We start from the raw sequence: 288358 nt of genomic DNA on the forward strand, positions 1-288358 counted from the left end.
GATGATCTTTTCTCTACTGTGTGTTCTTGGTGCCTTTGTTGAAAATCAATTGAACATATATCAGGGTTTTATTTGGGGGCTGTCTATTCTATCACATGGATCATTGTGCTTTGTTCTTATGCCAATGCCATACTTTTTTGTTTACTGTCACTTTAAAATATAGTTTGAAATTAGGATGTATGTTGCCTCCAGCTTTGTTCTTTTTGCTCAATATTGATTTAGCTTTGGGGGGTATTTTGTGTTTTCATACAAGTTTCAGTTTTTTTATTTCTGTGAAAAATATCATGGGGATTTTCATAAGGATTCCATTGAATCTGTATATTCCTTTGGGTAGTATGGACATTTTAATATTATTAATTCTACCAATCCATAAACATGGAATATCTACCCATTTATTTGTGTCCTTAATTTCTTTCATTAATGCTACTTATTTTCAGTGTATAGTTCTTCCTTATTTTGTTAAATATATTCTTGTGTTGGGTTTTTGGTGCTAAATTAAATGTGATGTTTTCTTAATTTTTTATTCTGATATCTTGTTTTTGTATAAAACCAAAACTGATTTATATATGCTAGTTTTATGTTGTATAAGTGTACTGCAATTATTGATTCATTCCAACAGTTTTTTGTTTGATTATTAAGATGTTTTATATATTATATAATTTGTAAATGAAGGTAATTTTGCTTTTTTTATTATTTGACTGACTTTTTTCTTGTCTATCATTCTGCTAAAACTTTTAAAACTCTTGAATAAAAGTGACAAAAGTGAGAATCTTTGTCTTTTTCTTAATCTTAAGTAAAAGCTTTTAGCTTTTTATCTGTGAGAATAATGTTAACTGTTGGGTTGTCATAAATTTATTTTATTATTTTGAGATATTGGGTTGGCCAAAAAGTTCACTTAGTTTTTTCTGTATGATGGCTCTAGTAGGACTTAGTTGTCTTTAACTTCATTTGAAACAATTTTGTTAGGTTGTATTGTGACAGCTGTCATATCGGCATGCATTTTATTTAAAAACTTACCAAAACAAGTGAATTTTTGTGCAGCCATTTTAATATTGAAAATGGAAAAAAGTACACAAAAATTTTGGCATATTATGCTTTATTATTTCAAGAAAGGTAAAAACACAGCTGAAACAGAAAGAAAGATTTGTATAGTGTATGGAGAAGGTGCTGTGACTGATAGAATGTGTCAAAAGTGGTTTGAGAAGGTTCTTGGTACTACTGATATTTTGTACAAATAATTCTTTGCTTTGGGGCTGTCTTATGCATTGGAAGGTGCACCCCTAGCCTCTACCCACTAGCCTATACCCACTAGAAGCCAATAGAAGAAGATAGTCAGCATATTACAAATATCCAAATCAATAAAATTATTGGTGAAAATGAAAAATGTGTCTTTTGTTTTATGGAAAAAACTAGACTTTTGAGCCAACCCAATACATTCCATCTATATTTAAATTGTTGAGAGTTTTTAGCATGAAAGGATGTTGAATTTTTTAAATGCTTTTTTCTGCATCTGTTAAGATTATCATGTGATTTTTATCTTTATGTTGTTAATATGGTGTAGTACATTTCTTGATTTGTTTATGCTGAACCATCCTTATGTTCCAGGAATAAATTCCATGTAATCCTTTTAATGTTTTATTAAATTCACTTTGTTAATATTTTGGTAAGGAATGTGCATCTCTGTTCATCAAGAATAGTAGTGTATAATTTTGTTTTTATTTTGTAGTGTTGTTTTCTGATGTTTGTATGAAGATAATGTTGACCTTGTTGCAGATGGATGAAGTCACTGGCTTGACTCCTTTTTGGCAGTTTTAGTCTCTCCTCCATGGTTGGGCAGGGCCACAAGTTGAGCTCTACTGTTGGGTGGGTTAGCTTACTGTGCTTTACAATTAGATGGACTATTAACTGGGGACTCCACTCAGGAAGAACTGTTCATCCTGTTCCCTGGTTAGATGAGACTATTGCTATGACTATGTGTGTGGAGAAAGCCACTGGTTGGGCTTTCTGTGTAAGCAAGGCCATCACTATCCACACAATGCTTACTGTGAGCCCTGTTCCCTTCTTGACTCCTCATTTATCCTAAATGATGTAGCCCTGCTAATTCCTTTATTGTTCCCTGTGAAGTGAGACAGATTTTGACCCCTCCCCAGAGAGTGCTCTGATATAAAGGGGATGCTGGATGTGCACCTTGGAATCTCCTTTCCCAACTGCTGAAACTGCAACCCTAGGGAATCCTTCTCTGTGTGGTGCTGTGCTGACCTGGATAAAGGGTGACATGGTTAAATTAAAACTGCTCCTTTTACTCTCACAATGCAGTATGTGTGTGTGTGAAGGGACTCCTCAGTCTGATCCTTTGTTCTGGGATGTTAACAAAGTCATTCTTGTTTGTGGATAGTTGCTAATTAAGATTTTTGTGTGGGGGCCTTTATATTCTGCCATGTCACTGAAGTCCTTTGTTAATATTTTCTATTTCATCATGACTCAGTATTGCTTTTGTGTTTTGAGAAATTAATCTACTTATTTTCAGTTATACAATTTATTGGCACATAATTTTCATGTTAGTATCTTAAAATCCTTTTTGTTTCTGTGACATCAGTTGTAATACCACCTGTTTCATTCTAATTTTGTTTTTGCTTTTACTAGCAAATATATATTTTTTAATTTTAATTTTAATTTTTATGCTGTTACAGTTGTTCCTGCTTTTTCTCCCTTTCCCCACCTCCACCTAAACTCACCCTCTCCCCTTCCTAAGTCAATCCCCATATTGTTTTTCTGTGTCCATGGATTGTGCATAAGTGTTCTTTGGTTAATCCCTTCACAATCTTCCATCTTGTCCCCCGCTCCTTTCTGGCAGCTATCAGTCTGTTTTATGTATCTAAGCTTTTGTTATTATTTTGTTCATTTGTTTATTGTGTTCATTAGATTCCACTTGTAAGTGAGAACATGTGGTCTTATTCTTTCACTGACTGGCTTAATTCGTTTAGCATAATTTTCTCCAGGTCCATCCATGTTGTTGCAAAATATAAGAGTTTCTTTTTACATTTGAATATTTTTTCTACTTCTGTGAAATATGCCATTGGTTATCTTGATAGGAAATGTATTGAATCTGTAGATTTCTTTGGGTACTATGGACATTTTAATGATGTTAATTTTTCCTATCCATGAACATAGTATGTGATTCCACTTATACCTTATTCAATCTTTTTCTTCAGTGTTTTATAATTTTCTAAGTACAGGTCTTTTATATCCTTGGTTAAATGTATTCCTAGGAATATATATATTTTGGTGCAATTCTAAATGGAATTGTTTTCTTAGTTTCCATTTCTGATATTTCATTTTTGGCATATAAAAAGCAACTAATTTCTGGATGTTGATTTTGTAATCTGTTACTTTACTGAACTTATCACTTACAGTAGGTTTTTTGTGTGGAATCTTTATGGTTTTCTATATACAGTATTATGTCATCTGAAAATAATGACAATTTAATGTCTTCCTTTCCAATTTGGATGCCTTTTCTTTCTTTTTGTCTGATCGTTATGACAAGACATCCAGTATGATGTTGAATGAGAGTGGTAAAAGTGAACATCACTGTCTTGTTCCTGATATTAAGGGAAAAGCTTTTAGGTTTTTTTTTTTTTTCTGTTGTGTGTGATGTTGGCTGTGGGTTTGTCATATATGGTCTTTATTATATAGATTAGTTCTGTGAAAAATATAGCTTACCTGAGATAAGCAGGCAAAAATTATTCTGTCAGAAGTGCATGTTAAGATGGGAGAGAGGTTTTTGGTTAGAAAATATTTGCTTGTTTATTGTGAAGATGGATGTCAATGGGAGAAACATCAATAAGACATCTCAAAATTTTAAAAAAGGCAGAAACCCCAGTTTTTTCTTCATTTGGAACCCATGAAGGATATCATACACACCCTAGCTATAAGTACTCTGATGAATTGTAAATACTTTACCTTTGCTGATTTTATTATCCACTATTATTTTAAAGTACATAGGGCCTGGTTACTTGTCTTGGGCAGCAAAAGAAATGGCAAAGGGCAAGACATACATACATACATAAGAACTCCAAAATAGTATGAGTACGGCAACAACGTAGGGCAAAAGAGGTGAGCAGAATAACTATAAGATTTAATAACTCTATAAGATTTACATGAAGAGCCCTGGCTGGTGTGGCTCAGTGGATTGAGCACCGGCCTGCGAATCAAAAGGTTGCCAGTTCGATTCCCAGTCAGGGCACATGCCTGGGTTGTGGACCAGGTCACATGAGAGGCAACCACACATTGGTGTTTCTCTCCCTCTCTTCCTCCCTTCCCCTCTTTCTAAAAATAAATAAAAGCTTTTAAGAAATAAAAGATTTACATGAAGAAAAGGAACAAATCAGGGGACAGTAGAAGCTACAGAAGAAACCTAGGACCTGAGAAATAAAAATACTAACATGAATTTACATGGCATAACATAGTCACCCCAATATCCTGAAAAGCACTGTGCTTAAGTCCTCATCATCTACCTTCCATTCACATTATTGAAAGTCAGAGAATAATTTGTCATTCATTTTAATTTAAATGAATAAACATTGATTCATACCTACTAGGTGCCAGGCTTCATGCTAGGTGCAGAGTGGACCCAATGAGTAGGTGGATTATTAGGCAACTAAAGAAATTACCTATATTTTACGAGAAAGTAGTATGCTCTGAGACAGGGTGAAGAAGGAAAAGGACCTGTTAATGAGCTTTATTTTTTTCCTACAGCTATGGTCATGGCTGTGCAAGGACTGTAATGTACTTTCTTGAAGCTAGAGGACTTCATCATCACCAAGCCCTTATTATATGAAATGTTAAAAAGACACATTTAAGAAAAAAGATCAAAACTATGAAGCAGTAAAATGACAACAAACAACTATCAACAAAAGAATCTAAAGAAACAAAAACAAACTAAATGAACAACTCGAACAGGAACAAAACCATAGATATGGAGATCATATGGAGGGTTATCAGTGGGGAGGGGAAAGGGGGAGAATGGAGGAAAAGGTGCAGGGATCAAGAAGCATAACTTGTAGGTAGAAAATAGACAGGGAGACGTTAAGAATAGTAAAGTAAGTGGAGAAGCCAAAGAACCCACGTGCATGACCCATAGACATGAACTAAGGGAGGGGGGATATTGCTGGAGGGAAGGGAGGTACCAGGCAGAGGGGGGCAAAGGGGAAAAATTGGGACAACTGTAATAGCATAACCAATAAAATATACTTTTTAAAAGAGCTCAGTGGATTTCTGTACATTAATTTTTTATCCTACTACTTTGCTGAATTTATTTATAATATTATTTTGGTGGAATCTTGAGGGTTTTCTATGTATAATATCATGTAACTCACAAATAGTGACAGTTTTACCTTTCCAATTTGAGTGACTTTTATTTTTTTTTCTTATCTGAATGCTGTGGCTAGGACTTTCCAATGCTACGTTGAATAATTGTGGTGACAGTGAGCATACTTGTCCCTAGTCTTAGAGGAAATGCTTTCAGCTTTTCACCATTGAATACATTATAAGCTGTGAGCTTCTCATATATAGCCTTTATCATGTTGCGGTAAGTTCCCTATGTATCCATTTTTTTCTGACAATTTTCATTCTAAATGGATGTTGAATTTTTTCAAATACTTTTCCTGCATCTATTGAGATGATCATATCATTTTCATTTTTTGTTTTGTTGATGTGTCACATTGTTTTGTGAATATTGAACCATCCCTGCACTTCTGATATGTTTCATTTGGTCACAGTATGTAATCTTTATAATATACTGCTGAATTCAGCTTGCTAGTTATTTGTTAGGAATTTTTGCATCTATGTTTATCAGAAATATTGGCCTGTAATTTTCTGGTAATGTCTTTATTTGGTTTTGGTATCAGGGTAATGGTGGCTTCATAAAGTCAGTCTGGAAGTTTTGGAATAGTATGAGAAGAATAGGTCTTAATTCTCCCGTAGATATCTGGTAGAATTCACCTATGAGGCTATTTGCTCCTGGGATTTTGTTTGTTGGGAGTTTTTAAATTACTGCTTCCATTTCATTTCCTGGTTCAGCCTTGGAAGGTTATTTGTTTGTAGAAATTTATTCATTCCCTCTAAGCTGTCCAATTTTCGGACATATAATTCGTGAAATTACTTAATGATCCTTTGTAATATCTCATCTTTCATTTCTGATTTTATCTGTGCTATTTTTCTTTTTTTTTCTTGATGAGTCCTCCTAGAGTTTTGTCGATTTTATTAATCTTTTCAAAGAACTAAGTCTTAGTTATATTGATTTTTATTGTTTTGTCTCTATATTGTTTATTTCTGGTCTAATATTTATTATTGCCTTCCTTCTACTTACTTAGGGTTTTGCTTGGTTTTTATTTTTTAGTTCCTTTGTGTATGGAGTTTCATTGTTTATATGAGATTTTTTCTTTTTTTTAATAAGTTTTATTGAATATACTGTTACAGTTGTCCCAATTTTTCTTCCCTCTGCTCCCCTCCACCTGGTGACCCCCCTCCCTCCAGTTGTCCCTCCCTTTTAGTCCATGTCCATTGGTTGTGCATATAGTTCTTCTCATCCTCTTCCTGTCTACTCTACTCCCTCCTACTATGCTTCTTAATTCCTGTACCATCTCCCTCCCTTACCCCTCCCTGCTGACCTCCCCCCAATATGCTCCCCATACCTATAGTTCTTTTTCCATTCTCGTTGCCTATTTAGTTTGTCTTTGTTTCAATTCCCTAGCTTCTGTTGTTGGTTCTTGTGTTGGAGTTTTCATTTTAGTGTTCATTGTTTTGATTCTCCTTTTTCTCAACCAGTCCCTTTAACATCTCATATAATAGTGGTTTGGATCTATGAATTCTTTCAGTTTTATTTTGTCCTGGAAGCATTTTCTCTGCCCTTCTATTCTGAATGACAATTTCGCTGGATAGAGTATTCATGGTTGTAGGTTTTGGATTTTCATTACTTTGAATATTTCTTGCCAGTCCCTTCTTGCCTGCAGGGTCTCCCTTGAGAAGTCAGCTGGTAGTCTAATTGGGACCCCTTTGTACATGATTCTTTTCTTCCCTCTTGCTGCTTTTAAGATTCTCTGTTTATCTTTAACTTTTGACATTTTGATTATAATGTGTCTTGGAGTGGTTCTCCCTGGGTCCAGTTTTTCTGGAACTCTCTGTGCTTCCTGGACCTGTAAGTCTATTTCCTTCCCCAAGTTTGGGAAGTTCTGCTTTATTATATTTTTACTTAATTTTTCAATTTCTAGTTCTTCTTCTTTGCCCTCTGGCAATCCTATTATTCTTATGTTCAATCTCTTATAGCTGTCCCAGAAGTTTCTGATCCTCTCCTCATTTTCCTTGCTTCCTGTTTTTTCTCTCCGCACTGGTTGACGGTTTGTTCCTTCTCTATGTTCCAGTTTGTTGATTTGAACTCTGGATTTTATTTCCTCACCATCTGTCTCTTATGTGGTTTTGTTCTTTTCAGTATGAGTGTTTTTCAATCCTTTCTTATCTTTTTCCAAATCTTTTGTTAATTCTGTAAGCCACCTGATAACAATGGCCCTGAACTGAGCCTCTGACAGGTTTCTTATTTGTTCATCTGTCAGGTTCTCCATCTGTTGCCTGGTGAGCTGCACCACCAGGATTTCTATAGTTGTCTGCCTCATTTTGACAGATGCGTTTTGATTTCTTGGGCCGGCTATAGGGGGCAGTGCCTGTGTACTCATCACAACCCAGCGACCGGCAGCAATCCACAACCTTTTTCGCCGTGCTGTGGCCCTTTGTGGTCACCACCCAGTGACTGGTGGCGATCCGCAACCTATTTTGCAGCGCTGTGGCGCTTTGTGGTCACTACCCAGCAACCAGCAGTGGTCCAGCAACATTTTTTGCCATGCTGTGGCGCTCTGTCATCACTGCCCAGCGACTGGTGGCGATCTGCAACCTATTTCGTGGCACTGTGGCGCTTTGCATGGGGGCGGGGATCCAAGATGGATTCCTGCCGTTATTCTCCGCTGGGAGACTTGGGTCCATCCTCCCGCCCTCTGGGCCTCACTGTCCGAGGCAATGCGGTGGCTGCTTTTCCCAGCGTTGGGGTCCAGAGCTGCTGTGGCTGGACTGCAGCCAGGACTGCTCTCCCTGCCGCTGTCCCTGGTGCTACCACAAACAGCACCGCCCACCTTCGCTCCTCTTACCTGCCCGATGAGCGCCGCTGGTTTATAACTTCATAAGTTGCGCTTCTATGTAGTTTTCCTCTCTAGTTGTAGAGGGAGACCGAGCGTGTCTGTCTAAGCCTCCATCTTGGCTGGAATGAGATTTTTTTCTGTTTCTTGAGGTAGACTTGGATAGCTATGAACTTCCCTCTTGAAATTGCTTTTGTCGCATACTATAAATTTTATGTTTTATTTTAATTTCTGTTTGGCTCAAAGTAGTTTTTTATTTTCTGTTTGGTTTCCTCTTTGACCCATTTTTTGTTTAGTAGCATGCTGTTTAATCTCCATATATTTGTGTTTTTTCCCAGTTTTCTTCCCGTACTTGATTTCTAATTTCATACCATTATGACCAGAAAATATGCTTGATATAATTTCAATCTTCTTCAGTTTACTGAGGTTTGTTTTATGACCTAATATGTGGTCTATCTTAGAAAATATTCCATGCATATTCTGCAGTTTTGAGATAAAATGTTCTACTAATATCTATTAGGTACATCTAATTTAATGTGACATTTAAAATTATTATTTCTTTATTAATCTTCTGTTTGAATAATCTATTGAGATCAGTGGGATATTAAAGTCCCCAACTTTTTTTATATTACTGTTAATTTTTGCCTTTATGTCCATTAATATTTGCTTCTATCTTCTGTACTTCTATATTGGGTCTATAGATAAGTAAAGTTGTTATATTTCTTCTTGAATTGATCCTTTTATCATTATGTAATGTCCTTCTTCATCTCTTGTATATTATTTGTTTTAAAGTTTATTTTGTCTAATAAGTGTATTGCTACCCTTTCTTTCCATTTCTTTTGCATGCAATACCTTTGTTCAATCCTTCTCTTTCATTCTTTGTGTGTCTTTCAATCTAAAGTGAGTCTCTTGTAGGCAGCATATAGATGGGTCTTGTTTTTTTTTTTTATTATCTATTCTGCCACCTTATGTCTATTGATTGGAACATTTAGTTCACTTACATTTAAAGTAATTATTGATAGGTATGTGCTTATTGTTATTTTATTAATTATATTTTAGTTGTTTCTATAGTTCTCTGTTCCTTCTTCACTTTATCTTGCTCTCTTTGGTTTCCTAGTTTTCTTTAGTGATTTGTTTAGGTTTGATAGGGGATTATTTTATCTTACTTATAATACATCTATTACACCTTTGAAAATAAACCAACAATATCATCAAATAATCAGGCAGTATGTCATAAATCTTTTTATGTGTGCTTTATTGAAATTAGGGTACAAACAGAATCTGCACACTACATGTAGTTGATAATGTTTCATATGTCTCTATAAATCCCCCATTTCTCTTTGTATTTTTCTTATCATTGATCTGTTAAAGAAATTGGGTCACATACTGTAGAATATATCACGTTGAAAATTTTGCTATATAAACCAGTCGTTGAATTGTTATCATATTTTCATATAGTTATTGTTGGAATCAAAGGGCTTGGTGTTAAAATTTCAATGTAGCTTCAATTAATGATCTACAAGTAAGCAAGTAGGTAGGCCTTGGTAAAATTCCTATTAGGCTTAGAAGTGAATAATTATGTTATCTTCAACTGACTTAGGCCAAAAAAATAAAAAATAAAAAACCCTCCTAACAACCTAACAAGACATCTTTCTTTTTGTGTCCTCCTAAAGCCATATACTCCAAGAATACTAAAAGTTATAAAGAATGTTTCATGGCTGTAAAGATGTAGAGGATGTGTTGTAATTAAATGGCTCTGAGAATAAGGTATTCCAGAAAAAATTAATTTATAGCAGTAGGTTTCAAACTTTATTTTATATCAGAATCACCTGGGGAACTTATGAAAACACAGATTGTTAGGGCTCACCCCCACACTTTCTGATTCAGTAGGTCTGGGTGGAACCTGAGAATTTGCATTTATAACAAGTTCCCTGGTGATACTAATGCTGATGCAATGCTACTCATCTGGAAACTATGAGAACCACTGGCCAAGATGAATTATTTCAGTCTATTTTCCTTGAGGTGTCATTAGATACTTTAACATTTCTAAAAATTACACATCTGTAAAGGATTATTATTCCTACTGTGGCATTTCTATAATATATACAGTACATGTAGATGTGGGTTGATGCTATGTCTTAACCATTCAAAATGAGATGGAAATTTAGCAATGGCCATTTAATTGGAATTGATGGACTTTGTATTCAGACAAACCTAATTTCAAATGCCAGCTTTGCCACAGACTAGCTGTAAAATATAAGGCAGTTCATTTTACCTTTATCACATTTATAAAATAAGGGAGGTAATGCCTACTTTACAGGGCTTTTGTGACGACTAAATAAGACATCTGGCACTAGTTGCCACTCTATACATTCTTTGACTGCTTGGTGCCTCTTCTTCTTCTTTGACAGGATACCAATGATATGTACTTTTGTAGAAGACCCAAGGTCTTCCCTGGAGTATAACTGCTTACTGTTTTTGTCAAAAAGAGACTCATTCAATACTCAGCTTAGTAAATAGTGGTCAATAAAACTGCAATTACTTTGTTTTGCTCTGGAAATTATCTTTCCTCCCTTTCTTTTCCTCTTCCTCCATCTCTGCCTTTTCATTTATTGATTTGTATGTTTAGGCTGAGGCCTGAACCCCCATAAAAAAAGAATTCAGTTCTTTACTCTTTTCACACTCAAAACAATGGCTGTGTCACGGGATTATGTCACCATGTATTTTAGTATATTACAGTCACCTCTGTTTATTGGAGTTGGAAGAGCTACTTTCCCCATCACTTCTTTTTAAAATAAACTGTTTTTCACTTTTAACATTTTATTGTTATTCTATTACAGTTGTCCCAATTTTTTTCCCTTTTCCCTCCTCCACCCAGTCCACCACCCCTCCCACATTTATTTCCCACCATTTTGTCCATGTCCATGGGTCCTTCATACATGTTCCTTGACTAGTCCTTTTCCTTTATTTCCACCATTATCCTCCTTCCTCCCTCCCTTCTGGTCACTGTCAATCTGTTCCTTGTTTCCATGCCTCTGGTTCTGTTTTTCTCATTAGTTTATTTTGTTCATTAGGTTCCTCTTATAGGTGAGATCATATGGTATTTGTCTTTCATTGACTGGCTTATTTCACTTAGCATAATACTTTCTAGTTCCATCCATGCTGTTGCAAAAGGTAGAACTTCCTTCTTTCTTTCCACTGCATAGTATTCCATTGTGTAAATGTACCACAGGTTTTTGATCCACTCATCTACTGATGGGCATCTGGGCTGTTTCCAACACTTAGCTATTGTGAATAGGCCTGCTATGAACATAGGAGTGCGTAAGTTCTTTTGAATTTGGGACTCTTAGGGTATAACCCCAGTAGTGGAATCACTGGGTCAAAAGGCAGTTCCATTTTAGTTTTTTGAGGAAATTCTATACTGTTTTCCACAGTGGCTGCACCAGTCTGCATTCCCACCAACAATGCACTAGAGTTCTGTGAGGACAATGAAATCTAGTCAGGCTTTCTCATCCTGGATGCCCAGGCGTGGGCTGCTTAACATTAGATTCACATGCACAATGCACTCACTGTTATATAAGCACTGATGTCATATTTTGGGTAGTAGCTGGCTTTGTCTAGGCATAATATAAAAGGGGCAGTAACCCCTACAGGGGCGTTAATGTTTGCACACTGCAAGGAGCAAATATTGGCGCAGTGGGCAGGGGTGCAGCAAGTAGCAAGGTTGTGTGCTGAGCTGCAGGAGTGCGGCCAGCGGCCTGCTGGTGGTCCAGCGCAAGCTCAAGGGTGGAGGCAAGTGTGAATGCTATGATGTCTGCAATAAAGAAACTGTCAGAGAGTCCAACCTTACCTTGTACATTCTTCTGATTGCTGGACACAAGGGAAAAAGCATTGGGGTTCTACAACAATTGGGGTAGTGGGCAGGACGTGCAGCGACCTGCACTGTAAGTTGGGGCAGAGACGGTGAAGTTGCAAGCTGGGAGGGAACCTGTGCTTCCTGGTGCAGCAGAGCTGAAGGCGGAGACAGATGGTGCTTCCCAATGCGGTGAAGTCCGGCGGGTCCAAGAAGGAACAAGCCTTGGAGGCTCAGATCCATGGGCTGGAAGAAGATTCCAGGTGGCAATATTGCTGCAGAATCCTGAGCAATCTGGTGTAGAATTCACACTCCCAAGAATCATGAAGTGCCTGGCACTGGGTGGCAGGTCTCCTCACAACTTGGGGCCCTCCACAGGACTGGCCTGAGCCCTGCAAACTGGTGCTAGGACCGGGACAGTGGCTGGAGGAGACAGCGGCAGAAGTGGCTGTGGCGGGGACCAGCCCAGAGAAACTCCGAGCCCATAGCACAGGTGGTGGTGGCAGCTGAGGGGCACAACCAGAGGAGCGGAGCGAGCGAGCAGGGCAGTTTGGCTCCTTCTCATCCAGTGCCCAGTAGCCTGTGGAAACCCACTTCCCCCACTGGCCTTGAGAGGGACGCACCAAGCTGGTGGCCATGGAACGGAGGCGGAAAGTGCTTGCAGGGGCAAGGAAGGTGCATAGAGAGGCTTCCCTGCACGGGAGCAACGCGGAGTGGGACATTGAGTGTGGAATAGTCTGTGGCCCGGGTTTCCAGCCCCTCTCTCCTCATCAGTGGCGGCAACAGCGAAAGGCGAGAGGTTCTCGTGATTGAAGATGATATCACTTGAGTGACAGTCCTGCAAGTCCCATTCCCCTCCCCAGTTGTAGTTGAGGACTCAGAAGAAGAGGGGGATGAGCCAGGTTCCCTGCAAGCCACCTGGTAGTGATGCAGAGGATGAGATTGCTACAGCATGCCACCGGGAGTGGAACCTGGCTCAGCTGCCATAGCAGACTTGGGGGAAGCAGTACCAGCAGTGGCCTGGGGAACCTCTAGTAGTGTACCCCCAACTTTAGAATTTAGGGGTGGATGGCATTTTGCTTTCCAACCAGTAACTGTATACTGAGTTACAGCTGATGTTGCAAAAGCTAGGAACTTGCTATGTTAATAGTGTTATGTTAACTTGTAACTTTCTTACAGGTTTAGAAGCTGCAGCAGAAGAAGCTCTCTCTCTCTCTACTAGCCTTTTGCGGGCTGAGTTGCAGGAGGTAGAGAGAGTGAACACTTGTGGGCAACCTGTGCCCAGATGTGGACAGATCTTCTAGGGGGCTAGGGTTGATCGCAGAAAGCAGAAAGATCGATAAGACCAGAAGGAGTGAAGCTGCCAGGGGGTGTACCCTGAGAAACCTGTTCTGTGTATCTTGAAGACCACATGGCTGTGCCAATAGCCTCCTGAGAAGAGGGAGGGATACAGGAAAGGATGCACTCTCCTGTATGGGAACCCTGAGAAGTTCCCAGGGCCTAAGGCCCATATAGCTGGTTATGGGGGGCGCAGCGTGAAAGTGGAGGGTGTGCAACTTTCGTTAGGCATTGGGTGCCTGACCCAACTTGAGTATACTGTTTGTGTCCCCCATTCCTGAGTGTATGTCTTGGGCATTGATATGTGCCAAAAATTGTAGTTTGAAGCTACAGACAACTGCAGGAGAGTCCCACCTACAAGTGTAGGTAGGGAAGGCCTTGAGGGCCGTTCTGCAGGGGCATATTGAGTATCCCCTGGTGCCAATGCCTGATGAAGTTGCCCCTTGCTATAATAGGAGGCATTGCTTGTTTCTTACTTAATTGTTGTTGTAGCCTTTATTGCTGTTGTGGTTTATGGGTACAGGGCTCATCCCTCCTCACCAAGAGAGCCTCGTGGAAGACAGATGTTGTGCTTGCTGCACTGAAGCATTTTTATGCTGCCTATGCGCAGCCCATGATTATTGAAAGTGATTAGGGAATGCATTGCACTGTGAGCCAGGTGCAACAGTAGGCCCATGACATGCAGAATCGCATGGTCCTTGATATGTTTACTGCCTCCCAGGGTGGGGTTTGTGCCCTGGTAGGAGCTGAATGTTGTATGTATGTCCGCGATGCACACCACAATGTTAGCCAAGCCTTGCAGGCTTTGGCCTCCGAAGTGCATAACATTGAATGCCTGACCAGCAATCCATTGCAGAAGTGGTGGGCATCCTTGACCTACTACAGATGGAGGTTGGCTCTTGCTATAATAGGGGGCATTGCTTGTTTCTTACTTACTTATTGTGGTAGCCTTTATTGCTGTTGTTTTTTATGGGTACAGGGCTCAGTCCTTTTCACCAAGGGAGCCTCATGGAAGATAGATCTTGTGTAGATTGTAAGGTGAGGAAGCCTGAAGGGGTGGACTGTGAGGACAATGGAATCTAGTCAGGCTTTCTCACTCTGGACACCCAGGCATGGGCTGCTTGAGATAACATTAGATTCACCTGTGCAATGAACTCGCAGTTATATAAGCATTGATGTCATACTTTGGCCAGTAGCCAGCTTTGTCTAGGCATAATATAAAAGGGGCAGGAACCCCTACGGGGGTGTTCGTGTTTGGGCACAACAAGGAACAAGTATTGAGACAGTGAACATGGGTGCAGTGAGCAGCAAGGACTGTGCGCTGAACTGTGGGAGCATGGTCTGAGGCCAGCTGGTGGTCCAGCACAAGCCCAAGGGCAGAGGGCAAGTGTGAATGCTGTAATGTCTGCGATAAAGGAAATTTCAGAGATTCCAAACTTGTCTTGTATATTCTTCTGATTGCCGGATACAAGGGAAAAAGCATTGGAGTTCTATGACAGGTTCCCTTTTCTCCATATCCTCATCAGCACTCATTTGTTGATTTATTAACAATGACCATCCTGATCAGTGTGAGTTGGTATCTCACTTTGATGTTAACATGCATCTCTAAGATGGCTAGTGATGCTCAGCATCCTTTCATATATCCATTGGCGATCTGTTAAGTCTCCATGAAGAAATGTCTGTTCAGGTCCTTTGCCCATTTTGTAATTGGATTGTTTGACTTTCTGAAGTTGGGTCATATGAGTTCTTTATATATTTTGGAGATCAAACCCTTATCCAAGGTATCATCAGCAAATATGTTTTCCCCTGTGGTCAGTTCCCTTTTCATTTTGATGGGGTTTTTTAGCCATGGAGAAGTTTTTTAAATTTGATGTAGTCCCATTTATTTATTTTTTCTTTATTTCCTTTGCCCAAGGAGATATGTTGGCAAAAATATTTCTGCATGGGATATCTGAAATTTTACTGCCAATGTCCTCTAGAAATTTTATGGTGTCATGACTGAAATAATTAAGCCTTTTATTCATTTTGAGTTTATTCCGGTGTATGGTGTAAGTTGGTAGTCTATTTCATTTTTTTTTTTTGCATGTAACAATCCAGTTTTTCCAACATCATTTATAGAAGAGACTATTTTTACTCTATTTTATGCTTCTCTTATCTTTGTCAAGTATTAATTGAGTACAGAGACATGGGTTTATTTCTGTGATCTCTATTCTGTCCCATTGATCTTTGTGTCTGTTCTTATGCCAGTACCAGACTGTTTTGATTACAGTGGCCGTGTAATATAATTTGATATCAGATATTGTGATCCCTCCTACTTTGTTATCCTTTCTCCAGATTGCTGTGGATATCTGGTGTCTTTTTTGGGTTCCATGTAAATTTTTGAAATATTTGTTTTAGATCTGTGAAGTATGCTATTGTTATTTTAATAGAAATTGTGTTGAATCTATAGATTGCTTTGGGTAGTATGGACACTTTAATGATGTTAATTCTTCCAATCCATGAACACAGTATATGCTTCCATTTATTTTTATTTTCCTTACATTTTTTTCTTCAGTGTTCTGTAGTTTTTGAGTACAGATATTTTACCTTGATTAAGTTTATTCCTAGGTACTTTATTTTTGTTGTTGTGATAGTGAATGGGATCCCCCCCCTAGATTCTGTTTCTAATATTTCATTGTTGGTGTACAGAAATGCCCTCAATTTCTGAATATTGACTTTGTATTCCAGTATTTTGCCATATTCACTTAAGTTGAGCAGTTTTTTGATATAGACTATAGGGTTTTCTATGTATACTATCATGTTGTCATCAAATAGTTTTACTTCCTCCTTTCCAACTTGGATGCATTTTGTGTCTTTTTCTTGTCTGATCACTGTGGCTAGAACTTCCAGTACTATGTCGAATAAGAGTGGTGAAAGTGGGTACCATTGTCCTGTTCTTGATCTTAAGGGAAACACTTTTAGTTTTTGCCCATTGAGTATGATGTTGGCTGTAGGTTTCTTGTACGTGGCCTTTATTATTTTGAGGTATTATCACCCTGGTGAGTGTTTTTTTTATCCTAAATGCGTGCTGGATTTTGTCAAAAGCTTTTTCAGCCTCTATTGATATGACCACCTGATTTTTGCTTTCCATTTTGTTATGTGATATATTACGTTTATTGATTAGCAAATGTTATACCATCCTTGCATCCTTGGGATAAATTCCACTTGATCGTGGTGTATGATCTGTTTAATGTATTGCCGAATCCAGATTACCAATATTGTGTTGAGGATTTTAGCATCTATGTTCATTAAAAATATTTGCCTGTAGTTTTCTTTCTTTATTGTGTTTTTACATGGTTTTGGAATTAGGATAATACTGGCCTTGTAAAAAGAGTTTGGGAGTCTTCCCTCTTCTTGAATTTTTTGGAATAGTTTGAGAAGTATATGTGTCAGTTTTTCTTTGCATGTTTGTTGAAATTCACCTGTGACGCCATCTAGTCCAGGGCTTTTGTGTGCTGGAAGTGTTTTGATTACTGCTTTGATTTCACTAGTTGTTATCAGACTGTCAGGATTTCTGCTTCCCTTTGATTCAGTTTTGGGAGTTTGTGTATTTCCAGAAGTTTGTCTGTTTTGCCTATGTTGTCCAGTTTCTTGGCATGTAAGTTGTTCATGGTAATTTCTTACAGTCCTTTGTACTTCTGTGGTAAAAGTTGTTACTTCTCCTCTTTTATTTCTGATTTTATTTATTTGGTTCCTCTTTTTTCTTGATGAGTCTGGTTAAAGTTTTGTCAATTTTGTTTATCTTTTTATTTTTATTTTTTTAAAGATTTTTTAATTTATTTGTTTTTAGAGAGAGGGGAAAGGAGAAAGAGAGGGAGAGAAACATCAAGTGTGGTTGCCTCTCACACATCCCCAGCTGGGGACCTGGCATGCAACCCAGGCATGTGCCCTGACTGGGAATTGAACCAGTGACACTTGGTTCACAGTCCAATGCTCAGTTCACTGAGCCACAGCAGCCAGGTTGTTTATCTTTTTAAAGAACCAGATCCTGGATTCATTGATCCTTTGATTTTTTTTTTTTGTTTGTTTCTATGTTTTTTAATTTTGCTCTGATTTTGATTATTTCCTTCCTTTTACTTGCTCTTGGCTTTGTTATTGTTCCTCTGGTTCTTGTAGATGTAGAGTTAGGTTGTTTACGTGAGATGTTTCTAGACCTGTATTGCTATGAATTTCCCTCTCAGGACTGCCTTCGCTGTGTCCCATAGGTTTTTGGCTGTTGTGTGCTCTTATTCATTTATTTCCAGATACTTTTTCATTTCTTTCTTGATCTCATTGTTAACCCATTCATTATTTAATAACCTGTTATTTAGCCTCCATGTATTTGAATGTGTTTGCGTTTTTCCTTGAGGTTGGTTTCTAGTTTCAAGCCATTGTAATCTGAGAAGATGCTTTATATTATTTGAATTTTTTGAATTTGTTAATTCTTGTTTTCTGTCCTACCATGTAGTCTATCTTTGAAAATAATCCATGAGTATTTGAAAAGAATGTATACTTTACTTCTTTGGGGTGAAATGTTCCATAAATATCAATTAAGTCCATTTGATCTGGAGTATTGTTCAATGCCATAATATTCTTGTTGATTCTTTGTTTGGAAAATCTACGCATTATTGACAACAGTGAGGTGTTAAAATCCCCCTATGATGGCTATATTACTGTTGATCTCCTTCTTAAAGTCTTCTAAGATTTTCCTTATATATTTAGGTGCTCCTTTGTTGGGTCCATATATTTTTATGATGGTTATATCCTCTTGTTGAACCGCTCCCTTAAATATCATGAAGTGTCCTTCTCTGTCTGTTTTTATAGCCTTTGTTGTGAAGTCTGTTTTGTCTGATATAAGTATTACTACCCAAGCTTTTTATTTTCCTATCCATTTTTGGAATTCCATCCTTTTTTTTATGAGGTAGGTCTCTTGTAGACAGTATATATGCGGATTATGTTTTCTTATCCATTCAGCTACCCTGTGCCTTTTGATTGGAGCATTTAATCCATTTACATTTAAGGTTATGATTAATAAATACTTGTTCATTGCCATTTTCCCTTTTGTACCTGTGTTCCTCTCTCTTCGTCTTTCTCTATTTCTTCTTCTTCCTAAAGTACTCCCTTTAAAATCTCTTGCAGTGCTGGCTTGGTGGAGATGTGCTCTTTTAGCCTTCTTTTTTTCTGGGAAGCTCTTTATTTTGCCTTCCATTTTAAATGAGAGTCTTGCTGGATAGAGTAGTCTTGGTTATAGGTTTTTGCTTTTTCATTAGTTGGATAATCTTATGCCAATTCCTTCTGGCTTGTAGTATTTCTGTTGAGAAATCAGCTGATAGTCTTATCAGAGCTCCCTTTTATGGTACTAGCTGTTTCTCCCTTGCACCTTTAAGATTCTCTCTTTGTCTTTAAATTTTGCCATTTCAATTATGATGTCCCTTGAAATGGGCTCCTTGGGTTCATCTTGATTGGGACTCTCTGTGCTTTCTGAACTTGCATGACTTTTTGCCTCACCAAGTTAGGGAAGTTTTCTGTCATTTTTTCAAATAAGTTTCCTATGCCTTGCTCCTTTCTTCTCATTCTGTTTTTTCTGTGATATAAATGTTGTTACATTTTATGTTGCCCTGAAGTTCCCTTAAAATATCCATGTTCTTTATAAGTCTGTTTTTGTTTTGTTGCTGTGACTGACTGTTTTTTCTACCTTATCTTCCAGCTCACTGATTTGATTCTCTGCTTCATCAGCTTGCTTTTAAATCCTTCCAGTATATTCTTTATTTCAGATGTTCTACTCTTCATTTCATTTTGGCTCTTATTCATAGTTTCTCTGTCATTTTTCATGCTGATGTAGTTCCCATTGAGTTCCTTGAATGTCCTTATAACAATTATTTTGAACTCTAGGCCTGATAGATTGCTTGGCTCAATTTCATTTAGCTATTTTTCTGGGGATTCCTCCTTTCCTTTTGATTGGGGGTTGTTTCTTTGACTCCACATTTTAAGTAACTCTTTTTGTTTTTTTTCTGTGTCTTATATTGCTCTGCTTTGACTGCCTGTGTTTTGGGAGTAGACTTCTGTGGTAGGAGTTCTGTGAGACTCAATGGTGTAGTCTCTTTGATCTCCTGATCTGGATGCTCTAGACATGACTTTTATTCAGTTTATGTGGGCTCTCTTGTTGTAGTTGGGCTTTGATTAATTATGGCTCATTCATTGTTGTGTTTTTCCCTCTGGCTGGCTGACTGAGAATCACAACCCCCACCACATCTTGTATGCTGTTGTACAGGTGCTGGCAATACAAAGGAAAACTACCCAGAATTCCAAACTCATGCCAGCAAAAATACCCACCTACCACATCAGCAATATCAATAGCAAATGAGAAAAGGTTAATAAAGTTGGAAAGAGATTAAGAGTATTATAAGATAGGAAAAAAGAATATGAGATGACTAAAGGAGAGAAAAATAATTTTGAGTTGGAAGAGGGAGAAGAAATAATAAGAATAGGAAACATAAATGAGGCAAAGAAAGGGAGAAAAACATTTAAAATATAAGTAAAAAAAGGGAAGGGCAATGGAAAAATGGAATAAGAAAAGGGAAGAGTATAGTTTAAGGTTTAAAATATATAGTGAACCACCAATAGGAACAAAATTGAAAAAACAACATGACAGAGACAATAGCAGCAACAGATGAGCAAAGGTTAATAAAGGTGGAAGGAGAATAAGAATTGTGTAAGGAAGAGAAAAGAGAATATGAAATGTCTACAGTAAAGAAAAATGGTTTTGAGAGGATAGAGGAAGGAGAAACAATAAGAGTAAAGAATAGAATCCAGGCTAAAAAATGGAAAAAGTAAAATTCCAAACTCAAATAAGTAAGGGCAGGAGAAAGGCAAAATGGATTAAGACAGGGGGATAGTAACCTGTGAGATTTGAAATTTAAAAAAAGTAAACAAGTAGGAATAAAATTGAAGAAAAACAGCAATAACTGCAATAGCCACATAAAACAAACAATGACTAATAAAGGTGGAAAGAAAATAAGAGTATTATAAGAAGGGGGAAAAGAACGTGAGCTGATTAAAGGAAGAAAAATGATTTTGAGAAGATAGAGAGTAGAAATTGTAAGAGTAAGGAATAAAGTGTAGAGATAGTAAGAGTAAGGAATAGGAACAAGATATAGAAGGGGAAAATAAAATTTAAAACAAAAATAAGAAAGGGCAGGACAAAAGCAAAACGGAGAAAGACAAGATAAAATATAAAATATAAATAAAAAGAATAAAAAATAAAAGACAAAGATAGTGAATTCATTGGAATACAATAGAAGAAAAAGAAGAAATGTTTAAAGGCTATGTGAGAAAATAAAATAATGCAAATTCTGAAGAAGAATGAGTTGGAATTTATCTCAGTAGAATTTGATGTTTGCCTTTTGTCTTCTGGATCCAGGGGTGGGTCACCCAACTTCTGGCAGCACCAAATGAACCACCTTCACCTGCCTCTAGAGGGGGCTTCTATTTTGATTGGGAAGGTGAGACCCCTGGTTCTTCCCTTGGAGGCACTGTTCAGTTTTCTGGAAAAATTGTGGGCATGTTCTTGGACCCTTGTGCCACTGTCTTGTTCTGTCCCAACTTATTTCCAACAATATATAGTTTCTGATGAACTAGCTGTTCGTTTCAAGTGAAGGGCCTATCTATGTAAGAGAGTCAGTCAGTTCTTTCCTGCCACCTGTTACTGGAAGCTGTGTGTGTGAGCCAAGGGTGGGTGGGGCCCTGCTTCCCTCTTGCAGCACCGATTTTTGATCTCCTTGCTTTGCTGGCCTCAGTGAAATAGGGCCCTAGGAACCAGTGTATTTTCTATCCCTGAGAGAAGTACAAAATTGGTCCTTTTGGAATTTCTCTTCCTGACTTTCTCCTGCAGGTATGCACCCTGCAGGAGGTTATTGAGCCTGTCTTGCCTGTTTTGCAGACCTTCCCGGCTGGATGCAGTGCTTGCAGTCCTGCAGGAGGTGGGGACGGTGTATGTGCTTTCAGTCCCAGAGGTTTGAACACTGCAGGGGAAGGAGGTTCTGTCTGTCTGTAAATAATCTCATGTGGTCAACTCCTGCCTGTCCAATTCCCAGCTCACTGCCCTCACCATAGACACAGTCCTGAACTCTCCATTCTGCATAGCCCCTAGCTTGCTACAGTGCTGGACTAAGACCCAGAAGTCCCTTTGCTCTGAAACTTTCTGTTGTCCCTGCCCAGCTATATTCAGTGGGAGCAAATTGCACTTTCAATCTTGTTCCTTTCCTGATGGGGCAGCTACGCTCGGGGCCCCTGGCCAGCACACTTCAGCTCCCCTCTTAAAAATGTCCTCCAGTGGCACACCCACTGCAGTACCAAGTCACTGTGTGGTTTTTCACGCACACGACCCTCTCCAAAAATCCAAAATTCTCTCATAGTCATGGCTGACCACAGTCTGTCTCTCATTATCCCATTGGCATCTGGCACTGCAGCTATGGATGTGCTTCTTGCTGTGTGTGTGTAGCCTGAATCTCCTGAACTTTGTATATCCTCCCAAGTCATTCCTGGCCCAGATTGGGAGGTTCCCTATCCTAGAAGGGGAGAGAACCACAAAGCTGCAAATTCTGACTAGAGTCTCCATGGCTAAAGGTGCCATACACAGGGTATTCCCCCTTCCACTTATAAAATCTCCTTACCACCCATTGTGAAGCATCTTCTGTATTCCTTGGCTTTCAAACTTCATATCAGCTAAGATTCCATTGATTGTTCAAACCTGATCAGCTAAGATTCCATTGTTTGTCAGATCAGCCAAGAATCTGAGTTGGGGGCAAGAGCAAGTGGACTCAGTTTCCACCTACTTGGCCACCATCTTCTCCCTCTACTGCATCAGTATTAATACATTATTATTAATGGAAATCCGTACTTTATTCAAATTTTCTTAGTTTTTATCTATTATTCTTTTTTGTGCTCCAAGATCCCATTTGGGACTTAAATTACATTTATTTATCATGTCTTCTTAGACTTCTCCTTCCTGTGACAGTCTATCACTTTTAAGATATTTAAAAATTATTATTCTAAATAAAAACACCATATTAATCCTTATATCTCATATTTATGACCATTTATAAGCCAACAGCAATACTTTGCTAAGTTGCCCTCTCATTTGACAACACCAGATAAGACAGCTGACTCTAGAAGAAATGGAAGAGCAAAGGATTATTGAAGATAGCACCATGGAAACATACCCTCCCCCACCATTTGTCATTCAAAGCTTTGAGAGACATACATGTACATCAAATAGACAATGTTTTTTGAGACATATAACCCTAATTTTGAACCCAGTTGGAAGATTTTTGAAGCAATGAAGAATGCCAATGCTTGTTACAGGGAAATCTTCTGGGAAAAGACAGTACTTCTAGTCCAGATATTTTGTATTTATATTTTAAGATGCTTATTAAATCCAGCTCATGCCTGAAATATTCTTAAAGGAATATTAAAGCATGTATTTTGTATAACAACTATGATTTTATATATGTCTATAAGAATGCACATTTGCATTTAGTTATTTTTATATAAAATCAGCTTTGGTATTTTTATATGAAATTCATTTTTAGGGGGGAACTGTAATTTAGAACACTGAGTCTATAGGAAATAAGGGTTTCAGTTCTAATGATTTAATATGAAATAATTGTCCAGAAGTCATACAGTTGTTTGTTTGGAAAATAATACAATAATTAATAAATAATAATAATACAAGAATAAACTCTGTGTTTCATATACTTGTGACTGTAATCCTACTTTTGCCTCACCCTGTATATGGCTTAGTGAATGCTTATGGATAGATTGATAAAGTTGGCGAAGCTGCTACTCATTTTGTCACTATAATATGTGTTAAATTCAATTTGGTTTTGAAGTTGCTAACTTTTCTATGTTCTGTAGTTGTAGCCAGTATACTTAGCACTATCAATTTCTCAAATATTATTGGTTACAAGGGAGTTTAGGTGATAGGATGGTGAAAAATTAACCAAAGGGATGTCTATTATTGTAAAAATAAAAAAAAGCTCTAATGACACACAAAGATATATCTAATCAGATTAAGCAATACATGCAAACAAAATGCCTTGGAGTACAAATGATTTAGTTATATAATAAAAATAGAAAAATGAGCAGGTAATTATTCTTCTCATGCACTTGACATTTGCTTAGCATATATGCTAGGCCTAGGTGCTAAATGGTTTTCATTCTTTATCTCATTTAATCTCACAACAACCTTATATGTGACATATTATTATCTCCATTTTATAAATGAGGAAGAAAAGGCTAATCAAGGTCAAGATTCTTGTCCAAGGGCATACAACTGGTAAACAGTTGAGCTCAGGACCTCAAACACGGTTCTAACTCCAAATCCATTTGCTTAACAATTATTCTAAATAGGATTTATTGAGTATATGCCTTGTCTTTACACAAATTTATTGTATTTCTGAAAATAGTCCTATTCATTCATCACATACTTACTGATGGCCTGTGGAATTCCAGATCAATAAGAGCATACACACTTTAATATTGGAAAAGTGGATCCTCAGAGGCAACCTGTCTAAGATCACATGCTCTGTGTTAGAGCTTAGATGTAAAATGGTAGTAATAATACCACCCACTTGATAGAGTTATTTTAAGGATTAAGTGAGTTAATATACTTAAAGATCTGAGAATAGAACCTGGTACATAGTAAGTGCTCAGAAAATATTTATTATTATTATTAATATTGTTATTATTTCTCAGCTCTTAATGATTGTTATCATGTAGAAATACATAACGGAGTTGCCACATATTTTAAGAGAAACAGAATTTTTATGTGATATCCCTTCAATTTAAAATATTAGCAACTAACTGTAATTTAATACACTATAATGGGCAATATTGTGCAGGGAAAACAAAATGCAGCAGTGGAATAGCATTGGCCTGTGGGCTTGGCAACATTTTTCCTGTGAATTATCTTCTTGTTTTTGCCTGTCATGGTTAGTCTCAGATTTACCCACACTCTGAAGTATTTTTTCTGCTTAGAATTGCCATCTCTGGTTCTGCTGGCTTAGTATCTAATTCTGCTCACACCCATGACTCCAAATCTATTGCAGGAAATACTTTTGATGACTTTCCCAGGCTTTTTCTCAGGCTTCCTTCCTGCCTTAGGCTTTCTGTCTCTATTCCCAGTCCTTATCAGCTAGCTAGCTGACTTTAGTAGGGAGCCAAGTACAAGACGCCAACTATTACCCATCACACAAAAATTATATATGCCACCACAATTCTCGTACAGTACTGAATTTATCTAGAGACAAACTATAGCTATACAGATTATGTGTATGCCTATCTACATATGATCAGTGGCCAAAAGTGAGATTTCAACAAACTTTTATCTCTTTTTAAGCTATAACAATGTGACAAAGTGAGGCAATGAAATTGGGATTTGGTTATTGTTTACAGATAAACAAGACAGGTGATTTACATATTACAGTAGATAATTAAGGCCCAAAATTACTTTGGAAAATATGGCTTTGATTAAAATGCACTGCTGTCCAATATTCACTATACTTGGAGGTTGCCATAAACTTAAGGAACAATCACATTTTCTTATATAATTAAATGTCAAAATGGCCTTGATAATTAAAGAACTGGAGAGGAAAGCTTACCAGTGACCACACATACATACACACAATTTTTTCCCCCCTAGGGCTTTATAAGGGGGATAAATGTTAATGGAAAAATATAATTTAAAAGAGTGTAAAAATTTTATTCTAAACAGAGACTTCCATTAGAACCCAGAAACTGCTAATGGCATAACTACCTAAAATTCTTCTAATGATTGAAAAGTCACAAATTTATCTGTGAAAGTTTCACTTTTCTAGAACACCTTCTTAATTGTCTTCCCATTCTATTATTGGCTTTCTCAGTCCTTAGGGATACAACTGAATACCCATTTTAAAAATTATCTTTTATGTATTCACTAATTCAGTTTGTCTTTGTGTTGATGAATAAATACCTGAGGCTATAAAAAAAGTAAAAGTTTATTTGGAGTCTTATAGAATTTGAATTTGGGAGAGACAGATTCAGAGGAAAACCTGAAACTGGTTCTGTGGAAAGACAAAGAAAGCCAGATCTTATAAAGGCAAAAACCACAAGTTCATAACAAAAGAAACTTTCTCTATTGGTTGTCAAACATGGTGTGATGGCTTGTTCAAAATTGATTGGTCAGGTATGGGCAGTGAGGCTCTGAGGTAACCACATTTCAGAATGTGCTTCTAACAACAAGTATGAAAGTCCAAGGGCTCAAACTTCATTTAGGTCCTCTATGCGAAAGAAGGATAATGGCTGGTGAACCAGACTGACTCCTTTCAAGATGAAAAGTGCAGATGGTCTGGTTGCTATGGTGAAAAAAAAAAGTAAAGTTCAGGAAGTGGTCTCACAGCTGGTTCAAAAGTTCATAGGTGGGGTGAACATAAGGCAAACCACTTTGTGACCTTTTAGCTCCATTTTCATTTATTTGATATAAGTGACTCTATTGTGGTAATTTCCATTTACATTTGAAATCAAAGATCACAGCTCATAGAACCCACCAGCCACTTTTTTTCTATAATTGGAGTCATTTTTGCTCTGAAAATAAGACAGCGAAAGTGGAACATGTGGAGAATGTTACACACCCAAACTTGCTGCCTGACAGAGCCTTCCATTTCTCATTCTTAGGGTCTTATGGATGCAAAAGGAGACTAATAAGCCTTTTTCTCATCTCTCAAACTGTTGTATTTGTGACATCAGGCTATAAACATTATACTAAAAATTCGGAAGCTCTACCAATTAATTGAAAATGTAAAGCCTTATATTAGAAGCTAAAAATTAAATCTGATCTGGCAAAATAAGAGAGTATTAGATATTTGGGGAAAGACAACTGCGAGAGATAAAAGCAATAAAAAAGATGATGAATACAAGCAGAAAAAAAAACATAAGCATCTCTTCCCTGGTGAAATCAGGGAGTGTTTATCAGCATGTGAATTCTGAATGTCAGAGTAAGTGAAGCCAGAACTTAGCTGGATTAACCAATGACATGTAATCTATGGAACACAGAGTATGAGAGCAGAGAGAATTATAAATGTATTTTTTTAAATATCCCTCCTCATATTCAGGTACATGATACTAGCTGACAGGGATTAAATAAGATAACCTATCTTGTGGTGTGGTAGATGTTCACTAAATAGTAGCTACAACTGGTATTATTGTCATAATAAGAAAAACAGAACAGATGACTTAATCAAGTTAATACTTCAAAGTATTTAAATAATTAACAAACTCATTAAGAGCACTGATTTCCCTCAAGTTGTTCTCCTTCGTTTTTGGTTCAAAAAATAAAAAATAACATTTGTGAGGAGGGGTGATGTCAGAATGATGGCAGAGTGATAAGACCCCTATGTATGTCCCCTTAAACCAGCAGTTCTCAACCTGTGGGTCGTGACCCCTTTGGGGGTCGAATGACCCTTTCACAGGGGTCACCTAAGACCATCGGAAAACACATATATAATTACATATTGTTTTTGTGATTAATCACTATGCTTTAATTATGTTCAATTTGTAACAATGAAAACACGTCCTGCATATCAGATATTTACATTACAATTTATAACAGTAGCAAAATTACAGTTATGAAGTAGCAGTGAAAATAATTTTATGGTTAGATGTCACCACAACATGAGGAACTGTATTAAAGGGTCACGGCATTAGGAAGGTTGAGAACCACTGCCTTAAACTTACAAGAAGTTGGATAACTATAATTCAACAAAGGATCCTCTATTCAATACACAAAAGCAACTGAGAGATCCACACATTGGGACATCTAAAGGTGGGAGCATTGGAATGAACAAAGAAGGTGAGAGAAGTGGGAAAACAGATGAGGGATGCAAGTACAGTTTGGAGCATACTGCAGCCCCTGGTCACACGATAGCAGTGGAAGAGTTGGGCTGCAGCTCTCACACAGTGACCTGGAGGATAGGAGTGGCAGAAGCAAAATGCCTGCCCTCATTGAGTTGAAATCTGGTGATAGGATGAAGATGCTGCAGACGTACTGGCAAAGAGGCAAAGATGTGGTCTTGCAATGGCCATTACTAACATAAATGCAAAGCCACAACATCATGATTCCACCTGTCCATGCCCATACCATCACAGTGGACCCTGGTACAGGCAGAACCCAGTTGAGGCAATGGAGACACCTCAAATAGCACACTATGGGTGATAGCCATAGGTAACAAGGAAATAAAACACCTGGAGCTTGTAGGTCTGGACTCACGCTGCCCACCACATCCTATCAAAGGGGTGGTGCCCTGTGACCAAAGCCACCCTCACACAAATGAGATGTCCACAAGCCTAGGGAATGGGGGGCATTTTCAATGACCAAGGGGACACTGCCATATCGAGATCCTACAGGTACTACTAGTGCAGGTAAGAGAAAACAAAACTTTCACTATAGCACCATCTACTGGAAAACAAAAGACCTCTACTTGTCAACTTGAATTAAGAGCAAAACAGTACCTTAAAAAAAAAGTTCACTTCCTGAAATCCATAGGCACAGAAACGATCCATCAAGTACCATGAATAATCAAGTTAACAATGTAGGACAGAAAGAGATGGGAAAATCTTCAGGAACCAAATTCAAAGACATAGAAAATTGTGACAAGTCACAATGACAAAGATTTTAAGTTTGCATTTATGAAAGAAAAAGTTAATGAGATATAAAAAAAACTCAGAAATGCAGGTCAGTGAGCTCAGGACTAAAATTAATAAACAACAGGCGTACTTTAACAAAGACTAAAACTACTAAAAAGAACCAAACAGAAATTCTAGAGCTGAAGAATTAAGGAATGAGATGAGAAATGCATTAGAGAGCACTGAAAATAGAGTAGACCAAATGGGAGAGAAAATTAGCAAATACAAAGATAGAAATACAGAAATGACTCAGGAGGAAGAAAAGAGAGAGAACTAAGACTTAAGAAATGAACTCTACAAGAACTATCTGACTCCATTAGAAGAAACAATATAATGATAATGGTTATATCAGAAGTAGATGAGAGGGAGAAGAGATCAGAGAGTCTATTCAATGAGAATATATCCAACATGTGGAAAAAGACAATAAAACATAAGAAGGTAAGAGAACACCTAACAATCTCAACCCAAAAAGATGTTCTCCAAGACACTGTATAGTAAAACTGCCAAAAGTTAATGACAAAGAAAGAGTTCTCAAAGCAGCCACGGGGGAAAAAACTATAAGCTATAAAGGAAACTCCATTATTTTATTGATTTTCAGCAGAAACCCTTTGAGCCAGGAGAGAGTATAATAAAAATATTCAAAATATTGAAAGGAGGCAATGATCAGTCAAGAATAATATATCCAGCAGAGTTATTTTAGCTATAAAGGAGAAATAAAGGCCTTCCCAGACAAATAAAAACTGAAATCGCTGCCATAGGAACAACATTACAAGAAATGTTAAAGGGAGCTCTTATGCTAGAAACAAAAGGACAAAAGTATACAAAACTTAGAGTAAGATCACAAATGGGCAGACTGTAAGATCACAAATGGAGAGACTGAAGCAATGAAGTAGAACTCTACTTCAGAGTAAGATACTAAACAATTATAAAGGTTAAAGGGTAAAAAAGCATTAAAAATAATAACTACTGTAATTTGGTAACAAGTACACAGCATAAAATGGAATAAACTGAGGCAACAAAAACATAAAAGGGGAGGAGAAAAAGGACTGGCCATGTAAAGGTGAATGAAGAAAAAAACAAGCTAAACAAAAAAGTATTACTGTATGTATGAGACATTTAACATAAACCTCATGGTAACCAAAAAGCAAAAATCCAGAAGTGGAGAAATGGAGATAAAAATCATAGTAAACCATTAAACTAAAATAGCAGAAAAACACAAAGGAAAATAAACGATGAAGATACAGAACAACCAGAAAACAAAATGTAGTATGGCTGTAGTAAGTGCTCATATATCAAAAAACACTCTAAATGTAAATGGATTGAATTAACCAATCAAAAGGCACAGAGTAGTGACATGGATTAAAAAAACAACAACAACGATATATTGCTTTCAGGAGACCCATTTCAGCTCTAAAGAGAAACATAAACTTAAAATGAAAGGATGGAAGATGATACTCTTAAGAAAATGGTATCAAGAGAAAAGTGTGGCAGTACTCATCAGACAAAATACATTTCAAGACAAAAAAAAGATGTCGAGAGGCAAAGATGGACATTTTATAATAATAAAAGTGACAATTCGTGAAGAAGACATACAGTAAATATACAGGGGTGGGCAAAAGTAGGTTTACAGTTATATTGTTTTAATAATACATAATTAATAAATAATACAAGAACAAACTCTGTGTTTTGTGTACCCACAACTGTAAACCATTTTTCCACCCTTGGATATGCACTCAATCTAGGAGCACCAAAATACATAAAGCGAGTATTAGCAGACCTAAAAGGAGAAATTGACAAACATACAATTATACTAGAGGACTTTTTATACCCCACTTACAGCAATGGATAGTGTCAAGTAGCCTTGCTCTGAGAAATCACCCAGAGACCATTGTAAGATTAAACATCAGGTTTATTGAATGAAGAGGGGGAAGGGGGTTAGAGGGAAGAGGAAACTCCTGGGCCAACTTGTGGGCCTCTGTAGGAGCAAGGAAAAGGGGAATGGAGAAGGAGGAAAGAGGGAATGTAGACTCGTAGTCACCCACATGGGCCCATAGGAACTGCCTGCCTGAGTCATTGCAGGCACCGTCTTCACACTCTGCCAAACACACTTTTCAGTTAGGGTGAGTTTACCCACCAATACATTCAGCAGGTCATTTGCATCTTCCTGCTTTTCCCCCACCAGGCCAGTTTACATATTGGGTTATGTCCATTAACATTTCTTCTGGGAAGGAGCACAGTCCATTTTCATTTACTATGGGTCCAGGTTAATCTGCATAAGTTCATTTGCATACATCAAAACTCTGGGTGGGCAGTTCAGCTGTGGCCATGGCGTATTCTGACATTTCCAGTCTTTTGTTTGTAATAAAAAGAATGATGCTGAGGTCCAGTTTCACGGATGAAGGGCTTAGGGGAAAAGGGAGTTGCAGTCATTCTGGCTACTTCCTGCTGACATAGGGGCATAGTTAGAGTGTACAATTCTCTCTGTGTCTGTATCTCTGATGTTTCTTGTGCTGGCAGGGGTTGATACTGAGAAGTAGACAGGAGCATGAGGGTGTGGGCTGTCTGCACTGTAGTTGTACTGACCGTTCTTTTGATGAAGCTGACAAGAAGGCAAGGTCCTAGAATGAGAGCTAAAAGCAGTGTTAGCAAAGGTGTAAGGAGGGGTAGAAGGATGGGTTTCAGAGGGACAGTTAAGTCAAACCATGAATCCGATGAGCTTATCATCTTATCCTTTAATCAGGCAGCTTGATCCGTTAGCCTCTTAACCATGTCTTGTACTATTCCAGATCAGTTAACATAAAAATAGCAGTCTTCCAGCCAAAAAGCACAGATACCCCCTTTATGAGCAGTAAGGAGGTCTAAAGCCCTTCTATTCTGAAGGACAATTACGGCTAGGGAGTTTACCTGCTATTCAAGTTTGGAATTAGCCTGTGCCCTATTCTCTAGGCTTTGTTCAAGCTCTAGGGATAACTCCTGATGATATTTGAGTGAAATTCCCAGCCCTGCTGCTCCCATTGTGACTCCAGGAGTAAGGCCAAGGACTGCCAGGATGGGGGTTAGTACTGGAGCTCACTTTAGTCTTACTGCCGTAGAAAGGGGAATAGGAAACTCCAAGTAAGGTGGAATCACCTGTAGGGGAGGGGCTAGAAAGGCGATTGTGCAGGTCCCTGTCCAATTGGTAGGTAGATAGAGGTAGACTTGTGACCCACACAGTAAGAAAATGCCAAAATGTCGAAGATGTACCTGAAGATAAAGGTGGTAGACAAATCTGAGAGTTGTAGAAGATGTGCCTGTATTGAGTGCCCTGTAGAAGTTCCAGGTACCTCCTAAAGGTACTGTCTGGGTTTCTTTTTCCCAGATCAAGATAGTCTCTGCCCAGGTCATTCCCTGGATGGGGTCAGGTACTGAGGAATTTGCTATAAAAGGATTAGTTGGCACTCATTGGGGAGCTGGTATTGGAGGTGTCAAAGGGGGATAGCAGGGGAGAGGGGTTCCCCGAACAAGAGATATGGTTGGAAGCCTCAGTGAGTTTTAGTAGGGGAGGGGTGGTGAACCGGAGAGGGTATGTAAATTTTGACACCAGATTCAGAGGAGAGGCCACGTTATTCTCGTGTTGCTCCTGACATGCTATATTGATCATGAAGTTGCACAGGAGAGTTGGCCAGTGACCTACTGGGCTAGAAGATCCTGAATGTTAAGTATGAGAAACACAAATGGGTACTTGCTGGCCTTTGGGGGATGGAGACCCTGGGGAAGACTGGTCCTGCAATAGATAAGGACTTAGAAACATAAGTCAAGAGGTTTTTCAGATATTGGTTGGCTAAGGCCTCTGATCTCTGGAGAGCAGGGGGCCAGAGGGTGTCAGGTTTCTTAACAGCTAGGATGGGAGTGTTGGCAGAAGAGTTTGCTGGTTGTAGGAGTCCAGCTTTGAGCAGACAGTGGATAACCAGCTACAGACCTTTCATAGCTTATACACTGAAAGGATACTGAGACTGACTGGGGAATGAAGCCCCAGGCTTGAGGGTGACCCATACTGGCTGGTGGTGTCTGGCTCCTACTAGGTTCTCAATATCCCAAACAAGGCAGTTAAAATTTACACTACAATGGTGCAGTTGATGAGGGGTATCCCCCTGGGAAGCTTCTTGCGCTAAAGCCAAAAGGAGAATGGTGTCAGCTTTAGTCTCTCCATCTAGATTAAGAGACAGGGATGTCCCTAGTTTGGCCAGGATGTCTCTTCCCAAGAAGGAAACTGGGCATTCAGGCATAACCAAGAAAGAATACGTGAAGGTTAAGGACCCTAATGTACATGTAAGAGATTTGGTAGCTAGGGTTTTAGTAGCTAGGGTTTTAGTTTGGACCCTGTTAACTCCAATAACAGAAATGGGGGATGGGAGTAAAACACCTGCATATTCAATAAGTATGGAATAGGTCTCCCCTGTGTCCACAAAAAAGGAGATGGACATACCTGCTACTGCCATGATTTAACCTGGGTTCAGCCGTCAAGATGATTAGAGACAGGGGCTCCGAGCCCAGGCACCATCAGTCATCAGTGGCAAGCCCCAACAGATTAGGAATGCTGAAGTCTTCATCCTTTTCAGGTTGAGCTGAATTGGACTGAAACAGTTTACTGGCCCACTGGTTAGAGGCCAGAGGACAGTCGACACTCCAATGTCCCTTCTGTCTGCAGGATGGACAGTGACCCAGCAGGGGCCACAGTTGGGGACATTGTTGTGCCCAATGATCTGTCTGCTTACACTTGAAGCACAGTCCTGGTGGAGCTTAGGAAAGCCTTTGTTCCCTTGACCTGTCATGGGCTGACCATTAATGGTGGTAGCTAACATAAGGTATTTATGCTGGTCTCTTTTTAATTTTTGTTGTTTATTTTCTCCTCCTCTCTGTTATTAAAGACTTGGAAGGCTGTCCAAATTCCTCCAGCTTCCATAACTTTCTTGTAATATCAGGGGCAGAGTATATAGTTGGGGTCCAAGTTGGCATACTTGAGAATGGCCTCTGTAAGATGGTTCATGAATGAGGCTGGATTCTCACAGGTCTCCTGTGTAATTTCTAGGATTTTGTCATAATTGATGGCCTTAAGGGCAGCCCTATGCATGCCTTCAACTAGGAATGTGAGGAAATTAGACATCTTAGCCAAATCAGGGAACCCTGACTGATAGTTCCAGTGAGGATCTTCAGCTGGGACTGCAGTGAGTCCAGCTGGAGTCCTATAGAGATCCTGGACATATAGGGTGTCTGCAAATGTGGAGGCAGTGGACAGAATATGATCTTTTTCCTTTGGGGTGGTGGAGGAGGTTAGGATGACATAGACATCTTGATAAGTTAATGAATATGTCTGAGTTATATATTGGAACTCCTAGCAAAAGTGGGTAGGATCTGCAGTATAAGACCCTAGACAGCACTCAACTTGGGCTAAATCTATGAGGGAAAAGGGGCCATGTACCCAGACGATGCCCTCAGCTCCTGCTACCTCACAAAGAGGATACAGGCCCAAGGATGGTGGAGAGAACAATGGAGTGTGGCAGCCCGAGAACGGGTGCAGGGGGGCAAAATGAGAAGGGTGGAATCTGGGGATGGCAATGGCTTGTCTTTGGCTGGCAAGTCAGGAGGGGATGGGGATGAGGGAGGAAGGTTTACCACAGGGGGAGCTGTTGACTGGGAGGGGTATATGGGGAGAGGTAAGGGTGTCCAAGGTCTGAGGGGTCTGCTTCTGTCAAAGACATGGATAGGGGGAGTTGGGGGAATTCTGCACTGCAGAGGAACTGCAGGTGAAGGTCAGCCGGAGAATAAGTTGGAGGAGGGAGCAGGAGGAGCAAAGAGATGGTCTGCAGCGAAGAGTCAAAAAGGCTACTACATATGGAACTTTGGACCATTTGCCATTATGTCTGAGGAAGTTGTCATGGTCAGTAAGAATTTGGAGGTTAAATTTTTCATGTTCTGGCCAATGGTATTTGTTATCAAGAGGATATTGTGGGCCCATAGGAGTAAGGGAAAGGGAGAAAGGTGACTCCCAGTCCACCTTGCAGGCTGGTAGGAGCAAGGAAAGGGGGAATGGAGAAGAGGGAAAAGGGAAGGAAAGGGGAGTGGAGACTTCTGGTCACCCACGCGGGCCAATAGTAATCGCCTCACTTTGCCTCTGCAGGTACTGTCTTCACACTTTGCCAAACACGCATTCTGGTTAGGGTGAGCCCACCCATAAACACATCCAGTAGGTCATTTGCATCTCCCTGCTTTTCCCCCACCAGGCCAGTCAACATATCAGACTAGGTTCCTCAACAGTTCCTCTGGGAATAAGGGAAGTCCATTTTCATTTCCTATGGGAAGGGCCAGGACCAGGTTTATTTGCATATGGTTCATTTGCATATGTCAAAAGTCCAGGTGTGCATTCCAGCTGCCTCCATGTTCTGACGGATAGGTCATCCAGAAAGTCAGTAAGAAAATATTGGCCACATGATGCATTAGACCATATGGATATAACTGATATTTTTAGAACTTTTCATCCCAGAACCACATAATACACACTCTTGAAGTGCATATGGAACATTCTCAAGGACAGACTATATGTCGGGGCACAGAGCTAGTCTCAATAAATGTAAGAAGATTTGAATTATACCAAGCCTACTTTCCAACTGCAATGGTTTAAAGTGAAACTAACAAGAGGAAAGCTGGAAAAATCATAAATTTGTGGAGATTAAACAACATACTACTGAACAACTACATCAAAGGAGAAATAAAAGGAGAGATCAAAAGATACATAGAGATAAATGAAAATGAATATATAATATAAGAAAATTTTTGGAATGCAGCAAAGGTGGTACTAAGAGAAAAGTTTATAGTATTTAAGGCCAACTTCGACAAGGAAATTCTCAAATAAACAATCTAGCATTATTTTTAAATGAACTATAAGAAGAAGAAAAATAGAGGTTGTGTATGTCAGAGGATCCACCCCTGGAGCGGTAGATGGTTTGCTGAGCCTGTTAGTGCCCCTGTTGAGACTCATACAGCCACCAAGTTGCTACCTGTGCCCCCTCAGCATGTCTCCATTCATAAGGAGCATGGCCCATGAAACCAACTCTGAAGATTTATGATTTGGTTGTTATGGTCCTATAGTTGATGTGGATGTTCCATTTGATTTCTACACTCACTGGCCAAGAGGATTTGTTTATGTTCAATTTGAAGATGTTCGTGATGCCAATGATGCTTTACATCATTTGGACAAAAAATGGATTTGTGGTCTCCAAATTTAAATACATTTTGGACAAGGGGATCAGAAGACTCCAAATCAGATGAAAGCCCCCCCCCCCAAAAAAATGAGAAATGTGTACAGTTCTTCACACTATGATGGTTATGACAGATATAGATGTTCTGGAAGCTGAAGTTATGAAAGAAGGAGATCAAGAAGTAGGTCCTTTGATTACAACTATAGATTTTATAGCCAAAGAAACAGTAGACTGACTGGAACACTGTGGCTAGAAGAAGCCATTCCAATGATAGACCAAACTGCAGCTGGAATATCCAGTCCAGTTCTCTTTACTACACTTCATGAAAGATCTGAGAAAGTGAAAAAAGAACCAAAAAGGGGCAATTTAAGCGACCAAAGGGTGGGTCAAAAGTGCTGCATGCAGTATGAATACTGTGTGAATATTTTGACTCTGGTCTGAAGAGATAAAAGAATGTTATTGAAACTACATGAAATAATTGAAGTCCCTTCAAGCCTTTTAGGCCAAATAAAAGGAAGTTCAGCTTCATACTTGTGGAAACTGATCCTCAAGTCTGAATAGGTTTATATTGATTCATGGATAACAGGTCCATAATAAATTACTGGAAACTAGGATGTCTATCAAGGAAGACAGTGTCTCTATTGTTCTGTCTCAAACTGAATTGGGTGAGAAAAGTATGGTCCAGTATAAACTTTTTTTTGGTTATCTCTTAAAGTAAGTAACATTTTTGCTATTGGCAAATTGTGCCTTTGTTTATTTCAGTGCCAGTATTTTCTGCTTAATGGTTTGCTTTGTTGTTATCTGACTTTATTTACCTGTATGCCATGTGCAGTTTACATCTTCTTTAAACATCCATTCCCAGGTAAATTCCAATTATAATACTTGACATCCAGCTAAGAGGTTCCATCTTTTCTTACCTCTCTCCTAGTCAATATCTTCAGCAAACATTTACTGAACCCTTACTGTGAGCAAAAATTGTACTGGGTAATTGGGGGAAAATAGATTAAAAATCACTTATTCAATATATGTCTACTGAGCACAATCTAGTGAATAATATTAAAGTATGGCCTCATTTTGTTTGAGGTGTATTGTTTGTGACAATATTTTACACCACTTATATCCAGTGTAATTATAAAACCCAATTTTCTATCAAAGATAAGTAATTTTTGTGGTTACCTGCCATTTAAAAGCATCTGCTATTTATTTTTGTTTTCATCCCATTTACACAAATAATGAAAAAATGATGTTTAATCTGTAATAAGCTGATTTATTGTGCAGTGACTGTAATATATTATAATTACATTAAATTGTTAACTCTGTCTCCTCAAACACATTAGGAAACAATCCCCCAAAGTAATTCATTTTGCATTAGATATGAAGAACACTGGGTGCTATAATAGATTATTTTGAGGCAGACAGAGCTGTTATCCCAACTGCTTTAGTATGTTCTGTAATTGAGAAAATGTTCACTGTTACACTTTTTAGTTATTAACATGTACATTTTATAGGGGGCATGTTCTGTGTATAGTGAATAAATAACTTTTATAGTATCAAGAAAAGAGAAAAAAGAAAAATGAAGCCCAAGGTCAGTACAAAAAGGGAAATAATAAAAATCAGAGTGGAAATAAATGAAATAGAGAACAGAAAGACATAGAAAAAATTAATAAAACAAAAAGCAAGATCATTGAAAGATAAAATTGACAAGCCTTTAGCTAGACCCACTAAAGAAAAAAATAGAGAAGATTCAAATAAATAAAACCAATAATGAAAGAGAAGTTAATAAAGGACAACACAGAAATACAATGTGTTATACAAGAATACTATAAAAGCTATACACCACCAAATTGGGTAACCTAGAAGCAATGGAAAAATTCTTGCAAGCAAACAACCTTCCTAGACTGAATCATGAAGATTTGGAAAATGTAAATAGACCAATAACTAGTAAAGAAATTGAAACAGTAATAAAAAACCTCCCCCAAAACAAAAGCCCAGGATAAGATAACCTCACTGGTGAATTCTGCCAAACATGCAAAAAAGATTTAATACCTACCTTTCTCAACCTTGTCCAGAAAATTGAAGAGGGGAAAATACTCACTAACTCATTTTACGAGGCCAACATCACCCTAGTACCCAAACCACACAAGGGCATAACAACAACAACAACAACAAAGAAAAACATCACAAGCCAATATCTTTGATGAACATAGATGCAAAACTCCTAAACAAAATACTATCAAAACAAATAACACAACATAGTAATCTACCAAACATCACAATAAAATGGGATTCATTACAGTGATACAAGTGGTGTATTACATCTGTAAATTGATTTGATACACCACATGAACAAAATAAAAGAAAAATCATGAGACTTTCAGTCAAAATGGCAGAGTAATCCTGGTGATGGGGAAGATGAGGTACTTTCATGGAGATGCTACAAAGCCCAGGGAGACTGAAGGAGTCCCTGAGACCCAAGTTCAGTCAGCAACAGATCAGGGAAGAGACCATATGGAGCTCACTCAGACCCCTGTGGCCTGGCTCTAGTGATCCCCTACCACACCCACTGGGCTGGGGACCTCTTAGACCTTGTGGTACTCACAGAATAAGTGCTGAAAGCTGATGAAATTGTACAAGCTAATACCACCAACAAGCTGACAGTGATAGCTGAGTAAATCCAACAGTTGCAAGAATAAGCCAGGAAAGTATTAGAAGATGCTCACAGAGATGTTGACTTGCACCATGTAGCTTGTAATATAGTAAAAAAAAAATTCTGGCAACACTTACTACCTTTATAAATGAGAGAGTTGTCAGTAGTATTTTTCCATTATTTCTCCAAAGAAATGTGTGAGAAGTTGTCCACATGACTTCCTTGGTGTCTACAAGCTACAGCATAATATCCTGGATTCTGTATGAGGACATTGAGAAGCAACATGCTAAAATCAGCACAGTGGACAAGTTGTTAATACAGCCAGTGGCCCTGTCCCCAATCCCTGAACCCAACTTCCAGGGACTAACTTGCTGATAGTGGACTCTGACACAGTTCTTATGGCAAGGACATGTGACCTCCCTTTTGTCTTCATTCTCTGCCTTGATGGGAGATGGCATGACAATTGAGGATGTGTAGGTGAATCATGAACTTCTTGGAAGGAGACCCTGTGTGATTTTAATGCTGTCATTATTATTTTAGTTAGGATGGTACTGAATCACATAAGTCTTACTTTCTTTTAATCCTCTCTGGGTCATAGATAACCAACCAGTCAGTTTCAGCATACTGGCCAGTGTACTTTCCTTCTCCTTTGTCTCCATCTGTTCTCATAAATCAGAGCATTAGAGAAAGAAGTTTCTTTTTACAAAAAAGAAGGAATAGTCCTCCTGTTATAGTTTTTTGCCTTTTTGCAATTAGCCTTTATGATTGGGTTTAGCTTATTTAACAGTTGGTACAACTTCACATTTAAATTCATGTGGGAACAGGAATTTTGGGTAATGGAGGATAGTAAACAACTTGGCTTGGCTGCCCTAAAGACCATGTGATTCTAGTATTTATACACTATTGGTGAGGTTTAGCAGGCTCCTTCTGCTCTTTCTGCACAGCTAAATGACAGGAGAACATGAGACAGCAGCAATGGCCAGGTTTGGGGAGGATCATCCTCTATACTCACAGAATTTTAGACTTGGAAGAGATGTTGGAGGCTGCCACTAACCATTATATGAATCAACTCTATAACCTCACTGAGGAGGAGATTCAGAGTTCAGCCATCTGCAACAAAACAAATCCATTTAAATGCCAACTTCAAAATATTATGGAAGAGAGAATAGGGCAGTGGGTGAGAAACAAAAACAAACAAACAAGCAAACAAAAAACAGCCAACCTTTTGATTATGTTAACTTAGATTAAATCTCATTTTGACTTGAATTATTCAAGAACCTAACAGGCTTTTGGTTGAGTTACTCATCTAGTTCTGAACCTGACTGGACTGTTGTGGAACAACCTCACTTCCTATTTATTCAGTGTAATTAATTTAATTTATAGTATATTCAGCATGGCAGTATTTCTGTGAGTGCCATATAATCTATCACAACATGCTGTAAAAGAAGAGATGTGTACTTGAAACCATGTTGCCCAAATTCATTTCTGGGGATTCATGTCCCTTGTGGTATCCTTTTGGTAAAATACTACACCTCCCCCCAAAACAGATGGCAGAATAGGTAAATAATGTGCTCATCTCTGCTCATGACAACATAAAAATTATAGCTAAGTAATAGAAAAGCCAGCATTGAGAATCACCTTAAGACTAAATGAACAGAAGTCCTATAACTAAGATATAAAGAAGGCATGATGAGAACTGTTGGAGGGGTGGGAATATAAAATGGGCAGGTGCCACAGCCATGGAGTGGTGATTAAGAATCAGGAAGGATATATATTCTGTGGAGGTCCCTTCTGAGTGATCCCAGACCCACATCTGGCTCTCCAGCCCAGGGCACCAGTGTTGAGAAGTATAATTCCCATAACATCTGGCTACAAAAACCAACAAGGATTGCATCTGAGTGAGATGGAGAGCTTCTGGAGTCCCACACATTCCACTTGAGGGGCCCACACATGGATTCACTTGCTCTGGGCCCCAGAGCAGGACTGACAGCTAGAAAAGTGCCAGGGACATATGGGAAGGAAGCAAATTGACCAGCTTCAGGGTCAGGGCAGTAGAGGCAGGGGACCAAGGCAGCACTCTCCAAGGACAGTAGCATTGACAGACATCATTGTTCCCTGTTGAGCCATTCCCCACCCAACCAGCAGGTACAGGTGAAAGTCAAACCTGAACTCTTCATTTATCTGGTTAACATTGTTCTCCCCACTCTGGTGATTCCTTGAACCACCCATCTTTTTCACCTGGCCTGAGCTGCTTCCATGGGCTTTTCTTCAGCTCAGGCTGTGGACTTTCCTAAACTCTCTCAAAGGTCCACAAGCACCAAATAAGCAGTGTTGGCTTCAGCGTGCCCTGAACCCCTTGCTAAGTGGTTCTAATCCCTGCACAAGTGGTAACTAGTATCAATTTGCATTGTAACTACCATCAGGTAGTCCCATGCCTGTCATAAACTGTGGCCAGTGTTGGCTTGGAATGTAGCTTCAACTAAGTGGCCCCAAACCTGGCACAAGTGGTAGTTACCTTAGCTCACATTGTAGTACCCACCAAAATGTACCTAGCCTGGCACTAGTGGCAGCCACCTTTGGTTTTCAGCATCAACTCTTCAAAGGACCTCCAAACCCAACACAAATGTCAACCAATTGCATATAACTTTCTAGGTCCTACCAGGTGGCCTAAAGCTTGGAACAAACAGCAGCTGACCTTGATATGCACCAGAGCCCCTCCCAAGAAGGTCCAAAACCAACACTAGGCAGATGGTTTCAGATCACACCAAAGCACCACACAACCAGCTGTACAAATGACACACCAGAATGGAAGACTCAGCTGGCACCAGACCCCACTAAAGCTAATCCTGTCCAATGGAGTCAGCCCCTACACTTTAGCTTGTATGCTTTAGTCACAGGAAGCCCTCACAGTCAGTCAGCATGAAGTTCAATCTCAACTACTGATGTGCCAAAAGTATTCAAGACTCAACTGCAAGATAAGGCACACAAAATTACCCACAAGGGACACTCATATAGCATCCAGATCAGATGATATGAGAGACTGTGACACTGGAACCCACAGGACACCTAGTACACAAGGCCATTCTGCAAAGACTGAGAGATATAGTAGACCTACTTAATAGAGAGAAACAAACACAATAGGCCAAAATGAGACACAAAGAAACATGTCCCAATGAAAGGACAGGAAAAATTCCAGAAAAAGAACTAAACAAAAAGGAGACAAACCATCTCCTAGATAAAGAGTTCAAAACACTGGTTAAAAGGATACTCAATGAATTTAGGGGAAAATAGATGAACTCAGTGAGAACTTCAACGAAGAGATAGAAATCATAAAAAAGTTACAGCCAAAAATGAAGCATATACATTGTTAAAATTAATACATTTGAGGGAATCAACAGCATGATTAGATAGAACAGAGGATTGAATTAGCAATCTGTAAAACAAAAGAGCAGAAAACTTCCAATCAGAGCAGCAAAGTGAAAAAATAATTTTAAAAAATATGAATAGCTTAAAGGACTTCTGGGACAACATCAAGCTTACCAACATTTACATTATAGTGGTACCATAAGATTAGTGAGGGAGAAAGGGATTGAAGACTTATTTGCATTAAAAATGACTGAAAACTTCCCTAACCTGGTGAAGGAAATAGACATACAGCTTCAGGAAGTGTAGAGTCCCAAACAAGATGAAATTAAAGAGGCCCACATCAACTTCTGGCCAAGATGGAGGCATAGACTGAGACGCTCTGTCTCCCTCTACAACTAAAAAGGATTACAACTACTGTAAAACTAAAAATAATAAGAAGTTCCTGAAAATAAAGCTACATGGAAGTCCAACGTATGGTGCTCGTCTGGACGGATAGGAAGTGCGAGTCCGCGGCTGAGAAAGATCGAACTGTGCTGGAGGCGGCAGTTGCAGCAGCAAACAGCGGGACCCAGTAAGCAGACACCTGTATTTGTGAGGAGGAGAGAAGCACCTAGGAGCCAGCCCCGGTTGCAGACCAGATCCGTTGGCTCGCGATTCCAATGCCTGGGAAGGCAGACCCTATTGGGACATGGCCCTGTTCCTCAGCGGAGAGTAACAGCAGGAATCCATCTTAGACCTGCACCCCCATGCAAAGTGCCACAGTGTGGTGAGAAAGATCGCCAGGTTGTGACAAGCACACGGGGCTCCACTCTATATAGCGTAGGAGGTGTGACAGCGCCCTGTACAAGAAGGAAAGATAAACAAAACGGTCAGAATGGCAGAATTAATGATTGAAATACCAATCACTCAGCTAATGAAAAAACAAATAAAAACCTTGACCGATGAACAAATAGTGAATCTTTCCAAGGCTCAGTTCAGAGCTATAGTTATCAGACAGCTTACAGACCCAACAGCAGGGCTGAATCAAAACAGGGAAGGAATGAAGGTTAGTCCTGCTGAAATGAACAAAAATACATACAAGACAAGTGGTGAGGAAGAGAAAACCATGAATCAAATTAACAAATCGGAACATACGGAGGGAACAAACAATCAACCAGTGCATAAAAAGGAAACAAAAAGTGAGAAATATGATGAGAGGCTCAGAAACCTCTGGGACAGCTATAAGCGACCGAACATTCGAATTATCGGATTGCCAGAGGGTGAAGAAGAAGAACTAGAAATTGAAAATTATGTGAAAAAATAATGAAGCAGAACTTCCCTAACTTGGGAAAGGAAATGAACTTACAGGTCCAGGAAGCACAGAGAGTTCCAGGTAGGCTGGACCCAGGGAGGACCACACCAAGACACATGACACATTATCATCAAAATGTCAAAAATTAAAGATAAAGAGAGAATCTTAAAAGCGGCAAGAGAGAAGAGAAGTATTCTGTACAAAGGGGTCTCAATTAGACTATCAGCTGATTTCTCAAAGGAGACTTTACAGGCAAGAAGGGACTGGCAAGAAATATTCAAAGTAATGAAAAGCAAAAACGTACAGCCACGATTATTCTATTAAGTGAAGCTGTCATTCAGGATAGAAGGGCAGAGAAAGTGTTTCCAGGACAAAGTAAAACTGAAGGACTTTGTTAGATCCAAACCACTGTTATACGAGATTTTAAAGGGACTTGTTTAGAAGAAGGAGGATCAAAACTATGAACATTAAAATGAAAACCATATCACAACAACCAACAACAAAAGCTAGGGAATCGAAACAAAGGCAAACTAAGGCAGCGAGAGGGGAAAAAGAATTATAGATACAGGGAACATATTAGCGAGAGGTCAACAGGGAGGGGGAAGGGAAAGGGAGGGAGATGATGCAGGAATTAAGAGGCATAGTAGGAGGGAGTGGAATAGACAGGAAGATGTTGAGAAGAACTATATGCACAACCAATGGGCATGGACTAAGGTGGGGGGACAACTGGAGGGAGGGGGGAAGCAGAAGGGAAAGAAATTGGGACAACTGTAACAGCATAATCAATAATAAAAAAATAAAAATAAAAAAGAAACAAAAAATAAATAAATAAAAGCGAAAATAAGCAAAAACAAAAAAAGAGGCCCATATCAAGATGCAGCATAATTAAAATGCCGAAAAGTAAAGACAAAGACAGAATCTTAAAAGTAGCAAGAGAAAACATTTACTTATGTACAAGGAAGCTCTCATAAGACAATCAGCTTATTTTTCAACAGAAATTTTGCATGCCAGAGGGAATGTCATAAAGTATTCAAAGTAATGAAGAGCAAAAATATGCAATTTGGATCACTTTACCTAGCAAGAGTGTAATTTAGAACTGAAGGAGGAAAAATAGTTTCCCATATCAAAAAAGAAAAATAAAAATGCAAAAGAAGTTCATCACCACTAAGTCAGTATTATAAGAAATGTTAGAGACTTCTATAGATAAAAAAGAAAAGATCAAAAATATGAATAAGGAGATATAGAAAAGAAAAAATTATCACTGACAAAGGCAAACATTTAGTAAACACAGTGGATCAACCAACTATAAAGCTAATGCAAAAGTTAAAAGACAAAAGTAGAAAGATCACATGTAATTACAACAATTAAGAGATACACACAAAAGAAGTAAAACGTAATGACAATAACATTAATGTGGAGGGAGTGACAAAAATTGTAGTTATTTAAAATACGTTTGAATTTAAGCAACCATCAACTTAAAATAAACTGCTATAAATATAGTTTGGTATATAAAGCACATGGTAATCACAAACCAAAAATCTATAAGAGATATACAAGAAACAAAGTAAAAGGAATCCAAGACAATACAATAGAAAGTCATCAGCATACAAGAGAAAAAGAGAAAGAGAATAAGAACAGAATAGAGGGACATCCGGCCAAGATGGAGGCATAGACAGACATGCTGCATCTCCCTACACAACTAAGAAGGAATACAACTACTTCAAAACTGGAAACAACCAGAAGTTCCAGAAAATCAAACTACATGGAAGTCCAGCAAACAAAGATATAAAGAAGAAATACTCATCCAGACAGGTAGGAGGGCAAAGCTGTGGTGGAAAGGACTCAGTGTGGTGTTGGCAGCAGCGGCAACAGCAGCAGGTCAGCAGAAAGCACAGTTACATGTTTTAAAAGAGCAGGAGGGACACCTGGGGAGCGTTCCCGGCTCCTCACCAGACTGCGAAGCTCACTGTCCCAGTATCAGAGAAAATCAAACCTCATTGCTTTTGACTGTGCAAACCAGTGGGGGTTGGGATGAAGGCAGAAACTGTCGGTCTCTCAGCAGAGTCTGCTTTTTTAAAGGGCCCCCACGGACCTAGAACATCCGCAGACCCATCTACTCTGGAAACGATGACCAGGGCAGCAGTTAGAGGGACGTCAGTCCTGTGCAGAAGTGGGAGAGGTGCCTAAAAGAGGGGCGAGTGCTGGGAAAGTGGCATTTTTCCTTCTCAGACCCCTCCTCCGTATACAGTGCCACAACGTGGTGAAGTAGGTCACCCGTTACTGATGGATACCTAAGGCTCCACCCCTTACAATGGAGTAGGAGGGACAGCTCTGCCTGGGACACGGAAGCAAACAAACATAGGAGACATCTGGCCAAGATGGAGGCCTAGACTGACATGTTCTGTTTCCCTCCACAACTAAGAAGGAATACAACTACCACAAAACTAGAAATAACCAGAAGTTCCAGAAAATACATGGAAGCCCAACATATGAAGTTATAAAGAAGTGGTGCTCGTCTGAACAGGTAGGAGGGGTGAGGCCTGGGAGAAGAGTTCAAGCTGTGCTATCCACAGCAGCAGCAGGGATGGAGGCAGGACAGTGGTAAGCACAGACACCCATATTTAAGGGGATGCGAGAAGCGCCTGGGGAGCACCCCTGGCTGCAGACCAGACCCTTCAGCTTGTGATTCCAAAGCTGGGGAAGGCAAACCTCCATTGCCTTGGACTGTGAAGCTCAGAGGGGGTGGGGATGGAGAAGGAGGCTCCTGGTCTCTCAGCAAAGAGTGAACAACAGGAAACCATCTTGGACCCCCACCCCCGCAGAAAATGCCACAGCATGGTGAGACTGGTCGCCCAGCTGTGACAAGTGCATGGGGCTCTGCCCTCTATAGCATAGGAGGTGTGACAGCCCTGCCCAGGAAGCAAAGGTAAACACAAAATGGTCAAGATGGCACAGATCATGATAGAGATCCCAGTGTGGCAGCTGACCAGACAGCAATTTTCTAATCTAACAAAGCAGCAGATAGGAAATCTTTCTGAGGCACAGTTCAGAGCTTTGCTTATAAAAGCACTTATAGACCTAACAGCAGATCTTAAACAAGACAGGGAAGGAATGAAGGCTAGTCCTGCTGAAATGAACAAAAACACATACAAAACTAGTGGTGAGGGCAAGAAAACCAGGGATCAAATCAACAACTTGGAACATAGGGAAGGGACAGTCAACCAGTGCAGAAAGAGGAAACGAAAAGTGAGGAAAATGAGGACAGGCTCAGAAACTTATCGGACAACTATTAGCGGGCCAACATCCAAATCATAGGGCTGCCAGAAGGTGAAGAAGAACTAGAAATGGAAAAGTTATATGAAAAGATAATGAAGCAGAACATCCCTAACTTGGGGGAGGAAATAGACTTACAGATCCAGGAAGCACAGAGAGTTCCAAAACAACTGGACTCAGGGAGAACCACACCAAGACACATTATAATCAAAATGTCAAAAATTAAGGCTAAAGAGAGAATCTTAAAAGCAGCAAGAGAGAAGAAGAGAATTATATACAAAGGCACCCCAATAAGACTATCAGCTGACTTCTCCAAAGAAACTCTGCAGGCAAGAAGGGACTGGCAAGAAATATTCAAAGTAATGAAAAGCAAAAACCTACAACCACGAATACTCTATCCAGCAAAGCTGTCATTCAGAATAGAAGGGCAGAGAAAGTGCTTCCAGGACAAAGTAAAACTGAAGGAGTCCATCAGATCCAAACCACTGTTATATGAGATGTTAAAGGGACTTATTTAGGAGAAAGGATCAAAACTATGAACATTAAAATGAAAGCTGTATCACAGCAACCAACAACAGAAGCTAGGGAACTGAAACAAAGGCAAACTAAGTAGGCAATGAGAGTGTGAAAAGAATTATAGGTATGGGGAACATTACGGGGGTAGATCAGCAGGGAGGGGGAAGGGGGAAAGGGAGGGAGATGGTGCAGGAATTAGGAGGCATAGCAGGAGGAAGTGGAGTAGATAGGAAGATGTTAAGAGGAACTATATGCACAACCAATGGGCTTGGACTAAGGGAGGGTGGACAACTGGAGGGAGGGATGTCACTGGGTGGAGGGGAACAAAGGGAAAAGGAATTGGGACAACTGTAACAGCATAATCAATAAAGCATATTTAAAAAATATAAAATTAAAAAAATAAAAATAATTAAGAGTCCAAGACCAAAAAAAAAGAAAAAGTTGGAGTGCCTGATGTAGAGTATGAACCCTCCTTCTTCAGGGAAAAGTTCCAGTTTCGTGAGTTCTCTCCCACTTGTGCATCGCCACACCAGAGGTGGGGTGTATGGCAATACCACAGTTTAGACCCTCCTACCCAGCTCAATGTGGCTCTTTTCTTCTTTGTTGATATGAAGGTGTTCAGCTTTTTTTCTAATGAAGTCATTCCATATATACTTGTAGGTTTGGTGTGCTAATGAAAGTAGGTGAGTTCAGAATCTTCCTCTCGCCTCCTGGAGTTTGGTCTCTTCGTCCCCCCCACCCACATTTTTGTTTTATCATTATCAATTTTAGATTTCTGGTTAACATGAGACTTACATAGAATATCTCACAGATGAAATGGTCCATTTTTCTTCTGATACAAACTTATCTTTATTTTTCTATAAAGCTTCCACCATCTTATTCCCTCTTTCATATTTTTGATGTCATAAATTACCTTTGTATGCTGAACAAATTATACTAGCTATAGTTATTTTTAATGCTCTTTTACTTCACATTTGATGGTATAATTAGATGTTTAATACACTATTCTAAAATAGTTACACTTTTCTATTTATCGCTTTTATCAGAGTTTTGTGTGCTTTTATTTTACAAAATATTTCACTAATTAACACCTTTTTGTTTCAGTTTTAAAGACTTCCTTGAATATATCTTGCAAGTTCGATCTAATGATAGTGAACCATCACAGCTTCTGTTTGTCTGAGAAAGCCTTTATTTCTCCTTCATATATGAAGGATAACTTTGCTGGATAGAGTATTCTTGGCTAGCAATTTTTATCTCTCAACACATTAAATACATCACTTCACTCTTTTGTGGTCTATAGAGTTTCTGATGAGAAATCTGTTTATAACCTAATGGGGGTCCCTTTGTAGGTTAATTTTTCCCTGGCTGCCTCTAATATTCTTAGTTTATTATTGATTTTTCAGTTTCTTTCTAATGTGTCTCGGAGAAGTTTTTATTGCATTGGGATAATAAAATATTCTGAGTTTTGTGGACTTATTTGTCCAGTTTTTAATGCAGATTTTGAGAGTTTTTAGTTATTATTTCTTTAAGTAAACTCTCTTTATCTTATACCTCTCTTCTCCTGGTATAGGCATTATTCTCATGTTGTTGTTTTTCATTTTATTTATTTACTTTAAGAGAGGGGGAAGGGAGTGAGAAAAAAAGGGAGAGAAACATGCAAGAGATACATTGATCAGTTGCCTCTCACATGTCCCCAGCTGGGGACCATGCACCCTGACTGGGAATTAAACCACTGGCCTTTCAATTCAAAGGCCAGTGCTTAATCCACTAAGCCATGTCAGCCAGGTCTCATGTTGTTTTTTAAAATGGAATCTGACAACTCTTTCAGGGTTTCTTCACTTTTGTCAAATCCTTCTTCTCTCTCTTCTTCCACATGAAGCACTTCCAAATTCTTACTTTTCAGTCTGCTTTGTCTATCTTGCATCTGATCTGCTCTATTTCCAATGCCGTCTAATGCATTCTTTATCTTATTTATTGATTTTTTCAGGCCAGAACTTTTTGGTTCTTTTTTATAACTTCAATTACTTTCATAAAGTACTTCTTCTGTTCATTAATTTTATTCCTGAGTTCATTTAATTGCTTTTCTGAACTTTCAGCTCGCTGAATTTTTTTCAGAATAGCCATGATATTTTGAGTTCTTTAACAATTAGTTAGCAATATTTTGTGTTTTCATGCTTGGTTGCTCAAGAATTGTCATTATTTGATGATACTATATTACAATAATTTTTCATAGTGTCTCATGAGATGTACTTCTGTTGTTGCATTTGATGTAATGAACACCTCTCACTTTTTTGTAGTTTAAAACAATTGTATTCCTCTATGCATATTCCGTATTGTAAGGTTGTTTTAGAAGAGATGACCTTGTGTTTTTTGATATGTTATTGCAATTGCCACATATAAAACAAATATTGGGCTTTGGCTGGTGTGGCTCAGTAGATTGAGTGCCAGTCTACAAATCAAAGGATCACCAGTTCAATTCCTGGTCAGGACATGTGCTTGGGTTGCAGGCCAGGTCCTTGGCTGGGGATGCAAGAGAGGCAACCACACATTGATGTTTCTTCCCTTCTCTTTCTCCCTCCCATCCCCTCTCTCTAAAAATAAATAAATAACATATTTAAAAAATACTGTATAATATTGTGCTTTTTCTTATTTATTTTTAAAACTCATTTTTTACATTGGAGTTGACATACAATATTATTTAAGAAAGTGTTTGTTTACATTTCTTCTAACAGTTCTACAAGTTGGCCATTGGAAACCTTTACTTTGTTTTTCAGAAGGTGGCACTATAGCACAAGGTTTTTATTTCTACCAGAGGAGCATGGCTGTTAAATTTGGTAGCCTGTGCTATAAAACAACTACTATTTTTTTAAGCTAGTAGCATAGTGGGGGGAAATGTGGGTATAACACCTGTGGCTGTGAGTGTGCTCAATGCATGGTAGGGTAATCCTCAAGTGGGGGTGTCCCAGAGGTCTGTAGGCAGACCTTTTGCTAAAATCCTGGGCATACAGCAGGACTCAAGTTTCATTAGTTCTCTTTGTCTCCCTTTCCTTTTCTTTCCCTCACCCCATTCCTGAAGGTCCCTCATCAAAGAGAGCAATGGGTCCCTCAAGCCAAAGCCCAAACATCAGGGCAGATTTCCTATGAACATTTTCATTTTCTACCTCATCTGTTAGAAATGTCACTACTACCACCACCGCTGCTGCTACCACTATGACTCCCTTAGTTTTATAGTCTTCTTTGAGATTTAATCAATCCACTTTCAGATGCACAGATGAATGGATATTTCTGGTGTCCTGTTCAGAGGCTTTTTTGTTTGGTTATGGATGTCTGATTAGTTCTAAATCAAATGGGATATGAAAAGGAAAATACTCATGCCACCATAATGCCAATATTACTATTATTACATTTTTTAGGAACCTCTATATTTTTTTCCATAGTGGCTGACTAATTTACATTCCCACCAACAGTGCACAAGAGTCACTTTTTCTCCACATTATTGCCAATGCTTGTTATTTTTTGTCTTTTTAATAATTGACATTCTAAAATGTGAAAGGTAATATCTTGTTGGGTTTTTTATTTGCATTTCTCTGATAATTAGTGATATTGAGCACCTTTCCCATAAACCTATTGTGTAGCTGCATGTCTTCCTTGGGAAAATCTCTATTACATCCTCTGCCTGTTTTTAACAGAATTTTTTTTGGGGGGGGTTTGCTATTTAGTTCTATGAATTTTTATATATTAACCCCTTATCTCCCTGGCTGGTTTGGCTCAGTGGATTGAGCGTCGGCCTGCGAGCTAAGTGTCGCTGGTTCGATCTTCCAGTCAGGGCACATCAGAGAAGGAAAACTCTGACTCCAAAAAACCTCCGCTGCCTTGCGGCATACCTCTTCAGGGGAAAGGCTAAGGGAGTAAACCCCGACAGAAAATCCGGAGCCGGAGTCCCTAAGGCGGTTTGACGTTGTAGTCAACACCGGCAACTCCTGCGGCGCACCTGAAGCCAAGCTGTATTGACTCCGTCTTTCCCTTGGACCCTTCAGCTGCGAAGAGAGGGGGTGTCTGCTGCATGGGCAACAGCAGACCCTCCATATCACCCTGCCCAGGCTCTGTAGCTTCAGCTTCACTGGAGAGGACACTCCAGCGTCATCGCAAGATGTCGATTCAACACGGGAGGAGACAGATACCGTGTCACTCCCGAGTCGGACTGCACAGCCATTCTCGGCGGTGCAGATAGACTCTTAAGAAGCTACACCATTGTCTCTCGAGACGGACGGCTGCCGACGACGAACCCCTTATCAGACATATGATTTGCAAACATCTCATAGGTTGCCTTTTATTTTTTAATGGTTTTCTTTGTTGTGCAGAAGCTTTTTAGTTTCATGTAGTCCCACTTATTTAATTTACTTTTGTTGCCTTTGCTTTTGGTGTCAAATACAAAAAATCATCACCAAGACCAATGTCAAGAAGTTTACCACCAATGTTTACTCATAGGAATTCAATGGATTTTAATCTTACATTTAAGTCTGTAGTCCTCTTTGAGTAAATTTTTGTGTGGTGTAAGATAGTCATCCAGTTTTTCCCAAACCATTTATTGAAGAGACTTCTCTTTCCCCATTGTATATTCTTGACTCCTTTGTCGTAAGTTAATTGACCATATATGTGTGAGTTTATTTCTGGGCTCATTCCATTGATCTATGTGTCTATTTTATGCCAATACCATATTGTTTTGATTACTGTAGCTTTGTAATCAAGTTTGAGATCAGGGAGTGTGTGATAGCTTCAGTGTTGTCTCTCTTTTTGAAGATTGCTTTGGCTATTCAGGCTCTTCTGTGGTTCCATACCAACTTGAGAATATTTTTTTCTAGTTCTGTGAAAAATGCCATTGAAAATTGATAGGAACTGCAGTGATTCTATAGATTTCTTTTGGTAGTTTCTGTTAACATTTTAACAGTATTAATTTTGACATCCATGAACACAAAATAGCTTTCCATTTATGTGTGTCTTCTTCAATTTCTTTCATTATTGTCTTATTGTTTTCAGTGTACAGGTCTTTCACTTTCATGGTTAAATTTATTCCTAGGTATTTTATTCCTTTTGATGTAATTATAAATGTGATTTTTAGAAACTTCTTCTTTCTGAGATGTTGTTATTAGTGAATGAAAACACAAAAGAATTTTTATATACTTAATTTTGTATACTTGAACTTTGCTGAATTTGTTCATTGGTTCCAATACTATTTTTTTAAGTTTATTTATTTAGTTTTAGAGAGACGGGGAGGGAGGGAGAAAGAGAAGGAGAAAAACAAGGTGTGGTTGCCTCTTGCATGACCCTAAGTGAAGACCTGGCCCACAACCCAGGCAAATGCCCTGATTGGGAATTGAACCAGCATTCCTTTGGTTCACAGGCCGGTGCTCAATCCACTAAGCCACACAAGCCAGTGCCCAATAGTATTTTTTTCATGAAATCTTTAAGGTTTTCTATATATAATATCATATTATCTGCAAATAGTGACAGTGTTACTAAAATACTAAAAAAAGTCATCAAAATATAAAATAATTTTTACTTAGATTATTTCACCATTGCTATAAGTTATTACTCCATTCAAATAAATAAAAACTATAAAATTGTTACATTAAGAGTTTTGTTTAGGCAAGGAAGACAACAGAAAAATATCATCAGCAAATCACTGTTCAAGGTAAAGACCTTTGCACGTACATCTAAAAGACATGTGAATGTACATTTGCTTTATATTTTTAATTTACAGGAATGAGAATGCCATCAAGATTCTAAGCAATACTGGCTAGCTTCACTGGCAATCTTTTCAAAGTTCCTAAATAAAATAATTTTAAACCTAGAATTCTATAAACAGGTAAGTTATCCCCAGGCAAGGACGCAGTTTCTCAGGTATTGCCTGCAGGGAACAGTTTTGGGACAATGTGGCGAAATTAAAAAAACAAAAGAGAGAGAGAGAGGGAGAAAAATAAAATTAAGACTGCAGTGTTAGCTTTCTAGAAAAGGAAACACACTCTTTCTGAGGCCGCCAACAAATAAGAGGGAACCTCCTAATATAAAGTCAATATATCACTATTGTAAAAAGTCAGATGTTGGATAAAGGAATGCGAGCAAAAGTTGAGGTAGATGCAGGGAATGAAATCTAATGCTTAAGCTCTACCCAGGCAATCATTAGCAAATAGTGCAAACTAATGATTGAAATTTACATAATTGGGGAACCTAGAAGCCAAGGATGGAAGAGCTTTATGTGTTTTTTCTTTTCCTTGTCTTATTTTCCCCTGCCCTTTGCTTGTGCATACTAGACCCATATATTCTCAAATTTCTACTGATCTTTCTCATGACCAACTCAGAAGAACATGCAAGTGGTGAATATCTCCAGAGAACTTTCTAAGCCTTCTGGTTGAGCAGAATGCCTTTCTCCTGTTTTCTAATGCTCCTGTTAACCTGTTCAGAAAAGATCTGCTCTGTAAACTAAGGGCTACCAGATATTGTATTCCAGATGGAGGGTTTGTACTGCTCCTGGGAGGCAAAGCATCTAAGTTGGTAAACAAGTACCTTCTGAAACAAAAGAGGCCAGGGAAAGTGGCAGTCTCACCATGTGCTAGAAAATCAATCAGAATTACAGGAAAAATATCATCCTTATGGATTTTAGGAACAAATAATGTAAGTTTAATAAGTATTTGATCCCATTGTTATAGCTTAAAACAAAGAAAACAATATGGCTATGTGTGCAAAATCATAGCCTTGTGTAAAACAATATTCCTCTATCTAGCTCAGATACAAGGACTAGAGCCTGTATTGAGAGAACTAGGGAAACAAGGCATAATAATTAAGGGAGATTTGTCTTTTTTTTTTTTTTTTTTGAGATTTGTCTTTTAATGTTTCTGTATTACCTGTAAGAGAAGGAAAATTTGACAGAGGAAGGTCAATCCGTTTATAGATTTATTCAAGACCTAAGAAAAATAAGAAAGTTTGTGATGCCTCTGACACAAATTTTGCTACAATTTTAACATATGTACCTGTAAAAGGTAAATATTTTCCTGTAATATAATTATAATCAGCTTTCTTTTCCATACCTTTAACCAAGAAATCAAAGTTCTTCTTTGAATTCACCACAGGAGGCTTTCAATATTTGTGGTAATGGATTCTTCATGGATTCAAATATACTACTATATCCTGCAGGTATTTACAAGAGAACTTATAGTATTTTCCCCAACTTAGTGTCTATCTTAATCCAATATATGGTGATTTTTGATAGCTGTTAACAGCTTACATGAATATAAAGAAAAGATTTTAGCATTACTAAAAAATTTAGTGTCCAAATGACATAGGCCTTCCTAGATAAAATGCAATATTGCCAAACTGAAGGTAAACAATTAGAATATTGGTCATATGGATGAAAAATACTTCCAATCTAGGAAGGCCTATGTCCAAAATTAGCCTGTTTTACAAATGAAGCAACATGCTACAAGAAAACAACTCTGCCAATAGTGGGTATTTGTTGTGTACTACAGGCAATGGATCTCTGCATTTTCTGAAAAAGTCAAGTATTTCACTGAAATGTCACATTAATCTGTTCTGTGTTCAAAAATACCTGAACAAGTCCTGAGCCATGTGGCTCAGTTTGTTGGTTATCATCCTGCAAAGCAAAAGGTTGCCAGTTTGATTCAGGGTCAGGGCACATGCCTGGGTTGCAGGTTCCATCTTGGTTGGGATTCTTGATTCCTAAAGAAGAGACAACAGGTTGATGTGTCTCTCCCCCTTTTTCTCCTTCCTTTCCCCTCTCTCTAAAAATAAATAAATAAAATCTCTTTAACATTTTTAGAAGAAGCTTAAGAAGCCTTTTAAACCCTTAAGGTAACTATTGTTTTCCCCCTATTCGTATCAGGCCAACTTTGATAAAGCATTTCATTTTCTCTGTCATGAATATAAGGGAGCTGCTAGTGTGCTTACTAAAAAAGTAGGCCCTAGTATAGGGCTTACTTTTCAGTGTTATGAGACTCTGTTGTTCAGGGGATGCTAGGATGTTCATGAGCCATAGCAGCAGCCACTCTTTTGACTGAAAAGTTTCAGGCTTTGATTCTGGGATATTTCACTTACCTACAGGTACCTCATACTATTACTGTTATTTTACAAATTCAGAAGACACACTCTTGTCAGTGTACAACCAAGATTACTCTATACAGCAAAGCTATCATTTGGAATGGAAGGGCAGATGAAGGGCTTTCCAGACAAGATAAATCTAAAGGAGTTCATCACAACTAAGCCATTATATCTAGTACTAATACTGTTCTGTGCAGAGAAGGAAAACTCTGACTCCAAAAAACCTCCGCTGCCTTGCGGCATACCTCTTCAGGGGAAAGGCTAAGGGAGTAAACCCCGACAGAAAATCCGGAGCCGGAGTCCCTAAGGCGGTTTGACGTTGTAGTCAACACCGGCAACTCCTGCGGCGCACCTGAAGCCAAGCTGTATTGACTCCGTCTTTCCCTTGGACCCTTCAGCTGCGAAGAGAGGGGGTGTCTGCTGCATGGGCAACAGCAGACCCTCCATATCATCCTGCCCAGGCTCTGTAGCTTCAGCTCCACTGGAGAGGACACTCCAGCGTCATCGCAAGATGTCGATTTAACACGGGAGGAGACAGATACCGTGTCGCTCCCGAGTCGGACTGCACAGCCATTCTCGGTGGTGCAGATAGACTCTTAAGAAGCTACACCATCGTCTCTCGAGACGGACGGCTGCCGACGGAATACTGTTCTAAGGGTGTAACCTTTTAAACCCAGTTACTCTGTTACCAGATCTTGACCAAACAGCTGAACATGACTGCTTCATAGTCATAGAAGATGTTTGACCTTAATCTGATTTATCTAATACTCCTCTTCACAATTCTGACTTATTATTCACTTATGAACCTATCAGTGAGAAACATATAGGAAAATATAAAAGTATTTTATGTAGCAGTTAATCCTCTTGGAGTTTTAGGGACTTATACTCTCTGAAACATAAAAGCAGCCAAAAGAATCTAATTCATAGCTGTTACCCGAGCTGTTTAGCCATCAATCTGATGGTAAATGTGCTAAATTAGAAAAAGAGAGATTTTAAATGTCAACTGTAATTAAAATGTGACATAGAAAACTACTGATTTATTAGTTATTGCTTCTTTTTCAACAGATTTCTGCACTTTGTTCTCAAGTTCACACTATACAACAATATGAAATATTTAAAGAAAGTTAATTTGCAGACCAAGCCATAAAAATGACTGTTAAGTTTTGAAATGGGAAAATTAAAGCCCCATTACTTTTTTCTTTTTTACATTTTATTTTTTATTTGCAGTTGACATTCAATATTCTTTTGTATTAGTTTCAGGTGCACAGTATAGTGGTTAGACAATCATATACTTTAAAAGTGATTTCCCCTGGTATTTCAAGTACCTGCCTGATACCATACATAATTTTTACAATATTAATGATTATATTCCCTATGATGTACTTTACATTGGTGACTATTCTGTAACTACCAAGCTGCAGTTCTCAATCTTTTCACCTATTTCACTCAGCCCTCCAACAGCCCTCCCCTCTTGCAACCATCAGTCTTTTTTCTCCATCCGTGAGTCTGTTTCTATTTTGTTGGCTTTTGTTCATTTTTGTTTATAGTCCACATATTGTAAGTGAAATCATATGGTATGTGTATTTCTCTGTATGACTTATTTCACTTAGCTTAATAGTCTGTAGTTTCACCCATGCTGAAGACCCATCACTTCTTTCCAGGAAGTTCTATTCAGTTTCAGAGATATGCAACTCCCCCCAAATTAAAAAAAAAAAAAGATTTCTGGAGGCTTAAGAAGATGGCTAAAGAAATATGGGAACTTATAGATGTGATTATTTCTAGATACTAGTTGTTGTGTGCTTGGGTAACTTTTAAAGGACACCAACAAACTCATTCAAAGAAAAGAAATGCACTGTAAACTTTGAAATCTTAAGATACTTATAATAAGGATCAAATAATTCAGAAAATGACTCAAGGTGTGCTGTCTGTCAGAAAAAAAAAATTACAGGGAACACCTAAGTCACATTAAGGAAGTCCATTAAGGAAAACATCTGAAACTTGGTGGTAAATGGACTTTATAGAGATTCCATCACCAGAAAGGAAGACATACTCTTTAGTAATGGTATGTATAATGTCTAGATGGGCAGAAGCATTCCCACTGGCTAATGCAGATGTTGCTCAAATGGTGGTCAAAACCTTACTGAATTTTAGCATTACAAACTTAGTAACTCTGGAACATTGAGAATCCAATGAGGATATTATTTTTTTTTCCTATGGTAATTCAGGGGCTCTGTTAAATTCTCCAAATACCATTAACTTACCATAATGTCATGGGGTTCCTGTGTATGAAAGATGTTTGTGTCTTGCTTCTTTATGAGAAATTTTTTCCTCTTGCTTATTTTGAAACTCTGTTTTTGTTTTTCATTTTAGAAAGTTTTATTATAATGTATCTTGGAGAAGATAATTTTGGGTTGAAAATTAGAGTTGACCTATTAGTTTTATGAACTTGGATGACCAAATCTCTCTCCAGGCTTGGGAAATTCTCAACCATTATTTCTTTATATACCCTTTCTCCATCTGTGTTGTTTGGACTTCAGTTATGTGTACATTGTTTCTCTTAATGGTGTCCTGTAAGTACTGCAGCATTTTGTAACTCCTATTCATTCTCTTCTTTCTTCACTGCTCCGATTGGATAACTTCAGTTGATCTATCATGTATTCACTTATTCTTTTTTTTTTTTTTTTTTTTGCTTGGTTAAGTCTGTTTTTGAAGCTCTTTACTGATTTCTTCAGTCATTGTGTTCTTCAGTTTCATTATTTTGTTTTGCTTTGTTTTAATGTTTTCAACCTCTTTTATGTACTTGTATTGTTTTCCTGATATTGTTAAATAGTTTACCTGTGTTCTCTTGGCTCTCTGCACCTGTTTAGACCAGTTATATTGATTTATTTGTCAGCCAATTCCATGATCTCTATTTTGGGGGGGCCTGTTTCTGGTGTGGTTCACTGTATTCCTCTGATGGAGTAATATTTCCCTGACTTTTTTCTTTTAATTATTTTTTAAAATTCTTAAAAAAATATTTTATTGATTATGTGTTACAGTAGTTCCAATATTGTTCCCCTTTGGTCCCCTCTGCCCAATACTCCCTTCCCTCCAGCAATCCCACCCCCCTTAGTTCATGTCCATGGGTTGTGAATATAGTTCTTTGGCTTCACCCTTTCCTATATTACTCTTAACTGCCCCCTGTCTATTTTGTACCAACCGATTATGCTTCTTAATCCTTGCACAATTTCCCCATTTCCCTCCCTCCCTGCTCCCATCTGATAACCCTCCAAATGACCCCCATACCTATGATTCTGTTCCTATTCTGGTTTGCTTAGTTGGATTTTGTTTTTATTTTTTAATTTCAGTTGTTGATAGTTGTGAGTTTGTTGTCATTTTAGTGTTCATACATTTAATATTCTTTTTCTTAAGTAAGTCCCTTTGACATTTCATATAATAATGGCTTGGTGATGAGGAACTCCTTTAGCTTCACCTTGTCTGGGAAGCCCTTCATCTGCCCTTCCATTCCAAATGATAGCTTTGTGGAGCCTTAGGGATTCATCAGTACAGGGTGACCTGTTTCACCATGCTGTGGAGCTGCATGTGGGGGAGGGGCCCGAGAGGGGACAATGCCACTTGCTCAGCACTCGCCCCTTTTCCAGGCACTTCTCCCACTTCTGCACCGAACTGACGTCCCTCTAGCTGCTGTCCTGGCCATTGTTCCCAGAGTGGGTTGGTCTGTGGACATTCTAGGACTGTGGAGGCCCTTTAAACAAGCAGACTCTGCTGAGAGACTGGCAGTTTCTTCCTCCACTCCAACTCCCACTGGTCTGCACAGTCAGAAACAATGGGGCTTGATTTTCCCTAGTGCTGGGACCGTGAGCTGCAAGGTCCTGTGAGGAGCTGGAAATGCTCCCCAGGTGTCCCTCCTGACTTCTTAAAATGTATGACTGTGCTTTCTGCTGGCCTGTCACTTCCGCCGCCACTGCTGCCTCCACCACACCGCGTCCTCTCTACCCCTGCTCCACTCCTCCTACCTGTCTGGATGAGTGTTTCTTCTTTATATCTTTGTTTGCTGGACTTCCATGCAGTGATTTTCTGGAACTGCTGGTTCTTTCTAGTTTTGAGGTAGTTGTATTCCTTCTTAGTTGTGGAGGGAGACGCAGCGTGTTTGTCTACACCTCCATCTTGGCCAGAAGTCCTCCTTGAATTTTTAATGATCTCTGCAGCCTTGTACTGGTGTCTGCATATTTGATGAAGCAGTCCCCTCTTCAAGACTTTATAGATAGACTAACTTCGATAAGAAAATACTTTCACCTATGGGTGGAGACATGCTGGGGTATGTTGTAATCCTGGGTCTAGTGGCGCAGGGCAATAAATGTGGGATCATGTGGCAGCACTGGTTTTGGGAAGGCATGATGTCTCTTCAGCTCAGGCCATTGGGGTCCAGAGCATTAACAAATTTATGGTCCTTGGCAAGCACTGCAGGGGGTGTGCAGTGCCTGATAGGGCTGTTGGGGTCCTAAGTGGTATCTCAAAGTCAAGTGGCACTGGTGGTGGAAAGGTGTGCGCACACTTCATTGTGACACTAGCAGCAGGTGCCAGTGTGGTGATAGCGGCTGATTTCAGATATGCAAATAATGATGGGGTAAGGTAGGCAACTTGAGCTGAGACTAACTATGGACTCATTGGCAGCTGTATGGGCCATGGACGGCAGCATGCACTACTGTGACTTCTGTTCCTTGTCCTGAGCATATGGCAGTGAAGGCTAACAATGGGGGTTGAACCAGAAGCATGCAGGTGCAAAGTTGGAAGAGCTATCTTCAAGAGAGTAGAATGGTTCTGTTAAGTGATGAAAGGCAGCCTGGTCTAGCCTCATAAGCAGCTGCTAGGTCACTGGTTGTCAGTATGCTCTGTACAGTCTCTAACCAGATATGTGTACTGCAGTGGAGTCTGGTGATGTGAATCAGGGTGACAATATATGAATGCATAGCTGGAGGGGTTAGTCCTAAGCATGTATGTAAGCCTAGGTCAGTCATAGGGTTCCTGCACTTGTACACCTGCAGAGGTGTGGACTGGCTGCTGAGGTAGTTTTGGGGCTCTATTTGGGGAGGGAGAAAGTTAGCAGAAAGGGATTCTAGTGCCTGACATCAGCAAATTTCAATATCTGTGTTGTGAAAGCTGGTAAGATTTTTAGAAAGTCTATAGCAGCTCGACTGGCTGTTGATTTCCTAAGTGGCAAAATCTCCTGGGTTTGACTGCAGAGCAGTTCACTATGAACAATGGTCATTCTTACTACATGTATGCTACTGATAACCTCTGCTTTTCTAACACATTGCTAGCTGTCTTTCTACATTTCAGCTTTGCATGTACGAATGGGGTGAAACTGAAGTAAGATTTTTAATAGTGTCCCAAAAGACTGAGGAAGCTGGTTGCTTATCCCAATCTTTCTTTCCTGGTGCAGACAGCTCTTCCCTCTTGGAACTGACCAATGCTGGCTTGAGGAACAGAATAATACAGACAAAATAAACGTGTATTCCTTCCCTTGTTGTGCAGCTGTTCTCAGGGATTTTTGATCCACTGTGTTGATAAAGCTTTTTAAATGGTCTGCAGAGTTCTCCAAGAGGTCTTTCTGTTCATGAATAGCTGTTTCATTGTTGATGTTTCTGGGGGATGGAGACTAGGGTTTCTTTTTTTTTTTAATTTTATTTTTTGGTTTTTCAATTACAGTTGTCCCATTTTTCCCCCATTGTTCTCCCCCACCCAGCCCACCCCTTCTCCCACAATCATATCGCTCCCTGTTGTCCATGTCGATGAGTCATTTATACACGTTCCTTGACTAAACCCTTCCCTTACTTATCCCCCTTCTCTCCCTCCCCCTTCCCCCTATTGACTGCTATTCTGCTCCTTGTCCTATTTAGTTTTTTTGTTTGTGTTGTTCTTTAGTTTCCTGTATTAGGTAATATCATATGGTATTTTTCTTTCTTTGCCTGCCTTATTTCACTAAGCATAATTCTCTCTATTAACATCCATGTTGTCGCAAATGGCAGGAGTTCCTTTTTTCTCTATGCTGCATAGTATTCCATTGTGTAAATGTAGCAGGTTTTTTGATCCACTCATCTACAGGTGGGCACTTAGGCTGTTTCCAGCACTTAGCTATTGTAAACAGGGCTGCTATGAACTTCGGGGTGCATAAGTTCTTTTGAATTAGGGTTTTAGGATTTTTCGGGTATAATCCTAGCAGTGGAAATACTGGTTCAAAAGGCAGATTCATTTTTAGTTTTTTGAGGTAATTTCATACTGTTTTCCATAGTGGCTGAAGCAGTCTGCATTCCCACCAACAGTGCAGTAGGGTTCCCATTTCTCCACATCCTCGCCAGCACTTGTTGTTTGTTGATTTGTTGATGATGGCCATTCTGATTGGTGCAAAGTGGTATCTCATTGTGGTTTTTATTTGCATCTCTCTGATGACTAGTAATGCTGAGCATTTTTTTCATGTGTCTATGGATCTTCTGTATGTCCTCTTTGGAGAAGTGTTTGTTCAGGTCCTTTGCCCATTTTTAATTGGCTTGTCTGTTTTATTGATGTTGAATTGTATAAGCTCTTTATATATTTTGGAGATCAGTCCCCTGTCTGTGATATCATTGGCAAATACGTTTTCCCATATGGTTGGTTTCCATTTCATCTTGCAGAAGTTTTCTTTTGCAGAGCAGAAACTCTTTAGTTTGATGTAGTCCCATTTGTTTATTTTTTCCTTTATTTATCTTGCCTTAGGAGATGTATCCATGAAAATATTGTTACGTGAGATATCTGAAATTTTTCTGCCTATATTTTCCTCTAGGACTTTTATGGTGTCGCAGCTTACATTTAAGTCTTTGATCCATCTTGAGTTTATTCTCGTGTGTGGTGTAAGTTGGTGGTCTAGTTTCATTTTTTTACATGTCCCCGTCCAGTTCTCCCAGCATCATTTGTTAAAGAGGCTCTTCTCACTCCATTTTATGTTCCTTCCTCCTTTATCAAATATTAGTTGACCGTATAGTCCTAAATTTATTTCTGGGCTCTCTATTCTGTTCCATTGATCTATATGTCTGTTCTTATGCCAGTACTAGACTGTTTTGATCACAATGGCTTTGTAGTATTGTTTGATGTCTGGTATTGTGATTCCTCCTGCTGTGTTCTTCTGTCTCAAGATTGCTTTGGCTATTCAGGGACTATTTTGGTACCATATGAGTTTTTGTAGTATTTGTTCTAGGTCTGTTAAATGTGTCATTGGTATTTTAATAGGGATTGCACTGAATCTGTAAATTGCTGTGGGTAGTATGGCCATTTTGACGATGTTGATTCTTCCCATCCATGAACATGGTATTTGCTTCCATTTATTTGTATCTTTCTTAATTTCTTTCTTCAGTGTTACGTAATTTTCAGAGTACAGGTCTTTTATCTCTTTGGTTAGGTTTATTCCTAGGTATTTTATTTTTCTCGTTGCTATAGTAAATGGTATTTTCTTTTTGGCTTCTATCTCTGATATTTTACTGTTGGTGTACAGAAATGCCTTAGATTTTTGTATATTTATTTTGTACCCAGCTATTTTGCCAAATTCGCTTATTATATTGAGTAGTTTTTTAGTGGAGTTTATAGGGTTTTCTATGTATACTATCATGTCATCTGCATATAATGATAGTTTTATTTCTTCTTTCTCAATTTGGATGCCTTTTATTTCTTTTTCTTGTCTGATTGCTGTGGCTAGGACTTCCAACACTATGTTGAATCAGAATGGACAGTGGACAGCCTTGTCTTGTTCCTGATTTCAGGGGAATGCTTTCCATTTTTGTCTGTTAAGCATGATGTTTCCTTCAGGTTTCTCATATATAGCCTTAATTATGTTAAGGTGTGCTCCCTCTATTCCCATTTTGCTGAGTGTTTTCATCATAAATGGGTGTTGTACTTTATCAAATGCTATTTCTGCAACTATTGATATGATCATGTGATATTTGTCTTTCATTTTGTTCAAGTGATGTGTTATATTTATTGACTTGCGAATATTAAACCATACTTATATCACTGGGATGAATTCCACTTGACCGTGGTGTATGATCTTTTTGATGTATTGCTAGATCCTGTTTGCCCATATTTTGTTGAGGGTTTTAGCATCTATGTTCATCAGTGATATTGACATGTAGTTTTCTTTCTTTGTTGTGTCTTGACCTGGTTTTGGAATTAGGGTAATACTGGCTTCATAGAAAGAGTTTGGGATTTTTCCCTCTTCTTGGATTTTTTGGAATAGTTTGAGGAGGGTAGGAGTTATTTCTTCCCTAGATGTTTTGTAAAATTCGCATGTGAAACCATCCAGTCCAGGGCGTTTGTGTGTCAGGAGATTTTTGATAACTGTTTCAGTTTCCTTCTTTGTTATTGGTCTGTTGAGACTTTCTACTTCTTCTTGATTCAGTTTTGGAAAGTTCTATGTTTCTAGAAATTTGTCCATTTCTTCTAGGTTGTTTGTAGTAATTTCTTACAATCCTTTGTATTTCTGTGGAATCAGTCGTGATTTTTCCTTTTTCGTTTCTGATTATGTTTACTCGGGTCTTCTCTCTTTTTTTCTTGATGAGCCTGGCTAAACGCCTGTCAATTTTATTTATTTTTTGAAAGAATCAGCTCCTAGTTTCCTTGATCTTTTGAATTGTTTGTTTGGTCTCTATGTCATTTAATTCTGCTCTGATCTTGATGATTTCCTTCCTTCCTCTTGCCCTATGCTTTGTTTATTGTTTTTGTTCTAATTCTTGTAGCTTTAGGGTTAGATTCTTTATTTGAGATTCCCCTGTGCTTTTCAGATATGACTGTATTGCTATGCACTTCCCTCTTAGGACTGCTTTTGCTGTCCCATATGCTTTGGGCTATTGTGTGTTCATTATCATTAGTTTCCAGAAATTTGTTGATTTCTTCTTTGATGTCATTGTTAACCCATTCATTATTTAATAGCATGTTATTCATCCTCCATGAGTTTGGATGTCTTTGATTTTTTTCTCTGAGGTTGATTTTTAATTTCAAGGCATTGTGGTCTGAAAAACTGCTTGATATGATTTCAATTTTCTTGAACTTATTGAGGCTTGTTTTGTGTCCTATGATGTGGTCTATCTTTGAAAATGTCCTATGTGCATTTGAAAAGAATGTATATTTTGCTTCTTTGGGGTGAAAAGTTCTATATATATCAGTTAAGTCCATGTGGTTTAGTGTGTTGTTCAGTGCCTGTATATCCTTGGTGTTTCTTTCCTTTGAAGATTTGTCTATTGTTGATAATGGAGTGTTAAAGTCCCCTACTATGAGTGTGTTGCTGTTAATATCCTTCTTGTGGTCTTCTAGTATTTTCTTTATGTATTTGGGTGCTCCTGTGTTGGGTGCATATATGTTTATCAGTGTTATATCTTCTTGATGATGTGCCCTGGCTGGTTTGGCTCAGTGGATTGAGCGTCGGCCTGCGAGCTAAGTGTCGCTGGTTCGATCTTCCAGTCAGGGCACATCAGAGAAGGAAAACTCTGACTCCAAAAAACCTCCGCTGCCTTGTGGCATACCTCTTCAGGGGAAAGGCTAAGGGAGTAAACCCCGACAGAAAATCCGGAGCCGGAGTCCCTAAGGCGGTTTGACGTTGTAGTCAACACCGGCAACTCCTGCGGCGCACCTGAAGCCAAGCTGTATTGACTCCGTCTTTCCCTTGGACCCTTCAGCTGCGAAGAGAGGGGGGGTCTGCTGCATGGGCAACAGCAGACCCTCCATATCACCCTGCCCAGGCTCTGTAGCTTCAGCTTCGCTGGAGAGGACACTCCAGCGTCATTGCAAGATGTCGATTCAACACGGGAGGAGACAGATACCGTGTCACTCCCGAGTCGGACTGCACAACCATTCTCGGCGGTGCAGGTAGACTCTTAAGAAGCTACACCATCGTCTCTCGAGACGGACGGCTGCCAACGATCTTCTTGATGAATTGTTCCCTTAAGTATTATGAAATGTCCTTCTTTGTCTCTTTTTATGGCCCTTGCTTTGAAATCCATTTCTTTTGATATGAATACTGCTACCTCAGCTTTTCTTTCATGTCCGTTTGCTTGCAATACTTTTTTATATCCCTTTACTTTCAGTCTATGTAAATCTTTTGTTTTGAGGTGTGTTTCTTGTAGACAGCAAATATGTGGGTCCTGTTTTCTTTTCCATTCCGTTACCCCATGTCTTTTAATTGGAGCATTTAATCCATTTACATTTAAGGTTATTATTGACATGTATTTTTATTCATTTCCCTTTGTACCTGTGTTTCTCTCCTCTTTTTTTCTTCTTTTTCTTAAAACATTCCCTTTAGCATCCCTTGCAATACTGGTTTGGTGGAGATGTATTCTTTTAGCCTTCCTTTGTCTGGGAAACTCCTTATTTCACTTTCCATCTTAATGAGAGCCTTGCTTGGTAGAGTATTCTTGGTTGTAGGTCTTTGTTTTTCATTGCTTGAAATATGTTTGATCATTCCCTTCTGGCTTGTAGTGTTTTTGTTGAGAAATCAGTCAATAGCCTTATCGGGGCTCCCTTGTATGTTATTTGCTATTTTTCTCTTGCTGCTTTTAGGATTCTCTCTTTGTCTTTGAATGTTGTCGTTTTAATTATGATGTGCTGTGGAGTGGGTTTTTGGGGGTTACTTTTCATTGGGACTTTCTGTGCTTCTTGAACTTGCCTAACTTTTTCTCTCATCAGGTTGGGAAATTTTTCTGTCATTACTTCTCTTATCAGCTTTTCTATTCCTTGCTCTTCTTCTTCTCCCTCTTTTATTATAATGATCCTGATATTATGTTTTCTAATGCTGTCCTGTAATTCCCTTACATCTTGTTCATATTTTTTCAATCCTTTTTAAAGTTTTTGTATTGTCTTGAAATTTTTTCTACATTGTCCTCTCACTAATCTGATTCTTTGCTTCACTTAGCCTGCTTTTGATTGATTCTCTTGTTCTTTTCAGTTCAGAGATTGAATTCTTCATTTCTTCCTCATTCTTTTTAATAGTTTCTATGTCTTTTTTTATGCTGGTGTAGTTCTCTGCAAGTTCCCTGTAATTTTCTTGAAGCTGCTGGTAACTTCCTTGGAGGTTGTTGTACTTGTTTTTGAGGTTGTCGAGTATATTGAGTTTCTTCACCACCATTGTTTTGAATTCCATGTCTGACATTTGGGCTATGTCTATTTCATTTATCTCTCTTTCTGAGGATTCCTTTTGTCTTTTCATTTAGAGGTTGTTTCTGCGTATTACCATGTTGGATTCTTCTTGTTTGTTTTTGCTTTTTGGATTTGTCTGCTTTGACTTCCCACCTCTGTGGTATGAGATTCTTTATTGCAGATCTGGAGGTTTCAGTGGTGCAGTCTCTTTGATTTCCTGAGCCTGATGTTCTTGGGGTACTCTTTATGTCATTTGTTTATGCTGTCTGGTTATATTTCAGGTGCTGTTTGGTAGAATCTTCCCTCTGGCTAATAGATTGAGAGTCACTCTGTCCACTTTGTCTTGAGTTCTTTATTGGAGATGTTGTTAAAAACAAACACACAGTCCAGGCAGGAAACCCACACCCTCAAAAATATCCCCCACCCTCTATCCCACTATCATCAGCAAATGAGCCAGTATTGATATAAATGTAAAGAGATTGGGGCTTTTATACTATAGGAAGAATAGATAAGAGTTGTTTTTAAAGAGGAAAATATGATTTTTGAGAGAGGGGATGATAGATTAATAATAGTAACAAGTACTGTCGAGACTATGCAAGACAGTAGGTAATATTTACATTGTATGTTAATAATAAAAGAAAAAGGCAGAAGAATGTAGAATATAGTAAGAAAGTGAAATAGTATAGTATTGGATTTTTATAGTAGTTATATTCTATTTAGTGTGAAAGGGAGGCTAAACTAGACAGACAAATAAAAACTAAAGAGGAAGAATGAGAAGGAGAGATGGCATGAAATAAATTAAAGAGATAGTTTTTAAAAATTTTAAATAAAAGTAAAATTAAAAGTAAGAAATTTAAAAAATAAAAATAAAATACAAATAAAAAACTAAAATAGAAATAAAAATTTAAAAAAAATACAAAAGGAAAGTTTTTATTCAGTTTAGCCTTTGTGTGTCGTCTTCTTTTTCTGGGTCCACAGCTGGTCTAAGGAGGCGGGCCAGAAGTTCCTGTTTCTTGCTACAGCGGTGTGCGCCCACAGTGGCCAGAGTTTGTTTGGTGCCTGTTGGAGCCAACTGGGGTGCTCGTGTGCGCATATGCAAGGTGGCCTTTGCACTAGCCTCAGGCCTGCTTAGCTGCGCCCGGGAGTTGGTCTCTCACCCCTTGAGCCGGGGTCCCGGACTCTTGTGCACTGTCGAAGTGAGCATCTGTGAGTTGCCGCTGCCCACTGTTCTCTCACCACAGCCGCCTGTCGTTTCTGCACCCGCCTGGGCAGGCATGAGCAGAGCCCACACAAGTGGTCTGCAGTCTGACCTGGTGCCCACTGGGGGTGGTCAGTGGTGTCTGTGCACGGTCTTCTGCGTGCCCAGCGGGCCCTCCCTGCGCCCGTTGGGGCACTGATCTTATGTGTGTTGGGGTGTGTCTGAGGGGTACCTGGATGCGTGGCCCTGTGCAACTGGGCCAGTGAATGAGGGCACTTCCCTCTGCGTGCCCGTGCAACCTAAAGGGAGGGCTGGGGAGTGGGCGAGCGCACTTCTGAGCCTGCGCTCCTCAAGAATGTATTATCACCCCTGACCATTCCTCCCCTCTCTGAAGTACACAAGAGAAAAATATAAAGGATAATTGCATTCTCACATGCACAGCAATATGCTGTTTCTTGTCTTTCAGCATCAGATGCCACCTGACTTACTCCTGGCTCTACCAGCAGGCAGAGATCCCGAGACTAGGGTTTATTACTTTGCTCTTTTGGTGCTGTCAGTCCAAGAAATGTTACAATGTTTTATGATATAGAAATATTAATGAACTTGTCAGCAAGATAAAAACAACTTGTTACATATAGGGGAACCCCTCACCATAAGACTGTTAACAGGTTTTTTTAGTAGAAAAAGAAGAAAGTGGCATGATATAATCAAATTTCTAAAGAAAAAACTCAAATCAAGAACACCCTAGATTTCCAGCCAAGATGATGACATAGGCAGATATACTGTGTCACCCACTACAACTAAGAAGAAATACAACTACCTCCAAACTGGAGACAACCAGAAGTTCCAGAAAACTGAGCTGCATGGAAATCCAACAAAGAAAGATATAAAAAAGAAATACTCAACCAGACACAAAGGAGGGGTGGAGAGAATGCAGTGTGAAGGCAGTTGTGGTAGTGATAGTGGCTGTGGCCAGCATGTGGAAAATGCAGTCACATATTTTAAAAAGTAGGGAGAGACACCTGGGGAGCTCTCCCAGCACTAGACCAGACTGCACATCTCATGATTCCAGCACCAGAGAAAATAAAGCCTCATTGCTTCTGACTGTGAAAACCAGTGGGGACTGGGATGGAGGAAGAAACTGCCAGTCTCTCAGCAGAATCTGTTTAGAGGGTCACCACAGTCCTAGAATGTCTGCAAATGCACCCACTCTGGGAAACACAACCAGGGTAACAGCTAGAGGGGCACCAGTCTCATACAGGAACTGGGAGAAGTGCCTAGAAAAGGGACAAGTGCTGAGCAAGCGACAATTTTCCCTCTCAGACCACCCCCCTCGCACATACAGCACTGCAACGTGGTAAAATGGGTTACCCTGTACTGATGAATACCTAAGGCTCCACCCCTTACAATGTAACAGGAGTGAGAGCTCTACCTAAGAAACAGAGGCAAACACAGGAGCCTTTCAAGTGGAAGAGAAAGAGAAGTATGGTCCCAAAGAGGGAACAGGTCAAGGTTCCAGTGGGAGAACTGAGTGATTAAGAGATAGCCAACCTAACAAGTGCTCACAGACTTGACAGGTATGCTTGAGTATGGCAAATGCACAAGGGAAGAAGTGAAGGCTAGACTAAGTGAAATGAAGGACAATCCACATGAAACCAATCATAAAGGGAAGGAAACTGGAGCTTAAATCAATGAATTGGGACATAAGGAAGAAATAAGCAGTCAACCAGTGCAGAAAGAAGAAAAAAAAATTGAAAAAGAAATGAGGAGGGTCTGAGGGAACTCTGGGACTTTAAGCATGCCAACATCTGAATCATAGGGGTTCCTGAAGGAGAAGAGGAAGAGCAAGAAATTGAAAATTTATGTGAAAAAATAATGAAGGAAAACATCCCTAATTTGGGGAAGGACATAGACATACAGGTCCAGGAAGCACAGAGAGTCCCAAACAAACTAAACCCAGGAAGGACCACACTAAGACACATCATAATTAAAATGCGAAATATTAACGATAAAGAGAGAATCTTAAAAGCAGCAAGAGAAGAGAGTTACTTACAAAGGGGTGCCTATAAGACTATCAGCTGATTCCTCAAAAGGAACTTTGCAGGCAATAAGGGCCTGGCAAGAAGTATTCAAAGTGATGAAAAGCAAGGACCTACAACCAAGACTACTCTATCCAGCAAAGCTATTGTTTAGAATGGAAGAGCAGATTACATGCTTCCCAGACAAGGTAAAGTTGAAAGAGTTCATCATCACCAAGCCCTTATTATATGAAATGTTAAAGGGACTTATTTAAGAAAAAGAGGATAAAAACTATGAACATTAAAATGACAACAAACCCACAACTATCAACATAAACCTAAAAAAGTAAAAACAATAACAAACTAAGTAAACAACCATAATAGGAACAGAATCATAGGTATTGTTATGGCTACATAGGTGGGATTGAACACTCTGAAGCAGTATATAAAGTAAGCAAAGGATTTTAATAATTGCCGGGCAGTCAGGCAGACCCTGAGCTGGTCTCTAACAAGCTCCGACCTGTGATGCAGTTTAAAAGCTGGGTTATATACTGGTGATGTCCCTTTGTTTCTTCTTTGGCGGGAAACAGCCTTAGGAAGAGGGGGCTGGGAAGGACTGCAGGAATGTCTTGGCAGTAACAGGGACAGAAATTCGCAAGGCTATAAGGTTATCTTTAGCTTGCAGCTGCAGCCTTTTAGTTAGGTCGAATTCTTTGTAAACAATTAATTTTGCAAAAAGACTAGACACTTTGTAAGACATAACTTTACAAGAGTTATAGACAAGTTACAAGCAAATGGAAGGAGATAGGGGCTAAGCTTGGGTCTTTTAACTTGTAAATCACTGAATGGCTGTAACATTCTTTTTTTAAGGCTTTCTAGCAGGCCTCTGCTATGTCTTACAAAGAACATCTGAAGCCCCTACATATTTAGCAGACCTTTGAAACTTTTTACAGGGAATATTTGGTGCCCCTACAGTATGGGGATCATTTGGAGGGTTATCAGCTGGGAGGGGGAGGGGGAGAAATGGGGAAAGGGTGCAGGGATAAAGTAGCATAATTGGTAGGTACAAAATAGACAGAGGGCTATTGAAAATAATATGGGAAAGGGTGAAGCCAAAGAACTTATATTCATGACCCATGGACATGAACTAAGGGGGGTTGTGATTGCTGGAGAGAAGGGAGGTACTGGGTGGAGGGGAGCAAAGAGAAAAGAAATTGAGACAACTGTAACAGCATAATCAATAATGTATACTTAAAAAAGAAAGAATACTCTAGTCAGCATAGTTGTCATTTAGAATTGAAGAAGAGTTAAATAGTGTTTCTGGCAAGTAAAAGCTAAAAGAGTTCATCACCAGTGAACCAGCTAGTTAATTTAAAAAACATAAAAATGTATAAATATCACTGGTAACCTTAAACACATAGTAAGGTAGTGGATTAATCATTTATGAAGCTAGTGTAAAGGTTAACAGAGAAATGTAGTAAAAATAGTCATAACTACAACAATTCGTTACTAGATAACCAACATAAAAAGATATAAAATATGACACCAAAAGATATAAAACATGACACCAAAAAATATAAAACATGGGGGGTGAGAGTTAAAATGCAGAACTTCATAATGCATTCAAACTTAAGTTGTTATAATTTAAAATAGACTGTTATAAAGACAAATTGTTACGTGTAAGCTTCATGTTAACCACAAACTAAAACCCCATGGTAGAAATAGAAAGAAATAGAAAGGAATTAAATCATACCACTAAAGAAAACACTTAAACCACAAAGAGAGAAAAAGAAGCAAAAAGAAGCACACACACACACAAACCAATAAAACAACTAGAAAATAATTTAAGAAATAGCAATAAGTGCATGCCTATTAATAATTACTTTCATGTAAACGGAATAATTATCCAATCAAAAAGCATAAACTGGTTGAATGGACAAAAGTTTATATGCTACCTACAGGAGACTCACTTCAGATAAAAGGATGCTCACACACAGAAATGACAGGACCAAAAACTATATTTCAGGGAAATAAAATGTTAAAAAATGCTGGGGTATTTATACTCATATCAGACAAAATAGACTTTAAAACAAAGATTGTAATAAGGCACTCACAGGGCATTACATATTGATAAAGGTTTCAGTCCAACAAGAGGATATATCATTTGTAAATGATTTTGCAGCCAATATAGGGGCACTTAAATATACAGAGCAAATAAAAAAGACAAGAAGGACAAAATATACAGCAATGTAATAATAATAGGGTACTTTAATACCCCACTTGTATCGACAGATACATCATTAAGACACAAAATCAATATAGAAACAGTGGCCTTGATGACATGTTAGATCAGATGGACTTAACAGTCATACACAGAACATTCCATCAAAATAGAGCAAAACACACATTTTTCTCAGTGTACATTTAATATTCTACAGGATAGTTCATATATTTGACCACAGAAAAAGTCTTAATCATTTATAAAGACTGAAATCATATCAAGCATTTTTTTTTACCACAATGGTATAAAACTAGAAATTTTTTTAAAAATTGGAAAATTCACAAATATTATGTAAATATTAAACAGCATGCTACTGAACAAGCAATAGTCAACAAAGAGATAAAAAAGGAAATAAAGATAGCTTGAGATAAATAAAATTGAAAATACAATGTACCAAAATTTATGGGATGGAGCAATAGCAGTTCTAAGACAGAAATTTATAGCAATAAATGCCTATATCAAGAAATGATAAAAATTTCAAATAAACAACCTAACTTTACACCTCAAGAAACTAAAAAAAGAAAGAGCAAATGTAGCCCAAAATTAGTAAAAGAAGAGAATAAAGATAACAGCAAAAATAAATAGGAACTAAAAAGACAATGGAAAAGATCACTGAAACTGAGACCTGCTGATTGATAAGATAAAGAAAATTGACAATATGGTCAACTAATATTTGACAAACTGGGAAGGAACATAAAATGGAGTGGAAAAAGCTCTTCAACAAATAGTGTTGGGAGAACTGGACAGGGACATGCAAAAAAAATGAAACTAGACCACTAAATTACACCACATACCAGAAAAAGCTCAAGATGGATCAAAGACTTAAATGTAAGCTGTGGCACCATAAAAGTCCTACAGAAAAACATAAGCAGGAAAATCCAGATATCCCGCGTAGCAACATGTTCACTGATACATTTCTTAAGGATAGGGAAATAAAGGAAAAAAATAAACAAATGAAACTACATCAAACTAAAGAGTTTCTGCTCAGCAACAGAAAACATAAGCAAGATGAAAAGGGAACCAACCATATGGGAAAACATATTTTCCAATGATACCTCGGACAAGGGATTGATCTCCAAAATATATAAAGAACTTACACAACTCAGCACCAAGAAGACAGACAACCCAATTCAAAAAATGGGCAAAGGACCTAAACAAACACTTCTCCAAAGAGGACATACAGAGGGTCATAGACATATTGAAGAATTCTCAGCATCACTAGCCATCAGAGAGATGCAAATAAAAACCACAATGAGATACCACTTTACACCAGTCAGAATGAACATCATCAACAAATCAACAAACAACAAGTGCTGGCGAGGATGCGGAGAAAAGGGAACATTAGTGCACTGCTGGTGGGAATGCAGGCTAGTGCAGCCACTATGGAAAACAGTATGGAATTTCTTCAAAAAATTAAAAATGGGAATGCCTTTTGAACCAGCGATTCCACTGCTAGGATTATAACTGAAGAATCCTGAAACCCCATTTCAAAAGAACATAGGCACCCCTATGTTCATAGCATCGCTGTTTACAATAGCCAAGTGCTGGAAACTGCCTAGGTGCCCATCTGTAGATCAGTGGATCAAAAAACTGGGGTACATTTACACAATGGAGTATATTGTAGCAGAATGAAAGAAGGAACTTCTCCCATTTGCAACAACATGGATAGAACTAGAGAGAATTATGCTTAGCGAAATAAGCCAGGCAATGAAAAATATCTTATACTATCACCGATTACAGGAGACTAATGAACAACACAAACAAATGAGCAAAATTGAACTAGGGGTATGTAAACAAGGAATAGACTAACAGTGACAAGGGGGGAGAGGGGAGGGAAAGAAGAGGGTAAGAAGGGGAAGGGTCTAGTCAAAGAACATGTATAAATGACCCATGGACATGACCAACTGTGTGGGGACTGACTGTGGGAGAAGGGGTAGTCAGGGTGAGGGAAAGCAATAGGGGAAAAAGTGGGAAAACTGTAATAGAAAAACAAATAAACTAAAAACAGAAACAAAAACACCTCACATATAGAACAGTGAATAAAAGAAAATGTAAAGTATGGAAATGTAATTTTAGAGAATATTAGAAAGACAAGGATTTTTCTTCACAATGTATATTTTTCTCCCTACCTGATCACTCCAGAATTTGGCATTTTGAAGAAGTAAGCAATGACATAAGGTTCTTTGCATAGAACTAATAATACCAGTTGTTAATAGAGGTTTTGTTGACCATGACTTTGACTGGAATGTCATACCTAAGGGAGACATGCTTGGGCTCTGGTTGTTACCAAAAAGCCCTGAGGAACTGGGATTGACTTTCAAAGATAATAAAAGCCCACGAGGAAAAAGACCTGGTACGTTGGTTGGTTGTGCGGTCCATGGCAATATTTCCAGGGAAGGAACCAAGGTTGCTTTCCTGAAAGACAGCTATAAGCGGCCTTAAAGCACAATTGAAAACCTGGAGGACTTGGAAAAGACAGGTGCTTACAGGCAAGGCTGAATGGCAGGTATGTGGCTCAGCTCCTGTGCCCTGAAGGGCAGACTGAATGTCACCCTAAAGGTTCCTTGTGTAAGTTCCAGCAAAGCAGACATAAAGATCATATGTGATCATTTGCTGCTCTTGTTGTGTTTATGCCAATGAACAGGATAAATTGAAACACAACTTAATGTAGTCCTTTTAATGGCAAGGAGGGTAATATTAAGGAGAAAATTCGCAATTCAGGGGAAACCACAATACTCAGTGGTAGAGTATAAAGTAGTGAAGCTAACAGTCTTTAAAGTTTCTTTTCATTTAAAGTTTGTTTTTATTTGAGAGTTAAACTAGTTCTGTGACATCATCAGAGATGCTTAATTTACAAGCAAGAAGAATGTCAAATGCCTTACAAATGGATGTATTTCCAATAAGAGAGTATTGCAGATATAGAGACTGAATTGTGGGTTATGTTGCATATATTAACATGTGTTTTCTGTTTTCAAAGGGCATAAGCCTACGATTTCATTACCTGAGTGATTGTCTGTACGTATAAGGCTCACTTAATCCTGTCTGCATCGCTGCCTCCTGAGACTCAACGGTTTGGCTGAACTAAGTGGCTGGGTTGGTGAAGCATGGGGTGGTCTGCGGGCTTCACTTTAAAAGTGGTTTCTCTTTTCTATCCCAAATGCTTGGAGAGAAAGGGCCCAGAGGTCTGAGAGGGGGGAAACCTAAAATATTCTCCTCAGTCCAAACTAAGTATAGTGGGTAAAAGGGTTTTGGACAGGTGTGACATGCCTTGCACACCTTCCTCCAAGGACCCTTTTTTTTCCCTCCCCTAATATGGGATATTGAAAAATTAATCCCTGCCTTTTGTCTTCTAGTGGTTATGGATTGAATGATGCCTTTTAACCCTGTTGCCAAATCTGTTGCTTCCAGAATACAACAAGGATGCCAGCCTGTTAAACCAAACATGCCGTGGTCCAGGGACAGCCAACTGAGCTGGAGTCTGCAAGATCCTTCTGCATGTGGGAAGGGCCCCTTCCCCTCCACACCCCCACTCTTATTAGAGATTACTGGACCCAAGGGTAGGTAGGATGACGACCATATCCAGCTTGAAGCAGCTAGAGGAGCACCAGACCTTCGCCCATTATCCTCTATAAGATTATAAAGGGTCTTAAGTCTGAGAGGGGGGAATTGTTATTTTTTATTGTTATAAAAAGTTAATTATTTATTTATTTAAAAAAATAAGAATGTAGGAAGGGGTGAAGCCAGGGAAATTGTATCTGTGACCCACAGGTGTGGACTAGGTGGGGGTGAGATTGCTGGGGGAGGGCGATACTTGGTGGAGGGGAGTGGGTTGGGGGAACATGGGACTACTATAATAACATAATAAAATATACAAAAAAATTTTAAGAAAAGAAAAAGAAAAATCACAAAACTTTAACTGGACTGATAGAAATAAGGAGAAAAAAGGAAGAGAAAAGAAGCGGGCTCAATGAATAAAATAAGCAATAAAAAAGATGCTACAACCGATACCACAAAAATACAAAGGATAAGAGACTACTATGAACAATTTTTTACAAAATAATTTGAAACCCTTAGAAGAAGTAGATAAAATCTTAGAAACATACAATATTCCAAAAGTGAATCAATAAGAAATATAAAATCTGAAGAGAATAATTATTAGTAAAGAGATTGAATCAGTAATCAGAAACCTCCCTCCCTCCCCAAGAAAAGTCCAGGACCAGATGACTTCACAGGTAAATCCTACCAAATATTCAAAGAAAAATTAATGCTAATCATACTCAAATTGTTCTAAAAACATAGAAGAGGAGGGAACACTTCCAAACTCATGTTACAAGGTCAGCACCACCAAAATCAGGTGTTGACACCACGTGAAAATAATAAGCCAATATCCCTGTAGAAAATATATTAAAGAATCTTCAACAAATTATTAGCATACTAAATTCAACAATATATTAAAGAGATCATACACCATGATCAATGGGATTTATTCCAGTGATGCAAAGATGGCACAACATTGACAAATCAATCAGTGTGATAAATCACATTAAAACGTGAATTATATAAATATAAAATAATCTCGATAGGCACAGAGAAGCATCTGACCAAATTAAACATGTGGTCATGATAAAGACTTTCCACAAATTAGATATGGAAGGAACATACCTTAACACAATAAAGACCATGTAAGACAAATCCATGCTTAATATGAAACTCAAAACCTGAAAACTTTCCCCCTGATATTAGGATCAAGACAAGGATGCCAACTCTTGTGACTTCTATTCAACATAGTACTGGATATTCTAGCTAGAGAAATTAGTCCAGAAAAAAAGGTCATAAAAATGGAAAACAAGAGATAATTCTGTCACTATTTGCAGAAGATATGAAATCAAATATATAGCTGAAGACTGCCAAAAAACTGTTAGAAATAATATATGAATTGGTAAAGTATCAGGATATGAAATAAATACATGACAATCTCTTGTATTTTTATGTAATAATAAACTATCAGAAGGATAAATTACTAAAACAATCCCATTTACAATTATATTAAAAAGAATAAATGCCTAAAATAAATTTAACCGAGGAGATGAAAGATCTGTACACTGCAAATAATAGCACATTGCAGAAAGAATTTAACAAAGACACACACACACACACACAAAAGTAATAGAAAGATATACCAAACTCATAGATTGGAGGAATTAATATTTTTAAATGTGCATACTATCCAAAACAATTTACAGATTTAATGTAATCCTCTCTAAGTTCAAATGGCACTTTTTACAGAATAAGAACAATCCTAAACTTTGTATAGAACCACAAAGTACCCCAAATAGCCAAAGTCATCTTAAGATAAAAGAACAAAGTTGGGCGCATCATGTTTCCTTGTTTTAAACTGCAACACAAGTTTATACTAACCAAAGCAGCATGGTACTACTGGTAGGGGAAAAAAACAGGTACAGAGATCAATGGAATAGAATAGAAAGCCTAAAATTAAACCCACATATATATGGTGAATTAATTTAAGACAAAGGGGCCAAGAATATAAAATGAGGAAAGACAGTGTCCTCAAAAAATGGTGTTGGAAATACTGCATAACCACATGCAAAATAATGAAACTCAACCACAATTTTACACCATAGACAAAAGTAAACTAAAAAGGGATTACAGACTTGAATATAAGGCCTGAAACTCTAAAACTCCTACAAGAAAACAAGTGATAAGCTCCTTGACAATGGTATTCACAATGATATTTTTGGACATCACATCAAAATAAAAGGTAACAGTAAACCTCCAAGATGGTGGCAGAGTAAGTGAAAGCTATTAAGTTCCTCATGGAACCAAACTGGAATTACAACTAAATTATAGAAAAATTATCTTGAATAACCAACTGAACACTAGCTGAACAGAAGCCTTATAACCAAAGACAGATGGAAGCAACCACATCACCACAACTGGTAGGAAGTGAGGAGGTGTGAGAGGGCTGGCTGAGCTCCCATGTGCAGCAGCTGAAGTTCTGGAGGGATATTTCAGTGACCAGAGGAATTCTCTCTGAGAAATGTAGGGTCTGAACTCCAAGCTGGTCTCCCCATCCCAGAGCACTAAAACCAAGAAAGGAACATAAATAACATCCAGCTGTGAAAAGCGGTGGGGTTTCTGTCCACCAGAGAGAAACAACTAGAGATAAAGAGGGACCATTAAAGGGCCAACACACAATTATTTTTTTGCAGCCACTTACCCTGGGATACAGCAGTGGGAGGGCAGAGTGAACTTGAGAGACATAAGGAGAGTCTTGGGTTGGTGGGCTAGGGAGAGGCCTGAAGGGACAGATGCCAGCATCCCTGTGTGGAGTCATCCCCAATACTGTAGAAGCCATCCTTCTTAGACCATCCACATGTGGTATCAGCCTGGGGAGAAGCAATAACTTCACTGACAGGAATCCCTCTCAACCCACCCTGTGGAGCTTGGCTGCTGAGGAATACAGCTTGAGGCTATTTCATTGATTAAGCCTAACAGAAAGCCTGCAAGCATGGGAAGTTCCCTGGGAGCTCTGAGACTTTACCTGAACCTCCTCCAGGCACCATGTTGGTAAAAGCAGGCCTTGGTGTGCAGCTGGCTTCTTTCTGCACACACCCAGGACCAGCAAAGGGAGCCAGAAGCTGTGGATTGCTGATAGCTTTAAACAGGTTGCCCAGAGCCAGCCACAGTCAGCATTTAACATAGTGCTGCACCAGCGTTTTCGTGGATATACCTAATACAGAAGAACAAACACAAACAGGCAGCAATAAAGGGAAGTCAAAAAACCAACCAACCAAACAAAACAGACCCCAAATGAAAGAACAAGATAACTTCAGAAAAGAACTAAATGAAACGGAGGCAATCAAATTATCAGATATCAAGTTTAAATAATTAAAAAAAAAAACCTCAACAGCATGAAAAAGACAGAGAAACCCCCAAAACGGACCAGTCAGAAATAAAGAATGCACTGTCTGAAATAAATCATACACTGGAAGGAAAAAACAGTATGTTAGGTGAAGCAGAGAATCAAATCAGCAATTTGGAAGAAAAGGTAGAAAAAACACCTAAGAAAAGCATCAAAAAGAAAAAAAGTTGTTAATTAGGAGAGTGAAAGCTTTGAGACAAAAATGAAGTGTAACAACATCGGCATCATGGTGTTACAGAAACAAGGGAGTCCAAAAACAAACCCCAGAGTTTGCGGCTGGGAGATAGGGAGAAGGAAGCAGCTTTCAGAATGCCTCCACATGCCTGAGGCTGATGGCTGGTGTCTTTCATTATGCAAAATTGCTTGGATGCTTCCAAGGCCTCAGGTGGATGGGAGGAGTCTTGAACCAGGGGACGGTATGGAAAGCACACAGAGCCTATGTGGGGTTCTGTGAATGGTCAGAACTGTTGGCAACACCCACTGCATCAGAGGACGCAGTCAGGGATATATAGGCAGCTGCGAACATTTTGCGGCGGCGCGCTCTGGGGCTGTCTCCCTCTCAGGCGGGTGTTCGCAGGGGTGCTCTGGAGAAGGAGAGGAGATCCATGCGGTTTACAGAAAGAAGACAGTTTGCAAGGAGGCTGAGAATCCCGGCGGTTTTGTATTGAGAGCTGAAGGGCACCACAGCACAGAAAAGACCTCCCCAATCAGATTGAATGATTGGCAGCTGCTGGTAAAGCTGAACTGTGTTTGGGAAGTAGGGAAACGGTGTTTCTGACCTTCCTAAAACTGGCTAGGTTTGGTAGGGGGAAGGCAAGGATATGTGTAACTGTTAAATAAATAATTTTCTTTTCACTCCACTAAAGTATTAAGAGTTGTAATTCGGGTGGCGGGCAACTGGACCCCTAACTAAAGAGCCCGTGGGTTTGTTTTCAATTGGAGCAGCCCAGGGGTTCTGTAACAATGGGAATACCAGAAGAAGAAAAAAATGAGCAAAGGATTGAGAACCTATTTGAAGAAATAATGACCAAAAAGTTTCCTAACCTGGTGAAGGAAAAAGACACATAAGCCGAGGAAAAGAGTCCCAAACAAGATGAATCCAAAGAGGCTCACTCCAAGAGGACTTAAAGACAAAGAAAATCTTAAAACCCACAAGAAAAAAGAAGTTATTAACCTATAAGGGAGCTCCCGTTAGATTGTCACCTGATTTCTCAAAAGAAACATTTCAGGCCAGAAGAGATTGGCATGAAATGTTCATGGTGATGAAAAACAAGGACCTACAATCATGAATACTTTACCCAGCAAGTCTATGATTTAAAATTGAAGGAGAAATGAAGAGTTTCCCAGGCAATTAAAAGCTAAAGAAGTTTGTGAACACCAAACCAGTATTGCAACAAATGTTAAAGGGCTTACTTTAAGAAGTAGAAAAAAGGTGGGGGTGGGGGTTGGTTAAAAATAATATGGCAATATATATGTATCTATCAGTAATAACTTTATTTTTTATTTTTAAGTATATTTTATTGATTATGTTGTTACAACAGTTCCAATTTTTTCCCCTTTGCTCCCATCTGCCCAGTACCCCCTTCCCTCCAGCAATCCCACCCCCCTTAGTTCATGTCCATAGGTTGTGCATGTAAGTTCTTTGGCTTCACCCTTTCCTATATTATTTTTAACTTCCCCTTGTCTATTTTGTACCAACCAATTATGCTTCTTAATTCCTGCATGATTTCCCTATTTTTTCCCCTTCCCCCTCCCAGCTGATAACCCTCAAAATGATCCCCATACCTATGATTCTGTTCCTATTCTGGTTTGCTTAGTTGGATTTTGTTTTTATTTTTATATTGAGTTGTTGATAGTTGTGAGTTTGTTGTCATTTTAGGGTTCATACTTTTGCTCTTCTTTTTCTTAAGTAAGTCCCTTTGACATTTCATATAATAATGGCTTAGTGATGATGAGCTCTTTTAGCTTTACCTTGTCTGGGAAGCACTTCATGTGCCCTTCCATTCTAAATGACAGCTTTGCTGGATAGAGTAATCTTGGTTGTAGGTTGCTTTTCATCCCATTGAATACTGCTTGCCTCTCCCTTCCTGCTTGCCAAGTGTCCTCTGAGAAATCAGCTGATAGTCCTATAGGCACCCCCCTGTAGGCAACACTCTGCCTCTCTCTTGCTGACCCCAGGACTCTGTCTTTATCTTTCACCTTTGGCATCTCAATCATGATGCATCCTGGTATGGTCTCCTCTGGGTCCAGCTCACCTGGGACTTTCTGTGCTTCCAAGACTTGTATGTCCATCTCCTTCATAAAATTTGGGAAGTTTTCCTCATTTGTTTTAATTCTTGCTTCCTCATTCTGCACTGGTTGACTGCTTTTTCTTCTTTATGTTACAAATCATTGATTTGAACCCCAGTTTTCTTCTGTTCACCATTGGTTTGGTGTGGATTCTCCTTCGTTTCACTTAGCATAGCCTTCACTTCTTCTCTTATGTGTTTGCTGTACTCAAGCATATCTGTTACACCTGTGAGCATCTTTATCACCAGTGTTTTGAATTCTGCATCTGTTATGTTGTCTATCTCCTCATCTGTAGGTTGGCTATCTCCTCATAGCTTAGTTCTACCACTGGAACCTTGATCCATTCCCCCTTTTGGGCCATACTTCTTTGTCTCCTCATTCTGACAGGCTCCTGTGCTCGTTTGCCTCTGTATCCCAGGTAGAGCTGTCACTCCTGTTACATTGTAAGGGGAGGGGCCTTAGGTATTCATCAGTACAGGGCAACATATTTCACCATGTTGTGGTGTTGTTTGTGGGGGAGGGGCCCGAGAGGGAACAATGGCGCTTGCCCAGCACTTGCCCCTTTTCCAGGCACTTCTCCCACTTCCGCACCGGACTGGTGCCCCTCTAGCTGCTGCCCTGGCCATCGTTCCCAGAGTGGGTGGGTCTGCGAACGTCCTAGGAACATGGGGGACCTTTAAACAAGCAGACTCTGCTGAGACTGGCAGCTTCTGCCTCCACCCCAATCCCCACTGGTTTGCACAGTCAGAAGAAATGAGGCTTGATTTTTACCCAGTGCTGGGACCGTGAGCTGCAAGATCTGGTGAGGATCTGATAATGCTCCCCAGATGTCCCTCCTGACTTTTTAAAACATGTGACTGCACTTTCTACCAGCCTGCTGCTGCCACTACTGCTGCCACTGCTGCCACCACCACACTGTGTCCTCTCTGCCCCAGCTCCACCCCTCCTACCGGTCTGGATGAGTGTTTCTTCTTTATATTTTTGTTTGCTGGACTTCCATGCAATTTTATTTTCTGGAACTTCTGGTTGTTTCTAGTTTTGAGGTAGTTGTATTCCTTCTTATTTGTGGAGGGAGATGCAGCATGTCTGTCTACCCAATAATAACTTTAAATGTAAATGGCTTAAATTCTCAAATGAAAAGGCATAGAGTAGCGGAATGGATAAGAAAACAAGACATATATATATACAAGGTCTGTCCCAAAAAAATCCAGCCATTGTTAAAATAACGAGAATCGTTTGTGTGACATTGATACAACCTGGCAGCCAAGGAGAGTGGACTGGAATGCATATTCATGAACAATGGCAATTTAACTGTACTAGTCAGTGGGGCAGTAGACACCATTCAGTGAGCATGTGTACTGTGGGGCTGTCACATTCAAAATGACTGAGCGAGTAGAGCAATGAATCTCCATCAAATTTTGCATTAAGCTTGACCATTTCTCCATGGAAACTATTCGGATGATTCAGAAGACTGCAGCTATGGGCAACTGGTGATGGACAGATAGCTTCATCATGACAATGCACCTGTTTATGCACCATGTCTCATGCAGAGTTGTGTGTGTGTGTGTGTGTGTGTGTGTGTGTGTGTGTGTGTGTGTGTGTGTGTGAAATGTCAAGGTCACTTAGCCTCCCCATAGCCCAGAATTGGTGCCCTGAAAACTTCTGGCTTTTCCCAGAACTAAAATCACCTTTGAAAGGGAAGATATTTAAGACTGTCAATGAGACTCAGGAAAATACAACGTGACAGCTGATGGTGATTAGGAGAACTGTGTGAAGGTCCCAAGGTGCCTACTATGAAAAGGACTGAGGCATCATTGCCCTATGTACAACGTTTCTTGTATCTTCTTCAAGAAATGTCTCCATTTTTCATATTACATTGTTGAATATTTTCTGGACAGACCTCGTAGATAAAATTGAATTTAAATACATGCTGTTTTCTGACCTGAATTTATATTGTAGTGCACTTAAAATATACTGAGCAATTGCTGTTGCAAGACCCACCTCAGAATGAAAGATACACAGACTAAAAGTGAAGTGATGAAAAAGGATATTTCATGCAAATGGAAAGGGAAAAAAGAGGTGTGGTATCAATACTTATATCTGATAAAATAGATCTTAAAACCCAAGCTCTTAAAACCCAAGCTATATAGTAAGAGACAAAGAACAAAAATAAGTAATGATAAAGGAAATAATCCAACAAGAGGATATAACCCTTGTAAACATCTATGCACCCAACTTAGGAGCACCTAAAATGTAATCAAATCTTGATGGAGATAAAAGGAGAGATCAACAGAAATACAGTGACAGAAGGGAATTTTAACATCCCATTGACTTCAATGGGTAGATCTTTCAGAAAGTAAATCAACAAGGAGACAGTGGTGTTAAATGACACACTAGATTAATTTGATTTAATTAAGATCTACAGAACATTTAACTTGAATGCAGCAGAACATACTTACTTGTCAAATGCACCTGGAATGTTTTCTAGGATAGACTGCATGTTAGGACACAAAACGTCTTAATATTTAAGAAGACTGAAATCATATCAGGCATCTTCTCTGACTATAATGCCGTGAAACTAGAAATCAATCACAATAAGAAAACTGAGAAAAAAGATGGCGGAGGAGTAAGTGGAAGCTACACTAACTTCCTCCCAGAACTAGTCTGGATTTACAACGTAATTTTGGAGAAATCATCTGGAATAACCAACCAAACACCAGCTGGAGAGAAGTCTTGTAACCACGGAGAGACAGAAAAGGCCGCTACATCACAACGTGACTGGTAGGGAGTGCGGAGATGCGGAAGGGGCTGGCTGGCGTCAAACGGGTAGCAGCTGAAGGGACTGAGAAACAGCTCAGCAGCTGGGGATTCCCCCTGAGAAGGGCAGGGTCTAAACCCCCAGCTGAGCTTCCCAGCCTACAGCAACAGAGTGGAAAGTAAAATAGTATCCAGCTGAGAAAAGCGAAAAGCCACAGGGTTTCTTGCTAGCCGGAGAGAAACAGCTGGAGAAAAAGAGCTCTTAAGTGGATCACATATGAAAATATTCTGCCCCCACTTACCCTGGGCACAAGCAGAGGGAAGACAGAGAGGACGGGAAATGCTTGGGGAGAGTTTGGCACGGTGGCTTTGAGGGGAGAGCTGGGGAAGCGGCTGGCCAGGTCCCAGTGCTGACTCATCCCCAGTGCTGCAGGCAGACCATTCCCAGCCAAGTGGCATCAGCCTGAGGGGAAGCAAAAGCCCTGCTTACAGGAATTAAGCTGCCACACCCATGGTCCTTAAGCCTGATGGCTAATCACAGGTTGAATAGATTAACAACTAAAGGAGTCAGACAAAGGCAGTAGATCCCTGGAAGTCTCCAACAGGCTGCCTAGGGCCAGACTGGTACAGGATCTGACGCCACCAGGGGCAGATCCAGGAAGTGCAGATCATTCTAAGAAGCACCAACAAACAATAGGAGTCACAAAAATGGGGAGACAGAGAAACAACCCCCCATCGAAAGGAAAGGTAGAGTCCCCAGAAAGAGTGCTAAATGAAATAGAGGGGAGCAAACTATCAGATATGGAATTGAAAGCATGGATTATGGAGAAGCTCAATGAGCTCAGCGGAAACTACAAAGAACTCCAGAAAAACTACAGTGAACTCCAGAAGAACTATAAGGAACTTACTGAGAATTATACCAGCATCAAAAAGGACATGGAAGCTATCAATAAGAGCCAGGAGGAAATGAAGAATATGATCTCTGAATTGAAGAACACAGTAGAAGGAATTAAAAACAGGCTAGAGGAAGCAGAAGATCGGATCAGCGAGCCGGAGGACAATGTAGACAAAAACTCACAGACAGTGCAACGAAACGAAAAAACACTGAACAAGACTGAAGAGGCTCTATGACAGCTGCAGGACAACATGAAACGTAATAATATCTGTATCATAGGAATTCCAGAAGGAGAAGGAGAAGAGCAAGGTATAGAAAACCTCTTTGAAAAACTAATGACAGAAAACTTCCCTAACATGAAGAGAGAAAGAATCATGCAAGTCCAGGAAGCACAGAGGGTCCCAATGAAGATGAACCCCAACAGGCCCACTTCAAGACACACCAAAATTAAAGTGGCAACATTCAAAGACAAAGAGAGAATCCTAAAAGCAGAAAGAGAGAAACAACTAATAACATACAAGGGAGCTCCAATAAGGCTATCATCAGATTTCTCAGCAGAAACACTAAAAGCCAGAAGGGAATGGCAAAATATATTCCAAGTAATGAAAAACAAAGGCCTACAACCAAGAATACTCTACCCAGCAAGGCTCTCATTCAAAATGGAAGGTGAAATAAGGAGTTTCCAAGACAAAAGAAGGCTAAAAGAATACATCTCCACCAAACCAGCATTGCAAGAGATGCTAAAGGGTCTGCTTTAAGAAGATGAAGAAACAGAGAGAGACAGAGAGGAACACAAGTACAAAGGGGGAACATGACAATGAATAAGTACTGAAAGAAAGAAGGAACTTCTACCATTTGCAACAACATGATTGGAACTAGAGAGAATTATGCTTAGCAAAATAAGCAAGGCAACAAAAGAAAATTACCTTATGCTATCACCTGTTACAGGAAACTAATGAACAACACAAACAAATGAGCAAAATTGAACCAGAGGTATGTAAACAAGGAATAAACTAACAGTAACAAAGGGGAAGATGGGAGGGAGAAAAGTGGTAAGAAGGGGAAGGGTCTAGTCAAAGAACATGTATAAATGACCCATGGACATGGACAACTGGGTGGAGACTGAATGTGGAAGAAGGGGGGGCAGGGTGCAGGGAAGCAACAGGGGGAAAAAAGTGAGACAACTGTAATGGAAAAACAAACAAACAGAAAAATTTTTAGTGGGGGGAAAAATAAAAATATAAAGAATGGAAATGCAAGTTCAGTGAATATTGGAAGGACAAGGATTTTCCTTCACACTGTATATTTTTTTCCCTATCTGATTCCTCCAGAATTTGGCATTCTAAAGAAGTAAGTAATGACCTAAGTTTCTTTGCATAAAACTAATAAGACCAGTTGTTAATAACAATTTTTTTGACTAAGACTTTGACTGGAATGTCATGCCTAAAGGAGACATGCTTGGGCTTTGGTTGTACCAAAAAGCCCCGAGCAACTGGGACTGACTTTCAAAGGTAATAAAAGTCCATGAGATAAAAGGCCTGGTACCTTGGATGGATGAGCGGTCCATAGCAATCTTTCTAGGGAAGGAATGAAGGTTGTTTTCCTGAAAGATGGCTAGAAGGGACCTTAAGGCACAATGGAAAACCAGGAGGACCTGGATAAGACAGGTGTTTACAGGCAAGGCTGAATGCCAGGTAGGTGGCTCATCTTCTGTGCCCTGAAGGGCAGACTGAAGGTCACCCTAAATGTTCCTTGCGTAAGTTCCAGCAAAGCAGAACTAAAGATCATAAGTGATCATTTGCTGCTCTTGTTGTGTTTATGCAAATGAACAGGATAAATTAAAAATGAACTTAATGCAGTCCCTTTAATGACAAGGAGGGTAATCTTAGGGAGAAAAACCACGATTCAAGGAAGATCACAATGCCCAGTGGTAGACTATAAGGTAGTGCAGCTAACCGTCTTTAAAGTTTCTTTTCATTTAAAATTTGTTTTCATTTGAAAGTTAAACTATGTCTGTGGCATTATCAAAGATGTTTAATTTACAGGCAAGAAGAATGTCAAATGCCTTGCAACTGGATGTCTTTCCGATAAGACAGTCCTACAGATTTAGAGACTTGTATGTGGGTTATGTTACATAAATTAACATGTGTTTTCTGTTTTCAAAGGGCATAAGCCTACGATCTCATTGCCTGAGTGATTGTCTGTACGTATAGGCCTCACTTAATCCTGTCTGCATCACTGCCTCCTGAGACTCAATGGTTTGGCTGAACTAAGTGGCTGGGTTGGTGAAGAACGGGGTGGTCTGTGGGCTTCACTTTAAAACTGGTTTCTCTTTTCTATCCTAATGGCTTGGACAGAAAGAGCCCAGAGGCCTGAGAGGGGGGAAACCTAAAATATTTCCCTCAGTCCAAACTAAGTATAATGGGCAAAAGGGTTTTGGACAGGTGAGATGTACCTAGCATACCTTCCTCCAAAGAAGCCCTTCTTTTCCCTAATGTGGGACATTGAAAAATTAATACCTGCCTTTTGTCATCTAGTGGTTATGGATTGAATGATGTCCTTTAACCCTGTTGCCCCCAGAATACAACAAGGATGCCAGCCTGTTAAACCAAGCATGCCGTTGTCCAGAGACAGCCAACAAACCTGGAGTCTGCACGATCCTTCCCCTTGTGGGAAGGCCACCCTCCCCTCCACACCCCCACTCTTATTAAGGATTTCTTGACCCAAGGGTAGGTAGGACGACGACCATGTCCCACTTGAAGCAGCTAGAGGAGCTCGAGATCTTCGTCCATTGTCCTTTATAAGATTGTAAAGGGTCTTAAGTCAGAGGGAGGGATTGTTATTTTTTATTGTTAAAATATTTAACTAATTAATTAATTATTTTTTTTTAAAAAGAAGAAGGATATATGAAAGGGTGAGGCAGGAGAGCTTGTATGTACGACCCATGGGCATGGACTTGGGGAGGGGATTGTAGGGAAAGGGGGGTGCTGGGCGGAGGGGAGCAAAGGGGAAAAAAATGGAATTATTGTAACAATATAATCAATAAAATATACTTTAAAAAAATAAAAAAATAAAAGAAAGAAAACTGAAACATACACAAATACATGCAAGCTAAATAATGTGTTATTAAATAATGAAATGATCAACAATGAGATCAAGGAAGAAAACAGAGGACTTCCAGCCAAGATGTAGGCCTAGTTAGACATGCGGTGTCTCTCTCCACAACTAAGAAGGAATACAACTACCTCAAAACTAGAGACAACCAGAAGTTACAGAACCTGGAGCTGCATGGAAGTCCAAAAAACAAAGATATAAAGAAGAAATACGCAGCCAGACAGGTAGTAGGGACAGAGCCAGGGCAGAGAGGACATGGTGTGGTGGTGGCAGCAGCAGCAGCAGCTTCAGGCCATCAGGAAGCACAGTCACACATTTTAAAAAGTAGGGAGGGACACCTGGGGAGTGCTCCCAGCACCAGACCAGACTGCGCAGTTCATAGTTCCAGCACCAGGGAAAATAAAACCTCATTACTTCTTACTGTGAAAACCAGTGGGGATTGAGGCAGAGGAAGAAACTGCCAGTCTCTCAAAAGAGTCTGCTTGTTTAAAGGGCCCACACAGTCCTAGAACATCTGCAAGCCCACCTACTCTGGGAATGATGACCAGGCCAGCAACTAGAGGGGTGCCAGTCCCATATAGGAAGAGGGAGAAGTTCATGGAAAAGGGGTGAATGTTTAGCAAGTGACATTGTTCCCTTTCAGACCCCTCTCCCACATACAGCACCTCTACATGGTGAAATGGGTCACCCTGCACTGCCCCTAACAATATAACAAGTGTGACAGCTCTAACTAAGACACAAAGGCAAACAAACACAGGAGCCTAGCAAGATGAGAAGACAGAGAAATATGGCCAAAAGAGGGAACGGGTCAAGGGTCCAGTGATAGAACTAAGCAGGGGAGAGATAGCCAACCTAACAAAGGTAGAGTTCAAAAGACTGGTGTTAAAGATGCTCAAAGACTTGACAGATATGCTTAGGTATGGCAAATACAGAAAGGAAGAAGTGAAGGCTATGATAAATGAAAAGAAGGAAAGTCCACACAAATCAATAGTGAAGGGAAGGAAACTGGGGTTCAACTTAATGATTTGGAATATAAAGAAGAAGAGAACAGTCAACCAGTACAGAATGAGGAAACAAGAATTGAAAAAAAATGAGGAGAGGCTTAGGAACCTCTGGGACAACTTTAAACGTGCAAACACCTGAACCATAGGGGTGCCAGAAGGAGAAGAGGAAGAGCAATAAATTGAAAACTCATGTGAGAAAATAATGAAGGAAAACTCCCCAAATTTGGTGAGGCAAATAGACATAGAAGTCCAGGAAGCACAGAGAGTCCCAAACAAACTAGACCCAAAAAGGACCACACCAAGACACATCATCATTAAAATGCCAAAGGTTCAAGATAAAGACAGAATCTTAAAAGCAGCAAGAGAAAAGCAAAGAGTTACTAACAAAGGGGTGCTGTAACACTTTCAACTGATTTCCCAAAAAAAAAAAAAAAAAAAACCTGCAGACAAGAAGGGGCTGGCAAGAAGTATTCAAGGTGATGAAAAGCAAGGACTTACAACCAAGATTACTCTATCCAGCAAAGCTATCATTTAGAATGGAAGGGCACATGAAGTGCTTCCCAGACAAGGTAAAGCTTAAGGAACTCATCATCACCAAACTATTATGATATGAAATGTCAAAGGGACTTATGAAAAAGAAGATCAAAATTATGAACATTAAAATGACAACAAACTCCCAACTATCAACAACTGAATCTAAAAAATAAAAACAAAATCCAACTAAGCAAACCAGAATAGGAACAGAATCATAGGTATGGGGATCATTTGGAGGGTTATCAGCTGGGGGGGCGGAAGGGGGAGAAATGGGGAAATGGTGGAGGAATTAAGAAGCATAATTGGTTGGTTCAAAATAGACATAGGGAAGTTATGAATAAAATAGGAAAGGGTAAATCCAAAGAACTTATATACACAACCCATGGACATAAACTAAGGTGAGTGGAATCGCTGGAGGGAAGAGGAGTACTGAGCAGAAGGGAGCAAAGGGGAAAAAATTGCAATATGTAACAACATAATTAATAAAGTATACTTAAAAATAAAAATAAAATAATAACCTTAAATGAAAAAAGAAAGAAGCAAGAAAAAGCTCAAATAAATATTCTAACTTTACATTTAAAGTAACTTGAAAAACAAAAACAACAAACAATGCCCAAAGCTAGGAAGAAAAAGGGAAATAATAAAGATCAGTGCAGAAATAAATGAAATAGTCTTAAAAATGATAAAAAAGAAAGATAAATGAAACCAAGAGCTAATTCTTTGGAAAGATAAGATTGACAAACCTTTAACAAGATTCATCAAAAATAAAAGAGAGAAAACTCAAATATATAAAATCAGAAGTGAAAAAGAAATAACAACTAACAGCAAAGGAATGTAAAGAATTATAAAAAATATATTATGAACAACTATAACCAAACAAATTGGACAACCTAGACAAAATGGTACATTCCTAGAAACATAGAATATTCCAAAACTAAACCATGAAGAATCAGAGAATCTGAATAGACAGATTACAACTAGTGAAATTGAAGTGGTAATAAAAAAACTCCCAACAAACAAATGCCCTATACTGGATGATTTCATAGGTGTATTTTACCAATCATTCTTGGAAGAATTAACTCATTGCTTTCACAAACCATTCAAAAAATTTCAAGAGAAGGTAAGACTCCCAAACTAATTTTATGAGTCCAGCATTATCTTAAATTCAAAACTAGATAAAGACAATACAAGACAAGAAAATTATAGGCTGATATCACTGCTGAACATAGATGCTAAAATTTTCAACAAAATATTATCAAACCAAATACAGCAATGCATCAAAAATATCATACACCATGATCAAGTGGGATTTATTCCATGAATGCAAGGTTGGTATGGTACAACATTAGCAAATCAATAAATGTGATACACCATATAAACAAAACAAAGAATAAAAAGCACATGATCATATCAACAGATACAGAAAAAGCATCTGATAAAGTCCAGGATCCACTTATGGTAAAAACTCAAAGCCAAGTGGGAATAGAAGGAACATACCTAAACATGATAAAGACCATATATGACAAACCCATGGCCAGCATCATACTCAACAGGAAAAAACTATAAGTGTTCCCTCAAGGTTGGGAAAAGACAGGGATGCCCAGTTTCACCTCTCTTATTCAATGTAGTACTGAAAATCATAGCCACAGCGATCAGACAAGAAGAAGAAATAAAAGGTATCTAAATTGGAAAGGAGGAAGTAAAACTGTCTTTATTTGCAGATGACATGGTACTGTACATAGAGAACCCTGAAGATTCCACCAGAAACTACTAGAACTGAAAAATGAATTAAGCAAAGTAGCACGACAAAAGTAAATATCCAAAAATCATTTGCATTTCTATATGCCAATAATGAACTATCAGAAAGGGAAATTGAGAAAACAACCTCATTTAGTATTGCTTCAGAAAGAATAAAGTACCTATGAATAAATCTAATCAAGGATATAAAAGACCTGTACTTGGAAAATTATAAGAAGTTGAAGAAAGAAATTAAAGAAGATACAAATAGGTGGAAGCACATAGTATGTTCATGTATAGGAAGAGTTATCACCATTAAAATGTCCGTAGTATGCAAAGCAATCTATATATTCAATGCAATTCCTATCAAGATTCCAATGATGTATTTCACAAAACTAGAACACATATTTCACAAATTTATATGGAACCACAAAAGGCCCCACATAGCAACAACAACCTTGAGAAAGAAGAACAAAGTTTGAGGAATCATGCTACATAATATCAATCTATATAGCATAAAGCCATAGTAATCAAATAGCATGGTATTGTCATAAAAACAGACACATAGATCAATGGAAGGGAACAGAGAGCTGAGAAATATACCCACGCCTTTATAGTCAATTAATATTTGACAGAGGAAGCCAGCACATAAAATGGGCTAAAGATAGTTTATTCAATAAATGGTGTTGGGAAAATTGAACAGATATGTGCGGAAAAATGAAACTAGACCGCCTTCTTATGCCACAAACAAGAATAAATTCAAAATGGATGAAAGACTTATATGTTAGACCTGAAACCATAAAAATTCTAGAAGAAAACATGGGCAGTAAAATCTCAAACATTGCTCGTAGCAATATTTTTTCTGATATATCTCCTCAAGCAAGGGAAACAAGAAAAAATAAACAAATGGGACTACATCAAATTAAAAAGTTTTTTGCACAGCAAAGGAGAACATCAACAAAATAAAAAGACAGTTTACTGAATGGGAGAGCATATTTGCCAAACATCTAATAAGGGGTAAATATCCAAACTTTATAAAGAACTTATAAAACTCAACACCAAAGAAAAAAAAATTAAAAATGGGCAAAGGACCTGAATAGACACTTCTCCAAAGAGGATATACAGATGGCCAATAAACATATGAAAAGATGCTCAATGTCACTAACCATCATTGAAATGCAAAGTAAAATTACGATGAGATATCAACTCACATCTCTCAGAATGACTAAACATCAGTAAATCAACAAACAACTATTGGCAAAGATTTGGAGGAAATGGAACCCTCATGCACTGTTAGTGGGTATGCAGATTGGTGAAGACACCATGAAAAACAGTGTGGAATTTCCTCAAAAAATTAAAAATGAAACTGCTTTATCACCTAGCGGTTCCATGTCTAGGAATTCTTCCCAAGAAACCCAAAACACCTATTTGAAAAAAATATAAGCACCCCTATGTTCACTGCAGTGTTATTTACAATTGCCAAGATCTGGAAGCAGTCCAAGTGTCCATCAGTAAATGAGTGGATAAAACAACTATGGTACATTTACACAATGGACTACTACTTGACTATAAAAAAGAAAAATGTTTTACCCTTTGCACCAGCATGGATGGATCTGGAGAACATTATACTAAGTGAAATAAGGCAAGCAGAGAAATACAAATACCATATAATTTTTACTCATATGTGGAATCTAATGAACAAAGTGAACTAACAAGCAAAATAGAGACAGGCTCATAGAAAGCAAGATGACAGCTCTTTGTGGCATGATTAGAGTGTGGAGGGATTGAGCAAAAGGAAAAAGGACTCATGGACATTAACAACAGTGTCATGATTGCAAGTGGGAGGGAGTGAATGGGGGCTAAATGGTAATGGGAAAAATAAAATAAAAATAAATTTTTTAAAAGCAAAGGGAACAAAAGAAAGATATAAATGAGTGGGACTACATCATACTAAAATGATTCTACATAGCAAAGGAAAGCATCAAGAAAATAAAAATGTAACCTATTGAATAGGTGAAATATTTGTAAATCATATACCTGATGAGAGATTCATATTAAAATATATAAAGAACTCCTACAACTCAATAGACAAAATAAATATTGATTAAAAATGGGAAGATCTGAATAGATACTTTTCCAAAGAAGAGATACAAATGGCAAAATGTTCAACATTACCACTTATTAAGGAAATGTAAATCCAAAGCACAAGGAGATATTACCTCACACCTGTCAGATTGGCAATTATCAGAAAGACAAGAAATAACAAGTCCTGGTAATAATGTGGAGAAAAGACAGTCCTTGTGGACTGAATTATTGGTGGAAAAGTAAATTGGTGCAGACCCCATTAAAAACAGTATGGAGTTTCCTCAAAAAAATTAAAAATAGAACTACCTTATGATCCAGCAATTCTACTTCTAGGTATTTATCCTAAGAAAATAAAAACACTAACTCAAAAAGATATCTGTACCCCATGTTCATTGCAGTGTTATTTATAACAGCTAAGGTATGAAAACAACTTAAGTGTCTATCAATGGATGAATGGATAATGAAAACTTACAATGGAATATTATCCAGCCATAAAAAAGAATAAAAGCTTGCTATCTGATGCAACATAGATGGCCCTTGAGGGCACTATACTAAGTAAAATAAGTCAGATATAGAAAGGCAAACACTGTGTGACTCACTTATATATAGAATCTTAAGAAAAAAAAGTTCATAGAACAGATTGGCAGGAGTTGAAGTGGACAAAATGTGTGAAGGGGATCAAACTTCCATTTGCAATATAAATAAATAAATAATGGGTATATAATGTACAGCATGGTGACAATAGTTAATTATACTGTATTATGTATTTGAAAGGTGCTAAAAAAGGAAATCTTAAAAGTCCTTATTAGAAGAACACAAAATGTAACTGTATACAGTGATATATGTTAGTTCAGTGATCATTTCACAATACATACAAATATTAAATCATTATGTTGTACACTCCCCTGGCTGGTTTGGCTCAGTGGATTGAGCGTAGGCCTGCGAGCTAAGTGTCGCTGGTTTGATCTTCCAGTCAGGGCACATCAGAGAAGGAAAACTCTGACTCCAAAAAACCTCCGCTGCCTTGCGGCATACCTCTTCAGGGGAAAGGCTAAGGGAGTAAACCCCGACAGAAGATCCGGAGCCAGAGTCCCTAAGGCGGTTTGACGTTGTAGTCAACACCGGCAACTCCTGCGGCGCACCTGAAGCCAAGCTGTATTGACTCCGTCTTTCCCTTGGACCCTTCAGCTGCGAAGAGAGGGGGTGTCTGCTGCATGGGCAACAGCAGACCCTCCATATCACCCCGCCCAGGCTCTGTAGCTTCAGCTTCACTGGAGAGGACACTCCAGCGTCATTGCAAGATGTCGATTCAACACGGGAGGAGACAGATACCGTGTCACTCCCGAGTCGGACTGCACAGCCATTCTCGGTGGTGCAGATAGACTCTTAAGAAGCTACACCATCGTCTCTCGAGACAGACTGCTGCCGACGACGACGACGACGATGTTGTACACTTGAAATTAACACAATGTTATATGTCAATAAAAATGTAAAGAAAAATTTTAAAGAGAAAAAATGCTGAATTAATTAAAACACATTAAGAGCCCTGGCTGGTGTGGCTCAGTGGATTGAGCGCTGGCCTGAGAACCAATGGGTCACCTGTTTGATTACCTGTCAGGGCATAGGCCTGGGTTGTGAGACATGTCTCCAGTTGGGGGTATGTGAGAGGCAACCGTCGTCGTCGTCGTCGTCGTCGGCAGCCGTCCGTCTCGAGAGACGATGGCGTAGCTTCTTGAGAGTCTATCTGCACCGCCGAGAATGGCTGTGCAGTCCGACTCGGGAGTGACAATCCCTGCCACACTTGTTACAGGTGAAGGGAGATGGCCGTTGTTGCTGCTGTTGACGCTGCTTCCGCCTCGATCTTCTCTGGACCGCCTCCTCGTTGCGCGCAGCCTCTGCACGTGACGTACCTTGCCTGACCGCGAGCCTCCAGGCTAGGCGGTCGTCTGCTTGAACTTCCCATGTGTTGAGATTGATGGAGCATTGTGTCATGTCCTTTTTGCAGATGTCTTTGAACCGCAGTTTTGGGCGCCCTGTCATCCTCTTGCCTTCTGCTAGCTCGCCGTAGAGGAGGTATTTGGGGATACGACCTGCATCCATTCTTTTGACATGGCCGAGCCACCTGAGGCGTCTCTCGCTAAGAACTGCATGCAAACTGCTCATATTGGCTCGCTTCAGCACCTCGGTGTTGGGGACCTTATCCTGCCAGGCGACATGCAGGACGCGTCGCAGGCACCTCATGTGGAAGCTGTTGAGTTTCCTTTCGTGCCTTGCGTAGGTGGTCCACGTCTCGCTGCCATAGAGGAGAGTGCTGAGTACGCAGGCTTGGTAGATGCGCAGTCTGGTTTTCTCAGTGAGGCTGGAATTGTTCCACGCTCGCCGGTTCAGTCTGGCCATAACTGTGGCTGCCCTGGCGATTCTCCGGTTGACCTCCAAGTCGACTGACAGAGAGCTCGAGATGGTGGACCCGAGGTAAGTGAAGTCGTTGACAACCTCCAGGGTGTATCCGTCGATGGTGATGCATGGGGGAGTCCCCGTGCCTTGAGCCATAACATTCGTCTTCGACAGGCTGATGGCTAGTCCGAACTCCTTGCATGCGTGGGAAAGGCAAGTGACTAGCTGCTGGAGTCCCTCTTCGGAGTGTGATGTCAAAGCTGCGTCGTCGGCGAAGAGCATCTCACGGATGAGCACCTCTTTGACTTTGGTCTTGGCTCGTAGACGGGCCAGGTTGTAGAGCTTGCCATCGGATCTGGTGTGAATGAAGACACCCTCGCTGCAGTCCTTAAAGGCGTATTGGAGGAGCATGGAGAAGATTCCGAACAGCGTAGGCGCGAGGACGCAGCCCTGCTTTACTCTGCTGCTGACTGGGAAGGCCTCAGAGGTTGCGCCATTGTAGGACACCGTGCTGTGCATGTTGTCGTGAAAGGACATGACCACAGCAAGCAGATGTGGTGGACAGCCAATCTTCCGTAGCAAGCTGAAGAGACCGCTTCGACTGACCAGATCAAACGCCTTCGTAAGGTCGATAAAGGCGAGGTAGAGTGGTTTATGCTGCTCGTGACACTTCTCCTGCAGCTGGCATAGGGAGAAGATCATGTCCACTGTTGAACGGCCAGCTCTGAAGCCACACTGGGACTCTGGGTAGACGCGGGAAGCAAGGGTCTGCAGGCGGGCAAGAGCGACCCGGGCGAATACTTTGCCGACGACGCTGAGGAGAGAGATGCCCCGGTAGTTGTTGCAGTCGCTGCGGTCTCCTTTGTTCTTGTACATGGTGATAATGTTGGCATCTCTCATATCCTGGGGGATGTAACCCTCCTTCCAGCAGCGACAGAGTAGATGGTGGAGCGGCTGTAGCAGGACTGGTTTCCCGCTCTTTAGGATTTCCGGAGGGATTCCGTCGCTTCCTGGTGCTTTCCCGCAAGCGAGGCGGTCGATGGCTTTGCCGAGCTCTGCCGCAGTAGGTGGGGTGTCTAGCTCCTCCATGACTGGTAGGTCTGGGATGGCGTTAAGAGCAGTGTCTGTTACGGTGTTCTTCGTTGCGTACAGCTCGAGGTAGTGCTCGGTCCACCACCGCATTTGCTGTTCCTGGTCAGTGATGACCTCACCTGTCTTGGACTTAAGGGGGGCGATCTTGGAGGGGATTGGGCCTGTTGCCTTCTTGATACCCTCATACATTCCTCGTGCGTTGCCTATATCGGCGGCTTCCTGAATGCTTCTGCACAGGTTTAGCCAATAGGTGTTGGCACAGTGGCGGGCGGTCTTCTGGACTTTGTTCCTGGCAGCCCGTAGAGCTTGAAGTGTACTGGGAGTGGGCGTGGCCTTGTAAGCCAGTAGGGCCTTCCTCTTAGCCTCGATCACGGGTTCCATTTCTTCCCAGTGAGCCTCGTACCAGTCAGCGTTCTTCCGCTCTTTCTTCCCGTAAGCAATAATGGCGGAGTTGTATATGGCGTCGCGGAGACGTGGCCTATTGGATTCGATAATGTCATCTGCCGCCACTCCCTCGCCGAGTGCATCTTCCATCTTGTTGATGAATTGCTGGGTCTTAACTGGGTTGCTGGCACAACTGGTGTTGATGCGTGGGCGACCCTTCATCTTGGAGTGGTGCAACCTCTTCGGCATTATGCGCACCTTGCTTACCACGAGGGCATGGTCCGTGTCGCAGTCTGCACTGTGGTAGCTGCGGGTGAGGAGGGTGCTGCCAATATCCGTTCTTCTGGTGATGACGAGGTCAAGCTGGTGCCAATGGCGGGAGCGGGGGTGCCTCCATGACACCTGGTGGATCTCTTTGCACTTGAAGAATGTGTTTGTCACGCACAGGCCGTGGTGACACGAAAGCTCAAGCAGTCGCTGACCATTCTCATTGATCTTTCCTCTCCCAAAGTTTCCAAGGCAGGTGGGCCAGGCCATGTGGTCGGCTCCTACTCTTGCGTTGAAGTCTCCAAGGAGATAGAGAGCGTTACTTCTGGGGATCTTGGATAACGCTTCGTCCAGTGCATGGTAGAACTGTTCTTTCTCTTCGGTGGTGGCGCAGAGGGTTGGGGCGTACGCGCTAAGAATGCTGACTGGGCCGAAAGTTGTTGACAATCGGAGGGTAAGTAATCTCTCTGTGCCTCCTGTGGGTGGCTCTATGGAGTTAACAACCGTGTTCTTCACAGCGAACCCAACACCGTGCTGTCTTGGTTGGTCCGGAGACTTCCCTTGCCAGTAGAAGGTGTAGTTGGTTTCTCTGATAGTTCCGTTGTCGGCCAACCGGGTCTCCTGTAGAGCCGCAATGTCGATGTTTAGTCGTGCCAGTTCCCTATCGATGACAGCGGTTTTCCTGGCACCCTTGATCCACGGAAGGTCTGCAGTAAGTCCGGGGCACATGGTCCTGATGTTCCAGCTAGCGAGGCGAAGAGCCGGAGGCTTCTTTCTTGTTGTTTGCTTGGAATTAACTGGTGCGGGTGTTTTGTGGCCCACTTTTCGAGAGGCACCTCTCTGATCCCCACGCACCCAGTGGGGCAGGCGAGCCATGGCGAGACGGCACCTAATTGGCTGGGGCTGCCCAGCTTGAGGCGGGCGGTAGCTGTCCAGTGAGGTGTGATGACCTCTCCCACCATCAGAGGAGACCCCTGGCGCTCGTTTCCTTCGCCAATCGGATGAGCTTATAACCGGTATCTGTCTCCTCCCGTGTTGAGTCGACATCTTGCGATGATGCTGGAGTGTCCTCTCCAGTGAAACTGAAGCTACAGAGCCTGGGCAGGGTGATATGGAGGGTCTGCTGTTGCCCATGCAGCAGACCCCCCCTCTCTTCGCAGCTGAAGGGTCCAAGGGAAAGACAAAGTCAATACAGCTTGGCTTCAGGTGCGCCGCAGGAGTTGCCGGTGTTGACTACAATGTCAAACCGCCTTAGGGACTCCAGCTCCGGATTTTCTGTCGGGGTTTACTCCCTTAGCCTTTCCCCTGAAGAGGTATGCCGCAAGGCAGCGGAGGTTTTTTGGAGTCAGAGTTTTCCTTCTCTGATTTTAGAGATGTCCTTCCTCTTTCCTCCTTTACAGGAGTAGAGATGGCCCACTTGGTGTCTGAGCCACCTGCCCCTTCCAGGACCTGATATGTGTGTATTATGTTGGTAACATGACTTGTAAAGATGGTATTATTATTACTGTTTGTGGTTTAATGCATAGGAATAATATATTTTACCTACCAAGCCCCACATGTTGACTATGTTGGGTATCAATTGGAATAAAATAAGAACTGAAGAATAACTCTCAAATTGTAAAGCACTTAGAAAAACAAGCTGCTAAAACTAGTCACTTGATTATATAAAGTTGGTAAATGATGATGGATAACCTTTGTATGTTGCTAATCAAGAATACACTCTAACTCTACATCACTGATATGATATTTTTGAAGGGTATCCTACTAAAACTAATGTTCTTTCAAAAATCATTCTGTTGTAATATTAATCATAGCTTTGGTAGGCATATTGCTTTACACTTGTTGAATATGCAGAAAATTAAGAACATCTCAAAGAGAAATCATTGTTGTAATGCAAATTGTATAAAATATCTATCAGGGGGAATAATTGTGGGAAAACTAAACTTTGTTAACTTACTGAGGAATTTGAAAAGGTCACCAATGATATGTGCTAGATACACTGTCAGGGACAACCATAGGAGGTACTGATAAAAAATTGTGAGAACAAAATGTTTGAGTTTGCATGATAAATTATGAAAAACAGGGCATCAATGTAAGCTGAATATAACTTCTGATGTAAATCAAATACATTCTGCTGTTTACTACAAGAAAGAATGATATGTAACAACTACAATTTTAATTCTATATAAAAAACTGAAAATCTACTAAAATTCTGTAGTCAATTGCTGGCTAGCTGCTGTACCGATGGTATTTGTTTTACTCAATAATAAAATTAGGTAATTGTATATTTATGAATTGGCATGTTCTTTTAGGTCTCAATTGTACCCTCCTCCCCCAACAGAGAGGTCTGCAGAACAGTTGGGATCCATTTCCTGAGGGATTTATTTGCAAAAGTTGAGATAGAGGAACAGAGTAAGTAGGCAGTTATACAGCATTATTAACATTATTACATTCTGTTCCTTCAGCACAATTAATAAATTGGAAATTTAAGAGTGAAAATGGTTTGTGTAATAATTTTGTCGTTCTACTAATATGTTAACTAATTCAGTTTAAAATTACTTATTAGCTATGCACAGTGATAAGTAGGCTACTGAGATCACTTGTCATTTCTATGTTTTTTGCACCTTTAACCTCTGAAAGGTTCCACAGCTTTGTCTGTAATTAATCCTGTCAACTGTCCCAGACTTCTAAAGAGGCTCTAGAAGGTACCACCTGCCAGGTGCAGCTGCCAGGATTAATAGCAGATAAAGCTGGGGAACAGTTCAGAGGAGACATTTGCAGGTCTCCGCAGGAAGTCAATGAGGTGGAAAATCAAAACACTTCCCTGTCACAATGGAATAAAATGTTCTTCAGGATGGCCTCCCTGCTGCTGCTCTGGGCAGATAGGCAGGAAGATACCAAGCAGGGGCCACTACTGAAGGGCAAACTGGAATTGATTACCATTTGGGTTAACTTAATTAAACCTTACTTCAACTGGGTCAGGAGTCCCAATCTCTCTGCCATCACAGATTTGTTATCTATCTTGGGTATGCACAGAAGTATTGTTTTTTGGCATGGCCAAGATATGGAATAGCAATCTTTATGAAGCACTTCTTACATGCTCTTCTATACACTTTGCATTTTATGTCTCATTTAATCTTTTAATGAATCTCACCCTATAAGATAGATAACTCTCGTTAATCACATTTTATAGATGCAAAAACTGATGGTCAGAAAAGTATAATAATTTGGCTAGTGCTATACAACTAGTAAATGATCTAAAATGCAAGCCCAAATATCTGTCTCTAACTAAATGATTCTCAATGTGATTACATATTAAAATCAGTTAGGGGAACATTTAAAAAATACATATCTTCAGACCAGTGCCCAGACCAACTAAATCAGAATATGTGTGAAGGTATGAGTTGTGGATTCCAGGAAACCATATTTTTAAATTTTATATATTCCTTACGTAATTCCAATTTTCAACTGAGGTTGAAAACAAGTTATCTAAAACCTTTGCTCTTTCCACTATACTCATTTCCCAAACCAATCCCATCATGAAAATCATATAAGGTAGTTATTAAAAATAAAGCTTCCTATTCTTACCTAGATATTCTGATTTAGTAGATTTAAGTGGGACCTATGAAGTCCTATTTTTAACAAACATTCCTGGTGAGTCTTATGATCAGGTCAGTTTGAGAAACACTGAAGTACAGTATACTTTCTCCTAGCACAAATGAGGGTATTATGCATTCCTCAGTTTGAGAACAAAGGCCAACTACTTGCCACACCATTAAACAAACTTGGACTTGTGATGTGCTGGATATTTTTATATGCATTTTTCTTATTAGAGATTGAAAGTTTCTACCAAGTGGGGCCCTTGACAATTCTTTTCTAATTCTCACTGTGTCCTTTTCAATTAGTTATGATCCAAAAATTCTTATTAAATAAATAATTGTTATTAATCAAGTAATTATTTATCAGTAATTTGAGCCCCACAGTGGGACAGAGCCAGGTAATTTAAATTAGTCTCAGTTTTTAGAATTCAAATGGAAGAGAATTAAGCACCTGCTGCTTACTCACTTCTACAATATTCAAAGGATATAAGACCATATTATCAAAGATACAGTAGAATACTCTTTGGTGGTGTCAGTGATGCTCAAAGTTTAATGGTTTAATAGCTCCGATAACTGTCAAGACAAGTCCTCTTCCCAAGAAGATACCTCATATGCCCAGAACAGAGTAGCTAATTTTATTCTGAGATGCTTGTTAAAACTATAGACTTCTTTTGTAACAAATATCCAGAATAGCAAACACTCATGACTGTAACTTATAATGGTTTGTCTCCCTCTATGTGTCAGAGTACAAGAGATAGCAGTGGGTTCCTGCTCCAGATCATCTTCCTTAATTCTATATCCACCACATAGCAAATATATAAAAGACTAAAGACTAAAGGTATTTGTAACAGTCTGGGCCAACACAACTCAGAGCTATTCTTAGCCTCATGGTAGGAGAACCTCCCAAGTGAGAGGGTCTGATTTAGGATGGACATGACCTACAACTGATGTAACTTCAATAGACCAGAATTTGGCTGATGCCAGAAACCCATTGTTGAGTTTTCAATTTGTTCAAAGCCATGAGCAATTAAATCAGGTCTCAAAATGTCATCAGAAGAAACAAAAGCTGTACCACAGCACCCTCCCTCCAACATCCAGCTTGGTCTAGATCTTCTTACAGTGCTGTCCCCATCACCCCAAGTCACTTCACAAATCCTCTTTCCAGGCAGGAATCTCACCTATACAGAAGAAAGTAGCCAATCTTATTCCTGACAAGTATAGTGATAAACTGAGTTGTCATAGGTTTTCATATTATAACCTCTTGAGCTTATCAACTCTATGTGCCCCTCCCAGAACTCTGCCCTTGAAAAGAAAACAGAAATGGATGGTTGATTTGCCTTTAAATTGTAGAAAATCCAATGCCTTTAATACCATACCATGCAGTTGGTGTGGTAGGTTTCCATAAATGTCTAGAGTAAAATCTATATCCAATTAGGATTTTGCAAGTATAGTGCTCTATTACTTGTAATCCTGAAATACTTTTTAAAAAAGCTTCTCCCAGCTGCTGCTGATACTGTGATACTGGTTCTTAAAGTACTGCCCTGATCAGAGGGCTTGAATGTCTTGGAACCTTTTATGGGATACAGAAACTTGATACATTAATGCTACTACCAATGTCTTTGAAGCATGTTCTAAGGACTTTGTGCTGCATCTACTCAAATCTCTCACCTGTGTCCTCCTACTTAACTTTCTCCTAGTAGCAATTAGAACTTAGTGTAGCCTACACAAGCATACAGAAGAACATACTCCAAAATGTTAAGTTCATTATGAAACTTCATAGAATCTGCCAGTTTCCAATTTATCTCTCAGGTATAACTTCCATCTCCCTTAATTTTAGATCACAGATTCTTACATCTTTCACTTTCTTTCACCTGGCATATAAAATTGAGTGCACTCCATGGGAATGGCTAGTAAAACTTGTCCAACAGTATGTAGCTACAATATCCCATAACTTTAACTTTCCTGAATTTAACATGCTGCGGTATGATATCATCATACCATTTTTTAGATTAAAAAAAAAGTAACTGTCCAATAGTTCCCAAAATAACTATGTTCCAAATCATGTCTGTATTTGCCCTTAGGATTTATCAATTAGCTTTTAGTACTCCAGGTTTATGTAATGGTAATAATAGTGAACATATATTGAACACTTGTTATTTACTGAGTGGTGTTCTAAGTGCCAAATGGACTGTTTTACTGAATCCTCAAAATGATGCTTTGAAGACAATAACATCATTATGTAATTTAAACAAATAAGTTGAAATACAAAGAGATATAGTTGTCCAAGGTCACAGAGCCAGTAAATGGTGGAGCAAAGAATCCAATCCAGTCAATCTGGCTTCAAGGCCCATATTTTAACTATGACATATAATTTAAAATACAATAAAATTTAGAAATATGTAGAAATTAACATATTCTTAAACAATCAACTGACTGTATAAGTAATCACGACAGAAATTAGAAAATAATTTGAAATAAATAAAAGATAAATACAATGTTTCAAAATTTATGTTATACAACCAAAAACAGCACCCACAGGGATATGGGTATATATGGATACGTGTGTGTGTGTGTGTACACACACAGACACACGTATCCATAGCAGTAAACATTTACATTAAGAAAGATTCTAAATCAGTAACCTAACTTTCAACCTTAAAGAACGAGAAAAAAAGCAAACTAAGCATAAAGTTATCAGAAAGAAGTAAAGAATAAAGACTAGAATTAACGTAAAGAAAATAAGAAAAAGTCACTAAGGAAAATCAGCAAAAATGTAAGTTTGCTGTTTCCAAAATTAAAAAATTAATAAACTTTTACTAGGCTGAGAAAAAAGAGAGAAGACTGAAATTGTTAAATCAAAAATAAAACTGGGGACATTACTAACAATTTTGAAAATATAAATTATAAATGACCACTGTGAATAATTATATGTCAATGCATTAGATAACTTAGAGATCATTCTAAGAAGCACCAACAAACAATAGGAGTCACAAAAACGGGGAGACAGAGAAACAATCCCCCATTCGAAAGGAAAGGTAGAATCCCCAGAAAGAGTGCTAAATGAAATAGAGGGGAACCAACTATCAGATATGGAATTGAAAGCATGGATTATGGAGAAGTTCAATGAGCTCAGCAGAAACTACAAGGAACTCCAGAAAAACTACAAGGAACTTACTGAGAATTACACCAGCATGAAAAAGGACATAGAAGCTATCAATAAGAGCCAGGAGAAAATGAAGAATACGATCTCTGAATTGAAGAACACAGTAAAAGGAATTAAAAGCAGGCTACAGGAAGCAGAAGATGGGATCAGCGATCTGAAAGACAATGCAGACAAAAACTCCCAGACAGTGCAACAAAATGAAAAAAGATTGAACAAGACTGAAGAGGCTCTAAGACAGCTGAAGGACAACATGAAACGTCATAATATCCATATCATAGGAATTCCAGAAGGAGAAGAAGAAGAGTAAGGGATAGAAAACCTCTTTGAAAAACTAATGACAGAAAAGTTCCCTAACATGAGGAGAGAAAGAGTCACGCATGTCCAGGAAGCACAGAGGGTTCCAATGAAGATGAACCCCAACAGGCCCACTTCAAGACACATCATAATTAAAATGGCAACATTCAAAGACAAAGGGAGACTCCTAAAGGCAGCAAGAGAGAAACAACTAATAACATACAAGGGAACTCCAATAAGGCTTTCATCAGATTTCTCAGCAGAAACACTAAAAGCCAGAAGGGAATGGCAAAAAAATATTTCAAGCAATGGAAAACAAAAGCCTACAACCAAGAATACTCTACCCAGAAAGACTCTCATTCAAAATGAAAGGTCAAATAAGGAGTTTCCAAGACAAAAGAAGGCTAAAAGAATACACCTCCACCAAACCAGCATTGCAAGAAATGCTAAAGGGTCTGCTTTAAGAAGATGAAGAAACAGAAAGAGACAGAGAAGAACACGAGTACAAAGGGGGAAAATGACAATGAATAAGTACTAAAAGGAAGAAGGAACTTCTACCATTTGCAACAACATGGATGGAACTAGAGAGAATTATACTTAGTGAAATAAGCCAGACAACGAAAGAAAAATGCCTTATGCTATCACCTATTACGGGAAACTAATGAACAACACAAACAAATGAGCAAAATTGAGCCAGAGGTATGTAAACAAGGAATAAACTAACAGTAACAAAAGGGGAGATGGAAGGGAGATAAGAGGGTAAGAAGGGGAAGGGTCTAGTCAAAGAACATGTATAAATGACCCATGGACATGGACAACTGGGTGGGGACTGAATGTGGGAGAAGGGGGGGCAGGGTGCAGAGAAGCAAGAGGGGGAAAGAAGTGGGACAACTGTAATGGAAAAACAAACAAAAAAAATTTTAGTGGGGGAAAACATAAAAATATAAAGAATGGAGATGCAAGTTCAGTGAATATTGGAAGGACAAGGATTTTCCTTCACACTGTATATTTTTCTCCGTATCTGATCCCTCCAGAGTTTGGCATTCTAAAGAAGTAAGTAATGACATAAATTTCTTTGCATAAAACTAATAAGACCAGTTGTTAATAGAGGTTTTTTTTTTAACTAAGACTTTGACTGGAATGTCATGCCTAAAGGAGACATGCTTGGGCTTTGGTTGTTACCAAAAAGCCCTGAGGAACTGGGATTGACTTTCAAAGGTAATAAAAATCCACAAGATAAAAGGCCTGGTACCTTGGTTGGATGCGCGGTCCATGGCAATCTTTCCAGGGAATGAATGAAGGTTGTTTTTCTGAAAGATGGCTAGATGGGACCTTAAGGCACAATGGAAAACCAGAAGGACTTGGAAAAGACAGGTGTTTACAGGCAAGACTGAATGCCAGGTATGTGGTTTTGCTTCTGTGCCTTGAAGGGCAGAATGAAGGTCACCCTAAATGTTCCTTGCGTAAGTTCCAGCAAAGCAGAACTAAAGATCCTAAGTGATTATTTGCTGCTCTTGTTGTGTTTGTGCAAATGAACAGGATAAATTAAAAATGGACTTAATGCAGTCCCTTTAATGACAAAGAGGGTAATCCTAGGGAGAAAAATCGCAATTCAAGGAAAATCACAATGCTCAGTGGTAGACTATAAAGTAGTGCAGCTAACAGTCTTTAAAGTTTCTTTTCATTTGAAAGTTAAACTATGTCAGTGGCATTATCAGAAATGTTTAATTTACAGGCAAGAAGAATGTCAAATGCCTTGCAACTGGATGTCTTTTCGATAAGACAGTCCTATAGATTTAGAGACTTGTATGTGGGTTATGTTACATAAATTAACATGTGTTTTCTGTTTTCAAAGGGCATAAGCCTACAATCTCATTACCTGAGTGATTGTCTGTACATATAGGCCTCACTTAATCCTGTCTGCATTGCTGCCTCCTGAGACTCAATAGTTTGGCTGAACTAAGTGGCTGGGTTGGTGAAGAATGGGGTGGTCTGTGGGCTTCACTTTAAAACTGGTTTCTCTTCTCTGTCCTAAAGGCTTGGACAGAAAGAGCCCAGAGGCCTGAGAGGGGGAAACCTAAACTATTTCCTTCGGCCCAAACTAAGTATAATGGGCAAAAGGGTTTTGGAGAGGTGAGATGTACCTGGCACACCTTCCTTCAAAGAAGCCCTTCTTTTCCCTAATGTGGGACATTGAAAAATTAATACCTGTCTTTTATCATCTAGTGGTTATGGATTGAATGATGTCCTTTAACCCTGTTGCCAAATCTGTTGCCTCCAGAATACAACAAGTATGCCAGCCCGTTAAATCAAGCATGCCATTTTCTGGGGACAGCCAACTGACCTGGAGTCTGCACGATCCTTCCCCATGTGGGAAGGCCACCCTCCCCTCCACATCCCCATTCTTAATAGGGATTTCTGGACCCAAGGGTAGGTAGGATGATGACCATGTCCAGCTTGAAGCAGCTAGAGGAGCTCGAGACCTTCGCCCATTGTCCTTTATAAGATTATAAAGGGTCTTAAGTCTGAGAGGGAGAGATAGTTATTTTTTATTATTAAAATAATTAATTAATTAATTAATTAATTAGAAAAAAGAAGAAGAATATATGAAAGGGTGGGGCAGGAGAGCTTGTATGTATGACCCATGGGCATGGACTTGGGTGGGGATTGTTGGTGGAGGGGGGTGTTGGGCCGAGGGGAGCAAAGGGGAAATAATTGGAACTATTGTAACAATATAATCAATAAAATATACTTAAAAATACATTAGATAACTTAGATAAAATGAATAAATTCCAAGAAACATATAGACTACCAAACTGACTCAAGAGGAAATAAAAATGTAAATGGACCTATAACAAATAAAGAGATTATGACATCACTAATCAACCCCCTCCAACAATAAAAAATCCAAGATTACGTAGGCCATGCAACAATATTTTCACCAATATATCTCCTAGGGCAAGGGAAATAAAAGAAAGAATAAACAAATGGGACTACATCAAATTAAAAAGCTTTTGTCCAACTAAAGAGAACATCAGCAAAATGAAAAGGGAACCAATCTTATGGGAAAAACGTATTTTCCAATGATACTAGGCTTGATCTACAAAATATATAAAGAACTTATACAACTCAACACCAGAAAGACATACAACCCAATTTAAAAAATGGGCAAAGAACCTCTACAGATACTTCTCCAAGGAGGACATACAGAGATCCCACAGGCATATGAAAGGATCCTCAACATCACTAGCCATCAGAGAGATGCAAATTAAAACCAAAATGAGATATCACCTCACACCTGTCAGAATGGCTGTCATTAATAAATCAAGAAACAACAAGTGCTGGCGAGGATCCAGAGAAAAGGGAACCCTCATGCACTGTTGGTGGGAATGCAGACTGGTGCAGCCAATGTGGAAAACAGTATGGAATTTCCTCAAAAAACTAAAAGTGGAACTTGCATTTGACCCAGCAATTCCACTACTGGGATTACACCTGAAGAATCCTGAAACAGCAATTCAAAAGAACCTGTGCACCCCTATGTTCATAGCAGTGCTATTTACAATAGCCAAATGCTGGAAACAGTTTAACTGCCCATCAATGGATGAGTGGATTAAAGAGAAAAAAAAAAAGGTGTACGTTTACACAATGGACTACTACACAGCAGAAAGAAAGAAGAAACTCCTGCCTTTTGCGACAGCATGGATGGAACTGGAGAGTATTGTGCCTAGTGAAATAAGCCAGGTGATCTCATACCATATGATCTCACCTAATGCAGGAACCTAATGAACAAAATAAACAAATGGGCAAAATTGAACCAGAGGTATGAAATCAAGGAACAGACTGACAGTGACCAGAAGGGAGGGGAAGGGGGAGAATGGGGAAAATAAGGGGAAGGTTCTAGTCAAGGAACCAGTATAAATGGCTCATGGACATGGACAACAGGGTGAAGACTGACTGTAGGAGAGGGGCGGGGATAGGTGGAGCAGGGGAGATCAATGGGGGAAAATGGAGAACAACTATAATAGAACAACAATAAAAAAAGAAATTAAAAAAATTCAAGATTAAATAGTTTCATTGGAAAATTCTGTCACACAATGAAAGAAGAATTAACACCAAATCTCAAGCAATTCCAGGCCAGCATTACTCTAATGCCAAAGCCAAGCAAAGACATCAAAAGAAACTACACTAATACTTGTGATGAATGTAGATGCAAAAATTCAGTACAATGAGCAAATGGGACTACAAACTAAAAAGCTTTTGCACAGCAAAAGAAACCAGCAATAAAATGAAAAGGGAACCCACTGTATGAAAGAACATATCTGCCAATTATATATCTGATAAGGGGTTAATCTCCAAAATATATAAAGAACTTATACAACTCAACACTAGGAAGACCAACAATCCAATTAAAAAATGGGCAAAGGGCATGAATAGACACTTCTCTGAAGAAGACATACAGATGGCCTATAGACATATGAAAAATGTTCAACATCGCTAATCATCAGAGATGTAAATTAAAACCACAATGAGAAAGCACACCTGCCAGAATGGCTACCATCAACAAATCAACAGACAACAAGTGCTGGCAAGGGTGTGGAGAAAAGGGAACCCTAGCACACTGTTGGTGGGAATGCAGATTGGTGCACCATCTGTGGAAAACAATATGGGCTTTCCTCAAAAAATTAAAAATGGTACTAGCTTTTGACCCAGAGATCCCATTTCTGAGACTATATCATGAGACATTTACAGAATGGAATACTACTCAGCTGTAAAAAAGGAAAAAATTATACACTTTGTGACAGCACAGATGGACCTGGAGAACATTATGCTAAGTGAAATAAGCCAGTCAGAGAAAGACAAATACCATATGACTTCACTCATACATTGAATCTCATGAACTAACTGAACTAACATACAAAATTGAGACAAACTCATAGAGAGCAGGCTGACAGCTTTGGTGGGCTTAGGGTGTGGAGAGATTGAGTAAAAAGGAAAAAGCATTCATAGACAACAGTGTGGTGATTGTGGGGGTGTTACAGAAACAGGGGAGTCCAAAAATCCCCAGAGTTTGCTGCTGGGGGATGGGGAGAAGTAAGCAGCTTTTCAAATGCTTCCACATGCCTGAGGCTGGTGGCTACTGTCTTTCTTATGCAAAATGGCTTTAATGCATCCAAAGCCTCAGGCAGATGGGAGGAGTCTTGAACCAGGGGACGGTATGGAAAGCACACAGAGCCTACGTAAGGGTCTGTGAATGGTCAGAACTGTTTGCAACGCCCACTGCGTCAGAGGACGCAGTTAGGGATATATAAGCAGCTGCAGACATTTTAGCTCAGACTCTCTCAAGCTCTCACTCGCGCTCTGGCTCTGGTGCTCTGACTCTCTCTGGCTCTCCCTCGTGCTCTCACTCTGACTCTCTCTCGCTCTCTGACTCGGGTTCTCACTCGCACTCTGACTCTGGCGCTCTGACTCTCTCTCTGGCGCGCTCGCGCGCTCGCTCTCGCTCTCTCGTGTGCTCCCTCCACATGGCTTGGTGAAGGGGCCTTCTCCATGTGGCTTGGAGAAGGGGTCTCCAGGCTGCTTTAAGAGGCTCTCGCCATGCAGTTTTGAGAAGGAGAGAAGATCCACGCGGTTTGCAAGAAGAAGGCAGTTTGCAAGGAGGCTGAGAATCCAGGTGGTTCTGCATTGAGAGCTGGAGGGCACCACAGCACAGAAAGGACCTCCCCAATCAGGATTGAATGATTGGCAGCTGCTGGTAAAGCTGAACTGTGTTTGGAAAGTAGGGAAACGGTTTCTCTGACTTTCCTAAAACTAGCCTGGTCTGGAAGGTGGGGAGGCAAGGATATGTGTTTGTGGGTGTTTTAAAGAGCATAAGACTTAACAACAGAAATCCGCAAATAACTAAATCTATATAACTGTTAAATAAACAATTCTTTTTCTTTTCACTAAACTCTGATATTGAGAGTTATAATTTTGGTGGTGGGCAATCGGGCCCCTAACTAAAGAGCCCGTGGGTTTATTTTCAATTGGAGCATCCCAGGGGTTCTGTAACAGGGGCAGGGGGTTAAAAGGGGGGTTAAATGGTAATGCAAAAATATAATAAAAATAAGAATCTTGAAACACCAGTTCGAAAGAATATATGCACCCCTATGTTCATAATGGCATTATTTACAATAGCCAGAATCTGGAAACAACCCAAGTGCTCATCAGTACATGAATGGATGAAAAAGCTGTGATACATTTACACAATAGAATACTACACAGCCATAAAAAAGAAGGAAATCTTACCTTTTGCAACAGCATAGATGGATCTGGAGATTATTATTCTAGGTGAAATAAGCCAGTCAGAGAAAGAAAAATACCATATGCTCTCACTTATATGTGGAAATTAATGAATAATAATCAGATAAACAAAATGGGAAAGAGACATGGATACATTAAACAGGCTGACAGCTGTCAGAGAGGATGGGAAATGGGGGACTTGATGACAGAAGGTAAAGGGATTAGCCAAAGAACATATATGCATAACCCATAGACACAGACAACAGTGTAGTGATGGCCAGAAGAAAGGGAGAAGGCATGGGCTAGGTGGAGGTGGGCAAAGTCAGGAGGAATCAGTATATCTGTAATAGTGTCAATAATAAAATTATAATATCCTTTAAAAATTCTGAACATATTAGCAATTCTGATGTAACAGCATTATTAAGAAAGAATTATATATCATGACTAAATGCAACTTATTCCAATAATACAAAAGTGGCTCAAAGTACAAAACAAACTAATAAAATGCTCCATAATAGAATGAAGAAAAAGAAAATCACTTGATTGTATAAATTGATGCAAAAATTATAAGATTAAGCACAATTTCACAATAAGAACACCCAATAAACTAGAAGTGGAAGAAAATTTCCTCAATGTAATTGAGGGCATATATGAAAAAGCCATATATCATCATATTCAATAGCAAAAATATATAACTTGTTATCTAAAATCAGGAAGAGTACAAGAATGTCTACTTTCACTATGTCCATTTAATATTGTACTAAGGTCTAGCCACAGCAATTAGGTGAGAAAAAGTGACAAAAGAGATCCAAATTGGTAAAAAGAATAGCAAAATTATTTCTATTTGCAAGATGCCATAATCCTATGTATGGAAAATTCTAAAGAATCCACCAAAGCACTAGTAAGAAAGGTACAGAATATGAGCTGAACACATAATAATTGGTTGTATTTCTATGAATTAGCAATAAACAATCCAAAAATAAAATCAAGTGAGAAATTATATAGGATAAAAATAATAAAATGATTAATCTCAACTATCTTTTGTGTAGAAATGAAGTCTGATTCTTAATTTCCTATGTAATTAGAAAGAAACTTGAAGAGCCAAAACAAGCTAGAAAAAGAAGTTTGAATATTCACATTTCCTAACGTCAATATTTACTACAAAGCTAAACTAAAACAGTGTGGTTCTGGTATAAGGGCAAACATATAAATCAATAAAATGGAATGAAAGTTCAGAAATTTCTCAGGTCAATAATGTTACTGGGACAACAGGATATCAACATGTAAGGGTATGAAGTTGGACTCTTACAATGAACAACAATAAACCCAAAATACATAAAAGACTTAAGTATAAAAACTAAAACTATAAAATTATTTTTATGTCTTATTGATTATGCTGTTACAGTCATCCCACCCCCTTTGCTCCCCTTCACCCAGCACCCCCTCCCTCCAGCAGTCCCACCCTCCTTAGTTCATGTCCATGGGTTGTGTATATAAGTTCTTTGACTTTATCCTTTCCTGTACTATTCTTTACATCCCCCTGCCTATTGGGCACCCTCCTACTATGCTCCTTAATTCCTGCACCATTTCCCTCCTTCCCCCTTCCCTTTCCCAGTTGACAACCCTCCACATGATCCTCATATCTATGACTCTGTTCCCATTCTGCTTGTCTGCTTAGTTTGTTTTTGTTTTTATTTTTTAGACTTTGTTGTTTATAGTTGTGATTTTGTTATCATGTTAATGTTCATAGTTTTGGTCTTCTTTTTCCTAAATAAGTCCCTTTAACATTTCATATAATAATGGCTTGGTGATGATAAATTCCTTTAGCTTTACCTTCTCTGGGAAGCACTTTATCTGCCCTTCCATTCTAAATGATAGCTTTGCCGGATAGAGTGATCTTGGTTGTATGTCCTTGCCTTTCATCACTTTGAATACTTCTTGCCAGTCCCTTCTTGTTTGCAAAGTTCCTTTTGAGAAATCAGCTGACAGTCTCATGGGAACTCCTTTGTAGGTAATTCTTCTTTTGCTGCTTTTCAGAGTCTCTCTTTATCCTTAACCATTTTAATTATGATGTGTCTTGGTGTGGTCCTCTCTGGGTCTAGTCTGTTTGGGACTCTCTGTGCTTCCTGGACCTGTATGTCTATGTCCTTCCCCAAATTAGGGAAGTTTTCCTTCATTATTTTTTCATATAAGCTTTCAATTTTTTGCTCTTTCTCTTCTCCTTCTGGCAACCCTATGATTCAGATGTTGGTATGTTTAAAGTTGTCCCGGAGGTTCCTAAGCCTCTCTTCATTTTTTTTTTTTTTAATTCTTGTTTCTTCATTCTGTACTGGTTGACTGTTTATTTCTTCCTCACGTTCCAATTATTTGATTTCAACCCTGGTTTCCTTTCCTTTACCACTAGTTTCATGTGGATTTTCCTTCATTTCACTTAGTATAGCCTTAATTTATTCTTTGTCATGCTTAATCTTTTCTGTCAACAGTTTGAGCATCTTTGTTACCAGTGCTTTAAACTGTGCATCTGTTAAGTTGACTCTTCTCATCTGTTAGGTCGGCTCTCTCCTCGTTCCTCAGTTCTCCCACTGGGACCTTGATCCGCTCTCTCCCTTTGGGGCCATACTTCTCTGTCCCCTCATCTTGATGGCTTTCTGTGTTTGCCTTTGTGTCTTAGGTAGAGCTATTACACCTGTTATGCTGTAAGAGGTGGAGCCTCAGGTATTCAACAGGGCTGGTGACCTGTTTCACCACGTCATAGCACTGTATGTGGAGGAGGGGTCTGAGAGGAACAGTGCCACTTGCCACACACTTGCTGCTTTTCTGGGCACTTCTCCCCCTTCCCGTACTAAACAAGCTGCCTCCGTTGAGAAACCAGCAGTTTCTTCCTCCACCCCAATCCCCAACTGGCTTTCACAGTCAGAAGCAATGTAGCTTTATTTTCCCTGGTGCTGGAACCGTGAGCTGCATGTTCTGGTCTGGGCCTGGGATCGGTCTGGTCTGGGGCTGGGATCAGTCCCCAGGTTTAAAATGTATGGCTGTGCTTTTTGCTGCAGCTACAGTCCCTGTGCCACTGCTGCTGCCTCCAGACACCGCTGCCACTAGCAGTGCCGCCAACCACCAACACCAAGCACTGCCCATGCAGCGGCTGCTGCAGCACCGCACCTCATTCTCTCCATCCTGCCTCTGCCCCTCCTACCTGTCTGACCGAATATTTCTTCTTTATTTCTTTGTTTGCTGAACTTCCATGAAGTTCGATTTTCTGTATCTTCTGGGTTTTTTTTTTAGTTTTGAAGTGGTTGTAAATTCCTTCTTAGTTGTGAGGAAGATGCAGCTTGTCTACCTATGCCTCCATTTGGCCATAAAACTATAAAATTCTTACATGAATACATAGAGAAAAACTTTCATGATCTTGGTTTTGGTAATTTTTAAAAATATGACTAAAAATCACTGAAGCCCCACTGAAGCAAGTCCTGCTTCATAGGGTTGACTCCTGCAGAGCAGCTCCTCCACTGTAGTTGCAGCTAGTCCTTGCAGACAATTGGCCTGAAGTCAATGCCTCCCAGTGATGCCAACAGCAAGCAAGGTTCAACTACAACAGGACAGTTTACACAGCCCACATGGGTGCACACTTGGAGCACCCTGCTCAGGTGACTGGGGAATCTATGCCACTGGGCCTATAAGGACACCTGCTACACAAGGCCATTAAATCAAGTCCAGAGGATGCAGCAGCACTGCCTTATACATAGAAACAAACATAGGGAAGTGGCCAAAATGTGGAGACAACAAAACAAATCCCAAATTAAAGAACAGGAGAAATCTCCAGAAAAAGAATGAAATAAAATGGATGCAAGCAAACTACCACATAGAGAGTTCACAATAATGGCTATAAGGATGCTCAGGGAACTTACTGAGAACAAGAAAGTTAGAACTTCAACAGCATGAAAAAGGACATAGAAACCATAAAAAATAACCAGTGAGAAATGAAGGATACACTAATTGAAATGAAGAATTATTAACAGGGAATCAACAGTAGAGTAGTTGAAGCTGAGAATGAGGTTAGCAATTTGAAATATAGGGAGCCAAAAACACTCAATCAAAACAGCAAAAAAAAAAAAAAAAATCCAAGTTCTGGCTGCTGTGGCTCAGTGGATTGAGTGTCGGCCTGTGAGCCAAGTGTCGCTGGTTCGATTCCCAGTCAGGGCACATGACTAAGTTGCACGTCAGGTCCCCAGCTGGGGGCGCAAGTAAGAGGCAACCACACGGTGATGTTTCTCTCCTTCTCTTTCTCCTTTCCCCTCTCTCTAAAAATAAAATAAATAAACAAACAAACAAACAAATAAATTATTTTAAAAAAAGAAAGATGTTCCTTTAAAAAAAAAAAACCAGAAAAAATGAAGATAGTGTAAGGAGCCTCCAGGACGACTTCAAGTGTACCAACATTCACATCACTGGGAGAAAGGGGCACCAGATTAAGAGAACAAGACATTGCAAATGTATTTGAAAAAATGACAGAAAACTTCCCTAACCTGATGAAGAAAATAGACAAACAAGCCCAGGAAGCACAGGGAGTTCCAAAGAAAATGAACCCAAAGCAGCCCACAGCAAGACACATCATAATTAAAATGCCAAATGTTAAAGACACAGAACGAATCTTTAAAGTAGCAAGGAAAAAAAAAAAAAACAATTAGTTACCTACAAGGGAGCTCCCATAAGACTACTAGCTCATTTCTCAAAAGAATATTTGCAGGCCAGAAGGGATTGGCAAGAAATAGTCAAAGTCTTGAAACTCAAGGATCTACAACCGAGATTACTCTACCCAGCAAAGCCACCATTTAGAAGCGAAGGGCATGTAAAGAGTTTCCCAAAAGAGAAAAAACTAAATGAGTTCATCACCACCAAACCAGTATTACACGAACTGTTAAAGGATCTTCTTTAAGAAGAAGGAAAAAAAGATTAGAAATATGAACAATTAAGTGGCAATAAATACTTACCTATCAACAACTGAATCTAAAAACAAAAACAAAATAAATAAACAAGCAGAACAGGAAACAAACTCAGATACAGAGAATGTTTTGATGGTTGCCAGATGGGCTGGGGGTGGGTGAAAAAGGTGAAGGGCTTAAGAAATACAAATTGGCTGTTACAGAATAGTCATATAGTCAACAATATTCTAATAAACTATGTATGGTATCAAATGAGTACCAGATTAATCAGGATGATTACTTAGTAAGTTATATAATGTGTACATACTAGGTTGTACACCTGACACCAATACAATACTGTATGTTAACTGTAATTGAAAATTTTAAAAATGAATACATAAATATCACGATACATAAAAAAATAAAAATAATCAAAAGTAACAAAAAATAAAATGGACTTCATCAAAATTAAACAATTTTGTACACCAAAAGACACTTCAAGAGAATGAAAAGACAACCCACAAAATGGGAGCAAACATCTTCAAATAATATGTATGAAATTGTATAGTATCTAGAATATATTTTTAAATTCTTACAATTCAACAACTAAATTACAAAAAGCCCAACAAAAAATGGACAAAGGACATGAATAGACACTCTTCCAAAGAAAATACACAAATGGCCAACAATCATATGAGAAAATAAATGTCATTTGTCATTACACTCCCACTATTATTAGGGATTTCTGGACCCAAGGGTAGGTAGGATGACAACCATGTCCAGCTTGAAGCAGCTAGAGGAGCTTGAGACCTTCGCCCATTGTCCTTTATAAGATTACAAAGGGTCTTAATATCTGAGAGGGAGGGATAGTTATTTTTTACGAACCATGGGTATGGACTTGGGGGTGGGTTGCTGGGGGAGGGAGACGCTGGGCGGAGGGGAGTAAAGGGGAGAAAATTGGAACTATTGTAACAATATAATCAATAAAATACATTAAAAAAAACACAATGGGATACCATTTCATGTCCAGTTGAATGGCAACAGTTTTAAAAAATAACAGGTGTTGATAAGATATGGAGAAATTGGCACCATTCATTATTACTGGTGGAAATGTAAAAGAAAATAACATTTTGGTGGTTCTTTAAAAAGTTAAACATAGAATTATCATATAATCCACCAATTCTACTCCTAGGTATGTACAAAAATTTTGAAACAAACGTTCAAATAAATACTTGTATATGAGTATACAAGGCAGCATTATTCACAACAGCCAAAACATGGATAAAACCCAAATGTCCACCAATGGATCAGTAAATAAACAAAATGTAGTATATCTATAAAATGGAATATTATTCATCTAAAAAAATGAAATAGTGATACAAGCTACAACATGAATAGCTATGGATTTTACTGAGTGAAAGAAGACAGACAGAGAGGTCCATTATTATACGATTCTGTTTAAAAGAAGTACCCAGAATAAGCTAATTAAGTCTTAGAGACAGAAGGCAGATTTCTGATTTCCAGGGGCTGAAAGCACAAGGGAATGGGGACAGACAGCTTAATGATTACAGTGTTTCCATTTGGGGTTATGAAAAAAGTCTGGAACTAGACAGTGGTTCTAGTTACACCAAATTATAACTGTACTTAATATCACTGAATTTTACGCTTTCAGATGGTTAGAATAATCAGTTTTATGTTATGTGCATTTTACCATAATAAAAAGTACAATAAAATATTTCCTTTCATGTTCATGCCTCCTTTGCCCTTTACTCCTTAAGAGCTGGAATGCTAAGCACCATTCAAACTTTCTGAATTTCTAGCCTCTATTCTACACTTACACAGTCCTCCAAACCCACAGAGATTATTCCACTTTCAATCTTTTGTGCAAATCTTGGACAAAGGTATAATAAATACTTGCTGGTACTGTGATTCTTAACTTGATACAGTTTCAGGAACCCTGGCCATTTTTCCCAGGCCATAGTCTAATTTTGTTTCCTATTGACCTTTCTTCTGATATCATAATATTTTTAAAATGTTTTCTCTGTTACCCAATCCCCTGTTTGTCCCCTTTACTACTGTTCATTGACCTCCTGAGACTGTTCGTCCTGCTTAACTGGTTGGATGTTTACCCAATGATTACGGGCATTTTGGAGACTCTACCAAGCCTTATGTGATTGATGAATGTGCAATAGCTATTAGGCCCCAAACCCAACAGAGAATTACACAAACTAGAACATCAATGACAGAAATCAAACTGGAGCCCAGCTTGAGAAGCCTTAGAGGACTGGTTACTCTCTTGGGCTCCAGAATCAGGCACCCTTGATTTGAAGCTGAACCCTGAGACTTACCTGCTGTGAGACTTCCATAGACAAATTTCTTAGCCTTTTGCGATATGTCATTCTAAAGTATAAAATGTGGATGAGAATAATGAACTGTACTTACTTTTCATAGCGTGGTTGGAATTTAATTCATTGGATTATAGTAAGTGTTAGCCGACACCTTTGGTTTTTCAATTTCTCCCTACCTTAGAGGCAATGGACCTCAACTTTGGCTGTACATTAGAAATACCTGAAGTAACTTAAAGAACATAATGCATAGGCCACAACCCACACCAATGAAATAAGAATATCTGAAGGTTGTTCCAATTTATTAGTATTTTTAAGGTACTAAAAAATTAAGTAGGGGTAAAAAAGAAGGGAATAATAATAACTTTGCACATGCTCGAATTATTTTCATGTTGCAAGTGATGATACTTTGAGTATTACTATACCTACTTTTCTTTTTAAAAATGTATTGATTATGCTATTGCAGTTGTCCCAAATTCTCCCCTTTGCCCCATCTGCCCTGTACCCCAATGCCCTCCAGCAATTCCCCCCATTCATTCATGTCCATGCCACGCATATAAGTTCTTTGGCTACTCCATTTCCTATACTATTCTTAACATCCCGTCTATTTTATTCCTACCAATTTGTACTTTTTAATCCCTGCACTTTTACCCTATTCTCCCCCTCCCCCCCTCCCAACTGACAATCTTCCATGTGGTCTCCATATCTATGATTCTGATCCTGTTCTGGTTGTTTGCTTAGGTTTTGTTTAGATTCCGTTCTTGATAGTTGTGAATTTGTTGCCACTTTAATGTTCATAGTTTTTAGCTTCTTTTTTTCATAGTTTTCTTCAACATTTCATATAAAAATGTCTTAGTGGTGATGAACTCCTTTAGTTTTACCTTGTCTGGGAAACACTTTATTTGCACTTCAATTCTAAATGATAGCTTTGCTGGATAGAGTAATTTTGGTTGTAGGTCCTTGCTCTCCATCACTTTGAATACTTCTTGCCTGTCCCTTCTTGCTTGCAAAATTCTTTTGAGAAATCAGCTGATAGTCTATGGGAACTCCTTTTCAGGTAACTCCCTGCTTTTCCCTTGCTGCTTTTAAGATTTTCTCTTTATCTTTAACCTTTGGCGCTTTAATTAAGATGTGTCTTGGTGTGGGCTTCTCTGGATCCAACTTCTTTGGCAATCTCTGTGCTTCCTGGACTTGTATGTTTATTTCCTTCATCAAATTAGGAAAGTTTTATTTATTTTTTCAAATAAGTTTTCAACTTCTTGTTCTTCCTCTTCTTCTTCTGGCACCCCTATGATTCAGATGTAGGTATGCTTGGAGATGTTCCAGAGGCTTCATAGTCTATTCTCATTTTTTTAAAAAATTCTTTTTCTTCTTGCTGTTCTGATTGAATGTTTTTTCTTCCTATGTTCCAAATCATTTATTTGATTCTCATCTTCATCCCCTCCACCATTGGTTCCCTGTAGATTTTTCTTTATTTCACTTAATACAACCTTCATTTTTGCCTGCGTAATTTTTATGCTGTTGCAGTACCCAATGAGTTATTTGAGCATCCTGATAACCAGTTTTTGAACTCTGTATCTGATAGGTTGCTTATCTCCATTTTGTTTAGTTTTTTCTTCTGGAATTTTGTCTGTTCTTTCATTTGAGCCATATTTCTTTGTCTCCTTTATTTTGCAACTGCTTTCTGTTTCTGTGTATGGGATAGAGCTGTTTTAACTCCCTTCTTAGTAGTATGGCTTATTGCAGAAAAGCACACCTGTAAATTATGTGGGTCAGGGCCTTAGGTAATGGCCATGGCAGGGCAACCATTTCACTTTGTGGCTCTGTGTGGGGGTTGGCTTGGAGAGAGGACAATGCCGTTGCCTGGCCTCTGGATATTTGCCCAGGAGGAAGCTGGGCATTCACCCACTTGCCAGTCACCCGACTTTCACCCTGTATGCCACTTGTGCCCTTCTAGCTGTTGCCCTAGTGCTGAATCCCAGAGGAGGATGGGTATGCCTAAGTCCTACCTAAGACCTTCACAGGCCCTTTAAGAGGAGTCTCCTGAGAATCCTGTAGTTTATTTTGCCGCCCCACCACCCACTGGGTTTTACAACCAAAGTTATGGAGATTTAGGTTCCTGGTGACGGAACGCTGGACTAGGTGGTCTGTTCTGGGGCTGGGATCCCTCACTCCTGAGGTATCCCTCCTGATTTTTATTCATCACACTTGAAAGTGGGACCGCCCATTCCACTGCCTCTCTGCACCTCTCCACCTCTCCGTGCCTTTCTGCACCCCTCTATGTTTTGCTGTATCTCCACCCCTCCTACCCGTCTGGATTAATGTGACTTCTTTAAATCCTTGGTTGTTGGACTTCCATACCGCTCAATTTTCTGAAAAATCTGGGTGATAGTTGTTTTGTTGTCTAGTTGTAATTTTTGCTGTAGTTATGTGAGGAGATGAAGTGTGTTTACCTACACCTCCATCTTGACTGGAAGTCTCCCCATTTTTCATATAAGAAAATTCAAAGAAAACCAGTTAAGTGACATGTGGGCTGATATACAATAGGAATTGGGCCAAATTTAACATGTGTGAAGCACACATAGGGGTTTAGTTGATTCAGTTTAATGTAAACCTACAGTGTAATGTTGCTGTCAAAAAAGTGAGTGTGATCTTAAGTTACTTCATAAAAATTGTGGAAGGTCCCCTTCTGCTTGTCAATCACAGCTGGAATTGTTTGTATTTTTGTCTTTCATATGTCACACCTAATAAAAACAAGAAGAGAGTGAACAGATAGAAGTATATTTGAAACCACAACATTAGGAGCTACAGTAAAAGGGACTGGGATCTGCCAAGCCTACAAAGATATTTCTGAATGGACAGAATTCCAAATTTCTGTAACAAAAGAACTGCCAACCAAAGGAAAAGATATAAGATTTAGTTTATATTACCTAAATAGCAGAACTAGGATATACAATGGGAATCTACAAAACCTACTTAAGCTTAACCTGAGGAAGAACATCCCAATAATTAAATCTGTTGTAAAAGGCAGTGAATTTCAGGGAGGTGACATTTCCAAAAATAACAGAGTAGCAAAACATTAATTAATGAACTGGAAAAAAAGGTCAAAATCCACTTTTTCAGAATTCTGGGATAGAGCCAAAAATTTACAACCACAGGAGAAAGCTTAATAAAGAGAGAAGTGGCTGCATTGCCATAAGTGAGCACTATGGTATTTTAAGTTGCTTTCTTGCCATACTTCAACCACAGATTGGTGGTGCCTATTGAGTTAGCAGCCTTCACTCCTGGTGCAAGTTGCTAGTGCCAAAGAAAGCAATCAAACATTATTCTCAAATAATTGTTACTGTTTTGCCCTGTCAGAAAGAACAGTGCTAGAGGTTGCTTTGTTTTATCTCATTCTAAGCATTCTAAGGGCTGAAACATCTCCCAAACTGGCATTTGTTGAAAGTATTTAAAGGCAAAAATATTGGCCACACAGAATAAGACTAAGGATCACAGTCACAAGAAGCACTAGAACAATCAAAGACCTGGGAAGAAAGAGGTTGGGAAAGGGCATATGTGGAGAATTAAAGGCTTTTAAAAGATCCTCTGCATACTGGGGAATCACAAAGCCATGTACATGCTCAAGGATGACTGCATGTCCAGGAAAGACCTGAGTAACTGTCATATCTCACCTCTGGCTAACTTCATGCTCTAGGCATGAAGGCTATGAAGACTAATTCAAAATTGTAAATGGACAGGGTAAGTGTTAAAGGAATGTCCCCAAATGGACACTCAATTTGCAAAGACTGAGAGAGTATTCCTTTTTCTTTTATTTGTATTTTTTTTTTTTTTTTTGCTCCAGATATTTAAGGAAACTCTGTCAAAACACTGACAACTAAGCCAATAAAAGACAGACTTCAGTGGCAACAAATGGCAGATAATATAAACTTTATGGAAGAATTTAGAAAGCCAAACACATATCTAGGCAGAAGGAACACTGAGACAAATCCTGAGAATGCCTTAAGCTTTCACCTCATACTAATCCTTTGGCTCACTGCAAGTTTAAATAGTCAGTGAAGAATTGCACCAGTACAGAGCCAGCATGCAAAAAATTGGAGAAGTGGTGGTTTTCTCTTTTATTTTTTAGTAGTTTTTGTTTGGTGATGTGTTTCAGGTCCTGAAAAATATGAAAATCTTTGTGAAAATATTAGCTGAACATGACTTAAAGTAAAAGACACTTCAGTGAGAACACCCAACAAGAAATAATTTTTGGAAGACTTCCGGCCAAGATGGAAGCCTACACTGACACGCTCCATCTCCCTCCACAACTAAGAAGGAATACAACTACTGCAAACCAGCAATAACCAGAAGTACCAGAAAATAAATTAAAGTCCAACATATGAAGTTATAAAGAATTGGTGCTCGTCCGGACAGCTGAAAATGTAGCCAAAAAATGGCAAGTGAATAGAGAAGATCAGGACAAGATTGCAGTGTTGTGCCAGAACAGGACAGAGTGCGCACAGAAAGCTGGCCATTTTGACAAAGAGATTGTACCAGTTTTTATACCTTCTAAAAAAGGTCTTACTGAAGTTAAAACATACGAGTTTCCTCACCACGGGAGCAACATCAGAGCTGTGTCTAAACTTAAGCCTTACTTCCTCACAGACGGGACAGGGACAGTCACCGCAGCTAATGCTTCAGGAATGAACGATGGTGCCGCAGCTGTGGTCCTCATGAGGAAGTCAGTCACCGACAGCCGTGGGCTCATGCCTCTAGCAAAGATAGTTTCCTTGTCACAAGTAGGTGTGGAGCCTTCCATTATGGGAATAGGACCGATTCCAGCAATAAAGCAAGCGGTTGCAAAAGCAGGTTGGTCCCTGGAAGATGTGGATGTGTTTGAAATCAATGAAGCCTTTGCCGCCCTCTCTGTTGCCATAGCTAAGGAACTTGGATTAAACCCAGAGAAGGTCAACATCCAAGGAGGGGCTATAGCCTTGGGCCACCCTCTCGGGGCATCTGGCTGTCGGATTCTCGTCACCCTGTTACACACTATGGAGCGACAGAGTAGCAGGTGTGGCGTGGCTGCCCTGTGCATCGGGGGTAGGATGGGGATAGCATGTGTGTTCAGAGAGGCTGAACCTGCTTAACAAACCCTGAACCTCATTTCTTTCTAAACTAGTAAGACACTAATATGTGAAATCAGGACCAATGTGAGGATGGAACCAGCTTCCACTTCACAAAGAACCCACCAGAGGCTTGACAGCTTGTATTTTAATGTGCAATACATGAGAGAAAAGTCAGTGACATATTAAATGTTATAAATAAGAGAAGTCAGGTCAGTCATCAAGGTCTCCTGAGTGAACAGCATCTTCGTATCATCTTTGCTTTCTGGATGTAATTTAATAAGATCATCAATTCGAAGAATGGTAATTGCAGCTTCTGTTGCAAATTTCAAACTCTTGACTTTGACTACGGTTGGTTCAAACACCCCTACCTGCTTGTTGTCCCGAGGTTTGCCAATCATCAGATCAAGACTAATCCTGCAATTCAGAAAAAAAATTTATTAGATGACCTTACATAACACATACTCATTCTATCTGTTTAAAGTAGTTCACCTTGGCTGGCTAGCTCAATTGGTAGGAGTGTTGTCCTTATGCACCAGGGTTGTGGGTTCAATTTCGTGTTGGGACACATACAGTAATCAACCAATGAATGCATAAATAAATATGGCAGCAGGCTGATGTTTCTCTCTCCCCTTTCCTCTCTAAAATCAATAAAAATAATTTAATAATAAAAAGAAATAATTTTTGCAAAATAGTTTTAAAAGATCTCAAAACAGACTACTACAGCAATCATCATTCTATTAATCAATCAATCAAATAACCAGAAAATCACGGAAATGGGAAGAATCTGATTAATAGTTACCAATTTATAATAACCAAATGTCTGGTTTTTACACAAAACATCAAAAGACATACCAAAAAACTGAAAGAAAAAAAAAAAAAAACCCAAGTTGTCCAAAGGAATGAGACAGGACACTTCCCTGAGGAAGTCCAGCCATTGGACTTAGTTGAAAAAAAATTTTTAAAACTGTCTTAAATATGCTCAAAAGCGATGGAAAAAAATGGACAAATAACCAAAGAAATCAGAAAAAATGACATTTGAATACAAAAATATAAACAAAGAGATGAAAATTGTATAAAGAATCAAACAAAAATGATCAAGCTGAAAAGTACAAAAACTAAAATAAAAATTTCACTAGAGAGGTTCTTTCTGATTTGAGCAGGCAGCAGAAAGAATCAATAAATTGGCAGATAAATCAACAAACTATCAAGTCTAAGGAGCAGGAAGAAATTAAAGTTGAAGGAAAGTAAACAGAAACTAGGGGATTTATGGCACATGAACAAATGGACCTGTAATATGAACTATGAATTCCAAAACGGTAAGAGAGAAAATGGCAGAAAAATTAGGTCAATTTATGTTGGCTGAAAACATTCCAGATTGGATGAAATACATGAATATATAAATCCAAAAAGCTCAATGAACTCCAAGTAAGATAAAACCAAAGATACAAACTGAAATATTAAAATCTAATAATTGAAAAACAAAGAGCTTCTTGAGAGCAGCACAAAATAAGCAAATTGTCATTTACAGGAAATCCTTGGTAAAATTATAAGCTGACTTATCATCAGAAATATTGGAGGTCAGAAGGCAACAAGATGATATATTTAAAGTACTGAGAAATAAACCCAAGCATCTACAGTCAATTAATATTTGACAAAGGGGGCAGGAGCATAAAATGGAGTAAAATAGCCTCTTCAATAAATGGTGTTAGGAGATCTGGACAGGTACATGCAAAAAAAAAAAAAAAATCAAACTAGACCACCAGCTTAAACCGTACACCAGAATAAACTCAAGATGGATAAAAGACTTAAATGTAAGCTGTGACACCATAAAAGTCCTAGGGGAAAACATAGGCAGGAATATTTCAGATATCTCAAACAGCAATACTTGTCCTGATATATCTCCCAGGGCAAGGGAAATAAATAAAAATAAATGAATGAGACTACATCAAATTAAAAAGCTTCTGCATGGCTAAAAAATATCAGCAAAATGAAAAGGGAACCAACCATATGGGAAAACATAATTACCAGTGACACCTCGGATAAGGGTTTGATCTCTAAAATATACAAAAAAACTTATATGACTCAACACCAAGAAGACAGACAATCCAATTTTAAAATGGGCAAAGGATCTGAACAAACACTTCTCCAAAGAGGACATACAAAGGGTCCACAGGCATATGGAAGGATGCTGAACATCACTAGCCATCAGAGAGATGTAAATAAAAACTACAATGAGATACCACTTTACACCCATCAGAATGGCCATCATCAACAGATCAACAAAGAACAAGTGCTGGCGAGGATGTGGAGAAACGGGAACCCTAGTGCACTGCTGGTGGGAATGCAGACTGGTGCAGCCACTGTGGAAAACAATACGGAATTTCCTGAGAAAACTAAAAATGAAACTTCCTTTTGACCCAGTGATTCCACTGCTGGGAATATCCTTGAAGAATCCTGAAACACCAATTCTAAAGAACCTATGCACACCTATGTTCATAGCAGCATTATTTACAATAAACAAGTCCTGGAAACAGCCTAATTGCCCATCAGTAAATGAGTGGATCAAAAAACTGTGGTATATTTACACAATGTAATATTACGCAGCAGAAAGAAAGAAGGAACTCTTACCTTTTGTGACAGAATGGATGGAACTGGACAGTATTATGCTACGTAAATAAGCCAGGCAGTGAAAGACAAATACCATATGATCTCACCTATAAGAGGAACCTAATGAACAAACAAATGAGCAAAATAGAACCAGAGGCGTGGAAACAAGGAACAGACTGAGTGACCAGAGGGGTGGGTGTTGGGGTAGATGGGGGAAAAGAAAGGGAAGGGTCTAGTCAAGGAACACATATATATCACTCATGATCATGGACAACAGGGTGGGAATGGACTGTGGGAGTGGGGGGTAAGCGGGGCAGTGGAGAGCAATGGAGGAAATATTGTGAGAACTGTAATAGAACAAATTTTAAAAGAAAATAGTATGGAATTTCATCAAAAAAGTAAAAATGGAACTGTCTTTTGGTCCAGTGACCCCCACTGCTGGGATTATAGCCCAAGAATCCTGAAACACCAATTCAAAAGAACCTATGTACCCCAATGTTTATAGCAGTGTTATTTACAATAGCCAAGTGCTGGAAACAGTCTAAGTGCCAATCAGTAAAGGAGTGGATCAAAAAACAGTGGTACCTTTACACAATGGAATACTATACAGAAGAAAGGAAGAAGGAACTCCGACTTTTCACAACAGCATGGATCGAACTGGAGAGTATTATCCTAAGTGAAATAAGCAAGGTGGTGAAAGACACATACCATATGATCTCACCTATAAGTGGAACCTAATAAAAAAAGAAACAAATGAGCAAAATAGAACCAGAGGCATGGAAACAAAGAACAGATTGATAGTGACCAGAGAGGTGGGGCGAGGGGGGTAATGGGGAAAAGAAGGGGAAGGATCTAGTCAAGGAACATGTATAAAGGACCCATGGACATGGTCAACAGGGTGGCGATTGACTGTGGGAGTGAGGGTGGGCAGGTTAGCAGTGAGCAGTGAGGGAAAAATTAGGACAACACTAATAGAACAACAAAAAAGTTTAGAAAAAGAAAACAAAAACAAAACTTTTAATCTGTTAACCCTATATCTGACAAAATTAAGACATTCTCAGAAAATCAATACTTAAGCGATTTAATTACAACAAGGGTTGCTCTATAAGAAATGCTAAAGGAGTTAATTCAGATAGAAATAAAAGAATGCTAGACAGTGATTCAATGCTGTATAAAGATGTTTAGTAAAGGGAAAAACAATTGAGGGACTTCCGGCCAAGATGGAGGCTTAGACGGACGCGCTAGGTCTCCCTCTACAACTAGAGAGGAATACAACTACTTCAAAACAAAGGATAACTAGAAATTCCAGAAAATAAAACTACACGGAAGCCCAACATATGAAGTTATAAACCAGCGGCGCCCTTTGGGCAGGTAAGGGGAGCGAAAGGGGGCGGTGCTGTTTGCGGTCGCACCTGGGACAGCGGCGGGGAGAACAACCCCGGCTGAAGTCGAACCCCTGGCAGCTTGCGACCCCAACGCTGGGGAAAGCAGCCACCACATCGCCTTGAACAGTGAGGCCCAGGGGGGCGGGAGGACGGATCCCGGTCTCCTAGCGGAATAACTGTGTGAATCCATCTTGGACCCCCGCCCCCAAAGAAAGCGCCACAGGGCTGCGAAATAGGTCGCGGACAGGCGCCGGTCGCTGGGTTGCGACGACAAAGCACCACAGCACAACAAGAAAGGCTGCCGAACGGCGCCGGTCGCTGGGTCATTACGAGTACACAGACACTGCCCCCTACAGCCGGCCCAAGAAAACAAAACGCATCTGTCAAAATGAGGCAGACAACTATAGAAATCCCGGTGGCACAGCTCACCAGGCAACAGATGGAGAACCTGACAGATGAACAGATAAGAAACCTGTCAGATGCTCAGTTCTGGGCCATTGTTATCAGGTGGCTTACAGAATTCACAAAAGATCTGGAAAAAGATGAGAAAGAAGCGAAAAACACTCATAACGAAAGGAACAAAACCACATACGAGACAGATGGTGAGGAAAAAAAATCCAGAGTTCATTTCAACAAACTGGAATATGGAGAAGGAACAAGCAGTCAACCAATGCAGCGAGAGGAAATGGGAAGCAACGATGAGAGGATCAGAAACCTCTGGGACAGCTATAAAAGGCCCAACATAAGAATCATTGGTTTGCCAGAGAGCGAGGAAGATGAACTAGAACTTGAAAAATTGAGTGAAAATATAATAAAGGAGAACTTCCCAGACTTGGGGAAGGAAATAGACTTACAGGTCCAGGAAGCACAGAGAATTCCAAAACAACTGGACCCAGGGAGAACCACTCCAAGACACATTATAATCAAAATGTCAAAAGTTAAAGATAAAGAGAGAATCTTAAAAGCAGCAAGAGAGAAGAAAAGAATTATGTACAAAGGGGTCCCAATTAGACTATCAGCTGACTTCTCAAGGGAGACCCTGCAGGCAAGAAGGGACTGGCAAGAAATATTCAAAGTAATGAAAATCCAAAACCTACAACCACGAATACTCTATCCAGCGAAATTGTCATTCAGAATAGAAGGACAGAGAAAGTGTTTCCAGGACAAAATAAAACTGAAAGAGTTCATTAGATCCAAACCACTGTTATATGAGATGTTAAAGGGACTGGTTTAGAAAAAGGAGGATCAAGACAATGAAATTTAAAATGAAAACTGCATCACAAGAAACAACAGAAGCTAGGGAATTGAAACAAAGGCAAACTAAACAGGCAACGAGAGTGGAAAAAGAACTATAGGTACGGGGAACATATTGGGGGGAGGTCAACAGGGAGGGGGAATGGGGAGAGGGAGGGAGATGATATAGGAATTAAGGATCATGGTAGGAGGGAATGGAATAGACAGAGAGAGGTTGAGAAGAACTGTATGCACAACTAATGGACATGATCTAAAAGGGGGGGACAACTGGAGGGAGGGGGGCCACCGGGTGGAGGGGAGCAGAGGGAAGGGAAATTAGCACAAATGTAATATTATAATCAATAAAACACATTAAAAAGAAAAAAAAAGATGTTTAGTAAAGGTAAGTAAATGAGCAAATATATAAGCAAGTATTAAATCTTGATCTGTAACTTCATTTTTTTCACAAGATTTAAAAGACAAATGCATAAAAATTAATTACAGATCGATGTTATTTTGCAAGCCAATATAGAGCTGTAATTTATGACATCACTAACAGAAGTAAGAGGATGGGTTTTTAAATAATTATTTAATTGAAGTTGAGTTGTTATCAATTGAAATTAGACAGTTATAACTTTAGCATGTGTAATCTTCATGGTAATCACAAGGAATATATCTAAAAATATAGATAAGGGAATGAGAAAAAAATTTAAGAGCATCAGCACAAAAATTCAACTAATTACAATAAAAAGTAGAAATTGAGGAAATAAGGGTGAAAAAACCTGAGGCATAAAGAAAACAAATAGCAAATGGCATTTTTTAGTTGTCAGGAATTACAGTAAATATAAATGGACTATACCATCCACTCCATTGATTAGCCAAGTGGAATTAGAAAAATATGATTAAACTATATGTTATCTACAAGACTCACTTTATTTTTTTGAAGGTTTTATTTATTTATTTTTACAGAGAGAAAGAGAAGGAAAGAAACATTTATGTGAGAGAGAAACATCGATTGGTTGCCTCTCACATGCACCCCTTCCTGGACCAAACCCGCAACCCAGGCATGTGCCTTGACCAGAAATTGAACAGCCAACCTTTTGCTTTGCAGGATGATGTCCAACCAACTAAGCCACACTGGTTAGGTCTAAAAGAGACTCACTTTAAATTTAAAGACACAACAAGGTTAAAAGCAAAAGAGTAGAAAAATATAGTCCATATAGATAGTAAGTACAAGAAGTTCAAAAGTGTATACTAATATTATAAAAAATGGACTATGAGTAAAAAGTTGTCACAAGAGGCAAAGTACATTTTATATTAATTAAAGGGTCAAGCCCTGGCTGCTGTGGCTCAGTGGATTGAGCGTCGGCCTGCAAGCCAAGTGTTGCTGGTTCGATTCCCAGTCAGGGCACATTACTAGGTTGCACGTCAGGTCCCCAGTAGGGAGCATGAGTGAGAGGCAACCACACAGTGATGTTTCTCTCCCTCTCTTTCTCCTTTCCCATCTCTCTAATAAAATAAAATAAAGAATTATCAACACCACCAATTTCATTTAAAAAAAAGTGTCAACTTACCGAAAATATATAACAATTAGAACTATATATTACAGCAAATATCAGAAACCCAAGTTATATAAAACATATAATGACAGAATTGAAGGTAGAACTAGCTATTCTAAAATAATAGTTGGAGACATAAATAACCCATTTATAATAATGGATAAAACAACTAGACAGGTGATCATTAAGGAAATAGAGGACTTAACATCACAAACCACCCAAGCCTAATGAACATTACACTCAACTACAGTGGAAAACAGGTTTTTTTTTCAAGTGAACATGAAACATTCTCCAAGAATGTTCTGCCACAAAGGGTCTTCATAAGGTTTTTAAAAATTGATTTATACAATGTACCTTTTCTGACTCCAATGGAATGAGACTAGAAATCTTTAACAGAAGAAAATACTCTGAACAACCAATGGATTAAGGAAAAAATCAACAGAGTAATTTGAAATACTTTAAGTTGAATGAAAATGAAGTAACAAAATAAAAATTTCTGGAATGCAGAAAAACCAGTGCTGAGAGGAAAATTTACAGCTGTAATTCCCACGTTGAAAAAGAAGACGTGTTCCAAGTGAATAACCTGAGTTACACCTTAAAAAACTAGAAAAATAGCAAGCTTAAACCAAAATTATCAGAATAAAAATAATTAGCGTGGAAATAAATGAAATGAATTTTAGAAAAACAGTAGACAGAAACAACAAAACTAACACTTGGTTTTTCAAAAGGTCAAAAAAAATTGATAAAATCTAGCTATTTTGACCAAGAAAAGAACAGAGAAAACTCAAATTACTAAAATCAGAAATTAATGTAGGAACATTACTATACTCCTTAAAGAAATAAAGTTTATGAAAAACACGATAAAAATTATACACCAATATATTAAATAACATAGATGAACAAATTTCTTAAAACACAAAAATTACCACAATTGACTTAAGAAAAAGGAACTGTGAACAAACCTCTAACAAAAGATTGAGTCATTAATCAAAAACCTCCAAACAAAGAAAAGCTCAGAGACCAATGGTTTCACATATAAACTACCAAAAAAATTAAATAATTTACATTCATTCTTTCTCTTTAAATTCTTCTAAAAAATAGAAGAGAAAGGAAGTCTTCCTAACTCATTCTATGAGGCCAGCATTACTTTGATAACAAAACCAAAAAAAAAGCAGAAGAAAAAAAGACTTACAGAGCAATACACCTTATGAATATTAATGCAGTTAACCAACAAGATACTATCACGCCAAATTCAGCATTATATCAAAATTATTGCAGATCAACACCCACTGGGGTTACTTCTCACAGAATGCAATGATGGTTTAAATACAAAATAAATTAATGTAACGAACAACAGTAGTAAATCAATAATGGGAAAAAATGGCCATCTCAATTGTTGCAAAATAAGCATTTGATAAAATTTAAGGCTCTGTCATTATAATAACATGCAAGGGAAAAAAAGGAAAAAGGAAACAACTAGGACTACATCAAAGTAAAAGTTTTGCACAGCAAAAAGAAAATTAACAAAATGAAAATGGATCCCACTGAATGGTAGAACATATTTGCCAATGCTATATCTGATAAAGGGTTAATTTTCAAAATATATAAAGAACTAATACAATTCAATAGCAAGAAGACAAACAACCCAATTAAGAAATGGACAAAGGAGCTAAATAGACACTTCTGCAAAGAGAGCATATAGATGGCCAAGAAGCATATGAAAAAATGACCAACATCACAGAGAGATGCAAATTAAAACCACAATGAGATACCACCTGATACCTGTCAGAATGGCTAGCATCAATAAATCAACAAACAAGTTCTGGCAAGGATGTGGAGAAAAGGGAACCCTTGTGCACTGTTAATGGGAATGCAGATTGGTTTAGCCACTATGGAAAGCAGTATGGAGATACCTCAGAAAATTAAAAATGGAACTGCCTTATGACTCAGATATTCCACTTTGGGGAATATATCCAAAAAACCTGAAACAGTAGCTCAAAAGAATATCCGAAGGAACCCAAAACATTGGTTTGAAAAAACTTATGCACCCCTGTGTTCACAGCAGCATTATTTACAGTAGCCAAGGTTTGGAAACAGCCCAAGTACCCATCAGTAGATGAGTAGATAAAAAAGTTGTGGTACATTTACACAATGGAATACTATTCAATCATAAAAAAGAATTAAATCTTACTTTTTGCAAAAGCATGAATGGACTTGGAGATTATTATGCTAAATGAAACAAGTCAATCAGAGAAACACTAATTCCATATAATATCACTTTTATGTGAAATGTAATGAACACAGTAAACTGATGAACAAAATAGAAGTAGAGGCATGGATACATGCAAGACTGAAAGATGTCAGAGGGGAAGAGGATTGGGGAGCCAGAGGAAAGAAGGTGAAAGGATTAAGCAAAAAGAAATATATATATATATATATATATATAAATATATATATAAACACATAGACACAAACAACAGTGTGGTGATAGCTAGAGTGAAAGAAGAGTGAGGGGGTAGGTGGAGGTGGGCAAAGTGTGGGGGTGGTTATGACAGTGAGAGATTTTGCTTGGGGTTATGGATGCACAGTGTAGTTTGCAAATAATTTTTATTGAGTTGTAGACTTGAAACCCGTATGGTTTTGTGAACCAATGTCACCCCAATAAATCCAATTAAAAATAAGTAAATTTTAAAAGTATTTAAAAAATGCAAAATAGATATAGAAGGAAACTTCTTCAACATAAAATAACTTTTTGAAAACCCACAAGTAACATCATAGTCAATGTGAAAACCTGCAATTCCCCCCTAAATCATAAACAAAATAAGGATGCCTGATTTCTTTACTTCTATTACAAATAATGGAAAACCTAAACAAAGCAATTAGACAAGTAAAAGAAATAAAACTTCCAAATTCAAAAGGAAGAAGTAAAACTCTCTATTCAATGAATACAAGATTTAACATAGAGAAACCTGAATAATGCACAAAACACTATTATCATGAATAAATGAACTAAGAAAAGTTGCAGGATACAAGATGTATACTCAAAATTCAGTTGTATTGTTATATACTAGCAAGGAACTATCCAAAAATAAAATTAAGAAAATTCTTGTTACAAGCATATCAAAAAAAGAATAAAATACTTAAGAATAAAGTTAACTAAGGAGGTGCAAGACTTGTACAATGTAAAGTACAAAACATTGCTTGAAAAATTAAAGAAGACATGAACAAATGGAAAATCTTCCATGCTTATGGATTAGAATGTTTAGTATTGTTAAGATGTCAATACTAGCCATAGTGATCTACAAATTTAATGTAATACCTATTAAAATCCCAATAACACTTGCAGAAATAGAAAAACCCATCCTAAAATTTATATGGAAACTCAAGGGACTCCAAGTAGCCAGAACAATCTTGAAAAATTACGAAATTGGAGGTCTAACACATCTTAATTTTAAAACTTACTAAAAAGCTACTGTAATAAAAAAAAAGTGTGGTACTGCCATAAAACATTCATATAGAGACCAACATAATAAAAAGGACAAAAATAGATATTACTCATAATTCCAACATGGGTTCCATGACCATTTGAAGGGGAAAACATAGTCTCTTCAACACATGCTGTCGGGAAAACTAAATATTCAAAATGCAAAAAAAAATTTTTTTTGTACCTTACCTTACACCATATGAAAAAATTCACTCAAAATAGATAAAAGACTTTAACATAAGATCCGTAACTATAAAAGTCCAAGAAGAAAACATAGTAAAAAAGCTTCACAATACTGAACATGGCAATGATTTATTGGATATAACAAAAATGTATGAAACAGAAAAGATAAATTGGACTTGAAAATTTAATAACCTTTTTTTAAAGATTTTATTTATTTATAGAGGGAGGGTAAGGGAGGGAGAAATAGAGGGAGAGAAATATCAATGTGTGGTTGCCTTCTGCACACCCACAACCAGGGACCTGGCCCACAACCCAGGCATGTGCCCTGACTGGGAATCGAATCGGTGACCCTTTGGTTCACAGGCCAGCACAGTTCACTGAGCCACACTAGTCAGGGCAAAATTTAATAATCTTTTGTGCAACAGTACACTATCAACAAAGTGAAAAGGCAACCTATGGAATGGAAAACTATTAGCTAATCATGTATCTGACAAGGGATTAATATTCCGACTATATAAAGAATACCTACAACTCAACAATAAAACAATCTGATAAAAAATGGACTAATGAGAGTACTGTACTCACTTATAAATGAGAAGAAACTTTTTTGTTAACAATTAAAAATAACAGCATTATCAAAAATTTAAAAAATAACTTACTGCAAACCTACAGTAATCAGAACAGCATGGTTCTGACATAAGAATATACATACGAACCAATGGAATAGAACAGAGAATTTATTAATAAACCCATATATGTTGTGCTCAATTGATTTTTGATGAGAGCGGCAAGACCACTTGATCAGGAAAGAATGATCTCTTCCATAAATGATACAGGAACAAGTTTACATATAAAAGAATAAAGTTAGGCCATTACATCAAACTACCTACAAAATATAAATCAAAATGAGTCAATGGACTAAACATGAGAACTATAAATCTCTCAGAACAAAACAGGGGATAAATTTTCATGAGTTTGGATTTATGATGAAGTTTTAGAGATGATATCAAAAGCCAAGCAATAAAAGAAAAATAGATGATTGGAACTTTATGGAAATGAAATCTTTCGTACATCAAATGACACTATGACAAAAGTATAAAGACAATCTACAAAATGGGAAAAACACTTGTAAATCATTCTCATGGGCTGAACTGTTTGTTTGCAAAATTCATATGTTGAAGTCCTAATACTCAATACCTCAGTATATGACTGTATTAGGAAACAGGGCCTTTAATGTGGTGATTAGAAGGCTGCAGGATCAAGATGGCAGAGTAGGAAGATCCTGAGCTTACCTCCTCCCACAGACACAACCAAACTACAACTAAATATAAAACAGCCATCACTGAGAACAATCTGAAGACTAGCTGAACAGATTTTCTACAACTAATATTTTTTAAAAGTCACATTAAGATGAGTAGGGGAGGCAAAGACATGATCCAGTCACAACCCACACCCCTGGTGTGGCAAGGATATCACAACTGAAGTGGTTCCCCTCGGGACCAAGTATTCTGAGCCCCACAACAGCCTTCCCAACATGGGGTGCCTGCACTGGGAAGAAGAGCTTGCATAACATCAAACTTTGAAAATCAGTGAGGCTTACATCTGAGAGACCTGAGGGCTATAGGAAAGTGAGGCTCCACCATTAAAGGGCACCCACACAAACTCACTAGCTCCAAATTCTAATGCAAATGACCAGTTTGAAAAATACCTGGGTCAAAAGTTAAAAATTACATTACCATTAGGGTGAGTGCCAGAGGGGCAGGAATAAGTGGGGACTTTCTCTGGGGATGGGACTAGGGGCAAGTGCTATTGATTGTTCCTTTTATTTTACTCTTCTTCCACCTAGCTGACCCATTACAGGGGGCATCACTTCTCACACTCTCCATCAACCTGGCTATTACTGTGCATCCTGTTCTGGTATTCCCTTGAGGTCCCATCCCACCCATTCTGCCTGCCCAGGTCAGAGTCCCACGCAAGCAGCATCAACCCTAGCACACTTGGAGGTCAGGCTCATTCTGCCTCAGAGCCCTTGCCACATGGCTCCAATACCAGCACGCATGTTGGCCAGCAATAGACTGCCCCAGATCCCCTTTCAAGATGTTAGACATGGTGGGCATCCTTGGCCAGTATGGGAGTCCCTCCCAAGCATCTCCAGCATAAAACATCCAGTGGGCAGCCTTGGCTGTCTCTGAAGTCCCTCCACCGCAGATCTTGCCCCTGGGGGCCTGTCCACACACATCAGATCATTCAAAGCAGTCACGGCAGGTCCTCACAGCCAGTGGCCTGCAGCAATCACAGCTGAACTACAACAGGCAACCTGCATGGAATATACCCCTGAAGCACTTGGCTCTAGTGAACAGGGAGGATTGCACTACTTGGCCCCACAGGGCACCTTCTACATAAAGCCACTCTTTCAGGACCAGGAGACCTATTAATCTACCTAATACATAGAAACAAATGCAGAGAGATAAGCAAAATGAAGAGACAGAGCAATGTGGTACAAAAAAGAACAGGGAAAAAATAATCAAAATGAAGATAAGCAATCTGCTAAGAGTTAAAAGTAATGATTACAAAGATGCTCAATGAACTTGGGAGAATAGAAGAACTCAGTGAGTACCTCAATGAAGAGAAAGGAAATAAAGAAAAGGCAATCAAAACTGAAGAACACAGTAATGAAATAAAAAGGCACACTAGAGAAGGAGCCCCTAACCCCTGGGCCACAGACTGGTACTGGTCCATGGCCTTTTAGGAACGAGGTCATGAGCAAAGCTTGTCTGAACTCTACCTCCTGTCATCCAGCCTCCTGTCTCCACCCCGCCCCTCTTGTCCACAGCAGGAAATGAGCAGCCAGGAGAGCTGATAAAAGGAACAGATAAAAACATTATTAAATGATAAAAAGTAAATATTTTTTTCTGTCTTTGAAAAATTTATATACATAAATATATATACCCTTTATCAATGTAAAAATACCATAGTAGCAAAATGGGATATATAATAAACATATATAAATTACAAGGTCTGTCCAGAATGAATCCAGGCCTGTAACATGAAAAATAGACATTTATTGAAGAAGATACTACATACAAGAAACACTACATAGGACAATGATGCCTCAGTTCCCTTCAAAGTAGGCACCTTGGGACCTCATACAGTTCTTCCAATCGCCCTCAGCTGCCTTGTCATATTTTCCTGAATCTCACTGACAGTCTGAAATCTCTTCCCTTTCAAAGGTGATTTTGGTTTTTGGAAAAACTAGAAGTCGCAGTGTGCCAAATCTGGGCCCTAGGTGGGGTTGAATCACCTGGGTGATTTGATGTGTCACCAAAAAGGCTGTAGTGAGAAGTGATCCATGAGCAGGTCCATTGTAAAGATGAAGTTGCCAATCACCAGTTGTCCATAGCTGCAGCCTTCTGAATCATCCGAATAGTTATCATGGAGGATTGTTCAAGCTTAACGCAAAATCTGATGCAGATTTGTTGCTCTACTCACTCAGTCACTTTGAATGCAACAGCCGCACAGTACACCTGCTCACTCAATGGCGTCTACTGCCCCCACTGACTAGTACAGTGAAGTAGTCATTGTTCATGCATGTGCATTCCAGTCCACCCTCCTTGGCTGCCAAGTTACATTGATGTTGCACAAACAGTCTCTTTATATGAACAATGGCTGGACTTTTTCTGGACAGACCTGATATTATCTATATTAAATACACACACACACACACACACACACACACACACGGTGATGCAAAGTAGGTTTACAGTTGTTCCTATGGAAAATAATACAATAATTAATAAATAATAAAACAACAATAAACTGTCTGGCGTACTCACAACTGTAAAACTAATTTTGCCTTACCATATACATATATTTTGCCATCATATCTTACATTTCACTCTGAGTTTCAGCTTCCTTCCACCACTTTAACCACCACTGTGAATGACAGAGGGTAGGAAAATATTATCAAGAGAAACAGGAGGTCAGAGTAGTCCTGTTACCTTAAACCCCAAACCAGAGTACTTTGACCTCAGGCATCCCCTGTTTCCTCTCCCCAAGCTCTTAGGACCCTGTGACAGTCAGTTTAAGATCTTGTAGTTTGGTCTTTCCCATCTGTAGCATCAAGAAATAAAAGGAATATTGAATGTACCCAGATTTTATGTCAACAAAGGTGTGCAGTCGACTTCTGAGTTGTTGTTTATTAAACTAGGAAATGGAAGATACAAGTCTTTAACGTGACTTCATTCTGGAACAACTTTAATCCCAGACCATGCAACTTCAGTGAGAAGTAGCAAAGTTTATTGGAAAATTATTAGCTTTTGAAGGTCTTCTAATTCAAAATTCTACCTGATGCATAAAACCATTCTTAAATATTTCTGCCAAATGTGCTTCTCTTTAAACAGTTCCAGTGAGGAGGGTAGTCAATTTGCTAGGAAGTTCCTAACAGTAAGCCAAAATTCTGATTCCTCGTAAAATCTGAACCAATCTGCCCTCTCGAGCTACCCAAGTAAATATTATCTTTCTTCTATTTGACAAGGCCTTTAATTATTTGAAAACATCCACAACCCCCAGTCTTTAGACTAGAGCATTCTTGATCCTTTTCATAATTTTTCTGTGTTTATTTGTAAATGAGTCACCATCTTGGTCACTTCCCAGGTTTCTTGTGTCCATATTGATTGTGGCACTCTGAAATGATAAAAATCTCCCAACATAAATTATCAAGTACAAAATAAGACTTTATGAAGAATTTCCTTGTTCTGGACACCATGCCTCTATTAATGGAACCTAAGATTTCATTACATGCACGTGTATTGTAAATTCATATGTTTGGCTCATGTTAAAGTTAAATCAAAACGACTGGATCTTCTTTACATATGCTATTTTAAGCCACATAACCACTTACCTTTGGTATCTGAATTTTTGAAACAAGTGTGGGACTTCACAATTGATCTTATTCCATTTAATCCTGCTAGATTTGGCTTTTTTATTCCTTTAGCCTAGTGACATCCAGTGCATTTATTCTACCTTCTAACACTATACTATTTGCAATGGGATGGGCAAAGTATTTTGTTTTCATGCTAGTCATAGAAAAATAAATAACTTTGATGGGATAGAACTGACACAACATTGAACGCTATCAATTCAAATTACTAATCCATCTACTGTCCTGTTATTACCATCTAGCTCGTATTACTCCGTTTTATTCTCAAGGACCTTTTGAGAAGCTGCCAAATGCCGTTGTGAAGTACACAATGTTTATTGCCTTCTGAGGTCTCTGTGAGGCAGCTCAACAAACAGGCAGCCATCCTGCAGAGCAGCTGAAGCACAAGTGGCCCATGTGACTGCCAATTTGGAGACATACCATACGTATTAGGCCACTGTGAACAGATGTATTGAAGGGCAATTTCAAATATTAGCCACAACTTAAAAGTCAGAAAGGCAAAACCCAAATTGCAGTTATTGATTATCAGAACTGATTCTAACATATGCATTTTTATATGACCTGTCTCGGGGTAAATAGCAGCAACAATGTATTTACTTAACAAAAGCAAATGTGTCTCCCCAACAGCACCCAGGAGGCCAGCTAGTATATACTTTATTATTAAACCTCTATGACAGACTAGTATCATTTAACAGACTTAAGGGGAAGCAGAATAGTGAACTGTTTCTAAGTGCACACTCTGGAATGTCAGAAGTTCAAATTTTGACTTTGTTGCTTAATAGCAGTGTGACCCTGGAAAATTACTAAATCTCTTTTAGCATATTTCCTTACATGTAAACTGGGGAAGATAACAATAGTACTATTTTACAGGGTTGGTATGAAAGTTGAACATAACCATGAATACATTAGCTATTACTGTTATCCCAATCTAACAGACAATCTTATGAAATCCATGTTAGGGCCAAGTAATCATCATTTACTTTCTTTCATGCTCATCAGCAATTCTTTTAATAATGAATTATAGGAACTTTCTTGAAATTACCTTAAATTTGTTCACCTAAACATTGGGCCAAAAAGTTCTGAAGTTGGATTTTGAAAGTACTGTCTTAGCGAACCCAAATCTACATTCAGATGCCTCAATACACACCCATTTGATAAGTAATGTTACCAGTGTATGTCAGGACAATCAACTCCTTATTTGAGGGTGTTTTACCCAAACTTTTAAGTTTGTCAGTGTAGAGCAGCTTTTGCCAAAAGGGGTTTTACCTATCATTAAAGTATCTAAAGACTAGGTAAGTGTACACCATCTGATGAAGTTGCTTTGGGGGATGGCTTCAGTCTGATGTCTTCCAAATCATGCTTCTCCTTTCTATTTTTTAAAAATTGCTTTCCCTCTAGGTCTCCTAACAGACTTCTGGGAAAAAGGTAGCATTAGAACAAGTCCCCAGTTCTTCCCTTTCTCCAACAAACCAACAGAAATGATCACAGGGAAACACACACACACAAAAAGCAACACCTATACAAACAATGAGGTCGTCAGAACCCTCAAGGCTTTTGTAAAACATGATGTTGATGGGGCCATACTGAAGCATATCACCAATCTGAAGTACTGCGTTGTACTGACAAATCAAGAAAATCCTGGCAGAAAACCTCTAATACTGTCTAGCATTTAAAAAGCAAGGACTGTGTCTATGAGGGTTTTTTTTTTTTCCTTAATCCCTTCACCTTTTTCACCCAGCTCCCCAACTCCCTCCCCTCTGACAGCTGTCTATTTTCCATATCTGAGTCTGTTTCTATTTTGTTCCTTATATTCTACATAGAAGTGAAATCATATGGTATTTGTCTTTCTCTGACAGGCTTATTTCACTTAGCATAATACTCTCCAAAAAAACTGCTGTTTGTCAAAGATATTTTATACACACACACACACACATATTTAAATATATATTATAGACATCTTTATATATTATATCATATATATATATATATATATATATAATAAAGCAAGGACTAGAGGTAGGAGCAATTAGTGAAAAAGACTGGGATGAGAACCTCTCATAAGTTGAGGGAATCCTGAGTAACTTCTATTTTATTTAAGCCTCCAAGTATATTTTTTCAAATAAAAGAATGCCAAATTAGGGATATCAAAATTACCACAGTTTAAAATTTTTTAATTATTAAATTAAGCTTTAGGATGAGCACTTTCTATCAGATCAGTCTGGCTCTGTGGCTAATCAATTCATTTGAGGATAATGTCAGAATTCTAAATTTGAGTCTTAGTGAATGTGAGACACAAGCCAGATGGCTCTCCTGATACCTTAAACTCAATCCCTGAACAAGGCCCTGACTAGAATTACTCCATTTGCTGCTATTTTGACACCTCAGATCACCAGAATTTGGAGCAGCCTGATCACTCTCAGAGGGCAAGTCAGTGTATTTAATGGTGGTTTTGCAATAAACATGGTGGTCTTGACCTGGTATGAACCCTCTTTAATGAGCCAGGAAGGCTTGGTTCAATGTTGTATATCCAATCCCACCACCACCACACAGCCACACAAATGGTGAGAGTATATCTAATACTCACAACAGACCTGAAGTAGAGGCCAAAAGAGCAAATGAGAAAAGCCATTTTAAGGTGAACTGCTGGAGTTGCCCATGACTCTAGCTCCCTCCCCACTACCTCATCCTGCTGGATCACAGTGCCAGTAATATAAACTTACACCCTCCAGCAGTCCAGTAAGCTTAAGGAGGGGGTAAAACCAAGTAAACAGTGAAAGCATATAAGAATTGCCCTACTTTTACTGGAGAGAAAAAGATGGTAGATCAGAATGTACCCTTCTTGATTCAATGTTCAATAAATGGATAAATTGTAAATGTATTGTAGATAAATAAAACCCCAAACAAAAACAGAGCGTAAAAAAAGAACCTGCAAAATAATAGACAAAACTACATTATGTAAGAAATGGAGGAAGAACAGTTAAAAATGATTTTTAAAAGAGTAAATAAAATTATAAAAACAAACTAAAAAGCAAAAAAAATATTTTTTAAATGCAGTAAAATTAATAAAGATCTGAATCTTTTCAGGGAGAAAATAAAATGTATCAAAAAATAAACATTTGGCAAGAGTAATTAAGGAATTCTGTGAAATTTACCTGCTAAACCTTCTGAGCCAGGACTCAGACAAATTTCCTGTGGCTGCTGATTTATTGTTGTTTTCTACACCACTGGCTTATTTTAGTATTTATTTCCCTATTAAAATCATCCATGTCATTCATTAAAATTCTTAAATTTTTATGGCAGACTTTGTCCTTATAATTATCTCAAACACCCCACATCATATAGCATTGACATAATAAATCACATTTCCTAACTAGGTTTTCTGAAGAACACTGAGAGGCTAAATGTTATGTGTTTAAAAGGAAAAAAAGTGGTTCTTTACTCAAAGTTTTAGAAGTGCTGAATAAAAGTAAAATGGTTTTTATTCTTTAAACTGAAGAATACACTTCTTTTAAAAAAATACTAGTCAATATTTACTGCATTATGATTCTTCAAGAGGGGCTATAGTATACTGATATTTTGCAAACTTATTTGACAACCTCCCAGCAGAATATTTTTTCAAAAATAATATTTAGAATGGCTGTAGCAAACGTAGTTCAGTTAAAATAAAAAACAAGACAAGAATGCCACTTGTTATTATTTAGACTGTTCTAGAAGTGTTTAACTCATGCAGTTATAAATTTTGAAAAGAAGCGCATATAATTTTAACTTATTTATATGATTGCTTACCAGGAAAAGCTTAAAAACATCAAATGATTATCTCTAAAATTAACAGAGTTCAGTAAATTGCCAATTTAAAATTCTTCTATGAAAGTACATACTTACCCTATGTAACAAAAATGACCACATGGTAACAAACTGAATAAGAGGTCCCAACTGCAGTATTTTATCCTGTATGTCTGTATTACCCAGAAATACATTTATCATAAATTACACAGGACTTTACTAAATAAAAACTCCCTTAAAGGATGTAAAAAAACTTTTTAAAAATGAGGCATTATATCGTCTTTCTGGAAAGCATTACAATTCTGTAGTTCTCACTATCATATCAATTTAAGATAGTCCAAATTCCCAGTTTACTTTGGGGAGAACCCAATTAACTGTAAAGTTCATCTGGTAAAATAAATATGCCAGAATCATCAAAATATTGTGAAAAATAAAAATAAAAAAGATCAATAGGAAGACTTGTCCTAATAGCTATTAAGTCATATTTCTAACTCAATAACTGGATACTGAGGCTACAATGTTCAGTGGTACTAAAGAGAATTCAAACACAAAATAAAGTGTGTCTGTGTGTGTGTATGATATTTCAAATGGGGAGTGCACAAGAGATAACTACTGGCTAACAGCTGGCTAAACTTCTTGGGGAGAAAAAATTAGAATCCTAAATCTATACATCAAAATAATTGCAAAAGAGCAAAGGAATATTCTTTTAGCAAAACGATTAAGATTACAGAAAAATAGGATAAGATTTATATAATCTTAGGATAGAGCAATCCTTTTAAATAGTATCCTACGGCTAGAAAGCAAAAAGGAAAACATTTATCCAATTTTTATTATTTTTTTATTTTTTTTTAGTCATTTTAATGCATTTTTCCCTGTGCATAAGAGAAATAACTGATAGAGTCAAAAGATACAGTTTCCTTTACACATAGCAGTTAAAAGTAATGCAAACATCACATGACACTTTCAGTGAAAGTTACATTTCCAATTATAAATCAAAATGTGTATTATGAAGGTCTCTTTATGAGAGAAGCTGAGAAGGAAATCTTAGGTAAAAAGCACTTTCCTGGCATTACTACACTGATCCTTCAGGCTGCACAAAGATTAAGGTCATATACAGTCAATCGGCAAATGTTGACACAATTTCACACAGTAAGTTTTCTATACAATTAAATGTATACTTAGAAATACCAGGATAAACATTTCTACAATATTTAACTGAACTTGTCTAGCCAACATTTTCACTGAGAAGTTGATCAAAGATGCTGTAAGATTCTACAAAATTGTTACATACCTAGCTCCAGAAATATTTCTTATATTCTTTCTCATTTTGATTACACATATCCTGCTCAGAAATTCTGTTGTAATATTTCTAGATGTACAGTTCCAATTGTGCTTACTGTACTGTGTACAAATATAGCAAAAAAAAAAATCAACGAATGATATAAATCTTACAGCATTTTGCTAGCAAAAATACATGCCAAAGTCACAATAAGCAATATTGTACCACAAATTAGAGCGCTTTGAATAATTTGCTTCTGGTTTTAATATTTTCATTCTACATTAAATTACTATCATAGGCTAATGTTCAAAATGCAAACAAATTGGACATCTGTAGAAGAAAACTTGTTCACCCAACTGTGAAGTTTTGATACTTGTTTCCAAAAACCACAATAAATGCAGAATAAAGAGAAGTGTTTGCATGCAACACTTTTCAGTAAAACAGCTGATTTCCACCATTCAAAACAGACAAGGAAGGAAAGGAAAGAGGAAAGGGAGGGAGGGGAGGGAGGGAGGGAGGGAAGGAGAAAGGAAGTAGGTAGGTATGAACTCTACCTTAAAATGTATCATATTAATTTTAACTAGACAGATTTAAAAGAATCAAAATGAAAGTAAAGCAAGATTTGTGTGTTTAAAGATTTGAGCCATTATCAAAAATAAGATACATTTTTTCAAGGTACAGAAATGAATTATGATGGCTGAGAGCCCAGCAGCCTCTCAATGGCTGCATTGATGTCGCCTCCTGTTGCTATTAGAGCCTGCAAGTTTGCTTCACGGTTTAAGAACCCCATTGCGTTGAGCTGTTCCAGTTGCTGCTGAAATCTGACTTCTGGATTTGGCAGCTGTGGAGGATTTGCTCCAGCCAGAGCCTGCACCATTTGCTGAATGAATTGCTGGTTAGGTCCAGATTCTGATGTTGGGCTCGTGGTTTCACTGGGTGCAGAGCTAGACATGGTGGGCCCAGGGGTGCTGCCAGAACCAGTGGAGCCAGGGGGACCTGCAGGGCCAGTGGGTCCTATGGGCCCAATGGGCCCTATGGGGGTAAATGGGACAATGGGCCCTATGGGACCTATGGGTGTAACTGGGCCTACAGGGCCTATAGCGGTTCCCAGCACCCCCACCCCCACACCTGGAGTGAAGCTTGGAATGAGGCCAGGCGCTTCAGTGGCTAATGTCTGTAGCCCCTGCTGGATCTGCATTAAAGCCTGCATCGCTCTTGGGTTTGACATAGCTGACAGCGTGTCCGGATTCTGCATCTGCTGCACAAAAGCAGGGAGCTGCGGACGCATCTGCTCCTGCAGCTGAGGATTTGCAGTAAACACCGGGCTATTCAGCATCATCTGTGCAGCCAAATCTGGATTCTGGGTCAGCGACTGCATCATGCTTCTCATGTAGGGCGCAGACAGCATATTCTGGATGAGCTGAGGGTTTTCAGTTATCTGTTGCAGCAAGCTCTGCATTCCTGGGGTACTGAAGACGCTTGCAACGTAATTGGCTGCAGCCACAGTGTTTCCAGTAGCACTACTGGAGCTACTGCTAGACCCACTGCCACTGCTCGTGGTGGTGCCGGTGGATGCAGAACTCTGAGTAGCCGGTGGCGGTGCCCATGGATTGGGTAGCGGATCTCGATTTTCAGTGCGGGAAGGCTGAGTACCCTCAACCGAGGAGGAACTGCTCCCCACGGAGGCAAAGGGATTACCCCCAAATTGCTCTTGTGCAGCATTCAGCATGGGTTCTTGAATGTCAGTGTACATGCGCCGTAGGGCATTATAGCCACCTGGGATGCTTTCGAGATTGCTGAGAGCCAGGTCTTGATTTCTCATCATCTCTTGCATCATGGCTGGATTCCTGGCGATTTCGAGGGTCTGCCTCATTATATCTGGGTTGTTGAGCAGGTGACTGATTTCTGGGTTTCTCTGAATCAATTGTTGCATCTGTGGATTGGCCATAATGAGCTGCCTCATCAGATCGGGATTCGAAAGCATGCTCTGAACAAAGGGATTTTCCATGATTTGTATCATCATCTCAGGGCTGGACAGGAGCTGCTGCTGCATCTGGTTCTGAAGCTCAGAGAAGTTGGTCGAGCTCAAACCCAGGCTGCTAAGGCCTGCAAGTCCTCCCAGGCTCCCCAACCCAAACGGGTTGCTATTTGTGGAAATAGGTGTGGAGTTACTCCTGGGAGTCGACGCGGTAGTAGTATTAGTTCCCGCGGCGCTGCTGGGCTGCGTGGACTGGCCCTGAGGTCGGTTCTGGCTTTTGATGACAAGATGAACAGTCAGTCCATCATGAATGCCGTGCTGGATCAAGGTGTCTTGATCTTTTAAGATTTTTCCGGCAAAAATCAGCACCAGCTGATCTGTTTGGGATTTGAAGCGTTTTGAAATCGCTTCCTTAAACTGCTGCACTGAGCTATTCTCGGGCACCGCGAACTCCTCTTTCTCTTTGGGGGTCTTGACAGTGACTTTGATGATTTTGGGCTCGGCCTCGGTAGAGGCAGAGCCTTGGGCCGCAGCAGGGCCGCGGGAAGGGCGCGGGGGGCCGCTGCTCTCTCCGTTCTCAGCCATGGCGGCCGCGGTGACGCAGGCAGACAGGGAAGGCGCGGGCGGACGGGCGAGAGAGAGCGAGGGAAGGAGGAAAAAGGAGACGCCGCCGCAGCAGGCTGGGCCGGGTCGGGCGGGGAGCGCGGAGCACAGTACCTCTGTAATGAAGACTGCGGTTTTCTGATCCTCCAGTGGAGAGACGGCTCCGTGTAGGCCGCAGGCCGAGATCTCAGCGTTCAGGTCTCTGGGCCTCCGCCACCGCCACCACCACCGCCACCACCGAGTGATCCCACCGCGCGCACTCCCAGCAACTCCCGCAGCCTCTCTCCTCGTTCCACCCCGCCCCTTCCCCTCCCCCAGTGCCGCGCGCACCACCCCTCCCCCGCTGCTGACGCGGCGCCAGGCCCAGAAAGATAGCTGCGACTCGGTCAAAATTAAAAACTTCTGTACTGAAAAAGAGTGGGAGAAGGAGAGAAACAGAGAGAGAAATCAACAACTAGAGAACAGAAGATAGAAGAGAAAAGGAGGAAGGGAGAAGAGAACGGGATCAGCTTCTATAGAGGACATTAAAAGACCAAAGGGGGGGTTATATATATTTATATATTAGAAATCCATAAAGCAATGAAAAGATGAAAGCCTGCATCAAACCGACCCCAAGTAAAGGACAAAAATAAAAAATAAAGAACTCTGATAAAGCAAAAAGAAAAACATTAACATCCCCAAGGGGGAAACAAGAGAACAGTGGTAGAAGCTTATATTTTACAAAAGAAGTGCAAATGGCCAATTGACATATAAAAGGATGATTAAGCTCACCAGTAATCAAAAAATACAAATTAAAACAATGAGATTCTACTTCTGCCTTATCATAATGGCAAAAATGAAAAATGATAAACCTTATTGAGTGTTGATAAAATGCACTCTCATGCCAATTGAAGTGTAAGTTACTGTAATCATAAGGAAATTTGAAATGAAAATATATATCAGCATTTTAGATATTTCCACTTTTCTTTAGAAATGCTCCATTTAGAGACCTCGCCTATGAAAATAATTACAAAATATATATGTATAAATATATATGCAATCAGCATTTTTTAAAAATTATTTTAAACGGTAATGAGCATCTGTTCAAACAGAATTGGTCAACTATGTTATGACATGGCCAAACAATAAAACAATATGCACTGTTTTAAAAAATGGTTGGCTAGTTTATATGATATAAAATATCTTTAAAGGTATACATGAAATAAAGAGTAGTTGTAGGGAAATCACATTATATTTTCACTTTCAGCTATATTTATATATTTATGTATAGTAGAAATTATGCAAGCCTGTCTGTTTTAATACTAAAAATACAATAAATGTGTTTTTATTTTAAAGATATTTTTAAATGGTTTATGTAAACTGTCTTTACTTGTAAAAAATCTGGAATGCTGCATATTAGTATGTTAACAGTATTACTTAGTGCTGAAATTATGAATAATTATTGTCTTTTTATATTTAAAAATTTAAATGGCTTTTATATGTATGCACTGCATTTATAATATTTTTAAAAATCAGAAGACATTTTGGAGGGAGATGATAGGTAGATACTGAGACGCTCAATAGTAGTGACAGACAGTAACATATTGACCAGATTTAGTTACAAATAAGTAGGAGAAGTAAATAAACATGTAGCACTTGAGTAACAGAACAAATAATTTTAAATTTATATATAAATTTCTAACTATGCTATACAGAAAATACCCCCTCCCCCTACAGTATCCAGCCACCATTTAACAGCATTTGAATGTCATTAAGCCACAAATACCTTAATAAATATCAAGATAAGGAAAAAAATAAGAATATGTGATGTCTATCAATAAGAGTATTAAATAGTATGATTAATATGATAAATAGAATACAGAAGATAAAAGGAATGAACTAGATCTAAATATATTAATACCTATAAATCTCAAAAACCTAATTAATTAGCATAACACTCTGTGATGTTTATAGATGCATTCATATGTATGTGAAACTTTTGGCAATATATTAAATTGATTAAGACTAAACTTGCACCAGTGAGGACAAGGAAATGAAACAGGTCACAGAATAGCGAGTAAAAGGAGATGGAATTAAATCTGTAAAAATTTATTTTTAAAATGGAAGCAAATATGACAAAATAACAATAGTTAACTTTAGATGGTGGGGATATGAGTATTTATTATAACACTGTTGTATTTGGGAGATTTTTAATTTTCTCAAAAATAAAATAAATTAAGAAAATATATTATTTGATCTTTATAGAACAAACTTAGATATTAATAATGAAAGCATGAATGAAAACCTCAACCACTTGAAAACTTGAAAAGAATTACACACTTTGAGGACAAAGTGCAAATACAAATTTTTATTAGAGTGATTTAGAAAAATAATGAGAATGAGAACATATATATCGACAACTATGATGGGATTTTCCTTCTGTGTGGTCTGAAGATCTTGTTTAAAAAATACACAAATTGAGGCACTAACACAAACCTACCAAAATAGGTGACGCTCAGGGATCTGCACTCTTATCCAGCTCCAGTTAGTTTAACAATATTTGATTTACCGGGTACTATATGAACAAACTCAGAATCAAATTCATATACTCAAAGACCTTAAATACCAAACAATTTAAAATGAATAGCTCTTCCAGTCCCAGGATGTTCAGTGCAGATATGATCAAGTCCAAAAAACACATTGTGCACAACCAGTCCTGAAAATGGCACAAAAACAGCATCAAGAAATGCTGATTACAAAGATACAAATTTATTAAGGAAGTAGACCTCAAGTTCCTAAGCAATGAGTGCTTTGCCAAGAAGCAAAACAAGAAGGGCTTGAAAGAGATGCAGGCCAACCATGCCAAGGCCATGGGTGCATGTGCCAACGCTATCAAAACCTCATAAAGCTCAAGGAGGTCAAGCCCAGGATCCCAAAGGGTGACAGCCACAAGCTCAATCAACTTGCCTACATCACTCACCGCAAGCTTGGGAAACATGCTGGTGCCCACCTCACCAAGTGTCTCAGGCTCTTCTGGCCCAAATCCAAGGCCAAGCCTCAAGCCAAGGCCCAGGTTACAGCTGTGGCTGCAGGTCTGACTCAGTTTCCCAAAGGTTCCCAGGCACTCTTGAAGGCTCCAGAGTAGAAGCTTCTGTCTGCCAATGTGAAGATGGAAGGACTGGTGTGATCCCTAGGCTGCTGTTTGCACATGGCTGGTGTCCTCCTGTGCTATTTGTACAAATAAACGGGAGGCAGGATCTGTCAAAAAAAAAAAAAAAAAGGAAAATAAATGAATTAGGTCTTCAAATAAACAGGACAACAGGAAAGAAGGAAGCAGGTGCTGACTACAAAATGATAAAAGCAAACATTAATAAATAACAGATAGAAAGACTAAAATTTATTGAGTAAATAAAAAAAAGTTATTTGGAGAAAAAAAAAGTTATTTGGAGAACCAATAGTAATGGTTACAGATAAACCATTATTATTGTGTTGGCCCAAAAGTCCATACGGTTTTTTCTGTAAAGTAAAATACACATTTTTTATTTTCACCAATAACTTTATTGATTGGGGTATTTTGAGTATGTCGACTATCTCCTGTGTGGTATAACGTTGATTTTTCTCAATTAATCTCTAGATATGATCACTATCAACTTCAACTGGCTTACCTGACCATGGAGCATCGTCCAACAAGAAATCTCCAGCACGAAACTTCACAAACCACTTTTGGCACATTGATCAGTCACCACACCTTCTCCATAATTGCACAAATCTTTTTTTTTTTTTTTTTTTTGCATTTCAGTTGAGTTTTAACCTTTTTGAAATAAAGCATAATATGCCACAAACAGGTATTTTCTTCCATCATCAATATTAAAATTGTTACACAAAAATTTACCAATTTTGATTTTTTTTAAATGCATGCTGATATGACAGCTATCATAACACAATCTAACAAAATTGTTTCAAATGAAGTTAAAGACAACTAAGCACTACTAGAACCATCTTATGAAAAAGATGAAACAAACATTTTGGCCAACCCACTTGGGTGATTTTATTACAAGTCCTTCACCAAAGAACACAGCAGGGGGTCATCCTCTTCCTAGTCTCCTAAAAGCAGTATTTTTTCTAGTGTAAACTCTGTATTACAGAACAGAAGCAAGAATGAACAGCAATCACTCTGGAGTCCCTCCATAGAACGGTAGTTTCTAAAGAACTAAAAAACTTGTCAAAGAGCATCTTCTCATTGGGAGACCCCAGTTTGGGTTTAGCAGACAATGTAATTTAAAGAAATTTTAGCCTTTTTTGTTTTCCTTCTTCCCTCCAGTATTATATATATATATATATTATATATATATATATAATATATATAATTGCCACATAATATTATGTAAAGTTAAGGTGTACTACTCATTGATTTGATACACCTCCATCATGTCACATAATGACCTTTTATTTTTTGTGGTGAGAAAAGTTACGATATACTCTCTTAACAACTTTCAAGTATATAGTTCAATATTATTACCTATAATCACGATGCTGTACATTAATTAGATTCCCAGAATTCATTCATCTTATAACTGAAAGTTTGTACCCTTTAACAAACATTTCCCTATTTCTCCCATTCCCCAGCCCCTGGAAACCACCACTGTACTTTCTGTTTCTGAGTTCCACCAAAAGCACATTTCTTTGAGTATTTTTCTTTAATTTTATAAGTAATGTGATTTTTGGATTTTATTCCAAAATATATCCATTTTAAGGTTTTAACTTGCTTACAACTAAATAATATTAGTTAGTGGTTGAACGAACATGTCTTTGTTAGTGAGAAGCACATCAATTAGCTTAATTTGAATCTTAAAATTTAACAAAAAGGCAACAAGATAAATAAAAAGTGAGATCAAATGAGTAGATTAATCACAGATGAAGGGAATTTTGAAATTTTTAAACAATTTTTAATGAAAACCACAATGAGATATCACCTCACACCTGTCAGGATGACTATCATCAATAAATCAAGAAACAAGTGCTAGTGAGGATGTGGAGAAAAGGAAACCCTTTTGCATTGTTGGTGGGAATGCAAATTGCTGCAGCCATTGTGCAAAGCAGTATGGAGATACCTCAAAAATTAAAGATAGAACTGCCTTATGACCAACAATTCCACTTCTGGGAATTTATCTGAAGAAACCCAAAGCATTAATTCAAAAAATATAAGCACCTGTATGTTCGTCGTCGTCGTCGTCGTCGTCGTCGGCAGCCGTCCGTCTCGAGAGACGATGGTGTAGCTTCTTAAGAATCTATCTGCACCGCCGAGAATGGCTGTGCAGTCCGACTCGGGAGTGACATGGTAGTATCTGTCTCCTCCCGTGTTGAATCGACATCTTGCGATGACGCTGAAGCTACAGAGCCTGGGCAGGGTAATATGGAGGGTCTGCTGTTGCCCATGCAGCAGACCCCCCCTCTCTTCGCAGCTGAAGGATCCAAGGGAAAGATGGAGTCAATACAGCTTGGGTTCAGGTGCGCCGCAGGAGTTGCCGGTGTTGACTACAACGTCAAACCGCCTTAGGGACTCCGGCTCCGGATCTTCTGTCGGGGTTTACTCCCTTAGCCTTTCCCCTGAAGAGGTATGCCGCAAGGCAGCGGAGGTTTTTTGGAGTCAGAGTTTTCCTTCTCTGATGTACCCTGACTGGAAGATCGAACCAGCGACACTTAGCTCGCAGGCCGACGCTCAATCCACTGAGCTAAACCAGCCAGGGCAAACCTGTATGTTCACTGCAGCATTATTTACAAATGACAAGATTTGAAAGCACTCCAACTGCCCATCAGTAGATGAGTGGATAAAACAACTATGATGCATTTCGTCGGCAGCCGTCCGTCTCGAGAGACGATGGTGTAGCTTCTTAAGAGTCTATCTGCACCGCCGAGAATGGCTGTGCAGTCCGACTCGGGAGTGACACGGTATCTGTCTCCTCCCGTGTTGAATCGACATCTTGCGATGATGCTGGAGTGTCCTCTCCAGTGAAGCTGAAGCTACAGAGCCTGGGCAGGGTGATATGGAGGGTCTGCTGTTGCCCATGCATTTACATAATGGAATACTACTTGGCTGTAAATAAGAAGTAAAATTCACCCTTTGCCGAACCTGGATAACATTATGCTAAGTGAAATAAGCCAGTCAAAGAAAGAGAACTACCATATGATTTCACTCATGCGTGCAATCTAGTGAACAAACAGAACTAACAAGCAAAACAGAGACAGACTCATAGATAGAGAGCAGGATGACAGCTCTGGGGAGGGTTGTGGTGGGTGGTTGAAGGGATAGAGAAAAAAAAAGAGAGAAAGAATTCATGGACACAGAAAACAGTGTGGTGATTGCAGAGGGAGGGGGGCAGGTGGTGGAAGAGGGTATAAGAGAGATAAATGGTAATGGAAAATAAATAAGATAATTTTCTGATTAAAAAAACAGAAAAGCAACAAGATAAATACATAAAAACTGATATTCCATGAGTAGATTTAATCATAAATGAAGAGGAATTTTAAATTAAAAGGAATTTTTTAAATCATCACCCAAGGATATGTTTATTGATTTCAGAGAGGGAGGAAAAGAGAGAAATTAATGGTTGCCTCCCATACATACCCCAACTGGGACTGAACCTGAAACCTAGGTATTTGCCCTGACCAGGGATAAAACCCACAACCCTTTTGATGTATGAAACAACATTCCATCCAACTGAGCCAGCTGGCCAGGGTGAAGGGATTTTTATTTATTTATTTATTTTTTATTTATTGAGGTGACATTGGCTAATTCAATTATGTAGGTCTCAATTACATATTCAATTCTATGATGCATCATCTGTATATTATATTGTGTGTTTTCCACCCAAAGTCACATCTTCTTCTCTCACTATATATTTGACCCGCTCTACCCTTTACTGTCCCCCCCATCCCCTTCCCTCTGGTAATTACCATACTGTTGTCTGTGTCTATGAGTTCTTGTTTGTTTGACTTGTTTTTTCATTTGTTGCTTTCAGTTTTATATCCCACATGAGTGAAATCATATGATTCTTGACTTTTCCCTCTGACTTATCTAGCTTAGCATGTTATTCTCAAGATGCATCCATATTGTCTCATGTGGCAGTATTTCATCTTTACTGATGACTGAGTACTATGTCATTGAGGATACTTTGTAAAAATCTTTGCTAATAACAAAGAAAAACGGATGATTGTATAACTTTTCTAGAAATATATACATGAGCAAAATATATTTAAGAAGTAGAAAACCTTAACAGATCATGTAAGACACTTGTAAAATAAGAATAAGAAATTAAATAATTAACTGTTTTAATAATCAGTGTTTATGATATAGGTTGTGGCTGAGCTTATGCTTTTACTTTCTCTTACCAAATACATTGAATTGATTGAAATGACATGAGAAAAATAATGAATATCTAACAGTGTTGCAAAAGTGGAAGAAGTGCCATCCATGAATCTTCATGTTAAATACCAAAATAAATACTAGATGAAAATGAGATCACAAAGCTTGCAGAAAAATGTTAGAGCAAATATTTATATAACCTAGCCGTTAATGACCTTTCTAAAACAACAAAGAAAAACTACAAATGGAAAGATTGATATATTTCATTAAATAAGGATTTAGAAATAAAATAAAAATTAAAAGGTTAAAGGTAAACAAAAATTTTGCTACATTTATAACACATGAGGTCTTAACATCCATAGCATAACATACTTCTTACAAATCAATTTTTAAAAATAAGCGTTTGAAGGGAAAGATGGACAAAGGTCATTAACTAATATGTTAATGTTACTAAAGGGAAAAAGCATTCAGAGAAAATGAAGAATACAAGGAAGGAAGGGAAAGAGGTAGGAAAATACTGTATCTTCTTTAAATAAAAAATATAAATTAAAATAATGAAATATTTTTGTCTCTAAAATTGAAGAGACTGTTACAATATCTAGTCTTGACATAATCAATCTAGATGCTTAGGTACAAATTTTGGATCCACTACTTCCATTTATTAGCTGCATTATGTGGGGCAAGTAAGTTAACATTTATGTAACTCAGTATTCTGTATCTATGAGATGAAAGGTTGTTTGGGAATCTAATAAATTAATATATTTCAAGCATTTAGAACTGTGCCCCATTCATATTAAGTCGTCGTCGTCGTCGGCAGCCGTCTGTCTTGAGAGACGATGGTGTAGCTTCTTAAGAGTCTATCTGCACCGCCGAGAATGGCTGTGCAGTCCGACTCGGGAGTGACATGGTATCTGTCTCCTCCCGTGTTGAATCGACATCTTGCGATGACGCTGGAGTGTCCTCTCCAGTGAAGCTGAAGCTACAGAGCCTGGGCAGGGTGATATGGAGGGTCTGCTGTTGCCCATGCAGCAGACCCCCCCTCTCTTCGCAGCTGAAGGGTCCAAGGGAAAGACGGAGTCAATACAGCTTGGTTTCAGGTGCGCCGCAGGAGTTGCCGGTGTTGACTACAACGTCAAACCACCTTAGGGACTCCGGCTCCGGATCTTCTGTCGGGGTTTACTCCCTTAGCCTTTCCCCTGAAGAGGTATGCCGCAAGGCAGCGGAGGTTTTTTGGAGTCAGAGTTTTCCTTCTCTGATGTGCCCTGACTGGAAGATCGAACCAGCGACACTTAGCTCACAGGCCGACGCTCAATCCACTGAGCCAAACCACCCAAGGGCCAATTCATATTAAGTACTATATGAGTCGTCGTCGTCGGCAGCATTGAACTCATACACTTGGAGGGCCACAATTTGACTGGAGTCAAGTAGTGGCTGTACCTTTTAGACAAGACATGCATTCTGATTCTACCAGGTCCACTCCATTCAGTTTTTTATCTGATTGGTTCCATAGGCACTGGAGTTTCTGACCCTTGATGGAAAAGTTCAAGCTTTCCCTTCTATCTACTAAAGAGTAGGAACACTGAAGCGCTGAAGTGAGTTGGAAAAGACCAGTAATACACTTGAGTTACTTTATTAGACGGTGGGGTATTCCCCCTAGGGAGATTATGCCTGTATCGAGGGAAACACTTTCTTTTTTATTTTATTTTTATTGTTTATGCTGTTATACTTCCCGCTTTTTCTCCCTTTCTCTTAAGTCAATCCCCATATTGTTGTCCGTGTCCATGGGTTGTGCATAAGTGTTCATTGATTAATCCCTTCACCATCTTTCATTCTGTCCCACACCCCCCTTTAGACAGTTGTCAATTTGTTCCATGTATCTAAGTTTATGTTACAATTTTATTTATTAGTTTATTGTGTTCATTAGATTCCACATATAAGTAAGATCATGTGGTATTCTTCTTTCACTGACTGGTTTAATTTATTTAGCATAATTTTTTCCAGGTCCATCTATGCTGTTGCAAAATGAAAAAGTTTATTCTCTTTTACTGCTGCATAGTATTCCATTGTGTAAATGTATTACAGCTCTTATGTATAGCTAAAGAAACCATTAGCTAGATGAATAGGGAACCCACTATACAGGAGGACATTTTCACCAACGATACATCTGACAAGGGTTTAATCTCCAAAATATGCAAAGACTAATACAACTCAATTCCAAGAAGACAGACAACCCTATTAAGAAATGGACAAAACACCTGAATAGACACTTCTCCAAAAAGAACATATGGAGGGCCTGTGGACATATGAAAAATGCTGAACATCACTAATCATCAGAGAAATGCAAATTAAAACCTCAATGAGGTATTACCTTGCATCTGTCAGAATGGCTACTATCAATAAATCAACAAACAACAACGGTTGGCAAGAATGTGAAGAAAAGGGAACCGCAGTGCACTGTTGGTGGGAATGCAGACTGGTGCAGCCACTGTGGAAAACAATATGGAGTATCCTTTAAAAATTAAAAATGGAATTCCTTTTGACCCAGTGATTCCACTTCAGGGAATATACCCCAAGGATCTCAAAACACCAATGCAAAAAAAAAAAAAAAAAAAAAAAAAAAAAAGCACACTCATGTTTATAGCAGTGCTATTTACAATAGCGAAGATTTAGAAACAGCCTAAGTGCCCATCAGTAGATGAGCGGATTAAAATGCAGGGGGCAAACACTTTTCCAATGATGATAACAAGGATGATGATGATGATAGCAGCTAATACTTTTTCTTCCATTTATCTTTCCATGCCTTTTACTATCAGAGTTACATGACCTTGAGGGATTTGCAACTCAAAAGTGGACCTTGAGAAGGATATGAGATGGGACTGAATGTCTGCCCCACTGTGCTGGGTTTAATGAGATTTTATGTTATAAACTATGGCATAAGTTTTATTTTATGGTTTCTTTTCAAAAGGAATTTGGAAGAATCAAATTCCTTCTAAATATATTAAATCAATAAAAAGAAAGTGAAAATGAGAGGTTAGAGAAAAATACTCAGTTGTAATTAAAGATAATATGGAGGACTGGACATGGGAAAGGAAAGCAAGAGTATTTTTTTCATCAGGATGTAGAAATAAGTAGAACAGCTGCTATTTTCAACCTCATTCACACCAATAAGGTAGAACTGATGACAAAGTGAAAGTGTCAGAAGAAATTGAACCTAAGATTTTAGAGGTCATCAAAGTTTAATCTCCTTAAAGATAGAATGTTGGCCATGGGAATATTGTAGGCATTTAAAAATACTCTGAGATGGATACAATTATATAAACACTCAAATACATAAAGCAGAGGTTACATTTCCAAGATAACTCTATGAAGCCCATTTATCTGCAGCACGGTTAAGAGTTGAAGTTAGCTACATTATAGTCAAATGGAAATGTATCACAATTAAAAACATTGTATGTAAAAACTGCTTCCAACATGCAAATCAGAATACCAACAGAAATACACCTGTCAGTAGTGGGAGGAAATACTTCCACATAGATTTGCAAGTAGATTCCTGAGACTATATTATCAGTACTTAGAAATCTCCAATGGCAACCAGAAAAAAAGGGAGTACAATTGTAAAATAAATCTCTTTCCAAGGTAACTGCTTCATTGGCAAATCTGTATATTAGATAACTAGGACAACTGGCATTAATTTTTAATAGCCTGAAGTCCTCAGATTGGCATTTATTGATGGCATCTATTGTTGAATTGTGATGTTGCAGTCCAAACCCATCAGACATTGAAAATGCCCAAATACAAATCAAATGATAATGCAATGTTTATAGGAAAAGTTTCATGGTCTATAGAAGATGGAGGGTAAAACAAAGATAATATAGTTAGAAAAGGTCGAGGAGGCTGGAAGATGGCGGAGGAGTGAGGGGAGGCTGCGCTTTCAGGCTCCCGAGACCCGTCTGCAGTTTGGGCTAATTGCAGACAGAACTTCTCAGTGAGCAGCTGGACACTGGCAGGAGTAGAGCTATGGCACTGCTGGATTAGAGAAAATCCATCTGGGAACAACCTGTTTAGTGAGGATAGCGGAGGAAAAGGGGATGAAATGGAATTCCTGATTGGGGAGGCTGCCTGAGCTGCAGCTGGAAGTACAAAAAGGCTTTTTGGCGACCACAGGCTGCCCCAGAGAGGAGTCGGGAGGAGAGCGGATCTCTGCCCACTGGCAGAGACGGGACTCGACCAAGTGGCATTGGTGCTGAAGGACAGGAGACAGCGTGCTGCCGGGTAAGTGAGAACATAATTCTCCTTTATATTTTTCCCTAGTGGATGGTGGAGAGGGGAGGAAAGTTTGGGGGTGGTAGGGCATTCTTGAGGAGCGCAGGCACAGAGGCGCGCTCATCCACTCCCCAATACCCCTGGGTCCCGGGGGTGCGCATAGGGAAGTGCTCTCATTCACTGGCCCAGGTGCATAGGGCAGTGAGTCCAGGCATACCTCGGACACTCCCCAATGGACATAAGATCAGTGCCCCAACGGGCACAGGGAGGGCCCACTGAACATGCAGAGGAAAGTGCACAGATACCCCTAGCCAGCTCCCGTGGGCGACAGGCCAGAGGCCGGAAAGCAGACCACTAGCTCAGGCTCTGTTCCTGCCGGCCCAGACAGGTGAGGGAAGGCAGTCGGCTGCGGCGCGGGAACAGCCGGCGACAGTGACTCACAGAAGCTCACTTCCACTGTGCACAAGTGTCCGGGGCCCTGCCCTAAGAGGCGAGAGACCAACTCCCGGAGCTCGGCTCAGCGGGACTAAGGGCACAGGCACGAGAGCGCGAAATCACCTCAGCCCAGCAACAATAGGCGCCAATCGAGAGGCAAGCTCTCTGGCCGCCTGCGCATGCAGGGACGCGCACTCAAGGACACCTAAGCTGGCTCCAGCGGGCAGCAAGGGAGCGCGCTGTGCCGGCAACCGCGGGCGCACACCCTTGCGGCAACCGCGGGTGCACACCATTGCTGCAAGAAACAAGAACCTCTGAACCGCCACACTAGACCAGCTGCAGACGCAGAAAAAGAAGACGACACACCAAGGCTAAACTGAGTAAAAACATCCCCCCCTTTTTTCCCTTTTTTTCACTTTTTTATCTCTCTTTCTTCTTTTTCTTTCTTTTCTTTCTTTCTTTCTTTCTTTCTTTCTTTCTTTCTTTCTCTCTCTCTCTCTCTTTCTTTCTTTCTTTCTTTCTTCTTTTCTTTCTTCTGTTTCCTTGCTGTTTTTTTCCGCTTCCAAAAAGAAAAACAAACTTTATCTCTAACGTGTTGCATATAACCTCTCCTTCTCATCCTTTCTCTTTAATCGTTGTTCATTTGTTTGTGTGTCTAGTTTAGCCCCCATCACTCTAAAAAATAGAATATAATTACTATATAAACCCAATACAATACAATCCCACTTTCTTACTATATTATGCATTTTCCCATCTTTTTCTTATATTTTTATTAACATACAATGTAAATATTACCCACTGGCTTGCATAGTCTCAACTATTATTAATCTATCACCCACTCTATCAAAAATTATATTTTTCCTCCCCAAAAACAACTCCTATCTATTCTTCTTATACTATAAAAGCTCTAATCTCTTTACATTTATATTAATATGGGCTCGTAGGCTGACGATAGCAGGATAGAGGGTGGGGGATATTTTTTGAGGGTGTGGGTCTCCTGCCTGGGCTGTGTGTTTATGTTTTTAACAGCATCTCCACAAAAGAACTCAAGACAAAGTGGACAGAGTGACTCTCAAGCAACTAGCCAGAAGGAAGATGCTACCAAAGAACATCTGAAATATAACCAGACAGCATAAACAAATGACATAAAGGGTAACTAAAGAACATCAGGCTCAGGATATCAAAGAGACTGCACCACTGAAACCCCCAGATCTCCCATAAAGAATCTCACACAACAAAGGAGGGAAGTCAAAGCAGACAATTCCCCCCCCCCAAAAAAATAAATAAATAAATAAATAAAAACAAAAAGAATCCAACATGGTAAGACACAAAAATAACCCCTCAATGAAAAGTAAAGAGGAATAAACAGAAAGAGAGATCGATGAAATAGACATAGCCCAAATGTCAGACATGGAATTCAAAAAAATGGTGGTAAAGAAGCTCAATATTCTCGACAATCTTAAAAACAACTATGACAACCTCCAAGGAAGTTACCAGCAGCTCCAAGAAAATTACAAGGAACTTGCAGAGAACTACACCAGTATAAAAAAAGACATAGAAACTGTTAAAAAGAACCAGGAAAAATTGAAGAATTCAATCTCTGAACTGAAAAACACAGTAGAATCAGTCAAAAGCAGACTAAACGAAGCAGAGGATCGGATTAGTGAGTTAGAAGGTAATGTAGAGAAAAACTCCCAGACATTACAGCAAAATGAAAAAAGATTGAAAAAATATGAACAAGATGTAAGGGAATTACAGGATAGCATGATAATAAATAATATCAGGATCATAGGAATTAGAGAGGGAGAAGAAAATGAGCATGGAATTGAAAAACTGATAGGAGAAATAGTGACAGAAAATTTTCCGAACCTGATGAGAGAAAAAATTATACAAGTTCAGGAAGCACAGAGTTCCAATGAAGAGGAACCCCCAAAAACCCACTCCAAGGCACATCATAGTTAAAATGGCAACATTGCAAGACAAAGAGAGAATCCTAAAAGCAGCAAGAGAAAAACAGCAAATAACATACAAGGGAGCTCAGATAAGGCTATCAACTGATTTCTCAACAGAAACATTACAAGCCAGAAGGGAATGGTCAAAAATATTTCAAGCAATGAAAAACAAAAGCCTAAAACCAAGAGTACTCTACCCAGCGAGGCTCTCATTCAAAATAGAAGGTGAAATAAGGAGTTTCTCAGGCAAAGGAAGACTGAAAGAATACATCTCCACCAAACCAGCATTGCAAGAGATGCTAAAGGGAGTGTTCCCCCCCCCCCCCCAAAAAAAAGAAGAAAAGAACAAGAGAGGAGAGGAACAAAGGTACAAAGGGCAATGAATAAATACATGTCAATAATAACCTTAAATGTAAATGGATTAAATGCTCCAATTAAAAGACATAGGGTAACAGAAAGGATAAGAAAACAGGACCCACATATTTGCTGTCTACAAGAAACACACCTGAAAACAAAAGATTTACACAGACTGAAAGTAAAGGGATATAAAAAAATATTCCAAGCCAACGGACCTGAAAAAAAAGCCGGGGTAGCAGTCCTCATATCAGACAAAATGGATTTCAAAGTAAGGGCAATAAAAAGAGACAAAGAAGGGCATTTCATAATACTTAAAGGAACAATCCATCAAGAAGATATGACATTGATAAACATATATGCACCCAACATAGGAGCACCCAAATACATAAAGCAAATACTAGATGACCACAAAAAGGATATCAACAACAACACACTCACAGTAGGGCACTTCAACACTCCATTATCAACAATAGACAGATCATCCAAGCAAAGAACACCAAGGATACACAGGCACTGAACAACACATTAAACCACATGTACCTAACTGATATATATAGAACTTTCCACCCCAAAGAAGCAAAATATACATTCTTTTCAAATGCACATGGGACATTTTCAAACATAGACAACATGATAGGACACAAAACAAGCCTCAACAAATTCAAGAAAATTGAAATCATATCAAGCATCTTTTCAGATCAAAATGCCTTGAAACTAGAAATCAACCTTAGGGAAAAAAATCAAAGACACCCAAACTCATGGAGATTGAATAACATGCTATTAAATAATGAATGGGTTAACAATGACATCAAAGAAGAAATCAAGAAATTTCTAGAAACTAATGATAATGAACACACAACAGCCCAAAACCTATGGGACACAGCAAAAGCAGTCCTGAGAGGGAAGTTCATAGCAATACAGGCATATCTGAAAAAGATAGAAAAATCTCAAATAAAAAACCTAACCATAATGCTACAAGAACTAGAACAGCAACAACAAACAAAGCCTAGGGCAAGAAGAAGGAAGGAAATCATCAAAATCAGAACAGAACTAAATGACATAGAGACTAAACAAACAATCCAAAAGATCAACAAAACTAGGAGCTGGTTCTTCGAAAAAATCAACAAAATCGACAAGCCTCTAGCCAGTCTAATCAAGAAAAAAAAGAGAGAAGACCCAAATAAACAAAATCAGAAATGAAAGAGGAGAAATCACGACTGATACCACAGAAATACAAATGATAGTTAGAAATTACTACAGACAACTGTATGGCAAGAAATTTGACAATCTAGAAGAAATGGACAAATTTCTAGAAACATACAACCTTCCAAAACTGAATCAAGAAGGAGTGGAAAGTCTCAACAGACCAATAACAAAGAAGGAAAACGAAACAGTAATCCAAAATCTCCCTGCACACAAAAGCCCTGGACCGGATGGCTTCACAGGCGAATTCTACAAAACATTCAGAGAAGAACTAGCTTCTATCCTCCTCAAACTGTTCTGAAAAATCCAAGAAGAGAGGAAAATCCCAAACTCTTTCTATGAAGCCAGTATTATCCTAATCCCAAAACCAGGTCAAGACACAACAAAGAAAGAAAACTAGAGGCCAATATCACTGATGAACATAGATGCTAAAATCCTCAATAAAATATTGGCAAACAGGATCCAGCAATACATCAAAAAGATCATACATCATGATCAAGTGGGCTTCATTCCAGGGATGCAAGGATGGTTTAAAATTCGCAAATCAATAAATATAATACATCACCTAAACAAAATGAAAGACAAAAATCACATGATCATATCAATAGATGCAGAAAAAGCATTTGAAAAAGTACAACACCCATTTATGATGAAAACACTCAGCAAAATGGGAATAGAGGGAGCATACCTTAACATAATTAAGGCTATATATGAGAAGCCTGAGGCCAACATCATACTCAATGGACAAAAACTGAAAGCATTCCCCCTGAATTCAGGAACTAGACAAGGTTGTCCATTCTCTCCACTCCTATTCAACATAGTATTGGAAGTCCTAGCCACAGCAATCAGACAAGAAAAAGAAACAAAAGGCGTCCAATTTGGGAATGAAAAAGTAAAACCATCACTATATGCAGATGACATGATAGTATACATAGAAAACCCTATGAACTCCACTAAAAGACTACTCGATATAATAAGTGAATTTGGCAAAATAGCAGGGTACAAAATAAATATACAGAAATCTAAGGCATTTCTGTACACGAACAATAAAATATCAGAGACAGAGACAAAAAAGAAAATACCATTTACTATAGCAACAAGAAAAATAAAGTACCTAGGAGTAAACTTAACTAAAGAGATAAAAGACCTGTGCACTGAAAATTACATAACATTGAAGAAAGAAATTAAGGAAGATACAAATAAATGGAAGCAAATACCATGTTCTTGGATGGGAAGAATCAACATCATCAAAATGGTCATACTACCCAAAGCAATTTACAGATTCAATGCAATCCCTATTAAAATACCAATGACATATTTCACAGACCTGGAACAAATACTCCAAAAATTCATATGGAACCAAAAAAGACCCCAAATAGCAAAAGAAATTTTGAGACAGAAGAACACAGCAGGAGGAATCACAACACCAGGCATCAAACAATACTACAAAGCCACTGTGATCAAAACAGTCTGGTACTGGCATAAGAACAGAAATATAGATCAGTGGAACAGAATAGAGAGTCCAGAAATAAACCCAGGCCTCTATGGTCAACTAATATTTGATAAAGGGAGAAGGAACATAAAATGGAGTGAGAAGAGCCTCTTTAACAAATGGTGCTGGAAGAACTGGATAGGGACCTGCAAAAAAATAACTAGACCGCCAACTTACACCACACACGAGGATAAACTCAAGATGTATCAAAGACTTAAATGTAAGCCGTGACACCATCAAAGTCCTAGAGAAAAACATAGGCAAGAAAATATCAGATATCTCATGTAACAATTTATTCACGGATACATCTCCTAAAGCAAGAGAAATAAAGGAAAAAATAAACAAATGGGATTACATCAAACTAAAGAGTTTCTGCTCAGCTAAAGAAAACATCAGCAAGATGAAAAGGAAACCAACCATATGGGAAAACATATTTGCCAATGACATCACAGACAGGGGACTGATTTCCAAAATATATAAAGAGCTGATATGACTCAACATCAAGAAAACAAACAACCCAATTAAAAAATGGGCAAAGGACCTGAACAAACACTTCTCCGAAGAGGACATACAGAAGGTCCATAGACACATGAAAAAATGCTCAACATCATTGGCCATCAGGGAGATGCAAATAAAAACCACAACAAGATACCATTTTACACCAGTCAGAATGGCCATCATCAACAAATCAACAAACAACAAGTGCTGGCGAGGATGTGGAGAAACGGGAACCCTACTGCACTGTTGGTGGGAATGCAGACTGGTGCAGCCACTATGGAGAACAGTATGGAATTACCTCAAAAGATTAAAAATGGAACTGCCTTTTGAACCAGCGACTCCACTACTAGGATTATACCCGAAGAATCTTGAAACACCAGTTCAAAAGAACTTATGCACCCCTATGTTCATTGCAGCACTGCTTACAATAGCTAAGTGCTGGAAACAACCTAAGTGCCCTTCTGTAGATGAGTGGATCCAAAAACTGTGGTACATTTACACGATGGAATACTATGTAGCAGAAAGAAAGAAGGAACTCCTGCCATTTGCAACAACATGGATGGAACTAGAGAGAATTATGCTTAGTAAAATAAGCCAGGCAAAGAAAGAAAAATACCATATGGTACCACCTAATACAGGAAACTAAAGAACAACACAAACGAAGGAACTAAATAGAACAAAGAGCAGAATAGCAGTCAATAGGGGGGAGGGGAGAGGGAGAGAAGGGGGATAAGTAAGGGAAGGGTTTAGTCAAAGAACCTGTATAAATGACTCATGGACATGGGAAACAGGGAGGGATATTATTGCGGGAGAGGGGGTGGGTTGGGTGGGGGAGAGAAATTGGGGGAAAAGGGGACAAATGTAATTGAAAAACCAAAAAATAAAAATAAAAAGGTCTAACTCTTGCAAAGGTAATGTCTATTGTTGATGGTAAATATGAGTTGCTACAGAAGATATAGAAATTGTAGTAGCATTATATCAAGAATGTCTTCAAACTTTTGAGTTTGTCTACATCAAATCTCTTCAAACTGTAGGAAGCTAGAAACAGTTTAAAGGAAATTGATTTCTAGCTACTCGATTTCCATATATCTTCTTTCTTAAAATCGATCTTCCAGAAAATATCCCTGAGGTCAAAGCATCCCCTTTTGCATTGATATTTTTCCACTTTACAAAATAAAGTCATGTTTTTGTCACACATTGAAAATTTTACTACATTGCATTGACTCTACTTGTAAAAACCTTGAGCCAACAAAGGGATGGTTTCAAATATATATTGTACATTAGTGTCCATCTTGAGAAACTGAAAGACTTTAATGACTAAGTAATAAATCATTTTTCAAGTCCATAATTTCCAATTCTTTGCCTTGGACAAAATTGAAGGAGAACCTAATTGAATTGTCAGATGATAGGTCATTAAGATAATTTATGAAGACAGATCATTGTATGATTTTTGGCATATTATTTGGAAGGAATTCAAAGATAGAAAAAAATTACTATCATAAAGTCCTTCTATTCCCATTTATTTATTCATAAAAAAATAAAAGGAAAAGACTTGCCAGCAGTAAGGCATATTGATACTTGGATCAATAAACTAATAGGGGGGAAAGCCCTCAAATTTCCAATGAAATTTCACCTTTGCATATTTAATATTTATCAAAATTGGTGATGTGTTTACATTATTTTGATCAATTCTGTACCAACAATAATTACAATGACAACAATACAGAACAATTTTAACACTTAAAAATTTTAATTTATAAAATTTTTGTGGTGGGTAAGTATGATAACATAATCATTGAAAGGCTTCTTAACATAAAAATATATAAAATTAGGACAAAACTTTTGTGTTTATAATAAATGGAAATATGCATCAAAGGAAAAAAGAAAATACAGTATAAATTATGCAATTTTTAAAAAATATTTTTATTGTTGTTCTATTACTGTTGTCCCAATTATTCCCCCATCACTCTCCACTACCCAACCGATCCCCTGCTCCCACAGTCAATCCCCTCACTGTTGTTCATGTCCATGGGTCCTTTATACATGTTCCTTGACTAGTCTCTTCCCCTTCTCCCTCACCATTCTCCCCTTTGGTCACTGTTAGTCTGTTCCTTGTTTCCATGCCTCTGGTTCTATTTTGCTCATTTGTTTGTTTTGCTCATTAGGTTCCTCTAATAGGTGAGGTCATATGGTATTTGTCTTTCACTGCCTGGCTTATTTCATTAAGCATAATACTTTCCATTTTCATTCATTGCTGTCACAAAAAGTAGGAATTCCTATTTTCTTTCTGCTGCTCATAATTCCATTGTGTAAATGTGCCACAGTTTTTTTTATCCCCTCATCTACTGATGGGCACTTAGGCTGTTTACAGCACTTGGCTATTGTAAATAATGCTGCTATAAACATAAAGAAGCATAGGTTCTTTAGAACTGGTGTTTCAGGACTCTTAAAATATAATCCCAGCAATGTAATCACTGGATCAAAAAGTAGTTCCATTTTTCGTTTTTTGTTTTTTTTTTTCTTTTGAGAAAATTCCATACTGTTTTCCACAGTGGCTGCACCAACAGTGCACTAGGGTTTCCTTTTCTCCACATCCTTGCTACGACTTGTTCGTTGATTTGTTAATAATGACCATTCTGACTGGTGTGAGGTGGTAAATTATGCAATTGTTAAAGAGGAGTCTGTTGATGTATTTTAAAAACAAACCATGGTGGGTTTCAAATTACCACAGTATTTAGATTCTGTTGGATATTTTCAGAGAGTGACAGTCTATTTCAAAATGTCAGCATTCATAATACTTCAGAAATTACATTTTTCCATTATTTAAATACATTATGACAAACTTCAGAAGTTAGCTTAAATATGTGTCAGGTGTACGCAGTGGGTCAAAATGCTGTTATAGGAGTACATAAACAAAAATGCTTGAAGATTTCTTATTTAAAGGCTGCCTTCTACCTTTGGTTCTCTGCTTTGCAAGTCCAAAAACTCACCCTTGTCAGCATCCAGATGGTTAAGGCCCTGAGAGACTAACTCACAAAAATGAAAAACAGATGATACTGAGATAGACTTCAGAACATCAATTAATTTCCAGTGAGAAATATCACTTTCACACTTACTGGAAGCACTCAAATGTATTCATTTAGCACATTTCCCCTCAGCAGAACTGACTGGAAATATAAATAAAAATCAGAACAAGAAAATGAGGGATTGTTGATTGTCCTTTGACTCTGAATTGTAAGTGTAGCACATCGTTATTCAGAACAGACATAAGCAATATTATCTAAAGGATATGTAATGGATTATTATAAGATGGTTGTTAGGTAAACTGTGATTTATAAGATCATAAACCAAATATTTATTGGCATAAATCCACACTGGTGCTATAAATCCATCCTTCAGCAGAAATAGTCTTGCTCGTGGGATTAGAAATACTGGAAATCTAATGGCTAAGTCATCTTTTATCCATTGGGTACTACCAATGTACTTCAGTGATTCTCCTTCCCTATGCTTTTGTGGCTGACCAACCTCTCCAGTCACTTCAAATTCACTCATTATTTATTATTTTTTAAAGAATATTTTATTGATTATGTTGTTAGATTAGTCCCATTTTTTTATGCCCTTTGCTTCCCTCTGCCCAGTAACCCCTTCCCTCCAGCAATCCCACCCCCCTTAGTTTGTGTTCATGGGTCATGCATATAAGTTCTTTGGCTTCACCCTTTCCAATATTATTCTTAACTTCCTTGCCTCTATTTTGTAACAACCAATTATACTTCTTAATCCCTGCACCATTTCCCCACTTCTCCCCCTTCTCCCAAGCAGCTGATAACCCTCCAAATGACCCCCATACCTATGATTCTTTCTGGTTTGCTTAGTTGGATTTTGTTTCTATTTTTTAGATTGAGTTGTTGATAGCTGTGAGTTTGTTGTCATTTTGGTGTTCATAATTTTTATCTTCTTTTTCTTAAATAAGTCCCTTTAACATTTTGTATAATAATGGTTTGGCGATAATGAACTCTTTTAGCTTTACCTTGTTTGGGAAGCACTTCATCTACCCTTCCATTCTAAATGATAGCTTTGTTGGATAGAGTAATCTTGGTTGTAGGTTCTTGTTTTTCATCACATTGAATACTTCTTGCCTGCAAAGTTTCATTTGAGAAATCAGCTGACAATGTTATAGACATCTCTTTGTAGGTAACTCTCTGCTTTTCTCTTGCTACTTTTGATATTCTCTCTGTATTTTGAACCTTTGGCATTTTAATTATGATGTGTTATGGTGTGGTCCTCTTTGGGTCTAGCTTGTTTGGGACTCTCTGTGCTTCGTGGACTTGTATGTCTATTTCCTTCACCAAATTTGGGGAGTTTTCCTTCATTATTTTTTCACATAAGCTTTCAATTTCTTGCTCCACCTCTTCTCCTTCTGGCACCCTTATGATTCGGATATTGGCATGTTTAAAGTTGTTCCAGAGCTTCCTAAGCCTCTCCTCATTTTTTTTTTCAATTCTTGTTTCTTCATTCTGTACTGGTTGGCCATTTTTTTCTTCCTTATGTTCCAAATCATTGATTTGAACTCTGGTTTCCTTCCCTTCACCATTGGTTTTTCTGTGGATTTTCCTTCATTTCATTTAGCATAGCCTTCACTTCTTCCCTTATGCATTTGCCATACTCAAGCATATCTGTCAAGCCTGTGAGCATCTTTGTCACCAGTGTTTTGGATTCTGGGTCTCTTAGGTTGTCTTTCTCCTCATCTGTTAGGCTGGCTATCTCCTCGTCACTTAGTTCTCCCACTGGAACCTTGATCCCTTCTCCTTTTTGGGCCATACTTCTCTGTCTCCTCATCTTGACAGGCTTCTGCGTTTGTTTGCCTCTGTGTCTTAGGTAGAGCTGTCACTCCTGTTATGTTTAAGGGGCAGAGCCTTAGGAATTCGTCAGTACAGGGCGACTTGTTTCACCATGTTGTGGCACTGTATGTGGGGGAGGGGTCTGAGAGGGAACAATGCCGCTTGCTCAGCACTCGCCCCTTTTCCAGGCACTTCTCCCACTTCTCTATGAGACTGGTGTCTCTCTAGCTGTTTCCTTGGCCATCATTCCCAGAATGGGTGGGTCTGTGGACATAGTAGCACCCTGGTGGCCCTTTGAACAAGCGGACTCTGCTGAGAGACTGGCAGTTTCTTCCTCCGTCCCAACTCCCACTGGTTTGCACAGTAAGAAGGAACGAGGCTTGATTTTCCCTGGGGCTGGAACTGTGAGCTGTGCAGTCTTGTCAGGAGCTGGGAACACTCCCCAGGTGTCCCTCCTGACTTTTTAAAGTGTGTGACTGTGCTTTCTGCCGGGCTGCTGCTGCCACTGCTGCTGCCAACACCACACCATGTCCTCTCTGCCCTGGCTCTGCCCCTCCTACCTGTCTGGATGAGTATTTCTTCTTTATTCCTTTGTTTGTTGGACTTCCATGCAGCTTGATTTTCTGGAACTTCTGGTTGTCTGTAGTTTTGAGGTAGTTGTATTCCTTCTTAGTTATGGAGGGAGACCCAGCATGTCTGTCTAGGCCTCCATCTTGGCCGGAAATCCACTCATTCTTTCTTAAAATGTTAATACAGTCAATCAGGTCATAGTATACTTGTGCTTTAGAGGCCTAAGAGTCATTCTATCTCTTCAGATGATTTTGCATCTCTTTTCTTTGATTAATAATGTACATATTGTACAATTTAGTTATCAAATGGCAATTGAATACTCCTTCTGTAGTATTTTTAAGATAGGATACAGTGTAAAGGAAACTCATTGTAATCTCTAGTACTCACAATGCTGCTCGGGAAGAACAGCAGCAATGAAATTGGTAAGTTCAGCATTTTCCAGTTAAAATTAATAAATTAGTAACATATTGTTGTAGAAGTTCATAGGATTGTGTTGTGAGATGGAATACATAGTCACATAATAGACTCACTGCAGGTAGGTGAGAATTTAGTGTATGGTATAACAATCACTCAGAATATATAGAAGTAATCAAAGAGAAAAACGATAACATAGAAGTTGGAAAGAAAATGGAAGAGGGTATTAATCTGGTTGTAAGAGGAAAAACTATGGAAAACCAAAAAGGGAAGATTGTAAATTCAACCTTTGATGAGGAAATGTAGCATAGAACATTAGACAAGAAGACAACTGAGGGGGAGTTGCCTCCAACGCCTTAGGCTTGGTTGGAAACTGCTCTGTCCAGCAGAAGTTTCACGACCACAACAGGACAAATCTATGCAGGACACTGTATTTTTTTCTGAGGGGTAGGGAGGTGGCTGCTCTCTATAGGGGAGAACAGCGCAAAACCTCCAGCTCTCATGCTTTTTATTGAGAAGGGTATGTATGGGAGATACAAGGTCAAAATTCATGAATCATCAATAGCTTTTAGGCACTTGGATTACAGTTGACAATAATAGATTACAAGTACCAGTACAAAGGGCACAGTGACCAGTCTGTGTCAGGGTCTATTAAACATCTTGATGCCACACTGGCATTAGGTGCAAGGTTTCATACATTCCTTGCTAGAGCCTGTTTATAGTTAACTAAGAGATAAGAAAAGCAGAGCAAGTTCTAAAGCATAATAAGAATTCTTTAAATCCAATTTCTATGGAAACCCTCTGAATGGTTTTCAGTAAATGGGTTTGTAAATGAGACTCAAATTCTTTTCAGAAGAGAACCAGTACAAAGCCTGAAACATGATATGTACAGAATAAATATTCTAGAATGAGAGAGACCTTTAGGATTCTGAGAAAAGAGGAAATGGGTTTAGCATTAGTACAAGAAACCAGGTTTAATGCAAATAGGTTACAAAATTTTCTACCAAGTTCTGAGTTGGGGGTACTTTCTACTGGTCATTAGATAAAGAAAACAAATCAATTTTTTTATCCTCACTTGAGGACATTTTTTTTCATTGCTTTGAGAGAGAAAGAGAGAGAGAAAGGGAAAGAGAGAAACATCGATATGAGAAAGGAACACTGTTTGCCTCCCATATGCCTAGACTGGAGATCATAGGTGTCCAGACCAGGTGGAACTCACAAGGTCGGCATGTGTCCTGATGGGGACTGGAACCCACAACCTTTTGCTTTATGGGATGATGCTCCAACCAACTGAGACCTCCTGGACAGAAAAAAAAAAAAAAAAAACCAGCTAAATTTTTGTTTGTTGTTTGATTTTTAAAAAAATATATTTTATTAATTATGTTGTTAGTTATTCCAATTTCTTTTCCTTCTGCCCCCTCCACCCAGTGACCCCCCTCCCTCTAGTTGTCGCCCCCTTTTATTCCATGCCCATTGGTTGTGCATATAGTTCTTCTGAACATCTTCCCGTCTACTCCATTCCCTCCTACTATGCTTCTTAATTCCTGCATCATCTCCCTCCCTTTTCCTCCTTCCCCCTCTCCACTGACCTCCCCCCAATATGTTTCCCATACATATAATTGTTTTTCCACTCTCGTTGCTTACTTAGTTTGCCTATGTTTCAATTCTCTAGCTTCTGCTGTTGGTTGTTGTGATACAGTTTTCATATTAATGTTCATAGTTTTGAGCTTTCTTCTTCTAAACAAGTCCCCTTAATATCTCATATAACAGTGGTTTGAATCTAATGAACTCCTTCAGTTTTATTTTGTCCTGGAAGCACTTTTTCTGCCCTTCTATTCTGAATGACAGCTTCACTGGCTAGAGTAATTGTGGCTGTAGTTCTTTGCTTTTCATTAGTTTGAATATTGCTTGCCAGTCCCATCTTGCCTGCAGAGTTTCCTTTGAGAAATCAGATGATAGTCTAATTGGGACCCCTTTGTACATAATTCTTTTATTCTCTCTTGCTGCTTTTAATATTCTCTCTTTAGGAGAAGATGGCGGAGGAGTGAGGGGAGGCTGCGCTTTCTGGCTCCCTAGACTTGTCTGTAGTTTGGACTAATTGCAGACAGAGTATCTCAGTGAGCAGCTGGACACTGGCAGAAGTCAAGCCTTGGCACTGCTGGATTAGAGAAAACCATCTGGAAATGACCTGTTTGGTGAGACTAGCGGAGAAAAAAGGGATGATATGGGGTTTCTGACTGGGTTGGCCCCACAAACTGTGGCTGGAAGTACACAAAGACTTTTTGGCAACCACAGGCTTCCCCAGAGAGGAATTGGGAGGAGAGCAGATCTCTGCCCACTGGCAGAGCCAGGAGTGGGCCAGGTGGCATCTGGCACTGAAAGACAAGAAACAGCGTACTGCTGTGCATGTGAGAACATGATTTTCCTTTATATTTTCTCTTGTGTACTGCAGAGAGGGGAGGAAAGGTCGGGGGTAATAGGACATTCTTGAGGAGCGCAGGCACAGAACTGCACTCACCCACTCCCCAAACCTTCCCTTGTGTCACACGGGCACACACAGGGAAGTGCCCTCATTCACTGGCCCGAGTGCGCGGGGCTGCGCGTCCAGGTGCCCCTCGACACACCCCAACAAACATAAGATCAGTGCCCCAACAGGTGCAGGGAGGGCCCACTGGGCATGCAGAAGACTGTGTGCAGACACCCCTGGCCAGTCCCAGTGGGCGCCAGGCCAGAGCGCAGACCACTCGTGCAGGCTCTGCTCGTGCCCGCCCAGGCGGGTGTGGGAACGGCGGCGGGTGGCTGCAGCGCGGGAACGGCGGGTGGCAGGGACTCACAGATGCTTACTTCCACCATGCACAGGCGTCCAGGGGCCGCGACCCAAGGGGCGACAAACCAACTCCCGGGGCAAGGCTCAGCAGGCCTGAGACTAGCGCGATGGCCACCTTGAGCATGCATGTGCACACGTACAGAAGCACCTCAGCCAGCTCAAACAGAAACAGGCACCAGAACACCGGCCACCGTGGGTGCACACCGCTGCTGCAAGAAACAGGAACCTCTGGTCGGCCTCATTATACCAGCTGTGGATCCAGAAAAAAAAGATGACACACAAAGGCTGAACTGAGTAAAAACTTTCCTTTTATATATTTTTTAATTTTTATTTCTATTTTATATTTTTATTTGTATTTTATTTTATTTTAATTTTTAAATTTCTTATTTTTAATTTTAATTTTTACATTTAAAAACATTTTAAAACTATCTCTTTAATTTGTTTCATACCATCTCTCCTACTCATCCTCCTCTTTAATTTTTATTTGTCTGTCTAGTTTAGTCTCCCTTTCACACTAAATAAATAGAATATAACTACTATATAAATCTAATACTATACAATTTCACTTCCTTACTATATTCTGCATTCTTCCCTCTTATTCTTTTATTATTAACATACACTGTAAATATTACCTACTGTCTTGCATAGTCTCGACACCACATGCTACTATTATTAATCTATCATCCCCTCTCTCAAAAATCATATTTTTCCTCTTTAAAAACAACTCTTATTTACCCGTCTTATAGTATAAAATCCTTAATATCTCTACACTTATATTAATACTGGCTCATTTGATGACGATAGAGGGTGGAGGATATTTTTGAGGGTGTGGGTTTCCTGCCTGGGCTGTGCGTTTATGTTTTTAACAGCATCTCCACAAAAGAACTCAAGACAAAGTGGACAGAGTGACTCTCAATCAACTAGCCGGAGGAAAGATACTACCAAAGAGCATCTGAAATAAAACCAGACAGCATAAACAAATGACCTAAAAGATATCCTAAGAACATTAGGCTCAGGAGATCAAAGAGACTGCACCACTGAAACCTCCAGATCTCCTATAAAGAATCTCATACCACAAAGGGGGGAAGTAAAAGGAGACAAATCCAAAAAACAAAAATAAACAAGAAGGATCCAACATGGTAAGACGTAGAAACAACCTCTAAATGAAAAGAAAAGAGAAATCCTCAGAAAGAAAGGGAAATGGGATAGACATAGCCCAAATGTCAGACATGGAATTCAAAACACTGATGGTGAAGAAGCTCAATATACTCGACAACCTCAAAAACAACTATGACAACCTCCAAGGAATTTACTAACAGCTCCAAGAAAATTACAAGGAACTTACAGAGAACTACACCAGCATAAAAAAGGACATAGAAACTATTAACAAGAACCAGGAAGAAATGAAGAATACAATCTCTGAAGTGAAAAACACAGTAGACTCAATCAAGAGCAGGCTAAACGAAGCAGAGGATTGGATCAGTGAGTTAGAAGACAATGTAGAAAAAAATTCCCAGAAAATATAACAAAATGAAAAAAGATTGAAAAAGTATGAACAAGATATAAGGAAATCACAAAATAGCATGAGAAAAAACAATATCAGGATCATCGGAATAAAAGAGGGAGAAGAAGAGGAGAGAGGAATAGAAAAGCTGATAGGAGAAGTAATGACAGAAAATTTTCTCAATTGGATGAAAGAAAAATCAAGTTCAAGAAGCACAGAGAGTCTCAATGAAGAGGAACCCCAAATAACCCACTCCAATGCAAATCATGATTAAAATAGCAACATTTAAAGACAAAGAGAGAATCCTAAAAGCAGCAAGAGAAAAACAGCAAATAACATACAAGGGAGCTCAGATAAGGCTATTGACCGATTTCACAACAAAAACACTACAAGCCAGAAGGGAATGGTCAAAAATATTTCAAGCAATGAAAAACAAAGGCCTACAACTAAGAATATTCTACCCAGCAAGGCTCTCATTCAAAATAGAAGGTGAAATAAGGAGTTTCCCAGACAAAGGAAGACTAAAAGAATACATTTCCACTAAATCAACTTTGCAAGAGATGCTAAAGGGAATGTTTTAACATAAAGAAGAAGAAAAAACGTAGAGGAACACAGGTACAAAGGGAAATGAATAAATACATGTCAATAATAACCTTAAATGTAAGTGGATTAAATGCTCCAATTAAAAGACATAGGGTAACAGAATGGATAAGAAAACAGGACCCACATATTTGCTGTCTATGAGAAACACACCTCAAAACAAAAGATTTACACAGACTGAAAGTAAAGGGATATAAAAAAGTATTCCAAGCAAACAGACATAAAAAAAAGCTGGGGTAGCAGTACTCATATATATATATATATAAAGGATTTCAAAGCAAGGGCCATAAAAAGAGACAAAGAAGGACATTTCATAATACTTAAGGAAACAATCCGTCAAGAAGATTGAACACTGATAAACATATATGCACCAAACACAGGAGCACCCAATTACCTAAAGAAAATACTAGAAGACCACAAGAAGGATATTAACAGAAACACACTCATAGTCAAGGACTTTAACACTACATTATCAACAATAGACAGATCTTCGAAGCAAAGAAACACAAAGGATATAGAGACATTGAACAACACACTAAACCACAAGGACTTAACTGATATATATGGAACTTTTCACCCCAAGGAAGCAAAATATACATCCTTTTCAAATGCACATGGGACATTTTCAAAGACAGACCACATGACAGGACACAAAACAAGCCTCACCAAATTCAAAAAATTGAAATCATATCAAGTATCTTTTCATACCACAATGCCTTGAAACTAAAAATCAACCTCAAAAAAAAAAAAAATCAAAGACATCCAAACTCATGGAGGATGAATAACATGCTATTAAATAATGAATGGGTTAATTTGCAGATGACATGATAGTGTACATAGAAAACCCTATAGACTCCACGAAGAAACTACTCAACCTAATAAGTCAATTCGGCAAAATAGCAGGATACAAAGTCAATATTAAGAAATCAAAGGCATTTTTATACACCAACAGTAAAAACTCAGAGATAGAAACTGAAAGAAAAATCCCATTTACCATAGCAACAAGAAAAATAAAATACCTAGGAATAAACTTAACCAAGGAAGTAAAAGACCTATACTCAGAAGACTACATAACACTGAAGAAAGAAATTAAAGAAGATACAAATAAATGGAAGCATGTACCATGCTCATGGATGGGAAGAATCAACATCATTAAAATTCCCATACTACCCAAAGCAATTTATAGATTCAATGCAATTCTTATTAAAATACCAGCAACATATTTCACAGACCTAGAACAAATACTTCAAAAATGTATATGGAACCAAAAAAGAGCCCGAATAGCCACAGCAATTTTGAGGAAGAACACAGTAGGAGGAATCAAAATACCTGATATCAAACTATACTACAAGGCCACGGTAATCAAAACAGTCTGGTATTGGCATAAAAAACAGACATATAGATCAATGGAACAGAATAGAGAGCCCAGAAATAAACCCAGGTTCATATGGTCAGCTAATATTTGACAAAGGGGGAAAGAACATCAAATGGAGTGAAAAGAGCCTCTTCAACAAATGCTGTTGTGAGAGCTGGACAGGGACATGCAAAAAAATGAAACTAGACCACCAACTTACACCATACACCAGAATAAACTCAAAATGGATCAAAGACTTAAATGTAAGCCATGATACCATAAAAGTCCTAGAGGAAAAAATAGGCAGGAAAATTTCAGATATCCCACGTAGAACATTTTCACTGATATATCTCCTAAGGCAAGGGAAATAAAGGAAAGAATAAACAAATGGGACTACATCAAACTAAAAAGTTTCTGCTCAGCTAAAGAAAACATCAGCAAGATGCAAAGGAAACCAACCATATGGGAAAATATATTCACCAATGACATCTCAGACAAGGGATTGATCTCCAAAATATATAAAGAACTCATACGACTCAACACCAAGAAGACAGACAACCCAATTAAAAAATGGGCAAAGGACCTGAACAAACACTTCTCCAAAGAAGACATACAGAGGGCCCATAGACATATTAAAGTAGGCTCAACATCACTAGCCATCAGAGAGATGCAAATTAAAACCACAATGAGATACCACCTCACACCAGTCAAAATGGCAATCATCAACAAATCAACAAACAACTTGTGCTGGAGAGGATGCGGAGAAATGGGAACCCTGGTGCATTGCTGGTGGGAATGCAGATTGGTGCAGCCACTGTGGAAAACAGTTTGGAATTTCCTTAAAAAACTAAAAATGGAACTGCCTTTTGAACCAGCAATTCCATTGCTAGGATTATATCCAAAAAATCCCGAAACACCAATTCAAAAGAACCTATGCACTCCAATGTTCATAGCAGCACTATTTACAATAGCCAAGTGCTGGAAACAACCTAAGTGCCCATCTGTAGATGAGTGGATCAAAAAACTGTGGTACATTTACACAATGGAATTCTATGTAGCAGAAAGAAAGAAGGAACTTCTACCATTTGCAACAACATGGATGGAACTAGAAAAAATTATGCTTAGTGAAATAAGCCAGGCAACAAAAGAAAAATACCTTATGCTGTCACCTATTACAGGAAACTAATGAACAACACAAACAAATGAGCAAAATTGAACCAGAGGTATGTAAACAAGAAGTAGACTAACAGTAACAAGGGGGGCGGGGGGAGGAAAAGAAAGGTGTAAGGGGATGGGTCAAGTTAAAAAAATATATATATGTATGAATGACCCACAGACAGGTGCAACTGAGTGGGGACTAAATGTGGGGGAGGGGAGGGACAGAGTGCAGGGAAAAAAGAGGGCTAAAAAAGTGAGACAACTGTAATGGAAAAACAAACCAAAATTTTTTAGTGGGGGAAAAATGAAAATATGAAGAATGGAAATGCCAGTTCAGTGAATATTAGGACAAAGATTTTCCTTCACGTTGTATATTTTTCTCCCTATTTGATCCCTCCAGAGTTTGGCATTCTAAACAAGTAAGTAATGACATAAGTTCCTTTGCATAGAACTAATAAGACCAGTTGTCAACAGAGGTTCTTTTTTTTTTGACCAAGTCTTTGACTGGAATGTCAAGCCTAAAGGAAACATACTTGGGCTCAGATTGTTACCAGAAAGCCCTGAGGAACTGGGAATGACTTTCAAAGGTAATAAAAGCCCGTGAGATAAAAGGTCTGGTACCATGGTTGGTTGTGCGGTCCACAGCAATCTTTCCAGGGAAGGAACGAAGGTTGTTTTCCTGAAAGATGGCTAGAAGGGACCTTAAGGCACAAGGAAAGACCAGAAAGACTTGGAAAAAACAGGTGTGTACAGGCAAGGATGAATACCAGATATGTGGCACAGCTTCTGTGCCCTGAAGAACAGACTGAAGGTCACCCCAAATATTCCTTGGCTAAGTTCTAGCAAAGCAGAACTAAAGATCATAAGTGATCATTTGCTGCTCTTGTTATGTTTATGCAAACGAACAGGATAAATTAAAAATGGACTTAATGTAGTCCCTTTAAAGACAAGGAGGGTAACCTTAGGGAGAAAAATTATTATTCAAGGAAAATCACAATGATCAGCAGTAGAGTATAAAACAGGGCAACTAACCGTCTTAAAAGTTTCTTCTCCAGATTTAGAGACTTGTTTGCGGGTTATGTTACATAAATTAACACGTGTTTTTTGTTTTCAAAGGACATAAGCCTATGATCGCATTACCTGAGTGATTATCTGTACGCATAAGCCTCACTTAATCCTCTCTGCAACACTGCCTCCTGAGACTCAATGGTTTGGCTGAACTAAATGGCTGGGTTGGGGAAGAATGGGGTGGTCTATGGGCTTCACTTTAAAACGGGTTTCTCTTTTCTATCCTAATGGCTTGGACAGAAAAGGCCCAGAGGTCTGAAAGGGGGAAAAACCTAAACTATTTACCTCAGCCCAAACTAAGTATAATGGGCAAAAGGGTTTTGGACAGGTGAGATGTGCCTAGCACACCTTATTACAAAGAAGCCTTTTTTTTTTTTTTTTTTTTCCCTAATATGGAACATTGAAAAATTAATCCCTGCCTTTTGTCATCTAGTAGTTATGGATTGAATGATGTCTTTTAACCCTTTTTGCCAAATCTGTTGCCCTCAGAACACAACAAGGACACCAGCCTGTTAAACCAAGCACGCCGTTGACCGGAGACAGCCAACTGACCTGGAGTCTGCACGATCCTTCCCCATGTGGGAAGGCCACCCTCCCCTCCACACCCCCACTCTTATTAGGGTTTTCTGGACCCAAGGGTAGGTAGGACGACGACCATGTCCAGCTTGAAGCAGCTAGAGGAGCTTGAGACCTTCGCCCATTGTCCTTTACAAGATTACAAAGGGTCCTAATATTTGAGAGGGGTGGATAGTTAATTTTTATGAACCAGGGGTATGGACTTGGGAGGGATTGCTGGGGGAGGGGGGTGCTGGGTGGAGGGGAACAAGGGGGAGAAAATTGGAAGTGTTGTAACAATATAATCAATAAAAAACATTAAAAAAAAAAGAAAGAAATTAAAGAAGATACAAATAAATGGAAGCATGTACCATGCTCATGGATGGGAAGAATCAACATCATTAAAATTCCCATACTACCCAAAGCAATTTATAGATTCAATGCAATTCTTATTAAAATACCAGCAACATATTTCACAGACCTAGAACAAATACTTCAAAAATGTATATGGAACCAAAAAAGAGCCCGAATAGCCACAGCAATTTTGAGGAAGAACACAGTAGGAGGAATCAAAATACCTGATATCAAACTATACTACAAGGCCACGGTAATCAAAACAGTCTGGTACTGGCATAAAAACAGACATATAGATCAATGGAACAGAATAGAGAGCCCAGAAATAAACCCAGGTTCATATGGTCAGCTAATATTTGACAAAGGGGGAAAGAACATCAAATGGAGTGAAAAGAGCCTCTTCAACAAATGCTGTTGTGAGAGCTGGACAGGGACATGCAAAAAAATGAAACTAGACCACCAACTTACACCATACACCAGAATAAACTCAAAATGGATCAAAGACTTAAATGTAAGCCATGATACCATAAAAGTCCTAGAGGAAAAAATAGGCAGGAAAATTTCAGATATCCCACGTAGAACATTTTCACTGATATATCTCCTAAGGCAAGGGAAATAAAGGAAAGAATAAACAAATGGGACTACATCAAACTAAAAAGTTTCTGCTCAGCTAAAGAAAACATCAGCAAGATGCAAAGGAAACCAACCATATGGGAAAATATATTCACCAATGACATCTCAGACAAGGGATTGATCTCCAAAATATATAAAGAACTCATACGACTCAACACCAAGAAGACAGACAACCCAATTAAAAAATGGGCAAAGGACCTGAACAAACACTTCTCCAAAGAAGACATACAGAGGGCCCATAGACATATTAAAGTAGGCTCAACATCACTAGCCATCAGAGAGATGCAAATTAAAACCACAATGAGATACCACCTCACACCAGTCAAAATGGCAATCATCAACAAATCAACAAACAACTTGTGCTGGAGAGGATGCGGAGAAATGGGAACCCTGGTGCATTGCTGGTGGGAATGCAGATTGGTGCAGCCACTGTGGAAAACAGTTTGGAATTTCCTTAAAAAACTAAAAATGGAACTGCCTTTTGAACCAGCAATTCCATTGCTAGGATTATATCCAAAAAATCCCGAAACACCAATTCAAAAGAACCTATGCACTCCAATGTTCATAGCAGCACTATTTACAATAGCCAAGTGCTGGAAACAACCTAAGTGCCCATCTGTAGATGAGTGGATCAAAAAACTGTGGTACATTTACACAATGGAATTCTATGTAGCAGAAAGAAAGAAGGAACTTCTACCATTTGCAACAACATGGATGGAACTAGAAAAAATTATGCTTAGTGAAATAAGCCAGGCAACAAAAGAAAAATACCTTATGCTGTCACCTATTACAGGAAACTAATGAACAACACAAACAAATGAGCAAAATTGAACCAGAGGTATGTAAACAAGAAGTAGACTAACAGTAACAAGGGGGGCGGGGGGAGGAAAAGAAAGGTGTAAGGGGATGGGTCAAGTTAAAAAAATATATATATGTATGAATGACCCACAGACAGGTGCAACTGAGTGGGGACTAAATGTGGGGGAGGGGAGGGACAGAGTGCAGGGAAAAAAGAGGGCTAAAAAAGTGAGACAACTGTAATGGAAAAACAAACCAAAATTTTTTAGTGGGGGAAAAATGAAAATATGAAGAATGGAAATGCCAGTTCAGTGAATATTAGGACAAAGATTTTCCTTCACGTTGTATATTTTTCTCCCTATTTGATCCCTCCAGAGTTTGGCATTCTAAACAAGTAAGTAATGACATAAGTTCCTTTGCATAGAACTAATAAGACCAGTTGTCAACAGAGGTTCTTTTTTTTTTGACCAAGTCTTTGACTGGAATGTCAAGCCTAAAGGAAACATACTTGGGCTCAGATTGTTACCAGAAAGCCCTGAGGAACTGGGAATGACTTTCAAAGGTAATAAAAGCCCGTGAGATAAAAGGTCTGGTACCATGGTTGGTTGTGCGGTCCACAGCAATCTTTCCAGGGAAGGAACGAAGGTTGTTTTCCTGAAAGATGGCTAGAAGGGACCTTAAGGCACAAGGAAAGACCAGAAAGACTTGGAAAAAACAGGTGTGTACAGGCAAGGATGAATACCAGATATGTGGCACAGCTTCTGTGCCCTGAAGAACAGACTGAAGGTCACCCCAAATATTCCTTGGCTAAGTTCTAGCAAAGCAGAACTAAAGATCATAAGTGATCATTTGCTGCTCTTGTTATGTTTATGCAAACGAACAGGATAAATTAAAAATGGACTTAATGTAGTCCCTTTAAAGACAAGGAGGGTAACCTTAGGGAGAAAAATTATTATTCAAGGAAAATCACAATGATCAGCAGTAGAGTATAAAACAGGGCAACTAACCGTCTTAAAAGTTTCTTCTCCAGATTTAGAGACTTGTTTGCGGGTTATGTTACATAAATTAACACGTGTTTTTTGTTTTCAAAGGACATAAGCCTATGATCGCATTACCTGAGTGATTATCTGTACGCATAAGCCTCACTTAATCCTCTCTGCAACACTGCCTCCTGAGACTCAATGGTTTGGCTGAACTAAATGGCTGGGTTGGGGAAGAATGGGGTGGTCTATGGGCTTCACTTTAAAACGGGTTTCTCTTTTCTATCCTAATGGCTTGGACAGAAAAGGCCCAGAGGTCTGAAAGGGGGAAAAACCTAAACTATTTACCTCAGCCCAAACTAAGTATAATGGGCAAAAGGGTTTTGGACAGGTGAGATGTGCCTAGCACACCTTATTACAAAGAAGCCTTTTTTTTTTTTTTTTTTCCCTAATATGGAACATTGAAAAATTAATCCCTGCCTTTTGTCATCTAGTAGTTATGGATTGAATGATGTCTTTTAACCCTTTTTGCCAAATCTGTTGCCCTCAGAACACAACAAGGACACCAGCCTGTTAAACCAAGCACGCCGTTGACCGGAGACAGCCAACTGACCTGGAGTCTGCACGATCCTTCCCCATGTGGGAAGGCCACCCTCCCCTCCACACCCCCACTCTTATTAGGGTTTTCTGGACCCAAGGGTAGGTAGGACGACGACCATGTCCAGCTTGAAGCAGCTAGAGGAGCTTGAGACCTTCGCCCATTGTCCTTTACAAGATTACAAAGGGTCCTAATATTTGAGAGGGGTGGATAGTTAATTTTTATGAACCAGGGGTATGGACTTGGGAGGGATTGCTGGGGGAGGGGGGTGCTGGGTGGAGGGGAACAAGGGGGAGAAAATTGGAAGTGTTGTAACAATATAATCAATAAAAAACATTAAAAAAAAAAGAAAGAAATTAAAGAAGATACAAATAAATGGAAGCATGTACCATGCTCATGGATGGGAAGAATCAACATCATTAAAATTCCCATACTACCCAAAGCAATTTATAGATTCAATGCAATTCTTATTAAAATACCAGCAACATATTTCACAGACCTAGAACAAATACTTCAAAAATGTATATGGAACCAAAAAAGAGCCCGAATAGCCACAGCAATTTTGAGGAAGAACACAGTAGGAGGAATCAAAATACCTGATATCAAACTATACTACAAGGCCACGGTAATCAAAACAGTCTGGTACTGGCATAAAAACAGACATATAGATCAATGGAACAGAATAGAGAGCCCAGAAATAAACCCAGGTTCATAGGGTCAGCTAATATTTGACAAAGGGGGAAAGAACATCAAATGGAGTGAAAAGAGCCTCTTCAACAAATGCTGTTGTGAGAGCTGGACAGGGACATGCAAAAAAATGAAACTAGACCACCAACTTACACCATACACCAGAATAAACTCAAAATGGATCAAAGACTTAAATGTAAGCCATGATACCATAAAAGTCCTAGAGGAAAAAATAGGCAGGAAAATTTCAGATATCCCACGTAGAACATTTTCACTGATATATCTCCTAAGGCAAGGGAAATAAAGGAAAGAATAAACAAATGGGACTACATCAAACTAAAACATTTCTGCTCAGCAAAAGAAAACATCAGCAAGATGAAAAGGAAACTAACATTATGGGAAAATATATTCGTCAATGACATCTCATACAAGGGATTGATCTCCAAAATATATAAAGAACTCATACGACTCAACACCAAGAAGACAGACAACCCAATTAAAAAATGGGCAAAGGACCTGAACAAACACTTCTCCAAAGAAGACATACAGAGGGCCCATAGACATATTAAAGTATGCTCCACATCACTAGCCATCAGAGAGATGCAAATAAAAACCACAATGAGATACCACCTCACACCAGTCAGAATGGCCATCATCAACAAATCAACAACTTGTGCTGGCGAGGATGTGGAGAAACGGGAACCCTGGTGCATTGCTGGTGGGAATGCAGACTGTTGCAGCCACTATGGAAAACAGTTTGGAATTTCCTCAAAAAACTAAAAATGGAACTGCCTTTTGAACCAGCAATTCCATTGCTAGGATTATATCCAAAAAATCCTGAAACACCAATTCAAAGGAACCTATGCACTCCAATGTTCATAGCAGCACTATTCACAATAGCCAAGTGCTGGAAACAACCTAAATGCCCATCTGTAGATGAGTGGATCAAAAAACTGTGGTACATTTACACAATGGAGTTCTATGTAGCAGAAAGAAAGAAGGAACTTCTACCATTTGCAACAACATGGATGGAACTAGAGAAAATTATGCTTAGCGAAATAAGCCAGGCAACGAAAGACAAATACCCTATGCTATCACCTATTACAGGAAACTAATGAACAACAGAAACAAATGAACGCAATTGAACCAGAGCTATGTAAACAAGAAGTAGACTAAAAGTAACAAGGGGGGAGGGGGGAGGAAGAGAAGGGGGTAAGAAGGGGAAGTGTCAAGTCAAAGAACATGTATAAATGTCCCACGGACATGGGCAACTGAGTGGGGAATGAATGTGGGGGAAGGGAGGGACAGGGTGCAGGGAAGCAAGAGGGGGGGAAAAGTGAGACAACTGTAATGGAAAAACAAACAAAAATTTTTTTTAGTGGGGGAAAAATGAAAATATGAAGAATGGAAATGCCAGTTCAGTGAATATTAGGACAAAGATTTTCCTGCACGTTGTATATTTTTCTCCCTATTTGATCCCTCCAGCGTTTGGCATTCTAAACAAGTAAGTAATGACAGAAGTTTCTTTGCATAGAACTAATAAGACCAGTTGTTAATAGAGGTCTTGTTGACCAAGTCTTTGACTGGAATGTCAAACCTAAAGGAGACATATTTGGGCTCAGGTTGTTACCAAAAAGCCCCGAGGAACTGGGAATGACTTTCAAAGGTAATAAAAGCCCGCGAGATAAAAGGCCTGGTACCGTGGTTGGTTGTGCGGTCCACAGCAATCTTTCCAGGGAAGGAACGAAGGTTGTTTTCCTGAAAGATGGCTAGAAGGGACCATAAGGCACAATGAAAAACCAGAAAGACTTGGAAAGGACAGGTGTGTACAGGCAAGGATGAATGCCAGGTATGTGGCTCAACCTCTGTGCCATGAAGAGCAGACTGAGGGTCACCCTAAATATTCCTTGCGTAAGTTCCAGCAAAGCAGAACTAAAGATCATAAGTGATCATTTGCTGCTCTTGTTATGTTTATGCAAATGAACAGGATAAATTAAAAATGGACTTAATGTAGTCCCTTTAAAGACAAGGAGGGTAATCTTAGGGAGAAAAATCATTATGCAAGGAAAATCACAATGATCAGTAGTAGACTAAAAAGTAGGGCAACTAACAGTCTTAAAAGTTTCTTCTCATTTAAAAAATGGTTTCACTTGAAAATTAAACCATGTCTGTGATATCATCAAAGATATTCAAGTTGCAGGCAAGTAGAATGTCAAGTGCCTTGCAACTGGATGTCTCCCCAATAGGACAATCTCACAGATTTAGAGACTTGTTTGTGGGTTATGTTACATAAATTAACATGTGTTTTCTGTTTTCAAGGGGCATAAGCCTATGACCGCATTACCTGAGTGATTGTCTGTACTCATAAGCCTCACTTAATCCTCTCTGCAGCGCTGCCTCCTGAGACTCAATGGTTTGGCTGAACTAAATGGCTTGGTTGGTGAAGAATGGGGTGGTCTGTGGGCTTCACTTTAAAACTGGTTTCTCTTTTCTATCCTAATGGCTTGGACAGAAAGGTCCCAGAGGTCTGAGAGTGTGGAAACCTTAATTATTTCCCTCAGCCCAAACTAAGTATGGTGGGTAAAAGGGTTTTGGACAGGTGAGATGTGCCTGGCACACCTTCCTCCAAAGAAGCCTTTCTTTTCCCTAATGTGGGACATTGAAAAATTAATTCCTGCCTTTTGTCATCTAGTGGTTATGGATTGAATGATGTATTTTAACCCTTTTTGCCAAATCTGTTGCCCCCAGAACACAACAAGGATGCCAGCCTGTTAAACCAAGCATGCCGTTGTCCGGGGACAGCCAACTGACCTGGAGTCTGCACGATCCTTCCCCATGTGGGAAGGCCACCCTCCCCTCCACACCCCCACTCTTATTAGGGTTTTCTGGACCCAAGGGTAGGTAGGACGACGACCATGTCCAGCTTGAAGCAGCTAGAGGAGCTTGAGACCTTCGCCCATTGTCCTTTACAAGATTACAAAGGGTCTTAATATCTGAGAGGGAGGGATAGTTATTTTTCACGAACTATGGGTATGGACTTAGCGGAGGATTGTTGGGGGCGGGAGATGCTGGGCTGAGGGGAGTAAAAGGGAGAAAATTGAAACTATTGTAACAATATAATCAATAAAATACATTAAAAGAATTAAATAATGAATGGGTTAACAATGACATCAAAGAAGAAATCAACAAATTTCTGGAAACTAATGATAATGAATACACAACAGACCAAAACCTATGGGACACAGCAAAAGCAGTCCAAAGAGGGAAGTGCATAGCAATACAAGCATATCTGAAAAGGATATAAGAATCTCAAGTAAAAAATCTAACCATAAAGCTACAAGAACTAGAACAACAACAACAAACAAAGCCTAGGGCAAGAAGAAGGAAGGAAATCATCAAAATCAGAGCAGAATTAAATGATATAGAGACTAAAGAAACAATTCAAAAGGTCAATGAATCTAGGAGCTGGTTCTTTGAAAACATAAAAAAATCAACAAGCCTCTAGCCAGTCTAACAAAGAAAAAAAGAGAGAAGACCCAAATAAACAAAATCAGAAATGAAAAAGGAGATATCATGACTGATAATACAGAAATACAAAGGATTGTGGGAAAGGCAAGTGACTAGCTGCTGGAGTCCCTCTTCGGAGTGTGATGTCAAAGCTGCGTCGTCGGCGAAGAGCATCTCACGGATGAGCACCTCTTTGACTTTGGTCTTGGCTCGTAGACGGGCCAGGTTGTAGAGCTTGCCATCGGATCTGGTGTGAATGAAGACACCCTCGCTTCAGTCCTTAAAGGCGTATTGGAGGAGCATGGAGAAGAAGATTCCGAACAGCGTAGGCGCGAGGACGCAGCCCTGCTTTACTCCGCTGCTGACTGGGAAGGCCTCAGAGGTTGCCCCGTTGTAGGACACCGTGCTGTGCATGTTGTCGTGAAAGGACATGACCACAGCAAGCAGATGTGGTGGACAGCCAATCTTCCGTAGCAAGCTGAAGAGACCGCTTCGACTGACCAGATCAAACGCCTTCGTAAGGTCGATAAAGGCGAGGTAGAGTGGTTTATGCTGCTCGTGACACTTCTCCTGCAGCTGGCGTAGGGAGAAGATCATGTCCACTGTTGAACGGCCAGCTCTGAAGCCACACTGGGACTCTGGGTAGACGCGGGAAGCAAGGGTCTGCAGGCGGGCAAGAGCGACCCGGGCAAATACTTTGCTGACGACGCTGAGGAGAGAGATGCCCCGGTAGTTATTGCAGTCGCTGCGGTCTCCTTTGTTCTTGTACATGGTGATAATGTTGGCATCTCTCATATCCTGGGGGATGTAACCCTCCTTCCAGCAGCGACAGAGTAGATGGTGGAGCGGCTGTAGCAGGACTGGTTTCCCGCTCTTTAGGATTTCCGGAGGGATTCCGTCGCTTCCTGGTGCTTTCCCGCAAGCGAGGCGGTCGATGGCTTTGCCGAGCTCTGCCGCAGTAGTTGGGGTGTCTAGCTCCTCCATGACTGGTAGGTCTGGGATGGCGTTAAGAGCAGTGTCTGTTACGGTGTTCTTCGTTGCGTACAGCTCGAGGTAGTGCTCAGTCCACCGCCGCATTTGCTGTTCCTGGTCAGTGATGACCTCACCTGTCTTGGACTTAAGGGGGGCGATCTTGGAGGGGATTGGGCCTGTTGCCTTCTTGATACCCTCATACATTCCTCTTGCGTTGCCTATATCAGCGGCTTCCTGAATGCTTCTGCACAGGTTTAGCCAATAGGTGTTGGCACAGTGGTGGGCGGTCTTCTGGACTTTGTTCCTGGCAGCCCGTAGAGCTTGAAGTGTACTGGGCGTGGGCGTGACCTTGTAAGCCAGTAGGGCCTTCCTCTTAGCCTCGATCACGGGTTCCATTTCTTCCCAGTGAGCCTCGTACCAGTCAGCGTTCTTCCGCTCTTTCTTCCCGTAAGCAATAATGGCGGAGTTGTATATGGCGTCGCGGAGACGTGGCCAATTGGATTCGATAATGTCATCTGCCACCACTCCCTCGCCGAGTGCATCTTCCATCTTGTTGATGAATTGCTGGGTCTTAACTGGGTTGCTGGCACAACTGGTGTTGATGCGTGGGCGACCCTTCATCTTGGAGTGGTGCAACCTCTTCGGCATTATGCGCACCTTGCTTACCACGAGGGCATGGTCCGTGTCGCAGTCTGCACTGTGGTAGCTGCGGGTGAGGAGGGTGCTGCCAATATCCGTTCTTCTGGTGATGACGAGGTCAAGCTGGTGCCAATGGCGGGAGCGGGGGTGCCTCCATGACACCTGGTGGATCTCTTTGCACTTGAAGAATGTGTTTGTCACGCACAGGCCGTGGTGACACGAAAGCTCAAGCAGTCGCTGACCATTCTCATTGATCTTTCCTCTCCCAAAGTTTCCAAGGCAGGTGGGCCAGGCCATGTGGTCGGCTCCTACTCTTGCGTTGAAGTCTCCAAGGAGATAGAGAGCGTTACTTCTGGGGATCTTGGATAACGCTTTGTCCAGTGCATGGTAGAACTGTTCTTTCTCTTCGATGGTGGCGCAGAGGGTTGGGGCGTACGCGCTAAGAATGCTGACTGGGCCGAAAGTTGTTGACAATCGGAGGGTAAGTAATCTCTCTGTGCCTCCTGTGGGTGGCTCTATGGAGTTAACAAGCGTGTTCTTCACAGCAAACCCAACACCGTGCTGTCTTGGTTGGTCCGGAGACTTCCCTTGCCAGTAGAAAGTGTAGTTGGTTTCTCTGATAGTTCCGTTGTCGGCCAACCGGGTCTCCTGTAGAGCCGCAATGTCAATGTTTAGTCGTGCCAGTTCCCTATCGATGACAGCGGTTTTCCTGGCACCCTTGATCCACGGAAGGTCTGCAGTAAGTCCGGGGCACATGGTCCTGATGTTCCAGCTAGTGAGGCGAAGAGCCGGAGGCTTCTTTCTTGTTGTTTGCTTGGAATTAACTGGTGCGGGTGTTTTGTGGCCCACTTTTCGAGAGGCGCCTCTCTGATCCCCACGCACCCAGTGGGGCAGGCGAGCCATGGCGAGACGGCACCTAATTGGCTGGGGCTGCCCAGCTTGAGGCGGGCGGTAGCTGTCCAGTGAGGTGCGATGACCTCTCCCACCGTCAGAGGAGACCCCTGGCGCTCGTTTCCTTCGCCAATCGGATGAGCTTATAACCGGTATCTGTCTCCTCCCGTGTTGAGTCGACATCTTGCGATGACGCTGGAGTGTCCTCTCCAGTGAAACTGAAGCTACAGAGCCTGGGCAGGGTGATATGGAGGGTCTGCTGTTGCCCATGCAGCAGACGCCCCCTCTCTTCGCAGCTGAAGGGTCCAAGGGAAAGACGGAGTCGATACAGCTTGGCTTCAGGTGCGCCGCAGGAGTTGCCGGTGTTGACTACAACGTCAAACCGCCTTAGGGACTCCGGCTCCGGATTTTCTGTCGGGGTTTACTCCCTTAGCCTTTCCCTGAAGAGGTATGCCGCAAGGCAGCGGAGGTTTTTTGGAGTCAGAGTTTTCCTTCTCATCGACCACTCGCTGATTCCCGAGGAGCGGCTTTCACCTACCCCGTCCATGCAGGACGGGCTCGATCTGCCCAGCGAGACGGACTTGCGCATCCTGGGCTGTGAGCTCATCCAGTCCGCTGGCATTCTTCTCCGGCTGCCGCAGGTCAGTGCTCTGGGCCGCCGGGCGCGCCTCTTCTCCCCGCCAGGACTAGCCATCAGCCTGACGAAGACGAATGTTATGGCTCAAGGCACGGGGACTCCCCCATGCATCACCATCGACGGGTACACCCTGGAGGTTGTCAACGACTTCACTTACCTCGGGTCCACCATCTCGAGCTCTCTGTCAGTCGACTTGGAGGTCAACCGGAGAATCGCCAGGGCAGCCACAGTTATGGCCAGACTGAACCGGCGAGCGTGGAACAATTCCAGCCTCACTGAGAAAACCAGACTGCGCATCTACCAAGCCTGCGTACTCAGCACTCTCCTCTATGGCAGCGAGACGTGGACCACCTACGCAAGGCACGAAAGGAAACTCAACAGCTTCCACATGAGGTGCCTGCGACGCGTCCTGCATGTCGCCTGGCAGGATAAGGTCCCCAACACCGAGGTGCTGAAGCGAGCCAATATGAGCAGTTTGCATGCAGTTCTTAGCGAGAGACGCCTCAGGTGGCTCGGCCATGTCAAAAGAATGGATGCAGGCCGTATCCCCAAAGACCTCCTCTACAGCGAGCTAGCAGAAGGCAAGAGGATGACAGGGCGCCCAAAACTGCGGTTCAAAGACATCTGCAAAAAGGACATGACACAATGCTCCATCAATCTCAACACATGGGAAGTTCAAGCAGACGACCACCTAGCCTGGAGGCTCGCGGTCAGGCAAGGTACGTCACGTGCAGAGGCTGCGCGCAACGAGGAGGCGGTCCAGAAAAGATCGAGGCGGAAGCAGCGTCAACAGCAGCAACAACGGCCATCTGCCTTCACCTGTAACAAGTGCGGCAGGGATTGTCACTCCCGAGTCGGACTGCACAGCCATTCTCGGCGGTGCAGATAGACTCTCAAGAAGCTACGCCATCGTCTCTCGAGACAGACGGCTGCCGACGACGACGACGACGACGACAAAGGATTGTAAAAAATTACTAGAAACAACGGTATGGTGAGAAATTTGAGAACCTAAAATAAATGAACAAATTTCTAGAAACATATAACCTTCCAAAACTGAATCAAGAAGTAGAAAGTCTCAACAGACCAATAACAAAGAGGGAAATTGAAACAGTAATCAAAAATCTCCCGGCACACAAAAGCCCTGGACTGGATGGCTTCATAGGTGAATTTAAGAAAATATTTGGGGAAGAAGTAACTCCTACCCTCCTCAAACTATTCCAAAAAAATCCAAAAAGAGAGAAAGATGCCAAACTCTTTTTATGAAGCCAGTATTACCCTAATTCCAAAACCTAGTCAAGGCACAACAATGAAAGAAAACTACAGGCCAATATCACTGATGAACATAGATGCTAAAATCCTCAATAAAATATTGGCAAACAGGATCCAGCAATACATCAAAAAGATCATACACCACGATCAGGTAGGCTTCATCCCAGGGATGCAAGGATGGTTTAATATTCGCAAATCAATAAATATAATAAATCACCTAAACAAAATGAAAGACAAAAAACACATGATCATATCAATAGATGCAGAAAAAACATTTGATAAAGTACAACACCCATTTATGATGCAAAATTGGAATAGAGGGATCATACCTTAACATAATTAAGGCTATATATGAGAAACCTGAAGCCAACATCATACTCAATAGACAAAAACTGAAAGCATTCCCCCTGAAATCAGGAATAAGACAAGGATGTCCACTCTCTCCACTCCTATTCAATATAGTGTTGGAAGTCCTAGCCACAGTAATCAGACAAGAAAAGGAAATAAAAGACATCCAAATTGGGAATGAAAAAGTAAAACTATCATTATATGCAGATGACATGATAGTATACCTAGAAAACCCTATAACCTCCACTAAAAGACTACTAGATATAATAATTGAATTTGGCAAAATAGCAGGATAAAAAATAAATATGAAGAAATCTAAGGCATTTCTTTACACCAGCAATAAAATATCAGAGACAGGGACAAAAAAGGAATCACATTTACTATAGCAAGAAGAAAAATAAAGTAGCTAGGAGTAAACTTAACCGAAGAGATGAAAGACCTGTACTCTGAAAATTACATTACATTGAAGAAAGAAATTAAGGAAGACACAAATAAGTGAAAGCAAATACCATGTTCTTGGATGGGAAGAATCAACATCATCAAAATGGCCGTACTACCCAAAGCAATTTACAGATTCAATGCAATCCCTATTAAAATACCAATGACATATTTCACAGACCTAGAACAAATACTCCAAAAATTCACATGTAACCAAAAAAGACCCTGAATAGCAAAAGCAATCTTGAGACAGAAGAACACAAGTGCAGGAGGAATCACAACACCAGGCATCAAACAATACTACAAAGCCACTGTGATCAAAACAGTCTGATATTGGCATAAGAACAGACATATAGATCAATGGAACAGAATAGAGAGTCCAGAAATAAACCCAGGTCTCTATGGTCAACTAATATTTGATAAAGGAGGAAGGAACATAAAATGGAGTGAGAAGAGCCTCTTTAACAAATGGTGCTGGGAGTAATGGATAGGGACTCGCAGAAAAATGAAACTAGACCACCAATTTACACCACACATGAGAATAAAGTCAAGATGGATCAAAGACTTAAATGTAAGCCGTGACACCATCAAAGTCCTAGAGAAAAACATAGGCAAGAAAATATCATATATCTCACGTAACAATTTATTCTCGGATACATCTCCTAAAGCAAGAGAAATAAAGGAAAGAATAAACAAATGGGATTACATCAAACTAAAGAGTTTCTGCTCAGCTAAAGAAAACATCAGCAAGATGAAAAGGAAACCAACCATATGGGAAAACATATTTGCCAATGACATCACAGACAGGGGACTGATTTCCAAAATATATAGAGCTTATACGACTCAACATCGAGAAAACAAACAATCCAATTAAAAAATGGGCAAAGGACCTGAACAAACACTTCTCCGAAGAGGACATACAGAAGGTCCATAGACACATGAAAAAATGCTCAACATCATTGGCCATCAGGGAGATGCAAATAAAAACCACAACGAGATACCATTTTACACCAGTCAGAATGGCCATCATCAACAAATCAACAAACAACAAGTGCTGGCGAGGATGTGGAGAAACGGGAACCCTACTGCACTGTTGGTGGGAATGCAGACTAGTGCAGTCACTATGGAAAACGGTATGGAATTACCTCAAAAGATTAAAAATGGAACTGCCTTTTGAACCAGCGATTCCACTACTAGGATTATACCCGAAGAATCTTGAAACACCAATTCAAAAGAACTTATGCACCCCTATGTTCATTGCAGCACTGTTTACAGTAGCTAAGTGCTGCAAACAACCTAAGTGCTCATCTGTAGATGAGTGGATCCAAAAACTGGTACATTTACACAATGGAATACTATGTAGCAGAAAGAAAGAAGGAACTCCTGCCATTTGCAAGAACGTGGATGGAACTAGAGAGAATTATGCTCAATGAAATAAGCCAGGCAAAGAAAGAAAAGTACCATATGATATCACCTAATACAGGAAACTAAAGAACAACATAAACGAACTAAATAGGACAAGGAGCAGAATAACAGTCAATGGTGGGGAGAGGGAGGGAGAGAAGGGGGATAAGTAAGGGAAGGGTTTAGTCAAGGAACGTGTATAAATGACTTATGGACATGGACAATGGGGAGTGATATGATTGTGGGAGAAGGGGTGGGATGGGTGGGGGGTAGCAATTGGGGAAAATGGGAGAATTGTAATTGAAAAATCAAAAAATAAAATAAAAAAAAAGCACAAGAAAGAAAATAAAAACCATTTAAGGTATTATTACTGAAAAAATTCTTTCTTTATCTTTAATTTTTGACATTTTGATTATAATGTGTCTTGGAGTGGTTCTTCCTGGGTCCAGTTTTTCTGGAACTCTTTCTCCTTCCTGGACCTGTAAGTCTATTTCCTTTCCTAAGTTAGGAAAGTTCTGCTTCATTATTTTTTTTTTTATAATTTTTCAATTTCTAGTTCTTTTTCTTTATCTCCTGACAATCCTATAATTCTAATGTTTGTTTGCTTTTAGCTGTCCCATAGGTTTCTGAGCCTCTCCTCGTATTCTTCACCTTTTGTTTCCTCTTTCTGCACTGGTTGACTCTTCCTTCCCTATATTCTGATTTGTTGATTTCATCTCTGGTTTTAGATTCCTCACCACTTGTCTCATATGTGTTTTCATTCATTTCAGCATGACTAGCTTTCAATTCCTTCCCCGTCTTGTTCAATATCTTTTGTTAATTTTGTAAGCTGCCTTATGACTATAGCTCTGAACTGAGCCTCAGAAAGATTTTCTATTTGTTCATCAGTTAATTCCTATATTTACTTTTTGGTTAGCTGCATGATTGGTGTTTCAATCATTATTCCTGCCATCCTGACCATTTTTGTTTATCTTTCCTTCTTGGGCGAGGCTGTCCCACCTCTGACGCTATCGGGTGCAGAGCCCTGAGCACTCATCACAACCTGGCGACCCATCACCACACTGTGGTGCTTTCTGTGGGGGCAGGGGTCCAAGATGGATTCCTGCCGTTATTTATGCTGAGAGATTGGGAGCCTCTTCCTCCAACCCCAAACCCTTTGGACCTCACAGTTCGAGGCAACAGGGATCTGCCTTCCCCAGCATTGGAATCGCGTGCGGACGGGTCTCGACTGCAGCCAGGACTGCTCCCCTGGCACTTCTTGCAGTCCCACTGCTGTCACCACTGCTACCGTCAACAGCACAGCTTGACCTCTGCACCCCAGTTTTGCCCCTCCTACCCATCTGGATGAGCAACACTTGTTTATAACTTCATACGTTGGACTTCCATGTAGTTTTATTTTCTGGAACTTCTGGTTATTTCTGGTTTTGCAGTAGTTGTAGTCCTTCTTAATTGTGGAGGGAGACAGAGTGTGTCATTCTAAGCCTCCATCTTGGCCGGAAGTCTGTTGTTTGATTTTTAAAAGCGTTTTTTATTGCTTTTGCTCAACAGATTTAAGAAAAAAAACAATGGAAAACAGACCTGAGTGAATTTTGATGTGTGTAGGAAAGGGAAAAAATGCATTTTTAAAATAATATACCTCATAAAACGAAGCAGACATAGGGCAAGAAAGCTAATTTAGGTATTAGGTTACTCAACTGGGCAGAGGGAAAATCAAATTTGTTTGTTTGGGTTTTTTTGAGAAGAAACTTTAATTATATCAGAATAAAATGATGAGGGCAAGAAATGAGAGGATGTCCTTGGTGAAATGGACAAGCATGATATTGATAGTAGATCAAGAGAGTACTTTAGTAAAAAGAAACTGCCTTGGGGCCAAAGATTTGTGACTATGAATACATTTTGTGGATAATTCTTACAACTTTCTCTAGAAATTAGCTGAAGAAACAATTGTGCAGAGGACATTGCTTTAAAATGTAGACATTTTCCTGTAGCTGTGCTTCTAGGAACTTAGAAACATTCTGTATTACTTCCTAGAAGACATTTATGACTATCTGTCAATTCAGGAACCTGAAGATGTATCTGGTATGAGCAATTGTTAAAATGCAAATAGAATTATGTAAATAATTATGAGAATAAATATGATGTTCTGGTGATTATTAGTTAAGGGATCGCATTTAAGTTATTTCAGTCTCACAAATAGGTACTCATTAATCCCTTTTGATATATGAGGAAAATTAGGTGCAGAGATGTTAAGTCACTTGCCCAAGGTCACACATCTAGTAAGCAGTAGATCTTGGATTCAAACCTAGTCAGTCTTGAACATAAAGGGGATCAGAACAGGGTTCTGTAGGCCCATGTTTCAATGAAATTAGTGGAGCTATATTTGTATGTGGCTATTGATTAGAACTACCATTATGCAGTAGTCAGGAGCAGTGATCTAAAGAAGATGTAAATTCATACCCAGCCATTTAGTTAAATTAAAAAGAATAATACAGAATATGTACAAATCATGCGTGTAAAACTTACCTGTGTAACCAGCTCCTGGTTTCTGAATAGTCACCTTCATTTTCTTTCCGGTTACAACTCTACAAAAATAACTATTATTTTGATTTCTAAAACAATAGGTTTGTTGTATCTATTTTTAACTATATAAGTAAAACCAATCAGTATGAATTACCTAGTGTCTACTTCTTCTGCTCAACATTATATTTGTAAGATTCATCCCTGTTATCTTATGTAACAGTAGTTCATGATTTTTCATTGGAAGAAAGGAATACTTTCTAAAAATTTTTTTTTGAAATCACAGAAGTGACAAACAAACAAAAAAACAAACAACCCAAGCTCATACATACAGAGAACAGATTGGTAGCTGCCAAAGAGGAGGGGGTGGGGATGGACAAAATGGGTGAAGGGGATCAATAGATTCAAACTTTCAGTTATAAAATAAAGAAGTCATGGGGTTGTAATATTAACTATATTATTAACAGTATTAATCATTAGAGTCACCAATACTGCATTGCACATTGGAAAGTTGCTAAGAGAGTAAATCCTAAAAGTCCTCATTGGGAGAAAAAATTTTTTTTTGTAATTATGTATGGTGATGGATGGTAACTAGGTTAATTGTGGTGATCATTTCATGATATATACAAATATTGAGTCATTACATTGTACACCAGAAACTAATATAATTATTTTCTGTCAATTATACCTCAATAAATATGAATAAATAAAATCATACAGGTAACTTGTTTGGGCAGGACAGTTTAGGTATAGTCAGTCAATTAGCAGTACAACACAGTAGTAAAATACAAGTTTTGAAGTTAGTCAAATAACAGTCAGCCTGCAATTTAAACATAGCTCCTTCATATACTGGCTCTGTAATCTTGGACTATCCCCTTAATCTGTCTGTGCTTCAGTTTCTTTAAATGAATAAGAGGACTGTGTTAAGATAAAATGAGATGATAATGATCATATAAGATGTAAAGAACCTAGTACACAGCCTAATACATTGTAAATGATCACTAAATCAGTAATCATTATTATAATTATTATAACTAAAGTCCAAATGCTCAATTCATCATCAAAACTTATCTGTCTGATAGTAAAACAAGCTCTTTTCAAAAATATACATTTAAGAAGTAATATGTTACATTTGGATGGTGGAATCTCTGAGCTTTATATGTTTTCTACATGACAAGAATTCTCTCATTTCTCTGAGATGCTCAGAACTCCCTGGGGATCCATGAAAATAGTTTCAGGTGGCAGCAAGTTCTCTATAATAATTTCATTTTTGTGTCTTTTCATTTTGATAATAATATAACTTAACAAAATCACATTCTGGATAATCTCATCGAAAACATCATAACTGAATACTGCCATCAGTTTTGGACTCTGTTAAACATTATTTTATTTATATATTCCACTAGTTTAATTATAGTAGAATAAAAAGAGAATGGCAGTGAAATTAATGTGTAAATAATGTATTCTCACCAAGAGAAGGCTAAATAACATCATGGCAGGCTATACATGTAATGGTTCTGTAGTAGCTGAAATAGAAAAATGTGGGAGAAGTGTGTCTCAGTGCACAGCAGTATAAGCATGAACATTTAAAATAACGTGCATCAAAACAGTCAGTAACATATTAATATCACAAATAGCAAAGTATCTGTGACAAAAACGTTATTTTAAACTTTATTAGTTGAGCAGGTTTATTTAATTTAGAAATACATCTTGATTTATAATTTTAAGCATAAAAAATTTGTGTATAGTTTCATACTTGTACATATTTAAATACTATTATAATAAAGTAATTTAAATCAACTGTAGGGTTCCAACATTTTTTCCATTAAAGAAGGGTCCACACATCATTTAAGACTGAGCTACACTGCCTAGGAAGTCTGAAAGTCACATGAAAGTGTTTGAAAAACAGATGTAGACATAACCTGAGTAAGTCCGAGACTGCAATAGTAAATAGGGTGCTGAGTTAATAAAAAAGAGAGTGTGTAATAGAAAAGTCTACATGTGTGAACAAGCATTTCTTCAAACATTTCTTCAAACATTTCTTCTTAATGGATAATTTGAATGACATGCATAACTAAGTATGTGTTTAAATGTAGTTTGAAGATCCATAAACTTTCCCAGACATCTTTCTTTCTTTCTACAAATATTTACTGAGTTGACTACTATGTCTCAGGCAATAGCTAACCACAGGAGTACAGTGGTGAATAAAACACATATCTTGCTTTCATGGAATACACATTACATAAATAGTTACACAAGTAAATATAGAATTACAAATTACAATTAAGTATCAAGAAAAGGAACAGGCTATGAAAATGAGTCACAGGGCATACCATTTTTGCAATAAGTGGTTACAAAAGTCTTCTCTAAAGATATGACATTTAAAGTGAGATATGTATGATGAATAGGAGATAACCACGTGAAAAAACAGGAGGGAAAACATTCCAGAAGAAATGTACAGTACATAAATGGCAAGGGGCCCCAGGGGGAGAATGGTGTGTAAAATATATATATAGTGATTATGGAAGGTAGTGAAATATAAAGTCAGAGAAATGGGTAGAAATTATACATTATGCAGCACCCTAAAGGTCAGAGTAAGAAAGTTGATTGTTTACTTCTAAAAGGAGAAATAGAAGTTATTCATGGGCTTTAATATAGGCATGATATGATTAAATTTGTATTTTTAAAAGATCACTCTGGCTGCTGTTGGGAAAATAGGTTGAAGTGGAACAAAAAGAATAGTTGGAAAGTTTTCATATCAGTTCAGATCAGAAATAACTGGGTCTTGGGCTAGGTTAGTAGAGGTGGAGACAAAAATTAGGGGACAAATTTGAGATGTATGCTGGGGGTATAACTGACAAGATTATCTAAACATGGTGAAATTGTCAAACTAATCCAAATTTTGGATTATATTTCTAAACAACTTCTTGGGTCTTAAAGTTGAGAAAAATATGTATTCTGCAGTTTGGGGATGAAATGTTCTATAAATGTTTATTAAGTCAATCTGTCTTAATGTGACTTTTAAGGTCATTATTTCCTTATTAATTTTCTGTCTGGATGATCTATTAACTGAGGGACTGGGATATTAAAGTCTTCAACTATTACTGTATTACTGCTAATTTCTTCATTTGTATCCATTAATAGCTGCTTCACTTACTTAGGTACTCCTCTGTTAGATACATAGATGTTTACAATAGTTATATCCTTTTTACTTATTGACCCCTTTAGCATTACAAAATACCCTTCTTTGTCTCTTGCTACAGCTTGTTTTAAAGTCTGTTTTGTCTAATATGAATATAGCTATACCAGCTTTTTAAAAACTTCTATGTGCATGGAATATCTTTTTCCATCATTTTACTATCTGTCTGTGTCTTTTGATCTATAGCGAGTCTCTTCACACATACAGGAGACTTCCAGCCAAGATGGAGGCCTAGACTGACATACTCTGTCTCCCTCTACAACTAAGAAGGACTACAACTATCGCAAAACCAGAAATAACCAGAAGTTCCAGGAAATAGACTTACATGGAAGTCCAACATATGAAGCTATAAACAAGTGGTGCTAGTCTGGACAGGTAAGAGGGATGAAGCGGCAATGGCAGTGGGACGGTGGTAAGCACAGACATCCATATTTAAGAGGAGGTGAGAAGCGCCTAGGGAGTACCTCTGGCTGCAGACCAGACCCGTCAGCTTGCGATTTCAACACAAGGGAAGGCACACCCCCATTGCCTCGGACTGTGAAGGCCGGAGGGGGTGGGGATGGAGGAGGAGGCTCCTGGTCCCTCAGCAGAGAGTGAGCAGCAGGAATCCATCTTGGACCCCCGCCCCCATAAAAAATGCCACAGCGTGATGAGAAGGGTCACCCAGTTGTGATAAGAGCATGGGGCTCTGCCCACTATAGCATAGGAGGTGTGACAGCCCCACCCAGGAAGCAAAGATAAACACAAAACTTTTAGGATGGCACAGATCATGTTAGAGATCCCAGTGATGCAGCTGACCGGACAGCAAATATCTAATCTAATGAAGCAGCAGATAGGAACTCTTTCTGAGGCTCAGTTCAGAGCTTCGGTTATAAAAACGCTTACAGACCTAACAGCAGATCTTAAACTAGACGGGGAAGAAATGAAGACTAGTCATGCTGAAATGAACAAAAACACATACGAAACTAGTGGTGAGGGAAAGAAAACCAGGGATCAAATCAACAAATCAGAACATAGGAAAGGAACAAACAGTCAACCAGTGCAGAAAGAGGAAATGAAAAGTGAGGAAAATGAGGAGAGGCTCAGAAACCTATGGGACAGCTATAAGCGGACCAACATCTGAATCATAGGGTTGCCAGAAGGTGAAGAGGAAGATCTAGAAATTGAAAAATTATATGAAAAAATAATGAAGCAGAACTTCCCTAACTTGGGGAAGGAAATAAGACTTACAGGTCCAGGAAGCACAGAGAGTTCCAAAATAAATGGACCCAGGGAGAACCACACCAAGACACATTATAATCCAAGTGTCAAAAGTTAAGGATAAAGAGAGAATCTTAAAAGCAGCAAGAGAGAAAAAGAGAATTATGTGCAAAGGGTTCCCAATAAGACTATCAGCTGATTTGCAATAATATTCAAAGTAATGAAAAGCAAAAACCTACAACTGTGATTACTCTATCCAGCGAAGCTGTCATTCAAAATAGAAGAGCAGAGAAAGTGTTTTCAGGACAAAGTAAAACTGAAGGAGTTTGTTAGATCCAAACGACTGTTATATGAGGTGTTAAAGGGACTTGTTTAGGAGAAAGAGGGTCAAAACTATGGACATTAAAATGAAAACTGTATTACAATAACCTTTCCTGGCTGGTTTAGCTCAGTGGATTGAGCGTCGGCCTGCGAGCTAAGTGTCGCTGGTTCGATCTTCCAGTCAGGGTACATCAGAGAAGGAAAACTCTGACTCCAAAAAACCTCCGCTGCCTTGCGGCATACCTCTTCAGGGGAAAGGCTAAGGGAGTAAACCCCGACAGAAAATCCGGAGCCGGAGTCCCTAAGGCGGTTTGACGTTGTAGTCAACACCGGCAACTCCTGCGGCGCACCTGAACCCAAGCTGTATCGACTCCGTCTTTCCCTTGGACCCTTCAGCTGCGAAGAGAGGGGGGGTCTGCTGCATGGGCAACAGCAGACCCTCCATATCACCCTGCCCAGGCTCTGTAGCTTCAGCGTCATCGCATGATGTCGATTCAACATGGGAGGAGACAGATACCATGTCACTCCCGAGTCGGACTGCACAGCCATTCTCGGCGGTGCAGATGGACTCTTAAGAAGCTACACCATCGTCTTTCGAGACGGACGGCTGCCGACGACGACGATTACAATAACCAACAACAGAAGCTAGGGAACCAAAACAAAGGCAAACTAGGCAGCGAGAGTGGGAAAGAATTATAGGTATGGGGAACATTATGGGGGGAGGTCAGCATGGAGGGGGAAAGGGAGGGAGGTGGTACAGGAATTAATAAGCATAGTAGGAGGGAGTGGAGTAGGCAGGAAGATGTTGAGAAGAACTATATGCACAATCAATGGGCATGGACTAAGAGTGGGGGAACTGGAGGGAGGGGTGTCACTGGGTGGAGGGGAACAAAGCAAAAAGAAATTGGTACAACTGTAACAGCATAATCAATCAAGAATATTAAAAAATAAATAAATAAAAATTAAAAAATAAATAAATAAAATCTTTTAAAAAATATAAGGAAAGAAAAAAACAATCAAAACCTGACCATGTTTTTTGGAAATGTTCTCTTCTTTTTTATCTTACCAGTTATGCAACTTTGAGAAATTTAGTCAACCTCTCTGTTCTTACTTGTGAAATAAAGATAATGATATACCCCTTATTGAGCATTAAAACTTATATGTGTAAGTATTCATATTGAATGTACATAGTAACACTTAATAAAGCTTTACTGTTGTTGTTGCTGTTAAAAAATTTTTTTAAATAAATAAAATGAGTCTCTTATAGGCAGTATATAGATAGGTCTTGTTCTTTTATCCATTCACCCTATGTCATTTCAGTGAGCCCTTTAGTCCATTTGCATTTAAATTAATTATTGGTAGATGTGTGCTTATTGCCATTTTGTTGTTTTTCATTGTTATTGTTGTTCTCTCTTCTTTCCTTTTTCTCTTGACCCTTTTCTTGTGTTTTGCTGGTTTTATTTAGTGTCTTGGGTTTTTCCTCTTCATTCTTTGTGTAATTGTACAAGGTTTTTGTTTGTGGTTACCATGAGGTTCATATATAGCCATCTATATCTACAGCAGTCTATTTTAAGCTGATAGACATTTACATTCAAATGCATTTTAAAAGCACTACATTTTTACTACTCTATTCCTTATGTTTTTTTATGTCGTTTTTTTTGTATTCTTGGTTTTGTATATTCCTATTTATTGTGGTTATAGTTAATTTTGCTACTTTGTCTTTTAATTTTTATATTAGCTTTTTGAATGGTGGATTCACTTTACCAGTGAGATTTTTCTCTCTCTCCTATATTCTCTTTTTTGATCATGGCCTTTTCTGCATAAAGAAGACCCTTTAAAATTTCTTGTAAAGCTGGTTAGTCATGGTGAGCTTTTCTTAGTTTTTGTTTTTCTGGGGAACTCTTGATCTCTCCTTTAATTCTGAATGATAACCTTGACAGATATAAGATTGTAGATTTTATATTTCATTCTTTCAGCGCCTTAAATTTTACCTGCCACTCCTTTCTGGACTGTAAAGTTGCTTCTGAGAAGATAGCTGATAGCTTTATGGAGTTTCCCTATATGCGACTTGTTTTCTTTTTGCTGCCTTCAAGACTGTCTCTTTATCCTTAACTTTGCCATTTTAATTACAATATATCTTCATGTGAGTTTCTTTGTATTCATATTGTTTGGAATATTCTGTGCTTCCTGGACCTAAATGTCTGTTTCCTGTCCCAGATAAGGAAAGCTTTCAGCCATTATTTCTTTAGATATATTTTCTGCCCCTCTATCTCTCTTTTCTCCTTCTGGAATCCCTACAATGTGAATGTTAGAGCATTTGATGTTGTCCCAGAGGTACCTTATACAGTCTTTTTTTTTTTTTTTTCATTTTGCTGTTCCGATCAGGTGATTTCACTACTCTGTCTTCCAAGTTGCTAATCCATCCTTCTGAATTAACTACTCTTCTATCAATTCTGCCCATTGTATTTTTAAAAAGATATTATTTATTCATTTTTAGCGAGAAGGGAAGGGAGGGAGAAAGATAAGGAGAGAAACATCAATATGTGGTTGCCTCTCACACGCCCCGAACTGGGGACCTGGCTTGCAACCCAGGCACAAGCCCTGACTGGGAATCGAACCAGCAACCATTTGGTTCGCAGGCTGGCGTTCAGTCCACTAAGCCACACAAGCTGGGACATGTCCATTGTATTTTTATTGTAGTTATTATATGCTCCATTTATGATTGGTTTGTTATCATATTTTCTCTTTCTTGAAGTTCTTGAGTTCCAGTGTTCTATTCCCAAGATGTTGAGCATCCTTTTGACCATTTATTTGAATTCTTCATCAGGTGAGTTACTTATCTCAGTTTCATCAGTTTTTCTCCAGAGTTTTTCTTGTCTTTCATTTGAGGAATATTCTTCTGTCTCTCCATTTTGTTTGGCTTTCTGTGTTTGTTCCTATAAGTAAGATTAAGTAATTATCTTTTCCAGTCTTGAAAAAGAACTCTGTTGACTGTATGCCAGATGGTATTGACAAGCCATTTGTCAGGTGTGTGCATGCAGTGCCTTGTGTGCTGCCTAGCCAGAGGAGTGGGGGCATTGTAGTATAATATGGGCATGTTTCCTAGACCTTCTGATCTGCATGGGATTGTCTGGTGTTTGCATGTTGTAGCATCCTACTGGTTCCATACTTTCTCCAGATGGTGCAGTCCTGTGTACAGGCTCCACAACACTTTGCTAGTTCCATATTTTCTCTAGACCTGGTACCTTACATGTTTATTCAGCAGTTTTCCACCTATTCTGTACCTTCTCCAGGTGGGGCAGCCATAGATGCACTTACAGAAGTACCATACTACTCCCACATGTTCTCAGTATGGGACAGCCCTGTGTGTGTGCAGTGCACTTCCTTGCTAGTTCCACACTTTCTTTTTTTTTTTTTTTTCAGATTTAATGTGTTTTATTGATTAAATTATTACATTTGTGCCAATTTCCCTTCCCTCTGCTCCCCTCCACCCGGTGGCCCCCCTCCCTCCAGTTGTCCCCCCCTTTTAGATTATGTCCATTTGTTGTGCATACAGTTCCTCCCAACCTCTCTCCATCTATTCCATTCCCTCCTACCTTGATCCCCAATTCCTATATCATCTCCCTCCCTTTCCCCATTCCCCCTCCCTGTTGACCTCCCCCCAATATGCTTCCCGTACCCACAGTTCCTCTTCCACTCTTGTTGCCTATTTAGTTTGCCTTTGTTTCATCTCCCTAGCTTCTGTTTTTTTTTTAAACCAGTCCCTTTAACATCTCATTTAACAGTGGTTTGGATCTAATGAACTCTTTCAGTTTTATTTTGTCCTGGAAACACTTTCTCTGTCCTTCTATTCTGAATGACAATTTCGCTGGATAGAGTATTCGTGGTTGTAGGTTTTGGATTTTCATTACTTTGAATATTTCTTGCCAGTCCCTTCTTGTCTGTAGGGTTTCCCTTGAGAAGTCAGCTGATAGTCTAATTGGGACCCCTTTGTACATAATTCTTTTCTTCTCTCTTGCTGCTTTTAAGATTCTCTCTTTATCTTTAATTTTTGACATTTTGATTATAATGTGTCTTGGAGTGGTTCTCCCTGGGTCCAGTTTTTTTGGAACTCTCTGTGCTTCCTGGACCTGCAGGTCTATTCCCTTCCCCAAGTCTGGGAAGTTCTCCTTTATTATATTTTCACTCAATTTTTCAAGTTCTAGTTCATCTTCCTCATTCTCTGGCAAACCAATGATTCTTATGTTGGGCCTTTTATAGCTGTCCCAGAGGTTTCTGATCCTTTCATTGTTGCTTCCCATTTCCTCTCGCTGCATTGGTTGACTGCTTGTTCCTTCTCCATATTCCAGTTTGTTGAAATGAACTCTGGATTTTATTTCCTTTCCTTCTGTCTCATATGTGGTTTTGTTCCTTTCGTTATGAAAGTTTTTCGCTTCTTTCATATCTTTTTCCTGCTCTTTTGTGAATTCTGTAAGCCACCTGATAACAATGGCCCAGAACTGAGCCTCTGACAGGTTTCTTATCTGTTCATCTGTCAGGTTCTCTATCTGCTGCCTGGTGAGTTGTGTTACCGGTATTTCTAAAGTTGCCTGCCTCATTTTGACAGATGCGTTTTGTTTTCTTGGGCTGGCTGTCGGGGGCAGTGCCTGTGTACGCATCACAAATTAGCGACCGGCGCCTGCCTGTCCGCGACCTATTTCGCAGCCCTGTGGTGCTTTCTTTGGGGGCGGGGGTCCAAGATGGATTCACACAGTTATTCAGCTAGGAGATTGGGATCCGTCCTCCCGCCCCCCTGGGCCTCACTGTTCAAGGCGATGCGGCGGCCGCTCTCCCCAGCTCCGGAGTCGCGCACCGCCAGGGGCTTGGCCGCCGGGATTCCTCACCGGGGTCGCGCACCGCCAGGGGCTTGCGTAGCCGGGACTCCTCGCCGGGGTCGCGCACCGCCAGGGGCTTGCGCAGCCGGGATTCCTCACCGCCCGCCGCTCCGGGTGCGACCGCAAACAGCACTGCCCTCTTTAACTCTTACCTGCCCAAATGGTACCGCTGGTTTATAACTTCATATGTTGGACTTCCGTGTAGTTTTATTTTCTGGAATTTCTAGTTATCCTTTGTTTTGAAGTAGTTGTATTCCTCTATAGTTGTAGAGGGAGACCTAGCGTGTCCGTCTAAGCCTCCATCTTGGCCGGAAGTCCCCTCCACACTTTCTTTAAATAGGGCATCCCTACTGTGGGTACCACCATGCTTTGCTAGTTTTACACTCTCTCTTGGAGGGAGAGCTCAAAATGCATGTGCAGTCCTTTGTGTGTATGCAACAGCTTCCTGTTGTGCCTACTGGATTAATCTCTGTTTGGAGGGGCTACTTGCACAATGCTATAGTGCCCTCCTCTTTCTGTTGGAGGTAGTTCCAGGAGGGGTGGCTGGGAACATATCACATCAGTCCTGAAGGTAGGTCAGAGAACCTGGGTAGTGTTTATTTCCACTATTCAAGTTCAGGAGAAATGTAAACAATGGTGCTCACCAATTCCTCTGGTCCCAGAGAGTTCCCTCAGCTCCTGGAGAGCTCTCACAGTTCCTCAGCTTTTTCTATGTTGTCTCTCTCTCTCGTTTGTTGAATAGAAGTTGTTCAGTTGGCCCTCAGTTGTCTCTCAGGAGGAAACACTCTTCATGTAGGTGTACATTCGATGTGTTATTTTGAGAGGACAAACTAAGCATCCTCCTACACAACCATCTTGGACACATCTCTCTCAGTTGAATTCAAATTAACAATTGATAATTTTAAATAGTGTGTAAGTGTTCATTTTATTATTCTTGTGGGCTTGAAATTTTCAAACTAAAAAGTTGGTGGAAATTGATAGGAATTACTGACATTGGATATGGGGTCAAGGGAAAATGAATAAAATCAAGAACAACTTCTAAGCAACTGGATGTGCAATTGTGTGATTCAGGAAGATGAGGAACATAATGCCAGGTATTAGATGAAAACATAGAAAATGGAAGAATGGAGAGTTCTGTACGGTCATTCTGAATGTTAAATTCTTAGACATTCAAGTCTTATGGGCTCTTGGATACACAAATCTGGATCTCACCTCCTTTGCCCACCTCCACCTAGCCCCCATCTCCCCTTCCATCTGGCCATCATCACACTGTTTTCTGTGTATATGAGTAATGCATGTATATTCTTTAGATAATCCCTTCACCTTCTTTCATCCAATACCCCCTCCCCATCCTCTGACAGGATCAGCATGTAGATGATATTTGAAAGGCACAGAACTGGATAGGATCATGTAGGAAAAGAGTATAGAGGAAAGGGGAGGAAAAGGAAGAGAGTAAAGAGGACAGAAGAGAAGTAACCCCCCCAGGACTGAATTCTGGGACACTATAAGAGGTCTGGAAGAGGAAGGAGAGTTAGCACCAACTTAGTAGTTGCCAGGGTGGCAGGAAGAAAACCAGTAAATTGAGTTATTACAGAAACCAAGAGAGGAGAGATATTGAGAATGAGAGAGTGAGCATTAAAAGAAATGTTTCTAATCATGTAAGATAAAGAAAGACCTTCACCAATATGTATGGCAACATAGAGGTCATCAATGACCATCCCCAGAATGGTTTGAGTGGAATAATTGGCAGGAAACCAGATTGGAGTGGACTGAAGAGTGAATCAATAACAATGAAGTGGAACAGGTAGTGGAAATAATTCTTTAATATTTAAAGAAATAAAGTGGAAGCTAAAGTAGCTTGTGCAGTGGGAAGAAAATTACTTTTTGGTGAGATAGGAAATATTAAATCATATTTGTAAGCTAGTAGTAATGATACAGGAGAGAGAAACAGAATGGTGATTTCAGAAAGAAGAAGATTAATTTAAAAAGTGAAGTCCTTTTTTTAACTTTATTTTTGTTTTTGACACTATTACACATGGCCCCATTTTCCCCTCTGTTGCCCACCTCCACCCAGCCCCCAGCCCCTTTCCCCTCTGGCCATCACCACACTGTTGCCTGTGTCTATGAATCATGCATACATTCTCTTTAGCTAATCCCTTCACCTTCTTCCAGCAAGTATCCTCTCTCCCTCCCTTCTGACAGCTGTTAGTCTGTTCCATGTGTCCATGCTTCTGTTTCTATTTTGTTTGTTTATAAAGTGAAATTCTTAAGAAGATGAGAGTGTATAGGATTCAGAATTCAAGTGTGGGACTGGTCTTTGATAGAAGAAGAAATAGGGAATAGGTGTAGGAGGTTCAGAGATTCAATTAGAGGGGGATAAGGAAGTTTTGATGTGCTATTATCTTTATTTTCTTAATGAAATATGAGGTAGCCTACGGTAAGAATGAGTAGGAAGGAAGATAGTATCTTTGAGAAAAGTGGGTAAGTTGGCTTACTGGGAAACATAAGATGCCAGGCAGTGTTGAGTGCCAATTTGAGATTTGTGATTTTAACTGTGTGATTTTATTTACAAGTAGAAAACTTAATCCCACGCGGTCAAGGCATGTTATTCTTTTAAAGTAGTTCTGGATTTTCTTTCTTTGAATTTTATTTATCTTTTTTGAGTTAGCATTTATGTTTTTACTTTATTGTGGAGTATTTTTCTTTTTAAATCTAATCTTTATTGTATTTTTTCTTATTACCAATTTGTCACCTTATACCCCCCTCCCCCCAACAATCACCACACTGCTGTTCATATCTATGAGTCCTTTTTCCTTTTTCACTTTATTATGGCATATAAATATTTTAATTCTATTGTTAATCTCCAAATACAATGTCCAAATTATTTCCACATTATCTCCAAATGTAATGTTGAGTATAAAAGACCTTTCTTTCTGCATCTTACCTTCATTGGGAAGAACTAAGTGCTTGACTAATTTTATCTTAAAAGTTAAAACTTATATTTCCTTTATCTAATTTTTTCAATAAGCCCTATTTATCAGTTTTAGTTTATGCCTCCCCTGTGATACTGAAGATTAGAGAACAGAAGATTTTCTTGAGATAAGTTAGTATGAAATTATGGACTCACAGAAAAGAGTAAAAGGGTTAAAGATAAGTGGGACTACTGCCATGGCTATGCATATGTGACACCTTGATGATATGTGTGTATGCCTGAGGCAATGGCTGTCTGAAATGGAAGGGTGAAGTGTAAAGAGCAAAGGTCAATGTATAGGAAGTTGATGTTGTAGGAGGGAAATATGCCACGTCTGATGGAGAAAAAAAGGAGATGGTGGGGAAGATATGTCAAAGTAAGAGACCCTCACTGTTCCAGTGGCATAGAATAACCATCCACTGTAAATAGGAAAGAGCCAATTGGCTTAGTGTGCAAAGTAAAAACTTGAGGGAGTGAATCTGGCATATCGACGTTTTGTTAGGCCTTCGGAGACTGGTAAAAATTGGGAGTTGTAAACATTTTAAAATTGGGAAGTGTTTTGAGTAAACGAGTTTCTGGCTTCTCTCAAAAATTCTGAACACATGTGCTGAATATTTATTATGTGCTAGTTATATTTTAAAGCCCTTTAGTGCAAATTAACTCAAACACCATGTAAACTCCATGTGGAAGGTATTATTATTATTATTATTATTATTATTATTGTAGAATTGAGGAAATTGAAACAGAGAGGTTGAGTGACTGGCCTTCGGTCACACACGTATTAAATGGCAGAGTCAGGATTCAAATTCAGAGAATCTGGCTTCAGAGCCTACATTCTTAAGCATGTTATGTTTTTGCTCTTTGGTTAATACTGAGCTTACAACTCTGCATGGCAACATTTGGCTGTAGATAGGTAATACCTACCTCTTTAGATTCAACATGTGTTCCCCTGTTTGCCTCATTATTCTTTAGCATTACATTTTGTAGTGTACCTGCTCCTCTTCACTCATTTATATTACCTGCTGGGCCACTGAAGGCATTTGTGTGTTTGATTCCTGGTATATAAGGAAGGGGAAGGGGAATTCTATTTGTTGTGCATATCAAGAAACTCTTGCAAGAGGGGTTTTCGTTACTTTGTAGAGTCCTTCAACATGGCAGCCTCTGGATTCAAAGGTTATATAATTTGTTTGGGTGGAAGGAGTCATTTACCCACAGAGCCTAACTTATTGCAGTAGCTTCAAAGAATGAATATATGAACAAATGGAGTTACTGAAAATTCAAGACTTAGATTTATGGATGGATTAGATAAACTTTAAGGTTTCTATTGCTCTGAAATTCTGATTCAATAATCTAAAACAACATAAAGCCATCAATATATTATACTATTTCAAATTGAATATACATAATTACACAATTGGGATTTTAAATCTGGAAGGGATTTTTGAGAATATCCACTTCTACCTCCATAATTTTACAGAGCAGTAACTTGGAGACACAGAGAAGATCTTTTATGCTTTCTTGTTTCCTTTCAAGATTCTAGGGAAAATGACTACTCTTTCCTCTTTGCTTCATCCAGGACAAACTTAAAAGTATCCATATCAGTTTTCTATCACTACTGTAACAAATTACCACAGTCATGGTGTGTTTAAAAACACTATCTGATAGACTTCAGTAGTTAAGTGCCAGGACTCCTTCTTGGGCTAAATATTGTAAGCAGTCAAACACATACACCTTAAAGTTCAAATCTTTAGGTTAAAATTACTTCTGCAATCTAAGGTGAATTATTTAACTTCTCCATGATTCAGTTTTTCCAGCTATAAATAAAAATAATCATAGCACTTATTTCAGAGGTGAAGATTAAATAGCATGTAGTAAGTTTTAGTTATTGGAACCTAGCATTTGCACTGTTTGTTGTATAGTAAATATGTAATAAATAGCAGCCATAATTTTTATTCTTGCTACATATATATTTCTATAATGGCATCCATGACTCATTATTGACCTTGTTTTCCTATTTATCCTTCTATCTATCTTAGACTGTAAATTTCTTAAAGCCTGATTTATAATTTTGTTCACAGAACCTTGCAAAGTATCCAGCATGTAGTAGGTGCTCTATGAGCATTTGTTAAATAAGTAAATGAATGAAAATTACTATCCCAATGAATTCAGTCTCTGATGCAACATACCCTTGCTATTTATGAATTACAGGTCCAATAGGTATGTATTCTCCTGGCTTGACTAGAGAGGTTATGATGCTTCTGAAAGTCTACAGATAGTTAACACTTGTTTTTTTTTTTTTCCTGTTTTGTGACTATCTTTTCACGTGAATATTTAATACTCCCAATTATAATTTAACGATCACAATATAGAGTAAAAACTACTAGCATTATGTGTTGCCAGGAAGGTCAGAGATTAAGTCATTATTTACTTCCAGCTAATCTCCTGAGGGGTGACAAAATTATTTTAACAATTCCATATCTGTTTGGTTATGGGAATCTACAAAAACCTGAGAGATCTAGAAACTAAAGAGGAATTGTTACTTTAAGTCATTTGCTGACTCACCAGCAGGACCAGTTTATGCAAATTTAATTAGTAAAGAAGCCCATACAGGATTTTAGTAAAGCCATTCCACCTGGATCATTGTCATTATATAATTTAATACATATGTAACCAGAGACGCTTATCTGTGCTGCATTATAAGCATAGACATATAGGTCTATAGAATATAGACCATATATTTATTAAAGAAAGATTCACTGTTTTAGGAATTGACTCTAACATGTTTATTAAAACTGTATGTGTGAGTGCAACTGGAGAAAACAGGACCTCCTGCCAGATCTGAGAGAAATAAAGTAATTAACTTTGCATTATAATGACAGCAGGAGGCTTGAAATTAGGTAGAATCATTTTTATTACAATGAATTTCCTGAAAATCACATAGACATTTGAGAGCTAAAAACAGTACCAACCTGCCTGAGCTCCTGTGCATATCTCGGGTAGCAGTACATACAGGGAGACATTATGCCACGTCTATGGCCACCAAACATCCTGGAAAGGCCACTTTCCCCACTGTGAAGAACATTGGCAACATGCTGGCATGTTGTACTGAAAGAGGTACAGAACTCAAGAGTGGGCTTTCTCCATCAAATTATATAGCTAGCTCTTTCATTTGTGAATATTCCTCTTCTCCCTACTTCCCTCAATGACCACTACTCCCTAGTTCTTCACCCTTTTAAACAATATGCTAGTGTGATTATAGCTCTTAGAAAACTGGTTTCTATTCAGTCCTCTGTCCAAGCCTGATTACCTCAACAGCACTTTAAAATTGCAGGGAAGCTCAAGTGACCTCAGCCATCCTTTGTTACTTTGGTTTGTCTGACAAGGCTGCTAGTCGGCAATTATTAAAGCTGCTGGACCAGATAGTAACAGCCAATTGCCTCTGTGACAATAAAGTTTAGGGTTTATATTTCATTTTTCCTGATGCTAGAGAACCCAGCACTTTGGCAATATTATCAGGGACAATACCTCCCCTCCCACCAGGAGTATCACCAATGATAACAAAGATGTCTATGCATGACCCTCTAAGGCACAGGCATCCAGGAGAAAAATGTGCTCAGAACTGAAGTAAGCAGAACATGACCTACTAGCATTCGTTGTTGAGACAGGATACTAAGAAGCTAGAAAAATTCCTTGGCAAGTGGAATAGGGAAACTGAGACAGGTAGCTAAACAAACTGGTCCAGCAACTTACAGTCAGATGCAGAGGGTCACCAAGGGGCAAAACTGGGAAAACAAGGACCTCACACCATGGGTAACTTCTCCTCCCTTGGCCTTTCCTCCCTGGAGATAACATCTAGGAGGTAACATCTAGGCCTCAGTTGTGTTTCAGCTCCTGGCCCAGAAAAGCAGCAAAACTAGGTGGGCAATGCTAGGACCAACTGTAATGACTAATGACTCCCTACCCTGTCACTGACCAATCAGCGGAGTCCATGACCCTGAAAGGGCACACCTGGAGAACTGATGAATGTTCTGCTGAAACCTGCCCCTGAAACCTCCCCTAAGATTCCTGCCTGCAAGAGAGAGATAAAAGCCTCAAGACAAAGGTCCCAGCATGCCTGCTCTCCCTCTGGGCTGTTCTCTTCCTTTTTTCTTCCCCCACTTCTTTCTTCACAGTCACAAATATCCTAAACCCTAAGGCAATGGCAGCTGGCAGCTTGTCCCAGACTAATCCTCTGAACCTGTCCCCAAAGCCTTCTTTTCTCTGACTTTGCAGTGAGCTAAGGCAGCCCAGATTAGGCTCTCCTGTTGCTTCTTCTATGCTAAGCCCTTCTTTATTTCATTGTCCCCAGCTTTAATAAATGTGCCTTCATAGTAACCTGGATTTGAGTTGTGAAATCTTTCCTACACGAAGTCAAGAACCCACGCACTACTAACAGAGCAGACCCACTGAAGGCCAGGTCCCCTGTCCAGTAACATTGTCACCTGACCTACATGTTACAGGACTGACCTGGGTTTGGCCCCTGTTTGCTTTTAACATATTTGAATAAAATTGTTGAAATATCCATGTATTATTCTAATAATTTTCACTGCTCCTGATCTATCCTTTTTTTAAGTAAGTTTTACTGATTATGTTGTTACAGTAGTTCCAATTTTTTTCCCCTTTGCTCCCCTCCACTCAGTACTGCCTTTGACATTTCATATTAAAATGGCTTGGTGATGATGAGCTCCTTTAGCTTCACCTTGTCTGGGAAGCACTTCATCTGCCCTTCCATTTCAAATGATAGCTTTGCTGGATAGAGTAATCCTGGTTGCAGGTTGCCTTTCATCACATTGAATACTGCTTACCCGTCCCTTCCTGCTTGCAAAGCGTCCTCTGAGAAATCGGCTGATAGTCCTATAGGCACCCCCCTGTAGGCAACTCTCTGCCTCTCTCTTGCTGCCCCCAAGACTCTCTTTTTATCTTTCATCTTTGGCATTTCAATCATGATGCATCTTGGTGTGGTCCCCTCTTGGTCCAGCTCGCCCGGGATCCTCCGTGCTTCCCAGACCTGTATGTCCATCTATCTCACAAAATTTGGAAAGTTTACTCATTTTTTTGAATTCTTACTTCCCCACTCGGCACTGGTTGACAGTTTTTTTCTTCCTTATGTTCCAAATCATTGATTTGAACCCCGGTTTCCTTCCCCTCACCATTGGTTTTGTGTGGATTTTCCTTTGTTTCACTCAGCATAGCCTTCACTTCTTCCCTTATGCATTTGCCATACTCAAGTATATCTGTCAAGCCCGTGAGCATCTTTATCACCAGTGTTTTAGCTTCTGCATCTCTTATGTTGTCTATCTCCTCATATGTTAGGTTGGCTATCTCCTCGTCACTTAGTTCTCCCACTGGAACCTTGATCTGTTCCCCTTTTTGGGACATACTTCTCTGTCTCATCTTGACAGGCTTCTGTGTTTGTTTGCCTCTGCATCCCAGATAGAGCTGTCGCTAATGTTACATTGTAAGGGGTGGAGCCTTAGGGATTCATCAGTACAGGGCGACCTGTTTCACCACATTGTGGCGCTGTATGTGGGGGAGGGTTCTGAGAGGGAACAATGCTGCCTGTCCAGCACTCACCCCTTTTTCAGGCACCTCTCCCACTTCCACACCAGACTGGTGCCCCTCCAGCTGCTGCCCTGACCATCGTTCCCAGAATGGGTGGGTCTGCAGACATTCTAGGACCATGGGGGCCCTTTATACAAGCAGACTCTGCTGAGAGATTAGCAGTTTCTGCCTCCACCCCAACCCCCACTGGTCTGCATAGTCAGAAGCAATGATGCTTGCTTTTCCCTGCTGCTGGGACCGTGAGGTGCTAGGTCCAGCGAGGAGCTGGGAATACTCCCCAGGTGTCCCTTCTGCCTTTTTAAAATGTGTGACTGTGCTTTCCGCCTGCCTGCCAGCTGCTGTCTCTGCTGCCACCACCACACCACGTCCTCTATGCCCCGGCTCCACCCCTCCTACCCGCCTTGATGAGTATTTCTTCTTTATATACTTGTTTGCTGGACTTCCATGCAGTTTGATTTTCTGGAACTTCTGGTTGTTTCTAGTTTTGAGGTAGTTGTATTCCTTCTTAGTTGTGGAGGGAAATGCAGCATGTCTGTCTACGCCTCCATCTTGGCCAGAAGTCTCTGATCTATACCTTTAAAGTTATGCTCACCACATTTCTCTTAGATTAAATGCCTCAAATAAATAAGCTCTAGGAATCCACTAATCTTGATTGCCATACTATAATTTTTACTTAGATATTATGTCTCAATGAAGTTTCCCCTGACCACTCTAGCTAAACTAACACCTGTCCTATCACTTGGTCCTCTTATACTACTTTAAAATTTCTTGTCAGTAATTAACAGTATGTACCTTTTTTGTTTGTATTTTTCCCATTGGAATAGAAGTTCCACTCATGTGGACCTTTTCTGTTGCATTCTCCACTAGGTGACCAATGCCTAGAAAAGAGCCTAACACATAGTAGGTCAATCAATATCTGTTGAGTGCAGGAATAAATTAGATTGCAGATGGATGACATCCTCTGATACTGATCATTGGTATTGATAATGTATTTCCTTCCCTTCCCATTCTCATATCTCATTAACCTTGATGCTAGTATCTACTTCATGGGTTTTTTAAAGGATTAAATGACCTAATATATCTACTAATAATGTTAATTCTCTCCCTGTTTATGTATAGTTTATCTTCCTGATTTTTCTTCCCTACCTAGCTTTCCATGAGGAAAAACAGTATGTTCCCATAGATGAGATACATAATACTTTGCTGTCCCAACACTGCCCTCTTCCCCCACCCATACCTCAATTCTGGTAAAAAAAAAAAAAAAAAGAAAAGAAAAAGAAAAAAAAAAAAGAAAAGAAAAAAGAAAGAATGAAAATTGTGCATAAAACTAGATTGTTGGGTCTAGAAAGAATTGCGAAAGATCTTTTCTCAGAACAATGTTTTACCTGTTGGCTAAACATTACGTTCAAAGGTTGCCTTAGCAAACACTACAGCTTTCATAACTTTTACAGCCTGCTTATGGAAGAGAGATTCACAAAACTGATTGCTAAAGAATATAAATTCTATCCAAATGAACCATCTTTATGAATCCTGAAACATTAACAGTAACTACCATGCACTGAGCACACGGTATGTGCAAATCACTTGAATAAATATTTTATCTATTGCCTCATGTAATCCTCACAACCACATTTTGAAGTAGGTGCCTTTATTATCCTTGTTTTATAGTTTGGGAAACAGAAACCCAGATGAGTTAAATAACTTCTCCAAACTTCTTACAGCTAGAAATTGGGGAGTTGGGATTTAAACAAAGGAAATTTGGCACTAGAACTTAACCATAACACTTCTCAGCCAACATGACAGGCTCTTGCCTAAAACCTTTCAAGTGAGCCCTATTTTGATAACATTAGAACTAACCTAATCTCTCTGTCCATATGTTTTTATAGTCTTTATAGTGAAGTGTACTTGCCCCTACCCCTTACTCTATACCCTGTATTCTCATGAAGTTGTCCCCCCAACATCTATCAACTAGTCTATTCTTCTGCCTTTACTTGAGTGTTTCATCTTTCTAGAAGCCTAATTTTCTAAGCTACTCTGGTGACTACAAACTTTAATGTGCATCAGAATCTCCTGCGTCTGTTTGTAAAACACAGATTGCCCTTTTTTGGTTTTGTCCCCATTCTGGCCACATCCTTCATAGGTCTTCTCTTCCCTCTGATAACCTATACCTTTAAAAAACCTAGAAACATACCATTTACTATAGCAACAAGAAAAATAAAATACCTAGGAATAAATTTAACCAAAGAGATAGAAGACCTGTACTCTGAAAATTATATAACATTGAAGAAAGATATAAAGGAAGATACAAATAAATGGAAACAAATACCATGTTCTTGGTTGGGAATAATCAACATCATCAAAATGGCCATACTACCCAAAGCAATTTACACATTCAATGCAATCCCTATTAAAATACCAATGACATATTTCACAGACCTAAAACAAATACTACAAAAATTCATATGGAACCAAAAAAGACCCAAAATAGCAAAAGCAATCTTGAGACAGAAGAACACAGCAGGAGGAATCACAATACCAGACATCAAACAATACTATAAACCACTGTGTTCAAAACAGTCTGGTACTGGCATAAGAACAGACCAATAGATCAATGGAAAGGAATAGAGAGTCCAGAAATAAATCCAGGAATATACGGTCAACTCATCGTCGTCGGCAGCCGTCCGTCTCTAGAGACGATGGTGTAGCTTCTTAAGAGTCTATCTGCACCGCCGAGAATGGTTGTGCAGTCCGACTCGGGAGTGACACGGTATCTGTCTCCACCCGTGTTGAATCGACATCTTGCGATGACGCTGGAGTGTCCTCTCCAGTGGAGCTGAAGCTACAGAGCCTGGGCAGGGTGATATGGAGGGTCTGCTGTTGCCCATGCAGCAGACCCCCCCTCTCTTCGCAGCTGAAGGATCCAAGGGAAAGACGGAGTCAATACAGCTTGGCTTCAGGTGCGCCGCAGGAGTTGCCGGTGTTGACTACAACGTCAAACCGCCTTAGGGACTCCGGCTCCGGATTTTCTGTCGGGGTTTACTCCCTTAGCCTTTCCCCTGAAGAGGTATGCCGCAAGGCAGCGGAGGTTTTTTGGAGTCAGAGTTTTCCTTCTCTGATGTGCCCTGACTGGAAGATCGAACCAGGGACACTTAGCTCGCAGGCCGACGCTCAATCCACTGAGCCAAACCAGCCAGGATACTAATATTTGATAAAGGAGGAAGAAACATAAAATGGAGTGCGAAGAGCCTCTTTAACAAATGGTGCTTGGATAACTGGACAGGGACGTGCAAAAAAATCAAACTAGACCACCAACTTCCACCTCACACCAGAATAAACTCAAGATGGATCAAAGACTTAAATGTAAGCCGTGACACCATAAAAATCCTAGAGGAAAACATAGGCAGGAAAATTTCAGATATCCCATGGAACAATATTTTCATGGATACATCTCCTAAGGCAAGATAAATAAAGGAAAAAATAAACAAATGGGACTACATCAAACTAAAGAGTTTCTGCTCAGCAAAAGAAAACATCAGCAAGTTGAAAAGGAAACCAATCATATGGGAAAATATATTTGCCAATGATATCACAGACAGGGGACTGATCTCCAAAATATATAAAGAGCTTATACAATTCAACATCAAGAAAACAGACAACCCAATTAAAAATGGGCAAAGGAACTGAACAAACACTTCTCTGAAGAGGACATACATAAGGTCAATAGGCACATGAAAAAAATGCTCAACATCACTAGCCATCAGAGAGATGCAAATAAAAACCATAATGAAATACCACTTTATACCAGTCAGAATGGCCATCATCAACAAATCAACAAACGACAAGTGCCGGCAAGGATGTGGAGAAATGGGAACCCTACTGCACTGTTGGTGGGAATGCAGACTGGTGCAGCCACTATGGAAAACAGTATGGAATTACCTCAAAAGATTTAAAATGGAACTGCCTTTTGAACCAGCGATTCCACTGCTAGGATTATGCCTGAAAAATCCTAAAACCCTAATTCAAAAGGACATTTGCACTCTATGTTCATAGCAGCACTGTTTACAATAGCTAAGTGCTGGAAACAGCCTAAGTACCCATCTGTAGATGAGTGGATCAAAAAACTGTGATACATTTACACAATGGGATACTATGCATCAGAGAGAAAGAAGGAACTCTTGCCATTTGCGACAACATGGATGGAACTAGAGAGAATTATGCTTAGTGAAATAAGCCAGGCAAAGAAAGAAAAATACTATATGATATCACCTAATACAGGAAACTAACGAACAGCATAAACAAACGAACTAAATTGGACAAGGAGCAGAATAACAGTCAATAGGGGGGAGAGGGAAGGAGAGAAGGGGATAAGTAAAGGAAGGGTTTAGTCAAGGAACGTGTATAAATGACTCATGGACATAGACAACGGGGAGAAATATGATTGTGGGAGAAGGGGTGGACTGGGTGGGGGGAACAATGGCGGAGAAATGGGACAACTGTAATTGAAAAACCAAAAGACACTAGAAGACTCTAAAAAGTGGAAATAAGAAGGTAGACTGTCAGAGACTTCAGGACTCGAGGAATAACATCACAGCAATTTCCCACTGGGATTTTTTTCTGTTTTTCTTTTTAAAAAATATTTACTTATTTATTTATTTACTTACTTTTGGGGGGACAACCACTCTGTAACAATTTCCCCCTCTCAGACTTAAGACACGTATAAGCTTATAAAGGACAATGGGTGGAGGTCTCATGCTCCTCTAGCTGCTTCAAGCTGGATATGGTCAACATCCTACCTACCCTTGGGTCAAGAAATCCCTAATATGAGTCAGAGTGTGGAGGGTAGGGTGGCCTTCCCACATGGGGAAGGATCTTGTAGACTCCAGGTCAGTTGGCTGTCCTGGACAATGGCATGCTTGATTTAACAGATTGGCATCCTTGTTGTATTCTGGGGGCAACAGATTTGGCAACAGGGTTAAAGGGCGTCATTCAATCCATAGCCACTAGATGACAAAAGTCAGGGATTAATTTTTCAATGTCCCACATTAGGGAAATAAAAAAGACTTCTTTGGAGGAAGGTGTGTAAGGCACATCACACCTGTCCAAAACACTTTGCCCACTATACTTAGTTTGGGCTGAGGGGAATATTTTAGGTTTCTCCCTTTTCAGACCTCTGGGCCTTTTCTGTCCAAGCCATTAGGATAGAAAAGAGAAACCAGTTTTAAACTGAAGCCCACAGAACACTTCATACTTAACCAACCCAGTCACTTAGTTCAGCGAAACCGTTGAGTCTCAGGAGGCAGAGATGCAGACAGAATTAAGTGAGGCCTATACGTACAATCACTCAGGTAATGAGATCATAGGCTTATGCCTTATGAAAACAGAATGCACATGTTAATTTACACAACATGACCCACAAACCATTCCCTAAATCTGCAGGACTGTCTTATTGGAAAGACACCCAGCTGCAAGGCATTTGACATTATTCTTGCCTGTAAATTAAGCATCTTGGTGATGTCATAGACCTAGTTTAACTTTCAAATGAAAACAAACTTTAAATGAAAATAAACTTTAGACATTGGGCAAGATGGAGGCTTAGACGGACGCGCTAGGTCTCCCTCTACAACTAGAGAGGAATACAACTACTTCAAAACAAAGGATAACTAGAAATTCCAGAAAATAAAACTACACGGAAGCCCAACATATGAAGTTATAAACCAGCGGCGCCCTTTGGGCAGGTAAGGGGAGCGAAAGGGAGCGGTGCTGTTTGCGGTCGCACCTGGGACAGCGGCGGGGAGAACAACCCCGGCTGCAGTCGAACGCCCGGCAGCTCGCGACCCCAATGCTGGGGAAAGCAGCCACCACATCGCCTTGAACAGTGAGGCCCAGGGGGGCGGGAGGACGGATCCCGGTCTCCTAGCGGAATAACTGTGTGAATCCATCTTGGACCCCCGCCCCCAAAGAAAGCGCCACAGGGCTGCGAAATAGGTCGCGGACAGGCGCCGGTCGCTGGATTGTGACGACAAAGCACCACGGCACAACAAGAAAGGCTGCCGAACGGCGCCGGTCGCTGGGTCATTACGAGTACACAGGCACTGCCCCGTACAGCCGGCCCAAGAAAACAAAACGCATCTGTCAAAATGAGGCAGACAACTATAGAAATCCCGGTGGCACAGCTCACCAGGCAACAGATGAGGAATCTGACAGATGAACAGATAAGAAACCTGTCAGATGCTCAGTTCTGGGCCATTGTTATCAGGTGGCTTACAGAATTCACAAAAGATCTGGAAAAAGATGAGAAAGAAGCGAAAAACACTCATAACGAAAGGAACAAAACCACATACGAGACAGATGGTGAGGGAAAAAAATCCAGAGTTCATTTCAACAAACTGGAATATGGAGAAGGAACAAGCAGTCAACCAATGCAGCGAGAGGAAATGGGAAGCAACGATGAGAGGATCAGAAACCTCTGGGACAGCTATAAAAGGCCCAACATAAGAATCATTGGTTTGCCAGAGAGCGAGGAAGATGAACTAGACACTAGAACTTGAAAAACTGAGTGAAAATATAATAAAGGAGAACTTCCCAGACTTGGGGAAGGAAATAGACTTACAGGTCCAGGAAGCACAGAGAGTTCCAAAAAACCTGGACCCAGGGAGAACCACTCCAAGACACATTATAATCAAAATGTCAAAAGTTAAAGATAAAGAGAGAATCTTAAAAGCAGCAAGAGAGAAGAAAAGAATTATGTACAAAGGAGTCCCAAATAGACTATCAGCTGACTTCTCAAGGGAGACCCTACAGGCAAGAAGGGACTGGCAAGAAATATTCAAAGTAATGAAAATCCAAAACCTACAACCATGAATACTCTATCCAGCGAAATTGTCATTCAGAATAGAAGGACAGAGAAAGTGTTTCCAGGACAAAATAAAACTGAAAGAGTTCATTAGATCCAAACCACTGTTATATGAGATGTTAAAAGGACTGGTTTAGAAAAAGGAGGATCAAGACTATGAAATCTAAAATGAAAACTGCATCACAAGAAACAACAGAAGCTAGGGAATTGAAACAAAGGCAAACTAAACAGGCAACGAGAGTGGAAAAAGAACTATAGGTACGGGGAACATATTGGGGGGAGGTCAACAGGGAGGGGGAATGGGGAGAGGGAGGAAGATGATATAGGAATTAAGGATCATGGTAGGAGGGAATGGAATAGACAGAGAGAGGTCGAGAAGAACTGTATGCACAACTAATGGACATGATCTAAAAGGGGGGGACAACTGGAGGGAGGGGGGCCACCGGGTTGAGAGGAGCAGAGGGAAGGGAAATTGGCACAAATGTAATATTATAATCAATAAAACACATTAAAAAAAATAAAATAAAATATACATTGGAAACACACACACACAAAAAAGAAAATAAACTCTAAAGACAGTTAGCTGCACTACTTTATAGTCTACCACTGAGCATTGTCATTTTCCTTGAATCACAATTTTTCTCCTTAAGATTACCCTCCTTGTCATTAAAAGGACTGCATTAAGTTCAGTTTTAATTTATCCTGTTTGTTTGCATAAACACAACAAGAGCAGCAAATGATCACATATAATCTTTATGTCTGCTTTGCTGAAACTTACACAAGGAACATTTAGGGTGACTTTCAGTCTGTCCTTTAGGGCACTGAATCTGAGACACATACCTGTCATTCAGCTTTGTTTGTAAGCATCTGTCTTTTCCAAGTCCTTCAGGTTTTCCATTGTGCCTTAAGGTCCTTTATAGCCATCTTTCAGGAAAGCAACCTCTGTTCCTTCCCCGGAAAGATTGCCATGAACCGCACAATCAACCAAGGTACCAGGCCTTTTTTCTTGTAGGCTTCTATTACCTTCAGAAGTCAATCCCAGTTCCTCAGGGCTTTTTGGTAACAACCAAAGCCCAAGCATGCCTCCTTTAGGCATCACATTCCAGTCAAAGTCTTGGTCAACAAAATTTCTATCAACAACTGGTCTTATTAGTTTTATGCAAAGAACTTCATGTCATTATTTACTAACAGGACTCTGCAGAAGCCTCCAATCTGGAACCATCAGTAAGTAGAGATGAGAAAAAAAAAACAAAAGAATAACAGAAAACTACAAGAAGATCTTATTGCCCCTAGCCAAATTCCTGAGACAAGTGTGGCCTAAACACACACACACACACACACACACACACACACACACACACACACACACACACTCATCTTGACAGTAGCCACCCTACTTCATCCAAATACCAGTGGAAGCCACCCTGCCCAGACACACTTTCCCAGCGGATTCAGCAGCATTGACTGGGGAGCTGATCTCCCTCTCTTCCCCATGGAACCAGAGGACATTATTCTCTCTCTTCTGGTGGTTTTGTACGGGCTATTAAGAAGATGATATTATATCCCCTTGCGGAGCCAACCAGATGGTTTTGGCAGGCTAAGCAGAGAGCTAATCTTCTATCCCCTGAGCAGCAGAAGCAGATAGTGCTTTGATTACCTTTCAAAGGGTAGGGTCAGTAGGTATGAACAAGAATCCGATATTAGATTGTCCCCCAGTGGAATCATGAGGTGCTTTGATTTCTGGGCCGGGATAGTGTCAACATGATTCAGTGATAAATTGGTCCTCCACCTCTGCTGTGCATTAGTGAGACTGAACAGGGTGGTGTCAGCCAGGGCTAGTCAGCATTGCATCCCCCCCCATATGTGGTGTCAGCAAGTCCAATGGGAAAGTGAACTTCTACACCTTCTCAGCAGCTAGAAGACTGAAATAGATAGTGAGATGCAGGGCTAGTCAGAACTTGTACTCTCAACACCACCACCACTTTCAACAGGAATGGGTGAAGAACTGAGCCCTCACTTTTACCTGAAATCAATGAAAAAGGTTGTGTGAGGTGGAGCTAATAGTACTTTGCTTCTTTCTTACCCTTGTGTCAGAAAGCTGAGTTGGGATCTAAGAATCCACCTTCACCTGGGTGAAGACAGGGAGAATGAGGTGGGAGATGGGATTAGTCAGCATTCCACTTATCCTCATCCTCCACCCTCCAGTTTCAGGAGACCCAGAGAGTATGTGAACTCCCACTCTCACTGTGCATTAAGGAGGTATTTTACTTCATCCTTGTGCTTCCATCTGATGTCATCAAGGTCCACACAGGAGCTGAGCTTACACGCCCACATAGAAGTAACAAAGTGATGTGAATTGGTTACCCATTTTCACTAAGAAAGTGTTAAAGGAGCTAAGAACAGAGCTAAACTTCCACCCCCTTTTCAGCAATGAGGCTTTCAGTAGGAGGCAGTGTTCCACTCTTGCTGGAATGGAATCTGTGGTGCCCAAAGGATAACATATACATTCATATATTCACTTCACCCCCATGTTATGCCTAAATAAGAGGAGGAGGAGGAGAAGGAAAAGGAGAAAGAGAAGACATTTTTTAAAAAGGGCTCTGGAATCTCATCATATCCAAAATATTCAAGATACTATCAGAAAAATTTTGCTATATCAAGAGCCAGAAAAACTACAAATTGAATAAAGAAGACAATCTACCAGTGCCAACGATGTATGAATCAGTGTTAAAATTAATTGAAAAGAATATTAAAGTAGACATTACAAAATTATTCAATAATTAATTATGAATTATCTGTAAACAAACTAAAAATAGCAAAGCTCAGCAAATATGTAAGTTATAAAAAAGAACAAATCAAAATTATAGAACAGAAAAATCTCAATAGTACCATGAAGATGACAGAGGGTATAATCAATGAACGGAAGACATCAATAGAATTGACCCAGTCTTAAAAATGGAAATAAAATAGACTGAAAGGAAAAGAACAGATATTCAGAGAAGTGAGATAAGACAATAAATGAAGCAGAATCCCAGAAAGAAAAAGGGGGGTGCATAAATAATGACTGCAAACTTCCTCTATTTAACAAAAGGTATAAATGTAAAAATTTAAATAAGAAGCTGAGAAAACCCAAAATTTGGATAAACCCAAATAACTTCATGCCAAGACACATCATAGTCAAATTCTTAACTCTAAAGACAAAGAAAAAATCTTTAAGGTAGCCAGAGAGAAAGCTACAAAAAAAATATCAATTTGAATGGCAGTGGATTTCTCATCTGAAACATGGAGGCCAGATAACAGTGACACATTTTCAAGTGTTGAAAGAAAACAGAACTGTCCATTTTGAATTCTATATTTGACAAAACTATCATTCAAGAATAAAGGAGGAATAAAATATTTTCATGAATAAAAATAATGGAATTTGTCTTTAGCACACTTACCTAGACAGAAAGTAAATGATACCAGAAGGTTCACCCTTCATGAAGGAAATATGAACAACAAAATAGGTAAAAATAGTGGGAATGAGTTTCTTTAATTACATTGAATGGTTGAAGCAAAAATTGTAACACCATTTCATGTAGTACTAAAAGTATATAGAAGAAATATTTAAGACTATTATATATAAAAAGTGGGGAAGATAAAAGAAACTAAGTGGAAGTAAGTTTTCCACACTTCACTTGAAGTGGTAAAATGTTGACAGCAGTAGAGTTGATAAATTATGTATGTATATTGTAATAACTAAACCATTAATAAAACTATTTAAAATAATATACTAAAAACTATAATCAAAGTGAAATATTAGAAATACCCAAATGGAATGCAATAAAAGTAAAAGAGGAATGAAATGGAGGAGACAAACAGAAAACAAAGCAGACTTAAAACCTAACATATAAATAATTATCTTAACTGAAAATGCACTAAATGTACCAATTAAAATACAGATACTGACATAAGGGATTAAATAATATGACCCATCAATATGTTGTGTGCAAGAAGTAAGAAAATGGAAAAAAGTATATGTAAACATTAGTTTTTAAAAAGCAAGCGTCACTACATTAACATCAGATAAAGCATATTTTAGAGCATAGAAAATTACTAGTAACAAAGAAGGACATTACATCATGATAAAACAATCAATTCATCAGAAGGACAAAATGACCCTAAATGTGTACCTACAAAACAACAGAGCCTTGAAATACAATGAAGCAAAAACTGAGAGACATGAAAGAAAAAAATACACAAACCCATAAATGTAACATAGGTTGCAATACTTCATTCATAAGGATTGATAAAGCCTCTACACAGAAAATTAAATTAGGTATAGGACTGAACAACAGAATCAAGCAACAGGACCTAATTGATATACATAGAACACTCCATTCACTAACAGCAGACCACATTTTTTTCCAAAACAAAATAAATTATATCTTAGGCCAATAAGCAAACATGAACAAATTTAAAATATTTGAAATCATACAGAGAATGTTCTGTGACCATAATGAAATCAAGATAAAATTCAACAATACAAAACAACAGGAAAATCTCCAGACATTTGGAAGTTAAACAACACACTTATACGGGTCAATAAGATATTTCAAAGGAAACAAACAAACAAAAAAACAACAACAATAAAAAACAAAATAATCCCCCCATTCCCCCCAGCCAACTCCCAACCCATTGCCTTATATTTGTTAGCCTGCTCTCTATCTATGAGCCTGTCTCTATTTTGCTTGTTAGTTCATTTTGTTCATTAGATTCTACATATGCCTGATATCATATGGCACTTGTCCTTTTTCTCACTGGCTTATTTCACTTAGCAGGTTTGTGTACCTAAAACCCTTATAACTTTGTTAACCAGTGTCACTCAAATAAATTCAATAAAAAGAAAAAATCCCTAAATACTCAGAATGAAAATTAGAGGGAAAATTATAGCACTAAATGCTTACATTAGAACAATCAATAATTGCACTTCTTGTTTCAAAAACCTCAAACAAATTTAACCCCAAAAAAGGAGAAGAAAAAGAAAACATAATGAAGAGAAATCAATAAAATTGATCTAAAATAAAATAAAATAAAGAATAGAGAAAACTCAATGAAACAAAAAGACAGGTATTCCAAAACATCAATGCAATTGATAAACCTCAAGCAAGACTGACAATGATAAAAAGAGAGAAGGTATAGAACCACAATAGACCCTATATAGCCAAAGAAATCTTTAGGAAAAGAACAAGATGAGAGGTATCATGCTCCCTGATTTCAGACTATACTATAAAGCTACAGCAATCATCAGAGAGTAGTCTGGTACAATAACAGCACATAGATCAATTGAACAGAATAGAGATCTCAAAAATAAACCCTCACTCATAAGGTCAATTAACATATGACAAAGGAGGCAAGACTATACAATGTGGAAATGACAGCCTCTTTAATAAGTGGTGTTGAATAAACTGGACAGATAAGATTCAAAAATGAAACCTGACCACTTTCTCACATTATATTTTGAAAATAAGTTAAATACTTAACCATATATAACATAAAACTATAAAACTTCTAGAAGAAAACATAGACAGTAAACACTTTGGCATTGGTTTTTGCAACATCTTCTTGGATACGTCTCCTTGGGCAAGGATAACAAAAGTAAAAATGAACAAATGGGCTACACCAAACTAAAATGTTTCTGTACAGCCAATGACACCATCAACAAAATGAAAAACAAACAAACAAACAAACAACATATTTAATTGGAGAAGATAATCACAAATGATTTAAAGTGGTTAATCTCCAAAATATACAGGAAAATCATACAACTCAACATCAAAAATACACTCCAATTAAAAATTGGCAGATTATATATCTTTCACTTCCAGTCAAGATGCAGGGGTAGGTAAACACAGCTCACCTCCTCACACAACCACAGCAAAAATTGCAAATAAACTACAAAGTAAATATCATCAAGAATTTTCAGAAAATCGAGCTGTATAGAAGTCTGACAACCAAAGAATTGAAGAAGTCACATTCATCCATATAGGTAGGAGGAGCGGAGATGCAGAGGTGTGGAACATGGAACAGTTGGTCCCACACCCACATGTGATGGATAAAAATTGGGAAAGATACCCCAAGAGCAAGTGATCCAATCCCCACAGCAGACCACCCAGCCCCGGGGTCAAGTGCCAGGAAGATAAGTCCACATAACTTCTGGCTATAACTCCAGTGGGGGATGGGGCAGCAGAAGAAACTGTGGGAGTCTCTTGTGTCTCCTCTTAAAGGGTCTGCAGTGAACTTAGGACTTAGTCAGACTCACTCCCTCATGGCTCTAGCACCAGGGCAGCAGCTGGAAAGGCACCAGTAGCATATGGAGAGAAACTGAAGTGTCTGGCATCAGAGTGAGTGCCAGGGCACAGCCTCCTCCAAGACAAAACTCCAGAGGCCAGGCTGTGGCCATTGCTCCTTTTGTGGGCCCTCTCCCACACAGAGCCACAGAGCGGCATTCCATACCTGAGACTTCCTCAACCTGGTTCACATGGGTTTCCCAACCCCATCCAAATTATGGGTGAGTTTTTCTGCAATAGACCACACTACTAAGACAGGGAGTCAAAGAAGCTCTACCTAATAAATAGAAACATACACAGGGAGGCTGCCAAAATGAAGAGACAAAGAAATATGGCCCAAATGAAAGAACAGAACAAAACTACAGAAAAAGAACTAAACAAAATGGACATAAGGAATCTATCAGATGCAGAGTTCAAAACACTGGTTATTAAGATGTGTAAGGAACTCATTGGGTACCTCAACCGCAAAAAAAAAAAAAAAAAAAAAAAAAAAAAAAAAAAAAAAAAAAAAAAAGTCCCAGGCAGAAATGAAGATTACAGTATGTGAAATAAAGAAAAATTTACAGGAAATCAACAGTGGAGTGGATGAAGCTGAGAATCAGATCAATGATTTGGAGCATAAGGAAGAGAAAACATTCAATAATAATAGCAAGTAGAAAAAGGAATAAAAAGAAAACAAACAAAAAAACGAGGATAGGGTAAGGACCCTCTGGGACAACTTCAAATGTACCACCATTTGAATCATATGGGGGATGGTGAAGAAGAGAAAGAGCAGAAAATTGAAAACTTCTTTGAAAAAATAATGGGAAAAAAAAACCTTCCCTAATTTGGTGAAGGAAATAAATATACAAGTCCAGGAAGCACAGAGTCTCAAACAAGATGGACACAAAGTGGACACATCATAATTAAAATGCCAAAGGTTAAAGATAAAGAGAGAATCTTTAAAACAGCAAGAGAAAAACTGATAGTTACCTATAAAGAAGTTCCCATAAGATTGTCAGCAGATTTCTCAAAAGACAGTTTGCAGTCAAGAAGGGACTGGCATGAAGTATTCAAAGTGATGAAAAGCAGGGACCTACAACCTAGATTACTCTATCCAGCAAACCTACCATTTAGAATGAAGTTCAGATAAAATATTCCCAGGCAAGGTAAAGCTAAAGGAGTTCATTATCACCAAGCCATTATTATATAAAATGTTAGGACTCATTTAAGAAAAAGATCAAAACAATGAACATTAACATAGCTAATAAATTCACAACTATTAACAATTGAATCTAAAAAACAAACTAAGCAAACAAGCAGAACAGGAACAGAAAGAGGATCACTGATATGGAAATTATTTGGAGGGTAATAAGTTGGGAGGGGAAGTGGGAGAATGGGGGAAAAGGAGCAGGGATTAAGTACAAATTGGTAGGTACAGAACAGACAGTGGGATATTAAGAACAGCATAGGAAATGGAGAAGCCAAAGAACTTATATGCATGACCCATGGACATGAACTAAGGGGTGGATTGCCAGAGGGAATGGGAGTACCAGGTAGAGGGGGGCAAAGGATGAAAATTGGAACAATTGTAGTAGCATAATCAATAAATTATGTTAAGAAAAAAAATTGGCCAAGGATCTGAATAGACATTTCTCCACAGAAGACATAAAATTGGCCAAACAGACATATGAAACAATGATCAACATCTATTTTTCAAGGAAATGAAGTTAAAACCACAATTAGATATCATCTCACTCTTGTCAGAATGGTTATTATCAATAAATCAACAAACCAGTGTTACTGAGGAGGTGGAGAAAAGAGAACCATCATGCACTCTTAGTGAGATTGAAAACTGGTGCAGGCACTATGGAAAACAGAATGGAGATTACTCAAAAAAATTAAAAAATAGAAATGTCATTTAACACAGAAATTCCATTTGTGATTATTTATATGAATAAAGCAAAAACACTAATTTAAAAATATATATGTGCCTCTAAGTTCATTGTAACATTATTTACAATAGCCACTACATGGAAGCAATCTAGGTGTCCTTCCATAGATGAGTGTATGAAGAAGATGTGGTACATATATAAAATGAAATATTACTCAGCCATAAAAGGAAATAAATATTATTATTTAACCACATAGAAGGACCTGGAAGGTATTATACTAAGTGAAATAAGGCAGGCAGAGAAAGAGAACTACCATATATTTTCACATATTTGTGGAATCTAAAAAATCAAAACAAGAAAGCAGATAAAAAAAGAACAGAAAGAGACTTGTAGAGAATAAATTGATGGCTGCCAGAGGGGGGGAGGTTGGTGAATGGTGAAAAAATGGAGCCTCGTGTTAACATGTTCATTAGAATTAGAATTTGGGTATTATTTTTATATTTTTTAGCTTTCTTTTTTATTTAAATATTTTATTGTTTAAGCAATTATAGTTGTTCCAATTTTACCCCTTTGTCCCACTCCACCCACAGTCAACCCCCACACTATTTTCCATGTCCATGGGTCACTCATATATGTTTTTTGACTAGTCCCTTCCTCTTCTTTCAAACAGTCCCCACTTCCTACCTCCCCTTTTACAGCTGTCAGTCTGTTCCATCTTTCTGTGCCTCTGTTTAGATGTTGCTTGTTTATTTTGTTAATTAGATTCCACTTCTAAATGAGATCATACAGTATTTGTCTTTCACTGACTGCCTTATTTCACTTAGCATAATAGTCTCCAGTTCCATTCTTGCTGTTGCAAAAGGTAAGAATTCCTTCTTTTTTACTGTTGTATAGTATTCCATTGTGTAAATATACCACAAGTGGTTGTTTGTTTTTTTTATCCATTCATCTACTGATGGACACCTAAGCTGTTTCCAAATCTTGGCTACTGTAAATAGTGCTGCTGTGAGCATAAGGGTGCATATATTCTTTTGAATTGGTGTTTTAAGATTCTTAGGAAATATTCCAAACATTAAAATGGAACTGCCTTTTGACTCAGTGATTCCACCACTGGGAATATTTTTATATTCTTTAGGGGGAAGATAACCTATGTTGACATCACCCTTTACATCATTTCTTTCCTAATTATTGTGGTTGGGGTAAGTAGAGCTTGGAAGTAACATGGCCCCAGGAAATCACAGTGTTTTGCATATCTCTCTCTCTCTCTCTCTCTCTCTCTCTCTCTCTCTCTCTCTCTCTGTGTGTGTGTGTGTGTGTGTGTGTGATCATGGAGCATGAGCAGTTCACAGGCCAGTGCCACCTGGCTCATATACTTCAAAATGTGTTCCTCAAAATATAGACACCAGAATGTTAACCAACAGTAGGAAATAAAGAAATGGTAATTTCTACTCACAGAATCCCTTGGAAATAAAATGAATAAAGTGCAGAACATATGATTGAAAGACTCTCCATGTCATGAAATTTTATCTGTATCACAAAAAAAAAAATTAGAGATATGAGAAAAACAGTAATATAAGGGAAAAAAACAAAGGTATCATTTTATTCAGTAGCCAATAAAAAAAATGAGTGTATGTTGCAAACAACTTGATTCTCACAAATGTATAATTTAGAAGAAATGGTCAAATTACTCAAAAATGCCATCAAAATGAAATACAGCCCTGACTAGTGTGGCTCAGTGGGTTGACCATTGTCCTTTAAAATAAAGGGTTGCCGTTTTGATTCCTGATCAGGGCACATGCCTGGGTTGTGGGCCAGATCCCCAGTTGGGGGTATGTGAGAGGCAACTGATTGATGTTTCTCTCCCACATCAATGTTTCTCTCCCTCTCATTCTCCCTCCCTTCCCCTCTCTCCAAAAATAAATTTTTTAATGAAATAAATAATCTAAAATTATATATATTCCTTAAAGAAAATAAATTTATAGCCAAATAATTTTGAAAAAGATGAATATTGCTGAAGGCACCCACTTCCTAATTTCAAATATTACAAGCCATAGTAATCAAAACAGTATTGTATTGGCATAAAAACAAACACATAGATCAATAGAATGGAATACAGGATCCATATATAAAACTACACATATAAGGTCAATTAACTTATGACAAAGGAGTCAAAATATATAATGAGGAAATGAAAATCTCTTCAGTAAGCAATGTTGGGAAAACTGGACATCCACATACAAAATAATTAAACTGAATCCCAATCTTACACCTTTCACAAAAATTAACTCAAAATGCATTAAAGATGTGAACATAAGACCTGAAACCATAAAACTCCTAGGACATAACCTCAGGAGCAAGTTTCTTGACATCAGCCCTGGTGCTGATTTTTTGAGGCAATACTGAAAGCAAAGAGAACAAAAGCAAAAATAAAGTGAGGACTACATTAAACTAAAAAGCTCCTGCACAGCAAAGTAAACCATCAACAAAATAAAAAGACAACCTTCATAACAGGAGAAAATATTTTCAAATCATCTATCAAATAAAGGGTTAATATCCAAAATATATAAAGAACTCATGGAACGCAATAGCAAAAACAAAACACTTTGATTAAAAAGCTCCCCCAAATATGTTGCCTGCCCATAGAGTTTCACCAGAGAATTCTACCAGATGTTTACAGAAGATTTAACACTATTTTCACACAATCTCTGCAGAAAGCATATGCCAATATTGCTTTCCCACCAAAACCAGACAAAGATGACACACAAAATCTACACACTGATATTCTTCATATACTCAATGCCAAAATCCTCAACAAAATATTAGCAAATTGAGGCTAATAATATATAAAAAGTATTCTACATGATGAACAATTAATTTTTTTCAATTATACAAGGCTGGTTCATTGTTTGAAAATCTATTAATGTAATTCAACTTAAGAGAATAAAGAACTATCATATGATCATATCATTTGAGCCCCTCCATCCAAACATTTGACAAAATCCAACACCCATTAATGAGAAAACTCTCAGCAGTTTAGGACCAGAAGAGAGCTTCTTCAACTTTATTAAGAGCATCAGTTAAAAATCTACAGGTAACATCATACTCATTGGTGAAAGATTAAATGGTTTATCCTTGAGATAAAGAAAAAGTAAAGGACGTAGGCTCTCACTATTGTTATTCAGCACAGCTAGACTAATATGGAAAGAAAAGAAATAAAACGCATATAAGTAAATTCAGCAAGATGGCAGGATAGAAAACTGTACACAGAAATCAATCATATTTATTATACTAACAGTGAACATATGGAAACTGAGATAAAAATCACAGTACCATTTCCATTCACTTTAAATACAATTAAAGATTTAGCTACAAATCTAATAAAACATGTACAGGATTATAAAAATGACGATAAAATTTTAAAAAGACTTAAATACTAGATAAATGGAGAAGCATATGTGTTTATGAATTTAAAGACTCAACATAGTATATATGTCAATTTTCCCCAAATTGATCTATAGATTTAATGCAATTTCTACCAAAATCTCGGAAAGTCTTTTGTAGAAATAGACAACCTTATTCTAAAACATATATGGAAAGGCATTGGCTCTGAAATGATGGAAATAATTTTGAAAAGGAAGCATATGGTGTTTGGAATCACTCCATTCAATATTAAAGCCTATTTTACAGTTATAGTACTCAAAACAGTGTGGTATTGTAGAGAGATAGACATATAGATCAATGCAACAGATTAGATGACCCAGAAATATCCCTACCCAAAAGCCCTAACTGATTTTTTATGAAAGTAAAAAAACAATTCAATCAGGAAAGATAGACCTTTCAAAAAATGGTGCTGGAGAAATTAGATACCCATAGGGGTGAACATAAATGTTACATAGTAAAAAGTTTTAGGGACTAATACATATGTAAAGAGTTCTTAGAATCAATACTAAAATACTATCTATGAAAGAAAAAATTGATATGTTGAACATCAACAAAATAAAATCTTTTGTTCTCCATAAAAATCTGTGATGAATTTGCAATAATAAACTACAGACTAGAAGAAAATATTTGCAAACCACATATCCAAAAAAGTTCTCCTTGATATCAATTCTTTGAAAAAGAAATTTTAAAATTTGACATTATAAAGAAAACTACAGACTGAAGATGGCAGAAGAGTAAGTGGAATCTACACTAACCTCCTCCCAGGATCAATCTGGAATTGCAACTGAATTGTAGAGAAATCATCCTGAATAACCAATTGAACACTAGCTGGAGAGACCGTTATAACCAAGGACAGACAGAAGAAACCACTTCACCACAGAAGAATGGCCCAGCAGAGAGAGCCACATGCTGTGGATCCTGATAGCTCTAAACAGGTTGCCCAGGGCCAGTCACAAGTATTATCAGACAAAGGCCTGAACCAAAGTCTTTGCAGATCTACCTAATACATAGAAACCAATACAAAGAAGCAGTGAAAATGGAAAGACAAACAAACAAACAAAAAACAGACCCCCAAATGAAAGAACAAGAGAATTCTCTAGAAAAAGAACTAGATGAAATGGACGGAAGCAATTTAACAGATAGAGAGTTTAGAGTAATGAACATAAGGATACTCAACAGCATGGAAAAAGACATAGAAACCATAAAAAAGGACTAGTCAGAAATAAAAAATGCAATGTCTGAAATAAATAATACACTGGAAGAAATAAAGAGTAAAATAGATGAAGCAGAGGATCGAATCAGCGATTTGGAAGACAAGGTAGAAAAAAAATCTAAGCAGAGCAGAAAAAAGAAAAAAGAATTTTTTTAAATGAAGAGAGCTTAAGAAACATTTTGGATAACATAACATAACAACATCTACACCATGGAAATACCAGAAGGAGAAGGGAGTGAGCAGGGAATAAAAAATATATTTGAAGAAATAACAAGCAAAAAATTCCCTACCCTGATGGGAAAAAAAGACTCATAAATCCAGAGAGCTCAGAGACTCCCAAGTTGGACCCAAAGAAGCCTACATTAAGACAGATCATAATTAAATAGCAAGGCTTGAAGACAAGGAGAGAATCCTAAAACTTGCAAGAGAAAAGCAGGTAGTTACATGCAAGGGAGTGCCAATTAGACTGTCATTTAATTTCTCAACAGAAATATTTCAGGCCAAAAGGCAGTGGTATAAAATATTCAAGGTGATGAAAAGCCAGGACCTACAACCAAGGCTACTTTACCCAGCAACGCTATGATTTAGAACAGAAGGACAGATAAAGTGCTTCCCAGAAAAGGTAAAGCTAAAGGAGTTCATCATCATCAAGCCCTTATTATATGAAATGTTAAAGGGACTTATTTAAGAAAAAGAAGATCAAAGCTGTCATTTAAAATCAAGGAAGAAATAAGGAACTTGGCAGACAAGAAGAAGCTAAAGGAGTCTCTGAACACCAAACCAGTACCGCAACAAATGTTGAAGAGAAAGAGAAAAAAAGCAAAAAACAAAAAACAGAGGACAATAATCTAACAATAAAATGACACTAAACACATATCTCTCAATAATCACCTTAAATATAAATGGCTTAACTGCTCCAAGCAAAAGACATAAGGTAACTGAATGAATAAGAAAAGAAGACCAATATATATGAGACACCCCTCAAATAGAAAGATACACACAGACTAAAAGCAATGGGATGGAAAAAGGTATTTCATGCAAGTGGAAAGGAAAAAAAAGATGGAGTAGCAATACTTAATTCTGACAAAATAGACTTTAAAACTAAGTGTAGAGTAAGAGACAAAGAAGGACACTAAATAATGGTGAAAGAAACAATCCCACAAAAAGATATAACCCTAGTAAACATTTATGCACCCAACATAGAAACACCTAAATGTGTAAAACAAATTTTGATGGGCATAAAGAGAGAGATCCACAGAAATACAGTGATAGTAGGAGATTTTAACACCCAACTGACATCAATAGATAAATCTTCCAGACAAGAAATCAACAAGGAGAGAGCTGCCTTAAACAACACACTAGATCAAACGGATTTAATTGACATGTTCAAAGCATTTCACCCCAAAGCATCAGAATATACATGCTTTTCAAAAGCATACAGATTGTTTTCTAGGATAGAGCACATGTTAGGACACAAAATAAGTCTCAATAAAGTTAAAAGATTGGAATCTTATCAAGCATCTCTCTGGCCACAATCTTATGAAACTAGAAATCAATCACAAGAAAAACACTGAAAAACACACAAATACATGGAAGCTAAATAATGTGTTATTAAACAATGAAAGGGTCAACACAAGATCAAGGAAGAAATAAAGATATACCTTGAAACAAATGAAAATGATAACACAACAATCCAAAATCTGTAGGACACAGGGAAAGCAATCCTAAAAGGGATATTCTTAGCATTACAGGCCTATCTAAACACACACACACACACACACACACACACACACACACAGGAAAAAAGCTCAAACAAAGAATCTAACTTTACATTAAAGAACTTGAAAGGAAACAACAAGCAAAGCCCAAAGTGAGTAGAAGGAAGGAAATAATAAAGATCAGAGCAGAAATAAACAGAAGAAAGTCTAAAAAAAGATACAAACAATCGATGAATTCAAGAGCTGGTTCTTTGGAAAGATAAACAAGATTGACAAACCTTTAACCAGACTCGTCAAAAAGAGGGAGAGAGAGAGAGAGAGAAAAAGAGAGAGAGAGAGAGAGAGAGAACTCAAATAAATAAAATCAGACATGAAAGAGGAGAAATAACAACTATCACCAAAGAAATACAAAGGATTGTAAGAAAATATTATGAACAACTATATGCCAACGAACTGGACAACCTGGATGAAATGGATAAATTCCTAGAAACTTACAATCTTCCAAAAATAAATCAAGAATAATCAGAATCGGAACAGACAGATTACACCTAGTGAAACTGAAGCAGTAATCAAAACCTCCCAACAAACAAAAGCCTTGGACTAGATGGCTTCACAGGTGAATTTTATAAAACATTCCAGGAAGAAGTAACACCTCTCATTATCAAACTCTTTCAACAAATTCAGGAGGTGGGAAGGCTCTCAAGCTCATTTTATGAGGCCAGCATTTTCCTAATTCTAAAACCAGATAAAGACACTACAAAAAAGAAAATTATATACCAGTATCCCTGATGAACACAGATGCTAAAATCCTAAACAAAATATTTGCAAACTAAATACAATAATACATCAAAAAGATCATACACCATGATCAAGTGGTATTTATTCTGGGAATGAAAGGTTGGTGCAACATTTGCAAATCAACAAATGTGATTCACTACATAATCAAAATGAAGGATAAGAATCACATGATTATATCATGTGAAATGCAGAAAAAGCATTTGACAATATCCAGCAGTCATTAATGATAAAACTGCCAGCAAAGTGGGAATAGAGGGAACATGCATAAACATAATAAAAGTCTTATATGACAGTTCTACTGCCAGCATTGTACTACATGAGCAAAAACTGCAAGCATTATCCTTAAGATCAGGAACAAGACAGGAAGTTTTGCTTTTACCTCTCTTATTCAACATAGTACTGGAAGTCCTAGCAATGGCAATTACACAAGAAGAAGAAATAAATGACATCCAAATTGGAAAGGAGTAAATAGAAGTGCCTTTATTTCCAGATGACCTAATACTGTATATAGAAAACTCCAAAGATTCCACCAAGAAATTACTAGAACTGATAAATGAATTAAGCAAAGTAGCAGGATACAAAGTTAATATCCAAAAATCAGTTGCATTTCTACATGCCAGTAATGAAATTAAGAAAACAATCACATTTACAATTGTTTCAGAAAGAATAAAATACCTAGGAATAAACCTAACCAAGGATGTGAAAGACCTGTGCTTGGAAAATTAAAAGACACTGAAGAAAGAAATTGAAGAAGATACAAATAAATGGAAACATATACTGTGTTCACAGATAGGAAGAATTAACATCATTAAAATGTTCATACTACTCAAAATACTCAATAGATTCAATACAATTCCTATCAAGATTTCAGCGATGTATTTCATAGAACTAGAACAAATATTTCAAAAATGTATATGGAGCCACAGAAGACCCCGCATAGCAACAGCAATCTTGAGAAAGAACAAATTTGGAAGAATCACATTATCGAATATAAACCTACATTATAATGTCATAGTAATCAAAACAGCATGGTACTGGCATCAAAACAGAAATATAGATCAATGAAACAGAATAGAGAGCCTAAAAATAAAGCCACACCTTATAGTCAATTAATATTTGACAAAAGAAGCAAACACGAACAAGGTCTTTCCATAAAGTATCCAGCCTTGTAATATGAAAAATAGAGACATTTGTTGAAGAATAAACAAGATACAAGAAACATTGTACATAAGACAATGACTCCTCAGTCCCCTTCTAAGTAGGTACCTTGGGACCTCACACAGTTCTCCCAAATGCAACATGATGTTTTTCTCTGCTCTGGTAGCAGAAGACATGGAAGGAATTTTGCATGACACATTCCATGCCAAGATCCTGCATCAAAATCTCAGACAGCAGTTTTTGGAATCCCAGATCAGCTCCTAGTACTAGCACTATCAGTTGCCCATGTTTGTTAATTGCAGCGAATACACAATCAACATTCTCAGGTGTCTTGCTTGTTGCATGTTTTCCAGAACATGGATCACCTTCAACAGATTCTCAAACATCTTTGAAGCATTTGTGCCACACCTTTATTTGTGCTGCACTCATTGCATCATCCATGAAAACCTTCTGAATCATCCAAACAGTTTCTGCAGAGAAATATTCAAGCTTAAAACAAAATCTGATGCAGATTTGTTGCTCTACTTGCTCATTTTGAATGCAAAGTCCCCAGAGTACACATATTCACTCAATGGCATCTACTGCCCCCACTGACTATTACAATGAAGTCATCATTGTTCACGCATGCACATTCCAGTCCACTTTCATCAGCTGCCAGGTTACACCGATGTCGCACAAATCATTCTCATGATATTAACAATGGCTGGCCTTTTTCTGGACAAACCTCATATAATGGGCTAAAGATAGTTTATTCAATAAACGGTGTTGATAAAATTTGACAGATTCATGCAGAAGAAATGAAACTAGACCACCTTCTTACACTACACACAAGAATAAATTCAAAATGGATTAAAGACTTAAATGTTAGTTCTGAAACCATAAAAATCATAGAAAAAAACATAGGCAGCAAAATCTCAGGCATCGCTCATAGCAGTATTTTATCAGTTATAACTCCCCAGGCAAGGGAAACAAAAGAAAAAATAAACAAATGGGACTACATCAAACTAAAATGTTTTCACATAGCGAAGGAAATCATCAACAAAATAAAAAGACAACTCGCATAATAGGACAATATATTCTCCAATGATACTTCTGATAAGGAGTTACTATCCAAAATTTATAAATAACTTACAAATCTCAATACCAAAATAAAAAAACAAAACAAAAAAAAACAAACAACCCAATTTAGAAATGGGAAAAGTACCTGAATAGTCACTTCTCCAAAGAGGACATACAGAGATGGCCAATAGACATATGAAAAGATGCCCAACATCACTAATCAGCATAGGAATGCAAAGTAAAACCACAATTAGATATTATCTCACACCTGTCAGAATGGCTATCATCAATGAGTCAACAAACAACAAGTTCTGGTGAGGATGTGGAGAAAGGGGAACACTTTTTCACTGTTGATGGAAATGCAGATTCATGTAGCCACTGTGGAAAACAGTATGGAGGTACTTAAAAAACTTAAAAATAGATCTGTCTTTTAACCCAGTGATCCCACCTCTCGGAATATATATGAAGGAACCCAAAACACTAATTTGAGAGAACATAAGCACCCCTATGTTCATTGCAGCATTATTTAAAAATGCCAGGATATGGAAGCAGCCAAATTGTTCATCAGTAGATGAGTAGCTAAAACTACTATGGGACATATACACAATGGAATACTGTCTGGCAATAAAAACAAAACAAAAGTTACCTTTTGTGACGGTATGAATGGACCTGGAGAACTTTGTGCTAAGTGAAATAATCCAGTCAGAGAAATACAGATACCATATGATTTCACTCATATGTGGAATCTAATGAACAAACTGAACTAATAAGCAAAATAGAGACAGACTTCTAGATGGAGAGAAGGATGACCATTAAAGGGAGGAAGGTTAGGGGGTGGAAAGATTGAGCAAAAAGGAAAAAGGACTCATGGACATGAACAACAGTGAGATGATTGTGGGAGGTTGGAGGTATAAGGGAACTAAATGGTAATGAAATAAAAATACAAAAAATACAAACTAAGTAGAAATGTACAAAACACATGATCACATATTATTAAAGAGGATACACAGATGAGAAACACAAGAGCTATTCAACATTAGTAGCTATTATTAGAGGGCACCTGAGAAACAGAACCAATAAGATATATATCATATAGGAGGGGAAGATGGCGGAGGAGTGAGGAGAGGCTGCGGTTTCAGGCTCCCGAGACCTGTCTGCAGTTTGGGCTAATTGCAGACAGAACATCTCAGTGAGCAACTGGACACTGGCAGGAATTGAGCCAAGACACTGCTGGATTAGAGAAAATCCATCTGGGAACAACCTGTTTAGTGAGGATAGGGGAGGAAAAGGGGACGAAATGGGATTTCTGACTGGGGCGGCTGCCCGAGCTGCGGCTGGAAGTACACAAAGGCTTTTTGGCGACCACAGGCTGCCCCGGAGAGGAGTCGGGAGGAGAGCGGATCTCTGCCCGCTGGCAGAGACAAGACTCGACCAAGTGGCATTGGCGCCGAAGGACAGGAGACAGCGTGCTGCCGGGCAAGTGAGAACATAACTCTCCTTTATATTTTTCTCTAGTGGACGGTGGAGAGGGGAGGAAAGTTTGGGGGTGGTAGGCCATTCTTGAGGAGCACAAGCGCAGTGGTGCGCTCATCCACTCCCCAACCCTACCCTTGGGTCCCGGGGGCGCGCATAGGGAAGTGCTCTCACTCACTGGCCCAGGTGCGTGGGGCCGTGAGTCCAGGCGTCCCTCGGACACTCCCCAACGGACATAAGATCAGTGCTCCAATGGGCACAGGGAGGGCCCACTGAACATGCAGAGGACCGTGCGCAGATACCCCTAGACAGCTCCCATGGGCGCCGGGCCCCAGGCCGGAAAGCAGACCACTAGCTCAGGCTCTGTTCCTGCTGGCCCAGACGGGTGAGGGAAGGCAGTCGGCTGCGGCGCTGGAACAGAGGGCAGCAGTAACTCACAGACGCTCACTTCCACTGAGCACAAGTGTCCGGGGCCCTGCCCTAAGAGGCGAGAGACCAACTTCTGGAGATCGGCTCAGCGGGGCTAAGGGCACGGGCACATGAGAGCAAAAACACCTCAGCCTGGGGACAATAGGCGCCATTCGCGGGGCAAGTTCTCTGGCCACTTGCGCACGTGAATGGACACGCGCAGGGACACCTCGGCACGAACGCAGAACCACCTCTGCCAGGCAACAACAGGCGCCAATCACGGGGCAAGCTCTCGGCCGCCCCGCCCGTGTAGGGGGTCCCATGCAAGGACACCTCAACTGGCTCTGGCGGGCAGCAAGGGAGCGTGCCATGCCAGCAACCGCGTGCACGCACTATTGTGGCAACCGCGGGCGCACACCATTGCTGCAAGAAACAAGAACCTCTGAACCGCCACACTAGACCAGCTGTGGACACAGAAAAAGAAGGCGACACACCAAGGCTAAAATGGACATCTCCATAAAACAATTCGAGATAAAGTGGATAGAGTGACTCTCAATCAACAAGCCAGAAGGAATATCCTAACAAAAAAATCTGAAATATAACCAGACAGCATAAACAAATGATATAAAAGGTACCCCAAGAACATCAGGCTCAGGAGATCAAAGAGACTGCACCACTGAAACCCCCAGATCTACCATAAAAAATCTCATACCACAAAGGTGGGAAGGCAAAGCAGACAAATCCAAATAACAAAAACAAACAAGAAGAATCCAACATGGTAAGATGCAGAAACAACTTCTCAATGAAAAGAAAAGAGGAATCCCCAGAAAGAGAGGTAGATGGAATAGACATAGCCCAAATGTCAGACATGGAATTCAAAACTATGGTGGTGAAGAAGCTCAATATGCTCGAAAACCTCAAAAACAACTATGACAACCTCCAAGGAAGTCACCAACAGCTCCAAGAAAATTACAGGGAACTTGCAGAGAACTACACCAGCATGAAAAAAAGACATAGAAACTATCAACAAGAACCAGGAAGAAATGAAGAATGCAATCTCTGAACTGGAAAACACAGTAGAATCAGTCAAAAGCAGACTAAACGAAGCAGAGGGTCGGATTAATGAGTTAGAGGATAATGTAGGTAATAATTCTCAAATGATACAGCAAAATGAAAAAAAGACTGAAAAAATATGAACAAGATGTAAGGGAATTACAGGATAGCATAAAAAAATAATATCAGGATCATAGGAATAAAAGAGGGAGAAGAAAGTGAGCATGGAATTGAAAAACTGATAGGAGAAATAGTGACAGAAAATTTTCCGAACCTGATGAGAGAAAAAGTTATGCAAGTCCAAGAAGCACTGAGAGTTCCAATAAAGAGGAACCCCCAAAAACCCACTCCAAGGCACATCATAGTTAAAATGGCAACATTCCAAGACAAAGAGAGAATCCTAAAAGCAGCAAGAGAAAAACAGCAAATAACATACAAGGGAGCTCAGATAAGGCTATAGACCGATTTCTCAACAGAAACATTACAAGCCAGAAGGGAATGGTCAAAAATATTTCAAGCAATGAAAAACAAAGGCCTACAACCAAGAATACTCTACCCAGCAAGGCTCTCATTCAAAATAGAAGGTGAAATAAGGAGTTTCTCAGACAAAGGAAGACTAAAAGAATACATCTCCACCAAACCAGCATTGCAAGAGATGCTAAAGGGAATAGTCTAAGAAAAAGGAAGAGAAAAACAAAAAAAGAGTAGAGGAACAGAGATACAAAAGGGCAATGAATAAATACATGTCAATAATAACCTTAAATGTAAATGGATTAAATGCTCCCATTAAAAGACATAGGGTAATGGAATGGATAAGAAAACAGGACCCACATATTTGCTTTCTACAAGAAACACACCTCAAAACAAAAGATTTACATAGACTGAAAGTAAAGGGATATAAAAAAGTATATCAAGCAAATGGACCTGAAAAAAAAGCTGGGGTAGCAGTCCTCATATCAGACAAAACGGATTTCAAAGCAAGGACCATAAAAAGAGACAAAGAAGGACATTTCATAATACTTAAAGGAAGGATTCATCAAGAAGATATAACACTGATAAACATATATGCACCCAACATAGGAGCACCCAAATACATAAAGCAAATACTAGAAGACCACAAGAAGGATATTAACAACAACACACTCATAGTAGGGGACTTCAACACTCCATTATCAACAATAGACAGATCATCCAAGCAAAGAAACACCAAGGATATACAGGCATTGAACAACACACTAAACCACATTGACTTCACCGATATATATAGAACTTTTCACCCCAAAGAAGCAAAATATACATTCTTTCCAAAGGCACATGGGACATTTTCAAAGATAGACCACATAATAGGACACAAAACAAGCCTCAACAAATTCAAGAAAATTGAAATTATATCAAGCATCTTTTCAGACCAAAATGCCTTGAAACTAAATATCAACCTCAGGGAAAAAAATCAAAGACACCCAAACTCATGGAGAATGAATAACATGCTCTTAAATAACAAACGGGTTAACAATGACATCAAAGAGGAAATCAAGAAATTTCTAGAAACTAATGACAATGAACACACAACAGCCCAAAACCTATGGGACACAGCAAAAGCAGTCCTAAGAGGGAAGTTCATAGCAATACAGGCATATCTGAAAAGGATAGAAGAATCTCAAATAAAAAACCTAACCATAAAGCTACAAGAACTAGAACAGCAACAACAAACAAAGCCTAGGGCAAAAAGAAGAAAGAAAATCATCAAGATCAAAGCACAATTAAATGACATAGAAACGAAATGAACAATCCAAAAAGTCAACAAAACTAGGAGCTGGTTCTTTGAAAAAATAAACAAAATTGACAAGCCTCTAGCCAAGCTCATTAAGAAAAAAAGAGAGAAGACCCAAATAAACAAAATCAGAAATGAAAGAGGAGAAATCACAACTGATACCTCATAAATACAAACAATTATAAGAAATTACTACAAACAACTATATGGCAAGATATTTGACAACCTAGTAGAAATGGACAGATTTCTAGAAACATATAACCTTCCAAAACTGAATCAAGAAGTAGAAAGTCTCAACAGACCAATAACAAAGAAGGAAATTGAAACAGTAATCCAAAATCTCCCTGCACACAAAAGCCCTGGACCGGATGGCTTCACAGGAGAATTTTACAAAACATTTAGGGAAGAACTAACTCCTACCCTCCTCAAACTATTCCAAAAAATCCAAGAAGAGGGAGAAATTCCAAATTCTTTCTATGAAGCCAGTATTACCCTAATCCCAAAACCAGGTCAAGACACAACAAAGAAAGAAAACTACAGGCCAATATCACTGATGAACATCGATGTTAAAATACTCAATAAAATATTGGCAAACAGGATCCAGCATTACATCAAAAAGATCATCCACTACGATCAAGTGGGATTTATCGCAGGGATGCAAGGATGTTTTAATATTCGCAAATCAATAAATATAATACATCACCTAAACAAAATGAAAGACAAAAATCACATGATCATATCTATAGATGCAGAAAAAGCATTTGATAAAGTACAACACCCATTTAGGTTGAAAACACTCAGCAAAATGGGAATAGAGGGAGCATACCTTAACATCATTAAGGCTATATATGAGAAGCCTGAAGCCAACATCATACTCAATGGACAAAAACTGAAAGCATTCCCCCTGAAATCAGGAACTAGACAAGGCTGTCCACTCTCCCCACTTCTATTCAACATAGTGTTGGAAGTCCTAGCCACAGCAATCAGACAAGAAAAAGAAATAAAAGGCATCCAAACTGGGAAAGAAGAAGTAAAACTGTCACTATTTTCAGACGACATGATAGTATACCTAGAAAACCCTATAAACTCCACTAGAAGACTACTTGATATAATAAGTGAATTTGGCAAAATAGCAAGGTACAAAATAAATATACAGAAATCTAAGGCATTTCTGTACACCAACAATAAAATATTAGAGACAGAGACAAAAAAGAAAATACCATTTACTATAGCAACAAGAAAAATAAAGTACCTAGGAATAAACTTAACCAAAGAGATAAAAGACCTGTACACTGAAAGTTATGCAACATTGAAGAAAAAAATTAAGGAAGATACAAATAAATGGAGGCAAATACCATGTTCTTGGATGGGAAGAATCAACATCATCAAAATGGCCATACTACCCAAAGCAATTTACAGATTCAATGCAATCCCTATTCAAATACCAATGACATATTTCACAGACCTAGAACAAATCCTCCATAAATTCATATGGAACCAAAAAAGACCCCGAATAGCAAAAGCAACCTTGAAACAGAAGAACACAGCAGGAGGAATCACGATACCAGACATCAAACAATACTACAAAGCCACTGTGATCAAAACAGTATGGTACTGGCATAAGAAGAGACATATAGATCAGTGGAACAGAAGTGAAAGCCCAGAAATAAACCCAGGCCTCTATGGTCAACTAATCTTTGATAAAGGAGGAAGGAACATAAAATGGAGTGAGAAGAGCCTCTTTAACAAATGGTGCTGGGAGAACTGGACAGGGATGTGCAAAAAAATGAAACTAGACCACCAACTTACACCACACATGAGAATAAACTCAAGATGGATCAAAGACTTAAATGTAAGCCATGACACCATCAAAGTGCTAGAGGAAAACATAGGCAGGAAATTTCAGATATCACACGTAACAATATCTTCACGGATACATCTCCTAAGGCAAGAGAAAAAAAGGAAAAAATAAACAAATGGGACTACATCAAACTAAAAAGTTTCTGCTCATCAAAAGAAAACATCAGCAAGATGAAAAGGAAACCAACCATATGGGAAAACATATTTGCCAATGACATCACAGACAGGGGACTGATCTCCAAAATATATAAAGAGCTTATACAATTCAACATCAAGAAAACAAACAACCCAATTGAAAAATGGGCAAAGGACCTGAACAAACACTTCTCCGAAGAGGACATACAGAAGGTCCATAGGCACATGAAAAAATGTTCAACATCATTGGCCATCAGAGAGATGCGAGTAAAAACCACAATGAGATACCACCTTACACCTGTCAGAATGGCCATCATCAACAAATCAACAAAGAACAAATGCTGGCGAGGATGTGGAGAAACAGGAACCCTACTGCACTGTTGGTGGGAATGCAGACTGGTGCAGCCACTATGGAAAACAGTATGGAATTACCTCAAAAAACTAAAAATGGAACTGCCATTTGAACCAGTGATTCCACTGCTAGGATTATACCCGAAAAATCCTAAAACCCTAATTCAGAAGAACTTATGCACCCCTATGTTCATAGAAGCCCTGTTTACAAAAGCTAAGTGCTGGAAACAGCCTAAGTGCCCATCTGTAGATGAGTGGATCAAAAAACTGTGGTACATCTACACAATGGAATACTATGTAGCAGAAAGAAAGACGGAACTCCTGCCATTTGCGACAACATGGATGGAACTAGAGAGAATTATGCTTAGTGAAATAAGCTAGGCAAAGAAAGCAAAATACCATATGATATCACCCAATACAGGAAACTAAAGAGCAACACAAACAAATGAACTAAATAGGCAAAGACTAGAATAGTAGTCAGTAGAGGGGAGGGGGGAGGGAGAGAAAGGGGATAAGTAAGGGAAGGGTCTAGTCAAGGAACGTATATGAATGACTCATGGACATGGACAACGGGGAGGGATATAATTGTGGGAGAAGGGATGAGCTGGGAGGGGTGAACAATGGGGGAAAATGGGACAACTGTAATTGAATAACCAAAAAATAAAATTAAAAAATAAAAAATAAAAAAATAAAGATATATATCATATATACATATCTATATGTCTGTATTTCTCTATCTCTGTCTAGAGAGATATTTACATTAAGGAAGGTGTCCATGTGGTAGTGGAAACGGGCAAGTTCAAAATATGAAGGGTAGGCTGGTAGGCTAGAGACCCAGGGAAGAACAGTTGTTGCAGTTTGGATCTGAAGGCTGTGTGCCAGAAGAATTTTTCTTCTTTTGGGGTGGTTAAACTTTGTTTTAAAACCTTAAAGTAATTGGGTGAGTCCCATCCACATTATTGGAGGAACTCTGTTTTACTCAAAGCCTACTAATTGAAATGTTAACCTCATCTAAAAATACATACTTTTACAGCAACAACCAGATATGTTTGTTAAAGTACGTATAATATGGGTACTATGACCTAGTCAAGTTGACACATCAAATTAACTGTCATATTAAACACTAAATGGGAATGCAAATTAAAACCACAGTGAGATATCATTACAAGCTTTTAAAAATGGATGAAATAGGCGGGATGAGGTGGGGAAGTGGTCAAGGCGATGGACTGCTAAAAATGGATAAAATAAAACAATAAAATTACACCAAATGCTTGCAATAATTCAGAGACATTGGATCACTCATACTTTGCTGATGGGGAAGTAAAATGGTAGAGCTACTCTGAAAGAGTATGGCAATTTATCGCAGAAGAAACATCCTTTTTACTGTATAACTCAGCTATTGCACACTTCGGTATTTATCCCAGAGAAATAAAAACTTAGCTTACACAAAGAAACCTGTACATGAATATTCATAGCAAGTTTATTCATAATAGCCAACAACTAAAAAGGTGTTGAAGTTAGGTTCTTCAATTAGGGAATGATTAAACGAAGTGTAATACAACTATATTGTGAAATAATACCTAGTGATACAAATAATTAATTATTGTACATAAAACATTTGGATGAATCTCCAGAGAATTATGCTAAGTGAAAAAAGTCAATCTCTAAAGCTCACATACTGACATGCTATATGAATCCATTTATAAAATAACATTTAAATGACAATGCTACAGAAATGGAGAACAGATCAGTGGTTGTTAGTAGTGAGAGAGAGGTGGAGAGATTAGGTGAGAGTAATACAAGGGACCTCTGTATTGATGGTACTGTTCTGTATCTTTACACACAACTGGTAAAGTTAGAATAAAATTGGTGAATTTTATTAATGCAAATTCTCTGTGGTATTGTACTACTACTATTACACAATACATAGTAGGTTTAGGTAACTGGGTTAAGGGTTAATGAAATATATCAGTATTACTTCTTACACGTGCAAATGAATTCACAATCATCTAAAGATAAACATTACACACCCCACAGATTACTGTTTCCCAGTGCCAAAGTTTCAGATTCGGTAGATTTGGTGTGGGACCTAAAAATTTGCATTTCTAACAAGTTCCCAGTTACTCTTGTTGCTATTCCTGGTTGGAGGTCAATCTTGGAAAACCACTTTATTATTCATTCTTACCTATCCTTCAAAATTTCCTCATATGACACAGCTGACCTGATTATTACAGTTTTCCTTGATCAATAGAGCCACTAAATTTGACTAAAAATGTCTGATATAAATTAGGTATAGAGCTGAACGCTTAAAATATTATTTATTAATTTTAATTAAATTTATTGGGGTGACATTGGTTAATAAAATTATATAGGTTTCAGGTATATAATTATATAATACATCATCTGTCTATTGTATTGTGTGTTAACTACTCCAAGTCAGCCAGTCACATATGTGGAATCTAATGAACAAAATAGCAACAAACTCACAGATACAGATAACTGACAGCTATCAGAGGGAGAGGGGGTTGAAGGGCTGGGTGAAGAAGATGACGGGATTAAGTAAGAAAAATATATAAAAACCTCATAGACACAGACAACTGTATGATGATAACCAGTAGGAAAGGAGGGTTGGGGGCACTAGATGAGTGTAAAGAGGGGATGAAAATATTATATTTTTTAATCCTAAAATACCTCTGAGACAAGTATTATAATACCCACTTTAGAGATGAAGAGATAGCTGCAAAATGGTCAAATAACTTTCCCATAGTCACACACAGTTAAATGCCCAAGTCAAATTCAAATCTATCTGAAGACTCATGTATATCATTTTTAACTTTTCAATTAAAGTTGACATACAATATTATACTAGTTTCAGTTGTACAACATAGTGATTAGAAATTTATATAGCTTACAAAGTGATCTCCCAATAAGTCTAGTGCCCACCTGGAGCCATAAATAGTTATTACGATATTATTGACAATTTTCTCTATGCTGTACTTTACATCCCTGTGACTATTTTGTAACTGCCAATTTATACTTCTTAATCCATTTGCCTTTTTCACCCATGCCCTTAACACCCCACCCATGTGGCAGCCATTAATTGATTCTCTATGTCTATGAGTTTGTTTCTGTTTTGTTTGCTCGTTCTTGTTTTTAAATTTATTTTTATTTTAAGATTGAATTTATTGGGGTGACAATGGTTCACAAAACCATACAGGCACCAAGTGTACAACTCAACAAAACATGATCTGCACACTGCATCATGTGCTCATCACCGAAAGTCTCTTTCCATCCTCATTCATCTCCCCTTTGCCCACTTTCATCTGCCCTGATCCCTTCCTTTTCTCTGTGTCGATATGTGCTTTTTTGTTTGTTTGTTTGTTTGTTTTTTTCTAAATCCATTGCCCTTTTTTCATCTAGCTCTGCAACTCTCCTCAACTCTAACAGTTACCAGTCTGTTCCAGGTATCCATGCCTCTCTTTTTATTTTGTCTGACAGTTTATTTTTATCATTAGATTCTACATACAAGAGAGAGTATGATATTGTCTTTCTCTAACTGGCTTATTTCATAATACTCTCCAGTTCCATCCATGCTGTTGCAAAAGGGAGAAGTTTCATTGTGTAAATACGCCACAGCTTTTTTATTCACTCATCAACTGGTGGACACTTGACCTGCTTCCAAATCTTGGGGATTGTAAATAATGCCACTATGAATACAGGGGTGCATGCATTCTTTCAAATTAGTGCTTTGAGTTTCTTCAGATGTATTCCCAGAAGTTGGGTTGGTGGGTCAAAAGGCAGTTACATTTTTAATTTTTGAGGAAATTCCATACTGTTTTCCACAGTGGCGGTACCAGTCTGCATTCCCAACAACAGTGTACAAGAGTTCCCTTCTCTCACATCTTTGCCAGCACTTGTTGTTTGTTGATTTCTTGATAGCCATTTTGGCACATATGAGGTGATATCTCATTGTGGTTTTAATTTGCATCTCTCTGATGGCTAGTGATGTTAAGCATTTTTTCATAGGTCAATGGGCATCTGTATGTCCTCCTTGGAGAAGTATAAATATCTATTCAGCTCCTTTGCCCATTTCTTAATTGAGTTGTTTGTCTTCTTGGTGTTCAGTTGTATAAGTTTTCTATATATTTTAAAAATTAACCCCTTTTCAGAAGTATCATTGGTGAATATGTTCTCCCATTCAGTAGGTTCCCTTTTCATTTTGTTGATGGTTGCTTATGCTGTGAAAAATATTTTTAGTTTGATGTAGTTCCATTGCATATTTTTCCTTTGCTTCCTTTGCCAGAGAAGATATAGTGGCAAAAAATTGTTATGAGAAAGGTCTGAGATTTTACTGCCTATGTTTTCTTCTATGTTTTATAGTTTCACGATTCAAATTTAAGTCTTTAATCCATTTTGAGTTTATTCTTGTGTTCAGGTGTAATGTGGTGGTCTAGTTTCATTTGTGTGTGTGTGTGTCTGTCCAATTTTCCCAGCACGATTTATTGAGGAACCTGTCTTTACCCCATTGTATATTCTTACTTCCTTTGTCAAATATTAATTGACTATAAAGGTATGAGTTCATTACTGTGTTCTCTTCTCTGTTCCATTAATGTATATGCTTGTTCTTGTACCAATACCATGCTGTTTGGATTACTATCGCCTTGTAGTATAATTTGATATCAGATAATGTGATACCATCAAATTTATTCTTCTTAAGATTGCTAAGGCTATTTGGAGTCTATTTTTGTTTCCATATAACTTTTTGGAATATTTGTCCTAGATCAGTGAGCTTTGCCATTGGTATTTTAATAGAAATTGCATTGAATCTGTGGGTTGCTTTGGGTAGTATGAACATTTTAATGTTAATTTTTCCTACTCATGAACACGGTATATGCTTCCTTTATTTTTATTTTCTTCAATTCTTTTTATAAGTATCTTATAATTTTCTGAGTACGGGTATTTCACTTTTTTGGTTAAATTTATTCCTGAGTCCCTTATTTTTTTGTTGCGGTAGTAAATGGGATTTTTAAATTTTCTCTTTCTGATAGTTCATTATTGGTGTTTAAAAATGCCACCGATTTCTGAATATTAATATTGTATCCTGTTACTTTGTTGAATTTATTTATTAGCTCAAAAAGTATTTTGGTAGATTATTTAGGGATTTCTATATACAATATCATGTCATCTGCCAATAATGACAGTTTTGCTTCTTCCTTTCCAATTTAGGTGCCTTTTATTTTTACTTCTTGACTGATTGCTGTAGTTAGGACTTCCAGTACTGTGTTGAATAAGAGTAGTGAAAGCAAACATTCCTGTCTTGTTGTGGATCTTAAGGGAAATATTTTTGCCCTTTGAGTATGATGTTGACTTTGGGTTTGACATATATATATCCTTTATTATGTTTAGGTATGATCTCTCTATTGCCACTTTCCTGAGACTTTTAATCATAAATGGGTGCTAGATGTTATCAAATGCTTTTTCTGCATCTAATGATATAATCGTGTGGATTTTATTCTTGATTTTTCATGTGATATATTGCATTTATTAATTTGCAAATATTTTACTAACCTTACATCCCCGGAATAAATTGTTCTTCATCATGATGTAAGATCTTTTTAATGTATTTCTATATCTGGTGTACTAATATTTTATTGAAGATTTTAGCATCTATGTTCATCAGGGATATTGGCCTATAATTTTCTTTCTTTGTTGTGTCTTTACCTGGTTATGGAATTAGAATAATGCTTGCTTCATAAAAATAGCTTGCAAGTGTTCCATTCTCTTGTACTTTTTGGAATAGTTTGAGAAGAATAGTTGTTAGTTCTTTGTTTGATAAAATTTACCTGTGAAGCCATCTGGTTCAGAATTTTCATTTACGGGGAGTTTATTTTTATTTATTTATTTATTTTTGGTTTTTCAATTACAGTTGTCCCCGTTTCCCCTAATTTCTCTCTCCCACCAAACCCACCCCCTCTCCCACAATCATATCCCTCCCCGTTGTCCATGTCCATGAGTCATTTATACACGTTCTTTGACTAAACCCTTCCCTTACTTATCTGCCTTCTCTCTCTCCGCCCTCCCCCCTACTGACAACTATTCTAGTCTTTGCCTATTTAGTTCATTTGTTTGTGTTGCTCTTTAGTTTCCTGTATTAGGTGATATCATATGGTATTTTGCTTTCTTTGCCTGGCTTATTTCAACGGGGAGGGATATGATTGCGGGAGAGGGGGTGGGTTGGGTGGGGGAGAGAAATTAGGGGAAACGGGGGCAACTGTAATTGAAAAACCAAAAATAAATAAATAAATAAAAATAAACTCTCCGTAAATGAAAATTCTGAACCAGATGGCTTCACAGGTAAATTTTATCAAACAAAGAACTAACAACTATTCTTCTCAAACTATTCCAAAAAGTACAAGAGAATGGAACACTTGCAAGCTATTTTTATGAGGCAAGCATTATTCTAATTCCATAACCAGGTAAAGACACAACAAAGAAAGAAAATTATAGGCCAATATCCCTGATGAACATAGATGCTAAAATCTTCAATAAAATATTAGTACACCAGATATAGAAATACATTAAAAAGATCTTACATCATGATGAAGAACAATTTATTCCGGGGATGTAAGGTTAGTAAAATATTTGCAAATTAATAAATGCAATATATCACATGAAAAATCAAGAATAAAATCCACACGATTATATCATTAGATGCAGAAAAAGCATTTGATAACATCTAGCACCCATTTATGATTAAAAGTCTCAGGAAAGTGGCAATAGAGAGATCATACCTAAACATAATAAAGGATATATATATGTCAAACCCAAAGTCAACATCATACTCAAAGGGCAAAAATATTTCCCTTAAGATCCACAACAAGACAGGAATGTTTGCTTTCACTACTCTTATTCAACACAGTACTGGAAGTCCTAACTACAGCAATCAGTCAAGAAGTAAAAATAAAAGGCACCTAAATTGGAAAGGAAGAAGCAAAACTGTCATTATTGGCAGATGACATGATATTGTATATAGAAATCCCTAAATAATCTACCAAAATACTTTTTGAGCTAATAAATAAATTCAACAAAGTAACAGGATACAATATTAATATTCAGAAATCGGTGGCATTTTTAAACACCAATAATGAACTATCAGAAAGAGAAAATTTAAAAATCCCATTTACTACCGCAACAAAAAAATAAGGGACCCAGGAATAAATTTAACCAAAAAAGTGAAATACCCGTACTCAGAAAATTATAAGATACTTATAAAAAGAATTGAAGAAAATAAAAATAAAGGAAGCATATACCGTGTTCATGAGTAGGAAAAATTAACATTAAAATGTTCATACTACCCAAAGCAACCCACAGATTCAATGCAATTTCTATTAAAATACCAATGGCAAAGCTCACTGATCTAGGACAAATATTCCAAAAAGTTATATGGAAACAAAAATAGACTCCAAATAGCCTTAGCAATCTTAAGAAGAATAAATTTGATGGTATCACATTATCTGATATCAAATTATACTACAAGGCGATAGTAATCCAAACAGCATGGTATTGGTACAAGAACAAGCATATACATTAATGGAACAGAGAAGAGAACACAGTAATGAACTCATACCTTTATAGTCAATTAATATTTGACAAAGGAAGTAAGAATATACAATGGGGTAAAGACAGGTTCCTCAATAAATCGTGCTGGGAAAATTGGACAGACACACACACACACAAATGAAACTAGACCACCACATTACACCTGAACACAAGAATAAACTCAAAATGGATTAAAGACTTAAATTTGAATCGTGAAACTATAAAACATAGAAGAAAACATAGGCAGTAAAATCTCAGACCTTTCTCATAACAATTTTTTGCCACTATATCTTCTCTGGCAAAGGAAGCAAAGGAAAAATATGCAATGGAACTACATCAAACTAAAAATATTTTTCACAGCATAAGCAACCATCAACAAAATGAAAAGGGAACCTACTGAATGGGAGAACATATTCACCAATGATACTTCTGAAAAGGGGTTAATTTTTAAAATATATAGAAAACTTATACAACTGAACACCAAGAAGACAAACAACTCAATTAAGAAATGGGCAAAGGAGCTGAATAGATATTTATACTTCTCCAAGGAGGACATACAGATGCCCATTGACCTATGAAAAAATGCTTAACATCACTAGCCATCAGAGAGATGCAAATTAAAACCACAATGAGATATCACCTCATATGTGCCAAAATGGCTATCAAGAAATCAACAAATAACAAGTGCTGGCAAAGATGTGAGAGAAGGGAACTCTTGTACACTGTTGTTGGGAATGCAGACTGGTACCGCCACTGTGGAAAACAGTATGGAATTTCCTCAAAAAATTAAAAATGTAACTGCCTTTTGACCCACCAACCCCACTTCTGGGAATACATCTGAAGAATGTATCCAGAGGGGTTCACTGGATAGAGGGGAAAAAAGGGAAAAGAAATTTGGACAACTGTAACAGCATAGTCTATAAAGCATTTTTTTAGCTAAAAAAATATATTCTGTTGCTTTTGGGCTAAATGTCCTAAAAATACCTATTTATCCATCTGTCTGAGTTATTTAAGTCCACTCATTCCTTGTTGGTTTTTTGTCTGGATGATTTATCCACTGATGTCTGTGGAGTGTTAAAGCCTGCTACTATTATACTTCTGTCATTCTCTCTCTTTATATTTGTCAATATTAATACATTTAGGTGCTCCAATATTGTATGTATAGATGTTTACAAGACTTATATCCTCCTTTGGATTGTACCTGTTAGCATTATAAAATGTCCTTCTTTATCTTCTGTTACAGCTTTTATTTTATAATCTATTCTGTCTGATACAAGTTACCCCAGCTTTTTTGTTCCATTTACATAAAATATATTTTTCCATTCTTTTATTTTAAGTCTATGTGTGTCTTTTAAATTGAGGTGGATCTCTTGTAGGCAGCAATTGTATGGGTGTTACTTGTTATTCATTCAGCCACCAGATATGTTTTTATTGTAGCCTTTAGTAAACTTACATTTAAAGTAATTACTGATAGGTATGTAGTTATTAACATTAAAATATCAATATTGATGTTAATTGTTTTCTGATTGTTTTTATAGGTCTCCTTTGTTCCTTCTTTTTCTCTTGCTCTTTCTTTTTGAATATTGGTGGCTATTTATAGTTTCATCTTTGGGTTTCTTTGTCTTTATTTCTTGATATGTTTTATAGAATTTTTGTTTGTTGTTACCATGTGCTTCCTATATACAAAACTATGTTTATAGTAGTGTATTTTCAGTTCATGATTGTTTAAGTTTGAACTCATTATAAATCACCACAATTTATACTCCCCTTTCCACATTTAGTTCTGTCATTTTAACTTGTGTGTGTGTGTGCATCCTTTAGTTTATTGTTGTAATTATACAATATCTTACTATTTTTGTCATTTAACCATTGTTCTACCCTTATAGTTGTTGATACATGGCCTTTACTAAGTGCTGGTCTGTCAGTGAGAATCTTTTTCTTCCTTATATTTTCCTATTCATAGTATATTTTATTTTTTTTATTTTTATTATTTTATTTTATTTTATTTTTTAAATGTTTTTTATTGATTATATTGTTACAACAGTTCCAATTTTCTCCCCCTTGTTCCCCTCCACCCAGTACCCCCCTCCCCCAGCAATCCTCCCCAAGTCCATACCCCTGGTTCGTAAAAATTAACTATCCCCCCCCTCTCAAATATTAGGACCCTTTGTAATCTTGTAAAGGACAATGGGCGAAGGTCTCAAGCTCCTCTAGCTGCTTCAAGCTGGACATGGTCGTCGTCCTACCTACCCTTGGGTCCAGAAAACCCTAATAAGAGTGGGGGTGTGGAGGGGAGGGTGGCCTTCCCACATGGGGAAGGATCGTGCAGATTCCAGGTCAGTTGGCTGTCTCCGGTCAACGGCGTGCTTGGTTTAACAGGCTGGTGTCCTTGTTGTGTTCTGGGGGCAACAGATTTGGTGAAAAGGGTTAAAAGACATAATTCAATCCATAACTACTAGATGACAAAAGGCAGGGATTAATTTTTCAATGTTCCATATTAGGAAAAAAAACAAAAAAAAAAAAAAAAAAAACGGCTTCTTTGTAAGAAGGTATGCTAGGCACATCTCACCTGTCCAAAACACTTTTGCCCATTATACTTAGTTTGGGCTGAGGGAAATAGTTTAGGTTTTCCCCCTCTCAGACCTCTGGGCCTTTTCTGTCCAAGCCATTAGGATAGAAAAGAGAAACCCGTTTTAAAGTGAAGCCCACAGACCACCCCATTCTTCCCCAACCCAGCCATTTAGTTCAGCAAAGCCGTTGAGTCTCAGGAGGCAGCCCTGCAGAGAGGATTAAGTGAGGCTTATGCGTACAGATAATCACTCAGGTAATGCGATCATAGGCTTATGTCCTTTGAAAACAAAAAACACGTGTTAATTTATGTAACATAACCCACAAACAAGTCTCTAAATCTGTAAGACTGTCTTATTGGGAAGACATCCAGTTGCAAGGCACTTGAAATTCTATTTGCCTGCAACTTGAATATCTTTGATGATATCACAGACATGGTTTAATTTTCAAGTGAAACCATATTTTAAATGAGAAGAAACTTTTAAGACAGTTAGTTGCCCTATTTTATTTTTTTTTTATTTTTTATTTTTTTTCATGAGAAAAAATTTTATTTATGAAAATCTGAGGCAGTACAAAACTCAGAAACTCCGTTTAGGTACAACAAACATGGATATGGTGCTAAGTAACTCTAGTCTTTCAATAAATTGAATAAGATTTAAGTTTGACAGCACAGTAACCCTTCAAGCAGTAATCCTCAAATTTCAGTATGGCTCTGTATATTGTTAAATAAGCAAGGCTAGAATGAGCTATAGTTTTTTGTTTTAAAGAATATATCAAGTGAGATGGCAATTACACCAAGTGATCTAAACAAAGGTGCATAAGTTTGAAAAAACCCACTTCACATGGGTAAAATATTGATGCCATAACCAACCTGTATGGCCCACAGTTCCATTAAGAAAATTAGATTCTCTAGAGGATAGAGGGGTGACTTCCCAGCTTGGCCTCTTCATAAGGTACTACTGTTCAATTTCTACTAAAGCTTGCAGTATAACTAGCTCCTGTCAGGTAAGTCCTCGTGACCAGAAGAGGATTGCAATTCTGTTAATACTAGAGCCAGCAGAGGGAATAAGAATCTATAGGATGGAATTAAAAATAAAAATCTATCAGATGGGTCTCATTAGAAAACAGTTGTTCAGAGACTCAGGTTAAAACCATTTTGAAGAATTTTTGAGTTTTAAGGTAGTAACATCTTTTCAGAGATTGTAGCATGTGAAGAACCCACAGACACTATATATTATGAACAAGGTTAAGAGCAGAAAAAGATCTTTTGAGTAAAGAGGGAAAAACAGTATAAAAATATTTACAAAAAAGGTTTCAGAATAAAGGAATATTTACAGAATATTAAACTATTTATCTGCAGCCATGAGACCCCTTCGAGTTCCCAAAACTTTTGCTTTCTTCTCCTTTCGTTCTTGCTCATGTTTCTTCCGTTTCTCCTCCCTGGTCTGGAGATGAGGTTGTTTGTAAGTTTTCTTGTGGAAGCTAACTCTGTTTACATGCTCATTCAGAGACTTATTTTCTTTAGATTGTCCCCATGGTTTAAGTTTTCCTTTGTGGGGCTCATAGTTGAGCGGACGAGACAAACTTGCTTTGAGATCAAATACTGGCTTCCTATTGGAGACTGGAGTCTGTGCTTCACCAGCTGACAACTTGAATGGGGTGACAACTGTAGTAGAATCCCTTTTTATGGTCTTTAACTTGTTTGTCTCAAGCACAGCCGGGCTTTTTGGGGTATTCCCAGAAATGGTCACATGTGGAGACTTTCTGGATGGAGTCTTGGTCAGTGAACGCTTGTACTCATTATCTTTAGTAGCAGCTGAAAACCTGACATTCATTTTAGTTGCCGAGAGAGTGGACCGCTTGACTGACCCCTTCACACATAAGGTTCTCTGATCAGCGGTGCCCTGGGCCTGGCCTCGTGAATGCCTCTGAGTTGCAGGAGTACAAGCCATAGAGAGTCTTCCTTGGAGACCAACTGGAGTTGCCACCACCTCCTTAGTGATGGGCTGCTTCTTCAGTTCGTTGAGTAAATTGTGTTGTTCAAAACGTTTCTTTTTTCTCTTAATGTATTGATCAATGGACTCCATTTCCTTAAAATGAGCCTCATGAAGCTTCTTAAAGTTTGGAGTAGTGTTTGCAATTCTTTTATTTTTTCAAGATTTGGAAAATCCATCTGTGTAGATAGACTTCTTTCTTTCTGAAGGTACCATTGAATCTTCATTACCATTTATTTCACTTTTTCCTGAGGACACTGTGTTCTCAACTCCATGGCTCTCATCTGGTGGAGAAGGAACTTCTGCAGCAGTTCTGAGAACCTGGTTTTCCAGCTTTTCTTGATTCTGGAACTCAGTGGGATCACTTGTTTTTATCTTTGAATGATCCTGTTGGGAGTCAGGGCTGCTGTGGACAGTTCTGTGCCTTCTCCTTGTTTTGGTGACATGGCCAGATGCTTCCCTCTCAGCTTGTTCCTGGCTGGTAATCTGTACCTCGGTCTCATCACAAGAGGATGCAGAGGCCTGACTTTCATCCTGATTTTCATTTTCTTTTTTTGCTTGCTGTTTCAGGTGGGCTTTCAAAGCTTTTAGCAACTTGTCTGCCCTCAAGTTAGCCCGGAGGCCTAGACTCTTGGCCAAGTTCTGCAGGTCACTGTACTTGAAGGAGTCCAGCTCTTCCAGTGAGGGGACGGTCATCGCGATCTGCAACGTAGGTAACTACACTGGGTATCTTCAGACCTCCGCTGCACCGTTCAGAACTCTGGCGCCACTATAAGCGTTGGCCAAGCCAAGGTCTACCTAGTTGCCCTATTTTATACTCTACTACTGATCATTGCGATTTTCCTTGAATAATAATTTTTCTCCCTAAGGTTACCCTCCTTGTCTTTAAAGAGACTACATTAAGTCCATTTTTAATTTATCCTGTTCGTTTGCATAAACATAACAAGAGCAGCAAATGATCACTTATGATCTTTAGTTCTGCTTTGCTGGAACTTACCCAAGGAATATTTGGGGTGACATTCAGTCTGTTCTTCAGGGCACAGAAGCTGAGCCACATATCTGGCATTCATCCTTGCCTGTATACACCTGTTTTTTCCAAGTCTTTCTGGTTTTTCCTTGTGCCTTAAGGTCCCTTCTAGCCATCTTTCAGGAAAACAACCTTCGTTCCTTCCCTGGAAAGATTGCTGTGGGCCGCACAACCAACCATGGTACCAGGCCTTTTATCTCACGGGCTTTGATTACCTTTGAAAGTCATTCCCAGTTCCTCAGGGCTTTTTGGTAACATTCTGAGCCCAAGTATGTTTCCTTTAGGCTTGACATTCCAGTCAAAGACTTGGTCAAAAAAAAAAAAAGGAACCTCTGTTGACAACTGGTCTTATTAGTTCTATGCAAAGAAACTTATGTCATTACTTAATTGTTTAGAATGCCAAACTCTGGAGGGATCAAATAGGGAGAAAAATATACAACGTGAAGGAAAATCTTTGTCCTAATATTCACTGAACTGGCATTTCCATTCTTCATATTTTCATTTTTCCCCCACTAAAAAAATTTTTTGTTTGTTTTTCCATTACAGTTGTCTCACTTTTTTAGCCCTCTTGTTTCCCTGCACCCTGTCCCTCCCTTCCCGCACATTTAGTCCCCACTCAGTTGCCCCTGTCTGTGGGTCATTCATATATATATATATATTTTTTTTTTACTTGACCCTTCCCCTTACACCTTTCTTTTCCTCCCCCCGCCCCCTTGTTACTGTTAGTCTACTTCTTGTTTACATACCTCTGGTTCAATTTTGCTCATTTGTTTGTGTTGTTCATTAGTTTCCTGTAATAGGTGACAGCATAAGCTATTTTTCTTTTGTTGCCTGGCTTATTTCACTAACCATAATTTTCTCTAGTTCCATCCATGTTGTTGCAAATGGTAGAAGTTCCTTCTTTCTTTCTGCTACATAGAATTCCGTTGTGTAAATGTACCATAGTTTTTTGATCCACTCATCTACAGATGGGCATTTAAGTTGTTTCCAGCACTTGGCTATTGTAAATAGTGCTGCTATGAACATTGGAGTGCATAGGTTCTTTTGAATTGGTGTTTCGGTATTTTTTGGATATAATCCTAGCAATGGAAATGCTGGTTCAAAAGGCAGTTTCATTTTTAGTTTTTTTAGGAAATTCCAAACTGTTTTCCACAGTGGCTACACCAGTCTGCATTCCCACCAGCAATGCACTAGGGTTCCCGTTTCTCCGCATCCTCTCCAGCACAAGTTGTTTGTTGATTTGTTGATGATTGCCATTCTGACTGGTGTGAGGTGGTATCTCATTGTGGCTTTAATTTGCATCTCTCTGATGGCTAGTGATGTTGAGCATACTTTCATATGTCTATGGGCCCTCTGTATGTCTTCTTTGGAGAAGTGTTTGTTCAGGTCCTTTGCCCATTTTTTAATTGGGTTGTCTGTCTTCTTGGTGTTGAGTCGTATGAGTTCTTTATATATTTTGGAGATCAATCCCTTGTCTGAGATGTCATTGGAGAATATATTTTCCTATATGGTTGGTTTCCTTTTCATCTTGCTGATGTTTTCTTTAGCTGAGCAGAAACTTTTTAGTTTGATGTAGTCCCATTTGTTTATTCTTTCCTTTATTTCCCTTGCCTTAGGAGATATATCAGTGAAAATGATGCTACGTGGGATATCTGAAATTTTCTTGCCTATTTTTTTCCTCTAGGACTTTTATGGTATCATGGCTTACATTTAAGTCTTTGATCCATTTTGAGTTTATTCTGGTGTATGGTGTGAGCTGGTGGTCTAGTTTCATTTTTCTGCATGTCCCCCTGTCCAGTTCTCCCAACACCATTTGTTGAAGAGGCTCTTTTCACTCCATTTGATGCTCTTTCCCCCTTTGTCAAATATTAGCTGACCATATGAACCTGGGCTTATTTCTGGGCTCTCTATTCTGTTCCATTGATCTATATGTCTGTTTTTATGCCAGTACCAGTCTGTTTTGATTACCGTTGCCTTGTAGTATAGTTTGATATCAGGTATTGTGATTCTTCCTACTGTGTTCTTCCTCAAAATTGCTGTGGCTATTCGGGCTCTTTTTTGGTTCCATATAAATTTTTGAAGTATTTGTTCTAGGTCTGTGAAATATGTTGCTGGTATTTTAATAGGGATTGCATTGAATCTATAAATTGCTTTGGGTAGTATGGACATTTTAATGATGTTGATTCTTCCCATCCATGAGCATGGTATACGCTTCCATTTATTTGTATCTTCTTTAATTTCTTTCTTCAGTGTTATGTAGTTTTCTGTGTACAAGTCTTTTACCTCTTTGGTTAAGTTTATTCCTAGGTATTTTATTTTTCTTGTTGCTATGGTAAATGGAAGTTTTCTTTCAGTTTCTATCTCTGAGTTTTTATTGTTGGTGTATAAAAATGCCTTCATTTCTTGATATTGACTTTGTATCCTCCTATTTTGCCGAATTCACTTATTAGATTGAGTAGTTTTTTTGTGGAGTCTAAAGGATTTTCTATGTACACTATCATGTCATGTGCAAATAATGACAGTTTTACTTCCTCATTTCCAATTTGGATGCCTTTTATTTCTCTTTCTTGTCTGATTGCTGTGGCTAGAACTTCCAAGACTATGTTGAATAGGAGTGGATAGAGCGGACATCCTTGTCTTGTTCCTGATCTCACGGGGAGTGCTCTCAGTTTTTGCCCATTGAGTATGATGTTGGCTTCAGGTTTCTCATATATGGCCTTCATTATGTTGAGGTATGCTCCCTCTATTCCCATTTTGCTGAGAGTTTTTATCATAAATGGGTGTTGTACTTTATCAAATGCTTTTTCCGCATCTATTGATATGATCATGTGGTTTTTGTCTTTCATTTTGTTTATGTGGTGTATCATGTTTATTGATTTGCGAATATTAAACCATCCTTGCATCCCTGGGATGAATCCTACTTGATCATGGTATATGATCTTTCTAATGTGTTGCTGGATCCGGTTTGCCAATATTTTGTTGAGGATTTTAGCATCTATGTTCATCAGCGATATTAGTCTGTAGTTTTCTTTCTTTGTTGTGTCTTGACCCGGTTTTGGAATTAGGGTTATACTGGCTTCATAGAACGAGTTTGGGAGTCTTGCCTCTTCTTGTATCTTTTGGAATAGTCTGAGGAGGATAGGAGTTAGTTCTTTCCTAAATGTTTTGTAGAATTCACTTGTGAAGCCATCCGGTCCTGGGCTTTTGTGTGCTGGGAGTTTTTTGATTACTGCTTCAATTTCACTAGCTGTTATTGGTCTATTCAGACTTTCTGTTTCTTCTTGATTCAGTTTGGGAAGACTATAGTTTTCCAGGAATCTGTCCATTTCCTCTAGGTTGTCAAATTTCTTGCCATACAGTTGTTCGTAATAATTTCTTATAATTCTTTGTATTTCTGTTGTATCAGTTGTGATTTCTCCTCTTTCGTTTCTGATTTTATTTTTTTGGGTCCTCTCTCTTTTTTTCTTGATGAGCCTGGCTAAAGGCTTGTCAATTTTCTTTATCTTTTCAAAGAACCAGCTCCTACTTTTGTTGATATTTTGAATTGTTACTTTAGACTCTATGTCATTTAATTCGGCTCTGATCTTGATGATTTCCTTCCTTCTACTTGATCTGGGTTTTGCTTGTTGTTCTTCCTCTAGTTCTTGTAGCTGTAGGGTTAAATTTTTTATTAGAGATTCTTCTAGCTTTTTTAGGTAGGCTTGTATTGCTATGAACTTTCCTCTTAAGACTGCTTTCGCTGTATCCCATAGGTTTTGGGTTGTTGTGTGTTCATTATCATTGGTTTCCAGGAACTTTTTGATTTCTTCCCTGATGTCATTGTTAACCCATTCATTATTTAATAGCATGTTATTCATTCTCCATGAGTTTGAATGTTTTTGAGTTTTTTCCTTGAGGTTGATTTCCAATTTTAAGGCATTGTGATCTGAGAAGATGCTTGATATAATTTCAATTTTCTTGAATTTATTGAGGTTTGTTTTGTGTTCTGCCATGTGGTCTATCTTTGAAAATGTTCCATGTGCACTTGAGAAATATGTATATTTTGCTTCTTTGGGGTGAAAACTTCTATATATGTCGACTAAGTCCATTTGATCTAAAGTGTTGTTCAGTGCCTCAATATCTTTGGTGTTTCTTTGCTTTGAAGATCTGTCCATTGTTGACAATGCGGTGTTAAAGTCCCCTACGATGAGTGTGTTGCTGTCTATATCTTTCTTGGAGTCTTTCAAAATGTTCCTTATATATTTGGGTGCTCCTAAGTTGGGTGCATATATATTTATAAGGGTTATATCTTCTTGATGGATTTTTCCCTTAAGTATTATGAAATGCCTTTCTTTGTCTCTTTTTATGGACTTTGCTGTGAAATCTGTTTTGTCTGATATAAGTATTGCTACCCCGGCTTTTTTTTCATGCCCATTTGCTTGAAATACTTTTTTCCATCCCTTCACTTTCAGTCTGTGTAGATCTTTTGTTCTAAGGTGTGTCTCTTGTAGACAGCATATATGTGGGTCATTCTTTCTAATCCATTCAGCTACCCTATGTCTTTTAATTGGAGCGTTTAATCCATTTACATTTAAGGTTATTATTGATAAGTACTTATTCATTGTCCTATTTCCCCTTTGTACTCGTGTTCTTCTCTGTCTCTCTCTGTTTCTTTATCTTCTTAGAGCAGACCCTTTAGCATCTCTTGCATTGCTGGTTTGGTGGAGATGTATTCTTTTAGTCTTCCTTTGTCTGAGAAACTCCTTATTTCGCCTTCCATTTTGAATGAGAGCCTTGCTGGGTAGAGTATTCTTGGTTGTAGGCCTTTGTTTTTCATTGCTTGGAATATTTTTTGCCATTCCCTTCTGGCTTGTAGTGTTTCTGCTGAGAAATCTGAGGATAGCCTTATTGGAGCTCCCTTGTATGTTATTAGTTGTTTCTCTCTTGCTGCTTTTAGGATTCTCTCTTTGTCTTTGAATGTTGCCATTTTAATTATGATGTGTCTTGAGGTGGGCCTGTTGGGGTTCATCTTCATTGGGACCCTCTGTGCCTCCTGGATTTGTGTGACTCTTTCTCTCCTCATGTGAGGGAAGTTTTCTGTCATTAGTTTTTCAAAGAGGTTTTCTATCCCTTGCTCTTCTTCTTCTCCTTCTGGAATTCCAATGATATGGATATTGTTACGTTTCATGTTGTCCTGCAGCTGTCTTAGAACCTCTTCAGTCTTGTTCAGTCTTTTTTCATTTTGTTGCATTGTCTGGGAGTTTTTGTGTACGTTGTCCTCCAGCTCGCTGATCCGATCTTCTGCTTCCTCTCGCCTGCTTTTAATTCCTTCTACTGTGTTCTTCAATTCAGAGATTGTATTCTTCATTTCCTCCTGGCTCTTATTGATAGCTTCCATGTCCTTTTTGATGCTGGTATAATTCTCAGTAAGTTCCTTATAGTTCTTCTGGAGTTCACTGTTGTTTTTCTGGAGTTCTTTGTAGTTTCCACTGATCTCATTTAGCTTCTCCATAATCCATGTTTTAAATTCCGTATCTGATATTTTGCTCCCCTCTATTTCATTTAGCACTCTTTCTGGGGATTCTACCTTTCCTTTTGATGGGGTGTTGTTTCTCTGTCTCCCCATTTTTGTGATTCCTTTTGTTTGTTGGTGATTCTTAGAATGATCAGTTCTTCCTGGATCTGCCTCTGGTAGCGTCAGATGATGTACCAGACTGGCCCTAGGCAGCCTTTTGGAGATTTCCAGGGATCTACTGCCTTTGTCTCTCTTCTTTAGTTGTTACTATACTCAATCTGTGATCAGCTGTCAGGCTTAAGGACCGTGGGTGTGGGAACTTAATTTCTGTAGGCAGGGCTTTTATTTCCCCTTAGTATGACACCACTTGGAGGGGGATGGTCTGTCTGCTGTACTGGGGCTGAGTCAGCACTGGCTGGTCCTGGGAGGGCGTTAGTGTAGCTTCCACTTACTCCTCCGCCCTCCTGGATCTCCGTCTGTGTTGTCCTTGATGATATTTCTTTAATCTGTCTGGTTGTATTTCAGCTACTTTTTGGTGGATCTTTTTCTCTGGTTAGTTGATTGAGAGTCACTCTGCCCACCTTGTCTTGAGATCTTTTGTGAAGGTGCTGCTAAAACATAATTACACAACCCAGGCAAGAAACCCACACCCTCCAATGTTCCCCCAAATACAATCCCACTATAGGCTGCAAATGAGCCCGTGTTAATATACTTGTGGAGATACTGGGACTCTTATTTCGTAGGAGAAACAGAAAGGAGTTGTTTTAAATGAAGGAAGGGTAATTTTTGAGCTGGAAGTTGATAGAGTATTAATATTAGCAATTGGGATCAAGGTTATGTAAGAGAGCAATTAACACTTGCACTGTATGTTTTAAAAGGAGGGGAGGGTTACAGTGTGGAGTGAGAAAGTGGAAGTGTATAGTATTAGGATTATATAATCGGTATATACTATATGATTAGCATGGGAGGTAGGGTAGACACAACAGACATCTAGGTAGACAGACAGCCAGAAATTGAAAGAGAGGGCTGGGGAGGGTAGAAGGTAGGAAATAGATTGAGAGAGAAATTTTTAAGGATAAAAATACAGAGTAGAAAGTAGCAAAGACAGGAAGGGAGAGAGGAAAGAGAGAGAGAAAGTAGAGAAGAGAAGGGTAGGAGAGAGAACGAAAGAAGAATGGGAGGTAGAAGAGAGGGGACTGGATTAAAATTCTTTTTTAAATTATATATTATAAAAAAGATTAGGAGATTAAAACATGATATAAAGTTGCAAGATAGAGAGAAAAGGTGACTATAGAGAGAGAGGAATAGGAGATAGGAAAGCAAGAGGATTTGGGAGGAAAAGAGCTCAGAGGAGGGAAGGAAATCAGGAGGAAGAGGAGATATTAGGGAGGGGAGGATTGAAATTGAAGAGTTGACAAAAGATAGGATGAAGGAGAGAAATACAAGAGGTAGGGAAAGAAGTGGGAGGATGGGGTAGAAAAAGAGAAGGGGTAAGAATGGGAGAGTAAAGGGAGAGGGGGATAGATTAGAATTATAATTTGAATATTAAGAGATTAGAATATAAAGTGGAATAGGGAGAGAGAGAGAATATGTGTAGGGAGAGAAGGAAAATAAGGACAAGAGATGAAAGAAAAAAGAATGTAGACTGAAGGGGGACATAATAAAGAAATTTAATAAAGTTGAAGGTGTGTAGCGCAGAGAAAGTAGAGGGTGAGGAAGGGAGAGAACTTAAAATTATAAAATTAACTGAGAATAGGATGCAGGGGAGAATGCTAAGGGGAGAGAAGGGAGGGAAGGGGAGGGGAGAAAAGGAGTGAGAATAAGAAGGGACTGACGGTAGGGGTAGTTAGAGAGAGAGTGAGAGATAAAAGAATGAGGATTTTAACTCAATTCAACTTTTATGCACAGTCTCTGGGTATTTTTGGTTTGTTTGTTTTTTGGTTTTTCCTTGCTTCCTTCCTCAGTCTGCTCCTATGCAAAATTCCATGAGTTTCAAATCTTTTCTTGTTGGTTGGCTGGCTGTGGGAGGGTTCTGCTTGATTCTGGGGTTGCTAGTCTTTTTTTCGTGGGCCTACCACCGCTCTGCTGTGAGCTGCCTTTAGTTGTCCCCTCCTGAGGCAGCCTCAGCCCTCCTCAGGCTTGTCCAGCTACTCCTTCCCTCTGTTGGTCCAGCCTGTGCCTGCCAGCAATCCCCGTCCTGCCTCCAATCCTGTCTCTATTCCCAGGCTACAGCTTCTGCTCTCTTCCCTGTCTATATGCCTGCGCACCCTATCTCTCTCCCTGTCTCGAGATCGTCCTTTTGTTCTGCAGGACTCTGGCACAGTCGGTCAAAGTGCCGGGCCCAGTGGCCCTTTCCTGCCTAGGGCCTCTCCCCTAGTCTGGAGCTTTGCAGTGGCTTTCCTGTGTGTGCTCTTCTCATTGCCCCAAAACTTTATTCCGAGCTACGCTTCCGCTGGCTTCCCTGTCTATCGGCCTGCGCACTCTATCTCCCTCCCCGCCCCAGCACCGTTCCTTTGTTCTGTAGGATTCTAGTGTGGTCCGTCAGCGCAGCACTCTCCTACCCCAGAGCTCTCTGCCAGTCTGGAGCTCCGCAGCAGCCCTTCCCTGCGGCCCTTTCTCCTTGCCCTAAAACCGTCTCCCCTCCAGAACCTCTGCCTCTGCTCTTCCCTACTTACACACCCTGCACGTCCTATTTCTTTATTAGCCCCAAACCTGCCTTTTGTTCTGTGGGATTCTAGCGCGACTAAAGAGCAAACACTGATTTCAAGAACACAGTTCTCCCCCGGTCTGGAGTTCCGCAGCAGCTTTTCTGTGCTGCCGTTCTCCTTGCCCCAAAACTGCTCCTTTGTTCTGTAGGGCCCTAGCGCTAGTGCTGGGCTCGCCCGGGATGCCAAGCTTTTGGTCAGAGGTTGCAGCTGAGGATGTTTCCCTCTAGACTCAGATCACACAGTTTCTCCCAGTGCTGATTCTTCACTGTTCTCTCCCTCCTCTGGCTTTTTCGGCCAAATCCTCTCCGTAACTCCCTACAAGAATTCACTCCCGGCTAGTGAGCTCTCCGGCTTGATACTGCAAACGCACGGAGTCTCGGAATGACTCAGCCTGCAGTTTGTGATAAACCCCTCCACCCCCCTCCATGGTGCTCCCACGATCTCCTCCCCGTTCACGTTATCAGATATTCACACTCACTCAGTCATTCCTCCCCGCCTTTGTACCTCCTGGATTGTCTCCTTAACAGGAGCGAGCTGAGAACACTGTCCCTACTCCGCGGCCATCTTCTCTCTCTCCATAGTATATTTTCATTTCTTCTTAATGAAGCCATTATAACATTTCTTGTAATACTGGTTTGGGGTGATGAAATTCTTTAGTTTTTTTTTTTTAAATCTGGGAATGTCTTTATCTCTCCTTTGGTTCTAAAAGACAGCATTGCTGGGTAGGACAATCTTGCTCATAAGTCTTTACCTTTAATCAATTTGAATATTTTATGCCATTCCATTCTGGCCTGCAGTTTCTATTGAGAAACCAGCTCCTTATGTAGAAGGAAGCCACCTTATACATACTAACTACTTTCCTCTTACCACTTTTTATTTTTCTTTCTGTTTTTTTTTTTTCCTCTTTTTTTTAATTTTTATTTTTTGGTGTTTTCATCACGGTTGTCCTATTTTCCCCCCATTTCTCTCCCCCATCCAGCCCATTCCTTCTCCCACAATCATATCCCTCCCTGTTGTCCATGTCCATGAGTCATTTATACACGTTCTTTGACTAAACCCTTCCCTTACTTATCCGCCTTCTCTCTCTCCGCCTTCCCCCCTATTGACTGCTATTCTGCTCTTTGTTCTATTCAGTTCTTTTGCTTGTGTTGTTCTTTAGTTTCCTGTATTAGGTGATATCACATGGTATTTTTCTTTCTTTGCCTGGCTTACTTCACTAACATAATTCTCTCTAGTTCCATCCATGTTGTTGCAAATGGCAGGAGTTCCTTCTTTCTTTCTGCTACATAGTATTCCATTGTGTAAATGTACCACAGTTTTTGGATCCACTCATCTACAGAGGGGCATTTAGGCTGTTTCCAGCACTTAGCTATTGTAAACAGTGCTGGTATGAACATAGGGGTGCATAAGATCTTTTGAATTAGTGTTTTAGGATTTTTCGCATATAATCCTAGCAGTGGAATCGCTGGTTCAAGAGGCAGTTTCATTTTTAGTTTTTTGAGGTGATTCCATACTGTTTTCCATAGTGGCTGCACCAGTCTGCATTCCCACCAACAGCGCAGTAGGGTTCCCGTTTCTCCACATTCTCGCCAGCACTTGTTGTTTGTTGATTTGTTGATGATGGCCATTCTGACTGGTGTAAAATGGTACCTCATCGTGGTTTTTATTTGCATCTCTCTGATGGCTACTGACGTTGAGCATTTTTTCATGAGTCTATGGACCTTCTGTATGTCCTCTTCGGAGAAGTGTTTGTTCAGGTCCTTTGCCCATTTTTCAATTGGGTTGTTTGTTTTCTTGATGTTGAGTCATATAAGCTCTTTATATATTTTAGAAATCAGTCCCCTGTCTGTGATGTCATTGACAAATATGTTTTCCCATATGGTTGGTTTCCTTTTCATCTTGCTGATATCTTCTTTTTCCAAGCAGAAACTCTTTAGTTTGATGTAGTCGCAGTTGTTTATTTTTTCCTTTATTTCTCTTGCCTTAGGAGATATATCCGTGAAGATATTGTTACGTGGGATATCTGAAATTTTCCTGCCTATGTTTTCCTCTAGGACTTTTATGGTGTTACAGCTTACATTTAAGTCTTTTATCCATCTTGAGTTTATTCTCGTGTGTTGTGTAAGTTGGTGGTCTAGTTTCATTTTTTTTGCAAGTCCCTATCCAGTTCTCCCAGCATCATTTGTTAAAGAGGCTCTTCTCACTCCATTTTATGTTCCTTCCTTTTTTATCAAATATTAGTTGACCATAGAGGCCTGGGTTTATTTCTGGACTCTTTATTCTGTTCCACTGATCTATATGTCTGTTCTTATGCCGGTACAAGACTGTTTTGATCACAGTGGCTTTGTAGTACTGTTTGATATCTGGTGTTGTGATTCCTCCTGCTGTGTTCTTCTGTCTCAAGATTGCTTTTGCTGTTCGGGGTCTTTTTTGATTCCATATGAATTTTTGGAGTATTTGTTCCAGGTCTGTGAAATATGTTGTTGGTATTTTAATAGGGATTGCATTGAATCTGTAAATTGCTTTGGGTAGTAGGACCATTTTATGATGTTGATTCTTCCCATCCAAGAACATGGTATTTGCTTCCATTTATTTTTATCTTCCTTAATTTCTTTCTTCAATGTTACATAATTTTCAGAGTACAGGTCTTTCATCTCTTTGGTTAAGTTTATTCCTAGGTACTTTATTTTTCTTGTTCCTATTGTAAATGGGATTTTCTTTTTTCTCTGTGTCTCTGATATTTTACTGTTGGTGTACAGAAATGCCTTAGATTTCTGTATATTTATTTTGTACCCTGCTATTTTGCCAAATTCACTTATATCGAGTAGTCTTCTAGTGGAGGTTATAGGGTTTTCTAGGTATACTATCATGTCATCTGCATATAATGAAAGTTTTACTTCCTCTTTCCCAATTTGGATGCCTTTTATTTCTTTTTCTTGTCTGATTGCTGTGGCTAGGATTTCCAACACTATGTTGAAAAGGAGTGGAGAGAGTGGACAACCTTGTCTAGTTCCTGATTTCAGGGGGAAGCTTTCAGTTTCTGTCCATTGAGTATGATGTTGGCCTCAGGCTTCTCATATATAGCCTTAATTATGTTAAGGTATGTGCCCTCTATTCCCATTTTGCTAAGTGTTTTCATCATAAATGGGTGTTGTACTTTATCAATTGCTTTTTCTGCATCTATTGATATGATCATGTGATTTTTGTCTTTCATTCTGTTTAGGTGATGTATTATATTTATTGATTTGCGAATATTAAACCATCCTTGCATCCCTGGAATGAATCCCACTTGACTGTGGTGTATGATCTTTTTGATGTATTGCTGGATCCTGTTTGACAATACTTTATTGAGGATTTTAGCATCTATGTTCATCAGTAATATTGGCCTGTAGTTTTCTTTCTTTGTTGTGTCTTGACCTGGTTTTGGGATTAGGGTAATACTGGCTTCATAGAAAGAGTTTGGGATTTTTCCCTCTTCTTGGATTTTTCAGAATAGTTTGAGGAGGGTAGGAGTTAGTTCTTCCCTAAATGTTTTGTAAAATTCGCCTGTGAAGCCATCCGGTCCAGGGCTTTTGTATGCCGGGAGATTTTTGATTACTGTTTCAATTTCCTTCTTTGTTATTGGTCTGTTGAGACTTTCCACTTCTTGATTCAGTTTTGGAAGGTTGTATGTTTCTAGAAATTTGTCCATTTGTTCTAGGTTGCCAAATTTCTTGCTATATAGTTGTCTGTAGTAATTTCTTACTATTCTTTGTATTTCTGTGGTATCAGTTGTGATTTCTCCTCTTTCATTTCTGATTTTGTTTATTTGGGTCTTCTCTTTTTTTTTCTTGATGAGCCTGGCTAGAGACTTGTCAATTTTGTTTATTTTTTCAAAGAATCGGCTCCTAGTTTCATTGATCTTTTGGATTGTTTGTTAATATCTGTGTTACTCAATTCTGCTCTGATTTTGATGATTTCCTTCCTTCTTCTTGCCCTAGGCTTTGTTTGTGGTTGTTGTTCTAGTTCTTGTAGCTTTAGGGTTAGATTTTTTATTTGAGATTCTAATATCTTTTTCAGATATGCCTGTATTGCTATGAACTTCCCTCTTAGGACTGCTTTTACTGTGTCCCATAGGTTTTGGGTTGTTGTGTGTTCATTATCATTAGTTTCTAGAAATTTGTTGATTTCTTCTTTGATGTCATCGTTAACCCATTCATTATTTAATAGCGTGTTATTCATTCTCCATATGTTTGGGTGTCTTTGATTTTTTTCTCTGAAGTTGATTTTTAGTTTCAAGGCATTGTGGTCTGAAAAGATGCTTGATATGATTTCAATTTTCTTGAATTTGTTGAGTCTTGTTTTGTGTCCTATTATGTGATCTATCTTGGAAAATGTCCCATGTGCCTTTGAAAAAAATGTATATTTTGCTTCCTTCGGGTGAAAAATTCTATGTATATCAGTTAAGTCCATGTGGTTTAGTATATTATTCAATGCCTGTATATCCTTAGTGTTTCTTTGCTTTGATGATCTGTCTATTGTTGATAATGGAGTGTTGAAGTCCCCTACTATGAGTGTGTTGTTGTTGATATGCTTCTTGTGGTCTTCTACTATTTGGTTTATGTATTTGGGTGCTCCTATGTTGGGTGCATACATGTTTATCAGTGTTATATCTTCTTGATGGATTGTTCTTTTAAGTATTATGAAATGTCCTTCTTTGTCTCTTTTTATGGCCCTTGCTTTGAAATCCGTTTTGTCTAATATGAGGACTGCTACCCCGGTTTTTTTTTGTTTGTTTGTTTGTTTTGTTTTGTTTTTGCTTGGAATATTTTTTATATCCCTTTTCTTTCAGTCTATGTAAATTTTTTGTTTTGAGGTGTGTTTCCTGTAGACAGCAAATATGTGGGCCCTGTTTTCTTATTCATTCTGTTACCCTATGTCTTTTAATGGGACCATTTAATCCATTTACATTTAAGGTTATTATTGACGTGTGTTTATTCATTTACCTTTGTACCTCTGTTCCTCTGCTCTTTTTTTTTTTTTTTTCTTCTTTTTTCTTAGAACATTCCCTTTAGCATCTCTTGCAATGCTGGTTTGGGAAGATGTATTCTTTTAGTCTTCCTTTGTCTGAGAAACTCCTTATTTCACCTTCTATTTTGAATGAGAGCCTCGCTGGGTAGAGTATTCTTGGTTGTAGGCCTCTGTTTTTCATTGCTTGAAATATTTTTGACCATTCCCTTCTGGCTTGTAGTGTTTCTGTTGAGAAATCGGTCGATAGCCTTATTGGAGCTCCCTTGTAAGTTATTTGCTATTTTTCTCTTGCTGCTTTTAGGATTCTCTCTTTGTCTTGGAATGTTGCTATTTTAATTATGATGTGCCTTGGAGTGGGTTTTTTTTTTTTTTTGGTTTCTCTTCATTGGAACTCTCTGTGCTTCCTGAACTTGTACAACTTCTTCTCTCATCAGGTTTGGAAAATTTTCTGTCACTATTTCTTCTATCAGTTTTTCAATTCCATGCTCCTTTTCTTCTCCCTCTCTTATTTCTTCTCATGCTATCCTGTAATTCCCTTACATCTTGTTCATATTTTTTTAAATCTTTTTTCATTTTCTGTATTGTCTAGGAGTTTTTCTCTACATTATCTTCTAACTCACTGATCTGATCCTCTGCTTCATTTAGTCTGTTTTTGACTGATTCTACTGTGTTTTTCTGTTCAGAGATTGAATTCTTCATTTCTTCCTGGTTCTTTTAAATAGTTTCTATGTCTTTTTTTATGCTGGTTTAGTTCTCTGCAAGTTCCCTGTAATTTTCTTGGAGCTTCTGGTAACTTTCTTGGAGGCTGTCATAGTTGTTTTTAAGGTTGTCAAGTATATTGAGCTTCTTCACCACCATTGTTTTGAATTCCGTGTCTGACATTTGGGCTATGTTTATTTCATCTACCTCTCTTTCTGGGGATTCCTCTTTTCTTTTCATTGAGAGGTTTTTTCTGCATCTTACCATGTTGGATTCTTCTTGTTTTTTTTTTTTTTTAATTTTTGGGGGTTTGTTTGCTTTGACTTCCCACCTTTGTGGTATGAGATTCTTTATAGAAGATCTGGGGGTTTCAGTGGTGCAGTCTCTTTGATCTTCAGAGCCTGATGTTTTTGGGTTACCCTTTATGTCATTTTTTTATGCTGTCTGGTTATATTTCAGATGCTCTTTGGTAGGATCTTCCTTCTATCTTGTTGGTTGAGAGTCACTCTATCCACTTTGTCTTGAGTTCTTTTGTGGAGATGCTGTTAAAAACATAAACACACAGCCCAGGCAGGAGACCCACACCCTCAAAAATATCCCTCATCTTCTATCCCGCTATCATCAGCCAACAAGCCAGTATTAATATAAATGTAGAGAAGTTAGGGCGTTTATACTATAGGAAGAATAGATAAGAGTTGTTTTTAGGGAGGAAAAATATAATTTTTGAGAGAGGGGATGATAGATTAATAATAGTTGAGACTATGCAAGACAGTAGGTAATATTTACATTGTATGTTAATAAAAATAGAAGAAAAGGATAGAAAAATACAGAATATAGTAAGAAAGTGGGATTGTATAGTGTTGGATTTATATAGTAATTATATTCTATTTATTTAGAGTGAAAGGGTGGCTAAACTAGACACACAAACAAATAAACAACGATTAAAGAGGAAGGATGGGAAGGAGAGATTATATGAAACAAATTAGAGATATAGTTTTTTGTTTTTTCCCTTCCTCTCTTCTCTTCTTCCTTTCCTTTTTTATGGAAGGGAAAAAAAAGAAAAAAAAAGGAATGTTTTTACTCAGTTCAGCCTTTGTGTGTCACCTTTTTTTTCTGTGTCCCCAGCTGGTCTTATGTGGTGGCTCAGAAGTTCTTGTTCCTTGCAGCAGTGGTGTGCGCCCACGGTGGCCGGCACAGCGTTCTCCCTTGACGCCCACTGGAGCCAGCTGGGGTGCCTTTGTGCGCGTGCCCTGCATGTGCAGGGCGCCCAAGAGCTTGCCTCAGGCCTGTGGAGGCGCGCTCTGGGAGCTGGTCTCTTGCCTCCCAGGGCGGGGTCCCAGACACTTGGGCACAGTGGAAGTGAGCGATTGGCACCTATTGAAGCCGGGCCAAGGTGCTTCTGCACTCGCGTGCCCGTGCACATGCAAGGCTAGCTGGCTAGGGGTGTCTATGTACAGTCTTCTTCGTGTTCAGTGGGCCCTTCCTTTGCCCGTTGGGGCACTGATCTTATGTTTGTTGGGTCATGTTCGAGGGGCACCTGGACTCACGGCCATGCACCTGGGCCAGTGAATGAGGGCACTTCCCTATGCACGCCTGCTTGACTCAAGGGGAGGGTTGGGGAGTGGACGAGTGCACCTCTGCGCCTGTGCTCCTCAAGAATATCCTACTACCCCCAAACTTTCCACCCCTCTCCGCAGTCCACAAGAGAAAAATATAAAGGTAAATTATGTTCTCACTTGCACAGCAGTACACTGTCTCCTGTCCTTCAGCGCCAATGCCACTTGGTCGAGTCTTGTCTCTGCCAGGGGGTAGAGATCCGCTCTCCTCCCGACTCCTCTCTCGGGAAGCCTGTGGTCGCCAAAAAGTCTTTGTGTCCTTCCAGTTGCAGCTTGGGCAGCCACCCTAGTCAGGAATCCCATCTCGTCCTTTTTTCCTCCGCTATCCTCACTAAACATGTTGTTCCCAGATGGTTTTTCTCTGATCCAGCAGTGCCAAGGCTCGACTCCTGCCAGTGTCCAGCTGCTCACTGAGATCTTCTGTCTGCAATTAGTCTAAACTACAGATGGGTCTCGGGAGCCTGAAAGCGCAGCCTCCCCTTACTTCTGCACCATCTTCTCTCCTATTTTTCTTTTTGAATGCTCAGCTTTCATTGTACTAATGGAAATCTATAGCAGTAAAGTTTCAATGCTTTTCTTAGCCTCTGGAAGACAAATTTCTTAACTAACACATGCTAGGAGGTTTCAGTGATATTTCATTCCATTCTAGACCACAACAATCTGACTCTTGTTTTTCATGGGTTGTTTTGATAACAGGATTACATGTTTGGGATGTTTTGAAAATGATCAGAATGTATTTTTTCTAGTAACTTCTCAAGGCACTGGATTAAATGTCTCCTTTTAAATCTTGCTGCTTCTTTGACAGCAAATTCAACCTACTGTTTCCTCAGTTCTAAAGGTCCTTGTACTCCTTCAAGCAATTTGAAGATTTTTTCATATTTTCATCTGAACTGTTGAATTTCCTTCATTAACTGATGTTTTATATCAGCAGTGATTTTCTCTGGATTGAATAGCAATGTATGTGACATAATTTCCACTTCAGACATTACCGTAACTTTTGGGTCATCATCTTCCATATACATGGCTGAGGCCCTAAAATGGGATTCTTCCTATTCCTCTTTCACTGACAGCAGAGCCATACTCTGGCTTGTCTTAAATTAAGATGGATTGTTGTGTTCTCTATGATGGGTCATTTTGTTTTCAAGCCCTAAAGCAAATTCCTTTAATGTTGAGAGCTATTGATGCCTGAATATGGAGAGGAGGGATGCAGGGATGGAGAGATGTTATTGCTTGGAATGAAAGTCCCCTTCTGTAAAAAAAGTCAAGTAGCTCTCCTCTTGCTACTTTTAATATTGTCTTCAGATTTTAGAATTTCAGTTTTTATGTGTTCTGGTGTGGACCTCTTTGGGTTGATCTTGTGTGACTCTATACTTCCTGGACTTGTATGTCCATTTATTTTGCCAGATTAGGGAACTATGCAGTCATTTTCTCAAATGGGTTTCCAATTCCTTGTGTTCCCTTTTCTTTCTGCTACCCTTATGATGTGAATGTTTATTTGATGGTTTGTGTAGTGTTATGCTTAGATTTCTTTCTTATTTTAGTTAACTTTACTGCTTTTATTTTTTAACCTTTATATTTGTTTTATAAGTGATTGGTCTACTATCTTTACTATATATTTACCTTTTCCAGTGATACTTTTATATTTGTATGTTTTCTTTTTATTAACCAGTGCCATTTCTTTCCAGCTTAAAAAAATTCTTTTAACATTTCTTGTAAGGCTGGTTTGATTGTGATATGAACTCCTTTAGCTTTTGCTTATCTGGAAAATTCTTAATCCCTCCTTCAATTCTTAGTGGTAGCCTTGCCATGTAGAAATTTATTTGTTTTAAGTTTTTTTCTTTCCATTACTTTCAGCATGTCATGACATTTTCTTCTGGCCAACTGTTTGTACTTTAAAAAGTCTTCTAATGGCTTTATGGATTTTTCTCCCTTGTACATAATAAGTTGTTTTACTTTGGCTATTTTTAAGATTCTCTCTTTAACCTTTGCCATTTTAATTGTATCTTAGTGTACATCTCTTTGGGTTCATCTTATTTAGAATTCTCTGTCTTTCTTGGACTTTGATATCTGTTTCCTTACTTACATTAGGGCATTTTCAGCCATTATTCCTTCAGAGAGTATTTCTGGCCTTTCTCTCTCTCTCTGTTTCTCTCTCTCTCTCCTATCTGAGGCCCTTATAATTCGAAGGTTATTCCACTTGATGTTGCTCCAAAAGTCCCTTGATATGTCTTTACATTTTAAAAATATTTATTTGTTTGTTTGTTTATTTTATTTTTAGAGATAGGGGAAAGGAGAAAGAGAGGGAGAGAAACATCACTGTGTGGTTACCTCTCACTCACGCCCCCATCTGGGGTCCTGACGTGCAACCTAGTCATGTGCCCTGACTGGGAATCGAACCAGCGACACTTGGCTCGCAGGCCGATGCTCAATCCACTGAGCCACAGCAGCCAGGGCAATGTCTTTACTTTTTAAAATGCCTTTTTCTTTTCTTTATTCTTTTTTTTTTTTCCTGCTTTGTCTGTGTAAGTTTTATTACTTCATTTTTCAGATCACTGAATAATTTTTTCTGCTTTATTCAGTCTGCTGTTGAACTCTTGTAGTATGTTTTTCAAATCAGTAATTGCATTATTTAGCCCTGTATCTCCTACTTGCAACTTTCTTAAACTTTTTGTCTATATTTTGAAGATCAGAGTGTTTACAGCCACCCTACTCCCAAGTTCAGTGTCTTTATGACCATTACTTTGAACTCTTTATCAAGTAGATGTCTCATCTCAAATTTTTTAGATGTCTTTTTCTGAAGTTTGTCTTATTCTTCCATTTGGAACATATTTCCCTATCTCCTCACTTGCCTGATTCTCTGTGTTTGTCTCTATGTATTGTACAATTTCACTACCTCTCCCAGTCTTGAAGGAGTTGCTTTATGTGGGAGATGCCACATGGGACCCAGAAGCACAACTCCCCTGGCAATGAAAGACAGGCTTCACTCACCTGCCTTTTGTGATTGGGCTCAATGGTGCTGTAGCATGAAGGTGGGCAAGGTTGTTTCCAGCCTGACTGTGACAAGCAGCTTCTGTGCCATGGGGGTTGGTGGGACTTTCTGTTGGGTGCTCCCAGTGGCTCTAGAAGGTCAGAAAGAGAGTGCCAGTATTAACAAGGTAGAATGAGATCACAAAAATTGCACCCACTGTTGTTTCCATCCCCAAATAGAGTACCAACAGTTTCCTGACTCTGGCAGACAATTTAAGATTAGTGAGTTTCCTTCACATGTGGCCTACATGCTTTTCAAACTTGTGTTTTTTGCACTGAGTTCTGGAGAAAGTGAATCTGCATGTGAGCCATTTAGAGTGAGTTCCTCATTCCCTACACTTCTGTGGCTTTCCTTGAGGTAATTCCCATTGTTTTTCAAAACCAGGCATTTTGTTTTATATTTGTCTCTCCTGTGCAGAATCTAAGGATGAGGGAGTTTAATGTGAAGCACAAACTCCTCATTCTTCAGGGAAATTTCCCATATTTTGGTATCCCTCCACACCTAGGATGGGTTTTTATAAATTGAAGAAACCATTTTTATGCCCCTCTTAACCATCTTGATGTTGCACTTTTATCCTTTGTTATAGAGGATTTGTTCATCCAGTTTTCATTTGTTTTTCAGAGGAAATTATTTCATATGTAGTTTTAGATGTGTTGTGTCCATGGAAGGGAGTCCAGAATCTTTCTATTCCTCCATCTTGAACCTGTCCTTAATTCATTTTCTGTTAACTTTGGTGTATGAAGTAAGGTAGTGGTCCACATATGTATTATTTTGTTTTAAAAATGCCAATTTATGTACTTTTTAAAATTGGAATTATATTGGCTCAATGTGGTAATAATTTTTATTCCAAACAAGTTAATACAGCATTCATGATTTACCACAATCTTATCTCTGCCTTTCAGTCTTCCCTTTGGGCCCCTTTCTTCAGGTTATCTGAGCTGTGAGCAGATTCTAAAACATGATACTATACTTTTCTATGCATGCTGGGGATTTTAAATTGATCTCTCAAGATCTATCTCTTCACATTAAAACATTTTCTGAGTGTCCTAGCAGTGACTCCCTACAGCCCATTCTCCACTCTTCCAGTCACAACTTATCCTCCACTCCTTCCTGTCCTTATTGCCTCAGTTTCAGCCTTCCCTTAAATACTTAATATAAAAGAGAAGACAAATATAAAAAGATAAAACAGTAGAGAAGGACTTCCATTTCCAGTATAATGGAACAGATATAATTTTTTTTCTCTATTTCTCCCACTGAGTACAGATTTTGAAAACCTGGACATGATATGTCAAAGAAACACAAGAAAGCTCTGAAGGGTTGAGAAAAAAAAGGCAGAATAATTGGGGACCTCAGGATCTGAGAAAGACATGATAATTAATTTCATGGGTTCTCTTCTGGCCTCACAGTTTCCAAATTTGATGCTAGAGAAGCTGGAAACCTGGAAACACCAATGGGCAACAACAACAACAACAACAACAACAACAACAACAAAGCCTCAACAAATGTCTGCTTTCTCTGACAAAGGACCAGGAAGTGAGAAGCCTAGCAAGGCAGAAAGCTTTCAGACCACTTGCGCTATTTCAGCCAAACACCACTGATAAATTTGTGGCACTATGCCCACTTCCATCAACAAAGGTGGAGAAGGAAAACTAGACCTCACCTTCACCAGGCTGTAATTTGGTATTTCAGGCCACCCACAGCCCCCAAAAGAATGGTGTTCAGAGCCTAGGCTTTTTCCTCACTTGTGGTAAAGATACCCCTCACTCTGGGAAGCTAGTGTTGACACCACTTTCCAGTGGTAACAAGTCACTCTTCATGTGCTGCCATCAGATATCAGCTGGAAAACAGAAATGAGGCACTTATCTTTCTCCAACCAAGCAATGTCAGTAAAGGCCTAGTAGGAATTCTGGACCTCCACTTCATCCTCCACATGGCAGTAACAAGGTCATGTCCCATTTTCCTTTACCAGCAAGATGTAAGAGAAAGTCCTGTAAAATTAGTAAAAGGAAAACAAATTAAACCCAAATCATCAGAATAATAGAAGTAATTGAGAGCAAGAATCAAGAAAATATAAAACAAAGATAAGAGAGAACTTTAATAAAAAACACTTATTTTGGGAGTAGATCTATAAAATTGAGACAATCCTAGCAAGACTGACAAATAAAAAGGGAAAGAAGACACAAATAAAACAGAAAATATCATCACAATAAAACAAATATCATTAGGACTTCTGGCCAAGATGGAGGCATAGACAGACATGCTGCATCTCCCTCCACACTAAGAAGGAATACAACCACCTCAAAACTAGAAACAACCAGAAGTTCCAGAAAATCAAACTGCATGAAAGTCCAGCAAACAAAGATATAAAGAAGAAATACTCATCCAGACAGGTAGGAGGGGCGGCGCAGGGGCAGAGAGGATGTGGTGTGGTGGCGGCAGCAGCGGAAACAGCGGCATGCTAGTAGAAAGTACAGTCACACATTTTAAAAAGTCAGGAAGGACATTTAGGGAGCGTTCCCAGCTCCTCACTGGACCTTGCAGCTCACAGTCCCAGCACTAGGGAAAATCAAGCCTCATTGCTTCTTACTGTGCAAACCAGTGGGGGTTGGGGTGGAGGCAAAAACTGCCAGTCTCTCAGCAGAGTCCACGTGTTTAAAGGGCCCCCACAGTCCTAGAATGTCTGCAGACCCACCCACTGTGGAGACAATGGCCAGGGCAGCAGCTAGAGTGGTGCCAGTCTGGTGCAGAAGTGGGAGAGGTGCCTGGAAAAGGGGCGAGTGCTGGGAAGGCTGCATTGTTCCCTCTCAGACCCCTCCCCCGCATACAGCGCCACAGCGTGGTGAAACACATCACCCTCTACTGACAAATCCCTAAGGCTCCACCCTTTACAATGTAACAGGAGCGATAGCTCTACCTGGGATGTGGAGGCAAAAAAACACAGGAGCCTATCAGAATGAGGAGACAGAGAAGTATGGCCAAAAGGGAGAACGAATCAAGGTTCCAGTGAGAAAACTAATCGACCAGGAGATAGACAACCTAACAGATGCAGAATTCAAAACACTGGTGATAAAGATGCTCACAGGCTTGACAGATATGCTTGAGTGTGGCAAATGCATAAGAGAAGAAGTGAAGGCTATGCTAAGTGAAAGGGAAGAAAATCCACACAAAACCAGTGGTGAAGGGAAGGAAACCACGGTTCAAATCAATGATTTGGAACATAAGGAAGAAAAAAACTGTCAACCAGTGCAGAATGAGGAAGCGAGAACTGAAAAAAATGAGAAAAACTTCCAAAATTTTGCAAAGGAAATGGACATACAGGTCTGGGAAGCACGGAGGGTCCCAGGTGAGCTGGACCCAGAGGGGACCACACCAGGATGCATCATGATTCAGATACCAAAGGTGAAAGATAAAGAGAGTCCTGGAGGCAGCAAGAGAGAGGTGGAGAGTTGCCTACAGGGGGGTGCCTAAAGGACTATCAGCTGATTTCTCGGAGGACACTTTGTAGGGAGAAAGGGACTGGCAAGCAGTAGTCAATGTGATGAAAGGCAACCTGCAACCAGGATTACTCTATCCAGCAAGGCTATCATTTGAAATGGAAGGGCAGATGAAGTGCTTCCCAGACAAGGTGAAGCTAAAGGAGCTCATCATAGCCAAGCCATTATTATGTTAAATGTCAAAGGGACTTACTTAAGAAAAAGAAGAGCAAAAGTATGAACCCTAAAGTGACAACAAACTCACAACTATCAACAACTCAATATAAAAATAAAAACAAAATCCAACTAAGCAAACCAGAATAGGAACAGAATCATAGGTATGGGGATCATTTGGAGGGTTATCAGCTGGGAGAGGGGAGGGGGAGAAATAGGGATATGGTGCAGGGATTAAGAAGCATAATTGGTTGGTACAAAATAAACAGGGGGAAGTTAGAATAATATAGGAAAGGGTGAAGCCAAAGAACTTATATACATAACCCATGGACATGAACCAAGGGGGATGGGATTGCTGAAGGGAAGGGGGGTATTGGGCAGAGCGGAGCAAAGGTGAAAAATTGGAACTACTGTAACAACATAATCAATAAAATATAGTTAAAAAATATATCACTAGAGACTTTCCAGATAGGAATACTAATTTTATGCCCACATATCCGATAACAGAAAAGGTCCAATTTCTTGAAAAGTATAAATTATCACATTTAATCCAATACAAAACATAATTTGAATAGCCCTATACCTATTAAAAATTAAATTTATCATTTTCAAATTACATTAAAATTAATTTTCAAGTCCAGAAGATTCCACTGGACAATTCTACCAAATATTTAAGAAAGAATTACACTAATTGTACATTTTTTCTTCCACAACAATCAAGGAGGAAAGAACATTTTCCAACTCACTTTATTAAGTCAGTATTACCCTGATACTAATATTATACATGCATGTAGAAGAAATATAACAGATCAATATTCTTCATGAATATAAATGCAAAAATCCTTAACAGTATATTGAATATTGGCAAATAGAATATATATATATATATATATATATATATATATATATATATGCATGATTGGTTCAATATTTGAAAATCAATATAATCCTCCAAAATAACAGCTTAAGAAAGAAAAAGCACACGTTCATATCAACTGATGCAGAAAAAAATTTGACAAAATTCAATACCCATTTCATGATTAACACTCTCAGAAAGTTATAAATAGAGGAAACTACTTCAACCTGATTAAGAACAGCTATAAAACCTCTAACAGCTAGCTGATTCATACATAATGATTAAGGACTAAACGGTTTTACACTAAGATCAAAGAGAAAGCAAGGATATCCAGTCTCACCACTCTTATTCAACTTAGTGCTGGAAGTCCAAAGCACTGCAATAAGGCAAGAAAAAAAATGTGTACAGACTGGAAAGTAAAAAGAAAACATGTTCCTCTTTGAAGACAACATGACTGCTTATGTAGAAAATCCAAGAAAATTTTTAAAGCTACAACTAGTAAGTAAATTCGGTGAAGTTGCAAGATAAAAAACTTTTTTGTGTGTTTATTTTTTCATTTGTTTTTTAATTTTTGTTTGATAAAAGACTTTTTTTAATTCAACTGCATTTCTATATACTAGTAATAAACATGAAACTTGTAACTAAAAATACATTATCATTTACAGTTGCACAGAAAAATGAAATACTTAGGTATATATCTAATAAAGCATTTACTGAATCTGAATGCTGAAAATGAAAACAGGTTAATGAAATAAACAGAAATCAAAGATCTAAATGAATGGAAAACATACTATGTTTATTAGCTGAAAGAATCAGCATAATATGTTAATTCTCCCCATATTAATCTATAAGGTTAATGCAAACACTATCAAATCAGAGCAATATTTTTGTACATATGTAAAACATTATTTTAAGGTATATATGGTGTTATGGGTTGAGTTGTATTTCCTTCCCCTAAAAATAATCTGTTGGAATACTAAACCTCAGTACATCAAAATGTGAACTTATTTGGAAATAGGGTCTTTTTTTAAGATAAATTTTTATTGTATTTTTTCCATTAACATTTAGCCCCTTTATACCATCCCTCACAATCACCACACTGTTGTCCATGTCCATGGGTCCTTTTTCCTTTTTTCTCAATCCCTCTGCCTCCTACTCTCCCCACCTTATCTGTCATCCTGCTATCTATGAGTCTGTCTCTATTTTGCTTGTTAGTTCAGCTTGTTCACTAAATTCTACATATGAGTGAAATTATATGGTATTTGTCTTTCACTGACTGATTTATTTCACTCAGCATAATGTTCTTCAGGTCCATCCATAGTGTTGCAAAGGGTAAAATAGTCTTCTTTTTTATGGATGAGTAGTATTCCATTGCAAAAATGTCCCATGGTTGTTTAATTCACTCATCTACTGATGAACATTTGAGCTGCTTCCATATCTTGGTGATTGTAAATAACACTAAACTGAACATAGGGGTGCTTATGTTATTTCAAATTAGTGTTTGGGAAATAGAGTCTTTATAGAAGTAATAGAGTTAAAATAAGGTCAATAAGGTAGACCCTAATCTAATATAAATTTTGTCCATATAATAAGGGGGAAATTTGCACCACAAGATAGACATGTACAGAGAAAATACAATATGAAGACAGAGAAAACATCTGTAAGCCAAAGAATGCTTGTATCATAAGCTAAAAAAGAGGCATAGAAAAACATTTTCCTTGCAGACATAGTAATAAATCAACCCTGCTGAAACTTTGCCTCCAGAACTGTGTGAAAATAAATTTCTGTTGTTTAAGCTATACTAATCAAGACTATAGGTAGAGAGGTAAACACATAGATCAACAAAACAGCCTGGAGAAGCCAGTAATAAAGTCATACCCCCATGTCCAACTAAATTTTGACAGTTTGAAAGCAATATAATTTTTCAAAAGCAACACATTTTTTCAATCAATAGTGCTGGAATAATTGGAAATTTATAAGTTAAGTTAACCTTTATCTGGCTGGTGTGGCTAAGTTGGTTGGAGAGTAATTCCATAGACCAGATGGGTTTGATCCCTGGTCAGGGTATGTACAAGAAAGCAACCAATCAATGTTTCTCTCTCACACTGATCTCTCTCTCTCTCTCTCTCTCTCTCTCTCTCTCTCTCTCTCTCTCTCCTTTTCTCCCCTCCCTCTCTCTCCTTCCTTCCCTCTCTCTGTACCCCTAAAAAAGCAATAAAATAAATAGCCTTGGGTAAGGATAGAAAAAAAGTTTAACACCTACATTGTATTAGTAAGGGTCAAGAGACGCATAACTAATAGGCTACAGATCTATTGAAAACTATCTATACATCTATCTATCATTCATCTATCTCTCTATCAATCATCTATCTACCTTCTGGCAGCTGGTCTGTGCAGAGAAAAGCGTGTCAGGAGTGGCAACAAAGAGGTTGGCACATTATTTGACTATTTAATTGTCATTGATTTTGAGTCGACATGTTGGAATGATGGGAAACACCACCAGACACAGGAAATAATTGAATTTCCAGCAGTATTGCTGAACACATCAACTGAACAAATTGAATCTGAATTCCATGCTTATGTTCAGGCATAAGAACATCCAATTCATTCTGAATTTTGCATGGAATTGAAGGCATAAAGCAGGCTCAAAATGATGAAAGGGTCCTTCGGAAGATTTGCTCATCTTAGTTCTGTAACTGGCCTCAGAAGTTTCAACAGCAGAAGAAGGTTGTTTGTTGTTGTTGTTGTTGATTTTTTTTTTTTAATTTTGCTACTAGGATTTCAAATCTATCTACTTCAGAAGTAAAATTATGTGCATTTGTTACTTGGTCAGACTGGGAATTGGGTGTTTCTCTGCAGTATGAGTGTAAAAGAAAACAACTGTCTAAACCTCTGTTCTTAAATTCTTGGATTGATCTTAGAGTAACTTACAAGATTTTCTATAGAATAAAACCAAAAGGACTAAGTGGTGCCCTGCAGGAAGTGGGAATAGAATTCTTGGGACGAGAACATTCAGGATTGGATGAGTCTTGGAATACTGCCCTTCTTGCTCAGAAAATAATCAGGGATGGTTGCTTAATGAAAATTGCAAGGTCCTTGAACAAGGTTCCCACTAAGAAGAATCCCAACATCTTGACCAGAAATTTGAATACCAGTTAAGCTGAAGAAACATTGGCCTGCAACAGTAGCATTCAGAATCCCAGCATATGTGATAAGGCATCTAAAAATACAATATATTATCATGAAGGGGTTCAAATGAGGTCAGTTGGTATGAATACTATAAAGGTATAGCAAGATGAGTTGCAACCGAAGAGCAATATAAAAGTGTGTCTTCACAATGTCAAAACCTGTTTATCTCTTTTTAATACTCAGTCCTCTACTTGTCTGGGGCAATCAGTGTCCTAGCTTCAATACATCTACGCAGAAGCAAATGAAAAATGAACATCATACATTTAATACCAAATCTAAGTCTTCAACAATTGGTTCAGAACTGGTGCTTGTTTCAACTGCCATTTCAGCTGTTAATCATGTTTCTGATATGGAAATGAGTTCTGCTCTTTACTGTTTATCCATGTTGGCTGACTACAAGGATGTAGCTTTATTGCCAGCACCTTAGCCTGAGCTAAATATAGATTGTATGCCTCCAATTACTGACTCAAACTTAGCTACTTCTTTTAATTCTGGAGAAAAATTAATGGCTCTAAAAGAATCTGAAATGCTAAGTTATGAAAACTGTGAAGGCACAGAAGAAACTTCTCAAAAATCCGAGACCTCTAAACCAGTTCTTTATATGAGTCCACATACTACTATTTATAATGTAAAAGAAGTCAAAGAGCCAAGTTCAGATGTTTTAACTTTAAATTACTTAAGTATTAATTAAGTAGTTTCAACAGTGTTAAGGCCAGTATGTCTTATCCTTGTTTTAGAGAAACATCTTTTCGGTGGTACTAAAAGGAATCCATGGAGTCCCTGAGCTTTCTCCCTAGCGAAAAAAAACAGACCTTCACTGTTCATGAAGAAAAATTTACATCATCTGATGGCTCCCCAAGGGGAAGTTCTTCTCAGAAGGTTATTTCCTCTATCTTAACTTCTACAGTGAACCTACAAGAGCCTTGGAAGAGTGGGGAAATTACACTTCCATTATGCAAGTGTGGCCAAAGATCTAAGACTTGTTTCTAATAAAGGACCGAAAAATGGCAAAGTTTTCTATTTTTGCCCTATTGGGAAATACCAAGAAAACAGAAAATGTTGTTTTTATTTCAAATGGAAACAAACAATTCAAAATGAGAGGGCCAACAGCATAATTTGGCCTTATTCCTCAGGAGAACTCACTTTTAGTTCTCCAGGAACAAGCCATGTTTGTGACCAAAATGTAAATGTTTCTACCAAAAACTCATTGAGACTCACATTCAATGAGGAATTGATAAACTTCCTTCATATCTAAATTATATTTTTACTTTAATGTGACTTTTAGTGTAGTAAAGAGAAAAAAGTATGTAGGGCTACAAGTTACAAGGACAGCATATTTGAGCTCTGTAGACTGCACTGGGGCTTTTAAACACACACATACATACTGAAAATAGAGAAAAAATAAATTTCATAGGCTTCTAATTTCACTCAGCAGTTATATAACTCTTGTCTTCTGTTCATGTATAAATCTTGATTATTCCTTGAATTTCCAAACATTGAGTATTCTTACACTATTTTATTTATATTTCATATATTGACATTTGCCAAATTTATCATACATTTTTGAAGAATTACAAATGAAATATTTTGTAAACTGCATTTATTAGATTAAATCTAATAAGCAATAGTAGTAATGATTTCTTTTTTTTTACAGAAACAAATTTTAAACTATTTCATGTTATTTGAATAAGAATATGACATAAAAATCCCTGTCCTATTTTTCAGGTAGATACTTCTTTGAGAATTATGATAATCTGACTTTTTATGTTTCTAAAAACTTTTATAAGTTGTTTAGTTTTATTTAAATGCTTGAAGACTGGCTTATTTGTATATTAACATATCAAAAAAATTATTCAGCTAAGAACTGAACACCAACAGGTCAGAAATTGGGTTTAGAAACTGCTTCTATACTACATGTTCAAAAATTCTTCATCAGTTGATGGTATTCTTTTTGTATTACCAAATTATAGTAGCATTCACACTAATGCAGAGAAATTTACTGAAAATATTTTATTTCAGAATTCAACCTCTGATGTTATAACCACAGGGTATTTTAAATCAATAGTTTATAAGAATACTATTATATTTTTATCACATCTTCATAATCTTGTGGTATCTACAGTCTTTGTTTTATAGATTCTGTGATAATTAATGAAATGAATTTAAATAGTTTCCAATTCTTTCTTCCTTAGTTCATTTCTTTTTATCTTTCCAGTGACAGTCTTTGGTAGCTCTTGAACAAATTCTACATGTTGGTATCAAGAGAAGAAAATTAGCACAGGAGTTTTCATTTCTAGACAAAGTCAATTATATAGCAATCCTATTATGAACCCTAGATAGAGAATTAAGACACACATTGAGGTGGGATTTTGGTAAAAACCAGAAAGAGAGAGGGATGAGTAGTGTTGAGAATTTTCTTGATATTAAATATTTTACTACAAGTCTGGTGAGCCACATGACCCGACAAATTCTGTTTAAGAATTTCATTTTAATCTCAAAGCTTTGTATTCTTATCTTTGTCATTACTTCAGGTTAGAACATTTGGTGTAGCATATTTGAGGAGAATGTTCATTAAAACAGAAAAAAAAAACAACAGCTGAAGTTTCCCAGAACACTAATCAAATATTCATCATAATTAGAATACCTACCTTTCTAGGATACTTGTAAGGTGCTGTAGTTTTTTTCTCTTTTTACATACTCCTGAATCTCCTTTTTCAGTTGTTCTTGGCCATGGGACTTGTAATTGGGGTTCAGAACAATAAAAGCCTTTACTACCTAAAATTATATATATAATCTATTTGGAAAATGTCCAACCATTGTTAATATAATGAGAATGGTTTGTGTGACATTGATCTAATCTGGCAGCCAAGAAGAGTGAACTGGAATGCATATGCATGAACAATGACAACTTCACTGTACTAGTCAGTGGGGGCAGTAGACACAGTTGAGTGAACATGTGTACTGTGTGACCATTGCATTCAAAATGAGCAAAGAGAGCAAAAAATCTGCATCAAATTTTGCATTAAGCTTGAACATTCCTGCACAGAAACTATTTAGATAATTCAGAAGACTGAAGCTATGGGTAACTGGTGATTGGTAGCTTCATCATGACAATGTACTTACTCACACATCACATCTTGTGCAGAGTTTTTTGGCAAAACATCAAATCACCCAGGTGACTCAGCCCCACAACAGCCCAGATATGGTGCCCTGTGACTTCTGGCTTTTCCCAAAACTAAAATCACCTTTGAAAGGGAAGAGATTTCAGACTCTTAATAAGAGTCATGAAAGTACAACAGGGCAACTGATGGTGACTGGGAGAACTGTGTGAGGTCCTGAGGTTCCTTCTTTGAAGGATACTGAGGCATCATTGTCCTATGTACAACGTTTTGTATACCTTGTATCTTGTTCAATAAATGTCTCTATTTTTCATATTACATGGCTGGATACCTTCATGACAGACATATATGTATCCCATCTACCATATGGAAACTGGAGACCCAGGAAAGCCAGTGGTTATTTATGACCTAAGGCCAAAGGCCTGAGAACCAAGACAACCTATGGTTTAAATCCTGGTCCAAGGACAGAAGACCAATGTCTCAGCTCAATCAGGTAAGCAGAAAGAAAAAAGAGTGAATTTCTCTTTCCTCTGTCTTTTGTTCTATTCAGGCCTTCAGTGGATTGGAAAATGCACACCCCATGTTGAGGAGAGCAATCTACCGAGTCTACTAATCTTATCTGAAAATACTATCAAAGTCACACTCAGAATAGTGTTTAATCTGGGCACCTTGTGGCAAAATCAAGTTGGCACATAAAAATAACCATCAAAAATCTCCAAAAAGACAATAACAAGGTCATAATTCCACCTAACATTATATAACTATCATGCATACAAATGAAGACACTAATGCCTTTCTGAGAACAAGACACAAAGTTCTTGAGTAATGTTTCCTTTTCTCCTTGATATCCCATCATATTAATACTATGATATAAAATTAATACTTAAATACTGTAATATAAAGTTAATACATCTTATGTTACATCATAAGAGAGGAAAGAAGATATATACATAAAAATATACACATGCATAAACATATCGTAGGAGAAAATACCCATGACAATTATAATCCTTGTTTCTATAACTGGTCACATGGTTGTAGCTGGTATTTATAACTACCTTCTTCCATTACCCTCTGAATATTCCCTTTGACTTAAGCAAGCACTTTTTTATACTTGGTGAGGTGACCAAAACTTCATTCCTGAAAGGTCTGGGCCATTAGTAGTTCTGCATGGGTTAGGTTGTTGTAGTTTTCCACTGTCTTTTATCACAGGGCATGATCATATTAAGAGATGTCCTAAGGGATCTCTCAAATTCCAAACATACACTTTTTTAACTCCATTGTAGAGTATCAGTCCACTTTCCCTTGTTAGTCAAGATCAGTCACCCCAATCAACACCATAACTCTCTCCTTTGCTTGTTGACTCAGAAGCTTGAGGATACCATAGTGGCTGGATAGTGGTCTTAATTTCAAGTTAATGGAATCATTGTTGTGTCTCTTGGTGAAAACAGCCTTCTCTTTTGAACAAAAACTTCTAGTCCAAAGGAATATAATATTATGGGGACAAGGAACAAAAATTTAGCTAGTGTGTAACTAGGAGTAATAGGAAGTGGTGTAGCTCCCATTTTTACCCCTTTACTCTTGAACCCATGAATCCTTGCTGTGGGAG

The 288358-nt window shown here is 38.8% G+C and overlaps 3 protein-coding genes, 1 long non-coding RNA gene and 4 pseudogenes across 4 annotated transcripts; 5 read left to right on the plus strand and 3 right to left on the minus strand.

The window, feature by feature from the left end:
• The first annotated feature begins 12669 nt into the window (after window positions 1-12669).
• On the plus strand, window positions 12670-35677 carry LOC149991329 (uncharacterized; annotated as a pseudogene).
• A 2077-nt stretch (window positions 35678-37754) lies between these two features.
• On the plus strand, window positions 37755-38364 carry LOC149991330 (uncharacterized protein C1orf50 pseudogene; annotated as a pseudogene).
• A 3464-nt stretch (window positions 38365-41828) lies between these two features.
• On the plus strand, window positions 41829-122421 carry LOC149991331 (acetyl-CoA acetyltransferase, cytosolic-like). Its single transcript, XM_090264095.1, has 3 exons — window positions 41829-41926; window positions 119250-119284; window positions 121709-122421. The coding sequence occupies exons 1-3, from the start codon at window positions 41829-41831 to the stop codon at window positions 122419-122421; spliced, it is 846 nt and encodes a 281-aa protein (XP_090120221.1).
• Window positions 122422-122530: 109 nt separating this feature from the next.
• Window positions 122531-145707, minus strand: LOC149991332 (uncharacterized). The gene is made up of 2 exons (XR_016508614.1): window positions 145548-145707; window positions 122531-122814 (listed from the first exon to the last, which is right to left on the minus strand). It is a non-coding gene; the product is annotated as an uncharacterized LOC149991332 (long non-coding RNA).
• On the minus strand, window positions 142992-145554 carry UBQLN2 (ubiquilin 2). The gene has a single exon (XM_090265023.1). The coding sequence runs from the start codon at window positions 145413-145415 to the stop codon at window positions 143541-143543; it is 1875 nt and encodes a 624-aa protein (XP_090121149.1). The 5' UTR covers window positions 145416-145554; the 3' UTR covers window positions 142992-143540.
• Window positions 145708-148090: 2383 nt separating the features above from the next.
• Window positions 148091-148557, plus strand: LOC149991334 (large ribosomal subunit protein eL29 pseudogene; annotated as a pseudogene).
• A 106427-nt stretch (window positions 148558-254984) lies between these two features.
• On the minus strand, window positions 254985-257134 carry LOC149991335 (nucleolar and spindle-associated protein 1-like). Its single transcript, XM_090264568.1, is given in 1 exon segment — window positions 254985-257134. A coding segment is annotated over 1 exon segment (1344 nt). The 5' UTR covers window positions 257053-257134; the 3' UTR covers window positions 254985-255708.
• A 25349-nt stretch (window positions 257135-282483) lies between these two features.
• On the plus strand, window positions 282484-284885 carry LOC149991336 (ERI1 exoribonuclease 2 pseudogene; annotated as a pseudogene).
• The last annotated feature ends 3473 nt before the right edge of the window (window positions 284886-288358 follow it).

The sequence above is a fragment of the Furipterus horrens genome, unplaced genomic scaffold, assembly GCF_987537825.1.
Source record: "Furipterus horrens unplaced genomic scaffold, mFurHor1.1.pri manual_scaffold_17, whole genome shotgun sequence".
NCBI lineage: Eukaryota > Metazoa > Chordata > Mammalia > Chiroptera > Furipteridae > Furipterus > Furipterus horrens.

Coding starts and splice junctions, on each gene's coding strand:
- UBQLN2 (XM_090265023.1), bottom strand. CDS start 145,415: ATGGCTGAGAACGGAGAGAGCAGCGGCCCCCCGCGCCCTTCCCGCGGC.
- LOC149991331 (XM_090264095.1), top strand. CDS start 41,829: ATGGTGCTCGTCTGGACGGATAGGAAGTGCGAGTCCGCGGCTGAGAAA. Junction 41,927..119,249: donor GCAGCAAACAGCGGGACCCA/GTAAGCAGACAC, acceptor GTGCCCTTCTAG/CTGTTGCCCTAGTGCTGAAT. Junction 119,285..121,708: donor TGAATCCCAGAGGAGGATGG/GTATGCCTAAGT, acceptor TCGTCCGGACAG/CTGAAAATGTAGCCAAAAAA.